The 288,358-nt window shown below is 38.9% G+C and overlaps 6 protein-coding genes across 24 annotated transcripts; 3 read left to right on the forward strand and 3 right to left on the reverse strand.

The window, feature by feature from the left end:
* Positions 1-9,386: 9,386 nt before the first annotated feature.
* Positions 9,387-10,995, forward strand: fshb (follicle stimulating hormone subunit beta). Its single transcript, XM_054612556.1, has 3 exons — positions 9,387-9,462; positions 10,435-10,616; positions 10,718-10,995. The coding sequence occupies exons 2-3, from the start codon at positions 10,458-10,460 to the stop codon at positions 10,922-10,924; spliced, it is 366 nt and encodes a 121-aa protein (XP_054468531.1). The 5' UTR covers positions 9,387-9,462; positions 10,435-10,457; the 3' UTR covers positions 10,925-10,995.
* Positions 10,996-19,300: 8,305 nt separating this feature from the next.
* On the reverse strand, positions 19,301-25,010 carry arl14ep (ADP-ribosylation factor-like 14 effector protein). Of its 2 annotated transcripts, XR_008531868.1 has the most exons (6): positions 24,815-25,010; positions 22,945-23,140; positions 22,740-22,868; positions 21,575-21,615; positions 19,917-20,260; positions 19,301-19,815 (listed from the first exon to the last, which is right to left on the reverse strand). XR_008531868.1 is itself a non-coding variant. In XM_054618555.1 (5 exons), exons 1-5 carry the CDS (start codon positions 24,883-24,885, stop codon positions 20,032-20,034), a joined length of 666 nt encoding a protein of 221 aa, XP_054474530.1. In that variant the 5' UTR covers positions 24,886-25,010; the 3' UTR covers positions 19,301-20,031. The 2 variants fall into 2 exon arrangements, 1 of the variants encoding a protein (XP_054474530.1); XM_054618555.1 differs by having other exon boundaries at positions 19,301-20,260.
* A 1,666-nt stretch (positions 25,011-26,676) lies between these two features.
* nr1h3 (nuclear receptor subfamily 1, group H, member 3) lies at positions 26,677-41,352 on the forward strand. Of its 4 annotated transcripts, none has more exons than XM_054611617.1 (11): positions 26,677-26,865; positions 29,264-29,518; positions 31,856-31,938; positions 32,265-32,507; positions 33,877-34,143; positions 34,251-34,456; positions 35,644-35,823; positions 36,173-36,272; positions 36,584-36,697; positions 36,818-36,912; positions 37,737-41,352. In XM_054611617.1, exons 3-11 carry the CDS (start codon positions 31,896-31,898, stop codon positions 37,881-37,883), a joined length of 1,395 nt encoding a protein of 464 aa, XP_054467592.1. In that variant the 5' UTR covers positions 26,677-26,865; positions 29,264-29,518; positions 31,856-31,895; the 3' UTR covers positions 37,884-41,352. The 4 variants fall into 4 exon arrangements, with proteins under 4 accessions (XP_054467592.1, XP_054467600.1, XP_054467607.1 ...); XM_054611625.1 differs by lacking the exon at positions 26,677-26,865 and adding an exon at positions 28,019-28,071; XM_054611632.1 differs by lacking the exons at positions 26,677-26,865; positions 29,264-29,518 and adding an exon at positions 30,706-30,732.
* A 2,370-nt stretch (positions 41,353-43,722) lies between these two features.
* madd (MAP-kinase activating death domain) lies at positions 43,723-101,884 on the forward strand. Of its 14 annotated transcripts, none has more exons than XM_054610833.1 (35): positions 43,723-43,972; positions 53,330-53,542; positions 55,225-55,872; positions 59,024-59,327; positions 61,120-61,251; positions 62,126-62,239; positions 62,334-62,414; positions 64,827-64,883; positions 65,898-66,070; positions 66,716-66,951; positions 67,030-67,186; positions 68,099-68,202; positions 68,285-68,490; positions 68,717-68,970; positions 69,219-69,358; positions 70,934-71,032; positions 79,786-79,894; positions 80,010-80,196; positions 80,923-81,073; positions 81,404-81,607; positions 84,696-84,796; positions 84,961-85,044; positions 86,108-86,266; positions 86,874-86,994; positions 88,017-88,079; positions 89,544-89,664; positions 89,788-89,893; positions 89,986-90,096; positions 90,178-90,285; positions 90,430-90,594; positions 90,694-90,766; positions 91,836-91,942; positions 94,846-94,915; positions 97,091-97,137; positions 98,908-101,884. In XM_054610833.1, the coding sequence occupies exons 2-35, from the start codon at positions 53,484-53,486 to the stop codon at positions 99,019-99,021; spliced, it is 4,965 nt and encodes a 1,654-aa protein (XP_054466808.1). In that variant the 5' UTR covers positions 43,723-43,972; positions 53,330-53,483; the 3' UTR covers positions 99,022-101,884. The 14 variants fall into 14 exon arrangements, with proteins under 14 accessions (XP_054466808.1, XP_054466817.1, XP_054466831.1 ...); XM_054610842.1 differs by having other exon boundaries at positions 84,961-85,041; XM_054610856.1 differs by lacking the exon at positions 88,017-88,079.
* A 6,791-nt stretch (positions 101,885-108,675) lies between these two features.
* On the reverse strand, positions 108,676-134,893 carry bbox1 (butyrobetaine (gamma), 2-oxoglutarate dioxygenase (gamma-butyrobetaine hydroxylase) 1). Of its 2 annotated transcripts, none has more exons than XM_054614672.1 (8): positions 134,816-134,893; positions 129,511-129,956; positions 126,813-126,927; positions 112,977-113,175; positions 112,005-112,110; positions 111,632-111,828; positions 110,498-110,664; positions 108,676-109,640 (listed from the first exon to the last, which is right to left on the reverse strand). In XM_054614672.1, exons 2-8 carry the CDS (start codon positions 129,913-129,915, stop codon positions 109,480-109,482), a joined length of 1,350 nt encoding a protein of 449 aa, XP_054470647.1. In that variant the 5' UTR covers positions 129,916-129,956; positions 134,816-134,893; the 3' UTR covers positions 108,676-109,479. The 2 variants fall into 2 exon arrangements, with proteins under 2 accessions (XP_054470647.1, XP_054470646.1); XM_054614671.1 differs by lacking the exon at positions 134,816-134,893 and adding an exon at positions 132,091-132,179.
* A 5,114-nt stretch (positions 134,894-140,007) lies between these two features.
* Positions 140,008-140,631, reverse strand: fibinb (fin bud initiation factor b). Its single transcript, XM_054620126.1, has one exon. The coding sequence runs from the start codon at positions 140,629-140,631 to the stop codon at positions 140,008-140,010; it is 624 nt and encodes a 207-aa protein (XP_054476101.1).
* Between the last annotated feature and the right edge of the window lie 147,727 nt (positions 140,632-288,358).

A 288,358-nucleotide genomic window follows, 5' to 3' on the forward strand; every position in this document is an offset into this window, starting at 1 on the left:
CAGTCTGCCCTTCATCACTGCTGGGTGGCAACCGGTGTCCTAACCATCCTCCTCCTCCTCCCTGCCCTCCTCCTCCTCCTCCTCCTCCTCCTCCTCCTCCTCCTCCTCCTCCTCCTCCTCCTCCTCCTCCTCCTCCCTCCTCCTCCTCCTCCTCCTCCTCCTCCTCCTCCTCCTCCTCCTCCTCCTCCCTCCTCCTCCTCCTCCTCCTCCTCATCCTCCTCCTCCTCCCTCCTCCTCATCCTCCTCCTCCCTCCCTCCCTCCTCCTCCTCCCTCCTCCTCCTCCTCCTCCTCCCCTCCTCCCTCCTCCTCCTCCTCCCATCCTCCCTCCTCCTCCTCCTCCCTCCTCCCTCCTCCCTCCCTCCTCCTCCTCCTCCTCCTCCTCCTCCATCCTCCTCCCCTCCTCCTCCTCCTCCTCCTCCTCCTCCTCCTCCTCCCTCCCTCCTCCTCCCTCCTCCCTCCTCCTCCTCCTCCTCCCTCCTCCTCCTCCCTCCCTCCCCTCCTCCTCCATCCTCCTCCCTCCCCTCCTCCTCCTCCTCCTCCCCCCTCCTCCCTCCCCTCCTCCTCCTCCTCCTCCTCCTCCTCCTCCTCCTCCTCCTCCTCCTCCTCCTCCTCCTCCTCCTCCTCCTCCTCCTCCCTCCTCCTCCTCCTCCTCCTCCTCCTCCTCCTCCTCCTCCTCCTCCTCCTCCTCCTCCCTCCTCCTCCTCCTCCTCCTCCTCCTCCTCCTCCTCCTCCTCCTCCCTCCCAAATAAATAAAAAAAGTAATCCATTCAGTCCCTCAAGTGACGTCGATACCTGCAACTCACTGGGAGTAGATTGTCAAATGCTGTTGTTTTACCTTTTAGAAATGATTCTACAAGAAGAAGAGTTAATGCTCAGAAATATTACAATATGTACAGTACCAGTTAAAAGTTTATATATATATACACACACATACATTACCAGTTAAAAGTTTATATATATATACACACACACACATACAGTACCAGTTAAAAGTCTGGACACACCTTCTCATTCAACTACTTTGAAGAATCTAAAATATAAAACATATTCTGGTTTGTTGAGCATCATTCCATATGTGTTCCTTCATAGTTTGGATGTCTTCAATATTAATCAACAATGTAGAAAAGAAATTAAAAAAAATAAAGAAAAACCATTGAATGAGAAGGTGTGTCCAAACTTTTGACTGGTACTGTGTTTATTGAACATTTTTTCTTTCGTCTTCATCAAGTATAACCCACACGCCCAGATATCCATAAAAAGATTTCACATGAACCTGTGTCCAAAAATAAAGTTTCAATTCAAAATATGTCAATTTAAAGCATTCAAATACTTGAGTCAGTCCTATAAAATCATATTTCTTTGACACGCCCCAAAATAAGATGTTTAGTTGTGTTTTAATAACATTCACATCTGCAATTTACCGTAAACTGGACAACTAAACATAAATCACGTGTTTCTTCCACTCCTTTGATATTTAAATAAGTAAACCGAGCACTTAAATGTGAATTCTCACCATTTTAGAAGTGAATTAATTTCTTTGTTCATTATCTTCTTACTTGGTCCCAGAAGAAAACTGCTGCTCAGACAAGTAATGAGCTGTAACATTACAGCACAATACAACTTCAGCGTCTACCATGGTGAGAGTTTGCTTTGGACAGATCCTCAGCAGTGTAAAACATTAAAAACATGACCTAACACACAAACTCAGGCTTATGAGGAGATTTTCTTCAACTGCATCTTTAGAAAGTTCTGCATAAAGATTCCCCAAAGTGTTGTCGCAGAGGGACTGTATATATAATGCTATAAACCAAAAGGGAGTACTGTTTGTCTGATGTTTCTCTCTTAAAGGCACAACAACTGAGAATATGTGATACAAACATTACAAGTTACGGTTATCCTCGCCAAAATAATTGGGATTCACTTTATTATCACGATAATCCTCAAAACATGCTTAAAACTCTTAAAACTTTGTTAAGAAACAAATATTTATATTGCATCACAGATATCACACATCTCTTTAAAGCGAAAAAACTGTCATAAATCATAAGGTCTGTTCTATCTTACACAATATTTTTTTTAATTACCCTTTTCTTTATACATCTCTACCATGATAGCAAACTAAATATCACTTATGTGACAATATTCAGGATTATCACGATAATAAAATTATATTTATTGTCAGCGTTTTTTATTGCGAAATCGATGAAATACTCCAAAAGTACTCAATTTCCCATCCCTATCCTCCACCACCAAACAAGATCTGTTGTCCCCTCCTGAATTGATAGTGATCGTCATTCTGCCGTCATGACGACAACAAACGATGCTCCCTAGGAGACGGAGTCATGTGACAAACACACTGATTCAAATCGATCCTTTCTGTCCACTTTTCCTCTGTCGTATCATAATTTTCCAAAGGTTTGCAGATTCCAAGAGGTGTGAAATGAGAGTATAAAACATTCATGGATCTATACTCGGGGACAACAACAAGCCTTTAAGTGAGAGTTTATCAGCTCCTCTGCTCGGGTCACTGTAAAAACCTCAGCAGCAGAAACAACGATGTGCAATGAGCAGTTTAACAACAGCAGTTTCAGGTCAGACGCCTTCAGTCTGTCTGATTTGAACCATATACTTTTAGTACACAAAGTGAAACACTATAAAGACAGGTCTTCTCACCTTACACTATCTTGTAATAGAAGAAGCAGAACCCTCTACTCTCTGAGTTCTTAAGCTTCCTCTCAACAGAGACATGAATGTTTTGAAGACTGGAACTCCACAAGCTGTCTAACAAAGGACTGTGCTCATTAATTAGTCGAACAATGCACTATTTAAAAAGCAATTAACTATTCATTACTTTATGTGAGTAATGAATATTGAAGTCACCGTATTGAGTATCATGGTGATTTGTCAGTAATGTGGCCACTTGTTTATACACAGTCTTGTCGAAATAGTGGCATTTAACAAAAGGAAGGTTGTTTTACTGCACACAATAAGCAATATGATGATTAGTGGCTAAACAGTTACAGCGTGTGCTGAAGTAGTCACTGTATTTTAACCATAAATACAAGTAAACCAGAGATAAATAACAGAATTGTCAGTTAAAAAAGAGAAAAAATACGATGTTTTATCCTGTAACTTAAATTTGCTCCATCATTTTTTTTTACGTGAAAAGCGGCAGCCTTATTCATAAAGCTTCCCAGTAAAACGAGTTTCTCCTCGTGAAGAAATGATGTGAAAATTCCTAGAATTATGAAGTTTTTTCAAGAATTTCCACTTTTCTTTCCACGTTTTAAAAGTTTCCGAAGCAGAGGAGAAAATGGTGGAAAGACAAAGAGGTTAGAGAAATATTCTCATAACGCTGAATGACAGTGAGTTTATGAAACGCTACATTAGAGATGCGCTCAAATTTCCAAACAAACAAAAGTGATCAAAACAATACGATGTTTCGCAACTGGAAAAACAGCAAAAGTCATCCCTAGTTTATAGATTTTAATGTTGACCAAAAGCTAATCCATTTACTCCCGTTATTACCAAATAAACTAAGTACTACAACTACCAGCATGGTGCATTAATATAACACATCAGCCCACTGTTTGGCTCATTTTCTGTAACCAGTGTAGCAGTAAAGCATGGTGGAAGCTAACTAGCCAGCTAGAGTGCAATGGCAACGATACACAAAAAAAGTGGCTGCCGCTCTGACCATCCTGCTACGTTGATTTGACTGGGAATGTCTCTTCTACTTCTGTTCTTTTTCTATGTTCCTTTCTCTTGGGTATTTCCTTAAACTTTACTTTTTGCAACAACAAAAAATTAGGCTAATTTTGGAGCTCGTCTATGAATATATCAGAGTTTTGTGAATCACCTCCAGATGTTTGTGCTGCTGCTCTTTCCGTGAGCATCAAAAGTGCATGTGGCCTTTAAAAAAACTTTAAATACCCAGACGCTTTAGCTCCTGGCGAGGGAACTGTTGAGTCACTGTTATTGATCAACCACAGATTCATTTGGATCATTTTCGTACTATGTGGGACAGTTAAAAGTCTCGTTCATTGCACCTTTGAAACCGCCCAGGTTTAATTTGATTGTGCAGATAATTGGTTTTTCTGCAGGTTCCACCTCAGGGCCTGATGCGGGGACACAAAGCAATCTGTAGCTAAAGCCCAATTCAGTCCATTTGATTCAAACTATTCGTTTGTCGTCCAAAAACTCTAATTAGGACGTGAACAGGCTGCGACTCCAGAGCAGATAACTGATCCAATACTCCTCTAAGGAATCCGAAGCATTCCCTCAGGTGTATTTGGAAATCTCTCGTTGTAATATTCCTGTCGGGGTATTTTTGGTTTGCCTCTGCAGTCTCTAAATCACTGTGCCTCTTTTCCATAATTCTGAAACAAAATGTAAAATCCAATGCAGAGGCTTGTGCTTGTGAAATAATCAGTACTGCTGACAGAGCAAGTATCACCCACAGATATATATTTTCTCTTAAAGAGCTCGTCTTCACAGTCGTCTCTCTCTGTACTTTATACTCAACTGAGACATTTTCTAGTCTGCACAACATATACACATCATGCACACTGCACTTCATAGAGCATCCACCTCAGTCAGCACCAGGGGGAGTTGTGAGGTCAGTAATGATAAGAGGTGATAGAGTGAGGATGGAGGGCGCATTATTACACACAAGTTTAGACGCTCTTTGAACCGATGCCAGAGCTGCAACACAGCTGCTCCCGCTGACAAAACCCAACTGCATCTTGTTGGAACAGCGAACAAATCCTAAAGAACACTGCGTTTATTCAGCGTTTGAATCCGAAAGATGTAGTCAAATGGCATGCTGTTCTAATGCTCATCCTGTTTGTTTATCGTTAAAATACAGACTTTTAACCCAAGAAAACTGAAAACCTTGCATTCAAAATGAATTAGGAATATTGTAAAATTAAGTTTCCTTTGTGTCATTTTTACAAAAACGTGATTGAAAACTGATAAAGTGCAGAAAAGATGGAGACTTTTGACACTAAAGTGTAAGAGGTAATGATACAATGATAACCTTTTGACATTTTCAGTCTGATGGGAAGTCAAGTTTTGCCTTCAAGTTTCCTTTAGTCAGGTACATTTGTCTCTCTGAGATTCTGGGCCATGAATTGCATGATAGGCATGAAACAACTATTTGGATATGTGATAGAAATCAGACTCATGATATCATAATGAATTTGTGCTGTATTGATACAGTAAGTGTGCAGATTCAAAGAGTAATAACATTTCTTTGGGGACCTGGAGTGGTTTTAGGTCTCACCTTGCTGCAGTGATGTACAGGTGTCCTCCAGGACACCGTGACATCACTATTGAGCATGATTACACAACCTTGACATCTAAATATAACCTTCCCATACAACTAAACTGCATTCACATTTTTTTTTTAAAGCTTATTTTCTCCTGGGTTACGGTGGCAGTTTTAAAGACGTGGTTAGCAAATAAAATTGTAACAAAACAAAAATGCCACAAAACGACTTGGTTGTGTTTTTTTAAAAAGATTGTTTTTTGACTTAAGATAGGTCAGTTTCTTTTTAGGTAATTGAAGTTATGTACAATATATAACGTTTAATGCAAAGTTTCATTTCACAAGGTACACAAACAGCGGTCGCCTCGGTGAAAGTCCTGTGTTCGGACTCATCCATTGGACCGGACCTCCTCACTACGCCAATGTGTTTGTGATGCGTAGAAACAAAATGAAGCCGGGTGAAAATTCTGATTTTTTCTTATCAGTAAAAAATGTGCCATAATTGCTGGGTTACTTGTCAAAAATGTCTCAAGTGGATATGGTTGTGTTGGGAAAATCAGTATTTAGATTTTAAATCCTGGCTATGGCCCTGAAAATACCATAGCCGATATTTTAAGGGGAGAAACCACGGCTCAATTGAGTAAAATTTTTGACTAATAGCCAGTTGATTACTTACATTAAGACAATACATTATTGTTTTACATGTTTTCTGAACATGTACTGTATGTTTAAATATGCAAATTAAACATTATCTAATGCAGAATTTTTCTAACTTTTGGTGAGAAATCTACAGACGCAAATACACAAAGTGTTACACCTAAATGTGTATTTTGGATGTTTTCCTTCTACTATTCTTATAGAAGACATGTTATGGAAGTAAAGAAATCCCCAACAAAAACACAAAATTGATCAGTGGATGGTAGACAATGTTTCCAGAATATTTGTGGTCGTAAAATGGTTCACAAATAAAAGAACACAGCTAATAGTAAAATATATAAAATAATATACAGTACCAGTCAAAAGTTTGGACACACCTTCTCATTCAATGTTTTTTCTTTATTTTTTTACATTTCTACATTTTTCTACATTGTAGATTAATATTGAAGACATCCAAACTATGAAGGAACACATATGGAATTATGTGGTAAACAAACAAATGCTCAACAAACCAGAATATGTTTTATATTTTAGATTCTTCAAAGTAGTTGAATGAGAAGGTGTGTCCAAACTTTTGACTGGTACTGTATATGGAATGAGACTGGATGAAAACAGAGAAAGTAGAGAACAGAAAACAGTGAAGATTCATAACTCTCCACCTTCCACCTACATCCACACAGAAACCTCCACCGCAGCCACCAAACAAAAGTCTCGTCCTTGAGCAGCGCTGTGGAGGCGTTTGTTTAGAACCTGATGGGAGGAGGGCGAGAACGTGAATGTCAGTTGATGCGGTGCATTCAGGGCCACGGTGAGATTTCTTTTCTTTTTTTGTTCATGCGGCACAATGCTTTTTTTTTTTTTTTTTTAAAGGAGTCCATTACTGTCGCTCACATGGGAGCAGATGGAGGAGGCGTAGCTCTGCAGAGATGATGGAGACAGGTGTGACTGAGTGGAGGCGTGGGTGTTGTCCGTCCTGTTATGGCAGAGTTTATGACCCATGACTCAAAGCTGTGATGTCAGCAAGATGAACGACTCGGAGCGTTTTTTATGTGCGGCTTCATATGAAGCTTGTTTGAGCTCTTACACCCAAATGAGCTTATTTTTTTTATAGCATTGTTTAGAGTTATGAAGCAGAACATCATCCTTGGCACTGAAACCTTCACCTAATCCATCACTTTAAATTGACTCCCAGTGGACATTGATGTGACATGAAGATGCTCACTAGGACTCTATTTCAAAGCCTCCTTAGTCTTGTTTTTCTTTGAACTTGCAGTAACAAAAATCTATTTTTAGAACTTTTCAAATAAAAGTCCTACCAGCCCTTCCCAGATTCCAGGCTCACTGTAATTAAGGTGTTTCTATTATCAACGTAAACAGGCCCTATTATGCTATTTTTCGGGTGCATATTTTTATCTCAAGTTACAGTTACAACATGTTTACATGCGTTAATGCTCATAATCCTCCTTGTTTTTCTCATCCTGGCTGTCCTGCAGCACCTCTTCTCCCCCTCTCTCTGAAATGCTCCGTTGTAGCGCTGGCTCCTCCCTCCAGAAAGCAAAGTCTGCTCTGATTGGTCAGCTAGCCCGCTCTGTTGTGATTGGTCAACTTTTCACATTTCTCCGTTTCTCTCTTCTGTTGTCTGAGGGCCAAACTAGCTGGAAGGAGTTTTACGTCACTTCCGTAACATTGTGACCTCATAAAGTTACATTGTGACCTCATAAAGTTACGGAAGTGAAGGAGAGAATTCAATCAACTGTTTCAGGCAGCTCAGGAGCTTCTGAGGGGGAGGATATCTCCTTTTAGGTGTGGACTTCAGGTTTAACACTCTACTGACCTTTTACATGTACAACAATATATATAACACACTAAAGGAGAGGGAAAAAGTGGAAAAGCATAATAGGGCCACTTTAATAAATATATTTTCAGGTCAGATGTGCTCATTTTAAGGGGAATTACCTGCTGCTATAGTCAGAAAATGACTAATGATGTGTTCTGCTGTGAATACAAGATTAATCATTAATGGCTGGCGTTCATTAAGGAACAAAATGCAGGCTTATAATGATGTAGCTCAGCTGAAGGAAGTAGCGCCTCAGAGGACGAGGGTGGTGGGTGGAGAGAGTCCTTGTTAGGGAGGTGGGGGTTCGGTAGGATGTTGTAAAGAGGGTCCCTGGTGGCTGCAGACGGAGCAGCGGTCGGATGAACCGTGGTGGCGGCGGCCCAAGTTCTTCCATTGTTCTGTCACTGCAGAACGTCCAGCTCCTGGTGCAGTGCTAACTTTTCACTGATTGCAGCAGAGTGTAGAATTTCCCCCAAAAAACAGACAGTAGCAGGTTTGGAGGCTGATTCAGCAGTTTGAAACAAAAACAAACAAACAAGTACGTTCACTCCAGGACTGCACTTGTGTACTTTACTGGAGTAGTTCTATTGTACGTTATACTTAGAATAGATTCAGAGTTTACAGACAAATCATTTGATCATCTTAAGAAAGCTTTTGAATTAAAGTGTAAGTAAACCAACTGAATCGACCTTTAGCTCCACTTTAACAAACATTGCATGCATTAGTGATAACGATAAAGTACAGTATATGATAATATAATACTCTAAAAAGGTACTTCTACTTTTAATAATTTAAGTACACTTTTGTCGATTACTTGTACTGTAATGCAGAGGTTTTTACCTGTTATTAATAATGATTCAGTACAGAATTCCTATATTTTTAAACACTTCTTTCACCACTGGATCAAAGTGTCTAAAATCGACATAATTAATAACAATATTTGGGGGAATCTTTGTGAGTTGTTTATAGTTTATGATTCATACAGATTGAGAGAGCCAACGAGGTGCCCTGCAGTTTTTTTTTATCATGCACAGAAAAATACTTAAAGCTACTATTGGGAACTTTTTATTAAACCTTTTGCATCCCGTAGTCATGGGAATAAAAAAGAGTGTATTTTTTAATTTACAGTATTTAAGATGTAAGTGAAGAAATCAACACATAGACTGTACAAATATTCACTGGGATGGTCTCCTCTTTCAACAAACAAAAAAAAGAATGACTTTAAGTTTGGTACAAAAAAGCGTCTTTAGGTGGTTTAAAGAATAAAACTCTGTAATCTGACATTAACACCTCGGAAATTTGAAGATGGAGAATGGCAAGTGATTTACTGATGCTGCTGTCAGTGTTTTCCATCTCACTGAGGGGGCAGTTTTCGTATTTCCCTGCGGTCCATCTAATCCTTTCACTCGCGTAATCCAAACAAGATGTCTGTAGATACCAACCCACTCCTCCTCACATAGAAGGAAAGACCTTGAGCGGTTGGGCAATCCCTGAAACTGTTTAGGGAAAGGTGTTCTCTTAAGTCTGAACAGGTGGGGAAAAAATTGCAGTGAGCCCAAGGTTGAATAGATTAAAAGGATTTATGAGCAGCACTATTTAAGTGGCGGAGAGGACGGCCACGGGTTGACAGCTGGTACAGATGTTGAGAGAGCAACAGAAGAAACAAGACCGGCTCGAGGAAACAACGGAGCTCTACAGGTACGTTTTTCATGTTCAAGATTCGTGTAAATTACACGTTAACTGAGCTCGTTTTAATTAAGTTATAGTAATATCATTTCTATAGCAGGGGTGTCAAACTAATTTTTGTTGTGGGCCGAAGGAAAAGCATTTTATTGAAAAACTCTAATTTAATTCCTCACTTTGCAAAGTCTTCCAGTGGGCTGGATTGGACACTTTGGTGGGCCGGTTCTGGCCCTCGGGCCGTATGTTTGACACCCCTGCTCTATAGCATCGACAAGTTTATTTATATGGCGAGATAGTTGTATATTAGGTGAACCGATCCTTTAAGTTCTGATAGAAAGTCCACAGGGTGAATAATTAATTTATATATGTATATATGTGTGTATATATGTATATATGTACAGTACCAGTGAAAAGTTTGGACACACCTTCTCATTCAATGGTTTTTCTTTATTTTTCTTTTAATTTTTTTCTACATTGTAGATTAATATTGAAGACATCCAAACTATGAAGGAACACATATGGAATTATGTGGTAAACAAACAAATGCTCAACAAACCAGAATATGTTTTATATTTTACATTCTTCAAAGTAGTTGAATGAGAAGGTGTGTCCAAACTTTTCACTGGTACTGTATATATGTATATATGTATATATGTGTTTATATGTATATTTGTGTATATATTTCTATATATGTATATATGTATATATGTGTGTATATATGTATATATCTATATATGTGTGTGTATATATATATATGTGTGTGTATATATGGATATATATGGATATATATGGATATATCCATATATATGTATATATGTGTGTGTATGTATATGTATTTATTTATATATGTGTGTATGTATATATGTTTAAAATGTATATACATCTGCGCCGACACATAACAAAGATCTCGGGTTCGTTAACGCACAAGCTCCAAAATTATTTAACCGCCAATAATCCGAGTAACTGATCCCCTCCCTCTTGTGGCAGGCGTCCGCTGCACCCGGCAGAGGATGCAACTGGTTGTCATGGCAGCGGTGCTGGGGATGGTGGCGGCGGGGCAAGACTGCTGCTTCACGTGTCGTCTCACCAACTGCCGCATCCCGGTGGAGAGCTGCGGCAGAACCGTGTTCATCGACACCACCATATGTGAAGGGCAGTGTTTCAACAGGGTATTTAGCACCGCAGGCGCCCTGTGTCAACGTTTGTTTGAGTTTCAACCCGTCACATACTGATGGAATAAGTGTGTTTAAACATTTTACTGTCGTGACAGGACCCGGTCTACACCAGCCCCCAACACAGGCATGAATATGACACGTGTAACGGGGACTGGTCCTATGAGGTGAAACACATCGACGGATGCCCAGACGGTGTCACCTATCCGGTGGCCAGAAACTGCAAATGCAACGTGTGTAACCCAAATGAAAGCACCGACTGCGAGGGTTTCCCCGGAGACGTATCCAGCTGTCTGTCCTTTTAAAAAAGAATCGTCTGTCCGACATTTTCCTCATTGTCTGTGTGACTTGGCGCTGAAATAAACAGGTATCATTTTTTGGGGGGTTTTGTCTTCGTTTCACGTGTTACATTATGTTTAAAATATGTCCTTTTCATATCTCAGCACATCTCTTTAATCAAAACCATCAGTCACACATTTTAATCTGCTCACTTCCGTCGCTGTCAACACCTCTAACAGTTTGCCAAAACGGATGAAATGTCCCGATTCGGTAGCGAGATATCAGAGTGCCTTTAAAGTCAAAAAGGCCGATTGAGAGATTAAATGTCCCGCCAACTGTTTCTCTATTTCTGTCCCGGCCACTGACCCCTAAAACTCAACAGTCCTGCGGTCCAAGTTTTCGTGCTGAGGACGGGAGTTCGTCCTATAACAAAAAGAGCAGGCCTCACCTCTTTTTTTTGACAGGTGGAAATGAAAATAAAGAGTTTGCAGTGTAACCAAAAGTTCCAATAAAGTGTCTGCTGATCAGTGGCTGGTTTCATAAGGCGACACTAAATTTAAAAGCAGCTTAGCAGGCAAATTCTTACATATTTGTTTTTCTGCACTTGAGCCATTATTGCAACAGGTCTGTATGTGAGATGTTGCTGCCCTGCTGTTAAAGGAAGAGGTAGACTGTTAAATGTGCTTATAGCCTAATGTTAGATGAGAGGATCTATGCTACTCTTGTGTTCAGTGAAGAACGTGAGATTGGGTGCATTTTAATTGCCTCTCAACACAGCAGTAATAATAGTTGTTTGCTGCTATGTTAATGCTCTGACTCCCGTATATTGCACCTTTAAACATAAAGCTACAGTCAGGCATTTGTTAGCTTAGCTTAGCATGAATGCTTGAAATGGAGAAACAGTTGTAGTTCAGCACATAACAGCCTAAAACCGCGTCATTTTTACTCTTTGTAGTAAACAAACAAGATATAAAAAAAAAAAATGAAGTGCGCTTTATTGGTGCAATAAAGTAGTGTTTTTTTTATTTATTTATATATATTTTTTACCTTTTAGCCTTTTTGTCAGACTAGCTGTTTCCAGTCTTTCTGCTAAACTAAGCTAATGGCCTCCGAGATGTAGGTTCATATTCAGGCAGATATGAGAGCAGTGGCAGCAAACAAGTGCATTTCCCAAAAGTTCTTTAATGCCTGTGTACCGTACATTGTGTGTATTTACACACTATATTACCCCCATACTAAGAATTTCTCAGTATTTGCTGTTTAGACAGGACCTACCAGCAGCCTTTATTGTGTGCTCTGGCTTGAAGTCGACTAAATAATAGCCCTCAACAATGACGTTATATGTTCTTTCACTTTGGACGAAGGTCAAACCACAGCAGTAAAATCAGTGCATGCCTTTCTTCTGTGGCATTGACCTATTTCAAACTAGATAGTTTTCCCTTAAAAATTCAGCAGACTAGAATCCAAAAAGGCAGAACTGATGAACATATTTTTCAGGGAAATGAGAAGAATGATAAATCAGCTCTTCTAACCCTGATGTCCTCTGCAGACCTAAATAGTTTCTATGATACAGTTTGGAAAAGGCTTGTTTTTAGCCAGAAGCGGGTTCGGCTTGTTAGAGTAACGCTGTATTAATCCAGAGACACGGACCAACCTGAGGCCCCTTCTAATGACGGAGGACTCCCTCATTAACATGAGAAGCTGCTAATTACCTCCAGTGTTCTGACTTGGCAACTTACCAGTTTTATCCTCATTCAGTGTGGACAGAATTGAATTCAGGCTTACAGTATAATGTGGTGTCAGCTTTAGTGATGTGAAGGAAATGATCATGTTGTGATTCACTTTAGTGTTTTGCTGTTTGCTGTAAGGCGTTCATGTGGTCTAAATCCATAGACTCTAAATAAGAAGAGGCCGTAGTCATCGTGACATCATACATTGGTTTGTGGACTGCAGTTATGAAGCCTCGAGTTCGGCAATTTGGCCGTCGCCATCTTGACTTTTTGCAACCAGGAACAGAAATGACCATATTTGGAATGTGGAGCAGTGACGTAGAGACGCCGTATACAGCTCTGGTAGGGGTAGAGACCTGTCAATCACTGTGTAGCCCCGCCCTAAAGCATACCCTGCTTTATGGTCTGTTTGACTCTAAATGGAGCATCATTTACTAAATGAACATCATGCTGTATTGAAGAAGACTTGAAACTAGAGATTGAGACCATAAACTCATGTTTACAATGTTTACTGAGGGAATAAATCAAGAGAGAAGTAGAGTCATTTTCTCATAGACTTCTATACAACCAGAGGAGTCGCCCCCTGATGGACAGTAGAGAGAATGCAAGTTTTAAGACACTTCCGCATTGGCTTCACTCGTCATAACAGGAGGTTTTCCGCCTGTCAATGAGAGATTACTGTTGTCAATGAGAGGTTACTGTTGTTTTCAATAATTCAACTTTCATTAGACGTCATCTGGGTTATTTTTCCATTTTTTGAAAAGCTCCCTCGAGAGCCAAAGGGGACATTCTCCAATGTCTTCAGCAGCTGAGTAGTGCTCCTTATAACAAGTCAAACGTAGTGCCCCTAAAATGTGGATAAAAATCAACTGTACACTGTTTAACATTTTTGCCTTGAAGTCTAATCTGCAGTGATTTTTAATGTGTGCAACTGGAGAAACAAGCTTGTATTTAAAGGGTATCAATATTCCAGCTTGCCAGTTATGCAAGGGTCAAAGCCAAAGTGCTCCAACAAGCGAGACAATCAATGAAATGATTAATGATAGAACACAAGGGAACAGAGTGATCAATGACAGAAAGAAAGAGGTTGTAAAAGAAACAAGATGTGAGTAGATTACTGAGTTTTGTTCTACTTTAAGACAGCAGCATACTGGAGCAAGTTCAGAAAAAAAAGAATGCGAGAGGGAGCTGAAGTATTTCTCAGAGGACGAAGTTTTTAGATTGTTGTTTGGAGGAGAAGGAGTTGAGACTCGACGGAGCGATGACCGACCCTGCAGGCGGAGCTGACCTAAGCCTCTTGTAGTAGAGGAGTACAAACTGGCATGTAGAGATGGACGGTGGTCCGAGGGGGCTGCTTTCTTAACCTTTGCCATATCACAAAATCCACATCTTTCCTTTTTTACTTCTCAAACACCCCGAGGAACAACAGCCAGCAGAGGGAGTGAAGGCTGGACGGAGCAGCACAGTTCCTCTGCAGAAACACTGGCAAATAAAACCTCCACCAGCGCTGAATTATTCACCCAGAGACATCATTTCTACCACTTACGACTTTGGCGAAATTGCATTAATCGATTCCCAAACGCTGGAGCTATTAAGTTGGATATCGATCTTTAGGATCTCTGTTAGTTTCATAGTTATGGCTTAAAAAAAGACAACATGTTAATCAACGCCAACCTACAACTAATTGTTCTTTGGTCAGTAATGACCAGTGATTTAAAAGGAAATCTGAAACTTTTAGTGCTAAATAGACAAAAACAGGACAATAAATGGTTTTAGGGCTTGTTTTTTGTTATTAATTATTTGTTTGATTAAGTAATTTTTATCTAATTAAAGATCAACAGTAAATAAAATAGTAAAAAAAGTGCCCATCACAAGTTCTCATAACCTAAAGTGAGATCTTAAGTGATGCCTTAAATAAACTAACCTTTACTAAGATTTGATATTGTACGTATATCCATAAGCCACTTCTCATACATGTGTATGATCCTCATAATTTAACATGTTTATGTCGTGGACATTGGATATATATTTTGGATTTGCTCCTTATCGTTTACTGGTTGATTTACATAGTGTTCGGCACCTTATTGATTTAAAAAAAATAAAAAGATATATTATTTTATATTTGCACTGTTCCTACTTTGAACTGCTACTTTTTTTTAATTTCCCTAAGGATTAATAGTTTTATCTTATCTTAGCTAAGGATTAATAGTCTTATTTTAAGATAGCTTAGCTTAGTTTAGCTTAGTGCACAGAGACTTAGCAAGCTAAAAATAAAAAAATAAAAAATAAAAATAAAAATAAAAATAAAAATAAAATAAAACAATTAGGAGACCTAACTGATATTATATTTACAGACTGACAGTCCAAAACCCAAAGATAATCAATGAGATAAAAAAGGAAAAAAGCAGAAGATCTTCACATTTAAAAAGGTGAAACCAGCGAATATTTGGCATTTTTACCTCTTGGCATGGTGGCTGTTGATTGGCCGGTCCACCACTTTGGTCCAAACAAAAATATGTCAACAACTATGGGATGGATTGCCATGAAATTTTGGACAGACATCCATGTGCCCTTCAAGTTGAATTCTAATAACTTTTTATGCAGCGCCATCAACAGGTCAAAATGTGAAGTTGAGGTTTATGAACATATGACATTCCCATCAGCCTCGGGTGTTGTTTGTGTTTAGTGCGAATTAGAAAAACTAAAATAAACATGTTAGAATTGACATTGTTAGCATGGAAAAGTTAGCATTTAGCTCAATGTCAAGGTTGCGATTATCAAAATTGTTGTCGATTAATTCTCACTTGACCCAGTTGATTAATTGACCAAATGTTTCCGCTCTACTGGATTCATTGAAACAAGCTGGCAACACTTCAGATTCTTGACAGTTCATATATATAAATGTAATTGTACACACATATGAGTGAAAGACGGGACAGCCCCATTACTTCATCTTCTCTGTCAACATCCAGACGGGCCTTCGACCTGCTCACCCTCGTTTTTATAGATTTTGCTTCAGCCTTTAAACTCCTCTCAGACTCTTCTGTCACATCTCCAGCTCGCTGTGAACGCTGCAGGCTGGATATCCGCTGACAGATTCCACTGCATTCAGGTCATCGGTGTCCTCTAACAGCGGGTTGTTTTTGTCATCCAGCGGCTCCCCGGAGGTTCACGCTCTCTCCACACTAATGACTGCCGCAGCCAATATTCAGATGGACATTTTATCAAGTTTATAGATGAGTCTGTCGCTCTGCCGGAGGGAGGAAATGGACGCGCTCATGTAGTGGATGGCTTTGTGTCGGGCTATGAAGAATTCTTCCTTGTGTTGAATTTCCTAAAAACTAAGGACAGTAGATTTCTTAGAAGGATATATACTGAACAGTCCAGAGCAAGCTGGTATCGCTACTATTTTTATGAACAGCTTCTAAAAGCAGTCAGGGCTCTAAATGAGAACATGAATATATGCGCATGTGTTTCTGTATGCTTTTGTTTTTTGTGCTGTATTCTGGTTTGTGGTGAGTTTACTACGGCACACCAAACTGAAATGTTTAAAGTTTCTGTGTTTAGGTTTTGTCGTCATCTAGTGTTCACGTTGCAGATTATGACAAACTGAAACTTCTCATTGTTTGACAAGCATGGAGCAGAACAACTGTGGCCGACCGTAGATTGTAAAGAAGAAGTGGTTTTACAGACTGACGTTTTTAAAGCCTTGAGTTTGGTATTTTTTGGCCGTAAACCATAAATCACACCCTGCTTTATGGTCTGTTTGACTCTAAATGGAGCATCATTTACTAAATGAACATCATGCTGTATTGAAGAAGACTTGAAACTAGAGATTGAGACCATAAACTCATGTTTACAATGTTTACTGAGGGAATAAATCAAGAGAGAAGTAGAGTCATTTTCTCATAGACTTCTATACAACCAGAGGAGTCGCCCCCTGATGGACAGTAGAGAGAATGCAGGCTTCAGGCACTTGAACATTGGCCTCACTTTTATATTATATTATACCCTTTTTACAAGACTGAAAATCTACAGCTTTGCTAGCAGGGATAGAACTTTCTACAGGATAGAAACTTAGGGGAACATATATTGTTTTTCTTCATAGCAATCTATTCAAAAGTTGTCAAGAAATGTCTCTAAAAACTGCAAATGCCAACCTCCTATGGGCACCTGAGAAAAAGTCAGGTGATCACCAAATACATGAAGACATCGTCTATGAACAATGAGTGTCTGTACATACATTTCCTGGCAATCCATCTAAAAGTTGTTGTACGTATATCCATAAGCCACTTCTCATACATGTGTATGATCCTCATAATTTAACATGTTTATGTCGTGGACATTGGATATATATTTTGAGTTGCTCTTATCGTTTACTGGTTGATTTACATAGTGTTCGGCACCTTATTGATTTAAAAAAAATATATTTATTTTATATTTGCACTGTTCCTACTTTGAACTGCTATATTTTTAATGTGGACCAAAGTGATTGACTGACCAACAAACATAATATATTCACCGTCAACTCTTGACACCTGGAAATCAGGTGATATTTTGAAACTCACAAAACTGAAAAAACAAACTGCTTTGTGAGCAAAATGTCCCAATGTTACTTCTGCTTAATATTCCCACCAGCAGCCAGTATATGAGAGAGAGTGGGGCTCATTTGAATCCTGATGTCTGGAGTATCTCCTGCACACATTTTACCACTGAGGAAATATTTGAACTTGAGCTTAAGATTTGAGTTTGGGACACAAAACTTCAGCTGCTTTGATGAACGGCTTGTTTGCATCGACTCGCTCTCTGCTCTCATCGACTTGGTTTTTTTATATCAATATTAATAATCTTTATTTCTAAGTGGCGCTTTAAAAAAAAAAAAAAAAAAATGAGCCTACAAAAAAGCTTTATGAGGAGATTTCTGGCAAAGTAAACACCACATTTCTCCTACAAGACAACAATCTACATCCTCTTTAAACACTAAAATATCCACTATGGCAATTACTCAAAGTTCAGATTTTTTGCAGAACCGTGCTTGTCAGCCCTTTGCTGCAAATGTTCCCCCGGAAACAAGCAGGAGGATGTGGAGACAAAGCGACCCCCACCCCTCCCCCCGAGGGCGGCATGACACTTGACCTACAGCTGAGCTCAAGGACAGCAGGATGTGTATAAATGAGACATTACAGTCTGAACAGATCTGCAACTCTTTCTATAGCCAGCGTGATGAACTGCTGTGTCATGCTGCTAGTCTACTGCCTTTGTTCAGTGTGTGTGTGTGTGTGTGTGTGTGTGTGTGTGTGTGTGTGTGTGGAGGGGGGGGCATCCATTCTGTGATAAATGGACAAAAAGAAAAAGACCTAATAGAAATAAAAATGAATTACATTTTAAAAGAATGACTCTACCGTTGCATTAATTACCGTCTTTATTAAAAGGCTCTCCATAGGACGGTGCTTTATTATAACCCACCTAATGGAATGAAGGGTACGCTGTCATTTAGGAGGGATTACCTTCACCGAGCACCGGGCTAAAGGTTTGATCCGGACACTTTAATTCCGCTGATTCATTCTGTTGATTTAAATTAGCGGCTCACAGAGTTGGACCTGGTCGTGCTCAGCCTTGAACACTTAGATCTTGCTGAGCTTATATTCTTTTTAAGTGCCAAAACCAGAAAAAAAAGAAAAAAAAGAGACGTAGCTCTTCTTCTGCCGTTATCTTTCTGAGTTTTTCCAGATTAGCAGTTGTGACTGTGATGAGCGGTTCCCTGAAGAGGTTTGGATGTAGATATATAGCAAGAGAGGGATTTTGTGAAAGGGTTGAAAACCTGGGACAGTTTTGTCTTTCACGTCTTTATGAAACCGTTTGTTAAATACTACATTTAGATTGAATGAACCTCTTTAACCATATTCAGGGCCTAAAGGAAAACCCTTCCAAAAATGTGACTTCGTTTAATCAGATTGAGATGTTCAATGTATTCGAGCTATTGTTGTATCTTAACTGTAGGAGCTGTTTATTTGATGTTAGTATTTAGTTATTTTACTCTTACGTAGTATTGTTTAGATTATTCTAGATGTTCCTTTATTTAGGTTAAATTTTGGGATATATAAAGATAGCTTTTTCTTATGATAGTCAATCATTTAGTTGAATTAATATTTGTGTTAATTATACGTAGTTTTAAGGTTTGTTTGTTTGTTTATAAATTGGCTGATTTATAGGAGTAGGCAGGTACAGGACCAGCATGCACCGGGGTGGAGCAGCAATAGGATTTCCTTTGTTCTTTTGTTTGCTTGCTTGTTTTGTTAAATAAATAATCAGAAACACTGAATCCTGTATGGACAATAAACTATTTTGCCTGCATAAACCACAAAGCCATGGTGCGTCGATGGATCTTTGATTTATGTTTATTTTTGAGCAAAATTATTAAATTCGGTGGTCAAAGGTCAGTGTAACCTCAACAAAAATGTTTTGGCAATAACTCAAGAATTTGAAATTTCAAACAAATATCTTAAATAGGATAAGCTTATGAAGTGATGATATTTTTGACAGCCATGCTACATGACTTGTTGGTATTTGTAGTTTAAAGCTGAACCAATCAATTCTTATTCACAGTCATACATACACGTGTTGTTTTGAAGATTAAATGCTACAAACACAAAAAATGCTTTTCTTCTCCTACTATAAAACATCAAGGATTTGATACATTTTTCCATTTTATTGAATATGCAAAAAACTAAAACATGACTGGTTTTCTTGAATGTTTTTGGTCCAACCAGTTATTTTTTTTAACAAAATGATGCATGTACATAAACCTCTTTTTTCTTTATTCAGAAATGTCACATGATTAAACCAAATCTCTCCTCAACTCTTCAAAGTCTTTGGGTCCTAATTTCAGTTTTGTATTTCAGAAGTATTACAAAATATTTTTTACTCCTCTGTAGATAATTCAAGTAGAAAAAGAAAACATTAAAATAATACAAAATTCAGCAACAAAGTGAGCGTGTTTACATGGACAAGAACAACCCGTTTATGATCGGGTTATTGGAGTAGCCTGTTTATATGTTTGACCATGGAAACACCATATCCTAAATATGATTATAAACCACCATGTGCATGTAAACACCCTCAATGAAAGATGAAATTTGGGATTTCACTTGAGAGAGTCGGGTGTGTTCTGGCTTCCTCTGCAGACGCTACAGTGTAAACATTAAGAGAATAGTTTGGTACATAAGAAACTTTAAAAGGAAACCAAAACATTTATAAGAACACATCCAACATTCAGCAGAATACTTACATTGTTATTCATAGTTTTCTACCACAGGCAGTATCTTTGTAAATCCTCAGACGTATCAGTGATCATTGTGGAAGATTCTTTAAAATCACAGTTTTGAAAAAAGGTCCCACGTTCACTAGATAGCAAACTTGTTCCGGATGATCTCTCCGCCCTCCACCTCCACCTGCTCGTAGAGCCACTTCCTGTCGCAGCGGCACTCGACTCCGCACTTGCGTGAGCCGCAGTCGGGGCACGGGTAGAAGCAGCCCATGCAGTCCACGTCCAGGCAGTCACACATGTCCTTGGTGTTGGAGAGCAGCCGGCCTTTGTTGTCGTACACTTTGCTCTTGGCCCCGACGGTCTGTCTGCAGGGGACCAGACGAAAAACACCCACATTACTGTTCCCGCTTCCAATTACCGCTTCAGTTTCATTTAAATCTGACAGTGGAAAGTAATCGCTGCGGAGTAGAAATGTGAATAATTTCACGATTCAAGGCGGTAGGCATTCCACCGCAGTCTGACAGTGACAATTAATATCATGAAACATTCAGTGAGGGGTGAAAACCTGCGGAGGGCTTTTTTAGGCTTTCACATCGTTATGAAACAATGCTCAAATCTACATTCAGATTTAATTAAGCTCATTAAGCAAACCTGAGGCCTGAAGGAGAAGCACACCGTCGAAAACACTTCTTCAGGATTGATTCAATTAGATCGGGAAATTCAAGTTATCCCAGCTGTCTAGTCCTTCATTAACTAATGAATCACACGCGTTTTTTTTTTTACTTTCTTGGAAGACAACGGAGGCCACCTATGTTTTAACTGGACAGGTCGTTTAAACGTCATCTCTACTGCGCCCCCTAAGGCCAGAAGTGGTATTGACCAAAAAAGCAGGAAGGTCAGAGGAGTCAAAGTAGAAACAGCAACATCTTAACGTAAAAAAATACTACTTTTAAAACTTTTATTTATTAAAGCGTACCAATCAATCATTACCTCCTGCTTTATTTGACAGATTGAGCTAGCTGCTAAGTGGAAGCTGTGTATTAAGTTGTAAAAATCGGAATATTTGGGAGATATCGAGGTCATGGATGGACAGAGGAGAAGTTTTTTTTTATAGTTTTTATTTTACGTTTTGCTACTTCTCTCTGCCTTGAAACTGGGTTGCCATCTGAATACATTGTAACTCCTGTGAGTCAAAGCTGAACTCATCAAACCTCTACCCAGAATGCATCATGTGGCTGCATTTTATGGATTTCTAATTGGTCAATGTCGCCGGATGTAGAAGCTGGCAGTGGCTCTTTGATTTTAGATACTGACATGAAGACCTGTAGCGATTACATTTTTCTCTGCTGTAGATGTGCTGAAAGTATCTCTATACATACACTGCCTGTGCTTGAGAACATATTTGTATCAGAAAAGAGAAAGTATAAGTCTGTCTTTTGTGCGTATTTTTCCTGTTTCACAAGAAAAGTCCAGTGAAGGCCACGCCACAAAGAAGAAGCACATTTTCCCGTCCGGGCTCAACAATCATTCTCACAAACCTAACTAGGACAAGGACACTCTTTCACTTCCCTGAACAGTAGAGATGGTGGAAGTGGTGAAAACTGTAAAGAAATGCTTCCATGATAGAAATGAGCAGAGCGACAGTGAGAACAGAGAAACACCCACACACACTGTCTCACCTGTCACCGAGTTGTTTTCCTCCGCGGCCTCCTCGTCCACCCTGTGACAAAACAAAGTACATTTTTATAGCCGACGTAAATTATCCCCACAATGGTTTTCTGCATTTTCAATATAGTCTTTCATCTCAAGAAGAAAAACAGGCATCTGAAAAAACCCCGCCAATTGTGGTTTAACGCAGAAACCGCTTTCAAATGATCCAGTTCAACCAGTGGTAAACATGCTGGTGAATGTTGTCGCTCTGACCGACTCCAGTGATGCCTCTGACAATAATATCTTTTAATATCTTGCTATTAAATTCTAATAAACTACGCTCGACCAGATGCAACTTTTTAAAAACGTGTAATAATCACTGCAATCTGATCATCTATACAATTACATTTTACTCAGATATATAAAGTCATATACCCATATTAATAATTGTTTTTTCTTTTTATTTCCCTGATGAATCTTGCAACTCTCTGCATCCCAAACTTCCATTTTAACAATAACTCAATGTCAAACAAAATACTTTTGACAGATTTTAAGTCAAAAGGCTCAAAGTAACAGGAAGATGAGTCTACCTTTTATCACAACAATATTTATTTAAGCTGTGAAGGTGTTAATTACTCAGACAAACATACAGCTGACTTTACAAGAAACATTCTGTACTGTTACAAGACCTGTTTGTCTGCGTGTCATTTATACACCGAGGTGTGTGTGTGTGTGTGTTTTGAGATGTATTCCTGTACCTCTTAACAGAGTGAATGGCTTGTGATTAGTTTTTTAATCTCAGGCTAATGTTTGCACGTATGTTAACATGTTTTATTGTGACGTTTGGTCTTTATGCAGCAATTTCCTCATCTCAAAGACTATTTTTTTACCATGGGAGACGATAAAGTAACGTTAACCTAATTATCATAATTACTGCAACAAGTACCATCGCTATTATTATTATTACTTTTGTTAGTAGAAGAAACATCAGTGTGCAATTGTGGGCATTTTTTCAGCCTTCATTTGTTGTGTTTTACTGATTAAATGCATTTTTTTAAGCCCATTAACTACCGAAAACTATTAAAAAAGGTACCCTTCAAAATCTAACTGCATGTAACGCAAAGCAGAAACGACCAGTCTGATACTTTAAAAGCTTAACACAATATGAACAGGAAATGTTAACAGAAGACTCACCCTCATTCCTCCTCTTTTTTCTCTGCGTACACTGACGGCCTCTCTCGCTCGGTCTCTGTCTGCCTGTGTTCCTATCGGATTCACCACCGGAGCCTCCTTTGGTATCACCCCTCTTTTACGAAGTTCAATCTGTGGAATATTCACTTATTGAGTCACTCTGTAATAAATTAAACAGGATGACTTGTTAGAATAGTTTATACAACACCTTTGATGAATCCTGCCCCTGGGCGAAGATGGTGGGCACCGCGTCCTCCCTCAGAAACTGTTTGCCGTTGTAGTCCCTGAAGCAGTCGGCCCTGAAATGCTCCGAGCAGAGGCAGGTGTTGGCGGTCGGGATGAAGTTTTTCATCCCCAGACTGTGGACCCATTTGCTGGCGAGTAGGGGTTTGCTGAGTGGGAACCTAAAGCACAGAAGAGTAGAGGAGATGCAGGATGTATGATTTCAATCACACATGTTACCATGACGAAAAACCTGATGAGGAAAACTGTCATCCTAAGTTGATGAAGACAAATATGTATTAAACGATGTGTATTTTATTGCAACAAGAGAAGGCAATGGGGAGGAAAATCATGCTTTATCAGATATCCGTTATGTTTCCACTTATGATACATATACAAGGAGTTTGGCTTGGTGATTGGTGTGTGACAGTAAACATAGCTCAATAGTAAAAGACATCATTTAAAAATATGATAAACAAACAAATTAAGAGTATGTTTAAAACAAATATAAATGGTCTTGGCCAAGATGCTCGTCACAGCTGTAAATTCTATCTTTTCTCTATATTCTGAAGCAGCAGCAACACCTGCACAATATCTGATGCTGCAACATTTAATCAAGATAACATGTCATCACATGTCCTTCCACTTAGCACTTAATGTATTCGTATTAGTTTGTTTCTGTACTTTTGCTCTGGTTTATGCTTTTAGATGCTTGTTTAAGAAAGGAGATGCACTTATGACTTCTGGTGACTAGTAGTTCTCTTGAATACCTATGTTGAATACACTTCCTGTAAGTCGCTTTGGATAAAAGCGTCTGCTAAATGACTGTAATGTAATGTAATGTACTGTAACGTCATCATAACTCATCAGCAACATATGTGTCACTGTTGCGTCACTTCTCGTTTACCTCCAAGTAAATTCTGTCTTTGCACAAATGTAAGTATTGTTTGTGTTGTTTGTTTACACCTTGTTATGTTTCAGTTTTGTATTATTTCTTTCAGTCTATTCTACACAGCAGATAGTCACACATTATTTTTATCACTTTCTTTAAAGGAGAAAGCTCTTTGTAGCTATGTTTATTAAATAAAGCATTTCTTATAATCAGGTTAGTTTAAAGACAAGTATATGTGATGACATTTAGTAGCAAACAGAGCTGCAACAGTCAATCTTTACTATGTATTATTGTATTTTTTTTAAATAATTTAAACTTGTTCATTGATGTTAAGACTGTTTGCTGCTATATATATTTATATATTTTTTATATATATATGGATATATAATGTAGATCCGCTATATATATTCCATATATATGGATATATATATATGGATATATATATATGGATATATATATGTATATATACACTACATATATTTAATATATATCACTGCCAAAGATAAAGATATACAGTACATAATATGTGGACACACCTTCTCATTCAATGGTTTTTCACACATTTTTATTTTAATTTTATATATGTTTTTATTTTATATATATACATATACCAGTCAAATATTTATACACACCTTATATATAGTGGTTTCTATATATTTTTATTTTTATGTATATATATATTTTATTTTTATCCACCTTTTATATATATACCACGTTATTTACACACCTTTATATATATATACATTTTTATACATATATATATATATGTATTTGGACACATTATATTCATATGGTATTTCTTTATTTTTATTTATTATTTTATATATATATATATATGCATAAGCATCCATGCATTTAGGCCCACTGTCACCAGACAGATAAAGGCTGATGCTTTATGTTATCTGTATCTTTATCCACCTTTATTTCTCTCTCTCTGGTACCACGTGTTTGAGGAGAAACTCACCTGTAAAACCTGATTTCCGACCCTTTCACAAACTTGTTGTTGCAGCCTATGGCAGCGCAGAGGACCGGCATCGTGTTACCAACCTGTGCTGCGATGCTTTATCATTTAAAACGTGTGAGGGAAACGTGCAGGAAAGAAACACGGGTTGTTATTGTTTTTCTTTTTTTTTTAGCTTCTTCGTTGGTGGAGATAGAATGTAGATCCACTTCAACTTCCGGTTCGGTCTCGGAGGAGTCTGCCCTCTAGCGGCGGCTCAGGGTTTTGAATTCCACTGTCCTCACTGTCAAAGAGAAAGATATACAGTACCAGTCAAAGGTGTGGACACACCTTCTCATTCAATGGTTTCTCTTTATTTTTATTTTAATAATATATATTTATTTATTTTATATATATACAGTACCAGTCAAAAGTTTGGACACACCTTCTCATTCAATGGTTTTTATTTATTTTTATTTTTATTTTATATGTATTTTTATTTTATATATATATATACAGTACCAGTCAAAGGTGTGGACACACCTTCTCATTCAATGGTTTTTCTTTATTTTTATTTTATATGTATTTTTATTTTATATATATAATACAGTACCAGTCAAAAGTTTGGACACACCTTCTCATTCAGTGGTTTTTCTTTATTTTAATTTTAATTTTATATATATTTTTATTTTATATATATACAGTACCAGTCAAAGGTGTGGACACACCTTCTCATTCAATGGTTTTTCTTTATTTTTATTTTTATTTTATATATATTTTTATTTTATATTATATATACAGTACCAGTCAAAAGTTTGGACACCTTCTCATTCAATGGTTTTTCTTTATTTTTATTTTTAATTTTATATATTTTATTTTATTTTATATATATATATATACAGTACCAGTCAAAGGTGTGGACACACCTTCTCATTCAATGGTTTTTCTTTATTTTTATTTTATATATATTTTTATTTTATATATATACAGTACCAGTCAAAAGTTTGGACACACCTTCTCATTCAACTACTTTGAAGAATCTAAAATATAAAACATATTCTGGTTTGTTGAGCATTTGTTTGTTTACCACATAATTCCATATGTGTTCCTTCATAGTTTGGATGTCTTCAATATTAATCAACAATGTAGAAAAAAATAAAAATAAAGAAAAACCATTGAATGAGAAGGTGTGTCCAAACACCTGACTGGTACTGTATATATAAAATAAAATAAAAATATAAAAAAAAATAAATATATATAAAATAAATATATATAAAATAAAAATAAAAAAATAAATAATAAAAAATATAAATATAAATATATATATAAATAAATAAAATAAAATATATAAAATAAAAAAATATGTTAAAAAAATATATATGTATAAAATAAATATATATATATAAAATAAATATATATATATATAAAATAAATATATATATAAAAAGAAATATATATAAAAAAATATATATATATAAAATAAATATATATATATTAAAAAATATATATATATATAAAATATAATATATATAAAATAAATATATATATAAAATATATAAAGTACTGTATATTCTTAGATTTTATTATGTTTATATTTATTTTTGCGTTTTATTATTATATTTGTGATTATGATCATTATTGTGATTGTTTAACCCTGTACAGCACCTTGAGATTTCATTGTATTTTAAAGTGTGCTATATAAATAAAACCCATAATTATTACTATTATTAAATACCCAATAATATTTAACCACAGTACCAATAACTGAGTTAAAATACATAATGACATTCCTCCAGCAGCCTGTCAGACCAAACCCTGGGCTCCAGCCTCCCACGTGATGCAAATCTGTTTCCTGGTTGCGCACGCAGCAGCCTGAGCTCCTCTGGGTCACATGACATAACTCCGCTGGTTAGCTAGCGAGCTAACATGCTAGCTCCGAGCTGTCAACAGACGGGAGAAGCATAAACTCCCCGCTCCGAGGCCAACAACTAGTCCAAAAAGTCGTAACATATTTTACGTCTTCCAGCCCTGCTTTGTGGCAGTCATGTGGAGCAGGCTAAGCTAACGGTTGCTAGGTGAGTTGGAGTTGTTTCTCGGGGTTTCGGGCTCACCACGACGGCCCTGTTTGGGTCTGTGGAGCTAAAGGAAGCTAAAGGCTAACGCTAGCACCAGCTCTGCGGTCTGGACGTGAGGGGACAGGTGTCCCCGGGGTCAGAGGGACACGTGTCCGGTGTGTTTTAGGATGTTTGGGGTGTTTACGGAACGCGATTGTGAAATGAGAGGCGGCTAGCTTAAGTAGCTAATTCAGCTAGCCGCCGAGGCTAACTGGGTGTTAGCTGCTTCAGCTTAGCAAAGGTTGTGTTTTCATCTTGTATACATCTTTTTGTATATTTATATATATATATTTTTTATTTTATATATATATATTTATTTTGTATATATTTATTTTATATATATATTTATTATATATATATTTATTTTGTATATATATATATATTTTGTATATATATATTTATTTTATATATATATTTTTATATATATTTATTTTATATATATATATTATATATATTTATTATATATATATTTATTTTATATATATATATTTTATATATATTTATTTATATTTATATATATTTATTTCGTATATATATATATTATTTTATATATATATTTTTTATATGTATATATTTATTTTTTATATGTATATATATTTTTTTATATATATATATTTATTATTATATTTATTTTATATAGATATATATTTTTTATATATATATATATTATATATTTTTATAGATATATATATATATATATTTATTTTATATACAGTACCAGTCAAAAGTGTGGACACACCTTCTCATTCAACTACTTTGAAGAATCTAAAATATAAAACATATTCTGGTTTGTTGAGCATTTGTTTGTTTACCACATAATTCCATATGTGTTCCTTCATAGTTTGGATGTCTTCAATATTAATCTACAATGTAGAAAAAAATAAAGAAAAACCATTGAATGAGAAGGTGTGTCCAAACTTTTGACTGGTACTGTATATATTTGTTTATTCATACTTCCCAGCACAGCCCCCCGCCCCAGTGTTAACCTGACAGGAGTCTCCAGTCTGAAGAAGTGAAATCATCTGGGTGGGTCTGCAAGACCTTAAATAACTGAGTGCACTTCTTCTTCTGTCGATATGTTTGTGGGGAACTTTAAGTCATTTGTGGAGCCTGTGACTCCTGAAAGCACTGACTCTCTGCTTTCACACCAAGTTGTTGCTGAGTAAGGTAGTCCGCTTTTGCTTCACCGGGGAGGGATACATCCGTTGGTCCCTTTTTTTGAGACTTTTTCAAAGGGACATTTCCCACTAAGTCATGCTGACTGTATTTTACACTGATGCTTGGCTGTACTGCCTGCGAGGCGTTTATGAACACAGCTTTCTCAGAATCACTCTGTAAACCCGCCAGCGTTGTTGCTGATGTTGACAAAAAATGAGAAACTGCTGCAATTTATTTAAGCTTTGAAGTTGTCAAAAGTCTCGTATGAGGAGCTGGAACCAGTCCTTTTTTTCAATAATTTTTGCTTTGAAAATGACTAAATGTGTGATTGATCATTTAAATATTGCTGACAAATTTGCTGTGGATTGGGTAATTGTTTCAGGCAGTCATTGTATTTACATTTGCTTGTGTAATAAGTTGTCTGTTTTTGGGGTGTCAGCAAGATATGGTCCTGGCACATAAATCTAGTTGAATTATTAAATTGATGGAACAAATGTTGTTTTGCTTAGTTAAGATAGAACTAGTAAGATTAAAAAGAAACTGCTGTTGTGGAGTGTTGCGGCGTTAGATTAAAAAAGAAAAAGAGCTTTTGTTGATATTCAGTGCTTTATTGATTTGGTTAGTGCGTTCATTTCATTTCCAGACATCCAGGAAAAACATGCCCATGGACAAAGGTGACTGGCTGATAAGATGCAGGGGACATTGGACTTGTACAGAGAGATGACATGAGGTTACAGGCAGAGCAGAAATGCTTTACGACCAGAGAATGTGAATTCACCCAATAAAACTAGATACCTGTTGTGTCTGTAAAACAGACTCCAGAACAATAGTTTAGATTTATGATCCCCTCTGCTGGCATCACATCTGACTTATTGACTTGTTGTTTCTCCATGTATGAATATAAGATTTGTTCTAAATCTGGCTTAATGTATTGTTTTAATAAGAAAGGCTTTGAATGGTATCGACTTTTGCAGATTCAGGGACCACGATGTTTACTTTTGAAACAACTGGAGGAAAGACGGGGTCATCCCTGAGTGAAATGAGCTGCTGAAAGGTTCAAAGAGGGAAAAAAAGCTGGAGCGCCACGGCCCTGTGGGGATTTAAGAGCAACGCAAATGACCAATAGTAACCTCTGGTGTTCCCTCTCTCACCCTCCCTCCCTCTCTCTGTTTTCCCTCCTGTCTCCCATTGGGCATTGTAGAAAGGGACTCGTCTTCTTCCCCGACTCACTGTCTTCAAGATATCGAGTCATTATAATTTCCGCCCCGATAAGTCACCGGGGATTTGGCATCCTCGAGGCTCATCAGGCAAAAGCAAGTCCTGCATCAGCGCCGGGAAATCGACAGACGGAGGCTTGTGTGTGTGTGTGTGTGTGTGTGTGTGTGTGTGTGTGTGTGTGTGTGTGGACTCTCCTGGGCAGGATGGATAGACGATAAATAAGACATCAACTCCAGAGGTAAGGTCAACACTTTGCCTGTCACAGAGTCACTGTTGCAAAATATATGTTGAGCTTAATGAAGCTAGTTTGTTTGTTATCTAGAGCTAAAAGGCTTGTAAAGGCTAGTTTTTTAATTGGAAACTTAAAGGCTATTATATTTATTTACTGAATTATAATACTTGTATTTTTACTATGTCTCTTGTTTGCACTATCCTCTCTGCTGCTGTAATCTTGCAAATTTCCCCGCTGTGGGACTAATAAAGGATTATCTTATTTTATCTTTAAAAATCCTAGAAGAAGTTATTTCTTTCTCTGCAGCAAATCTGTGACATTGCTGTGAAATGCTGATATTGATATTTTTAAAGGCAAACATAGTTAAGGATGCATTGATTTGACTTTTTCCAGTCCTTTTTCTTATAGCTGGTCTTTGGGTATCGGCCAATATTGAAGTGTTTGATCAAAAAGCTGTGTGCCTCACTGTGTGGAAGAGACTGGGATTATTATTTCATGTGTAAGGCAGCATCAGGCTTTTATAACTTTGTAAAAAGAGTTTATAAATATAATTAATTTTATTTATTTGTGAAATAAGTACACCAGCAATTTAAAAAAAAAAAATAGGAATTACCTTCAAAGATTAAACCTTTTTTAATTAAACCGGATAATTATAATTCCAGTATATAATGTATGAAGTATATAAACATAGATTTAAATTAAACACATTGTTCCCATTGTCACAGATATCTGATACTCGCTGTAGTTTTTAGGAGCTCATCATCGGGGCTTTGAAAATGTCTGTTGTCACCGCTAACATGGCTTAATCACGTGTGTTTGGTGTTTTATTGTAGGTGATAGAAACGGTCTTATTTAATCACACTTCATTTAGTTTTATTTTTGTCTGTCTAGTGTTGAGCTTGACCTTCATTTATGACTTTTGTTGTGACTGTCCCGAGTTATCTCATGGGCAACTTTTTCATTAATACTTTTATTATATCATTATTGTCTGAGAGTAAGTTTTTGATATCGCTGCCATCAGCTTTAGAGTTCCTCAGTTGACAGATCAGGTGGCATATGTAAATCTTTAGCTATTCGAGTGATGTTGGGTAATCACATCTCATATATGTGACGATAAGGTGACATCACAAACGGTTGCATAATCCTGGCTGCCTCTTAACAATACACACACACACGGGTCCACATGGAATGAATGGGACTACTAGCAAGCAGCTCATAAGGTAATATTAGCAGTGATAGACTAACATAAGCAAACCAAGTTTAGATTCTGATTTTAGAAAGGTAAATTATAGTAGATGGATTGATTATGTTCTGCATCTTTGCACTGATTTGTAGTCTGTCGGCTGTCAAATTACAGACATTTAGAAAACAAGGTACGTTTTTGAGAATGTTTCAGACGGTTGTAATACTTTAAAGTATACTAAAGGATTGGAAGTATACTAAAGGATTGGAAGAGTCCTTTTTTGTCTGACATTCATATTCATATTCTTTTTTAAATACTTTACTTTTAATAAGCATACAGCAAATAATTGATGGTCAGCAGAGGCCACAGAACCTCTCAGACACAGTCTCAACTTGATATAAATGGCTTTTTCTATGCTGTTAACTTTGTTTTGCTGGAATTTTTAAACAAATAAATTACCTTAATTTGTCAGGTATATTATTCACTGTATTTTACAGTAACTGACAGTTCCATCCGGTCATTTTATCCATCCCATTCATATCAGTTTTAACAGAAAATTAAAACCATTAAAAAAAGTTTTATTGCAGTACTGTTGTATTAAACTGCATTAGTTTTAGTTATGTTGACTTGATAAACTGATTTATTGTTGTAATAGAGTTATGAAGTCATCATACTAAGTACACTGCTATACTATATCTCATAATAATTGTTAAAGCTTTTTTACTTGTCACAACTGGTTGCAGAAAGTCTATGTTTTTCCATCTCAAAGGCTGGTTAAGAATAGCCAACAATCATACATGTGTGTCCGCTGAATCAGTTTCCTGAAATGCGCCCATGCGTTGCACATGACCAACTTTCATTTCTGCTTCTGCAGCCCGTCGGCTTTCATCTGCATGCATTTTCATAGATCTCAGCTGGTTCTAAGACTTGATATCTTTCAGCTCTTTCTAAGAACTGCGTTATGCGGTTCAAGCTCATTTTACAGTCATTTTCCTGCCATTGATGCACTATAACTACACCCCTGTTCTGAATGTACACGGCCTGTACGGACGCATATCAGGAGGTTTACGTCCCTTCGCTGTTTATCGCCCTTTAACACGTCTTTTCTTGTAAAATTGCCATCATAACTGACCATGATTGTTCTTTTTTTGGTCGCACAGGTACACGTTGATTTCGTAATGACAAGCTGCTGTGCAGAAGATGTCCACGCTGTCTGTGACTGATATCCCAGATGTTGGTCATGGTAAGAGGAAACGGGTCAGGGTTCAGTTCTCTCAGAGACGCTGCGTTTCTATTCTTTTCTTGTTGTATGCTCCAGGCGAGGCTATCCAGTCTGGTGTTTTTATTCTATTATCCACTATGTTGTCCATATAAAAGATTTATAATACAACCAAGACCACGCATGGGGGTGTTAAATGCATCCACATGTGACAGGACTGCTTTGATTTCTAAAGCAACAAACAAAAGAGCAATTTGAGCAGAAATTTTATGTTATAAGCTTCACAAAAATAGGAGTCGGTACGAGGCGGTTTGTTTTGAACGCGTATGTGTTTGTGTCTCCTCCGTCAGATGAGAGTAAGGTGTTTGTCGGGGCCTCTGAGCTGCAGCTGGACTGCATGGTTGAGGAGAGCGGCAGAAGCAACGCAATGAAGCCCGGCGGCCTGCTGTCGCTGGCTGACCTCTCCCAGCCAGATGACTTCCCCGCCCCCCCACACAACGGCCTGCCGCTGACCGACATGAGCAGCCCTCTGCCGGTGGAGCCGAGCGACATTAAGCCGGATCCTTCAGCGGGGGACACGCCTGCCAGCTCAGGTGAGCGAAAAGTGCTTGCAGCTGAAATGTTTCTCTCCATAACTGACATTGAACTGCAAAACTCACCGGCGTGATTAAAAAGCATGTTTTCCTCAAAAAGTCACCAAAACTATCATTTTCGTCAGATTTTCATCTTTCCGTCAAGCCAATAGTCGTGTGTGACGCACGCTCCGTCAGAAAAAACAACCAAACGAAGCTTAAAATTGTGATGTTTCATCCAAAACATTTTATTCTTCTATCCTGATTTATGGCATGGTAACTGTCATACTGCACAAAAAACATATTTGAGTTCTTATACTTCTAGCCATGTTTGTGCTGTTTCCATGGAGGTGCAGGACTTTGTATATTGCAGTAGTATTTTAAATAAGTATTTTAAATAAGTAAATAAGTAATAACACAGTTAAGAATAATAAATAAGTAAAAAACTTTAAAATCCACAATAACTAAGATATTATATAAACAGACAGAGGTCACAGAGAGAAAAAATGTGACCGGAGTAAAAAAAAAAAAACGCCCTGAAACTGCGTTCAGAGGGTCAACTAAATATCACACATCCTTGTTTTGTGGGAATGTCCAGTTTCATATCTGGAAAAAACGGTAGTCTCTACCCAAAATCATAATTTAAGTAAAGATGGACATAATGAATGTGTCAACGATCTGAAAATGAAAACCCGAGCAAAGGCTACATTTGACTCAAGACTTAAATGTCTATTTTTACTTTTTGTTTTTGTTAAATGGTCATAACCTTTTTTTGGAGGTATTCGGTATTCTTAAATCTAGGTATGGTGAGTTTCTGTCAGTGAGTATTTGGACTGGTCGGACGACTTCCACAGACTGGACTAACCAGTATTATTTTCTGCTTATCTCAGATTAACCTGTACATCCCAATGCAGTCCTACCCATTATACCCATGTTTGAATTGGATCAGATTGTACGAGAGTTTCTAATACGTCTGTAGCTAAGTGTGTTTTTTATGTTGCAAACTCTCTCTAAGTTGCTGAAAGCTTCATGAAGTAATATGAATTTGAGCCACAATACTTAGTACAATGTTTTCTTGACTTTGTCTGGATGTGCAGACAATCTGTCATTACACAACATGTACGACAGCAGGTGCTTTAATTTAATTTGCATTGTACAAACAGTACATCTTATTATATTATCGAATGTTTTGCATACAGGGTAGTCTGTGTTTTCATAGGATGCCTGGAAATACTTATCTTCTCTTCATTCAAATAAGAGCGGACACTGCCGATCCTCCGGCACACATCGAATAACCCTCGGAGTAAAAGCTGCTGCCTCAGAGAATCGCCACTGAAACAGTTCAAAGTTCTTAACGTGGTTCGTCACCTCTTTCTTTAACGTTTCTCAGATGGTCAGCCAGTGAAGAGAAAGAAGGGCCCCGCGCCCAAGATGCTGGGCAACGAGGTGTGCAGCGTGTGCGGCGACAAGGCCTCCGGCTTCCATTACAACGTGTTGAGCTGCGAGGGCTGCAAGGGCTTCTTCCGACGCAGCGTCATCAAGAGCGCCCAGTACAACTGCAAGAACAACGGCCGCTGCGAGATGGACATGTACATGCGGCGCAAGTGCCAGCAGTGCCGCCTGCGCAAGTGTCGGGAGGCGGGAATGCTGGAGCAGTGTGAGTTGTCTGCACGCCGAACGAAGAAGAGTTTAAATTTAGAGTGTAAAATCACGAGAATCAAATGGAACATCCTGAGCTGAGCGTATCCCCTTTTTGACCCGCAGGTGTGCTCTCGGAGGAACAAATCAGACGGAAGAAGATGAAGAAGCAGCACGAGGACGAGACGGCCCGCACGTCCACGGTGGTCACGCCGACGCCACCGCAGGAAACGGTCACACTGGATCCGCAGCAGCAGGAGATGATTGAGAAGCTGGTGGCCATGCAGAAGCAATGCAACAAGAGGTCTTTCCTTGACCGACCGAAGGTGACGGTAAGTGAACGTCTCAGAGGAGAGATTTAGACCGTGTTTCACCAGTTATCGACCAGTGATTTGATTACACCCACTTATTGCTAAATTCAGTAAAACATACTTGGAGACATAACCAAAATAATCAATCGTGAATACCTTGGGACGGGTCTTTTTCTTTTCTTTTTTTGTTTGTAAGAGCATTTGATTCGTTGATTGCTGTCAGAAAATATCCCCCAAAAAGAAGATTAGATTATCAACCCTGCCTTTAAGAGGCTAGATTTATGAAGAAGTTTGTACTCTTGTACACACTTTAATCATAAACACATTGGTTGTATCGACATGTACGGTGATGAGACCGCCCACAAACAACGGTGAACAAGACTGACAGTATAATTAATATAATTAATTTAAAGAATATGTAACAGGTTGCATTATGGAAGGTGCTGGTGTGGAAGGCTGGTTTTCTGCCTCACCTCAGGAGAACATATAGCTGCTAGTGAGACTAAATGCTGTTCCTGTGTGACTGCTGGAGTGTGTGTGGACTGGATGTTGTTAGGATTTTATCAATACTATTTCTCTAATCAATACTCTTTATCCGTTCGGCTCTTTATCGATGCTCTTATTGAATCTTTTTCATTATTAAATAATTGCTTTTTAATATATTGCTTAAAAAAAAGAGTAATTGCATTATTGGATTAGACTTTATTTAAACTAACAAAATGTTGTTTATAGTACAGCAACAATAATATACAATATGGGCTGCAGACAGAGCAGAATCTCTACATGTTTACGTTTGAATGCTTGTTAAACAGATGTATTGATAAAGTGTCTGCTTTTTACTTTATGGTTTTATTGCACTTACAGTAACGGCAAGTGTAGCTGTTTTGGTTATCTTCACTTCACCGTGTGCGTGTGCGTGTGTGTGTGTGTGTGTGTGTGTGTGTGTGGTGTGTGTGTGTGGTGGGTAGAGGAGCTCAGCCCCGACACAGAGTGCAGAGGAGATTCTGCAGTGTGATAACGTTAAAAGAACCCAGATAAAAGAACCAATAAGGGACATCTGTGGTCGATTTCTAGTAAAAGTGTACTTTATTTTTGCATCTCTGCAATCTAGGTTTAACCTGAATTCTGTGTCTGTATCTGGTAAATGTTTACTCCATGCTAACCAATTCATTTTATATTGTGTGTGTGTGTGTGTGTGAATCTGACAGCCGTGGCCGCAGAGTCAGGACCCGCAGAACCGAGAGGTGCGTCAGCAGCGGTTCGCCCACTTCACCGAGCTCGCCATCATGTCGGTCCAGGAGATCGTGGACTTCGCGAAGCAGCTTCCTGGTTTCCTGGAGCTCACCAGGGAGGACCAGATAGCGCTGCTGAAGACGTCAACCATTGAGGTTTGTCATTACTTAGAATTCTACATGTTTCTTATAGCTGCTTCAAGTTTGAAATGATTGTTGTCAACACTTTCTTAAATATGTTCGTTAATTAAATACAGGAATTTAAACAATACACTGATGTAAAAATATGTTTGTATGGTCTTAATTTGCAGTTTTAGCATGCATTATGCAAAATAAGTTTGTTAAACATTTAGTAATCGATAGCACTGATGGACATTCTGCTCCTCACTGATGTTGTTTTGACAGCTTACCTGCTTCCTGCATGAGTTTGACAACCACATCCGTTTGTCTTATTTTGTCTGCGTATTAATATTCCACTCACCGTGACGTCTCTTGTCTTCCTCAGATTATGCTGCTCGAGACATCTCGTCGGTACAACCCTGCTATTGATAGCATCACGTTCCTGAAGGATTTCAGCTATAATAAGGAGGATTTCGCCAAAGCAGGTGCTTTTACTTGTTTCTGCCTGTCACATGTTTATGGGATATGAATATCTGGTATCACTGAAGCTGCATGCTGTTAAAAAAAAAAAGAGTATGAGCAGATTTAACCAGGTTGAGCATGTTTAGTCTTTAAAGGTTTGTTTTTCACTATCTGTAAATAGTCTTTTATTTTCTTATCCATAATAAATACAACATATGAAACTGATAAACACTGTGCGTAGTTTTAGCAATAGGATATGTTTACTATAGAAAAAGAAACACACTTCCTTCTTTTAAAGTTCTCCGTGTCCCTCTCTCACCTCTCACCTCCTCAGGGCTTCAGTTTGAGTTCATCAACCCCATCTTTGAGTTCTCTAAAGGAATGAACGACCTGCATCTGGACGAGGCAGAATACGCCCTGCTCATCGCCATCAACATCTTCTCCGCAGGTCAGAATCCATTCTAAACTTTTTAAGGATTGTTTACGGTTTCATTTTTCTGTAAGCATGAATCAAATTGAACCCAAACAGTCTGTAATAAAAGTGTCTGTCTGTTAAAACCCTGTTCAGATCGGCCAAACGTGCAGGATCACGACCTGGTGGAGCGGCTGCAGCAGCCCTACGTGGACGCGCTTCGCTCTTACATCATGATAAAGAGACCAAATGTAAGTTTACGTAACCTCTCGTCTCGTGACCGCCGTCATGTTGAAAGGCACATTGGGTCAGGGCCGAGGTTACTGGAGGGGGGCGGGGCTTAAAGCTTAACAAGAGCAGTTTGTTTGCGACATAAAAAAAGTCTGTTTGGAGAAACGGTTATATTGTAATGAAGCTACTAAATGTAAGGGACTTTGGGCCTCGTGTCCACATCGAGTCTTTTTCAGAACGCCAGCATCTTTTTTTCCAATAGTTCCCAATAAGTACACAGCGTGAATCTCAGAACTTTTCAATAACGTGTAGTCACTTTTAGGAGAAGCTTGTTTTTAACGTGTCTGTCTAACCTGAACTTTATGTTTCGATCATAACAAAGACTGAAACGCTCATTTGCTGGTGAGTTGTGCTTTTATCCCCGTACGGCTTGTGTCGCAGATGACAAACTCATCCAGACAAAGTATGAAGAAGACCTCCTCCGTTTGATGCTCATGGTGAAGAAACAATGTACAACAAATAGATAGTAGCCCAAATAGATGATACAAAGCAAAGGCCAATGCTAGTCTACCTTACAAGGATTGTTAGTGTTAATATGTTATTATGATATTTTTGTATTGTGAAACCAAACCGCATTTTGGACGCTTTTCTGCCAGAAAAAGCCGTCGTGTGGACACAGGCCCTTGAATACTTTGTTTCTTTCGCACATCAACTTCAAACGGAGCTACGGTTCATTATAAATCATTCCTGCAGACATGTTGCAGAGGTGATCATAGGGCCAAATGTCTCCGCCACTCTCCTAGAAGTCTTTTTGTATTTTTTTTATAAATGTGTGTTCCCTCAGGATCATCTGATGTTTCCCCGCATGCTGATGAAGCTGGTGAGCCTCCGCACGCTGAGCAGCGTCCACTCAGAGCAGGTCTTTGCCCTCCGCCTCCAGGACAAGAAGCTCCCCCCGCTGCTCTCTGAAATCTGGGACGTCAACGAGTGACTGCGGACCCCCGATGTCACAAACAAACACTTTCTTTGAAGCCCGAGACGGACACGGCATCCAGCAGGGGACACTGACTCCTCCCTGCCCGTGTGCTCAGGAGACGGTTAGAGCAGTGAGATTGTTTTGGTTTTTTTCTCTCGTGGTGGTGGTAGGAGGAGGATGAGGAGGAGGATGAGGAGGATGAGGCGGATGAGGCAGCACCGTCACCCCTTTGCTCTCAAACAGACTGCTAAATGTTTTGTTGTGTTCACGAGGAGAAACATGAACACCTTAGTTGTCTTTGAGCCTTTTTCGTTGTTCTTACTTTTGAGTAGATGCTGACATGATTATGGCGAATTATTAAAAACCAGCATGAGGCTCTTTAGCCAGTTTTTCTTTGATTTTCATACGTCTTGAAAAGTCGATTTCTAGAGCAGTTCTATACGCGTCCTCTTAACGTTTATAATCTGAGCTCCAACGTCAGGATCAAAGCTGCACATTCGGTTGAAATAGTGAGGTGTGTTTTTTGTTCGGTTTTTTTTTTTGCAGTCGTGCAATAGGTGGAGATGGATGCAGAGTTACGTATGAGCAGACACACACACACACACACACACACACACACACACACACACACACACACACACGGTGCTGTTCACTTTATTGATGTTGGGGTAAAGCGGTAGGCCATCTGGTTGGTATTGTGCATTGTGATATGGCAACAAATAGCCTGTGTTCCTGTTAGGAGTAGGTGCAGAAATGAAAAAGGTTGGTGTAGTCGCTCAGGTAAAGTAATGTGAAGTAGACCTCGGGGAGTTAGAGGCTTCTTTAATACCTATAAGAATACTTTGAGTTTTTCTTCCCACTTCATAAGAGGCCCTTTTGGTCATTTCTAGACGCCAGTTAACTTTCATGTAAAGTGTATATTTATTTTCACAAGACAAACTGTAGAACACACACACACACACACACACACACACACACACACACACACACAGATTGTACAATCACATACTCAACGCAGGAGAAAGTAAAACTCTGCAGACTGTGCCCTCGTTAAAAGGAAACTAACGATGTGACTAAACCTTTATTTTACACACAGCACTGGTACCTTTTTTTTAAAAATCAGAGGTACTAACGTATCTTAAAATTCCATGTAAAGAATAAACGTTAGAGGAAGTCAAAGTACCATCTCTGTCACCCTCCTTTTTAAAACGAATAAGAAATCCTTCCTGACAAAGATGTATTTATAAATCATAAATAGAAAGAATCTCCTTATTTGTAATTAACGTGTATGAGAGATGTACTTTTTGTTCATTTCATCACAAAGCAGTTCAGTTGTTTTTTCATATTTTGATTTGTCGTTTTATCACTTCAGCATTTGAAGGTGTGAGAAATGTATAAAGCAACACGCGTATAGCTCGAACAGGATGTAGCAGATGTGACAGCCTTTTATTTTTGATAATAAACCGTGTGAATGACACGGAGGGGAAATGTATAGCTGAATATCCGGAGGGAAACCGTCTCTATCTGAAGGTCGACAACCGTCTGAGTATCTAAACTGGACACCAACAGCTTTAACAGATTTAGGAAAGCCTCGTTAAGAAAAGAAATGTACCAAAATCTCTATTAACAGGAAGTAGAGAACAGCCAATGAGTAGAAACATTCAAATGTTTGAAGTTATAATCAACTTTATAACGACAAAGATTTCGGTGTTTTTACTCATGCTGTGTTTTCGATGCTTTCTCCTGTGCAGTGTAAACTTGAAATGCATAACGGATGATAAAAGAAATGTCAACGCAAACTCAGAATTGTGAAGTTTATTTATTTTTAGGGCTGAAAACCAGACGACAAAAATGTTAATTACCAGGTGATACCATTAGAGTTGCATTACCAATTCAAATGCAGTCTTCTCTGTCATAACACAGCTTTTACGTTAAAATCAAGCATTGTACATTTTTTTTTTTTTACCATTTGCAGGTACAATTTAATTCAGAATGTTTCATTTGACAGCCAACCTGTTAAAGCAAACCAGGAACATTTATTGAAATACGAATATGCACGACTTTCAGTAACGCAGGATCAAGGGTCGTCTTTCTCAGTTATGACAGCCAGGCATTGTTTTGATTTGATCCGAATTTAATTGTGTTTTGATCATTTGAATTTCAATCGTAGACTTGTGTTGTCTTCTTTTTTTTTTTCTCTTCATCCAGTAATATATCTGCATTACATATTATGTTTGTTGGATTTAACGACCTGTTGCGGATCTCAAAAATGGTCTTATTAATTTTTTTTATTTGACTTTCAATCCCATCCTTTAACAGATCTTATACTTTAGCACTTACTAATGCAACTCTAATAACAGTAAAAGCATAAATTGTTGAGTCAACAGTTACCGCCGCGGTTGTGTTTTGCCATTCGATGCTTTTACGATTTATGAAATAGATTTGTGATTTTCTTTATTTTATTTTTTTTAATGCTTCCTTGTGCATCAAATTTCAGTGAGCTCCACCTATTGGTCGGTTGAATGATCACAAACAAATGGATGTTTTTCTTTCCTCATTCTTTATCGTACAGCGTTCAGAGAAACAATAGTAACCGGAGCGTTTTTCCTTCCTCTTGCTCAACAGCTGCTTAGACAAAAAAAAAAAAAAAAAAAAAAAAAAAAAACTTGGCAAAAGGCTTCTTTTTAGCATTCTTCCTGCTACCGAACTGGAAACAAGTTATAAAAAGGCAACACGAGGAGCTTAAGTTGAATTCCCGTCTTTAGCTGTGTGACAAAAGTTGACAGACTTAAATATCAAGCTTGATATTAGAAAACAAAATAACGAAGAGTTTCCACTCATTTTCTGACCGTGTAATGTATCGAGCCGCTTTGCCTTCCACCCTTCAAAATTGAATTCAATTTTTTCACACTGAATAGATGTTTTTTTTTTTGTTTTCTTGCATTCTTCTAACCCTTTAGTGATATGTTTCATGGTTTTCTTTTTCCCAAGTTGAACAATATTAAAAGACGGCAGAATAATCAGAGTGTGGAGCATTTTTAAACCATACAAGTGGGTTTTTTTCAATTCTTTTGGGGTTCTTTTGAAATGAAATGTGTGTTTTTTTTGGTTTGTTGTTTGCAGGTTTTCTCCAACCAAACGCTAACAGTTTAAAAAAGTAACTTCTGTATTATTGGGTTGAATTTTCCACCATGTCCTAATTAAATCCCAAATCTACTGACAGATAAATTACTGCGCTGTACTCTGATCAAACGAGCAAAAAAACCCCACCTCTTTCTTTCTTATTGTTCATGTTCTGTATCAAAGGTTAATCGTGCTGTATATACTGTAATTGTCATGTGATCTCATCTACTCTTCCGTCTTCAAAGGGTGACACTGTAAACATTGTTGATGTATAGAAATGCAAACCTATTTTAATACTCGTGACTCATGAAGACCTTCTGTTTTGTATGTACAGTATAAATTAAAGCTATGCTGTAGTGCTGATGGGTCTCAATCACTTATTTTTTTCATATTTTATTGTGTTCAGGGTCTCAAATCAGATTTAAAAACATTACATTACATTACATTACATTACAGTCATTTAGCAGACGCTTTTATCCAAAGCGACTTACAGGAAAACCTCAGCGATTGTCCACTTATACTCCGATATATTTAGTATTTAAATGGGACACCATCCTTGCTTTATTTGCTTTTTTTATTTTGCCATAACTCAAGAGTTGATTCGCTAATTTGAGATTTTGATGTCACTAGATGACATTTGGGGTAAAAGTGCCCTATTTTATGTAATTATTTGGAATTTTACCCTATTTTTTGGGGATTGTGTACAAAATCTGTGTACCAGCATCTCAAAAACTGATACTAATATAAATATTATAGCTAGTAATAATATTTAATTGAGGTAACTGAACTGCTCAGGGCCCGAAAAAATGTTGGCATAACAGTTTGTACTGACTATTGAGGAAACTATTGCAACCACAGACACACGAGTGTCTGTAGCGTCAGCATTAAGTGTTACGTTTGTTTTCTTCTACACCAAAACATTACCAGAGTTCCCATTTTGGGATTGTGTGGTGCCAAAGAAAGAATTGGGGTTGTTAGAAATGTTAAGGGCCCGATATAAAAAGTTTGGGATTTAGGGGCGTCTTAGAAAACATTTTAGGATCATGAAAACACATTTTATGGACCCTTTACCAAATAAACGTACCGCTGTCTTTCAGACTATACAGACATCGCACAGTACAACATAACGTAGTTTATTATTCTGCTTAGTACTCTTATTATATGAATAATTTATATCATATGCATCGAATGTGTTGTAACTCTATTTTGTCGTTAGTTCTGTACACACGGTATCTAATATATCTATATCTATATCTATCTACTGCACTTCTGTCCATCCTGGGAGAAGGATCGCTCCTCTGTTGTTCTACCCGTTAAAGTTGTTCCTCTTCCTATGCGAGGGTCCCGGGACAGAGGATGTCGTACATTGTACAGACTGTACAGATTGTACAGATTGTACAGATTGTAAAGCCCTCTGAGGATAATTTGTGGCTATAAAAAAGAAAATTAAATTGAAACGTAAATCAGCTGCCGAACCACCAGACTTCAAAACAGCTTCTTTCCTCTGGCTGTGAGACTCCGTAATTAATCCTCAAACCTATATATATATATATATAAATATATATATTTATTTATATATATATATAAATATATATATATAAATATAAATATATATAAATATATATTTATTTATATATATAAATATATATATATATATATATATATAAATATATATATATAAATATATATATATATATATAAATATATATATATAAAAATATATATAATATTTATATTTATACCTCCTCCTCCTCCTCCACCTGTCCAGACTGTCCACCTCCTCCTCCACCACGACTACTACTACCACCACCTGCTCCTCCAACACCTGTCCAGACTGTCCACCTCCTCCTCCACCACGACTACTACTACCACCACCTCCTCCTCCAACACCTGTCCAGACTGTCCACCTCCTCCACCACTACTACTACCACCTCCTCCTCCTCCACCTGTCCAGACTGTCCACCTCCTCCTCCACCACTACTACTACCACCTCCTCCTCCTCCACCTGTCCAGACTGTCCACCTCCTCCAACACCTGTCCAGACTGTCCACCTCCTCCTCCTCCACCTGTCCAGACTGTCCACCTCCTCCTCCTCCACCTGTCCAGACTGTCCACCTCCTCCTCCTCCTCCAACACCTGTCCAGACTGTCCACCTCCTCCTCCACCTCCTCCACCACTAATACTACCACCTCCTCCTCCTCCTCCACCTGTCCAGACTGTCCACCTCCTCCTCCACCACTACTACTACCACCTCCTCCACCTGTCCAGACTGTCCACCTCCACCACCTCCTCCACTCCTACCACCTGTCCAGACTGTCCACCTCCTCCAACACCTGTCCAGACTGTCCACCCTCCTCCACCTCCTCCTCCACCACCTTCTCAGACTCCTCCTCCTCCACCACCTGTTCAGACTGTCCACCTCCACCACCTCCTCCTCCACCTGTCCAGACTGTCCACCTCCTCCACCTGTCCAGACTGTCCACCTCCACCACCTCCTCCTCCTCCTCCTCCACCACCACTACTACCACCACCTTCTCCTCCTCCTCCTCCACCTGTCCAGACTGTCCACCTCCTCCACCACTACTACCACCACCTTCTCCTCCTCCTCCTCCTCCACCTGTTCAGACTGTCCACATCCTCCTCCTCCTCCTCCACCACTACTACCTCCACCTTCTCCTCCTCCACCACTACTACCACCACCACCTCCTCCTCACCCCAGAGGAGGAGCGTTCTCTGTCATGCGGAACTCGCTCTGGAGAGGATGTTGTGAGACTGAAGCAGCATCCCGTTAGAGGAGAACGCCTCCTCACGTTCCTCACGTTCCTCCTGTGATGAGACAGACGGACTCCTCCTCTTCTCTCTCCTCCTCTTCTCTCCTCCTCTTCTCTCCTCTGTGGCCGACAGTCCTCATCCCACCGGGCCTCACCAGCAGCCCCGCAGCGACACGTTAGCTAGCGGCTAACGGCTAACGCTAGCAGCAGGTAGGGACGTTCCCTCAGACACACTGAGCTCCTGTTTATCACCGACACAACCGACCGACCACAGCTCCGTCCCTCCGGCTGCTGCTAGCAGCTAACGGCAGCTGCTTAGGTGCTAATGCTAACGTCAGTTGTTTAGGTGCTAATGTCAGTTCTTTAGGTGCTAATGTCAGTTGTTTAGGTGCTAATGTCAGTTGTTTAGGTGCTAATGTCAGTTGGTAAGGTGCTAATGTCAGTTGTTTAGGTGCTAATGTCAGTTGTTTAGGTGCTAATGTCAGTTGGTAAGGTGCTAATGTCAGTTGGTAAGGTGCTAATGTCAGTTGTTTAGGTGCTAATGTCAGTTGGTAAGGTGCTAATGTCAGTTGTTTAGGTGCTAATGCTAATGTCAGTTGTTTAGGTGCTAATGTCAGTTGGTAAGGTGCTAATGTCAGTTGTTTAGGTGCTAATGTCAGTTGGTAAGGTGCTAATGCTAATGTCAGTTGTTTAGGTGCTAATGTCAGTTGTTTAGGTGCTAATGTCAGTTGGTAAGGTGCTAATGTCAGTTGTTTAGGTGCTAATGCTAATGTCAGTTATTTAGGTGCTAATGTCAGTTGGTAAGGTGCTAATGTCAGTTGTTTAGGTGCTAATGCTAATGTCAGTTGTTTAGGTGCTAATGTCAGTTGGTAAGGTGCTAATGTCAGTTAGTAAGGTGCTAATGTCAGTTGTTTAGGTGCTAATGTCAGTTGGTAAGGTGCTAATGCTAATGTCAGTTGTTTAGGTGCTAATGTCAGTTGGTAAGGTGATAATGTCAGTTTGTTTAGGTGCTAATGTCAGTTGTTTAGGTGCTAATGTCAGTTGTTTAGGTGCTAATGTCAGTTGGTAAGGTGCTAATGTCAGTTGGTAAGGTGCTAATGCTATTGTTAGTTGGTTAGCACGCTAGCAGCTAATGTCAGTTGGTAAGGTGCTAATGCTATTGTTAGTTGGTTAGCATGCTAGCAGCTAACGTCAGTTGGTTAGCACGCTAGCAGCTAACGTCAGTTGGTTAGCACGCTGGCTGTGGCGTAGTGGAGAGCAAGGTAGTTCTCCAATCAGAGGGTCGGTGGTTCGATACCCGACAGTCGATGTGTCCTTGAGTCAGACACTTAACCCCAAGTTGCTCCTGAAGGCTGATGGATGTCAGTTAGAGTCTGATGGCAGCTTGATGGTAGCCTGTCATCAGTGTGTGAATGATGTGTAACATACTACTGACTGTAATGTAATGTAATGTAATGCTAGCAGCTAACGTCAGTTGGTTAGCACGCTAGCAGCTAACGTCAGTTGGTTAGCACGCTTGCTAGCTCTAGCTAATCCGTGACGTAGAGCCCGTTAAGCAGGAGTGGCGGTGACGTGTCGCCATGGAGACTGTAACACGAGGAGGCTGGTTAACCGTTAGCTGTAACTGACACATGTATCACTGTAACACTGTATTTAAACAGGTCACTGTATCATTGATATGTGTACAAATAATAAATAAAAATAGTAAATTTAGTATAGTTTTTTTTAGAATTTATAAAAAGCAAGTGTGATTGCAAAAACATAAGAACAACCTTTTAAAATGACTGAGTTAAATCAAATAATGTAACATATTTTTTGAAGCTCATTATATATATATATATATATATATATATATATATATATATATATATATATATATATGCATCATATTATTTGTGTGAACTAAGAACTACATCTATTGTTAAAATGTCCAGGAATCTAACATTATTGATAAAGCATTTAAATGTGAACAGAAGACAGAGGTAACTCCGCAATAGTTGCAGTAACATTTTTCTCAGTAAATATATTTCTAAAGGTGCTATTTACATGATATTTTCACCAGATGTTGGTAACGACACCAGTAATCCATACATACAAAGAAAACCAAACGAATGAGTTCAGAAATTAAGTTATTTGTAATAAAATGGAATGACACAGGGGAAAAGTATTGAACATGCTTACTGAAATGTATTTAATACTTGGTACAAAAGCCTTTGTTGGTAATGACAGCTTCAAGACGCCTCCTGTATGGAGAAACTAGTCGCATGCATTGCTCAGGTGTGATTTTGGGTTAGGATTACTTGGGTTGTTACCGACATCTGGTGACAATTTCATGTCAATAGCACCTTTAGAAATATATTTACTGAGAAAAATGGTGACGTGTTCAATACTTATTTTACCCGCTGTGTATATATAACAACAAAAATACAATGCTATTCCTTGACATATGTGTCACCTGGGATGAAGTGCATATATATTGAGTCAAGAGGCCTTTAGATTAAGGGAGAAGCATGATTATTGGACAAGCATAATATTTTCATATGTATTCAGGTCAGAAATATGAGAAAGGTCTATGAACATAAAGAAGTATAAGTAAGGGTGCAAAATATCGAGTATAAATTAAATGCAATATAGACCATCAAAATGATTGGTAACATGCAAAAAAAACAAATGCACACAATGCTATAAATGTAAATAGGTTGTAAAAGCTCGCCATTCTCAATTTCATGTGGCAGCTTGCATGATGGCACATATCTTAACATCTACTATTGTTTACCTGTAGACAACAGAACACCAGGGCTTTGGTTTTAGGAGTTTTGGGACCAAAAATTAGAGTTCACAAGCCGGAAAAGGCTTAAAAACATGTGTATTTTAGGGTGGTACTTTTGTCAGACTCATTTTGTGCTAACCAGTTTTATCGACAGGGGACCTAATCGTTCCTATATCTGTTCAATCAGCTGTGGAACATTCTAGAATTGGATCAATAAGGAAATGATTGTAATCTAAAAGTGAGAACTCAACGATCAATACTCTCTTGATCCGTACTTCATCCCTCTTGTTTGTGTGTCCTCTCCATCACTACATACTGCTGATCACTGTGACTGTCAATGTTTCAAAGCCCATGAATCATATCTATTTCCTCTCTCTGCTTACATAAGCCGTGATGCTGCACGCCGACCAGATTCATCTGTTGTGTTAACCTCCATCGTTATCTTTCCTTTCAAGATTGTGTTGTGGTGATTCTTTTATCCTTTCTTTTGTTATTTTTATTAGAGATATACAGAGAGAGAAACAAGGTTTGAACACCAAGCTCGTTAATTTAAATACAATCAGTGAAGTGGCGTAGTCCTTCCACCCTCATCTGAAAATAATGCTGTGGTTCTGTTTCGTGATGCAGGATGAGTCTGCCTCCTGCTCTGCTGCTTCATAAAAAAGCCATTTTGGCGTTGCCCCAGGAAGCGTTCGCGTTGCCAGACCTGCACGTTGATTCATTGTCTTGATGGTTTTGCAAGATAAAGAGGGTTGGATCTGTATTCTGCATAGAGCCTAGCCCTCGCTGCTGGAATATATTATGTTGACGGAGTATTAAGCCGTTGCTGTGAGGAAGGTTCAAGTAGTTACTTCAGTAGGGATGCACCGTACCAGGCCGATAATGACTCAAATCGCTGGATTGGGTATTTGTGACAATAGAGCCGAGCTTTTCAATTAATTTATATGTCTATATACAGTATATTCAGTGTAGTATGATAGTAGTATGATATCTTACCAAAAGTTACTTGTCTTTTTTCAAGATAAACTCATATTTTTAGGCAACAAAACTACTTAGGTTCAGAAAAAGGAGGTAATTTGGGTATAAAATAACCACAGAAGTGCCATTACAATATTTTTTAGTTATTGTGGATTTTTTAAAAACTTTAAAAAACTTATTTAATATTCTTTCCTGTTTATTACTTTTATTACTTATTTATGATATAGTTTTTTTTTTTTACTATGTCTCTTGTTTGCACTATCTCTATGCTGCTGTAATCCTGCAAATGTCCCCGCTGCGGGACTAATAAAGGATTATCTTATCTTATCTTACTGAAGTACACAAATGATGTGACAAAAACATAAACATTACGTTCTTGTTTCACACGGGGACTTTTATTGGACTTGATTTTCCATCAAGGTCCTGGTGCATGTTTCAAAAATGTATATCTATGTATTTATTTATCATATTATTGTTCTTTACACTTCAAAGAATGACCCCAGTCTCTTCCACACATTGAGGCCTTCAGCTTATCAATTAAACACTGGTATCTGATCAGTGCTGTGTATCGGCCGACACCTAAAGCCCAGGTTTCTGTATCAGGATCAAGTCGTGTCGGTTCCTCGCCGCTCTCCAACATGCTCGAGCTACAGATAGAATAGTGTGTTTCAACACAGGAGGGTACGCTTTCTCAGTCTCTGCGAGCAGATATACTTGTTCATGTAAAGGGACGGCTTACTTTGGTCTTCTTGTTCATTTACATGCAAATGCAGATAGCGTAGTGTCAGGCTGGCAGAGTATTTGAATATTTAAACTAAATGTGACTCAACAAGACATGGTTTCAGCTCACTAAGTCATCTTATGGCACCGCAAACATCAAATACTGCTGCATTGGGAAGTGTTAGTCATTCCTAATGCTAAAGTTGCTATGTTTTAATGCTAATGTGACAGTGGCTCAAGCATTTCTTTTTTTTGGATCTATTCTGTAATTAAGTCACATTTGACCATTTTACCATCATGCTCCATTAAGAGTCTGGTTCAGCTCTGTATTATGTCCCTCTGTGAATGGCTCCCCTACTCTCAAGTGGAGCTATTAGACATAATTAGACCCATAATGCATCTGGAGCCCCTCTGTGGTAAAGTCACCCCTAATGGACACAGCTGCCTCACATGCTGGCGGTGGCGTGGCTGCTGGGGTTGCATGAAATTCACCTGAAATGTGACATTTACTTACAATTGACATAAAATATAATGTAGTCATGCAGTCAGTCCCATTGAAAGTTGTCATGGTTTTAATGTGTTTATAGCAAAACTAAATATTTTTTTTGTTTTTATGTCGTTTTTAACTTAATGCTGCTTTTGTTTTTAAAGCCCCATGACCTCTGTGATTCTAAGTCTAATTGAAGTCTGTATTTTACTTAACCTGTTTATGTCAATGCTCTGCGTAAAATATTATATTATATATATGATATCAAAAGGCCTATTTTTTAAAATTGTAATACTTCAATAAGACCTCATGCTAAGGTGCGAGTGGGTGTCTATGCTGTGTAGATCACACAAAATGTCAAATCTTTAATTTAAAATTGCCAACGCAGCCTCTATAATTGTCGACCGCGAAGGAGGCAGAAATAACCTTTTTAGAGAAAACAAAAAAAGCAGCAAAACAAATAAAATTTCAACCTTGAACGAGAAGCTTATTTGCATATTACAAATAGTAACGCGTGACCTGGGTGTTTAGCTTAATATGGCAGGTCATTTGTGGTGGAATTTGAACCTAAAATTACGACAGATTCACACAGGATTAAGATCTTTAACAACTTCCGAAATTATTGAAAATGACTGCAGGTTCCGGGTAATACGATTAATTTGCAAATAGGTCTTAAGTCTGTCATCTGTGTTTGTATGTGTTTTATGCAGCCATCTTGAACAGGACCACCTCCGTAAAAGAGATTGAAAATCTCAATGGGATTATCGTGGATAAAAAAGGTGAAATAAATAAATAAAACAAACTGAAACTCTTGATTACATACCAGTTGGTGTTCATGAGTTTTTCTTATTTTTTTTTTTGGAGCAATCGGCTTTCTAGTTTTAGGGGATAGTTATCTCTGAAGCGTTTGAGAGAGAAATATATTGGGCTTTTTTGATTTGAATGAATTCACAAATAGCCCAATTAGGCTTGAAGTGCAGACTTTTTAGTTTGACAGAGGTCTGCTCATTTAAACAGAAAAAACAGGCTCTAGTCGTTTCCCTCCCAGGTTACTCTTTCAATTGAAATGCATAAATAGCACAGCTTATGAACCACTTGGTTAAATTATGCATCCATTATCTTATCAGTGGAGGGATAGCAGCCTTTAAGAGACAGTGAAATGCTGCTCTGGGGACCGTGTTTGCGTTTCAGGGTGGAGTTTCTGTATGTGGCGTTTGTTGGTGTTAGATAAAAAGGCCAAAGTAGATCCTGTCGCTCATCACACATGCGTTACAGCCGCTAATGTGGGCTTATCCGTGCTGTCAGATATGTTTTTAACACCTTTCATTTCCCCCATCGTCCCCGCTTCACTGTGACTAGATGTAGGAAGTAGATCATGATAATGTACATACGTTTGGTTTTCAGCAGTTTTTCGGTGCTCAGTCCCTTTTTAGAATGACAAAGCAAGGGCTTTCTTTGTAGAGCTGCCATTTTATAACAACGTTTAACAATCATGCTGAGTGAAATCTGTCGTGGGAGAGACAGACTTCACTGCAGACACAAGTGGTTCTTTGTAATGAATGTGCACATTGTTGTGCTCTTTCGATGCTGTTTATACCAACCAATGCTAGTTAAATAACAGACGTAGATGTAAATGAAGCAGTTTGACCTCCTCGTTTGGGGGGTGTGGCAATAAAAGTAACATATCACATTATTGCAGATTAAAACATCAATCAAATATCTGTTGGAATGTGGAAAAAAAAGTGTTTCTGTAAATAGTTTTTTAGACAAACAAGTCTTGAGCCGAGCATAATCGCTCTGTTGTTTTAAACAGAGTTCCGTCTCATCACATGTACAAGACGTTCAGCTTTGTTGGCTGTAACTTTGTTTGAAGAACAGGCGACTCACTCGTGATCATGTGCTGTCAATGAAGCAGCACAGATATTGTTTTTCATGTTTGTAATGTTGTCAGGGAAGTTGAGATGAAGTGAAAAATTGCTTCTTAACCCTTTTGGATCACATCAATTCCTTTGTAATTTTATATCAAATCCAATTATCTTATCATCTTGTGAAAAAAAAAATATATAAAGTGTGCTTTCATAAGCAAGTACCAACCAGTTTTAACCAATAATATCATGATGTCCTCTCTATCTCACAAGGACAGTTCCAGAGTCACGAGCTGACGTGAAATCTCAACGAAGAAACGTTTGGATTATTTATACTCTGTGCTGGTTTTTCCTCGCGGCCAACCAATATCCTCAGAGTTCCTCAGGGCTCGCCAGTTTCTCCGCCCGTCCGATGAGTTAATAAATGTTTGATGTGCAAAGAGAGGCAAAAAAAACCTGCTGCAGGAAACCCTCCACTAAAGGCCGTGACTGATGGTGTGACGTCAATTCAGCACGCGGTTGCGGCAAGAATAAATCACACTTAAGCACGACCGCTTTTTAACGGTCCAATCAAATGCTAACGATCTGATTTGGCCCCATGATCTGATATTATCACGATTCAATAAGCCATGATAAGATCTAATTGCATTTATAAACATTCTGAGATATTCTGCTAATTATGCAGTTCTGTCAATATCTGTTTTATCCAATAAGATAAAGTTGTCAGTCTAGCAGACACTGTCATAAAAACAAAGTCATAAATGTTGCATCATGCACCTGATAAACTGAACTGTTTGTATTACCGTCTACGTTGACAAATCCAGCTGACTTTACCCGTTACCGCACCGTAAAAAAAGAGTTTTAATTTGTATTTGCTAATCAAAAGTTACATAATTAAAGATTGATACTAGGCTTCCGTGTATCGATATCAATATTGCCACGCAAGCTATGCTGTTTTGAGTTCCATCCCCTCCCATCTCTGCTACAGAAACTAAAGATGCTCTAACTTCCATGACACTGGGACTTAAATGTTAGAAATGTACCTTCCTTCTGTTCTATTAATCTGAAGATTGCAGTTTCTTGTGGCATCGTGACTGTGAGATGCTGGACAAGAGCTCCATGGTGGTGAAGAGCCATCTGTAGAAGTGCTGTTTTGAGTTTGCTGCAGTTACTTTCCAGGGATTAAAGAGCCATAGTTCAAGCTATGAAAAGTGATTTCTTCCACCAAGGCCCCTCAGCTGCTTCATCATATCACCGAGCCTCTACTGAAGAGTCTTTATCCTCCGACAAAACAACAAGCAGCTACAGAAAAAAACCCAACGCTAAAACACTTGCAACACGATGAAAGTTTTATAGCAAAGCACCATACATGTTCTCTGTTTAGAGAGAGACGCTTTTATACCCTTTTTATGATTCTGGGTTCACTGGGGATGCTGGTGTCGGCTTGTAATGTCTGATATCTTTTGTGCATCTGCCAGCTTTGTCTCGTTGTCTGTCATGTCCCCTGTCTGGTACAGATGATCACTCTGTAAAAGGAGAACATTCAAAGTCTACATGACATATTTTGTTAATGTCTTTCATTTGGTGTAAAGTGGCATGTAGATGTGACATTTCCGGCAGAGGTAGAATGCTGTTAGATGGGAAGAAAACCTCTTGCGTTTTTTAACCGTCTCTGTTATGTTCAAGGCCTTTTTTTTTTATTATCCCAGATTCATATTTTGAAAGCAATGCAATTACATTTTACAGTCTTTTCTGATCTGTTATTCGTAGTTTTGGTAGAAATAAAACCACTTCCCTGTGTTTTGAACAACCGGACACAGCTCAACACAACTTTTAACTGATAAAACTCCGATATAATTATTCAGAAAAAGCTAGAAACTTACCTGTAATCAACCATGCACATGTCATTTGGGGTAAAAAAAGACGTAACATTTGTGCGGGTTAAGTTAAAACTACTGCAAACTTTAGTGGAATAATAGAGCACACAACTTCTTTTATAGACCTTGACATTCAAACAAAGTCAAAGACTATAAATCATGATGCCACATTTAGCCTAGTTTTGCAGCTGTGATTTCTTCACAGTGCTTCCACTTTGTTTTTCATTCAGTTACATTCCAGTGTTTATTTAATTATGGCCATAGAAACCTAAAAGAAGGAATGCCTCTAATACAGACTTAAATGCCTGATCTGATATTGACGAGTATGTGAGTCCATGCAGCGATTTCATGTTATCATTTGTCAGATCATTTATGTTACATTGGGAAAAACTCGCTACACAATCTGTACATTCTGATTGTTTCTGCACATGTGTAAACTAGAACTACACACCTTTTCCCCACATTGCGTACAACAAATCCGTGTTTAAATCTGCAGGAATAGAGCTACTTAACGCTAGCTGTGAACGGTAAAAGAGATTTATTGAGTTTCATTAAGATGCGTTCAAGCTCCATTTAGTAAAAATGTGTATTCCGGGAGGTAAATTCTAACGTTATCATAATGTGTTCAATTGTTATCTCGTAGTTTTTTTGGTGAGAAACTTGAATGAATACAGTTGTTAGAAGGAGATGTCTTCACAGTGATATGAAATAGATATTAGAGAAGGAGTTATGACCTTATAAACTTCTTTTTTGATTTAACGCTCTAGCTCTGCCGATACACAAGTTCAGGTGGCGGATTCTGTATCAGGAAGGATAAGATCGTATCAGAACAGGAATTCTTTCCCTCACGTTCTCTTTCTTGCGTTACAGGTTTGACTTTTTAATGAACCATCACAATGATAGTCGAGGAGCTGCGTTTCAACTGTACACCTGATCTCTCCCAGTTGTGATGGGAATGAACCACTGATTCAAGAGGGAACATAAATCCTGGACGCCGTGACGAACGGGACGTGGTCGATCCAAGATGGAGAAAAAGAAAATGTGCCCTCGCCTTCTGGACTACTTGGTGGTGGTCGGAGCAAGGTAAGAACCTGGTCCGACTTCTGGAAGCAGTTTTGATTTAATGGGAATATCCGAGCCAACTTAGTCATGAGGGAGGCTGTAAATATTGCTTTGAGAAACAACGTTTAGTGATCCAGTTAAGACAATTTCTCAGTAGCTCTTTTATAGGGTGTTACATCTACTGATCTCAACAATTGTGTGTCTAAAATTGCCAAAACTCATAAATATGATTGACATATTGTGTTGCTGCTTTGGGGTTTGTCGTTGCCGTGGTTCCAGCAGAAAATGTACTGGGAGGTGTTATTAAAAAAAATCTAAAAATAGAACAAAGAAAAGTCATCACACAAATGGTTTATGTGTCAGCACATAAAGAACAACCTGTAGCTTGAACCTTGGCGTTGTGAACTGTTTACCTGTATAAGTGTCGAGACGGAGCAGAAGATTATGGTTTCCATGATTACATTTCCGGAGCCGTCCTAACCAGGCTCAAAGGCTTTGTAAACTGCTTTGTGGTGTCTTAGCGTATGATAAGCAGACGAACTGGACTTCCTGGTAGTTAAATCTTCTTCTACCTGTAGCCTGCAGAAACTCATTAGCGCTTTGTCCACGTGCCTCTTGCACTGTTTTGTGGCAAATGGTTTTGTTTTTTGGGAAAACAGTTTGTTCTGACTTCTAAGTTTGTGCAGCTGTATCATGAAGCATTATGAAGGACAGTAGCACATTGTTTCAACCACAGCAGCCACGGGGCAAAAGAATGATTCAGCAGAAAACTGTGAAATTAGAGAGCTGTCCGGTCTACCGCTGTTTTTAGAGTCGCCCACTGAGATTTTAAGGGTTATGCTTAAGGGAAATTTCAAGGTGGTTGTGGTATCAACTGATCAAAGACTTTGGTTCATCTCTCTTCATGAAATGATTCTCTCGTCACTTGGTGACCATTTCAAATTAAATTCAAAACTGTTGTCATACATGAGGGTTAATGGATTTGCAGACACATCATATATATATGTTAAAATGCACAGAAAAACAGAATTGACCCTTCGCTAAGTCCCACCCTTAAATGCAGAATGGCCAATCATAGCGTAGCATCATCCAGCTCTGCTCCATAGACCCTCATCAATAGTTTTCAGGCTGGTTTAGTAGATTTGGAGCTTGTCATGGTTAAAGTTGTTTAATAGTGATACTCGTTACCCGAAGGAGATTCACGTTTCTAAAGGAAACAATGGAACTAACATCAGCAAAGTATAGCAGATTAACAAAACAGCTAATGAAAGTATACTGAATGTATACACAGGATTTAATTGCTTCTTTAATTATTCTAACAGTATATTTTTAGAGATAGAGCTTTTTGATACAGAGTAAAATCCTTCTTTATTTTAACCAGAAACGGTAGCTATATACACCAGGCTCCATTGACAAAAACAATAATTTTGTATGAAACACACTTAATTTAAAGTCTCTCCACTTTTTCAACAATGTCTAACTCTGGTTTGGTCGAAATAAACCATTAATTCACAGCATAAGGAGTGAAAATGTCAGATAAGGAAGGAGCCAGAGGGAGGTCACTGAAATAGCTTTTTGTATTTCTTCAGGGAGTGCAGTTCGTGACAGTGTGGGCTCCGTTCTAGATCCGACAGCTTATTTGGTGCAGCACTACAACTACTTTTAAAAGCCAAAACAAATGTTTGTCCGTCTCTCCCCTCCAGGCAACCAAGTAGTGACAGCGTGGCCCAGACGCCTCAGCTCCTCCGCCGCTACCCGCTGGAGGACCACCACGACTTCCCGCTCCCACCCGACGTGGTGTTTTTCTGCCAACCCGAGGGCTGCCTGAGCATCCGCCAGCGACGGGTCAGCCTCCGCGACGACTCCTCCTTCGTTTTCACGCTGACGGACAAGGACTCGGGAATCACCCGCTACGGGATCTGCGTCAACTTCTACCGCTCTTTCCAACGAGGGCACCATCGCGCTCGCGGAGACAAGGGCGGCCACGCGGAGACGGCGGCACAGGCGACCGAGACCGGCAGTGATGGGTCCGACGGCAGCAGCGGCGGCGGAGGCCCCACCTCCCTGTTATCGCCGCCTAATAATGCCGAGTCAGCACCTCCGCCCGCCCCTGGAGAAGAAACCGGACAGCCGGGTGCCGAGCAGAACGCCGGCAGGTCCCCACAGCACAGGCGGAATGCAGCCAAGATGGCCGCCAGGAACCGCAACAGCACGCTGACCTCGCTGTGCATACTCAGCCACTACCCCTTCTTCTCCACCTTTAGGGAATGCTTGTATATATTGAAGAGGCTGGTGGACTGCTGCAGTCAGAGGCTAACTCAACGAGCCGGGCTCCCTCGCACCACCCAGAGGTGAGGCGTGAGATTGCATCAACTCGTACATGTTGCTCTCCTTTGTTGCACATTTAAACATCCGTGTATTTATTTAATATACATGTTTTTTTAGATGCCCATTCTTATAGCTATTTCGGTTTAAAAGTGGCTCTTTCAAAAAAAGCAAAATCTGGTTTGTTGCTCTGACATCACTGACCACATTCATAAGATAAGATGAGATAAGATAATCCTTTATTAGTCCCGCAGCGGGGAAATTGACAGGATTACAGCAGCATAGAGGATAGTGCAAACAAGAGACATAGTAAAAAAACAAGATCAAAATAAGTATTATAAATGAGCAATAAAAAAACAGTAAAATATCCACAGTAACTGAAATATTATATATACAGACAGAAACTATTATAACTATTATTATTATTATTATTATTTATTATTATTATTATTATTATTATTAATATTAACTACTCATGCTCGTCAGATAAAAAACCCTTATTGCTTGTGACACTGCTTTAGGCCAAATGTCATCTCATTATCATTATGAGTTCATTCATATTACCAAGGGGCATGAAACCTTTGCTTTTTAATGAAGCCATGGCATTTATTTTCACATCAGTTTTTTAGGCCTCGACTTTGGCTCCTCTGTGATTTGTATTGTGGACTGTAATTAACTTTACAGCCTCTAAAGGGCGGGGGGGCGGTAAGTCTTGTTCAAAGACATTTGCCCTTCATAAATCTGTACATGCACACCTATACATTAAAAAATATAGTATGAATAGCAAGTTTAAGAAAAGGTTAATAAGGCTCATGCTTGATCATCTTTCTTCATCATCTGTTGAATAGCATCATTGCATTCATGCTGATGTTGCTTTACATGCAAATTATTGAAGACGCATACCCTCGGTTAAAATCCTTTTCAGTTTACTGTATCAAAGATAGAAACGTTTACAAAAAAATAGCAAATGTTTGTTGCTTCCCAATCTGCTTCTCTCATTGTCCACCTGTTATGTGCATGTTTGTGTTGCACAATTAATACCAGGGCTTTTTGTCTGTGGCTCCATGCAGTTTTTTTTATTTGCAGGCCATCTGCAGCTTGTGTCATGTTTTCACAGTACGCTTGATGCTATCGCACTCCACCTCCATGATAAATACAGGCAGGCAAAATATGCCACAGTTCATTTAAAACGTTTATAATACAGCAAATAATGTTTTGACCAGTGCTGTAGGTTCAGCTGAGGTACGGAGACAGTTTTTAAGAATAATAAATGTTTTGTAATTGTCCATGTTAAGTAGTTCTTGTTGTTGGGTGCCATATTCGTGTTGATAATTGAGTTCCTTTATGGTCCTTTTAAAAGGGATGAGTTCAAATATAATGGAAAAAGTGTGTAGGAGCTGCATGGTATGCTGCTTTATAAGAAGAAATGGCATTTAGCACAGCATTATGCTTATTTGACAAGAGAAGCAATGAGTTTATCACATTCTGTGTTGATTAACCAGCAGTGTTGATTGATTATTATTTGGTCTAAGCTGCAAAAAAAACACCCTCATCTTTACACAGTATTTTGTTGTGGTGATGTGACGTGATGTGGCAGTATTTGCACTCTTGGTTATCCTGTGTGCCTCAGGACATTGGATTGGCAAAGTGTTAATGAGGCTGTCACTTCACACTGGCTTCGGCCCAGTATGGCTGTTGGTCACCCAAAGAGTTTTCCCCACAATCCTCTATTTATTTATTTATTCAAAGCCGTATAACCAGCGCAGCGTTTCCCCTCATCACTTCAAGGGATTGTAGGAATGTCTAATGCACAGATGATTTCACATCATTAATATAGATCCACGGTTTCTCTGACAGCCATCAAAGCCGCCGGCTGAACAGAACTGAGCGGCAATGACAGAGAAGGAGGAGAGCCGAGGCGTAATGGCTGCGAGCGCTTTCTATGCCGTGGAGACTCTGACAGATTGAGGTCTCTGGCTGCCTTTGGGTAGCAGCTGCAGTTGGTGGGAGGGCTCCAAAGGACTAATGATTTATCTCCCTCCTTACCACACACACACACACACTGAGTATAGACTCCAGAGAGGGTTTAATGACTGTGTGTGTCTATGTGTGTGTGTAGAGTGGAAGGTTTGCACATCAATATATCGGTGATTGCTTAAGAGCCTCTCCCGTGTTTTCAATCCCATTGGCTCGTTAGATCAGTGATTTCTTTCACCTTTTGTGTTTGCAGAGGTCTCGTGGAAGCTGTTTGCTTCAATAAAAGGAGCAAATGATGTAGTTTAAGCAGTTTTTAATACTACAAAGTACTCTTGACTGACATCAATACATGTAATGTGTTAAGTTTAACATATTTTGCATGTTGGTTAAATGTCTTAGGAGTCACTGTATATTAGGGCTGTGTATTGTAAAGAAATGTATCATGCAGGGGTTACGATTCCATATATTGCAATACTGTAAGCAAGGTGATATCTAGGAAAACTGCTGCAGTGCAAATAACATAAATCTTGAGTAAAAAGAAATACTTTTAATACTATTTTTTTTTTGTAGGCTCTGCATTTGCATTTATCAAATCCCTGTAACATCCAACATCATAGAACTACTTTTTGTGCAATCTGAGCCTCTATGTGCCACAAATCTTTTCATATAAACTATTAATTAAAAATTGATAGTGTTTTGAGAATTGATACAGTAACACAAAATATAATGTCGCGATACTCTAGTGTATCCATAAGTTCTGACACATCTGCTGTATTTGTGCAGTGGGTTCTTCTTCCTACAGTTTCTGTTCAAAACTGTTTAAACTGCCAGTATGATGAAGTTAAATAGTTTTATTAATTCTTTATTGCATGTTTCAAGCCACTTAGGCCCCATTGTCACCAATACACGATCCAGATATTTGAGTATCAAATTGTTTTGGTATCGGTGCAAAATCTAATTTTTTTTGTCTTTTTTTTGTTTTGGACTGCTGTTCGGACAAAACAAGACATTTAAGAGCGTCACATGGTCAAATGAAATTGGTCAGAAAAAAAACAACAATTTGAAGACATCACATAAGGATTAGGAAACTTGTTAGAGGCATTTTTGACTATTTGTTTACATTTTACAGATCAAGAATGAGTAAAAAAATAAATTCAAAGGAATCCCTCTGAAGACGCACTCTGTTTCCGTCCTTCCCAGGGACACCATGTGGCGAGTGTTCACCGGGGCGCTGTCGGTGGAAGAGAAAGGCAGCCAGCTGCTGGCGGACCTGCGGGAGATTGAATCCTGGGTGTACCGGTTGCTTCGCTCACCGGTGCCGGTGGCCGGTCAGAGGCGTGTGGACGTGGAAGTCCTGCCCCATGAACTCAAACGGCCACTCACCTTCGCCCTGCCGGACAACTCTCGCTTCTCCATGGTCGACTTCCCCCTGCACCTGCCCTTAGAGCTGCTGGGCGTGGACGCCTGTCTTCAGGTCCTCAGCTGTGTCCTGCTAGAGCACAAGGTAAGGACCGGCACGGTGAGGGATGCCACCCGGAACCCCATTTCTAAGCAGGAACTGGTTCTAAAGAAATAAAAACTATTAAGTATTGATAAGGTCCGGAGTTTACAGTTCTGTTGTCGTTACTTTAGAGATTACAGAGTGAGATCTTCAGCTCAGTACAGCGTGAGACACACATCATGGCAGAGAAAACAAAAGTTTAACTTGAGTAGATGCTGATAACTCTTGTTGTCATAAATGCAATAAAACCCTCTCAAGAACGGGAGGTAATGCCAGCAATTTATCAAAACATTTTGCAAACAAACAGGAGATAAATCTGCAGAAATTCACATTTTTGGACTGTTTGGCGAGCAGCTATCCATCCTCGTCCACTGCAGGTAACGTTAGCGATGCCATACGGGCGTTGCTCATAAGAATAAGCTAATAAATTAAAGCTAATCAGTTAGCTAATTGTTTAGCTGCAAATGTATTTTAAAGATTTTGGATATTTTTGTATCGCTGCTCAAGAAAAGACTATTTGTTTACATACTAGAATCATAAACCAACGTAGATTATTTTCTTTATCAGTTGTCTTTTTTTCCTAACAACAAAATAATAAAAAGAACGGATAAGAGCATTAACTGATAAGCAGTATCGATAAGAGAATAAAGTCCTGACGATACCCATCACTCGACACAGGATGCAGACTGTCTCTTATCATTTGGATCTGTCTCTTTTGTTTTCATCTATATTTATTATTGCCAGGAGGAGATGTGTGGTTGTGTTGTGCTGCAACCGAAACCCCAGTGGGATTCTTATTAAAGTCTGACCTGATTGTTTCAAGGAGGAAAAGGACAAGCGAAGCTATATTTAGCGTTGTTGTGATTGGTCAGCGCTTTATTCTGGACCTGCCTCGTGTCCACAATTAAACTTGTTCAAAGATCTCCTGAGAAATGCTCTGAGTGACCTTCATCAGACATTTTTCTGATTTGATGAAGGCTCACTGAAGCCATTTCACTGCAGGGCGAGCAAAGCATGATGGGTAAAAAAGAAGAAAAAGACACCGTGTGACTGGGGGAAAGACTATCTCCTATCTTTAATACCAGGAGCATTAGCAGGGATGTAACATAAATCCCTGTCTGGCTGCTGCTGGTGTCGTGTTCTGTTGTTGCTGTTGGTTCACTGTGACGCTGCTACAGAACCTCATTTCTAACTATTCTATAAAACCTAAGCTTTGCAGCTTCACTCGCTGCTGAAAGACCAAACTGCTGGTTAAATCCTGGACAACTTCTCTGCTTTTTTTCCGTCCTCAGCGTTTCTCAAATACATAATGTATCTGGGCCACCTACCTGAATAGATGTTCCCTCACACAAAAAAGGATTTTTAGTTTATTGTGCCAGACGTCCTTGTGGAAATTCAGATTGATCGAAAAAGGTTTCCTGAATGGGGTCGACCACCGCGAATAAATTATCTACCTGAATGAAACGCTGCCGTCTTGTATTCATCCATTTAGGCTTTTGTTTTTGTTTTCAGAAGGTGAATTAAATGCATCATTACATTCAGTCTGGCTGAACTAAAGCGCTGCCTGGAAGCTTTCAGAGTGACTTCCTTTTCATGCACTTATGTGCTGCTAAATACATTTTTCATAAAAGCTCAGTTTTTGAGGTTGCTGTTATGAATCCAAGGCAAACATTGGGGTGTTCATACCTCTTAGCTTACAGATCTAAAGAGGAAATATGTATAGATCACCTGCAAATGAAGACAACAAGGTATCTATGTGTCTGTTTTAAATAAGTGTTTCTCTTTTCTCCCTCAGGTCATTCTTCAGTCCAGAGATTACAATGCTTTGTCTATGAGCGTCATGGCCTTTGTTGCTATGATCTACCCTCTGGAGTACATGTTCCCCGTCATCCCCTTACTGCCAACATGCATGGCCTCTGCCGAGCAGGTAAAAAACCCATAACTACATTTCTAGTAAGTTATTTCAAGCATGCATGTTTTAAATTGACCTTTGGCTAAACCCCGCCCATCGCTGCAACTCTGTCGAGCTGTCAGAGCTACGTTACCATGGAGCCCACACTGTCACCAACTGCACTTCCTGTATATATATTTAACCAGTGAGCATATTTAGACTGCGAAGGAGTGACATAGAAACGCTGTATACAGCTCTGGTAACGCCCTGTCAATCACAAGGTAGCCCCGCCCTAAAGCATACCCTGCTTTATGGTTTATTTGAGTCTAATGGAGCATAATTTACTAAATAAACATCATGCTGTATTGAAGAAGACTTGAAACTAGAGATTGAGACCATAAACTCATGTTTACAATGTTTACTGAGGGAATAAATCAAGAGAGAAGTAGAGTCATTTTCTCACAGACTTCTTTTTGCAACCAGATGAATCGCCCCCTGCTGGCCTTGAGAAAGAATGCAGGTTTAAAGCACTTGGTCATTGGATTCACTTCTCAGACTCTGAGGTTACTGTATGATGCTAACGTACTCTGCTAATGTTAGCTCAACAGGTTTTTAATAAGAAACGTAAAGTTTTAGAAATGTATATCTCCTTCCAACCTCTCTGGTTAACAGGTATCCCTTATTACACAACGTTGACGAGCTCCAAATCTACTAAACCAGCCTGAAAATGAAGAATATCTGAAACCCTTGCATAAGAGTCTGTGGAGCAGAGCTGGAGAGTTGTCGGACTCTGATCGGAACCAAAGCTACGCTATGATTGGCCAGTCTGACTTAGAGAAGGGTCAATTGCAAATGCTCTCAGTCGTGGTAGCGTGAAGCTGTGACTGACTGGTATGTTTTCTCCCCACAGCTTCTCCTTGCCCCGACTCCCTACATCATAGGTGTACCTGCCAGCTTCTTCCTCTACAAAGCTGATTTCAAAATGCCAGACGATTTGTGGCTGGTGGACCTTGATAGCAGCAAGGTCGGTGCACCAACATGGCTTTCTGCTCCTCCTGTTCTGATCTTGTTTCTCCGTACTCGTTTAACAACTTCTTGTTTGTTTTTTTTGTACACAGGTTATAGCACCAACCAATGCAGAGATTCTACCACCTCTTCCAGAGCCTGAAGCATGTGAGCTTAAGAAACATCTGAAACAGGTACTGCATGTGATTTGTGTCACTCCTCATGATATTGTCATCAGTGTTATATTTTCTGACTGTGCTGCACTGTGGCAGCCAGAGCTCAGCACAAAACCAGTGCGTCTACTGGCACACGAGAAGCCGTATAAGCCCAGGTGCTGCCCCGGAGCCGACCTTTCAACGTGCTGTTAACCGATTTGCATTCTCATGTAAATGTTAAACTTCTCTTTCAGCAGTGTGAAGAGTAGGGGCTTCCTTCTTCATCACAGTTGTATGTATTGTGATGCGTGTGAGAGCATTTGAAATGGGATTTGTGGTGCACTAACGTAAACAAATGTTTTTTTTTTTTCCTGTTTTTCTTTGCATGCTCTAGCTCTTGGAGGTAAAAATCAGATCCTAGGACCCCCCCCCCCCCTTCCCAAGCTAAACCTTTTATTAATGCTGCTAGTCACTAACTTACCCCTCTAACCCGGTTATCTAACACAACATCTGAACCTGGATCTGATTCATGGGAACACCTCACTTTTACGAAACTCCACAACACCAGTCGCACAACGAAGTACTGAAACTGTCAGCGTGATTATTATTGTCCAAGAAAAGTTAGCCGTGGCTAAACTTTAACCCTTATTGATCAGATTTTCATGCATCTTTGTTTTTCCATAGTGAAAACTTAAAGCTCACAAATGGCAACACTGAATGAAGTCTTTATAATAATATTCCACATTTTATAAAAGGAGACCAACGTACTAAAACTCTCTCACATTCACTTTGTAATCATACATTTAACTGACACCGTGACAACAGTAGTCCGTCACTTTTAATAATAATAGTTTAGTGTTTTGTTTTTTTAGGCAGCCAAACTCAACTAACTCAGAAGCTGTTTTACCAGTTAAAGGGACAGTTTGGATGTTTTGTAGTGGGGTTGTATGAGGCACTGATCCACAGTCAGTGTATCACCTACAAGTGGATGACGGTCAGCACGCCTCCAGTTTGTAGAAACAGACGTAACGGCACAAGAGCAAAGCAAAGTACTGCTGCGGACAAATTTAAGCCTCTTAAAAAACTTTTTTAGCTAAATTTATAACCTTTTGAACCTCTTTACATTGCCACCAGACAGCACTTTCCGACGAGGAGCTAAAGCCGTTATCTATGCTCTCCTCAAAGCCACCAGACTCTATTGACGATGATATCGAACTAACCCTTTAAAACACAGACTATTGATTAGTACCTCATACAACTTCACAAAAAAAATATGAACTGTACTTTATTTGACATCTTCAGTGAAAACAACCAACACGGACCTCTCCTCAACCATCTTTATACACACACACATATATTTACTTTTTTACGCCTTGAATCAGAGCCGGTTCGTCAGCAGTGTGTGCGATTAGCAGCTCTCTCTCCCATGTGTGCGGATGTGTGACTGAGAAGCTGGTGTGTAGGAGTGTGCAAAGCCTCAGTTTAGCAGTTGCATATTTGGAAAACAACAAGCGAACCGACAATATTTAGATCTGCGATTGGAGAAAATGTCGCTGGAGATGGTTTAAGTGATTATCTGAAGACTGTGATGCCAAAGCAGATTGTTGCTCGTGTGAGAGTCACTAAAAATACTTGCACTTAACACTGGATAACGGTGAATAAATTAGTCCTAACGAGAGACTAATTTATTTTACTTTGACAAAAGTGGTGGTTGTGTTATTTCAGCTCACCTTGCATTTTTGTTCTTTTCTGAGCAGTAACACGTTGTTATTTTGAAGGCTTTTATTTTGCTAAAGGTGCTTTATCGTGCAAGTATTTTATCTTATGTTTCTGAAAAGATCTGCTGTTTTACGTATCTGTCATCACCACTCCATTGTTACCACTGGTTTGTCCCAGTTGGTCACCATGGATGGCCTTCATGTGTCCTTTTAGTGGCTTTTTTCTGTAGGTGAAGACTGTTTCTTGGTCTCATTTGTGCTTGTCTGTGTCCCTCACTGTCTTTCATGTTAATCATAAAAGAAAAAAAAAAAAAATCATCTTTTCTTGTCTCATATTCCTCTTTCTCTCTCTTGGTCTTACTCTTTCTCTCTTTGCTCTCTCTGGCCGCCCATCACTTTTCTCAAAACAAACACAAATGTGTCTTTTCTTATCTCCTTTCTTCAGTAAATTATAGAATTGAAAACGATGAAAACAGCAAGACATCTCTTTCTTTGCACAAAACAAATCAAAACTATCGTCTGCAAGATTGATCTATTTGGGTGTGCCACCAAAATACACTTATATGCTGTGGAAAAAAAAAACAGGGAAGTGCTGTTGAAAGGAGACTAAGAAAAGAAAGGGAAAGGGCCACGGTTGTGACCCTTCCGTCATGTGCTGTTCCAGTGTCAGTTCCAAGTTGTCATCCCAGGCCTTCATGTGACTCTCCTCGCATCTCTCTTATCCCCTTCCTAGTGTCTGGTTAGGTTGACCGTGATCACCCAAAAGCAGATCTTCTCCTCTGAAAATAAGGTTACTCATTTCTCCTCCTGTGGAATGTGTAATGCCCCTGCACGGATACTCTTCTCTCTCTCACATTGTTTTGCTTGTGACTACGACTCGTCTCCCACTCTTGGAGACTTGAATAATCTGCATAATCACAGAATGTTGCGGACCAGTTTTGTTTTTAACACACTGCTTAGCTCTGGCTTGAGCATGACTGAATGTGCGTGCATCTATCTTGGCATCAGTGAGTGTTCTTCCTAACCAAAAAAAACAAAAAAAAAAACAAGATATGATGAAGCTAATCACTTTGATGGAGTTTTTAACATTCATCCAGAACCCGGCAACTAAATGTTCCATAACGCTAAGCTAAACCTTTTTGACACTTGAGTCTGCAGCAGTTTCCCTCAACGCAAACCATGCATAGTGACTCCCTTGCTCTCCGAAGTGACACACCCACCAGAGGCATCAACATGCTCAAAACTGATCCCTCAGCTGCTGTTTGAAATAAGAGACAAATTGGGAAAACGGTAAAACAGAGGGATTACTATTTAGATTGATTTCATCCGGTCATCCCATTTACCAGGTTTTCCATGTTAAGTCCCCATTCCAGTAGTCAGTAGGGCTGTCCCGAATACCATTTTGAGTTTTGGTAGTAACAAACAGCAAATATTTAAAGCTTCGTCCGCGACAAAATTTTGCTTTAACCTCTCGGTTAGACGGCAGAACAGACTTGTGTCGTTAAAGCAACACGTTTGCTTTGTCACACACTCAGAGAAATACATTTTTCAAACAAAAATTGAAAACCGAATAACTACCTAACAAACGAATAACGGAATAGTTGAATATTCGGGTCCAGCCCTAACACTCAAATTTCCCTCAAACGAGAGAGCAAATATTGATATATTGTCCCATTAAATATAGAATTTAAATGTTTAACTAAATGTTGATGCCAATCGTGGGAGTGGTCCATCTCAGCGCTGTGTTTTCTGTGTTCCGATCCACTGCCGTGGTTTTAACGGGGGTCCATGTCACCTGTTCTAGGCCTTGGCCAGTATGAGTTTGAACACCCAACCCATCCTGAACCTGGAGAAGTTCCAGGAAGGTCATGAGATGCCTCTGCTCCCGCCTGGACGAGACAAAGCCTCGCCGTCCTCCACTGAGTTCAACCCTCTAATTTACGGAAATGACGTTGATTCTGTGGATGTAGCCACCAGGCAAGCTAACAATGTTTCCTTTTGTCTTTCCTCTCTGTATATTTAAGGTGCAAGGGATTCTGAAAAGGGAGAAACAAATGCCTAAAAGAATGTGAAGAGGATAATCAATATATATTTTTAAGATTGACAAGTTGCTTTTTCTAAAACGCCAATGTGTAGAGTCCCTTCACCATAAATGTATTGTGAACATGTTTGTTATAACCATGGATATTGCTTTTATTTAATCTAATATCTCCAGACCTGTGCTCCTTACTGTCAAGCATGTAGAGGCTGCAAATTTTTTTTTTAAAATAACTTAATATTCGCTTGCCCTGATTAATATTATTTTGTATCTTCTAAAATGTACCCTTTGAATTCCTTTTAATTTCCCCCATTGTAGCCGCTGCTCTGAAATTGCTGACTGCTCAATGTGTGGAGCTCAGCCTCGCCCTTATAGATTCAAAATTCATAATTCATAATTCAAAGCAGTATGGGACCTAATAATGGGTTGATATTCTATAATCTTATCAATAATGACAATATTGTCTTACTTATGTCTGTCAATACATCAGCCACCAATGTATCGTGCAATCCGTATTATATTTAGCATATTTATTTTATTGATCAAACAAAATTCTATTAAGCTAAACCAACTTTCTTCTACAGGGTGGCCATGGTTCGGTTCTTCAACTCCCCAAACGTTCTCCAGGGGTTCCAGATGCACACTCGCACCTTGCGCCTCTTCCCCCGGCCCGTGGTGGCCTTCCAGTGCACGTCTTTTCTGGCGTCTCGGCCACGGCGCTCCTGCTTTGCAGATAAACTGTCTCACACCCAGGCAGTGGAGTTCTATGGAGAATGGGCTCTGAATCCCTCCAACCTGGCCTTTCAGAGGATACACAACAGTAAGTAGAACAAGTCTGTGTCTTGTTCTATTAAAGTCAACGTTTTTAAACTTAATACTCTACACACTTCTTTTTCAGATGTGTTTGACCCCTCCTTAATCGGAGACAAGCCCAAGTGGTATGCCCACCAGTTACAGCCAGTGTCCTACCGAGTGTACGATGGAAGCTCCCAGCTGGTGGAAGCCATGGCTGGTCCCTTAGAGGATGATGGGAACGAGTCTGACCCCACAGACAGGTAAAGCTTTATTTACACTTACAAGCGAGCTTTTTGTTGCATTATTCTTAAAACGCCAGAGGCTGTACAAACAAAATGTACTCTGCAGAAGCAATAAGACAGCGAGTGTAACAGGCAAAACGTCAATAACCAACCTCCACAATGCAGAGGTCGATTGTAATTAACTGTCAATATTCATGAACTACTTTATAGCCTTTATGCAAGCACCATAAAGAGAGAAGTCAATTATTAAATGCATTATAAAGAATCAAATGGTTAAATATCCCTTAAACAATTATATTTGCTTGGAAAATATTTACTGAAATGTAGATTTTTAAGACCTCAGGTCTCTAGAACATAAAAAAAAAAGTGGCCTTCTTTGTAAATTCCTATTTGCTTTTATCAGTGAACTATTTGTGACAGTCACGTCTGAAAAGTAACAGAATTTAAAGGTCCACAACCAATTACTTAAATCAGTAAAAACACTAAAACATCTGTGCAATATAAATACACTGTGCAATACTATAATTACTCTGTCTGTATATTCAATATTTATTAGTTATTGTGGATTTTATTTTATTTAATTAGTTTTTACTTATTTAATCATTCTTTCCTGTTTAGTACTTCTATTACTTATTTATAATATATATATATTTTTTTGTTACTATGTCTCTATGCTGCTGTAATCCTGTAAATTTCCCCGCTGCTGGACTAATAAAGGATTATCTTATTTTATCTTACTAGCAAAGTCTTGGTGAGGGCTGTGATTACATCATTTTTTCATGCCGGCTTCACTCCAACGAGTATAAACTAAGCTTAACAAACCGCAAGATGCTTTTTAGAATATTATTTTGATGTATTTAGTTGGGTTCATTATTAGCTGTCGTTAGTCTCAGAGAGGCAGCCGTTGTTGAAACATTGTGTTTGTTGCAGTGGCAGCGACAGCGAGGCGTACGACGACTCCAGCTCGTCCTATTCTTCACTCGGAGACCTTGTGAGTGAGATGATCCAAGGTGACATCCAGGGAGACACACCAAGTAAGTTCTGGTTTCATCACAAGCTCCGCATCCACCATATTCATACCTTCCCTTTTTTTAATGTTTGACCTCGTTGTCTCAGGCTTGGACCCGCCTACCCACGCTGCACTGGGAGACGCTAGCGAGGTTGAGTTCCAAGACCTCCACGACTTCAGGGACGGCCAGGGCTCCGACGGTCCACCGAGTGGAGACGCACCCACCGAACCCTCTGATGGACAACCTCTACGCTCCAGCTCCAGCACAACTGCGAGCTCAAGTCCCAGCACGATCATCCAGGGAGTCAACCAAGTGGGTGATCTGTCCAATTAAAAAAATGTATTTTTCTTCTCTTTTCTGTTGTAGAAACTAAATATTTCATACTTTGATGAATAATTTGGACAGGGCTTTGTTTATACGTTTTACAAGAATGGATATGATCAAACTAGAGCAATGCAGAATTGATGTGTAAAATGAATGGGAGCCATATTTAACTGCCCATAATTTCCTTCAATCTGTGCGCTCATTTTTTTTCCAGGAGCCAGGGGAAGCACCTGAAATCGAGGCGTTAGCCGGTGCCGCTTTACAGAACCCAGTCTCCGGATTGGGCGGTCCGCCGTTCCTCAGACCCCCGGTCGACGGCGGCCTGGCGGACTCCGCCAGCAAAAAGCAAGAGTACGACAACCCGTACTTTGAGCCTCAGTATGGCTTCCCCTCAGAGGATGACCCCGATGCAGAGGAGCAAGTGGAGTCATACACCCCTCGATTCAACCAGAACCTCAATGGCAACAAGTGTGTTAAGCTTGTTCATGGCTTGAATGAATGCGGTATCATCATTCAAATGGGCTCTCTGACCGACCATGCAATGTTCTCTAATCAAAACCCAGCATGTCAGAAACGTCTCCCTCCATTCATGGTGGTCTTTGAATCTGTGGCGGTGCGATGTGGTGTGAATGCTTCAGAGTTTCCCATAATGTGTGGTTATGCATGTTCTGGTGTTTTTGACCCGTGGTAATTGTCTTTTGTGTCATTTCTTTCAGGGCACAGCGTCCTTTACGTCCCTGCAGCCTGAGGCTCCCAGGAGAGTCCGACGGGGAGGGAGACTCCCGCAACAGCTCGCCAAACTCCACCATTTCCAACAGCAGCAATGATGGATTTGGAGGACTCATGTCGTTTGCCAGTAAGACTATTTGAAATATCATTTTGTTTCTTTTTCAGCCAAGTCCAGCTTGTAAAACTTGTAAGGTGGGCTGATTTCTATGGAGCAGCAAAACCAATTGCACCTTTCAAGTCCCAGTGAAAAAGTTAAAGGGTCTTAAGCTTGTGTACTGAGAGGTATTTCACAGTGAAACTGAATATTTGAGAGATGTAGAGTTTCAAGAAGGACTTAAAATAAATCCTTTGCATTTGATTGTAACCACTAAAAAGTGGGCGGGCTTAGAGTTTAGTGCGATACAGAGCTACAGCCACTGTATGCACCACTCACTAACGTCCCTTAGCTGTTCTTGGATCTGGATGAGGAAGAGATGAAAAAGAAACTCTGTCACTGCAGAGAGGGAAGGAAATGCAGATGAGCTGTTCCCCGCTCCGCCGGTCACTTTGCGTCATCCGGCAGAAGTTCATATGAACGTTCTGCCTGTGTTACCACGACACAGAAGTGGCAAAGTTTCCCTTGAATGAATTAGACCTCAGAGCCACATTTATTTGGAAATGAAAACAAAGTTTTTGCCCACTGATATCCAAACACACAACTCTACCTGTCTTTCTCCACATTGCTGTGTTTGCTGCTACTACCATCAACAAACTGCGGTTTTATATAAGTGGTGTGGCTAGTTGTTCAAAGTTTCATTGATTGGATGCCCTTTATTTCAGGATGAGTCTTTAAACATTTGAAGGTGTTTTACAAAAAGGGAAAAGAAAGGGATTATGCAGAAATGATACTGACAACAGGAGATAAATAAACAATAGACAAAGGGACACAGTATTTAAATACTGGTAAAATGTATTTTTCATTTCACCGAGACTTTAAAGACCTAACACCCAGCTTGAGCTTGAACACACCCCCTCACAAATTCTAAAAGGCCTTTAAATCCAAAGTGGGTGTAGTTGCTACATAAAAGAGAGAACATGATGTTGCCTTGTCATACAATTTTCTCTGTTTCCCACTCTCAACGCTCTTACAGTGTTGTTAACAGCTGCCGCAGGGAGCTGTGTTTAATAAAAAAAGCTCTAAAAAATTACCAGTGTACACTAGCTGCTTGGCACACATCTGGTTGGTGAACTAGTTGAGCCTTTTAGCAGCTAAAGAGACAGATATTTCCCTCAGGAGCTACTGAAGATCCAAAAACAGCTAAAAGGAAATGTTCCACTTAAGTATATCAAGTGTCCAGAACACCCGGAGGGACTTTCTTCAAATTTGGAACAAATGTCCACCAGGACTTTGAGGATGAACCAATTGGAATTTTGGTGCTCAAAACTGTGTTTTGTGAGGTCACTCACAAAAACCCATTTTTTGGCCGTAACTCCTGAATTAATATTCTAATTATGACAATTTTACACAAACTTCTAATAGGATGAAATGAGGACAAACATGGTTGTAAACTCCAACATGACTGGATTTTGATGAGAGTTAACATCTTTTCCTCCAAAATGTATATAAATAGTGAATCTTTTTCTTTGTAATACTTTTGGTATTGCATGCTCATTTTAGTTGTATTCCTGTTTTATGACTGTATTTTTTAAACTCCCACTACAGGCAACCTTTACAAGAACCACGGCACCAGTTTCAGCCTGTCCAATCTTGCTCTTCCCAACAAGGCTGCGAGGGAGAAAACGCCGTTCCCCAGTTTAAAAGGTAGGACAACAGCGCAAACACGACCGCTTTCACAGCCGTTCAAGTTCCTCATGAAATTGGCATTTTCTTCAGTGTTTTTTCTAAGGTAATGAGAAACATTTTCGAAAAAGAAATCTGTGTAAGAATTGTAGGAAGAGTTGACAAAGTTAAAGGATAAGAGTCAAAAACTTTTAATTTAAAGTCATTATCATTAACATATGTGTTTTTCTGACCCACTCATTTAGTATTTTTTTCCATCCCTCGATTTATGTTTGCAGTCATGTATTTATCAATAAGACATTTTTGATAATGCCGATTTTACCATTCAAATTTAAATTATACTCAAATACTAGGATTTTATCCTCTCATTTAATATAATATATACAGAGTTTTTTAAACTAATACTAATAACAAGGTCTAACTGGTCATAGATACGTTTATGGCCATTGTTTACCCACAAAAAAAGTAATCTATAATTTATGTAAACTTCATTTATTTAGTTTTTTTACTTAAGTATTCTTATTGAATTCATTTATTAATTGACCTTTTCTGTCTTTTTGTTTTCAATTCTTTTTCTAAATTACTTCTTTTTTTTTTTTATAAAAGAATATTTCAATATTGATATTGATATTGATATTGAGGAGGAAATGGAGCAAGCAGGTTTGTAGATCTGTTTATATAGCTTGACTTTCTTCCCACTGGATTGCCAAACGGATATGGCACTATTTTAAAGGAGCATATTGAGGACGTATCAAACAAAGTTTTTCTCTCAAGATTAAAAGGGAAATCCACTCAGAAGCAGACTTGATTTTGCAACAAATTGTTCTTCATTTGAACAGATGTGCAGCTTTTCTCATTAATTTGCCTTTTTTTTTACTTTTCTTAAATTTTTTCTCCTTTACCATTAGCTGAGAGTAGAACGTTGTATGTCAATATGAGTATTTATTAAGACAATATATCCTGCAGTTGTTTTGGATTGTTTACTCTTTCTTAATCTTTCTTTGTTTGCTTGGAAAAAGGGTGATACCTGCCTCGCCCATATTTATCTGCTTCAAAACGCTACCTGCTCGCACATTTGTATAAACGCCTGAACACATTACTAAATAAATCCAACTGCAGTCGCGGCTTTTATCAAAGAGAGACGGAGAGAAGAATTTTGCAGACAAATCTATCATGCTTTGCTTAAGTTAAATGGACTAAAATTGCATTAGGAGTTTTTAAACTATTTACTATTCATGAATATGTGGGTGATGAAGGGTTTAAGATGCTAAAATGAACTCTGCTCAGGCTGGATTTTCACTTAAAATGAGAGAAAAACCAGGTGAAGCATGACAATCTAACTCAATAACTCCACTCCATGTGGAATAGCTGCCATAGAAAATGTTCTTCCCCTTTTTGATTATGATGTGTTTTGTCTTTGTCGTTCAGATGACCCTGACAGCCCGGGTATGTCTTGTCTGGTGTGATAGTTTTTTATTTTTAGCTCCCTGACTAGGCATCTCCTGATCCTTGAATTGACCTATACCTATCTTACACCCTGTTCCTCAACATAGGACTAAGATAGAAGATGCATCTTTTTAATGTCTTTTCATGTACATCTTTGTCTTCCCCTTCTGTTCCTTTACCATTCCCCTCTGTGTGACTGATGGGAGTCTTTTTGATGCACACATTTAGAGTCAAAAGATTTCTTCTCTGACTGCAAACCTAGTGGTGTGGCATCTGCACATCCTTACTACTACAAGAAGGATGCTCAGTCCCTTTTTAAACTGCATTAACCTAATTAATATTTCAGTGCAGTTTCGTTTGGCCTTCACAGAATGGTCCGTCCTCATGTGATTTACCTTGCTTGCTTGTGCGGTGGCTCCAATTTGTGAGCGTTTCCTTCCCCTTTTGAGCTCAATCACTATTTTAGCAAAAAATAACAGTGTTGACGATCTCAGGTTTTCTAATGAAGTATTTTACTGTGTATCATGATTATCTTTTGTGTTTTTTTGCCTGACACCATGCACACATTCTAAAAAAAATACTAATTTATTGCACTAGATTTACATTTTCATTGTTCAGTATTCTTCACATGGTTCAGGCCACTGTTGTGTATATGAGCTACACACAGCTCCTACTTGGGAATGTAAATGTTGAATGGGTTGGCCAAAGACATAGAATAAGAGTAGAACAGACATAGAACTGTTTGCCATGGTCTTTTGACTAGTACAAAAGAAAATGGGGATTGTTGTTATGGTGACAACGTACGTCAGTGTGTCTGTAAAGTGTTGAGGCAGCTCACGTGACCGATGGCTTGCTAGTTAGCTAGGTAGCTTGTTTTTCTCCAGAGCGGTGAGAAGGAGGGACCGTTAGACCCAGCACTGCTTCTTACGACAAGCTCAGTGTTCGGCTCATTCTTTCTAACCAGTGTAGCATAAAAGCATGGTGGAATTAGCAAGCTAGCTAAATAGCCAGCTGTTGGCAAGTTAGCTAGCTATCTTGCTAATCCTACCATGCTTCAATGAAAAGAAAAAGTTTAGTCATTACAGTAAAATCTCACCTGAGTGAGTCCACAACTTGCCCTAACTCTGTTTAGTTTAGTTAGCCCGCTACAACGGTTGCAGTAGCAATGTGACAATGGCCGCCACTCTGACCATCCTGCTACATTGATTTGACTGGGTTCTACTCCTATTCTATTTCTCTGGTGTTTCCAAACACATGGTTTCAGTCATCTTATAGTATACTTTCAGGGTTGATACCATCATCAGAACATATTGTCGTTCTCTCTTTTCTGTCTGCCCTTTTTTGTCTTTAACTTTTTTAATTTTCTTTGTTTTGGCGCCATGTTGAGTGTGCATGTCTGTTGTGTTTTGGGTTGATGTTCAGACTGGTTGTGTCTGGGCCGGTGTCGCTCTCTCTGTCCACCTTATTTCGTGGCACTAATTCTAAGTTTTGTGTGCAGTATTTGGGCTAAATTCTCTAATGGAGATAATTACTGAGGCTGGCCCGGGGAGCGGAGAAGGTGGGTTCTGCCCTTTAATTGAGTGAGCTGCATGCTTCTCCAAGCCAGTCAACTACATCTCCCAGCATCCCCCTCTGTCTACCCTCATTTCAGCCACCGTGTTTGTCGTCAAGAGTCTGTTGTGTTACCACGCCGTCATTCATTGTGACTGTTCCCCTCAGACTAACCGCTATTTCACTCCACCGTATGATAAAGTTTATTTACTGAACTAGTGTTATCACAGGAAAGTTTCAAAGGACTTATAAATAAAAAAAGTATAGCTAGATCTAACATCAATAATCACAGGAAAAAGTGAAACAATACATCAGGCAACAAAAAAACACATGGAAGCAAATGAAGCACAAGATAGGGAACAGGATGTTGCACATAAGAATAGAATGAGCTAAGATAAACTACCAGCATGCTTTGTTTCCCATTGTGTTTCTTGTCCTTTATGCTCCCACAGAGTACAAACGGGGTTGGGCCCAATCATGTTGTAATTGTGCTCTACACAATGAGCGGTGGCAACAGTAAAATTATGCAAATGTTAAACCTAACTCGTGAAAATCAGTGCGCTGTATTCAGACTTTTGTCAGGCGTGATACTGGTTGTCTAGATGTTTTTCATGAAAACTACAACTTGGTAGGTGAGCTATGGTTGTGTCAACATTACAGGTGTTTAGAATTAACACTCCAGACTTCTTATAAGGCACAATGTTGTAGAGCATTTTGTGTGTTTCCTCTAGGTTGTCAGGTGGGTTGGTAGTGGGGGAATGATGCTGTCACTGCTTGTCAGCGCTTTCTCAAGAGGCTTTGGATTATTCTAACAGTACTGAAACATAATTAGATCATCAGAAGCAGTGGCCAGTAAAATTAAAAGCCAGGGTTCTTAATTAAAGTATTTTTTAATTTCTAGGGTTATTGCTCTATTTTTTTTTTTAAAACATTACAAAATGCTTTTCACTTTTACTCTGGAGTTTGTCCCGGGAAGTGATTTATGTCTCTAAAGGTGTCGTATTCATGAGGCAGTTGTAATGCTTTTGTGCTGTTTATGAAGTTATCAACTGTAAGAAAGATAGATAACTTCATAAAACCACAGAAGGGAAACTAGTCAGATGGCTGGCAGCAGACAACAATAGAGTTTTCAATCACATAGAGTGCTGCAGGAATGAGTCCTAAAACCTTTAAATGAGTCAGCATTTTCCGGGTTCCCTCATCTCAAAGTAAATGTTTTTTTATTGTATGTATTTTTGTTTGAAACCCTGGAATAAGGTCTGTGGTTAACACAAGATTAAGAGGTTTTAATGTTTCGTTCTACGACATAAAATACGTCAGTAAATACCCAACTAGGGAATAAAGAAGATTTAACGTGTCTTAAAAAAGGCCGTTGCTAACAAGTGGCTTAATGAGACTACAAAATGTCATCACTAGAATACCAGTACTTCTTTAGCTCCGTGGTGGTGAAGTCATGCGACTGTGGTGTAGTTTGTTTGTAGCCTAACATTGTAATAGAAAAGTTTGTTATTTTCTGCAATAATCCAAAATCCAATCCGTCATCCCTGCAGCATTCGGTTTCAAGAGGACATTAGTGGAGCTCAGGAGCCCGTCTAGCCACCAAATTCAAAAACAGGATATGAATACAATCAATCAACTGATAAGATAAGATAAGATAAGATAATCCTTTATTAGTCCCGCAGCGGGGAAATTTGCAGGCTTACAGCAGCATAGAGTAAAGTGCACACAAGAGACATAGTAGAAGAAAGACAGATAAAAAAAAAAAAAAAGATAAAAATAAAAAATGAAAAAAAAAAAAAAAAAAATTATATTTTAACTATTATTGCACAGGTTTTTATTGTCATGTTTTTATTGTCAAGTCAAGTGTCTAAATAAAAAGCGAGAGATGCACCTAAACATGGGACCAGTTATACATGCAATACATACAAAATGAAACCTCAAACTTTAATCCTCCAATGGAGCATCTTGGCTTTCTGAACTGTGTAGCTGCTCATCAAAAACCCATCTGACCAACAAACATGCAAACAAACACCACAACTAGTCATCCAGTCCTCATCTCTGATGGCAGCACACCAGTTCTTCCTCTTCATCTGGCCATCTGCTGTGCTGCCATCGTCTTAAAACCAATTATGACAATCCCATCAGAAAATCTTCAATCAATTCATAAAGTAGGCCATCCCAGATAGAAAAACTCACCTGCAGCTCACATTATAATTTCCTGTCTCCCTGATGGCTTTTCAGGTTTTCCTTTTCTTTTCTTTTCCTGAAGCGTTTCTAATTAGGTTTTGTTTTTCAGTGTGAATGGTTTCCTATCCATCAAGTTGACCACACAACTTTCAGTTGTGTCTGCTCCACAAAAAGTTTGCAGAGCTGATGATACTCAAAACAGAAATGTGTAGTTTTTAGTCCAGAAAATGCCTTAATTATTGGTGGACCATCCAAACTGATATTTGGTGCCACAGTCAATACTAGATGATGAAGAAGGGGCATTTACAGACATGCACTAGGGATAGGAACAAAAAAATCTGAATGGCACATGTACAGTAATGGTTTATTACCCCTAGATATTTGATGAGTGATATTTCTGAAGATGAATTGTCTTGTGAATGACACTTGAGTGACTGTCAAATGGATTTATTATTATAATTTTCAACCTGGTCTGGTCAAATCAGGCCTAAAATCCGGCTTATGTGGATACTGGAGTGACACTTTGCATGCTGATGATCTAACGCTGTTTGCTAGCCGACCTGTTTGTGCGGTTGCATTGAAGTGTTTGTTGGTCCAGATTTGGGATTCAGATCAGCTTCGCTACGATCTCTGCTTTGTTACTCAGGGCGACAATTCACTTGAAAAAAAAAAAAAAAGCTGCAGCCTCAAAGTGTCCTCCATTAATAAACCACTGGGCTCTTCTAGCTAAAGTAAAAAGCTGCATGCCGACCCACAAAGAATATTGATGAAAACCTTCAGACTGAGACTCAAGTGGAGCTGCTACTGTTTGTTACCAACAAACTTTTTCATTTATCCTGAGTTATGTCTGGCCACATTCATGTTGGACAAAATCCATAACCCTCCTCCTGCAGTAATGTGTACTCATAAAGAGCCTTTGGGGTTGTGTGCTGCATCTATTGCAATCACTTTATGATTTCTTCTCAAACAGCTCTACTTTATTGCTTTTCAAACAAAAAACATGCTGAAAAATTCAGCTTGTGCAATCAAAGTATTGGTATTGGGGAATAAAACCTCATTTCTTGTCCCCATGACACTCCAGCAAAAATAATAAACAATAGATCCCCGCTGTCACATAAAAGTGACAATACACCAGCCTGTAATGACAGATGTCAGATTAGAAAAGCCTTCAGTCCTCTGCGTGTAGGAGGCTGCTCCTCCCTCGTCCTTTCATGCCTTAGAAACAGAATCAGCCAGTAACAAAAAGGAGAAAGTGTGAGCTCAACTTAGCCTTAGATTTGTCCTTTATGTTTGTGTAGCTCAGGACAAACTCGCCAAATAAACTCATTACATTGTTGGCCAGTAGAGCCAAGGATTACTGTACTTGGATGACCTGGATTTCCTGTCACCTACAGACAAAGTTCAGTTCTTGTATTTCATATAGCTTAAGCTTGATGCTCTTGATCGTGCAACATTTGCATTCGATGTTTGGTTGCAAAAATAATTCTGCGGTGATGACATAAGTCCTTTTATGTATAGGTTTATATGTTCCCTAGAACTAAATAAATTAAAATGCTGTTTTTTATTTCATCACCATGTATGCTCCATGCTAACAAGTGCAAAGGGACTTTCCTACCAGGTCGTTGACGTGCAATCTAAGGGGCTTAGGATTGGTCAGATGTCTGGCATGTCGAGGATTCTGGTTGGCTGTCTTGCCGTTAGAAAACTGTAGTGAGCTTGTTTTGATTTTACTAGTGTAGTATTTAAAGTAATGTTTGATATATCTTTGATGTAAAGCTGCAGTCCCCACATTGTCTGCATCTTACAGCTTTATTCGGTTTCGTATATGTCTTGTTTTCTTCTCACACTCCGTTTCAGGTAGACATGCAAAAATGAATGCTGCCTTTTTCTCTATCTGTCAACACTGTTGAGGATGTAGCCATCATTTTTGAATACACGTGTAATATACAAAACCAACAGGGGATCTGTGTTTTGCTATTGACAATATATATGAAGTGGAAGCAGCCAGCCTCAACGTCACCCGTTGGTTTGAGGACTACTGTTTTGAGCCTCGAGTTTGGCATTTTGGAGTGTCGCCATCTTGGTTCCTTCGCAATCACAAATTACATGAGGGGGGAGCTAAATACAACTGAATGTTGAACAAAACAAGGCAACCGAATACATTGCAGTTATCTTCCCTGAAGTGTTTAAACACTGTGGAAGGGTCAATATTGTAAGTAAACATGGACAACTCCCAGACCGAACAACGCTGTAGTAACAACCTGTCAATCACAGTAGCCCCGCCCTAAAGCATACCCTGCTTTATGGTCTATTTGACTCTAAATGGGACCATAATTTAATAAAATGAACATCATGCTGTATTGAAGAAGACTCAACTCATGTTTACTAAGGTAATAAATCAAGAGAGAAGTAGAGTCATTTTCTGATAGAGATCTATACAACCGGAGGAGTCGCCACCTGATGATCAGTTTAATTTGATTGCAGGTTTAAGGCACCTCACTTCAACCCGTAGGTTGCCGCCTGGTTAACACTCTGAGCACCAACGTCGTGGCCGGCCATTTGATAGCTGCAAAATGAGTCATAAAAGTCGCAGGTTCTGGCCACCCAGAAAGATGGATTAAAATGGGTAGTGTGAGTTAACACAGAGTACAGGATTAATAAAAACTTCAAATAGAACGAAAAAAAAATCACATCAGGGGAATTCATTTTGTCCGGAGATGATCAAACGGCTTTGAAGTCATTAAAAGTAATGTGAATAATTGAGGGTGTCTCAAAAGTAAAGATATGACGCTCATTAATGAGAAAGCTTCATTAAATGCTGCAGTGGTTTGGACTCAAGTCTGAGTCAACTCTCATATGTATTTATTTAAGTCAATTGAGCGGATAAAAATAAATAGACTTGTCTGAATGTTTTTAGCCTCTTTCATCATGTTATAATATAATGCAAAAATGATTAACCCAACCCCGACTCTTGGTTTGCTCTCAGATGCCGAGCATCACACAGCGTTGCAGCAGCGTTTTAAAATGAGTCACCTTGTGGCGTTGGAGTGCAGCTCGTTTTCATTGCCATCCTCTCATCTCTTTATTTTATTTCACGCATGATATCACTGATGTAGTTGCTGTAGACTCTATCCTCCATCTGACATCACATCTTTACCTGCTAATGCGTGATGCCAACACCAAGAGCACCATTCTGACTCCCGTGTGTGTGTGTGTGTGTGTGTGTGTGTGCGTGCACCATGTCCCTGTTTGATTTGTCCTTCACCTCCTTTGTTGTAATAATAGACTCTAGCAGCTCCTGTAATTTGTCTGTTCTGCAGTAGATAACCTTCACTAGAGTCCAGGTGTGTCTCTCCTCTTCACACAGGGATGTAAACTTTGATGTGGTAGCTTTAAAAATAAACAAAAAAGACTAATTTGACAGTTGATTCCTGTCCTGGTTTACGGTTCCTGGTGAACTAGTGCCTTTGTGTGTGTTTACTTCTCTCCCACTGTGTGATCTTCTGTCTAGTGACCTTGTAGTTTTTTGTTATAGAGGTTTTCTTGCTCTGTGGCGTTCAGGAACCTCATTGTTTTGGTTCTCGTTCCAGGCGCTCGTGCACCTCGAGCACTTGTGGACCAGAAGTCTTCGGTAATCAAGCACAGTCCGACGGTGAAGAGGGAGTCGCCCTCTCCTCAGGGCCGAGTCAACAACACGAGGTAATGAATTCAAACTTCTGTCTTGCAACATGAAAGATTAGAGCATATTGTCATAACATATATTTCAATTCATCCTGGTACATCTGTTGAATGTGACTGTGTTGCTCTGATTCAGTGAGAACCAGCAGTTCTTGAAGGAGGTGGTGCAGAGCGTTCTGGACGGTCAGGGAGTCGGCTGGCTCAACATGAAAAAAGTGCGCCGCCTGCTGGAGAACGAGCAGCTCCGCGTCTTCGTTCTGAGTAAGCTGAACCGAGCCATCCAGTCGGAGGAAGACGCCAGACAGGAGATCATACGTGATGTGGTGAGACTTTTTGCCCTCCAAAGCTGATGTGCCAGGAAATACACAATATTAACAAAGCCAGAAGAATAAAACCTTACATTTTTTTACTTAATTTTTATCATTTATTGGAAGTAGCAGGCTAATTGGAAGATATTGTTTTTATTTCTTCTCCTTCACCTTTAACGTTTTTTGTTTAAAACATTTTTTTTTATTATATCAAGGCTGCAACTAGCTATTGTATTTTTTATTATTCTATTATTCTGCTGATTAATTCCACTTTATTCATTTTGTCTATAAAATGTCAGAAAGAAATGAATAAAATAACTTAAGTTTTAATATCACACAGCCCAAGTTGCTTGTTTTATTTAATAATAGCCAATTTAATGGTCCTAAATCCAAATATATTCAGTTTATTATCAACACAGAAAAGCATCAAATCCTCTCATTTGAGATGATGGACTCAGCGATTGTTTGGCTTTTTTTGTTTGAAAAATGAATACAAAAGTAAAACAATTAATCGGTTATCAAACTAGTTGCCTGTAATTCAGTTTTAAAGTGCATTAATGTTGTGTTTTGCAGCTGTAGTTTACTTGATTATTAATATTAATGACACTCTGTTGGTCACAGTCTAGTGAACTCACTGCACAATGACTTTGACTTAAAACTTAACTTAAGAAAATGTCGTGTCAACTCGTTGTTGTCTTGTTTGAATTCATAGTAAACTCTGTCACTGTGTCTTGTTTTCAGGAGGTGAGCAGAAAGGTGTACAAAGGCATGCTGGACATCTTGAAGTGCACGGTTTCCAGTCTGGAGCACTCTTACACCAACGCAGGCCTCGGAGGGATGGCCAGTGTCTTCAGCTTAATGGAAATAGCACGCACACATTATCAAACCAAAGGTACGGTTAGCACACTGGTTAGCACACAAATGCTGGATTGTGTGATTAATGCAAAGGAGGTAACTAAAAGTCTGTCAGCTTCTTTTTTTTTTTTTTTTTTTTTTTTCTGTGCTACTAACACTTGTCCTTGTCTTTGTCTTTAAATGAAGCTTTAAGCCCTAAGATCCACTAAAACATTAACTGTAATTGTACATTTTGGATGTCATCAATGTTTTTCTTTGTCTTAAACTGTTAACCCTCTCCCCGTTTAAACCTACTCCTATTTTCCTTTTCTTTAACGGTGATGACCTCTCTGTCTCTGGCCCCCCCTTCGTTTTCATAAATTGTTAGACCCAGAAAAACGCAAGCGAAGCCCCACAGACAGTGCCGGCAGCCCGGGGAGTAAAGAGAGTCCTACCGGTCCCATGGAGACCGCCAGACCTCAGGGGCTCCTGAATGTTCCTCACCTGCAGGTGCCGCACCACGCCACGGGCAGGGGGAACCGCCATTTTGATACGCGGAGTCTGAACGAGGAGAACTTTATTGCCTCGATTGGTGTGTACACCACTCCGGCCCCGGTTGCATGTGCACTGTGAGATCCCCGTCCCAATCCCCCCCCCGTACAGGCTCATCACCCTTTATAGCAGTCTCCCTCCCCAAACCCTCCTCCAACCGTTTCAAAGAAAGATCCCCTTACCTGTCCCCAGATTCTTACAGGATATTCCACACACTTTGACCTCAAATACTGGAGATAATCACTGGACTTGGCTTCGTAAAAAACATAATGTTACCCTGTGTCTGGTAACAATTTTCAAATTTCAAAAATATTTGACAATTACAATCAAAATTCTGAATTTGGCCCTGGTTCAAATATATAAAGTAGGCTTGAAAGGTGTGTGGAACATTCCCTGTTTTCCAGCCTGGACTGCGTGTGTTTGTCTCCCCTTCCTTAAACATCTGTGCCTCTGTTTGCCTCCTCTCTGGACTTCTGTTGGCGGCCTCTTAGCACCTTGAATGCATGTCTTTTTGTTTTGGTCTTCCAATACCTAAAATCTGCAGTAGCGGACGAAGGAAAAAAAACAAAAAAAAACCTGAGGTATGTGCATCGAGAAAATCGGTGCTCGTCTGTGCCTTTACTGCAGGTTTCTGCGAGGCGTTGCTGTAGAAAAAAAAACGGCAGCTCCCCTTTGCTCTCAGCATGGAGGGTGGAAGCAACACTCCCCAGTAAACAGTCCCAGTTTCCCCCAATTCTCTATTGGTTCGAACCAACTGACTCAGAAAGTCCGTAATAATCTCTTTACCACTTCATTTCCTGAGAATGATTCTGGGTCTGTATACAGGGGACACTTTGAGTCAAGCACCCTGACACCTCTCCCACCCGCACCCCTTCTCTTCCTCTTAGAAAGTTGCACCTTCAATTCTACAGTTTGCTGTGAGACTTGCATCCCGGCTTCTGCAACTGCTCCATTTCACCCGCTGGCTGGTCGGCCTCTCAATCCCGCCCCCTCCTCCCCCATCCCACGCCCTTTTTTACGAATCAAACATTCGCCCGCTCTCTCGCCCTTTTTTGCTCTGGAGAGCCAGACAAATGCAGTCGATGGCGGCCGGTGGCCTGTGATCAGAGCCACGCCTCCTCCTGACGTCACTGTGTGGCTCTCCAGGACTTTGGGCCGGGAGCTCTGGGTGTGTTGTAATGTTACCTTAGTAGCTGTTGCACACGGTAGATCCAACATGACAGAGAAATACTCTTCATTTTTGTCCAGATTGAAAGCACAGCTACATGCAAACATTACAAAACACCTCCATTCAACAGTGACAGATCCTCAATGCTTACTTTGTTTTTGTTTTAATTTCAATGCTCATCCCCCATACATGCCTTTTCAACCAGCTCTCTGACTCTCTCTCTGTCTTTCTCTCCTTGCTTGCAATGCATCTTGGGTAGAATTGTGGAGCAAGCACCAGGATAAGCAAAAAGCTATGGAAAAACCACAGAGTAAGAGACTTTTCACACACGAAAAATAAAAAAGATTGGGGTGTTAAGCTGTTGACCTTTTCCCACCTCGTTCTCTCCACCTTTTTCAAACTCACCAGTGTCTTTATACATGAATTAATAAAAAGGCTCCGAATAAGAATGTATGACTGGATAACGGAAAAAAGAAATTGCTGTGAGAAATTACTCCCTTGTTCCCCTCAACAGTTCTTCCAGAAGGAATTACTACAATATGTACGAGTTTTACCATCATACAGTGTGTCATGACTTCAGCTTTGGGATGCAGAACATACTAAAGAATCAAACACACTATACTATTATATATAGGTCTTTTTTAACTTCCTTTGTGACTGTTTTTAGGCAGATGCGTTATTTAATTTTATATCATTTTAAATTAAATAAAAATGTTTACTGATACGTATATCTGTTTTAGGGTCTAGGGCTGAATAATTAATTAAAATGTTCTATATTATATATATGGCCTCCTGCAATATTTTTAAAATTGCATGAGGCATAATATTTGTTAAAGTTGAAATGTGCATCATTTTACTTTTAATATTATGGTGTTACACATTATATTTTACCGACATAAGAAAACATCTTTCTTTGATACAGATTAACACAAAAATCACACTATAAAAATTATTAGTATTTGATTTTAGAGAATATAATGTAAAAAAAGATTCATTCCCTCTAATATCACAAATCCTATTGCAATTAAATATCAGTCAAAATGATCTCAATTAGATATTTTTTACAAAGTTGTTGACTTAAAAATAATGGAAAGTTTAATGTCGACCTCAAGCAATATTGATTTATTTATTTTCTAAGTGTTTTTTTTCTTGACCCCATGCTTTAAGATGAGCAGAAATGAACACCTGCTGCATTTTTCTGCACGTTTAACTGTATTTTCTTCCAGTCTATAGTGGCTCGCTGTAAGTTGTGTATTTACAGCAAATATTTCACAGTTGTTGGCACATTGTTAGATTTTATTAAAGGGGTTTGCGAAAGTTAAATGTCACCAAAAAAAGAAAAACAAGGAAGTGTAATGGTCTACTCGTCACCGCGTCTGCATCTACCGAGGCGATGAATAACAACGTCCAAACAGCGTCTCCTTTACCGTCCACCAGTTTGTCTGCATGCCGAACTGCTTGTGTCTGATGGTTGTTTTTGTTGTAACTTGGGCCACATTTGCAGCATTGACTTGAGAATTAATGTCGCGCTCCTGCAGTTTTGTTTTAATTTGTAATTCTTTTTCCCAGTTTGATGGCGCTCTCTGCTTGTAACTTCCCTGTCTGATCTTTAAACCCTTCATCTGTTGCTACTCAGAAAGTTGTGATAACATTTTAATGAAACATGTTTTATTACCTCTGTTTAGATTAGATGTATTATAGTCACTGTATATTAGCTAGAGGCAGCTTAAGGCTCTTAGTCTATGCTGTTAAAATAAGGTCACATAAATGAATAAGGCAGTTAATGCTTTGCTGTGTAATGCCGTGTTTTAAATGGAGGCTTTTTGGCGCTTAAGATGGACGTAGCGTCAGTGTCGCTGTGCTGTGGTGGCTTTGAGCGAGGCGACTCTCGGTAAGGCAAAAGAAGATAAAGTCCTCCCCGTTCATGAAAACATGCAGATAATCTTGGTCTCACCTTCAGGGTCTGATGGAGCAAAGCAGCAGCGCCCCCAGGTGACTGATGCCGAGGAGAAGAAATCACAGATCAGTGCCGACAGTGGCCTCAGTGTCTCTGGATCTCAGGTCTGTTCACCGAGTATTTAAGTGTGAAAACATATTCATTTAAAACCCTTTTTTTAAAATGACTATGTGATTCACTACATCCAATTTAGTGCAGCACATTTTACTGTCTTTAACACTAAAGTATACCAATAAATCCTCTTTTTTTCATCCCTTTGGGTTTGCAGAAGAGCGACACAGAGTCAGTAACGAGCTCGGAGCCACCGATCCTGACGAGAAGCACCAGCCAGGACTCAGAGGCCAGCACAGTGGTAGGGCACGGCCAACTCAGATGATACACTTTGTGATGCACAGTCCATCGATCCGAGCTACACTGTCCACAAAAATATGAGCTGTAGATTACAGGAGGATATAGGTCTTACTTTTCATGAATAATATTTTTATTTATATAGCACTTTTCAAACTTTAATCACAAAGTGCATTATTAGATTAAAAGATTTACAAAATATATTTTTTTAAATCTGAAATTCATGAAAGCTCCCCTTCCTGTATGACATACAAAAAGAGGAGTACATCAAGCAGCACTGAATCCACACATAAACAGATTGAGGTGCAAGAGAAATAAGCTGATCTAAAACAGGTGAAACTTAAGGAAAATAACAACATATATATATTCAAAGATGCAAACGTCAGAACTGAATTCATATAAAACAGAGTGCCAATAAATAAACCAATGCTTGAATTCAAAACCGATACAAGTGGAAAAACATATATTAATAAATATGTTCAATAAAAATACTAATAAATAAGCACCATTCAAATGTGTAATGACAATAAAGATAAAATAAAACACCATAAAATAGTAATAAAAAGAGGAAATATGAAGTTTCTCAAGTGTAAGCTGTCTTTAAGTGCCATTCATTACAAACTCGTGGTGTGCAACCAAACACTGTTCAAACCCATTACATTTGAATTCAAATTCTAATGGAGACCCTAACATTTGTTAGTTTGGGTTTGACAAAATTGTGTACTAAAACAAAGAATCCTGCACACACACACACACACACACACACACACACACACACACACACATCATTTCCCCTTTTATTGATGACGTTTCGGTCTCAGACCTTCATCAGGTAAAGTTCATCAGGACAAACAGACTTGACATGATGGAATATTGTAACCATTAAAAACCTAAAGTTTCGCGTTAGAATATGTCACATAATCATAAAACTTCAATGAAGGGCAGGAGATCGAGCTAATAAAAAATAAAAACAATTAATTAAAAGCTGGTTTTATACCAAGCCTTCTGCACCTGAACCACCACTCGGGTATTGTTATTACACCTTTTCTTTTTGTTTTTATTTTTAGATAAGCAACAGCTCTGGAGAGACTCTCGGTGCTGACAGCGACCTGAGCAGCACAGCTGGAGACGGACTCGGTGGGAGGATCGGTGCTCATTTAACTCAGTCCAGAGGGACGCTCTCTGACAGCGAGATTGAGACCAATCCAGCCACCAGCACTGTGTTCGTAAGTGTAAAAGTCACTAGAAGTAGCTTATACTTCTCTTACTTTGGATATAACATGTTTTCATTATGAACATACTCAATTTGAGATGGTTTCTGTAGTCGATGGGTTTTCAGGGTTCCCATGCACACTAGAAAAACTGGATGAGCAGACTACTTTTCCACCATGGGGGAAAAAAAGAGTTCAATACCCTTTAATCTATAATTTATTTTGCCAAGAATGAAGCAATTGAAAGTTTGTGGTGTTTTAAAACTCCAATGGTGGTTAACAGGTGAGACTACTTTGAATGAGCAACATTTTAAAACACTCAAAGTGAACCTCGGCTCAGAAAAACATGTGGAAAATCCAATCAGTCTCAAACTTTCCTCTGCCTGAACTAAACCATCAATATGGGTACAATTCTGTCTACAGTCCTTCCATGTGGACAAATATCTGATACTGCTTCTCAGACACCTTGGGATGACAACAGTAGGCCTGAATAATCTACAGTACCCATGAGGCTCTGATCAAAATGGGGCAAAAACATGCATTTAAAATACCCACAACTGTATTTATTGGGTCGTTTTTCTGGCTGTTTGTTCACAAACATGACCTTGTCTTGTGTCCACAGGGAAAGACTCACACTCTGAAACCAAGTGCAAAAGATCACGCCCTCGCTATGGCCAAGGGGCCGCCCGCTCAGCCCATGGAGGACATCAGCATGAGGATCTATCTCTGTGAAGGCCTGCTGGGTGAGTTGAACTACGACTTCTCTTTATAGTTCAAGCAATGAGTCACACAGCCGACGTTTATTCTGATGTTTCAAGAAACAGTTTCCTTCCTGTGTTCTTAAAAGCCCTGCATTGCTTCACTAACATTATCTAAGGGACTTTCACTACCTTAAAGTTTCTAAATGTTGTTTTTATTTCCGCTACCTTTCCCTTACTACAACTTGAGCAAGCTTTTGCATTAGTATTCAACTTTCACTAACTGATGAAGAAGTCATTTTGGAGGGGGAAAAAAACACAGAAGTTAGACACGTGATGACCTCGAAGTGGTGTAATGTTAAAAAAAACAAATCTTGATTGTGAAACAGTGAACTAAGCATCTATAAAGGTGAAAGGTTATGCTCTGATGTTTGTGTTCTCATGTTCATGGAGATGAATGAACACTAGTGAATGAAGAGGGAAGTTGCATTTATATACTACTTCAGAAATCAGAAATGGTTTATTGCTAAGTATGTTACACATACAAGGAATAGTAAAATAAATAATTAAAAAATAGAAAATATGAACATTTACAATAAGATAAACAAACGAATATGTGAAGACAAGTAGGTTATTTAAGTGAAAAGTGTTTGTTTAAGTCGAGTAGATGTATTAAACGTTGTGTAACTGCTGTCTGAGAGGTTTGCTATAATTGATTTAAATGCAATTAGACACACCTGTCAGAGATCTGCTCAAAATGAAATGTAATTAATTTGACTCAAGTTAAACTACAGTCTTCAAATAGGTAGAAAAAATACTGACTTAACGTCAATATTATAGTAAAGATACAGCCTCATCACCACGAACCACAGCCACAAGATATAAACTACTAGGAACTAAAGTAAAAGAGCGTCTTTGTTCGTCCTTGTTTCCGTTTCTTGGATGTGGTTCTCGGCTCTCTCTGCTCTTGTTTTTGCCGTTAAACCCACTCACCTCTTCGCCTAACCCCCCTCCTGCTCTCGCTGCTCCTCTTCCCTCCCGCTGCTCCTCCTGGGAAATTCTTCCAGGCCGCGATAAGAGCTCCGTTTGGGATCAACTAGAGGATGCTGCCATGGAAACCTTTTCTCTAAGTAGGGCTAATCTCTTGCCTTTGCTCTTTTTTTCTCTTGTATATGTGTGTGTTTGTGTGTGTGGGGGAACCGGTGTATCCATTGTTCATGCAGACTGGCTCGGTGTTTGATCTTTGATGTGATATCATGTGGGGTTTTTCCTGTCCGTTGGTGAGCGGCACACCAGTGTTTTTCTAAGCATGAGATTAAAGTGGGAAACATAAGCAGTCCTGCAGAATTTGGTCGCTATAGAGGGAGATAAAAGAAAGATTTCCATTCGCTTTCACGCTTTTCCAGACAGTTTTCTGACTAACTTTCACATCAACTTAAAGGCCTAACATTTCATGTGTTTGCTTGTTTACTGAGTGCATGTTGCCTTCAAGTGCTGTCAGAATATGTAGTTATGAGTTAGGCGCACAAAAACGTCCAACCAGCTGATAAATAAGATTGGGGAAATGTCGAGGTCTAAAAGATGCAGCTGGCTCTGCAACTGAAAGTATAGGTGCATTTATTTTTTTCGCCCTCTTTTGCATCCTGGATCCTTGAAGTTGAAATACATTAGATTACAAAGAGTTTGAACAAAGAGTTCAAGGTTAGTTGTGAGCCTCATTACATATTTCCCTGCTGTGCAGTTAAACTACAGCAGAGTTTATTACAACTATAACTCCAACTACTACAACAAAGATACCGATACTGAAACTAGCATATTGTCCAATACCGATTGTCGAATTCCGATCTAATTCCAGTGCGTTTATAAAAAAACAAAACAGTTAACAATACACATAAATCCCTCACCAATATCTAATTTATGTTGTGAAAACATCTCCTTCAAACAACTTTATTTATTCAAGTTTCTCGCCAAAAGCCACCTTATCCTAATAATCCTTTTTTACTGAATGGAGCTCGAACGCATCATATTGTAACTCAATGAAACATCCATTGATGTTAGATGTTAACTCCTCTTTTTAGCCAAGCAGGACTGTGCTGCCCACCTGCTGCTAACTGCTAACAGCTAACGTTAACTAGCTCACCTCCTGATGATTTTAACACAGATTTGATCTTCACAATGGAGCATTATCAGGGAAAAGATGCGTAGACATAGTTTGCCCATGTGCAGTACGGTTAGGGCAGGAAGAACAGATCAAGTAGCAAGTTACACGTATAGTTGTTTTTCCTCTGCAGCCTAAATCATCTGATAAATGATAAGCTGACCTGATATCTGATTGGTGCACTGATTCGCATACTCGCCGATACCCGATCCAGCATGTTTGTTTGAGGCATTTCTGATACTGGTATTAGTATCCGAACAACTCTAGTTATTATATGTATTTGTTCTTTTTTTGCATGACTGAGGCCTATAAACTGAGTGTTCATTTTCTGAAAGCACTTTTCTGGTCATAGTTTGTGTGTGTGTTTGTGTTTGTGTGTAAGAGACCTGTGGCTGCATGATATGTTGATGAAAATTCCCAACTGCACATTTTTCAGGTAAGGAGCGCTCCACACTGTGGGACCAGCTGCAGTTCTGGGAGGACGCCTACCTAGATGCAGTGATGTTGGAGCGTGAGGGCATGGGCATGGACCAGGGACCACAGGAGATGATCGAAAGGTTCAACACGACCGGCCTTTTTTATTCAATATGTCTACAAACTCTCTTTTCCCCTCCCACAGATACTTTGTCATGATAATGTTTGAAACAAAGGACAAATCTTTGTTCCGTTTGTCAACACAGATACTTGTCACTAGGCGATCACGACCGCAAGCGTCTGGAGGATGATGAGGACAGACTTCTGTCGACCTTGCTGCACAATATGATCGCATTCATGCTAATGATGAAAGTACGGAAGCCTGTTCGTCGGTTTAATCATCAGCTTTATATATTTTTTGGCCTCCAAATATCTCAAGTTTATGATGTTTTTGTTTTTACTAGTTGAACAAAAACGACATCAAGAAGAAAGTGAGGCGTTTGATGGGGAAGTCCCACATCGGCCTCTCATACAGCCAAGAGATCAATGAGACTCTGGACAAACTGACCAACATGGTGAATGTCTTTCCTTTTTATTATTCAGCAAGTTCAACTTCTATTCGCCCTTTTGGTACTGAACAATGTATTTGTTTTTAGAACGGCCGTGAGCTGTCCATCAGGCCCAGTGGAAGCCGTCACATCAAGAAGCAAACATTTGTTGTACATGCTGGCACTGATACCACAGGAGACATCTTCTTCATGGAGGTACGACAAGTCTGCAGTACCTAATCCTACAACTGGAGCTCATGGAAGTAGTATATGTTCACGTAAAAATACCAAGTTATCTCAAAATGTAGCTTTCCTTAATGCTGCATCTTTTTTTACGTATATTTCTCATCACTGCTTCAGGTCTGTGACGACTGCATAGTCCTGCGCAGCAACATCGGCACCGTCTACGAGCGCTGGTGGTACGAGAAGCTCATCAACATGACCTACTGCCCCAAGACTAAAGTCCTGTGTCTCTGGAGACGCAACGGCCAGGAGACGCAGCTCAACAAGTTCTATACCAAAAAGGTCAGAAAAACGGCTTCTCTTTGCATCCTGTACTTTTTTTTTTACTTCAGAAGAACATCTGTTAGGAAGTTAAATAACCTTGACCTCTGTGCATTCTAGTGTCGCGAACTCTACTACTGTGTTAAAGACAGTATGGAAAGAGCTGCAGCGAGACAGCAAAGCATTAAACCAGGTGAGTCACATTTATTCCCATAACAGCCGTCATCCTATTTAACATTTTTAACGACTAGTCTTTTCTCTGGCTTAAGTGTGCATAGTTTCTGATTTAATTTTTAACGTTGAGAAGGGGTGTAACGTTTCACACATGCTGGTTTTGGGGACGCACTTCAATATATTTATATAACAGCAGGTAAAAAGGCATATTGTCAACTGATTATTCATTTATTAAGAAAAATGGAAACACCAAATGGTCAATAGGTCAGTTATTTATTATCATAATTACAAAAGACTCTAACCAAAAAAATCCTCAATTATAATGTAAACAAAAAAGACAATTTGAGTGTAGTTGCACGGAAATATATATTTGTTTACAGGATTTAACAAACCCCAAAAATACATTCAAATTATGTGTAATAAGCATTTTTGGAAGAATAAAAGCACCATCCAACTCTGTTGTCCAGTGACTCAAGAGTTGTGATTTCCTTTTCAAAATTGTTGAAGCTGTACGACTAAATACGTAGTCGGGGAGGGAGGTAATATTCAAACAAAAAAAGTATGAAAAAACGTGGATATTCTCTGTGATAATAGTTGTCATTTTACGAGAAGAAACGTATTAATTTACAAGACAAAAGCTTAAATATTCTGTCAGATTAAAGTCTCAAATTCCAGAGAAAAAAAAAACCCATTGAAAAAGTGTTGTTTGTTTGGGTCAATGAACCACTTGGCAAGCGTTGGTGTCTATGGTATGATCCAGTTGTTGCAAATTTATGATTTATAGTGGCATAAAATATAGATTCACCACTTTAATCTCAGAGGATATCCAAGTTTTTCCTCTTGTAATGTTATGACTTAAATCTCAGAAATTCATAGCTTTTTTCTCAGAATATTACCATAGTGTTTTCACATCTGTTTAAGACGTGGAAAATAAAAATTCACATCGAGTATAAACTTGAAACCTTCAGGCCAACATCCCAGCAGGGTGTACTGTTTTTGTATCAGTCAGCCTGCTGAGTTTAAAGTTTGTTTTTTTAAGGAGGGATTTATTATCTTCAGCAGCTCTAAACTCATGTTGATCCTTTCAGGTCCGGAGCTGGGCGGAGAGTTTCCCGTCCAGGACATGAAAACTGGTGAAGGTGGACTGCTGCAGGTCACACTGGAAGGAATCAACCTTAAGTTCATGCACAGCCAGGTAAGAGGCTCATGCCACAGCAGAGAAACTGCTTCTCATCTCACACACGGGCATGAAACCAAAAAATAAAAAATCACTCATGATGGCTTAGAGTTCATCCCGTCCTTCTGTCCACCAGTTTGTCTCATTTCTTTTCATCTCGTGACGTCTTCCTCTATTGTCGTTTAAAAAGAATTAAAAAAAAAAAAAGCCCGGTCAAAACGTTAGCGAATATCTGACAACATGTCTGATTGGCATTTAGTCCGACCTCGTTTCCCTTAGAGGAAGAATTCCTGTTTGTGCTTTTGCTTTTTTGGATTTGCTTTTTATTCAGTTTTGTGTGTTTGTTTGTTTGTTTGTGTGCATTCGTATGCATGCGTTTTCCTTAAAAACAATATTAACACATCCCTCCACACACGTTTTCTTTTTCAACATCCGTGGTGCTCAAACCTCATTGTTCATTTACTGTGTGGGAGGAGATGAAGTGTTAATGTGTGTGTGTGTTGTGCATCAGTGGTAAGACGGATTCCCTTGAGCAAAGACTTTTCATTAATAATTGGCTATTTAAATAGCAACTTTCACATTTTAAGTTTGGACCCTTGGAACATCGTCATGTGTTGTCTTCACGCCTGTGCAGGTAGTCGTAGTCGGGGGTTGGTATACGTCTCCTCAGGGTTTATAGAGTGTGTAGATGTGTTTGAACAACGTACTGTAGCGGAATAGTGTCAAATATCAGGGAGCCAATGCAGCTAACGGACACTTTCTACATATTGAGCATCTCTAAAAACAATGAAACAAAAGAGTGAAGTAATCCTACATCTTTAGACTGAATCCTCAACAATAAAAGACATTTTAAGGGTCAGTTCACCAAAATTAAGAGAAAAAATATGTATTTTTCACTCCTAGTGCCATCTATCCATGCAGACTGTTTTGATTTAATGAAGGTGAATGGAATCTCGTTCGTTGTGCTAACAAAAAAAGCAGAAACAAGGTCGTGGTCATTCTGTCATTCAGAAAATAAGCAATTGTTCCATACCCTTCTCTCCTTTTGAGAGAATATCCGTACTGAAAAAGGGAGAAAAAAGTACAAAATCCTTTTTTGTTTCAGTCTCTTTCATCTCATTGTTTTGATTTTTCCGGCTTTACTTTTTTGTTCACTTTTAGAAGCTCTCATAGAACATTTATGGCCGCAGCTGTTTTCAGTGAAGAAACTCTAAAAACTGACTTTACACTACCTGCTCAGAACCAAACATTACACAGACGAGTGAACATAGTGGAACATTTAGCAGCTAAAGATTCAGATATTTATATTATAAGTTGGTGGAGACCAAAAACGGAGCTAAAAGGATAGTGAATATTGGAAGATTCCAAATGAATGATTAATCTATGATGTGTCTGCTAGATGGGAACAAGTTTGTCAGTCAGTGTTTTATAGATTGATTCTGCAGGTTTAAATATAATTTTCCATTGCTGCGAGCCAACCATTACATTTCCATTAATCTCTATTGTAAAACCCAAACTTTCTGCTTGGCCAGATAAACTGTATTTCATTAATTTGGGTGAACTGACCCTTTAGCTCGGATGTCGCTTCACTGAATCACTGTTTTGATTACTGCCTGCTTCTGCTTTTTCTACCTCCGGCTCTTTGAGCTCAAGTTGTATTTCTTTCATGCCACGCTTGGACAACAATTTTCATTTATAATAAAAGCTCAATACAATTAGCCCGAAAGACAAAGACGCTCAATGTAGAGCAACGCATTTCTAGAATTAATGAGTTGTGAGATTGTGAGTTTTCGCAGGTCAGATCATGGAAATTCATGGTTTTTGATCAAAAACAACTTAACCAAGCAGGAGCACTGGATGCCATTAGGAAGATGTTTTTTTCTTTTCTTTTCAAATGACTAAATTCAGCATTATATATATTCATATATTCCGTGAGTGAGCACTGGGTTCGGGTCCCGGGATTGGCCCTCATTTATCTGTGCTGCTGTGTGAGCAAGTGGTGTTGGTGCCAGCCCTTGTTGCTGGAGGAGGAGGCATGGAGGGCTCTGGGGGACTGAGATGTTTAAAGTCCAGGAAAAACAAAAGGTGAATCCAGCTCTCAATACCTTTAGGCAAACATCTAGCCTTCTTTTTTTATTATTTTTACCCCACTAGTTTCTCGGGGATGCTGATTCCTTTTGTGACGTTTTCTTTTTCTCGTTATTTTTCTTTTCATATTGGCTCTGGTAACTTCCTAGCTAGATCATTGATTTGAAACCGTACGAGGCTCCTGTGGATAGCGCCCTCTCGGAGTGCCGTCGAGTGTTTGTGCTCTTCTGTCCGATAATAATCCAAACCATTTCTCTCCCATGCTCTCTCCCCCTGCAAGGAGCGGAAGGTACACAACCTCTGCTGTGTTTGCTTATTAGCAGTTACATCTTTATTGGGTTCCTTTTTTTGATTTGTTTTCTTCTATCTCTTTTTTCTTTCTACTGTTGTAGCTGTGTGGCAAATCTAATTTTGTGTCCTTGTCTACATTTTTATATGGAACTTCCATGTATGCATCATATGGGCCATATTGCATTAACTACCTTTTGCTGTTTACACCCAAATATAAATATAAATGTGCCAGTTCTTATATGAAACAAGTCATGTTGAATTAGTTTTGAGCTTTGAGCAGACTAAATGCATTTCTCCTCATTTAACCGTCGCCCATGTATGCGTTTGATCATGGAAACTTCTCATAGTGTGCTTTTTCTTTTCTTTGGTTAGCTGTTAAAAGCTTGCACTCCATGTGTAGTTGTTTTATTTTGACCTCTCATACTGAATAAAACAAGTTTAACATGGTTAATTTTCTAAATATGAAGTGTTTACTTTTCATCCAGTGTTGTTGAGTTAATAATGTTCTGTCTTGTTTTGTTTGTTTTTTGTTTGATTTTTAGGTTTTCATAGAGCTGAGTCACATTAAAAAGTGCAATACAGTGAAGGGAGTCTTTGTCCTGGAGGAATTTGGTAATTACACCATCTATTGATTCTAGGCCTGTACTCGGCACGGCAGTAACTCAGCTTCATGGCAAATGTATTGACGAGAGCTAATAAGGGTTTCACTAAATTGGATACTCGCTCACCTGGAGGAACACTGAGACTTTGATGTCTGCAGGTGATTAAGTGAGTGATGAATTCTTCTGAGGAGGTGGTTTTCTTTCAGTCACATGGGTAGCGTTAAAGTTTAGAGCAAACAACATTTTGTTGAGTTGATAAAGAGGGACGGAGTTGGTGTGAAAAGTAAGTTTGTGCAGCGTAAAACAAGTGTCAGGACAGAAAGTCTAGCTCTTTTTTTTACAAGGAGGAACTAGTAGAAACTAAAAGCGAAATGTTCAAAAATAAGATTTAATATAACATTATGAATAAAAGTAATACAAAAACCAGAATCCCTTTAAATGGTAACGTTGAAATAGTAAAAAAATATTTGATCACAAGTTTGTATTTTAATTTTATGCTTCTTATGTTAGCAAATAGCATGCCAGCTTCAAAAGAAAGATAAACTTAGAGGTTAGATTTGATAATTTATCTTATTTTGTTGATAAATCCCATGAAACATGAATAAACACCTTATTCCTCTGTGCCATACAGCTGCACTGTTGATTTTGAGTGAGTCTAACATGCTCTGCGTAGTTTGACAGTTTGATCAGAGTTCACAAGCAGCGATTGAAATGAGTGTTTGATTTTTCTTTGGGCGGGGTGGAATCTTGTAAATGCCATTAGGAACCTGATTTATTCACCTAATATTTGTGTCATGTTCTACTATTAGGTTATAGTGACAGTTTGAGCAAATATGACAAAAAGTACTTTTTTATTTAAGTTACAAACTGTAGCTTTAAGCAAAGAATGAATCGTACTCATAGCACTAAAACTCCTTTTTGTTTCCTTGAACCTGAAAAAACAGGATTCATCAAAACGTACAGTGAGAAAAGATACATCCTCCACTATAAAATATGTATTTTTTAATGTGTTACTACATCAACAAAGGGCCCATTTCACAATGCAAAAGACATATTTAAAAATGACCATGATTTAAAGGAAAAAGTATCAGTACATTTCATTTTATTCTACATGACAAAAAATAAACGTGGGCCTAATGGAGAGAAGCAAAACCGTTTATATTTATAGGAACAAGTCAAAAAAGATGACTTACAGTACGGCAGTGCAGTATTACGATACGAGAAGTTGAGAGCCAGGCTGGGTTACTGTCGTGTCTCTGTGCTGCTTTTGTAATGTTGCCCTCATCTTTGCCACTATGAAAACCTTCATTCTCCAGCAGGTAAAGTGTTGTCACCTTTCTCCTTTCTTACCCAAACTTAACTCTGTGCTGAATATTTCCTCACTCGAATCCTTTTCATCAGATTTTTTTATTTCTTTTTTCTGTATTATGAGTTGTCCCTCTGCTTCCTTCATCACTCGCCGTTCATTTTCGGGTATCAACCCCAGACTCCCATCACTCATTCTCTGATAGTCTGCCTCTGAATCTCAGCAAGTGGAGAGCTCTGGTGGGACTGTTTTGTTTGGGGATCTAACATTTTAACAAACCCCCTTTTCATCTGTCCAGACCTCAGCCTTCTCATCTCTGCTATGGGTTCACAGTTACTAATGAAAAGTCAATCTGTCCCGTGGGCAGTGACACGGTCCTGGGTCAAAGGATTCTGTCCACTTGCAGCTGCTTTTCTGTGATGTCTTTGACTTTCAGTTCATTGGGGTGGAAAGTGTTGGGGGGCAGGTTGTCCTTCTTTTTCTTGTTTTCCACTTTTGAAACTTTACAATCTTTGCCGTCTCTTGTTATAATACATTTTGTGTTTTTATTTGACCATTTTGTGGGCCATGAACGTCTCACCCAGCAGTCACAAGTTCAAATGTAATACTTCCCGTAAAATAAACCAAGTTTGATCACTAAAGATAGAGCTTAATCAGTAACATGGATTCAACAGCCACTCTTGCCCTCATCACCTCCCCTGTCTATCATTCAATGTACTCCTGACTGTTGTGGTGGACTCTTCTTGGCCCACATCCCATTCTACGCCTTGTTGGAAGTCCACCCCTGTAACACCCCCCCTCCCTAAATCCCTCAAGCATGAACTCATTAAGGTTCCTGCTGCCTTTGAATTCTTTGTTTTGTCTCTTGCACCGGCATAGTTCCTGAAACTAAAGAAGTGGTGATCCACAAGTACAAGACCCCCATGGTGAGTCCTCACTTCTTCTGTCAGAGTCAATACTTTTTACCAGTGCATGTAGAGCAATGGTCACAAGGTGCACCCTGCAGAAATGTGCCTTTTGACATTTGTATCTGTAAACATGCCTGCTGGGAAGTTGCACTCATTAAGTCGCCCCCCTGGGAACACTAACAAGGATTAAAGTCTGAAAACCGATGCTATAATCTCTGTGGAACCACTTAACACTTACTTTACAATGCTTGAACTTAATCACGGAGTGCAGCAATTCAACTCCCTCTGGTAATTAAAGGATTAAAGCACCTTCTGAGAGTTTGGCCCTGTGGTCACCTTACTCAGTGGAATGTCTCCACTTAACTTACAGTGTGTGGGGAATGTAGAGACCAAAAGTAGCACTGATTATAAAAACTGAATGTCTATTTGCACCCTGGTGAGAATGGGAGTCACACGGCAACTATTTAGACTCTGCCAAGTTGAATATGCTACTTAATTTAGCAATAGTTAGCTAGCTGAAAAGATTTAGGAGTAATTGAAGTAATCATAGTATGAAGATAAAGTATGTACCCAGGAGATGGGGTCTGGTTTAGACAGCAGAACTACTTGGCAATGAAACTATCTGGTTAGGTTTAGGCAAATATAACTACTTGGCTAGGTTTAGACAACAAAACTACTTGGCTAGGTTTAGGGGGACAAAACTACCTGGCTAGCTAGGTTAAGGGGGACAAAATTAGTTGGTAAACTAGGTTTAGGGGACAAAACCACTTTGCTGGCTAGGTTTAGACAACAAAACTACTTGGCTGGCTAGGTTTAGGGGGACAAAACTAGTTGGTAAACTAGGTTTAGGGGACAAAACCACTTTGCTGGCTAGGTTTAGACAACAAAACTACTTGGCTAGCTAGGTTTAGGGGGACAAGACAAAACTACTTTGCTGGCTAGGTTTAGGGGGACACAACTACTTGGCTAGGTCTAGGGGAACAAGACAAAACTACTTGGCTAGGTTTAAGGGGACAAAAAAACTACTTGGCTAGGTTTAGGGGGACAAGAAAAAACTACTTGGCTAGCTAGGTTTAGGGGGACAAAACTACTTGGCTAGGTTTAGGGGGACAAGACAAAACTAGTTGGCTAGCTAGGTTTAGGGGGACAAACTACTTGGCTAGGTTTAGGGGGACAAGACAAAACTACTTGGCTAGATTTAAGGGGACAAAACTACTTGGCTAGGTTTAGGGGGACAAGACAAAACTAGTTGGCTAGCTAGGTTTAGGGGGACAAACTACTTGGCTAGGTTTAGGGGGACAAGACAAAACTACTTGGCTAGATTTAAGGGGACAAAACTACTTGGCTAGGTTTAGGGGGACAAGACAAAACTACTTGGCTAGATTTAAGGGGACACAACTACTAGGTTTAAGGGGACAAGACAAAACTAGTTGGCTAGCTAGGTTTAAGGGGACAAAACGACTTGGCTAGGTTTAAGGGGACAAGACAAAACTAGTTGGCTAGCTAGGTTTAGGGGGACAAACGACTTGGCTAGGTTTAGGCGGACAAACTACTTGGCTAGGTTTAGGCGACAACATTTTATGAGTTTCATGAGTTTGTGGGCTCATCAGATGCCAAAATACTTGAAATTATTAAAACTTTGGTATTAAAACTCTGGAAAATTTAAATTTAGTGCCTTTTAAATATCACAGTATGTTTAAGTTTCCTGCAGTATTTAGACTGAGTAGAGCCTCTTCTTTCTTTCTGTTCTTTTAAACAATCCTCATCGTTTATTTTTCCCTTCTGCAGGCACATCAAATCTGTTACTCCGTCCTCTGCCTTTTCTCCTACGTGGCGGCAGTGAAGGGGAAGGAGGCGGAAGGAAAACCCAAGATTCTGTCACCGAGACCCCTTCCTAGCTAGTCTACACCCCCCCACCCCACCCTTCTCCCCCACCTCCCCTACCACCCCCACCCGCCGTCCTCGTGCCTCTCTACTTGAAATGGCATCTCAGCTCTAAAAAAAAAAAAAAAACAAAAACAAAAAAACAGACTTCTGACAATCCCTAACTCTACTCTTAAGCACACAATTCCTGCTCCCTCCTCTTGTACATAAAAGCCTAACACCCCTTTTTAGACCCTGTCGTGTAGACGTGTTTAGTCTGTGGTGTTTGTGTAAATACTTCCGAACCCCTCATCGCTGTCGAACCCAACTAGCTAAATGTTTGCCTGCTCCTAAACGCGGGAGGAGCGACTCCCCTTTGAGCTCCTCTACTCAGTGTGAAAGTCTTCTATTGTTCCTGCTGCCAAGAACCCAACTGTTTCTAGGAGATGGTGAGGGATCGCCCCCGAGGCACAGAGTGCATGCAGGTCCCGTGCACAGCCTTGACTTCACTACAGAGTAGCTTACTCCCCCCCGCACCCCCCTCTCCCTCGTCTCCATTTGACTGTGTGAGTTGTTCTGTGATATGTGGTTACTGTAAAGTTCCAGTCCGTCCAAGTTGAAAACATCCAGAGACCCTCTTGTCGTGCAGGTCGTCCCATGCTGAACAATGCTACTGTATACTGCACCGGAGCGCCGCATGTCAACGCTTCTTCAAAGTGTTTGAACCCCAAAATAATGTGAGTGTTCTCAGATGTGTTCTCTTGCCCTAGATCGGCCCGCCGGGCTCAATTACTGTTCTAGTTCTACTGTAAAATTTCTCGTCTGTGGTCTGCTGTTATCAATTGCATGTTACTATGAGTATGACAAATAAATATTATATATATTTCTATATATAGTATTTATTTAATACAAACATATATTGACTGTACATTTCTCTGGAAAAAAAAAGTTACAAATTGTTGATTTGCTAGATGTGCAATACTTAATAAGTAGTTAGCCATTGCCAGAGCCATGTTTTCTTGAGTTACCTGGCTTCCACAGGGTGAAGAATGTAAGAAAGAATTTTTTTTTCTATAGTACATATTGATCCAAGTGAATATGATGTCATTAGTTTGAATGTTTTTAAAGTTTGTCTTTTTAAAAAATGTACATCAACAAGTCACAAGGAAAAGAAAACAGCTGCTGTCTATGGCGCAAACTTTGGAGCTTTTTTTTTGTCTCTCAGGCCAATTAGTGATGTCACAAGGTGTTGGAGATGCTGTAGCAAACGTAGATGGTACAGAAACTTTTTACATTTGAATTCAGCCTATGAGACATTTAAAAGAGTCTTTGTCGGTCAGAATTGTTTGTTGGGACAAAACATTTTAAGATCCAAGTAGTCGTTTGTTTGGCGAATGAGAAGAAAGAGAAAAACCAAACCAACCTGGCTCAAACCGCTGTTACACCACAGGGTTTTTTTAATTTACTACATCAAAATATCCTGGAAATTTGTTAGCAAACAAACAAAGTGGCAAAAAAAACAAGTGGCAAAATGGCTGCAAATCCAACTCAAAGTCTTCAAGTTTAAAAGTAGCTACAGACTGTTAGTATCACTTTTCCCTTGTTAACAAACCACTTTAAATATTTAACACAACTGCAGAAGCTAATTTAGACAGTTTGTGAAGTGTCTTCAAGGCTAGCAGCGGGAGTAACGTTAGAAAAATAAGCAAATGTTCCAAGGTGGGTTTAATATGCTATTCAATTTTTAAAAACAGGTTGGCAATTTTTTTTTTTTACCCAAATTTCCAGGTACAGGGCCACATTTTCTGATGGCCTTTGTTAGAAATATTCTGCCGTGCCTCTGTTGACCTGTACCTGGAAGTTGAAAAGAAAATATTGTCACAAAATAAATAAAATCCATCCAGGTTTAAGTGAAACAGAAGTAAAATCTAAATTTCAAAAGTCAGTGTGAACCCTCTGTACCTGGAACTGAACAAATATCAAAACCAACCACTTGCAGAAAGTGACATCCATGCCACAATCTATATTATTGATTCATAATTAAAAATACCCTGGCTCTAAGATGATTTATTGAAATCGTTTTTGTCTGACCAACAGTGCAAAATCCAAAAGTATTTCACATTTGAGAAGCTGAAGCCTGTGCAAATAAATTAATAACAAATAGAGACTTGCATGATTAAAAATAATTGAGTTTCTGCTTCAAAAAATATATATATGGTGTAACACTGGTATGGTCAGACATTTGCGTGAACTCCAAAAGCAGCCAAGTACGATAAAAACACCCGTTTCAACATCTGCCGAAAGTCTAAAATCCTCCAAAGTCACCAGCAGCAGTTTTCCATCCTGTGAGGTGTTGACTCCTAACAGAGCGAAACTTAATGTTGTTTCTGTTCAGTGATAGTAAACAACGGCTGAATCTGGTCCGTTCACTTTCACAGTGTGTGTGTGCGTGTGTGTGTGCGTGTGTGTGTGTGTGTGTGTCCATGTGGTGAACAGTTTCTCCAGATCAGCAATATATCGGTACAGCTATATCACTGGAAGATGTTTTGTTTTTTTTGATTCTGACATGCTTGTATTTTTATTGATTTAAACTGTGCAAAAGGAAAATAATCAGGATATTCAGAAGATGGCGTTCCACTAATGAACATGTTAAATATAAATAATATATAAATAAGACCAAACACGATTTGAAGCGTCTCTAAGATTGGTTCTGAAAGGAAACTCCTCTTTTCTGCTTGAGTTAAAGATGTTTTTTTTAAACTGGAGTATTACAACTCATCTCTGTCATTGTACTCGCCGGCTGCTGTGGAATAAATGAAATTGAGATGCCAGGTTAAAGTATTCCAGTATTTGAAAAAAAGTATTTATAGAATATGTACAGCTTTGGCAATATAATAAAGTTATCGCAAATAAAGCTCTGCGTAGTTCATCGTCTTTTTATCAGGAAAGAAAAATGAGGTGAAACCGTTTCTTGAGTCCATATTGAACAAATGCACAACCATTAAAATATTATGAGTTTTTATTACTTTTTAAGAGACACTTTACTTAAAAAAACAACAACTTTACGGTTACAAGACTTACTATATTACAGCATTTTTTATGACTTTTTTATGAATTACTTTTCTATTACATTTTTCAGGTCTTTATATGACATACTATATTATGACTTTTTCTCGTACATTTTTATGACTTACTTTACTATGACTTTTCATGACCTACTATACTATGATATTTTTCAGGTTTTTTTATGACATACTATACTAAGACTTTTTTTTCATGACATACTATGAATTTTTCTCATTCATTTTTATCACATACTATAGCATGATTTTTTTACGACATACCATAAGATGAGTTTTTATGACGTAATATACTGTGACTTTCAATGACATACTATACAACAGACAACCATTCCCGCTCACATTCGCACCTACCTATCTAACCTTACTGCATGTTTATATGGGTTCTATCCAGAGAACCGGATAGAACCCACCCTGACACGTGGAGAACATGGAAAGTCATTAATTTGAGATCCTAAGTCATTATTTTGAGATATTGAGTCATTATTTTGAGATCCTAAGTCCCTATTTTGTGATACAGTACCTATCTAACCTTACTGCATGTTTATATGGGAGAACCGGATAGAACCCACCGGATAGAACCCACCCTGACACGTGGAGAACATGGAAACTCCGCACAGGAAGCCGGGAATGGGACCCGGAAACTTCTTCCTGTGAGGAGTTTATATGGGAGAACCGGATAGAACCCACCGGATAGAACCCACCCTGACACGTGGAGAACATGGAAACTCCGCACAGGAAGCCGGGAATGGGACCCGGAAACTTCTTCCTGTGAGGCGACTGTGCTAGCCACAGTCACCAGCCTGCACAAGATAGAATGCAGCGGGTCCTACACCCAGAGAGGGGAACCAGTTGAGCACAGCTTTCCCAAGGCTGTGTTGATCTGTGGAAGCCCAGATGGGAAACTCTGGGGATCAACCTCGACTCAAGTCGTTCACCTCTGAAGGTGTGGGAGGTCCGTTGCATCCCGTCCAAAGGAAGCCTGGTGGAACCAGCTCACTAGATATGTGTATCTCACTCCTATTTATAAACTCTGGTACCTGTGACAATGATGTCATCAGTGATGTCACAGAGCAAACTGATCAAGAAATGCTGACATCATCTGTGATGTCATGGAACATCGTCTGTGATGTCACAGAACAAGCTGTTACTTTGGAATCGTGACATGTGGGGAGGAGCTACACTGAAGATCTGAACTGTGACATCATCAGTGAGCAAAATCAACAGACTAATACTTATTTGACCTCATAGATGATGTCATCAGTTCAGTCGGGTCTTGTGGACATTTAGCTGAGATACAAAATAATCGTACATGATCAATCAATGGGCAAAATATACTAAGATACTATAGCATGACTTTTTATGACAAAGTTTACTATGACATTTTTTAGGATTTTTTTTATAAAATACTATACTATGACAACTTTTTTAGTTCATATGACATAATATACTATGACCTTTTTTTAATCAACTTTTATACTTTTTTTGACATATGAGATGAGTTTATATGATATACTATACTGTAACTTTCTTATGACTTTTAATGACATACTATATTATTTCATTGTTTTATGACTTTTTAGGGCATATTATACAGTGACTTTATTATGATATAATATAATATAACAGTTTTATGACTTACTATATTATGAATTTTCTCTTTAACTTTTATGACATACTATACTAAGACTTTTTTTTTTTTCATGACATACTATGAATTTTTCTCATTCATTTTTATCACATACTATAGCATGACTTTTTTACGACATACCATAAGATGAGTTTTTTTGACGTAATATACTGTGACTTTCAATGACATACTATACTATTTAATTTTTTTGTAAATTTGTATGATATAAAATACTATTACATTTGACTGTACATTACACTTTTTAGGAAAAACTATAGCATGACTTTCTAATGACCCTGAAGAGAATGAGCAACACATTTCTGTAAGCTAAGGCCTGAGAGTTTGTCAGAGAGAATAATTGCTCACCAAGAAAAGGTACCAACAGCTTCCACCATGGTTCTTGGTTCTTGGTTCTTGGTTCTTGCATGAGTGAAGCAGTGTGCTACACCTCGGCCAAACCGCTGCTCTTTCTACATACAGCGTTATGACACACTCCCACATTTACGCTGCAAAACCGTCCTCGCACAGGGAGGACAGACAACCATTCCCGCTCACATTCACACCTACCTATCTAACCTTACTGCATGTTTATATGGATAGAACCCACCCTGACACGTGGAGAACATGGAAACTCCGCACAGGAAGCCGGGAATAGGACCCGGAAACTTCTTCCTGTGAGGAGTTTATATGGGAGAACCGTATAGAACCCACCCTGACACGACACGTGGAGAACATGGAAACTCCGCACAGGAAGCCGGGAATGGGACCCGGAAACTTCTTCCTGTGAGGCGACTGTGCTAGCCACAGTCACCAGCCTGCACAAGATAGAATGCAGCGGGTCCTACACCCAGAGAGGGGAACCAGTTGAGCACAGCTTTCCCAAGGCTGTGTTGATCTGTGGAAGCCCAGATGGGAAACTCTGGGGATCAACCTCGACTCAAGTCGTTCACCTCTGAAGGTGTGGGAGGTCCGTTGCATCCCGTCCAAAGGAAGCCTGGTGGAACCAGCTCACTAGATATGTGTATCTCACTCCTATTTATAAACTCTGGTACCTGTGACAATGATGTCATCAGTGATGTCACAGAGCAAACTGGTCAAGAAATGCTGACATCATCTGTGATGTCATGGAACATCGTCTGTGATGTCATGGAACAAGCTGTTACTTTGGAATCGTGACATGTGGGGAGGAGCTACACTGAAGATCTGAACTGTGACATCATCAGTGAGCAAAATCAACAGACTAATACTTATTTGACCTCATAGATGATGTCATCAGTTCAGTCAGGTCTTGTGGACATTTAGCTGAGATACAAAATAATCGTACATGATCAATCAATGGGCAAAATATACTAAGATACTATAGCATGACTGCTCTTTCTACATACAGCAAAACCGTCCTCGCACAGGGAGGACAGACAACCATTCCTGCTCTAATCTAACCTAACTGCATGTTTACGTGGGGGAATCCGGATTTATGACAAACTATACAGTCTTTTTTTTTATTTATTTTTTACTTTCAACGACATACTATTCTATATGATTTTTTAAGACATACAATACAATTATTTTTATGACTCTTTATAACATTCTATACTGTGACATTTTTTTTTACTTCATGAAGTTCTACACAATGACATCTATGAATGTTTTATGAATTTCATTCTGTCTTTTATGACTCACTCTTCTATGACTTCTTTTTTTTCACGTTTTATTAGAGACTATGACTTTTTTTATAACTTTTTTCGATGATTTATAGCATGACTTTTTATTGAGTTTTCATGACGTTCTATACTATGCCAATATTTTTTTCTTTTAATGACATACTATGATATAACTTTTTTTTACTTGGAACCTTGAGTTGTAGAAGATTGTTATGTGTAAGTGGCTCTCGATCATTAAGGTCTTAAACTGTAGTTAGTGGATGACTTTGGCCGTTAACTACAGTTAATGTTGGTTGTCTACAAACTGATGACAATTTTTCCTTTACAAAGCGGATCAGCCTTTCCCAAACCCACTAATTTCAAGCATAACTTGAATGCAAGTGGAAGCTTTAATCATCCATTTATTTACTGCTTGGAAATCCATGAAATAATGCAAATTATAAATAGCAGTCATTATTATGTTCACTGTGTTTTTCCTCCTCAGACATCAAGTCTTGTGCTGAATAATGCAAATTTGTACGATGATCAAACACTGATTTAAGTTGTTTCTCTTCCTTTATGTTAATATAATCAATTAGGGGAGGTGATAATAATTATAATAATGACATTAAAAAATATATAAATAACATTTTATTCAGGAAGGGTTTACCAAGGAGATAAAATAGAGAGAAAAATAGAAAAAACATACATCACAGGATTAGACAATTATGCAATTTAGATTTGTATTAAGGCACAATTACAGAACACCAAATAGACAGCTGTGTCAGTAGTCGAGTCCTTGAGCTGATGAATGAGAGGATGGAGGGTTTTAGCAGCAGAAGAGGAGAGGGATGGACGGAGAAATCAAATGAAAGCGTTGAGTCAAAAATTGACTCCAAGGTTGCAGAAGTTGTAAGAAGAGACAGTGGAGCCATTGACGGGGTTTGTTAAAGTCAACTTTGCTTTTTCTTGCATTTAGCAATTTAGTAAGTTGGGTCTACTGATGGGGTGCAATCTCATTCTCAAATGGGCTTGATTTCATTTTTAGAATTCTCTTTTTTCTTTTCCTCAGCCATTATTGCTTATTTCCTATATTCCTCTCACACAGATACATAAACATTATTATTGAATAACGTCTATTCAAGGTCAAAATGTAGTTCTTGATGTCATCTACATGGCTGCAGTTACAGTAAAGTATATCACAGAGCACAGTGACAGCAGTGGTAGGTTTGTACAACGCTGTTTGAGACTTTAAATAGAAGCAAATAAATAAATTAAGACATGCAGTATCTACAATCATCCTTACAATTAAATCACATTTTATTCAGAACAATTCAGTGCACGTCATAGTTATAATCATCCATAGAGGAATTAATCGAAACATATTCACTCTTTTTCATTATTTTTTGACTCTTATGTCATCGTTGAGAAAGTCAGCTTAATTTAGGCTCCTAGGATTAAATGTTAGCCGCCCACTGACGTCATAATAGACGTGATCTACGCGCTGTGTTGTTAAAGTTACTCACAGTTTGATGGTCCGTGATGGTCTGTGATGGTCCGTGATGGCTCGTGATGGTTCGTGATGGTTCGTGATGGTCCGTGATGGTCCGTGATGGCTCGTGATGGTTCGTGATGGTCCGTGATGGTTCGTGATGGTCCGTGATGGCTCGTGATGGTTCGTGATGGTCCGTGATGGTTCGTGATGGTCCGTGATGGTCGTGATGGTCCGTGATGGTTTGTGATGGTTCGTGATGGTTCGTGATGGCTCGTGATGGTGGTCGTGATGGTCCGTGATTCGTGATGGTCCGTGATGGTCCGTGATGGTTTGTAATGGTTCGTGATGGTCCGTGATGGTCCGTGATGGTTCGTGATGGCTTGTGATGGTTCGTGATGGTCCGTGATGGCTCGTGATGGTCCGTAATGGTTCGTGATGGTTTGTGATGGTTCGTGATGGTTCGTAATGGTCCGTGATGGTCGTGATGGTTCGTGATGGCCGTGATGGTTCGTGATGGTCCGTGATGGTCCGTGATGGTTCGTGATGGCTCGTGATGGTTCGTGATGGTCGTGATGGTTCGTGATGGTCCGTAATGGTTCGTGATGGCTCGTGATGTGATGGCTCGTGATGGTTCGTGATGGTCCGTAATGGTTCGTGATGGCTCGTGATGGTTCGTGATGGTCCGTGATGGTTCGTGATGGCTCGTGATGGTTCGTGATGGTCCGTGATGGCTCGTGATGGTTCGTGATGGCTCGTGATGGTCCGTGATGGCTCGTGATGGTTCGTGATGGCTCGTGATGGTTCGTGATGGCTCGTGATGGTTCGTGATGGTTCGGGTGGTCCACAGGTTGTTTGAATGGTTCACTAGAGACTTTAAAAAAAGTTTTTTATGACAGACTATACTTTGGCCTTTTTATGAATTACTATAACTTTTTATTATGTACCGTACCATGAGTTTTTATGTCCACCTTTACTATGACATGTTTTAAATACTGTATGATTTTACTGCCTTTTTATTACTTTTTTTATGACACACTAAATTATGGACTCATTATGACATACCATATAATATGATACTTTTTATTATATAATATACCATGAATTTCTAGGACTGTTTGGACAACCATGTATTTTCTGACTTTTTCAAAACATACTATGACTATTTTTCTTAAATCTTTTTAGTATTAAATTCACAAAATGCAAAATCATTCAAATATAAGCCCTCGGAGGATAGATCAGCTCCATCATACCCATCACAGGTAAGCATGTCTGTATTTTTGGGATTTTGAAAGTACATCCATATTTTCTTTGACTTTTTTTGAAGTTACATGAAAATATGTTCAAGTGTTAATATTTGGTGTAAAGATGAAGAAGGGAATGCAGTTTTTGTTTTCAGTAAACAGCAGTGAGTGAGCAGGACTACAGAATAAACCAACCTCAAACTTTTTGTATCGAAACATGAGCACACTGGGCTGTTTATAATCATAAAAAACAGTTCATGGTTATTTAAAGGATCAGTCTACTTATACAATAGTTTTTTTTTTTTTACTCAATCCAGGTAACCATGCAGATGTCTGAAACTTCTGTCTGTAAATCTTCCTGATTCTCTGGATGATCCACAGAGCGGTCGATAGTTTTCAGGATCAACCAGAGAAGCATGGCATCATCTCTGGACAGTTGAGTTTCTCATGTGTGCACCACCGATTCTACTCAGGAGTTTTAAAACCTTTAAAATCTGTAAATGCCGAATCTCAAAAAAACCTCAGCAGGTAAAACAAAAAGTTTCTGTTTGGCCAGAAGCCACGAAGGTTAATTAAAAAAGTACACGTCTTTGTAATTTGTTTTATTTTTTATTTTTTTTAAACTGCAGATGTTTCACACTGCAAACTTCTAGTACAGCTACTGTGCTGTAGCTCAAGGCAATTTTCAATTCAGACTGCAACTCTACAGAATGAAGGGGAAAGTCAAGGACATTCTTTGTTTAGGCACATGATGGAACAGGAGAGGTAGTGAGATACTGTAGCAGGCGGAGAGAAGGGAAAGCTTTTATATTACACAGGGCTCTGTCTAAAAGCACCTCCTCGTTCACTACTTTCTATAGACGGTAATAGACACAGTGAGCAATAAGATGAAATATCATGAAAACCATAAAGGTCAGACAGTGGTTATAGTGTTTAAGATACGTGAGTTATTTCGTGTCCGCCAGGTTGTCTTCAGCTAAATATTTAACCAGCAAACTGGGAATGCTGAATTTCTTATAAAAATATATAAACTGCTCTTTATAATAATGTGACGTTCTCAGGTAAACGTATAAAAGTTAAATTTAAGCTTATAAAACGTATTTGTCTGAATCCAAAAGCACCTTTGAAATTTTCAAAGTAAGGTGTTTTCCATTATCTTTGCATTGAGGCGTTGCACTATGTTACATGTTGCTGGCATCATTTAAACATTACATAATGGCTCCAAAATCATCCTGTTATTAATACAATTGTTTCCTTTCTGATTTAAAGCTTGGCTACCTGAGAGTCAGAGATTTAACTGTTGACTTGTAGTCAGATTCAGTAAAAAAACATTCAGCTTAACCCGCAGTTTAAAGCCACCCAGCTAAGTAAAAAAAAAAAAAAAAAAAAGTTTGGCTGTGTTTTACGGAACTCAAATGTTTCCGTGGACTGAGTTGCGGAGAATCCGGAGGCGGGACATGACCTCATCCCAGTCCAGGTAGGCGCCCTCCAGGTGCCGCGACCTGTCGGGTCTGCTCCTGTAGGTCCTCCGGCCGTGCAGCAGACGCCAGTTATCGAAGGTCAGTACGTCACCTGCAATACGACAACACCAAAACATCAGTCACGAAGGTAGGAGGTATTATTTCATTTGATTAGTGTCAATGGAAGAATGCTTCTTGGCCTTGGACGTAACAATCAGTTCCTACTGTAGGTAGTAAACCAGTTAGCCTGACATTTCAACGTTAGCATTTTACGCTAAAGCAGATAAACACTCCTAGATCAATTTATACACTTAGTTTTTTAAAAAGAAGGTTAAAAGAAGACATCCCCCTCCAAACTATTTCATTGCTAATACATCTCTCTTATTACAGCTTACAGCAGTTTGACAGTCCTGCTTTGTCTTAGTTACAGTTGCTAAGCTGTGATTGGACAAAAGGATTCAAGGATAATTTATTGCCATTATGCAACTCAAAAACAAAATACAGCTCTAACGTATTTGCCACATGGGTAAAAACATGAAAAACCACATGTAAACAGCGTGCCGTTGGACGACTTGTCCTAACAGGTTTGTTTGAAGGCTCTCAAGGACGCGTCATCAGGATGGATGCGTTCCAACACGGAGGCTTGAACCCTTTGTCTCCCTCATAACGGCTCCATCCTGTTACCCTCTGACGGCCGTGATGTCTCGTACTATATCACTTCATCTCTGTCCCATGATGCTGCAGACTCTTTGCACAGCAGTGATTATTTAGAGAGGGTTACAGCACACTTGAGCTGATTTGTTTTGGTTCCACAGTGACAGACGTGACATTGACTCTGTGATGTCATCGTGACCTTAATGACAAAGATGTTGCAGCACGTCATCGTACCGGTCCAGGATCTGTTTACTACAAGCCTGAGTATCTATAGCTGGAGAGCTTTAATGCTGCATCGGGAGAGTCTACACTGACCTGGCATCATTTTGTAGGTGACCATGTTCTCCCGTCGGTTCATGATGTCCACGTAGGCCCTCAGTGCTCTGTAGAAGGGCTGGACCTGATGCACGGGGAGGTCCAGCACCGAGTCTCTGGTGGCGTTGTTGTAGTTTATCCTCACAGCTCGGCCCTCGGCATTAACTCTGCTCAGAGGGGAGGAAGAATGAGGACAATGTCAAACTAACAGAACTCATGAGTTTTAGAGGTGAAACTGTGAGTGGATTCATTGGAACAATTTTCATAAGGGATAAATCATTTGAAAGAAACATTAAGCAGACGTGCCAAATTCATTTGTAGGACTGGAACTGATGATTCTTTTTAAATTAGCGATTAATCTGACAAAATCTGGATTAGGTATATCAAATATCAGAAAATAATGAAAACCAATGGGGATGGTTTTTAATATTTAACTGTTGCAGAGTCCACAAAACTAGCAATTTTGGCACTTTGGGTTCTGGGAAACCTGACAATATATTTTCACTATAGTCCCAAGGATTCATCAATTAATCAAGAAAATAATCAATAGATTCATCAAACATGAAAATAATCATTTTGTTCCAGTTTTATAACCCAGAAAGGATTTGAAGGCATCTTTTATTTACTGGACTGAGAGAGGTTCTTTAGACCCAAAAAAAAAAAAAAAAAAGTGTTCTCTGCATAGATTTAAGTGTGTGAATATCTATTTCTACCATTTACTGGACACATAAATTAAATATCAACTGATCTTGTTCGTTATTTTAATGCTTAAGGTACACTACGTGGACAAAAGTATGTGTACAAATGGACATTAGAACTAAATATGATTGTTAAAACAATATATATTATTATGCAGGTTTCAGAGAGCACACAGAGGATTTTTGTACATAATAATTCTGAACAGCAGATGGCAGTGTCCCATTTCAAATCACACACACAAACTCCACTGCATCTTTCTTTTTTTTTTTAATGCACGTCATTTAGATTCTTGCAAGGTCTGAGCTTGAACACAGAGATAGTAAACGTGTGTGTGTGTGTGTGTGTGTGTGTGTGTGTGTGTGTGTGTGTGTGTGTGTGTGTGTGTGTGTGTGTGTGTGTGGGAATAAAAAGAGCTGATCTGAGAGGCCGTCTTACTCGATGATGCTCTTCTTGGACTGCAGCATGAAGTCGCAGTAGTCCATCCCCATGTCGGTGAAGTCCACGTGGACCGAGCTGAGCGTCCTGAAGGCCTCTGGGTCTTCCCTCTGCAGCAGCTCGGCCATGTGGAAGCCGTCCACCATCTCGCTCTCCCCTCCTTCCTCCGCCTCGCTGATGCAATGCAGCAACTGCACCTACAAAAGCCCAACGCGCACAAATGCTCGTTTTTACAACTCTGAGGACATAAAAGCCCAACGCCAGCAGTCAAGACAAACCTTAAAAAGCGGCACATGAATGCATAAGTGATTCCAGATCTGTTTAGTGGCGTTTAATCCTCTAAATAGACCATATAAGTCCGATTTTTACTCACTCCAGGTGCAAAGTGCAATGCAGGGTAGTCTGTGTGGAGGCTGAGCTTTCCTGAAGTGTAGGCTACATTGTTTGCCATGTATTTGTCCTGGACCTGCCATGTGTGCCTGAAGACAGAGATAACATTCATTAATATGCTCCCGGTTAATTATTTAACTTTGGCTTTAGAAGATAAAACGCGACAAAAAGAGAGAAAAAAGGAGACGGGACGACATGAACTTTGCGTGGATCCCTGCGGGGTTAACCCGGGCAGCTCCACAGGAGTCCTCAGACTGAAGTCTCTGAAGGAGATACTTCATTGAGATGCGGAAGGAGCCGAGCGCTAATGAGGTAAAGCTCTCTTCCGCGTTCTGTTTGCACGCTGCGTTTGGATGCCAGACTCGTAAAACAGTTTGGTTTCTCTGATGGCAGGCCTTCAGCTTCAGTGTCTTTACTTCCAGCAGTATGAGCTCATCCACTGGCAGCAGGAAGGCTTTAAGCTCCAAACCTCTGTTCTGACTGAGTGCACCAGGTAATTCCTCTGGGTTGAAAAAAAAAAAAAAAAAAAAAGCTGGAATGCTCTTTGGTTGTTTTCCCCCGCTCTCTGTCCTCAAGTAATCAGCACCGCGGTAAGTCAAAGTGATGAACTCTGGTTAACAGACACTCTCTATTCTTCACCATGGAAACTAAATGAATCAAAGCTACAGATAATTGACCAGCGGGAACTTTTTTTTTTTTTTTTTTTTCCTAAACTTTAACGTGGTTAAGTGAGAATCTGAGAACATCTTTCATCAAAACTGTTTTTTCTGCTTCCCTGGAGAAGGGATGTAAATAAAAAGGTCTTTTTTATTTTTTACTAATAACACTCTCTGGGCTCTGCTTCAGTTCAAATATGATCTGTGGAAACATTTTTTTTTTTGCTGTTCAGGATTTAGTGGGGAGTCGGATTATTAAACAGCGGCTTGGCTGAGGATGACGAGAGAAAGAGTTTTACCCGTAGAACGTCAGCCTCAGATAGCCGACCCTCTCGGCGAGTCTGGCCACGACGCCCTGCTCTGTCGACGCCCCCTTCAGGTGGACGACGCCGACGCGGCGCAGCGCCAAGAGCCAGTCCAGAGCGGCCTTATCGTCTCGGAGGACTTCCTGGTAGTCGGCCGTGGGAATGCGCAGCTTTGAGTCCCAATGATAACGCTCTGAAATGAGACGAGAAAGAGAAGACGGGGATGAAACTTCACAACATCTTAGTGGAGGTTTATATACATACAGCGGCTTCTTTTCAGTTTTTGTGTGTCTGACAAGTCCTGTAGCTGCTCTGTATCACTCCAACTTCATCAGAGGTTACATTCATTTTTTTTTCTTTTCCACACAATATACAGTACCAGTCAAAAGTTTGGACACACCTTCTCATTCAATGGTTTTTCTTTATTTTTATTTTTTTCTACATTGTAGATTAATATTGAAGACATCCAAACTATGAAGGAACACATATGGAATTATGTGGTAAACAAACAAATGCTCAACAAACCAGAATATGTTTTATATTTTACATTCTTCAAAGTAGTTGAATGAGAAGGTGTGCGTTATAAACCTGTGTTAGCTTCTTGTTGCGTGAAAACCTGCATTTTCTTCTCTAAACGCACATTTCACTCCGTGCCACATTAATACAATCCCAACAAATATTTCGTTGAGGTAGTGATATTTCCAGGTTTTTGCATAGGCATGAATTAAAAACCACATTCACAAAGACGCTTAATGTTTTCACTAAAGATATTTGGTTGAGCAGAACCACCCAGGTGTGCAGCAGTAACAGGCTACAATATAAAGCATGCCTATTCCCTTACATTTTCACGCGTCACTTTTAGGACACATTCTTTTCCCCGAGAGGACGGAAAGAAAGTTGAATAATGTGCGGTAAGAGCTGTCTGCTGTGCTGAAGGCGAAATAAATCGAGCGCACACACTTTCTCCCGCATAAAACACACCACGAATGTGTGTGGCAATTCAAGCTTAAAAATAAAAGTAAATATTATAAAATAGTGTCACAAAAAAGCAAAATATTCATTAATAACTTCATTTTTGGTCCCCTGTCTCTTTCATTTGACACGTTGCCAATGCACACGATAGTCTGCTCACTTCACGATGAATAGCTCGCTGAGAAAAATAAATCAGTCCGTCTCCGTCAGACAGACAGAAGTGGAAAAAATCCTCCCACTGCTACCCACCCAGCTGGCTCGACTCCTTTTTTCCATGCAGTCCGTCTCCAGCGACTTCCACAGAAACAGCTGCTTAGTGCATTGCAGGAGAAGGAGGCAGACGGGGGTTTAGGTGAGGAGATTGTGTACCTGCCTGATGTTTGTGTCTCTTTTTCCAGTACCAAACAACTTTAAAAAAAACAACACATAAACTTTCCGAATGGCTGCATCATAAAACACGTTGCAAGGCTAAAAGTCTGCAGGACACACAGCGAGGCGAGTTCTCTGAACTTCATGCAGAATTTATCATCGTCAAGTGCGTAAAACGTTGAAAGACAAAGTGACCGTTTGCTCTGAAGGCCATAAAGATTAACAGTTTTAACAAACAGAGTGGGCGTGGAGGCAGAAAGCACACCGAGATGTAACGTCGGTCAGAAACACAGTGATAATCATGACTCGCAGACCTCCCTCCAGGCTGTTGTCACAAACCATCAGCTTCTGGCCGCACAGGTCAAAGTGTCAAGAACACCCCCCTCCTCCAGCTTGTTAAAGCTTGTCAAGAAGGCGGAGGGCAAACAAAAAGCAGGGAATCAGAAACTGGGGCAAAGGTCAAGCCTCAATGTTACAACTGGTCTTGTGAAACTGGATCCTGATGGTTTTGTTTTGCGCTCCCTGGTTCAGGGTGTCACCGGTGATAAAGAGGCTGCTCGACTCCCATTGTGAACACGCTTCGCTCGCTGTCGGGTGAGTTCACACTGTGGCTGGACGGCTTCGACACCAGAGGAGAACTTTGCACGGATGTCTTTCTCCTTATCTTGTAATCAGATCCTCACATGTGTTTGTTTTAATAGAAAAAGGCTGATTCACAAATCTTAGATGTGAAGGATCAAAAGATTTTTTTTCTCGCAGTCTCTTCTCAGCTCTCAGAAGATTAAAAGAACAAATAAGAGATTTGTCATCCGAACTGCTGTAGATGCACATCTGGTCAGATTTAAAGCCGATAAAACAGAGCTTCAAAGTTTGACAGTAACATTCATTTAAATAATATACTTAAGTAGAGTTTTGAAGTACTTCCCATTCTTCTACTCCACCTCAAGTCCAAAGGAAATACAGTTTTCCACTCCAATTAATCAACAGATTACGTTTTTCAATCCAAAACAAGTGATTTATTTAATGAATATAATGTATTGCATCCTTAGATTATGATTTTGTGGACCTTTGATCTTGTTGGTTGTTGAAAGGTTCTGATTTTGCTTGAATGCGTCTGTTTCGTCATGATTTTACAAGGTTTTTATGTTGTTTATGCTGCATTATCATATATGTGATTTAACATTGTTTTGTCTGCTTTTTATATTTGTTAAAATGCGTATATCTTAATGCATTTGTATAAATAATCCAGTGACGTAATATACTGACTTTTATATGACTTTTATATGACATTTTACTGATGTTATTTATGTACTTTTACATAAAGTGCTTTTAATAAATTTATAATCACTGCTCTCACAGAGTTGTTTTTAGCGACAGCAGGCAGCTGTTTTTTTTTAAAGACTCAATAAAACAGAGTCCACTACCTGCTCAGCACCAAACCACAAACAGACATCTAGTGACTAGCTGGTGAACAAAGTGGAGCATTTAGCAGCTAAAGAGCCAGATATTTCCCTCAGGAGTGGGTGGAGACCAAAAACGGAGTTAAAAGAGAGTCATTATATTAGTATGATTAAATTATTATAGATTTACATTCAACAGGTGGCAAGAAACACAACTCATGAGAGATAACGTTGCTCTGTAAAAGCTGAGTGTGTGAATAAGCGACTGTTTGCATTGTTGTGTTTACAGCTCGTTTTAACTTGTGTCTTAGTGCAGGTTTAGGTTAATACGTGTTAAATCCGTGTGGTTTTCACAGGATGGACTTCTTGTACGGACGCCTCTGACAGTCTGACAAGAGAGTGTATGTGCATAAGTCCCTCTCCTGTTCCCCCCCCCCCCTCGGTCGTGGTTTGCTCCAGTGGCTTTTCCAGATGAGGAAACCCGAAGCCGCGGCTCCGTCTGCTGTCAGCCGGCTCATGGCAGTTTGGGGGCTCCTCTGTTTAAGCTCAGAGGGCAGCGTCGCTTTCTTTCTCCCTCTCTCTCTCTCTCTCTCTCTCTCTCTGCAGCTGTGAGCTCCGTTTCAAACCACTGCACTTATCCAGAGAGCTTTTGTTTTGACTTGGTTAAGTTTTATCACAGAGCTGGGATCAGCACACTTCAATGGGCCGCCCGCATGTGGAATGCACAGCGGACGGCTCGGAGGCAGGAACAACCTTTTTTTATTTTTGTTGTTGTATTGTTTAAAAGAATAGGCTTTATAAATTAGTTTCAAGCTGTTGTTTATACTAAAAAGGACATTTTAGACATTGTCCTGAAACAAAATAGAACAAGATTGATGTCATTTGCAACCTGATCCCCAATTATTACATTCTTGGATATTTATTTAGTGATGTTTCAGTATCAATAAAGCCAGTGGTGGAATATAACTAAGTAGTATACAGATTTTAGGGTTTGTTCATTATCTGACTGTTTCCATTTCATGCTATTTTATACTTCTATTGTGCTTTTTACACGTCTAGATTTATGTGACAGCTGTGACACTTTACAAATTAAGATTTCATCCACAAAACATATGATGACATTTTTATAGATTAAACCACCGACAAGTAGCTATATACATAAGACTTAAATACATAAATAGCTGCCTAAACCAACTAAAACTATAATGTTACTCATTAATAATGATAATTAAATAATATTAAATGCAAAAGTATATTATATTATTGTAATAATAATATGATTTACAAAAGAATAACACTCAATAAGCCATTGTTTTTCATTTGCTATAGTTTCTTTTGATACTTTAAAATACATCTTGCTCATAACATTTATGTACTTTTCCTTAAGTGAAATATCTCACTATTATAAAGCATCTTTTGACTGACGCTCTCATTAATCACACAGCAATAAATCATTAACACCGTTTCGTCTCTGTTAACGTGTGTTAAGTGAATACAGATGACTTAAACCAGGTTTTTTTCAACCCACAACTCTGCTTGTTAACAGCTGCAAGAACAAAGTCTGCTTAATGATTATTGATAAGTGTCCTTGAGAAGACATAGCAGCCATTACATTCCCATACGGCCACACTCATTAGTGTTCATTTGTTACGCAACTTGCTTAACTTAATTAGCCTCCCGAACTTAGAGCAACTAAATGACTTGTTTTAAAGAGGTAATGGCACCGTCTTTGGTAACTGGGTGTTGTTTATATCTTTATAATTTATCAGCTAAAATCTGCATATGCCAAACATATTTATTTTTAAACTTTTTGTGTCTTCTGGGAGGATTTAGATCGTTTTGAAGTAATTAAAGAAAGGGCTTTACTTGTAAAGTTTCAAAAGAATCCTTTTTTTTTTCTTTAAACAGACCCATAAATAAGAAACTGTGTTCCTACTTATGTTCCAGTCAACAATTGTGTTTGTGTTTTCACAGTGTGCATAATGTGTGTGTGTGTGTGTGTGTGTGTGTGTGTGTGTGTGTGTGTGTGTGTGTGTGTGTGTGTGTGTGTGTGTGTGTGTGTGTGTGTGTGTGTCAATGGAGCTGCTGGAAAACACCCTCCACCCTCCACCCACTCAATAAACACACCTTTATCTATGAAACATACCTGGATGACAGAGCAGCCAACCTCTGCACTCCCAGTTTGGAGGAGACAGAGTGAGCAGTGTTGTCTCACTGGAGAGCTGCAGTCCCACCACACACACACAAACACACACACACACACACACACACACACACACACACACACTAATCCAAACACAAGCCTTTCTCCATCAGCAACTTTAGCTTTCCCCCAAAATTCTACTGAGCTTTGCAGCAGTTTGTCAAATGATGTCCCCGTTGCCAACTTATACTCGATGCTTTCAGTCGGATTCAAAGCGCCAAGCAGGAGATTTAGCTTGACAGAGAACTAAAAAAAATCCAATCATTTTAATCAGAAAGCTTTCCATGCAGTCTGATGTAAAAGGTGTTGAAATTTCAAAAGAGACGACTCAGAGAAAAAGGATTTAACCCAAATGTAGTTGAGCCGTGAACAAATTACAGGAATATACAGTTAAAATAACTCTGTGTGAGTGAAAAATAGTTAAATAATTTTTTGCAAAGAGGCCTAATTACTCTGGAAAGAGACATCTGATATGTGGAAGCTTTGGCTGACCACCGCTATGTTTGACAAATCTCAATCTAGCACACTTCACAATCATAAAAGCTCATTTAGACAAATTAACTTTTAGAGTTTAGATTCCTCAAATTCCTGGCAGGTTTATAACACACCACATGTACACGTGTTTGTAAGCACGTGTTTCGAAAAGACGGCGCTGCTGAAGCTGTAAATGATGTGTGAACCGACTGTCAGGCTTGGAAAACAGTTTTTCCACAGATGGACCTCCGAAAGTTTTTGTTTTCCAGGGAGCCCTTTTTGTCAACCGATGAGTGATGACATCGAGGGTTAAATTGAGACCAGATGGCAAAGTGAGAAACACCAGCCGGACGGAGCAAATCAGCTGCTACTCGAGTTAAATCGCTTAAACCTTTCTCTATTGCACCTAAACGTGTGAAGGAATGTGCAGATATAAGTGCTTTGCAAATGACTGACACATTTATGTGAGTGGTAAAATAATGTGAGAGATTACTTTGAAGTAGAATCTACAACTTAATGTAAAAAAAAAAGGGAAAAAAAGTTAAAATAAAGATTTAAGTTTAAATAAGAATTTAATGGCATAAAAATGCAAAGAATTGAATGTTTCCAACCACTCATGTTGTAGTTTAGTTTCATGTCTTTCCAAAATGTCATCACTTTATAATTTTATCCTACTAGATATTTGTGAATAAATTGTTTTAATTAGCATATCAATTCTTGACTTATGGGCAAAAATTCTGAGGGACATTTCACCACCCAATTCTAAACAGTTCATCCTTGATTCCAAGTGGATGTTTGTGCCAAATTGGAAGAATTTGCCAACGGTGTTTACTGAGATATCTTGTTTACGGGACCGGATGTACGGACGGATCTGAAACCTTAAAGGATACGGCTACAGATTTGGGCAGCTCGCGGAGGGAAAGAAACGGCTTCAAACTGACTAAAAGCCGGGCTAAAAAAAGAGTTACATGTACATTTAAATATACCAGCATGCACCATTTTCAGTTGTAGGTCCTTGGGCAGGCTGTCCGAAATAATAAACTCAAATACATATGCAGAAATCGAGAGAGGACGGTCAAACTGTTCCAGTGCTTGTCATAAATGTTCATCCGTCCACAAAGAGTGCAATCAAAGAATCCATGTGAATATGGGCAGACAGAAACAACATCACTGACCTTCATGGCTAAGTGGACGTGGAAATTATGATTTGAACTTAATGGTTTGGAACATTAGAGCTAAAAGCTGCAGAACAACATGTTTTTATCATGCACTTTAAAACAATTAAAGCTCATCAAAAGTACTATTCTCCATATATTTTTAGTTAAATCCCTACAAAAACAAGCAACACGAGATAAGCCCTTGAAAATGGGAGCGATGTTTGCTCTTTTTCTGGTCCTCAGGCCGTAGAGTACTGGGTCAGGATAAATCAAGTGATTACACTTGTCAGAGTCTGCTATAGCTCATCTGTCTTTGTTGTTATCTAAAAGTATTAACTACTGTAGGAAACAGTGCAGCAGTCTACTATAAAGTACACACTGCTGGAATATTTTCCACCTTGTATCTGGGGCAGGCATGGCCTTCGTCAGACCTCCGACTGCTTCACAGAGATTCTCACAATGTTAGGATTGATTAAGACCAGATAGTTGAGGTAAAGGCGTGGTGGAGTGCCAGGGAATGTATTGAAGGACTAATCTACAGCTGGAGATAAGATATTAAAAACTTTTTCACGTTTTTGGCTGCGACTAGTAACGAGGGCTCTTTTGTTTTGGCAGGTCAGAGGAAGATGTAACAGAACAGCTGTTGCGGTGAGAGAAATCTCATCACACCTTCAGTGTCGACATTGTTTTCGGTCATTTCTTAAAACCTTTTACATTATTTCATTTCATAAAATCTGTCCGGCATAGTGCCTTTCGAAGTTTCCTAGGATTTTACATACTTGCATTGCATGTAGTTGAACTCAACTACACTGTAAGGCGCCACAGACAGACAAACTCTTGTGTCAAAATGGAAAGAATTTACTTTATAGAATAAAAGAAAAAAAGTTATTAAATCTGTTATTATTATACTGTTCACTTTTTACCGATCGCTTCATATGAAAGCGGTATTATTGATCAATACAAGTGTTGAGGCACCAAGGAAACACAATTAAGAACAAAACAAAACTATAACTAGAGAACATTAAGCTTCCCCACTCTGCCTTTATTTTGATATCAACTAAACACCTTTAAAATGTTGTGACGCCCTAATGGGGTTGCGACACTATTGCAACAAAAAAAATCTTACTACAGATAAAAATATAGATTCACAAAGTAAATACAATAACCGCGTTGCTTTTGTGGCTGGTGAAAAGAAGGATTAAATAAATTACATTAAACTGAAGCATCAGTCTAATCAGAAACATTGAGCTCAATTTGAGTTTGTGTTCTGCTACGGATATTAGAAATTAGCAATCTACTGGAGGGACATTAGGTACCATCTGCAGTTGACTAAAGTGAACAAGCAAATCCTTTTAACTTTCTTGTCTCCACATGGTCGACTGCCATTCAACAGCTGCTGCTTGCTGTGTAAAGCCTCAAACATTGACCCGAGGAGCAGAAAGAAGGCCAGTCAGTGGTACTTAACCCCATTAGCACAATTTAATGCAGTTACTCTGAGCGATCACAGCAAACGACTCAACTTGTCGCGGAAATGACATGACATTACGCCTTTACGAGGGCGAGCAATAACAGTTTACTCAATGAGAGAAGGCAAGAAGACAGACTCCTTTTTACAAACTACCAATGTGAGCTGGTGGATAGCTGGGAGCAAAAAGCCTGGGAGCGATGTGTTTGGGCATATTTTCACTTTTTCTAATAATTCATTTAACCCGTTTCAAATCCCTTTTCTAAATACCAGTCACATGAAATTAGTCATGATTCCCTCCCCGACTAAATAAACATGACAAGCGCAAAATGGGAGGCCCAAGACGATGACATGGTTCAGATATGAAAAGCATCTGGCAGGCGTTTGCGTAAATCAATGACAGATTTATCGGTGAAAGGGAAAGTCGTTGGAGATAAGGTCACGAGTGACACAACGTAGATGTCAAGCGGAAACTTTGTATGTCCAAAACCATTTACTTTTTAGGAAATATGACAAACTGTGTTTTTAAATGAACTGAACTACGTCATCGTCAGAGTTGTGCTCTGTGTCTTCCAAGCTCGGACACTTGCATGTGTCATTATATTAGCATTTTTTATCCGAAGCGGCAACTTCCTTTTATAAGAATTGACACCAACGATCACGTGCCTTATATTTGCAATCGTCTACTGTCCAGCAGGGGGCGACTCCTCTGGTTGTATAGAAGTCTATGAGAAAATGACTCTCTTGATTTATTCCCTCAGTAAACATTGTAAACATGAGTTTATGGTCTCAATCTCTAGTTTCAAGTCTTCTTCAATACAGCATGATGTTCATTTAGTAAATGATGCTCCATTTAGAGTCAAACAGACCATAAAGCAGGGTATGCTTTAGGGCGGGGCTACCTTATAATTGACAGGTCGCTACCACAACGCTGTCCAGTGTGAGAGTTGTTTGTGTTTCAAATTTCGTGAACTGAAAACACCCTTTCGTTAATTGAGATAATTTGGTCCGCTACAACGTCTTATTCAGCGTTCTGTTGTACTTAGCTCCACCCTCTCGTGTCCCTTTGGGTTGCAAATAAAAACATGAAACGGACAAACCAATGGATGTTCTCACGATGACTACGTCCACGTCTTATTTATAGCTAAATCAAGCTCAAATGCATTAACAAGGTTTTTCGACCATCGAAAGTTGAGATACATGTTTTGTCCATCAATGAATAGAACGTGAACTCAGCCGCTGAGGTCCCTTTTCCCCAGCAAACCTTCCATATCAAATTGTTAACACTCGAGCTAAATTTGATTAATAGGTACAATACATAGGTTTAACTGAGCATTGAGTTCTGGGCGAGGGGTGCTGTAAAGCTCTTGGTCGAAGCCGCAAGCCACTTTCACCCCGTGCCGTTCCAAGCCGACCAAAACCCAACGATTACGGCACATCATGGAGGAAATGTGGCCGGGGAGGGCCCGCCAGCACTGAGGAGAGGTCGCATTAGGAGATTCTCCCACACCGAGCAGCCGTCCCTGACCCGCCTAGGCAAACCCCCCGGGCAAACTGCTGTTGGGAAGTGTAAAAATCTGTTAAGTTCATTATGAAACTGTGGGAAACACACTTGCCTCATCTCGGTTTACAGCCAGCTGTGCTGTGAGGCCGGGTGGAGATATGAGGTTTTGGTGACAGTTGGAGGATCCAATGGAGTAACGAGATTTAGTCACAGGCTCTTTTTTAATACTTTTCATTGGTAAAGTATTTGTAAAAGCCACAAACTAAAGTAAAGGGTAACCAGTAGCATTGATTTTCTTTGCAAAAAGTCTATATGACAATATGATAGAAGAGACATAAGGGCTCAGCCAGACAGCGCTGATAAGCTTCTGATGTTCAAGGGAGCAACTCAGCATCATCACTCTACGAAAGGTTCATTCAAAGTGCAAATGCCAGCAAGAAACCAGCATGTGTGAAACAGATGTAAGATGAGACATAAAAGTTGTAATGAGGGTGATCGATAAAAACAAATTAATCTGACAGCATGTTTCTCACATAGTAATGGGTTTAATTGACTCAAGATGCCAACTACTCAGTGACCTATGAAGCCCAAGGAAAAATGAATAAATCCTCAAAGTCATCAGGGGGTCATGATAATAAGTGTCCCAAAATTCTTGCCGATCCATGTTGCAGATGTTTAGGGATTTAACAGGATGTATATATGAAGTTATTACAATTCCTCTCAAGGGTAACATGAATGTTTGAATCAAATTTCATGGCAATCCATCCATTATTGAATGGACATTTCCAACCGACAGACCAATTATTATGATTTCCACTGCTTTTCTTGGCAAGACCGGCCCTGTGTTGCACTCAAGCGCTAGGACTGGCCGGGCATCCATGCTCGCCGAGGTACCAGTAACATGATTCATTCGGGTCCTGTGCCCTAACCAACGGGCTACCCTGACAGTTACTACTGGAGATCAATGCCTGGCCTTAACCGATCGTCTCTACCTCAACAAGCTGCGCAGAGCTGGACTTGCCAATTCAATTAAATTTTTTTTGTAAAGCCGAAATCACAAATTTCCTGTGTTCCAGGACCCTCACATTGGAACAGGAGAAACTCCCGCAAAAAAAAGGCCCTTTAAAGGGGAGAAAATAGGAGAGGAGGGATCCCTCTCACAGGATGTATATGATATAAATTAATGAGTAGGAAGCAGAATAATGATGGAAATATTATGACTACTAATAACAACAGCAGCAATGGATATAATGGTAAAATAAGGATAATAAAAGCATTAAGAAAAGCAGTGGGATCCCATAATTACGCCCAATTACCATTGGCAGCCCTGGAGTCACGCCGTTACCTTGACAAAAGAAAAACAACAACCATGCCGTGGACTAAAGTTGTTTCTTGTAGTTCATGTCCTTTGAAAATAAATGCCAATAAAGATTCCTGAATGAAGGCAGGCCCCAAAGGAGAGAGCCCGACTGTTTCTAACAATCTGTTCTTTTGCAAAAATACGTAAAAAGCTAACAAACATGTATGTTAAATTGCTAAAATATAGTGTAAAAACAATAACAACTGTATTTTGGGATACGAGAGACTTAAGAAAATGTGTGTTAACAGCTCTCAGTCTCACACACCAGGCAGTTTGAGGTTAAATTCCTGGTTCCACACACCTACCGGCTCAGGGATTTGTCCGTTCCAAAGGAAGGAAATACTGACAACGGTGAGCTTGTGTTTGGTAAGAACATGCAGATCTGTTCTTGACCCTCACTCTTAAATCAGTTTTCCATATGGCAGAGGCAGAAGGGGGTCTGAATGAGACTCGCATTTGTTTGAATGTCAGCCTTTCAGAAGCGCCACTGCTTTACGCTGTTCCACATGCAGACACATGTGCAAACACAATAAACGAGAGATGTTAACAAATCGCGTGCATCCAATATGCCACAGCAGACATTTTAAATTAAAGGCCTAAATTAAGAGCTGACTGGACGGTTAACATGCATGGAAAGTTTAATTTCATTTAAAAGTATAATCCTCTGTCTGAGAATAATGGAAAACACGTTTCTGTTTATTTCTGTATTTGGGACCGTGCAAAACAGATTTTAAAGTTTTCAATATCACGAAATAAGTGTCCTTGAATAGTACTATTTCCATGTCTCACTCCAGTAATAGCGTCCGCTGTACTACATACTGCGGTTTGGGTTACAGGACTCCATAGAAACCGTAAAAGCAGAAGGAAAAAAACATTAGTTCGGACATAAAAGCGGGAGGTATAGAACAGGCTGGATAATATCCCCAGAGCTCCAATTTTCATATTGACCTCGCAGCGTCCCGCGAGCGCTTAACTTCCTCCGCTGAGAGCGCTTTAACAGGCATACTCGGGCCTGTTAAAGCTAGGTGCACCGCGTGAAAAAGGAAACCGAAATTCAAACTGTGGACTACGCTTCAGTGAGTTAACGTCACAGAGAAGTAAAAGAGAGAGACAACAGGAGCATACAGAGGTGAAGGCTGTTCATCATCCATCTTTTGAGAAAGGGTATTTTTCAGGGGAAAGGCATTTCAGGCTCGCACTCATGAGGAAATAATGAAATCCAGACAGAGAGAGAGAATGTGTCCACATCATCTTGTATTGTGTTTTGATGTTTGAGCTTAGCGGCGTCTTCCAGAAGCACTCCTGGCTTCCAGCTGAGATAGAAAAAAATCTACTTCATATAATGACTATCTGTCTGTCAATCCTGATGAGGGGGGGGATCTGTTTACACTTCAACATGAATGGGAAAGTTCAGCAACACACACACACACACACACACTTAACTCTAATCAGTGTGGAACAGAGCAGGAGCCACTCAGCCCTGTGGGTCCTTCAGGACCACGTGTGTGTGTGTACACAATCCCGACTACAGTCCATCCCCCGCTCCGCTGAAACGCTGCTACCTTGTTCACACAGCTGAGCTTTCTCCTGTGCTGTCTGGCAGACTGTAGAACCTACATGGTCATTGTAAATGTACTGTAAAATGAGTTCTATTTACAGATATTTAGAAGAAAAATAAACTTTCCTTCTTAAGAACCCCGTTATGTTCCTGAGAAAGAAAATGTGTGGAAAGAAGAGTTTCAATTGGAGGCATTTTTTTTTCTTTCTAGGAAAAGTTAGAGAAAGTCCACTCATTTTCATTTACACACACACACACACACACACACACACACACACACACACACACACACACACACACACACACACACACACACACACACACACACACACACACACACACACACACACACGCTTGGCATGTGATTAAATATTTAGTTTCAAATCCAAATATCATTATTTTTTAATTGCCCCTTCTTCACAATTAAGCAATAAACACACCTAATTTGAGGAGTTTTGTCGCTGTTCAGAACAATTAAGGCTTGTTGTCAGCTAAGTCTATTTGAATACGGCAGAATTTGTCACAAAACTAATTATTAAGAGAGGTCATGATGGAAATAATACCAGAAACCTCTGAATTGCATTAAAAAACGATATTTTTTTGTCATTTTACACTGATGTACTTTGTCAAAAAACAACAATAGAGATTAAACAGACACCAAAACATAAAGCAATATAATGAAATGCTGAAATGTGCGTTGGCGTCAAAAAATCTGAGGTCGCCTGGATTTAACACAGATTCGCTTCAATTTTGGTTTTAGATATGAGGATATAGTTGTGGGTTTTGAGGCTAACGGCAAAGGTGTGTATCCAGGGTGAAATATTATGACAGTGTGTAAAGCGTCGTCCGTGATGAACTTCACCGGGCCTGATTGTTTGTTATTAATGTACAAACAGGTAACACTTGCTGCTTGCCAAGCAGACAAATGACTGTTCTCAGATAGCGCTTTGAAAAAGCAGTAAATCATGACAGTGTTTGTTCATCCTGTTAATTCTAAGACAGCTGCGTTGTGATTTATGGCGTCCTATATAAAAAAAAACCATCCCTCTGATCAACAACAGGGTAATCAATTAGAAAGTATTCATTAGTTTCAGACCAGAGCAGTCCAATCAGTATGGGCGTTTGTTTTGTCAGCAGTTTAAATACATTATCTGTATTCATCTTCTATTTATTACTATAGCACTACCGTCTCACCACTTACATACACATTGTAAATACATTTGGGAGGAGATGAGCACTTTGTGATTTTCAGCCAGCAGTTATTCCTACATTTAAGATGTCGTCCTCAATTCGCTCCATGACATGAAATTCTAAAATGCTGTGTTTTACTTTTGAAATTCCGATGGACAACATAAAAGCTGGACTCACCGTTGAGGAAAAGCTCTTCTTTTAAAGCTTGTCTGGCAGCAGCAGAGAAGCAGCGTTTCTTCAGCCACTCTGCGTCAAACACACTGGTGTGCTGGTCGGGCCAAACAATGGACACCTGTGGAGAGACATGAATGCGTATTAATCCCGATTGACCCATCGCTAAGCCCCGCCCCTTCCCAGCGACCCCGTCTAGCTGTCAGAGCTACCATGAAGCCCACACTGTCACTAACTGCATTTATGCCACATGAATAAATGTTATCAAATTCTTGTAAAAAGGTTTTTCAGAAAGAAACAGATAGAAAGGTCTTCTATATGCTTTTGAAGGATATATCCAGGATGTCAAACTGATTCAGCAGAGGAAACAAGTTTAAAAGCACGCTAGCAGCTGACCTATGGCAACCGAGAATGGCGGCTAATTTGGGAGAACAACAAGTCATCAAAAGCACCTCCGCACCAAGTTCACCTGCCATTATTGTTTAAGATGCATGCTGCCAAACGCTTGCTTTGTTATACGTCACACTAGAGTCTGACGCAGTTGTGTTAAACATCAAAACCTCTCAGTACTTTGCTTTTTCAGTGTGAAAAAGCAAAGTACGCGTAACGGTGAATCATGTTTACGGCAATATTCAGAATCTCCGTGTGACAGAAGCTTAGGAACAACACAGTGTCATCTATATATTTATATATATATATATGTGTATATTGAGTATACCTTCAGTAGCTAGCGTTGCATAGAAGTGCTAGTGTAAGTTAATGATATGCTAACATACTGTGCTAATGTTAGCTCCACAGGTTTTTACGTAGGAAGTTTCTCCTTCCAGCCTCTCTGAGTAGCACTGTAACGAAGCATTTAACCATGACGAGATCCAAATCCACAAAACCACCCGGAAAATTAATACAATCTGAAACAATAAATGCAATAAAAGATCTAAATTAAAAGAATGAAAAGATTGGATTACTGTGTCCACCATCTGTTTTTCAATATTTGTTTTTTTGGGAGATGCAGCCATCTGATATATTCTATAGCCACAGGCCAGAATGAAAGCATCGCTGTGGTTCTTAAAACACATGTTTACTATAATACTAGATTATTCAGTGAATCTTTGTACAGGAAATAGTTGTATTCATTTATTGTCGACAGAAGCAAATTAACCACGGTAGCTTGGCAGCACTATCATGTCAAAGCAATCTGATTATAGCTGTGTCCCACTTCAGGGACATCTGAAGGATGCAGCCCACTAAAGCTGGGAGACTTAAAGGTCAGACTGAACGCGTGCTGCTGACAAAATTAGATCGTCTAACCTCACAGTTTATCACCATGCAGTTGCCCTCAAACAGTCAACCAAAGTGTAGATGACATTAGTTAACTGGAACAAATTTCATGAAAGTATAAAACAAAGTTAAACAAAAACAGTTTCAGTAGTAAAGATAACATCAGCGAAGTATCATTTATATAATGATGCGATAGATTCAGAAATAGTGTGATGGCTGTTTTGATGAGTGATTAATCATTAGAGTTTGGTCTGTTAAACATCAGAAAGTAATTCTCTAGAGCTCAAAGGGGTGCTATAAAATGTCTACAGTTAATTTATCTTTAAAAGATGGAACAGTCAAATGACTTAAACTACTTATAGATGATGATGAATTAATTGATTTATAAATTAATGCAACTCTCATGTAATTAAATCTGGACAGAAGTGAGTCAAACCGATAGAATATGAGTAGTACGCACATTGAACTGTATTCCTTGGTTATTTGACAAGCATAATATAAGAAAATGTGGATTTTTGTTAGTTGCTATGGTGACTACAAACAGAAGTGGGGCTGTAAAGTGTTGTTGCGGCTCGAAAACAAGAAAATGAGCCAAAAAACTCGTTACAAGAGAGTGTGGATGAAGCTTTTCATTCTTAGATTTCACTCATTCACGGTGGGTCTCTACACATCGTAACTTTACTTATTAACTGCTCATTGTAGTCTTGCAAAAACTCACCTCAGGCAGTCAACTTGCGGTTAGTCGGTTTATTTTATATGGAAGTTAGCGCGCTACAACGGTCGTTAACAGAACACATAAAAGTATCTGCCATCCTGACATCCTGTTGCATTGATTTGATCTGAATGAGAATGTTCGATCTACTCCTATTCTATTTCTATTGTCAAAACGTTATCTTGCTTAAATTTGTTTAGTGAACTTCATGAACTTCCATGCTCACTATTTGTAGAACTGTTTGTATTGGTCTTGCTGTGGGTGGAGAAGTGTCAACTCTCGACAGCAGAATTTCAAATAGGACCGTAACACAAATACACAAGGTCCCGCCCCCTCCCCTCACCATTACACGCTGAATGGGCCCTTTAACTGCAGCACAGACACATTTTGACATCTTTCATAGTGAGCATAGGCTGTACTTTATAAGCGTGTCTATGAGGTGCCTGTGATAGTGGCTGTGAAATCATACCTTGTGTTGCTCCAAAAGCAAAAGAAAATGTATGTTTTGTTCTAAAAAATTAAACCTATTTTACATAGATTAAAAGTTATTGGTAACGAAAAAAAAATCCATATATATTTTGATAGTTAATGCAACCAAAATGTGTGTTAATATCATCTATTAAAAATTACTTATATGGCGTAATAATTGAAACATTCATCTTTTTTTCTATAAATATACCCTGCCAAACAAGTCTGATAATGGCAGCGGCCTACCTTGTTGTCATTGGTGACCTCCACAACGTCGACTCCTGTGTGGATGTCGAACTCGGACATCAGCAGTTTCCGGGCCTGAGCGGATTCCAGGGTGCACAGCGGACACTGGCAGTTGTCTCTCAGCCAGGTGAACGGGTACAGGCTGTGGCCTCCGTCCTCCCACTCCACCTCCATCATCCGGTCCTCGTCCAAAGCCCGGACGTTCCTCACGGAGTGTTGAGCCAGAGGGAGGGAGGCGGACCCCAGCGTCTGCTGCCCGCGAAGCTGCACTGAAGTCAGGCAAGAGGGTAGTGGACCTGCAGCCCGTCCTGGTCTACGACAAGCCCTCAGAGCCTGGCAGGCCACTGCAGAGGTGCTCCTCTGCAGGGCAGGCCGGGCGAGACGTGAAAATGTACTCATCCACATTTCAGCCAGCTATGTCTCCAGATCAGAGAGGGACACCAGCTCTGTAGTTAATGAGAAAGGGAAACAATAACATGAAGAAAATGGCGTATAATAACAACGTTAACAACATTAGGTAACCCTATTAAAGCTAAATGTACTTATGTCCAAGTATGTCACAACAAATAAATTGTCTGTATGTCACATACTTAAATTGAGAAGGACATAAGCTAAAGTGAAAAAAGCTAAATTAAAAGCAGCAATTTTGGGTAAATTTAATTTGACACCCTATTGAAGAAGCAACTTTTTGGTCCTACAACGTTTTGGCTTTGAACAAAGCCAAAATCATTGGTTACAGTTCAAACTGTGAGCTTTCTCAAGGGGCTTTTGGGAAGTGGTGACTGGCTGTGCCAACCAGAGTATTTTCATAAATCTGTTCTGCTGACTGTGTGTTGGAAAGATCTGGGCAAAGCTGCAGTGCAAAACAGGAGAATCATTTTAAGAAAAACACATATAAGTGTGTTGTGTTTAATAATCCTGCACCTGTGTATGGTTTGTTGAGCCATGTGCCTTATAGTAGCCTCAAAAACTATGTAAACTACAACTAGGGCTGCAAATAAAGGAACTTTCTTGGTGTATTTATATGTTTTTGAGACATCCAAACTATGAAGGAACACATATGGAATTATGTGGTAAACAAACAAATGCTCAACAAACCAGAATATGTTTTATATTTTAGATTCTTCAAAGTAGTTGAATGAGAAGGTGTGTCCAAACTTTTGACTGGTACTGTACATCGAAGGTTTTTCAAGTGTGGGTTACTGTGTCATAAGTACTTGTATTATTGTTGACTTATTGTTTTCTATAGTTCTCTTTTGTGCTTTAGATTTGACCAACAGTCCAACACCCAAAGATATTCAATTATTTATATAATGTTGGGACAAAGAAAAGCAGCAAATTGCATAGTTTAGTTTAGTTTATTTGCACAATTGAAAAAATATAAAAACATAACATAGATAAATAATATTACAGTGCAGGAAGAGGCACAAAGCCTCCACCTATATATAATAGTTTCTGTCTGTATATATAATATTTCAGTTACTGTGGATTCTTTACTGTTTTTTTATTGCTCATTTGCTTATTTATAATACTTATTTTTGATATTGTTTTTTTACTATATCTCTTGTTTGCACTATCCTCTCTGCTGCTGTAATCCTGTAAATTTCCCCGCTGCGGGACTAATAAAAGGATTACCTTATCTTATCTAAAAGAATCTTATAAATAAAAATACACAAATAAAAAAAAATATATTGATATCATATATAATAAGAATATTTGTATTGCATTAAAGAACAAGGTCTTTTCTGTAGTCTTTAAAAATCCAACACATGCTCTATATTTGTCCTATAACTTTAAAAAATTTTTTTTTAAAGTTAATTCCAGTGATGATCTGAGATGCAGTGCCCCAGCAGTAATATATATATATATATATATATATATATATATATATATATATATATATACAAAAGTTTGGACAAACCTTCTCATTCAATGGTTTTTCTTTATTTTTATTTTATATATATTTTTTTTATATATATATATAGTACCAGTCAAAAGTTTGGACAAACCTTCTCATTCAATGGTTTTTCTTTATTTTTATTTTATATATTTTCTTATTTTATATATATATACAGTATGGTGACTAGAATTAAGCTTTTTAGCAGGCCAACATCTGCTAAATAGCATTGAAAACATAAGGAAATAAATTAGAAATAAATGGTTCTAGATACAAATTGGCATTAAACAAAATCTGAGAAATTATCCTCTGGGGACCTTGAATAATATATAAAACAGTTTTCCTTTAAAACCTCCCAGCACTGTGACGTCACAGGTCAGCACACAACATGTTGTTAAATCCAATAAAAAAACAAAACAACAAAAAAAAACCAGAAGAAGAGTTCCTAACTACTGATAAACACGTGTGTGTGCAGCTGTTAGTCGACAATTAATAGAAGCGAAGAAAAGAAAAGTAGGATTTAGTTGACGCATGCGCAGACGTTCACTTCCGGGTTCCAGAGCTAACAGCGAAGCTAACACGCTTCTCTCACAGCTATAGGTTTTTTAAAGCTTTTTAAGAGCTCATGCCTTTAAAAACAAAGTGCCACGTGACTTGAGCAGGTAAACAGACGTTCACGTTACCTGTTCAGGTAAACTTTGGACGAGAGTTCCCCCCGCGAGCGTGGCCTCGCGTCAACAACACGGAAGCGGCTGTCACAGGGAGAAAGTAGGGGAAAGGTCGAGACCGTACCAGGTGACGTCATCGCTGAAAGCGCGCCGTCGTTGCCAGGGGAACAGACTGTGCTGTTGGCATGGTGATGATCTGAGATGCAGTGCCCCAGCAGTTATATATGTATATATATGTGTATATATATATATATATATATATATATATATATATATATATATATATATAAGATATAAATGTGTTCCAGATATATATATATATATTATATATATATATATTTATATATATTAATATTTTTAGCAGGCCAATATTTGCTAAATAGCATAAAAAAAATAAGGAAATAAATAAGAAATAAATGGTTCCAGATAAAAAAAAAAAGTCTGAGAGTTTATCCTCTGGGGACCTTGAATAATATCCAAACGGAACATTAACACCATATTCAATGGATGAAAGAAGAAATAATACATAATAATGATTAATCTGATATACAGTACCAGTCAAAAGTTTGGACAAACCTCATTCAATGTTTTTTCTTTATTTTTATTTTATATATTTTTTTATTTTATATATATACAGTACCAGACAAAGGTTTGGACACACCTTCTCATTCAATGGTTTTTCTTTATTTATATTTTTATTTTATATATTTTCTTATTTTATATATATACAGTATGGTGACTAGAATTAAGCTTTTTAGCAGGCCAATATTTGCTAAATAGCATTAAAAAATAAGGAAATAAATAATAAATAAATGGTTCCAGATAAAAAAAAAAAAGGCATTACCAAAATCTGAGAGTTTATCCTCTGGGGACCTTGAATAATATCCAAACGGAACATTAACACCATATTCAATGGATGAAAGAAGAAATAATACATATTAATGATTACTCTGATATACAGTACCAGACAAAGGTTTGGACACACCTTCTCATTCAATGTTTTTTCTTTATTTTTATTTTATATATTTATATTATATATATATACAGTACCAGTCAAAAGTTTGGACACACCTTCTCATTCAATGGTTTCTCTTTATTTTTATTTTTATTTTATATATTTTTTTATTTTATATATACATACAGTACCAGTCAAAGGTTTGGACACACCTTCTCATTCAATGGTTTTTCTTTATTTTTATTTTTATTTTATATATATATCTTTTTTATATATATACAGTACCAGTCAAAAGTTTGGACACATCTTCTCATTCAATGTTTTTTCTTTATTTTTATTTTTATTTTATATATTTTCTTATTTTATATATATACAGTATGGTGACTAGAATTAAGCTTTTTAGCAGGGCAACATCTGCTAAATAGCATTGATAAATAAAATAAATAAGAAATAAAAGGTTCCATATAAAAAAAAAAGGCATTACCAAAATCTGAGAGTTTATCCTCTGGGGACCTTGAATAATATCCAAACGGAACATTAACACCATACTCAATGGATGAAAGAAGAAATAATACATAATAATGATTACTCTGATATACAGTACCAGACAAAGGTTTGGACAAACCTCATTCAATGTTTTTTCTTTATTTTTATTTTATATATTTTTATTTATATATATACAGTACCAGTCAAAAGTTTGGACACACCTTCTCATTCAATGGTTTTTCTTTATTTTAATTTTATATATTTTTTTATTTTATATATATATACAGTACCAGTCAAAAGTTTGGACACACCTTCTCATTCAATGGTTTTTCTTTATTTTTATTTTTATTTTATATATATATATATATATATATATATATATATATACAGTACCAGTCAAAAGTTTGGACACATCTTCTCATTCAATGGTTTTTCTTTATTTTTATTTTTATTTTATATATTTTCTTATTTTATGTATATACAGTATGGTGACTAGAATTAAGCTTTTTAGCAGGCCAACATCTGCTAAATAGCATTGAAACATAAGGAAATAAATTAGAAATAAATGGTTCTAGATACAAATTGGCATTACCAAAATCTAGAGAATGCACCATTCACATCATGTTAAATAGATGAAAGAGAAATAATACATAATAATGATTACTCTGATATATCATGAAGGTTGCCCATGCAATAGATATTTTCACGCTGAACCAAAAATTAGGAAGATTAGGAAATGTAAGATCAAAAACTTTTATGGCAATCCTTCCAAAAGTTAACATATATAAAATTGAAAAAAAGTGGTGTCTAAGCCAGCTAAAAACTCGGATATAGACTAAAGAAATTACTTATTTAATGAATTAGTCAGACATCAGACAATTACTTGCTATTCTGAAGATCTGAATTGTTTTTAAGATAAGATAACATAATCCTTTAATAGTGGGGAAATTACAGGATTTAAAGCAGCATAGGGTATAGTGCAAACAAGAGACAGTAAAAAAAAAAAAGATCAAAACAAGTATTATAAATAAGCATTAAAAAACAGTAAAGAATCCACAATAACTGAAATATTATTGTTATTTATCTGGTAAAACATATATGACAGTAAATGGAATATCTTTTGGTTTTGGACTGATAGTTGAATAAAACAAAGAATTTAAGGACACCACGTTGGGCTTTGGGAAAATTGTATTCGTCACTTATCATTATTTTCTCACATTGCTAAATTAATCAAGAAACTGACCTACACATTAATCCAAAGTGAAAGTAATGTAAATAAAAATCTGTGTTCAGTCATACCTCAAACCTTTCAGATTTCCTCCTCAGGTACCTGGAAGATGACCAGTACGTCCACTAAGTGGATGTGCAGAACCTTCTTCTGACTGAGTGACACCTGCTGACATCTGAGTAGGAGGTTTTTAACGGCTTCATTTTGCAATTATTAACCCGACTCATGGTCACTCAAGTTACAACGGGAGTTTCAAAGGGTGAGTGAGGATTACAGCTCAGTCAGCCTTTCAACACACATTCATTAACAACAACAGAGACACTCACACTGATCAAGCACACGGTCCACTTTCATATACACATGAAGAGGGAGAGAGAGATATAAAAAAATAAAGCAAATATTATAGCTGGAATTGAGAATTTTAACGTATTTTCATTTTTTTGTACTATAATAAAATGTGCAAGAGACGTGATCAACGCTAAACATCTGTGTCTGATTTTTATATTTGTCAAAACATCCTGTAAATGACACTAAAACTGCCATCATTGATTTAAAGGATCAATTAAAATTACGCAACAATGACATTGATACCTCAAAGTTCAACGCAATAAACGCACTATTGACTGTTTTAAATCTATGTTGCATGAATGTTTTTGCCTCTGCGTGATGACAATGACGTGTTAATCCACATACAGAAACTATCGGCATTCCCCTCTCATGGGAACATACGATGTAGGTGAAAGGTTTCACCTGTGTGGCACAATCAGTGGGCTCAAAGTATCGAGTTGAAACCGTCATACTGTACTTTGCAGTGTTACATAATGTACATCTGTTGGCATTTATTCAATACAGTGTGCAGTCGTGGATCTTCGTGACGTTTTAAAGACCTTTGGCTCAACAGTGGAGCCTTATACACTCAACCTATACGTGACCTTTGAAGGTCAAAGTATCACTAAAAAATGTGTTTGTAAGGCTCACCGCCACCACTTGAAACACCATCAACACGACTTCCTTACATCTCTGCTCCTCGTAAATACCAACAACCGGTCTTCTTTCCTTCAAAGCACCCACAGGAGGGATGTCCGTATAATTTACAGCAGACCTCAAAGCCTTGTAAAGCAAACATGGAAGGGTGCTTTGTAATTACGGAGCACATGGCAATACAGTGTGCAGACCCAGTGGTTATAGTATAACACTAAGGGGTCTAAAATCACTCCATAGTGATTCTTAGCACAAAAAAAGGAACATTTTAATGTTACTTTTACGTCATTAGCGACAAGAAATAAATCAATAATTGCAAGGAAGGATGGATGTTTAAACCCCAAGACCAAATAAATAGCTTGTTTACGGAGGATTATCTCATAACATTGTTAATTTCTTGCATTAAAAAAAACATGCAACAACACTTCCGACACAAACTGTTTATTTAAGAAGACACAACACGATCCGATTACTATTTAGTAAAGAGACTAGTATCATGTCTTCACTATTTACATTTTTCTGTTACTTTAACTCCGCTATATGTTATTATATTTTATTATTATTTACATTGTTCCCCGCAGAAATGGTTACTACTCTCTTTACAGATTAATATTTTACTTACAAAACATAAAATCCAAAAATATGATGCACTGTTATGATTAAACTACTCACCAGTATGGAAAGTAGTTGAAATATGTTCAACCCTAAGCCACAACTTGAAACTTTAACAACACGTTGTTCATAATATTCTTGTTTCTGAGTGTTTTCACAATATGTTATTACCATATCAAAAAAAACATGCAACAACACTTCCGACACAAACTGTTTATTTAAGAAGACACAACACGATCCGATTAGTGTTCAAACATGGAAGTCCACGAGTGCTGCCTGCAGTCTTATCCGTCAATGTATTACATCTCACTGCATATTAACAAAAAAGATAAACAAGAATAGAGATACGCAGGTCTATTTCAAAACTTTATATAAACAAGGGAAAACATATATGGGTGTTTTTTTTTTTGTAATAAAGATATTGGCACTCACAGTATTTACTTACTTATTTTAACATACACTGTACATTTTCCAAGATTACACTGCCTGTGCAGAGCAGAACAGTAACGGCATTTTAAAACCGTGTCACAACCTTTAGCACCGGAACAGTAAAGAATTGTGCTGCTAGCGTATAAAGCAGGAAAAAAACTAAATACAACGTAGGTGTCCATATGTAAACATTCTTCGATATTCTCAGAAGCATTCATCGAGGAGATCAGAAATAACGGCTGCTCGTGTTTTGGACATTTTAACCCGGCAAATTCGCTTCAATGCTACGTGACAGTTATCCAACTTTTGGGTTAAATTCAAACCAAGCACATAACATTCACCAATGATTATGGACCCAAATTCACTCCTCACTCTGTTCTTTTTTGGTCACAGATGACTCAACAAGTTTGGGGGAAACCCCCTCATCATCATCATTAGTGTTATGAAAGCTGATAGTTCCTGTTCTCACTTTCATGATCGTCTGACTCATGTTTGAAGCCGTTGTTTTACACACACACACACACACACACACACACACACACACACACACACACACACACACACACACACACACACACACACACACACACACACACACACACACACACACACACAAACCAGGGGAATTCATTGCACTTACCAAAAGGGGGGCATAATGCCAATTTATTGGTTATTTGTGTTCAGATATTTTTAAATCAAGTTATTGAACTACTATTGTGTGTTTGTGTGGTGTGTAAATACTATCACAACAGTGTCTAGGAGTGCGCATTATGACAATTTACACAATCAGATAGTACTCCGGGAATATTGCAAATCACTGAGCAGGAGCACTTTTTGGAGATTGTTACATGATTTATTTTGCATCAATATGATGAAGTTTAGTTTGCAGGTCTTCCAAATAACAGACGTCCATTCCTTTCTGGTTGTTTTATTCAGTAACAATAACTCAGTTAGCTATTTTCAGAAAATATATCACCATATTATTATATAAACATTGCAGAGGCAGTTCTGAAAGAGGTTATTATCTTTTCTTAAAAAGTAAGTTGTCAGATACAGACCTTTTTTTTTTAAATGTTCAAATTAAAAATGTTCTTTCTTCCCACCTGCAGTTCCTATAGCAACAGAGATAGTTTTGGTTGTATATGCCCAGGGTTTCATATCATTCCTCACAGAGATGATGCCATTCATGCAATGGACATATCTGGATTTTTTTTTTATCTTCTGGAGCACAATTTAGGTTTGAGAATATGGACCACATGAGCACAATATAGACTAAAACAACAAAGGTCTTCTGATCAATTAAGCGTCTGCAAAACAGAGCCATGAGATCGGGTAGTGCCGGATCCATTATGTTTGATATTCTACTTAAGTATTGAATAACTAGATTACCAAAAACACAATTAAATTGCAGTAAATATCGGTTGGCTTTTGGGGCCACTTGGGGAAGCTGCCTTCTTCACCCTTTTTGTAACTTATTGTATTCGTATTAGTTTGTTTCTGTACTTTTGCTCTGGTTTATGCTCTTAGACGCTTGTTTAAGAAAGGAGATGCACTTATGACTTCTGGTGACTAGTAGTTCTCTTGAATACCTATGTTGAATACACTTCCTGTAAGTCGCTTTGGATAAAAGCGTCTGCTAAAAATGACTAATGTAACGTAATGGAGCTTTTGCTAAATATCAAATGTGTTGTGACTTATTCAAATAAAACTATCTGCATGACTTCATGCCTCTAAAGCAGTGAATCCCAAATGTGTTTTTGATTCTGACCCCTAAAAGTGAAGCAATGTTTCTCAAACCCCTCAGAGTTGTGAGCAGAAAACATCTTTCCGAACAAAACCAATTGATTTGAATGCTTTTCAGCGACAAAAAAAAAGGGTGAACTGTCGAGTATTTCATAAGAAAACAAAGCAAAGATGAGAGAAAAGTGAGAATTACAATTTAAATATTATTTTCTCTTCTTTCCTTTCACATTAAAGTAAAATGATAAGATATTTAGGGTGTTTTTTTAGGGAACCACTCCTCTAGAGCAGTGGTTCTCAACCTTTTTTCAGTGATGTACCCCCTGTGAATTTTTTTTTCAGCCAAGTACCCCCTAACCAGCGCAAAGCAAATATGTAATACACAGAAGATTGCATTGTTGCATTGAATTCAGTTTATTTTCTTTTATTATTAAATAACTACAGTACCAGTCAAAAGTTTGGACACACCTTCTCATTCAATGGTTTTTCTTTATTTTTTATTTGTTTCTACATTGTAGATTAATATTGACTATGAAGGAACACATATGGAATTATGTGGTAAACAAACAAATGCTCAACAAACCAGAATATGTTTTATATTTTACATTCTTCAGAGTAGTTGAATGAGAAGGTGTGAAGGTGTTTTGACTGGTACTGTATTTTTAAAGAATTTTTGAATGGATGCTAATTTTAAATATATTTTTTTTAAATCTCACATACCACATTATTGTTTTCGTAGTAATTTGCCTCTGCACTATACTTTTGCTCTGGTTTATGCTTTAAGATGCTTGTTTAAGAAAGGAGATGCACTTATGACTTCTGGTGACTAGTAGTTCTCTTGAATACCTATGTTGAATACACTTCCTGTAAGTCGCTTTGGATAAAAGCGTCTGCTAAATGACTGTAATGTAATGTAATGTAATGTAATGTAAGCATCTAGTTGAGTTAACTTATCTTTTTAAGGCAGCCAGGTAAGGTTTTAGGAATAGTTCATCTTATTTGCAATGTTAAGTTATTTCAAAAATGTAACTGTGTAATTTGCCCACAAAACTTATGCTTCTATTTTCTAACAGTACTGCATAAAAAACGATTAATCTACATCAAAGAACATTCAGAATGCTGGTTTATTCAATTTCAAAAAAAGGTTATGTAATGTAATGTAATGTAATATTTTACATTCTTCAGAGTAGTTGAATGAGAAGGTGTGAAGGTGTTTTGACTGGTACTGTATATTTAAAGAATTTTTGAATGGATGCTAATTTTAAATATATATATTTTTTAAATCTCACATACCCCCATTTGAGAACCACTGCTCTAGTGAATATGATTTATTTGTTATTTAGGTTTTGTTTTTATCACCCCTTTCTCTTCCACACACACACACACACACACACACACACACACACACACACACACACACACACACACACACACACACACACACACACACAAACAAAAAGAAACAAAGTCTACTAGGGACTACTTTCTCTCTCTCTCTCTCTCAGAACTTCATGTATTCGTTCTTCAGCCTGCTCAGCCTGGTGCCATGGCTGCGGATGATCAGAGACAGGAGCTCATGCTTGTCCTTCAGCCCCATCGAGATGTCCACCGTGTCCTTCAGGACGTCCCGAGTGTGCACCACCATGTTCAGAAAGTCATCGTTGAGCCTGTGCTCCTCCTTCATCTCGCTCTCCTGGCTCTGCTTGAACTTCACCTCCAGCTCCAGCAGAGACTTCTCCGAGCTGGTGAAGGCATCTCCAATCTGAGCAGTCTCCCTCCTCAGGTATCTCCCATAGCTGTCTTCTCCATCCAGGTCGTAGGAGACGCTCCTCCCAATGCCCTCCAGCACCCTGGCAGTGTCCTCAATCTGCCTCTTGATGATGGTGAAGTCATCCCGGATCACCTCGTCCTGGTCTTCATCCAGACTGCATTTGCGCTCGTCTGTCATCTTGAAGAGCATCTGGCACTTCTCGGGGTCGTCGTTGTCCTCGTAGTCTCCGTCCGGCACGAAGTAGTGGTGGAAGGTCCCGTTGGACATCTCGGGTTGGAGAGGTCCCCGGAAAAAAGCTCTGCAAGTCGGCAGAGACATCAACCCGGCGCACAGGAGCAAGTGAAGACCAGCCATGATGTCCTCCAAAAAACACGCACAAATATCAAATAAACTTCTTCTACTCAATCAGGGTTAAACGTCCAAAGTGCGCAGTTAAAGTTGTTGGAGTTGTTTTTTTTTTTTCCTCCTCTTTGTCCAAACAGAAGTCACATAAAAAGTTCTTCTTTTAAAAAAAAAAAAAAAAAAAAAAAAAAAAAAAGCAAATGTATGAAAGTTCAGTTGTAGTTTTTATACTCCTGACTTCTCTCGGTGCCTCGGACGCAACATCTGGATGTCTTAAGCGCCTCACTTCTGTGTCTGAGTTTTTCTTTTTTTTTTGTCTAATAATACCTCTCTCCTCTCTCAAATTACAACCTCCCTCTTTTTTTTTTTTTTTTTTAAAAGGGGGCTGCATTCAGTCCAGAGCAGACGACCAGGAGCAGACAAGCCCTCAAACGCCTCATTGAGACCAGTGTTAATTCATATATATAGCATAGTGAGAAATAAACAAAGTGGCCACATGAATACAACTTCAAAAGCAATCCAGAGCAACAGACTCTGTAATTTCCAGTGCTTTTATATATAAAATATAATTATAAAACAGCCAACCTGACGACATGTGGCAGAAACTTGGATTTAGACTTTTATACTAGGCTACATATTTGTTTGAGTTCTACAGTTTTTGTTTTTTTTTGCTCCACAAAGTTAGGTGGGTAAACTATAGTACCAGTCAAAAGTTTGGACACCTTCTCATTCAATGTTATTTCTTTATTTTTATTTTATATATATATATATATATATATATATATATATATATATATATATACAGTACCAGTCAAAAGTTTGGACACACCTTCTCATTCAATGGTTTTTCTTTATTTTTATTTTATATATTTTTTTTTTATATATATAAAAGTTTGGACACCTTCTCATTCAATGGTTTTTTTATTTTTATTTTTATTTTATATTTTATTTTATTTTATATATATACAGTACCAGTCAAAAGTTTGGACACCTTCTCATTCAATGGTTTTTCTTTATTTTTATTTTTATTTTATATATATTTTTATTTTATATATATACAGTACCGGTCAAAAGTTTGGACACACCTTCTCATTCAACTACTTTGAAGAATGTAAAATATAAAACATATTCTGGTTTGTTGAGCATTTGTTTGTTTACCACATAATTCCATATGTGTTCCTTCATAGTTTGGATGTCTTCAATATTAATCTACAATGTAGAAAAAAATAAAAATAAAGAAAAACCATTGAATGAGAAGGTGTGTCCAAACTTTTGACTGGTACTGTATTTCAAACACCTTTCAAGACTAGGGATCTATTTTTTTTGTGTATTGTCTTTTAATTAAATTAGTACAGTGCAGAGACTTTGCAAAAGCCCCACAAATAAGACAACATATTAGAAATAATTCTCAATAAAGTAAAGCTAAATTATTATAATGCTCAACTTTAAAATGACCATAGATGCCTCTGTGACACAACTGATACAAAAAAAAACCAAATGTATTAATATAGTGGACTACAAAGTGCAAGATTTTCTCCTGTTCCTGATATTACATCCATAATAAAGTAATTCAATAATTAAAAGTATACTTAACTTCACTATTTACATTTTTCTGTTACTTTAACACTATATTTTATTATAGTATATTATTGTTTTCATCTTACTCCTCAGACATGATACTAGTCTCTTTACTATTTAGTAAAGAGACTAGTATCATGTCTTCACTATTTACATTTTTCTGTTACTTTAACTCCGCTATATGTTATTATATTATATTATTATTTACATTGTTCCCCGCAGAAATGGTTACTACTCTCTTTACAGATTAATATTTTACTTACAAAACATAAAATCAAAAAATATGATGCACTGTTATGATTAAACTACTCACCAGTATGGAAAGTAGTTGAAATATGTTCAACCCTAAGCCACAACTTGAAACTTTAACAGCACGTTGTTCATAATATTCTTGTTTCTGAGTGTTTTTATAATATGTTATTACCATATTTACTCAAAGTAAAGGATTTGAATACTTCTTCCACTGTCAAAAATATAAAGCTTGTACAAAATCAGGCTCCAAAGCTATTACTGTGAGAAATATTGATTATTTACTCTCCACTTTATCCCTCTTAACAATTGAAAGATATCAAATAATACAATTTGAATTGGATTTAAAAGGCTTTAATTGCTTTTTTTTTTTTTAAATCTGCAATTGATCTTTGTTTCATTTAACAATATAAGTGTAAATCATGTAGTAAAGCGTATATCTGGTCTGTGTAGCAGCACACAGACACCAATTTGAATTGAGCTGGAGACATAAAAACATGTTCACTGAGCTTCCTTTAAACACAGTGACCACCTGTTCTCCTGTCGCCCGCTGGCTTCAAATTACAAGTCCAGCTCAGTTGAAAAGGAAGTAGAAACACACGTGATGGTCACCTGTTGAGTAATGAGGGGGGGAAAAAGACCTATACTTTGTCCATGTACTCCCTTTACTGCACTGATTATAGTTTTACTCTCTTATTAACTAAAGAATGAAACTAAAGAAGCATGAAATATGTCCTAGTATTGAAACAGAAAGCCAATAAAGTGTTAAAAGGGCAGAAGACACATTTTAATATGTTGATCCAAGATATTCCATTAAAATGCTGCTTTTTTTCCAGTGAGCTTAAGACGCTATAGTCACGAATAAGCAATGCCCCAGGGGAGGAATAAATGTGGTCTTATATCTTGAGACCTAACATGTTAAGAGTGATTTAATCTGCCTAAAACCACAATTCCACTCAACGTGCATGTGCACAATCTTTCCAGTGGAAACCGGCAAGACGTTACACCATCACCTTCCTCCGAGGAGTCCTGCTCTCATTTTTCCACTGCATGAGTGATCATCCAGGGTTGCGACCTGTATAAATGAAATCTTGAGCGTAGCAGAGCGAGTTTCTTTAAGTGGTAAACTTGTTAAAAAATAAACAGGGTTAGATCTCCTATTAATTCATAAAACGCTCCTTGGTAATAAAGCAGTTTGATTCTGATAAAATATTAAACAAAAGCAGGGTGACTATGTTACATAAGTCTTATATAAACCAGGGTCTGCAATTTGCATTAGTCTGATTTATGATGTGGAGAAATGCTCAACTGGTTATAATCTCCGTATCTAAACCTCAATAATTATAGAAAAAGCATAATTTGAAGCTGTCAGTTTTGATATACCTTTTTTGAGGATTTTACAATTATACACTGAACCCTGTACGCCAACAGTAATAAGATGCATCAGCATGTGTGCAACTAGAAACCTGCAGTGTGAGAGAGAGAGAGAGAGAGAGAGAGAAATAGGCTGTCAGAGATCAGAGTGGCAGCTTGGACATTATTCTGCAGAAAGAATTCCAATGTGGTGTCGGACAAAAAAAGGAAAATGATGTCATGTTGGTTTCAGGGTGTGTGTGTCACTCCTTTTTTTGATTTGAAGCCTTTTGTGGCACGTTTACATTTACATTAAATCATTTTGAAGAGGAGAACTCCACCTACTCACACAGGACATCAAATTTACGGTCGCTGCTGAGCTTCCCGCTTTTTGCTTTTAAGCTAAAACTCCTACCAGTTCTCTGCTGCTGCTGAAGCTTTCCCTCAGTTTGGATATTTGATGACATCTTGCACGATACATACTTTTAACAACTTAATTTGTGATAAAGAGCCTCCAACTCTGAGTTAAATTGACTGAACTGGGAATCGATCCCAGGTTGGCAAACCTCTGCTTCCCAAACGGACCTTGACTCAAAGCGATTCCGCTCAAAGACTGCTTCTTGTGATTGTTTATTTTACTTTTTTTGGGACCAACTGAGGCGTACTTCTCTGCTGAACACTATTATGTTATTAGAAACCGATTTCATATGTTTATTAAAGCATGATGGTTAATGGATCGGCTTATTGTCACAGTTCTGGTAGGTAAAACAGAACAGAGAGGAAAAGCAGGCGAAATAAAAAGGGGGTTTTACTTGGATTATGTTCAGAACAGAAATTGGCTGTCGGCAAAGGTAAATGGGTCCAAATGGGAGCAGACAAAAGGATAAAACAGGCTGAGATCAGAACCTACAAACGAGCAGACAGAAGGGGAGCTGATGGATTTAACATAATGGTGTAATGTCAAGGTGTGCCTGATGACAGGGAATGAGGGACAGGTGTGCTGGCAGGTGATCCACCGTATGGAAGCCCATTGATGTCCCTGTGATAAAATAAATAAATCTTTAAATAATTTTATTGAGAAATGATGTCAAAATAATGAGTATGCATCTCAAAAATAATGAACTTCGTCGTTTTTTTGAGATACTAAGTCAAAATATTGTAAATGTTTCTCTTTATTTTGAGTTACTTAGTCATTACTTTGAGATAATAACTCATTATTTTGAGACACTAAGTCATATTTTCTTAGATACTAACATATTATTTAGAGTTATTAATTCAATATATCCATTTTTGAGATACCTAGTCATTATTTTGAGATACTAAATTATTATTTTGAGATACTAAGTCATTATTTAAGGATACTAAGTAATTCTTTTCAGATATTAAATCAAAATATTGTCATTTCTTTTTACATAGTCTCTGATTATAATGCCTTAATGGATCTTTTTCTTAATCACAGTGTCAGAAATGGACTTCCATAATGATCAGATAACTGGGAGTTGTGGGAACTGAATAAGTACAATTGCTGGTCAGACAGCAAATAACAGAGAATTAAAAGTCAGAGCTGTGACACATACAAGGAGTGAACGCAACAAAATCCCCACTTGTACAGTGTGGATCTACAAATATTGCTAATATTTGCTGACATCTTCATAAAGGTCTTGACTGAACTGTTGGGGCATTTTTGAGACATTGGTTGGTGATAAAAAATGCACAAGAGAACCACAAACTATGAGCTCCAAAAGCACCTTAAAGTTGAATCAACACTTTGCTGACGCAGAGTCAACTAAACTCAGGCACTGCAAGCTCCTAAAAGGTGATTTACTGCAGGGCCAACAGTGTTGGGCTGATAGAAAAAGAAACTACAGCTGCATAAATGCTTGGTGACATGGTTCTGGTTAAAAGGACAATGTATCACTATATCAGGTAAAATAGATAGTGGTTGACTGTGAAAGCGTTTTACTAAATTATTGCACTTAGAATGTAGAAATCAATTTCAAAAATCTTTTAAGAAGCTGTTTGTTTTTGCAACTCTGCAATGTTTCCTCATACAACGGTTTGTATGATATCTTACAAAAAGCTTTTTCCTACGAAAGCCATCAACACAATTTAATTTCCACTTGTTACATGCATACGGTCTTTTCAAAATAAACTTCCTTCTCAACAGGAAACAACTTAGTTAGGTTTAGTAAAAGGTTGTCGTTTGGGTTAAAACAACTACAGAAGTGCCGTCATTGAAGTACTGAAGTTATGTGACAAATAAATTAATGTTAACTTCTCGCTTCACATGGGGAACAAGTAACGGTCTCCTAGGTGACAGATTTCTTTTCTTTGACCCATCCACCTCCAATTCTGCCCGCCCTGTATATAGTTTTTTGTGTTCTGGTCCATGATTACGTGGATTAAATACAATTTAATTTTGATGTATATGCACGAATTACAACGCATTCTTTTTCTTAGGTATAGCTACAAATGCTGGATGATCGAACACAGTTAAACTGTAAAAAAGATTGTTATTATTTACTCTAGAGTCACTGCCATACTAGCTTTTAAAAATACTGATAATGTTTCAAATGATGTAATGATGGTATGACACTTGCAATTAAAGGATCAAAATGATAAGAAAGACCCAGGGAAGTTTGTATTTTGTGAAATGTCTGCAACACTCAATCAGTTTCACCCAATTTAACATTATCAAAAGTCTCCTATGAAAATCTTTTTTGGCTCATTGAGCTCTTACGTCTCAGTTCAAATAACATATATCCAGACACCATATTGCAACGCTCTCACAAAACTCTCTGGCACTCTGCTGTAAGCCCAAAAAAAAAAAATTATGACCCAGCGTACCCAGTGACTGGATGGTGCCAGTGACATCGTAAATCATGTGGAATTTTAAGAGTCTGTTTGTTCAGCAACTCAGACTGTAAAAATGTAACACAAAGAGAAATTCCAATATTCATTCTTATCCTTTTTCATTATCAGTTGTTTCTCCTAGTCAGCGAATCTATTGTATTCCCAGACAGATTGTGGGCCATGGAGGATTTAGATAGTACGGCAGTAGAGACAGCCAATGCTGAAGATGCATGGCCTTGTCTGTAGAGCCTCAAACTATGTATCTGTAAAACCAAATGTCCTTTGTATCTGCAGAGTCGACTCTCCCATCTTTTCTTTTGTGTATGAAAGTGTCTCTCTCCACTAGTGAGGCAGAGCTAATGCATAAGTGTGAGGTTCTCCCCTCCTGCTGCTGTAATAAATGTTGGCCATTCCCGTTGGTTTAGTCTTTTATGTGTAACCGGCAGAATCTCAGGAGCCGTTCCAGCCTTCAGACAAGGCTATATACTATAGTATGCAGAACAAATCCTCTACCTTATCCCATTTGAGCAGATGTGTTGGATCATTGTTTTGGATCTCTCAAGGTATTTCAGCAATTTCCAGCTAGATGTGGGTGGACATCTCACACAGGCAGCAGTTTAAACTATGTCCATACAGTCTTTTCAGAAATCTTCCAGTTCAGCAAAGTGGAAATACACTTTGGCTGAGCACGTGAAATGCAACAAAAGTTCTGTTTTAACCATGTGAGCTACTTGGGTTTTGGGATGGCATGTCTAGCACAAGTTCCGGTTCTGAATAGTGAAGCCAATGCTGAAGAGTCTTAAACTTGCATTCTCTCTAATGTCCATCAGGGTGCGACTCCTCTGAGAAAATGACTCTACTTCTCTCTTGATTTATTCCCTCAGTAAACGTTGTAAACATGAGTTTATGGTCTCAATCTCTAGTTTCAAGTCTTCTTCAATACAGCATGATGTTCATTTAGTAAATGATGCTCCATTTAGAGTCAAATAGACAAATATGGTCACTTCTGTTCACTGGTTGCAAAAAAACTACATGGCGACGGCCAAAAGATCGAACTTGAGGCTTCCAAACCGCAGTCCACAAACCAACGGTTGAAGTCACAGTCCAAGAAATGGTGGACGGTCAGTCGACCATTTTGGTCCAGACATAAATATCTTAACGCCTACTGGGTCATTTTACACTTGCACGCCATGCATGGTCCCAAAGTGACAAATCCACTGACTTCTGTGTGTATTTCAGATTCCCTACTTCGTTATTTTTTATTGTCATATTTGTATTTATTCCATGAGCCAGGTGGTTGGTTGTTCCGATTTGAAGGGACTAAGTCTTTTGGGATTCTTTTTTTAAGGTCTTTGTTCCTAGTGGTGGTTTTGTATGTGCTGTCACTCCTTTTTTCAACCCTCCATTGTTGCAATCTTTCCATTTCTTTTCCCGCAATGTCTCACATAAACCCAGTATAAAAGAGGAGGCAGGATGACGTCATATCTCATTTTAAAGCTAAGGCTATAATCTATCTACCAGTCATCTACTTTCATGACAATGAGGCCAGATAGAATTTGACCTTTGACCTCTAACTCTGCAATAGGCAAATATATGCAAATCTGGAAATTCCGAATGCACACAAAGAGCTTTGTAATGATGTTTAACTTGATTAAATAATAATTGGCACAAAGGACACACTTTGAAGGTCTGGATCATGGTATTTCTTGTGTAAAAAATATATCATAGTAGTTATATCTTAGCATCAATAGTGTGCTTTGTCAGAGTTTTCCCACGCAGCATACATGCTTTTTTAAAATGAATTCTCCAGCTTTTGATTCTTGCGATTCTAATAAATATATATATAATATATTTTTTGCGCTATGTTTACTTCTGCCAAATTTATTCCGTCCACATTTATTCTTCCCTCCCTTCCCCGTCCTCGTCTCTATCTTCTCCTGCTCCAGCGACCCGGGCTCACAGAATGTCCTCCCCCACGCTAATGAAGTTATTTCTTTTCAGCCTGAGATAATGGCCCAAGAACAAATCCATTTGTCTGCACACTCAATGTCCGTGTCATCACAAAAGACAACTAGGAGTGGTTGGTAATTCAGTTTGACTTGGGAAAATTGTGTCATATATGTGTTCTTTTTTTACGTGGTTCTAATGTGTATGAGCTTCAGGTCAACGTCGGTCCTGACGGCAAACGTAGATCCACTTTTGATCTCTTCTTTAGGGAAGCAACATTCACTTCAACTGTACGATTCTTTTAGCAAGTCTGTTTTTTTAAAACCTGAATTAATGTCCCTAAAGGATGTGCAGGATTTAAAATTAGATATTTCTTTCTATGTAATTTTGTTTTTGTCTTCATCAAAAGAGAAAATGCAGTTATACATGTTTTTTTTTCAACCTCTTAAATAAATGATATGACTGTACTGTGACGAAACACTCAATGTTGGTGTTGATATTTCGAACATTTCTTCTGCGTTTCGTGGCTGAAAATTGCTCATCTACTGTTTTAAATCTGCTCTGACCTGCAAACTCTGAGATAGATTAGTCTGTAATCTACTTCATCACTGCTACCACCATTATTATTATTACTAGTCACATTACCTGTACCATTAAGCATTTTAGCTTTACTTCCACCCTGAAGCCCTTTTGCTTTCTCGTTCTGCAGGTTTCCATGAATCGTTGTGGTACCTGGACCGTAGTCGTGCCTCCTGCTGTGAGCCGACTGACACCCACTGCTACTTCCATTATTATTATTAGTCACATTACTATCCCTATTTTCATAACTATAATTCTACTATAATAATTGCTGCTGTTATTATAAGTAGTCTTATTATATGAATCATTTATGTCATATACATTGAATGTGTTGTATCTAAGAACTGTTATGCTGCTCATTCTGTACACATGACATCTATTGCATTCTGTCCATCCTGGGAGAAGGATCCCTCCTCTGTCGTTCTCCCAGAGGTTTCTTCCTTTTTTCTCCCTGTTAAAGGGGTTTTTTAGGGGAGTTTTTCCTGTGCCGATGTGAGGGAAGGACAGAGGATGTCGCATGTGCACAGATTGTAAAGCCCTCTGAGGCAAATTTGTAATTTGTGATTCTGGGCTATACAAAATAAACTGAATTGAATTGAATTGAAGTAAAAGATGGTGACCTCCCTACTCTCCTTCTTCTCTCCCCACATCCTCTATCATTTTCTTTCTTTCAGTAACCACTGTGTAGCAATACATCACGTCTGTTCTCTCCTTTCTGTGACTGGAAATTAAGCTATCAGCACATTACAACATCTGGTAATTCAGTGTTAATGATTCATGATCTGGACATATCAATGTGCTTTCCTACGCTGTGAGGAAGAGTGTGATGAATCATGAATCATTTTACTCATTTAGCAGCTGGCTAGTTAGCTAGCTAATGTTAGCTTGCTAATTCCACCATGTGTTCATGCTGACGTTACACTTGTTTAAAAAAAAAAAGAGCATCATACCAGAGTGGGCCTGGTTTCATCTCTCAGCCCCTTGAACACTTTTTTGGGGAAATGAAACACCAAAGTATGGTTTACATTTTGTACCACCTTGTCATTTGCAAGTGCTTTCATCATTTCAAGTGTTGATTTGCAGCGGGTGAATTTTGAATCAGACCTTGGGGTTGAAGTTACGCTTTGATTTTAATGCAGTATAATTAATTAACATTGTATGTGATCGGTAATAGTAGTTCTCCTTGCTTGATGTGATGCCAATGCAATTTTTCTTTAGTTTACATCGTTCAACTTAACTATATTCATATTCTGATTTGTCACATTTGTTGATTTACAGTAGATGTTTTCCTAAATGTAAAGAATCCTGATGTGATATTTATTATCATAAAAACCCTTCGACCTGTTTTTTTTTCCCATGCCAATTTACTTAAGACATCTGCCACCAAACACAAAGTTTTATTGGTTAGAAACAAATCTTATAATGCCCATAATGCAATGACACAAACGTATCTGAACATTTTGTCTCAAATCTGTTCAAATCTGTTTTTTGGACCCAAACTTTCCTCAAGGTGTAACCTCTGAGGCATCTTATCAATCAAAAGATAAAGAAAAGAGTTTGTTTTATATTGCTATTCACATTTAATCTTGATGTCAGATATCTGGATTTTTATTTGAAGGCTTAAAAAAGACTAGCCTATGAGTGCTGTTGAGTGCCTGAAAGTTTCCAAATGCTCGTCTGTTTCAGATCATGGTCTTCTTCCCTACGGCCACTGGCAGCTGTTGCTTTTCAGGCTAGCTCACATCCCTTTGACTCACCGTGTAAAATAAAGACAGTTCTGACTAATGGACGGCGAAGCACGGATTTGAACTGGCACTGGGTCCGCGCACATGTGTGGCTTGATTGATCTCTGAGAAACGGGGAATACTTCCCCGCAGTGAAACTGTCTCCACGCCAGGAAAGAACTGGATTTAGGACAGTGGGTGTTTCGTCATTATTTATGGGGAGACCTATGAGAAATTAAAAGCATTCAGATTTCAAGATTTTGCTGAGAAAGATTAAGCTTTCTGTTTGTGGAACTTTCTTTCCAAGAGACATATAACTTTTATTGGCACATCCTTCCGAAGCCAAATATGATTCAATCCACATAAAACTGCAATGACGTGCAGTCACTGGGCTTCATTTACATCCTCTTCTGGAGCAACGACATCCGTCTCAACGCACAGTTTCACATTATGTTCTTTATGAAATCATTCTTAGTAGCCAGCTTAGCATTAAAGCAAAAGTTTGACATAACAGGAAGTACGCTTGTTCGTGCTCTGGCGGACAGTTTGATAACTTATTAAGTACTTATTTATTTTATGTTTATTTAAGAGGGACAATGCACAATGCATAGGCCTATGTCTGGAAAGATTTAGCTTAAAACCGTAGTCCATGGGCATAGTTTACAGAGATAAAATATCAGTTGTATCCACCCCTTACACTTTATTTAAAGCTTACATAGAAAAAACAATCAAAGATGTCTGTTCAGTCGCTTAAATATGAAGCTGGTTAGCTTAGCTTAGCACAAAGTCTTGAAACAGGGGTAAACAGCTAGCCCTATTGACCCAGAGTGATACCAGATTTGCTCATTTTTCTAAATGTTGAGGCAGGAATTGGTTTGACATGAGTTTGACAAGTTCATGCGAAATGACAGTGTTCTTTAACAGCATGAAATCTTAATCATATTATACCAAAAAGGATTCATAATTGGGATTTTTTTTCTTTAACTTTATTCAATGTTATACCAAGCATATTCTGAGTTAAGGAACAAAACCAATTAAAAGCCACTTACTAGACATAACGCAAAAAATAAAAAACACTTCAGCAGAGCTGCAGTTTTATCTGCTGGAGACATTGCGTTGTTTTTCTCAAAATGTAACAGGGAAAAATATATCACACCAAAAAAAACAGAATTAACTGAATGGGAACCGGATGCATGTTAATAGCTCCAGTTGTGCTCAGCATTGTGTACAATAAATTCAATGGGACAGCTGCGTTTTATAAAAGACAAATCAATTCAATTAACGAAGCTATGGAAGAAATACCAGCCAAACTCCTCACAAACCCCTTTATTAAGAGATTTAGATGCTTGGCTGCACTGGAAGAAGACCTGCGTCACTCATCTTCCTCCGACTGATCAGAGACTTAATGCGGCTTGTTCTCCGTCCAATGATGACTTCAACAATTTTTACACAATTACTGCTATAAAAGCCACAACAATGACTGAGGGGACCTTTACTGAGACTGAGTTATTGAAGGAACCTTTGAAGTTAAATTGGAAGCAGCTTTGTAAGTCTTATTTTAAAAATAGTTTATTTGTAGCATAATATCCCCTGGTTATCTAATGATTCTTGTTATTCTAAAGGGAAGCCACTGAAGAATATGTGTGCTGGAATTCTAATTGGAAATATAACTCAGATATTAAGGAACGCAAATAGGCAAATTTGTTTCCAAGAATATAGCAAGGCATGTGTGTGCAGAATGAGGATATTCTCTAAAGGGAGCGAAAATAAACCATTAATGATACAACCTTTTGTTGAAGCATTGAGATGTGACCTCTTTCCATCTTAAACCCACAACCTTATAACATCAGGGGAGAACAATAATCACTAAAGGATAATGGGTTTCATATGCAGTCGGGGCTGGCGTCATTCGCTACATGTCTCATTCAGTAGATAATGACTTCAGGGACTTTGTGGTATTCCAACTCTGGTAGCATAAATAATGCACTGCCTCAGTCATAGCACAGGAAATTTGGAAAACATAAACATACATAGAAGCCAGTTAGAAGTTAGTTCTGCACCACGCGACTTTTATGACGCAGATTTTATGAAACCGTAACCAAGCAAAGTCTCCAGAGCCAAATTTGCTGATTGCGGTTTTATGCTCACCAGAGAGATTGGCAGGAGTCTAACATTTTTAAAAAGTCATTGTTTTTAAGGAAATGGTGAAGTGTGCATGTCTGAAATGACACAAGTTATATGCTTTTGCAGCCGCCTGGTGGCGCTGTATGATTAGTTTGCCTTTTTTGTTCATGAATAACCATGTTAATCTCCTGCAGATACTCAGACTTATCAACATATCCATCAAGGATCTAAAGAGCCAGTAGAGATTTTAGCGCAGACCTGCTGGTTATTGGGTTAAAGACAAGTAATAACAATGCTTGATGCTACTTACACTGCTGCTGGTAAAAACATTCTGGTTCTAGCTATTATATATCTGTTTGGGTTGGCTTCATCCTCTGAGATCTCTCACCGGCTTCTTCCGCCAGGTTTTCTTCAAATTGAAAGAGGCCGAGCACTAAAAGCCCATTAGGAGAGATGCTTTTGTACGGTTGTGCTCAAATTATTTGTGATATTACAGGCAAAGAATTATCTTCAATGTACCATTGCCATTTTGAGTTCAACTGTAACATCTTGACCGCTATGCTTTCATTTCACAGGGAAAACTTTTATGACGAAACTCTTTCCAATTTTTAAAGATTCTGACATTAAACTTTGGCTGAAAGTGGTTTTATAAAAAAAATTCTCCTGAAAAGAGGTCAGCGTTAGTTTTATCTTAATATATCAAAATCAGGCAACATTAACAAACAATTAAACAAGACCTAATGGAAAATAATCAGCTCTTGACTGAACATAAAAAGGCAAAGACCAAAAAATTAACTGGGGCACGTAAAAACATTTCAGTTGAACACACTCTTTGATTTGTAGGCATTTTTCCACTAATACCAGATATTCAAGTACACAAAACCGAGGAAGCCATAGGGGTGTGTGTCCTCTGTGAAGTGCTCAGGCTTACCGATGACTTCACAAAGAGAAGAACAATCAACCAGTACTTAGTAAAGTCCACACTTCAAACTTGGCCTTTACTTATCTAAGCTCCTCCCACTAACACACCTGTTCCCACTTCCTCATCTGTCATCGCCTAATTAACTAGATCTCCTGAGGCCTCATTACAGAAACTTCTTATGTCTGGAATCCTATTTTATCTCAGTTCAGGGTGACATTTTCGATTTTTGGTGTTACAGAAACATATTTTCTAACTGTATTTAAGAAAAAAATCCCTGAGGTCTCAAAGTTTAAGGCTTTATTGGGGACATTGGAATTGGGCCCATATCACAGAGGACTGCATCACTATGAATGATTTGGGGTGTGTTTAAGGTAATAATTTCATTCTGCACTAGCTGCTGCAAGGACTAAAGTAGGTTTAAAGTGTAGTTTATGATTATTGTTTTGCCAAAGAAACTCAGTGTTTGACCTGGTAAGAGTCCGGTTAATCATCGCAGTGATTAATCCCAGTGAAAATGGGATGCCCTCGGCTCTGGGAGGCCAGGAGATTAATGGAAAATCAAATCTTTGAACCAACTCAATTGCTTCAGGCGCTGCCAAGGCTGCATAACCAACCAGACAAAGTGGGCAACAGGCCCCGGGCTCCAGACCCTCAGAGGCTCTGAGGGCACCAGGTTCACTGTGTGTCAATTGGTTTGTGGTAATATCATGAATTTCAAATGTGTTCAGGAATATACACCACCAGTGTACAATACCCCCTTAAGGAGCTTAAGTTTGGTTCCTACATTATAACCCAAGTCACACTTTGAATCCTCCGTTGATTTGGTATATTTATGTTCACTGAATTTACAACAATTTAACCAACAGTTTGCGAATAATTTGGGTCCAGATAGAAGATATCTAGGCAAAATATATGTGTGTATTCTACCCTGTGCATTTCACAGTGATATTGCAAGGTCGTTCATTGTAAAACAGCTCTGAATTCCTTCTCTAGATTGCTCTCCAAGTGTGCAAGGACATGAAAAAATTAACAGAGAGAAGCATAAAAGAGGAACTATGAGAACAACTCAACTTATTTAGTACAACCAAGTTCTACTATCTACCATGCCTTGTGCTGCGCTGAGGGGGAATTAGCAATAGCAAAGACCACAGTGCTTTTTTCCAAATTGGGAGAAAATGGGTAGAAACGCAGAAACCACATAGCAGTGTTTGTCCTCTTTTAAGCAATTGCAATGATTGGAAAACTGCTTTCAAGATGTTTGGCATTGGCATCGCTGATGACACACTACCTATTGTGCAGAAAAATAAACAAAGCTCCGTAGGTATGACGTTTATTACCACAAACATAAGAGCCAGAGCAGATATTCATAATGAAATCAACCAGATTTTTACACAGAATTGGACCCATACTCTCATTAGTATCAAACATACTGTAGGCTGAGTACGAGTGTGTTTTTGGAACAACACGCACCCGTCTTTGCAAACAATAACATTAATCCAAAGCGTTGGGCAGATGGGCATTTTTCCACAACGTATTAGGTGAAAAATGACAAAATGAGTCAGAATCTACAACACATACTGCTGCAAAGAGAAGAATGGAATAAGAATAGGTTTGACAGATAGATGATTCATTTCACCGCAGTGAATCAGCCTGGCAGTTGGGAGAGTTGATACTGACTATAGGATCAGTTGGACAAAAACAGAAATGACTCATACACCACATTGCATGGAGGGAATGTGTTTAAATCCCAAAAGCTATATAGTATATGTTCAGATCAGCAGATCAAATCCAAGCCAGATTGCTTTTATTGATTTGGACGGCTGTAACTGCAGCAGGAAACATGGCTGCATATTGACGTCCTCCGACGACACGGCTTCCGCCTGATGTGACATCAGTCAAGAAGAGTCAATCTATGGCCTCCAGTGCAGAAGGACACATCTGTATTCCTCATCTAGCCTGCAGCTTTGTTTTGGTCTTATTTATTATCATACTGTGAACAATCGTGCTGTCACCACAGCAACCAATGCAGATAGGTTGATGATGGCTGAGCCCAGAAAATGGACAATCAATCACTTACAGATAAAAGTATGCTCTAAAAAATTAGATTTGATCTTCTGTGGGTGTTACAGCCACAGAGGTGCTATGAGAGTGTGTGGGCTACCTGAAAATAAAATAAAATGTTTTGAAAAGAACACAGGGGACTCTCTCATCCTTTGTTTAAACTGGCTATCTGATGGCAATAAAGGAATGGTTTGAAATACATGTATTTGATTGAGTTGAAAGGGCTCAGGAAGTAGCTTGGCTTTTACCAAAGTAAAAAAACTTAACTCAATCTTAACTGATTACTCTCACTGATTTACTCTCTTGAGCAATAGTTCATTTAAATTTGAAGACTTTTCCATCCTTTTCCAAAACAACTCCTTTAGCAGTTATGTTAAAAGTGGAAACGTCACATTAAAATGGAAAAGAAACCACAACCTTAACATTACTCCGCCCAGTCAAAGTGTCCTGAAGCCAAACTTTTGCACGATGGCTCCAACAGTTCAACATTTATGCAGACGACACCATCGTGTATGGTTCTGCCTCATCCTTGGCAAGAGCGATTGAAAAACTATTCTTTAGTTGAAGGAATTTGCATTTTTTTAAGTCAGTTTTTTGTGTTTTTATGTTGTGCTTGTGGAAACTTTTGCACTAGTATCTTTTCCAATGTAAATGGAATTCAAAATCTCAATGGGATTTACTGGCCAAATAAAGGTTAAATAAAAATAATATTGAAAAACATTTGCCTGAGCAATTTTACTTTTACCGCCTCTCTTTCAGCATGTCTGCAAAACTCTGAACACAGGCCTTTGTTATATAGAAAATTCATTTCCAGCACAAAAGTCCAATAACAATGCCTCCGATCAATAAGACTGTCCCCCGGAGCACACTCCAAATTCCCCATCATTACCCAAAAGCTCCATGGGGGAGAACAGTTCACCTGGCGAGTTCACACTGTGTGAGAATATGAGCTGCAGATCGAAATTCAACTGGTACTTCATGTTTCTTTTGCCTCAGAGAGGTTATTTTTCCATGTTCAGTTGACGCTTGAACCGGTTCTACTCCGACGGGGATGTGTTTATCTCACTTCAGGTGGTGACCTCACGGATCAGTGTCACCATTTAGCTTTAATGGGCTATTTAAAGCCAACTGCTAGCCAGGCTTCCGGAGCTGGATGCTGTTTTTTATTCTGTGCACAGTTTTTGCATTTTATCTACTGTAAAAAAAAAACAAAGTTTTACCAAAAGAGCCATTTAGTAGCTGTTCTGGAGCTTTCAAACACACAAAACAGCTGCTAAACGGAGCTTGTAGCAAGATTGTTTTGTCAACTGCACTGAGGTAAAAAAAATGACAAGAAGTCTTAACTTTTTTGCTAAATAAAAATGAGTAGTCCTCACTGGACCCAAACGTAGACAAACAGAATATGTTCAGGGATTTATTGCCAAAGTATAAACTTTTTATTTACCATTCTGTTGCTAGGGCAACCGCTTTGGTCCAAGTTTCCTTCCTGTCAGCTACCTCAATAACAAAAATTGCAACAGGAAATGCAAAGAGGCCCATTTAGTTTGTTGGTTTGAGGCTCATAAGCAAAGGCATATAGCGACTTTGACTAACTGGCAAGGAGGGAGTGGAAAGGGGCTGAATAAATATATACAGGGCTGATGAGGAAAGTGGGAACAGGTGAGTAGTTTGTGTCACAGTCAGGTGATGGGGAAAGGATGGAAAGTCTGAGGGCATTTGGTGGATGGATGGAATAATTGCCAATGAATGGGGCCTTGGGAATAAAGAATGTGGCAGGAGAGGATGAACAAATACATTCTGGGAAAACTAAATCTGCTGATGATGATTACGGGATATGAGTGAAAGCTCTGGAACAGCTGTTAAAGGGACCTTGAGATTGTTTTGTTTTGAATCTTTGCTTTGGGGTTTTCCTTGCAAGGTTTCCAAGGAAGATAAACACCTCCACCATGATGAGGATATGGTTGTGATTAGTTAACACTTTCATCTTTTAGTTTGCCAGTGAGAAATGCTTTTTGGATGTTCTTGCTCAGGGCGTGTCTCTAAAACTGGGTGCCTATGCACTGTAAAAAAACTAAAATAATTTGTAACCTGGCTGCCATAAAATGTTGAGTTAGGCAAGTTAAGAAACTTACATTTCTAAAATTTAGAATAAATAGTTGAGGTGACAAATGTAAAGCTGACAAAATAGTTCAATCAACTTTACACTTTAAGTTTAATCAACAAGTATTTTTTTTGTGATACCAACAAGACATTTAAAGTTCCTTAAACGTAGTTGAGCCAACATAGAATAACTAATTAAACCAGCAAACTTGATTTGATTTATTGAGTTGTACAAACATGTCAATAAAAGTTGTTTAAACTAAGCATCTTGTTGAATCAATTTATATATCTTAGTTATGCAAACATAATACTGAACGTTCTCTAAACTAAGCAAATGTAAGAGCTTGCATCCAGTTACAGACTCTGGTGCTAGCCTACAGGGCAGTGAAAGGAACAGCTCCTTCCTATCTCCAGGCCTTGGTCAAGCCCTACACCCCCGCCCGACCACTTGGCTCTGCTGCCTCGGGGCGATTGGTTGCCCCGTCGCTCAGAGGTCCCTGCGGCCGATCCACCCGGTCACAGCTTTTTTCTGTCCCGGCCCCTCAGTGGTGGAATGAACTCCCCACTGACGTCAGGACAGCAGAGTCGCTGCCCATCTTTAGGCGCAGGCTGAAAACTCACCTCTTCATGAAGTACTACCCTGAGCCTTCCTCGTAGCACTTATTGCATTCGTTATTAGTTTGTTGCAATTATTGTTCTCGTAGTAATTTGCCTCTGCACTATACTTTTGCTCTGGTTTATGCTTTAAGATGATTGTTTAAGAAAGGAGATGCACTTATGACTTCTGGTGACTAGTAGTTCTCTTGAATACCTATGTTGAATACACTTATTGTAAGTCGCTTTGGATAAAAGCGTCTGCTAAATGACTGTAATGTAATGTAATGTAATGTAATGTAAGCATCTAGTTGAGTTAACTTATCTTTTTTAAGGCAGCCAGGTAAGGTTTTAGGAATAGTTCATCTTATTTGCAATGTTAAGTTATTTCAAAAATGTAACTGTGTAATTTGCCCACAAAACTTATGCTTCTATTTTCTAACAGTACTGCATAAAAAAACGATTAATCTACGTCAAAGAACATTCAGAATGCTAGTTTATTCAATTTCAAAAAAAGGTTACTGGGTACTATTAAGGTAGATCTGGTGATCGCAACGTAATGTAATGTGAGACAATTTTTGGTGAGGGATTTCTTGCATAATTGCTCCTAAAACTATTTTAATATTTCTGTAGAATATTAAGAATGATTATGTCTGTACACTGCCTTAATATTAACCAAGGATATACAGGTATCACTGAGGAAATGTGATTACAATACCCCTCATGACTGGTGATGAGTTACATCTTGAAGTCAGGTTATTGTATGCAAATCTGTCCATCTACTGCACTGAATAAGATCATACAAAAACTCTAACAATAATAACTGTTGTTCCGTTCCTCCTAATTTTATTGGGCTTTCACATATTTGCTGGTAAACAGAATTAACTGTTGGCAAAGAAAACATGACTCGTAATACGATCTAAGGTATCATTGTCTAGTCAAGTGTTAGTGGAAGCGATGGCATGAGTCAAGTCAGTGCTGAAAGTCCTGGAAGAAGCCACGGCTGCCCTTTAATGAAGCTTTTGCTTTACTGCTACTGCGCAGGGGTCTGTGGTGTGTAATTATACAAGAACACTTATCAGCCTCAGGAAAAGGTCACAGTTGGTGGGAGTTGGTGTGAAGAGCTTAAGTGCAACACTTAACTTCTACCTGAGAGATGGTAATTGAGATGACTCCCTGAATTACAACCAAAAGCTTATTTAAGATGTAAATTGGAAGAACAAAAGAGAATATTTTAATGCTCTGCAAACATTTGTTTTCTCCATTGATTAATTGCTGGTTTTGGCTGCCTCTTTACAGCTTGAGGTTAGGGTTTAAAATTTGCTCTGACCCCAGATTAGAATCTTTCAGAGAAATATTTATGCACCAAATGTAAGTGGAACAACTGTCGAGCATCTAATAAAACACTTTGATCAGAGCTGTTTATGCCGTGTGCAGGCCTGCACACTTACCAGCACACACTGCCACTCAAACAGCACAGTGGAGCTGTTGAGTGCCTCTTGAAACTCTGCCACACGACCACTTATTTTTGTTCGCTGCGTGCGCATGCTTTCCACATGCTGTAAGCAATTTGTGTGGAAGTTGGCAACGCGGCCGAGGCCAGTGCGGTAATCTTTGGATCGTGCTGCTACATGAATGGTGGTCGGGGCTCTGTGAGTATCCCGACTGTCTGCCTGGGTGCCGGGCCGCAGGAATGAGCCCATCCATGCCGCTGTCTGCCTGGGAACGACACCGTTAATGCCCACATTGTACTTGACGGAGACAGACATTTCTGTCTTCATCTCTGTGAAAGACTCCACTTTCTCTCATATTATTCTGGTTTTAAAGAAGATGTGCTTTACACGGCCCTGGAGGGACTTTATGTGGCATTGTTTCTGATGGCCCATCACCATTTTAGGTCCCCTTGGGCTTTGCTTTGAGATATATTTGAGCCACTTAAAGCCACAGTAAGCCCAGGCCCCCTTAGTTTCTGTTTCAAACCTGTAAAGCTTTCTGTTCTTGCACCACACATATGTACCATCAAAATACTTAGTTAAAAAGTACATTTTTCAAATGATGGTTCCTTTGCCCTCAGACAGAAGTTTAGGCAAATTGTCTAGATTTTGCTAGTTGTCAAATGACAATTATTTCTTACATTACAGTACAGTCATTTAGCAGACGCTTTTATCCAAAGCGACTTACAGTCAGTAGTATATTACATATCATTCACCCATTCACACACTGATGACAGGCTACCATGCAAGGTGCCACCATCAGACTCTAACTAACATTCATCATCCAGTCCACACCGATGGCAAGCCTTCGGGAGCAACTTGGGGTTAAGTGTCTTGCCCAAGGACACATCGACTGCCGAAGCCGGGTATCGAACCACCGATCCTCTGATTGGAGAACTACCTTGCTCTCCACTACGCCACAGCCGTCGCTGATTTGATCAGCTATCTAGCTAATTATGCTAACATTAAGCTCCACGAGATGGCTGTAAACGCCGCCTCCTGCTTTCAGCTGACTTGTTTTAAAATGACAATCTTGTAAGAGGTTTTTTATAATAGGCACTTGATAAATGCTAACTTTTTGCCAGCATATCCCTTGCAAAAAGTCTTTATTCTTCATTAAAAATAATAACGGAAAATCTATGATGGAACTGTCATTTTATTCCTGTGTGGCTGCTTGTGTTTTAGAAAAAGTATGTTTCACTTTTAATGCTACATTTTTATTGGGGACTAAATTATGTGTTTGGTGAAGTTAACTTTATTTCTGTTAAGGTTGGCTTGAGTTGCTGGAGTGCAAAGTAAAAAACACATGTGGATGTGATCGTTGTGAATGTTTTTTTTTTTTAAAGATGTGGAACCCAACAAAAAGAATGTTGTTAGTTAATGATGTGTTCTTGATGGGTCACTGTAGGTATTGGAATCGTTAGCCTGACATGCTAACGATTGCAATTTATGCAGATCTGTCGAAACTATTCCTTTCACTCTTTCTTTTAATTGTTGTTAGTTTTGGAAAGGCTAAAAAAAAACATCCAAACTCTTTAAATGTCAATTAAATCCAGGTCTTCAACACGTGCTTCACAGACCTGCTGTGTCTAGTCTGCTAAGCTTTGATTGGACATTTGCTGTTCAGGGTAAGGGTTAAGCAGATGGTCAACTAAGCATTCACTGCTTTTCCATCCTATAATCGCACAAGATCTGTGTGAAATAAAAGCTGCCCTTGAACAGCTGTTACCACACAGTACTAACTTTCTGAGGATTAAGCTCCATCTGGACATTAACTTTTAAACACTGACTTTAACATCTGTGCTGCAGGTCTTGAGTTTTCTCAGAGCACACTTCAAAATGTGCCTACACCTTTATGAACAATTTTTTATTGAACAGTCAGTCTGTCATTTTATTTTAAGCTTCGTACCTCATTCGTACTTATGTTAAGCTTGTTATATTATATTTTGCTTTATTTATTGTGGTTTTGTGGTTTTCTTTTTTTCCTGTTTTATTCAAGGAGGCAATTTCCACAGTATCATAAAGAACCCAAGGACAAATAACTTTTAAATCTAAGTTGTAAACACTCCTCTTAGTCATTTTAGTAACACACTGTTCAACTTAATGACTGCAATTTTCAAGGTAACCATAAAAAGGAGCATATGTGGTAAATATTGTGGGTTTTAGTGTCATGAAAAACAAAGCTTTCCCAATTCAGTTCTCCCACAGTGAAAGAGGTGCTGACGAAGCCACTCTTTCCATTTGTCACCAAATGAATCCAGATTTCTCAATGGGAAATTGAGCCTTTGGTACATTTCCTGGACACATTAAGTTGTAGCTGGGCATGTCAAAAGAACATTTATGGAAAATGATCTAATCAGTTGGCAGATATGTGTTGAAGTGAACATTGAGGTATTGTAGAGGAAGATCAAAGATTACGCCGAGGTTAGCCAGTGGCCTTTTTGTTCCACGGTGCTGTAAATGTACAAAAACTGGCCATAACTTTAATCCTGCTGGGCTTCTTCTACCTATTAAATACTTATGGGCTCAAACTTCACGAACATCTCTAACAGGGAAATGTTGCTGGATGCCAGTGACGGATTTTTCCCCCTGATCCCCAAAGCAGTAAATTTCACAGGAACATACTGAACCACAGAGTGCCTTTTACAGTGTTTTCATAGTATTATTGGGTTATTTGAATAAACATAGTAAAGGACTAACTCAATTGAGATACCAGCTAAAACATTTTCTTTTGTTATCCTGGCTGGCGTAGGCTGAAAGGTGTTGCTTTTTTTGTCCAAGGTTTCTTATTTTCTTTTCTTTAAGGTCTATGGATTATACGAGTATATCTTGGATGAAATTGTCTATTACATTTCTTTTTTGAATGGTAGCTTTAAATGCTAAGTGTTTTGCCTATTCCTGACATTTATGGATATTATTCTATAATTACTGCATTTTTAAGATGTTGAACCTCGTTGCTCAACACTCATGTATTTTGGGCTTATGATCACATGATTTGAAATCACACCTGTGATTTTATTCTCCCAAAGCCACTTGCAGAAAATGCTTGATTAAATATCATTTACTTTAAAGTTTGTCCAGAGCTGAGTTTTTTTTTTTTTGGTGTGTAGAGAGGCCCTGAGTCATCTCAGTCTGAAACTTGCTTTGGATCACTGAAAGTCGCTCTGACAGTGATTGCATTTGGCACAGTGCCTTCTGTCAACATTTGCAGGAGAACCAATTCCACCAATTCTACATGTACCGCAAAAGAACATTGCATTAATTTTTTTTTTTTTCATTTTGCAAACCAAACAAATGGGGCAGGCATAGAAATAGAATAGGAGTAGAACGTAAATTTCCATTCAAATCAACGTAGCGGTATAGTCAGAGTGGTGGCCATTTTTGTGTGTACTGTTGGTTGTAGCTGTCTAGCATCTGTATGTAATAAACCAACTTACGGCAAGTTGCGGACTCACTGAGATGAGGTTTTGCAGTAACGACTAAAACAAGTAGTGGAGTTGTAACGTTTAGAAGTGTAGAGAACATGAATGAGTAACATCCATCCATCCATTTTCCGTAACCTGCTTATCCAGTTAAGGGTCACAGGGGTGCTGGAGCCTATCTCAGCTGTCAATGGGTGAAGGCAGGGTTCACCCTGGACAGGTCACCAGTCTGTCACAGGGCTGACATATAGAGACAAACAACCATTCACACTCACATCCACACCTACGGGCAATTTAGAGTCTTCAATGAACCTAAGCTGCATGTCTTTGGACTGTGGGAGGAAGCCGGAGAACCCGGAGAGAACCCACGCTGACACGGGGAGAACATGCAAACTCCACACAGAAGGTTGTCTAGCCCGGGAATTGAACCCAGGCCCCTCTTGCTGTGAGGCGACAGTGCTAACCACTACACCACCGTGCAGCCCTGAATGAGTAACATCTACCAACTTAATGCTACATCCACACACTCTTGTCACAGCGTAGGAAAGCATATGAGGGATAACTGTAATGTCGCATTTTCTGTAACCACTGTAGCATGACAGCATGGTGGAATTAGCAAGCTAGCAGGCTGGTGGCAAGTGGCATCGCTGGGTCTAACTGCCCATCCTTCTCAATTCCCACCATCCAGAGGAGAAGCTAACAAACTAACTAGCCAGCACTTTACGGTCCCACTGATGTGTGTTGTCTAGCAACAATCACCATTTCCTTTTGCACCCATCAAATGACCACAAAAAAACAGTACGATGTCCGTTCTACTCATTTTCTATTTCTTTGATGACTAGGCGTTTCATGAAGCGGAATCTAAGTTAAGCCAAGATAAAGAGTCCCATCTCACAGGGAAAAAATGTCTGCACACTCGAAAATAGAAAAAAAAATCAATATATTACAGTAGATGTGCAAAAGGTGACACTAAAAAGTCTACATTTCAGTAGTAGGACCATCTTCAGCAGCACAATTTACAGACTTTGTAATTGTAACTGCTCTCTGCAAACCAAATGGGAGCGCAGTCTCAAAATGAAATGAAAAGAGAAACTGGCTCATTCTGCTCCATTTTTAAACATTTTGTTGCACGTGAGAAAACCAGACAATGACGTCCGTGAAGACTGTGAAAAAATCTCACGGATTACATCAAGGACCCCATTCAAGTGAAGCATTTCCAGCACAGATTGGACACCCACGTCCAAGAAAAAACGTCAAAAGGAACAATGGAGTTAAATCCAATGAATTCCTTTGTGCATCTTTCAAGATATTTTCTCATAGGCCTGATGATTCTTTAGTGTGATGAGTTGTTTTCTGTTTCTGTCTCACTGGTTTGTGTGTGAGTCTGGATTTTAAGGCAGCAGACGTTCCAGCTCATGACTGGATGGTGATGTCATCTCTGTGGAAGGAATCAGTTTTTCTGTGAAAGACCAATTAACTTCCTATTTTCCTCTAGGTATATTCAGTTACACTTAGCAAAGTTATTACTGATATCACTGCACAGCAATTTGTCAATTGAAAATACACCAAAAACTGTACATCTTTCATGTAAGGCACCTTTTATTTGGTGACAAAAATATTGATTCATTAATTAAAAATCTTTTTTAGTATCATAAATACTTTTTCCTTGCTTCTGATTCTGATCACTTCTTGGTACTTCAAGTATTTCCTAGAAAGTAGCCAGAATCTTTCACGGATTTATGCAGTTTGACCTCATAGCATAGTCATGCTGCAAAACATCCAGTTCCACCTAATGTCAAAAATGTTTTATGGAGTCGGGATCTGGGACTTCTGCAGGTCACCAGAGTAAACTACACACTGTAACGTTCCCGGAGTCATTAAGAGAATCATAAAACGCCAAGAGGAATGAAGCAGTGAAGCTGTGGAACAAAGAGACATTGTAACATGCAGTCACATGTTAGCAGAATCTCATCTTCACTGAGTCATCCCAAACCGTACAAACAGAATCTATGGAGAGGTCTCTTCTTTACAATAATAATAATAATGTTACATTGAAGCAGTGGGATTGTATTGACTATTATTTCATCTCTGATCTGATTGTTTTGTTTTCTGTTCTGTTTTCTCTATGCAGCAACATATTCAGCTGTGTTGATGTTTATCTCACTGAGACAGAAAGGACGATTGAGCATTGTAAGGGTTAAATGAAGGCACTGGCTACCAACCAATTATCTGTAATGACTTTACTGTTATGAAACAGATTATTTTGCAGCCATGAGAGATATTGTCATGGTGCCCTATTCAAGGTATTACACAAAAACACAAACAAACATTCACATATATATGTTGCTGGACGCTAGTGACTACCTACTTTTCTCTTTAACAGATAAACAAAAAGGAAAAAGAAATATAAAGATTTGATTTTTGTGACACCCTGATTTGGCTATAGAGGAATAGTCAGTATAGTTATCTATCTATCTATCTATCTATCTATCTATCTATCTATCTATCTATCTATCTATCTATCTATCTATCTATCTATCTATCTATCTATCTATCTATCTATCTATCTATCTATCTATCTATCTTATCAGTTAGTAGCAACCGCTGCTAACAGAGTGTCACATTAGCATTTACAATTGAACTGTCATGGTAACATAAATATCGACAAGCGTCTATAAGCCGTCTGATACTAAAGTGTTACTTATACAACATTCTTAGAATTGTTTGATTTCCTATGGATGTTCTGGTTCTCTCTTTAGCTGTGCTCTTGAACTATCGTTGTACTCTGCACATGTTCACTAGATTAATTGTGGTGTCGTACTTCCTATGTCGACCACTCTATACTCTCTCTGTCTCACCAGGCTGCTGTGGGAAGCCCCCACCGCCTCAATCTGCAAGTCCATTTCTGTTTTCACCTTGTGAGTCTGTGTGTGTCATCATGGCAGAATGTGGTCATGGAGACACTGTATGTTTCCTTCCCTCCAGAGGCTTTGCCTTTTGCAGGGCCAATTTGTTCGCCGGGTTAAATAAAGGTAAGATAAAAAAAAGAAAATCACAGAGGCAGTACTTTGCGAGGTATTTATATTTCTGTCTGTCCGTGGACAGATTTTGGTACCGCGATAGCTTCACTGCTCTGCGAGATGCAATCATAAAACTTTACAGGTGTGTATTTGAGATCAAAATGAAGGTTGAGCTCGAAGATCGGTGTGGTCCGAGCAAGGGCGCTGGAAGGAAAGGGGGGGTAGGAAGTCGGGAAGGGTCCATTGCCCACCCCACTTTACACCCAGACCTGATTTGGCTATTCGACTGGTGTAATCTCATTGCAAGACTGTCTCTCGCTCAACTTTATGGTCGTTTTTCAACCTGTAGTTTATGGCTATTGAATTGCGTTGTAGTTAAATCTGGATTCAAGACACATCTTTTTAGCCAATTTTTCTTATGAGTTCAGATTTTTGCTTGGTTTCTTTCTATTAAAAGCAGCAGTTATCAAAGATTGTGGGACCAGCGGGGAAAAAAGTGATCGTCGGAATCAGAAACATAGCAACGATGTTCATTCAGACGGATCTCGAGGTTTACAGAATGGACAGAAATTTGACAGGGATGAAAAAGAAAAACAACTGATTGATCCCAGACGAACGAGACAAAATTCTTAACTTTTGGTAATCGAAAGAAACTATGATGAAGTACGGCTTCATCAAATAGTTCAAAGCTTCATTCATAACATTGAAATTCAAATTATTATTAGTATTAAAACTTACAGAAACCTTAGCTTACCGAATCCAAAGAGAGGAATGACCATGATCCAAAGAGTCCTATGGAGCTTAAAATTGAATGTATTATTAATACATTTGGCCAACTCTACATCAGCGTTTTATCAGATTTATAGCCACTAATATTGAATTTGTTGCCCTTTATCCAACACCGTTCTCACAGTGTCACATTGAATCCAGCACTTCATAGCTGTGCAGCATAGTGAGGGGCAGAAGAACTACATCTTTCAGGGGAATATTTGTAAATACAAAATGTATTCGTTGTATTGCCTTTTTTAGTACTACAGTCACTTAGCAAAAAACCTGCTATATTTTATTGATACACTGTGTCCTCTGTGGTGTTGCATATTTCAGCCCTGCTACCTGCAGGTCTGGGCTGTGTATCATAATCCTGTCACTCTGTGTTTCTAGTACTTTGTTTTCAGTAATTCTGCTTCTCTACATTGTAATTAGACGACACCCGTCTGTCCTTAAAGGATCGTCCCGTCTCTGTTGCTCTTCCTAAAGGTTTGTCCTATTTTTTTTTCCAGGTTTTTGGTCCACTGTGCTTTTTTCAAAAGGTCAGTATATCATTATCTAACATCTACAGGCTGTGATCACAGGTGAAGGTGTTGGTTGATGCTGACATCTAGTGGTGGAAAATGCATCAGCATCATGCTCTCATCAGTGGAGGGCAAAACAATACTATATATATATATAAATAAGTACATAAAATAAACACACAGGGTGAATACACTGTGATACACTGTGTTCTCCTACTCCCCTTGAACTGGTCACTCAGTCTCTTGCAATTTTCTTCAAAAGCTCTGCCACCTTTACTCGTTTATGCCTTGAGGTGCCGAAGGCAACACTCTGCATTATTCATAGGTCATTTAGTTACTGTGACAGTTCATCAAGAAAATGCATCATCATTTATTTGACGCTTGCATGCCTTTGACTCCTAATGTGAACCCACTGATGGCTTAATTAACTCATGGTTTTAAAATGGGATTACGCATCAAAATAAAACAGAATAAAAGTGACATCCTGGAATGTAATTAAAATCTTGTATTATACAAGTTAAGTTCCAGTAAGAAACCTCTGTTGACCTTTAGCAGACATTATATTTGATTATGTTAAAACTAAATGTAGCGCGGACACTGTGAGGTCTTTGATCTTGTGCAATAATTAAAAATCTATTGCATTACCAACAGAAAAATCTTGTGTCAAACTCTAGTTCTTGACATTTAAAATTAAAAGTGATAATGGCATTCAGTTGTTCTCTTTTAATGAGAGAAAAAAAAAACTAATTACAAATTTATATAATAACTAATAATCTTTTATGTTTGGAGACAGACGCGAACCAAACAGTTAAAATGGTTTAAAAAAACACTAAGAAATATGTTTTCTTCATGATTATCTGGGAAATTAAGCATTTAGTTATTATTATTATAATTGTCAATGATGAAGTTTGACATTTAGGTTTCCTGTTAATGATCCTGATAATTAAACTTAAAAGTTCAAATCAGTTCTAGTGAGCAAATAAATTAAGCTAAATAATTGAAGCTCTGTCTGAACTAAAAACCTGCAGATTTGGTCCTTTAAGAGAAACGTACTTTCAATTTGTCACATGTTAATAACCTGAGAGCTGCTTGTTCCTGTGATCCGTCGCTACATCCTGATATTCCAGCCTTTCTTATGTCACATCAAAACCATAAAGTGACAGAACCCACTTTCAGTTCTTTGCTTCAGAAAGTAATTTGCTTCCGGATGGTGAAAACTTAATAACTTTTTCTAACTGTCCTGGATGTCTTCTTGATTATTTCTCTTTTTGAATTATGGTCCAAAAAGTATTTTTACTGTCGTCAGTCAGACAAAAAAAATAACTGTTTGGGAAGAATCTCCAGATATATTGACTGGTTGGCACAATAATTCAAAGTCATTATGTTTGCTGTTGCCTGTTTGTCCCAAAGGAAAATAAAAGGATAAACAAACACCACATAATAATAGAGATGTTATTTTTAGCCACTGTCACTCAGACTTATGACGCAAATATCAGCTAAAGGCGTGTCCTGATTGTACGACAGAGTTAGCAGACAGACATGTGGAAATATTGAGTCATGGATCATCTGGTATGTGTTTTTACACTGTACATGTAGATACTTGTCTTCAATGATCACATCAGTGTTGTAGTCATCCAAAGCAGCATCACGAGACATAATGTGCTGTGTTTGGTTGTATCCAAGTCAGCTTCCTTATGACACAAACACAGCCGATAATTTGAAGGAAATCAGCGTTTTACATGAGCAAATACATACTGAAAGTGAAAACAGAAAGTTCTGCGGTAACTCAGCCGTCACCACATAGATGTCAAGCTCTTTTAAAGGAACAAAGGGATTAGTGTAAAAGCTCCTCGTTGTGGTTTTACAGCACATTTACTGTACGGTTTGGTCTGATCCTTAATTACTTAATTAAGGAGGTTATGTTTCCAGGTTTGGTTTGTCAGTCTGTTTGTAAGCAGAATTATGGTAAAACTGCTGGTGCAATTTTCATTAAACTTGGTGGAAAAGTGAAGCATTGGCCAAAAAAGAACCCATTAAATGATGGATTGGATCTGAATCACGGGTCGGATACTTTCGTTAACTTTGTGAGATGAGGTATTTGGTTAGTGGTTTGGTAACCATGTTGTCAGCCGCTGCAGCAGCTGTTTTTCAGCACATAAACTCTGCTATCTGACTGAACACTACCTACCGAGCACCAGGCGACACACAAAGCTAACAGTGTTTCAGACAGGATTGTGTGAGACTGTGGTGGATGCATCACTCTGGTGCACTTTAAGAGCTAAATGAAGAGGCTAGGTCTTTAAAGAACTTCCAACGACTCACATTATTGTTAGAAGTAGTCGTAGTATTATTAGTATTTATAAAAAAATAAATAAAATAAATAAAATAAATAAAATAAATAAAATAAATAAAATAAATAAAATAAATAAAATAAATAAAATAAAATAACAAATTTCAAAAGACAAAAGTCTTGCTCAATAATATACCATGTGGGATTTGAATAAATATCTGTGCGATTCAATTTCCTGTTTTTGTTTTTCTTTCTTATTTATGGTCACATAACTTTTTATACATTCATGTGACATCACTGCAGTACATATATTCTGATACCCCAGTTTGTCATAGAAAAAAAAACCATGATTGCGCATTAAAGTGTTGAGGTTCTACATGCATTATTACAAAAGGAGACCAGGCAAATAGGAAACAATGAAACAATAAACTCACTGTGCGTCAGCTGCCCGGCACCAAACAACAGACAAAGTTAACAACTAGCTGGTGAAGAAAGTCAACTTGGTGGAGACCAAACCAGAGCAAAAAGGAGAGTTTTTAGAGAGTAATTTGATGTGTTTTCAGCTGGTTGTAGAGTTATTCTGCTCCATCAACAAACAGACAAATAAACAAAAAAAACCCAAATATTTAATGCAGCTTTAACGACAAATTAATTGAATTTGAGAAAATGACATAATTAAAGCAAGGTGTCCATTTCTCTTGTGTTATAATTTGCTTGAATAATTAAAGGTCACACAAACCTGTCCTATGGCTCCACGCAGAGAATGACCTTTCTATTGGCCGCACTCCAACACTGCTTACATGCACCTGGGTCACTCTGTAACGGAGTCTTTCAGCCTCCATTAATGAGCCAGATTATTCTTGTGCCACCCTCAGTGTGCATCTGGCCCCAGACACAACACCTCACCAGAAAAAAAGGAAAAGGCATGCAGTCATCAGATTTGTAATTTAAGGAAATGCTTATCTTGTCCAAGAGGGCTGTTGGGCTGAAATCCAAAATGTACTTTTTATGCCATTAAATATTTTGCACACATTCAGAAAAAATAATTTGAAAGGAGTACGATGCTTCTATGTCAAAGTGACTCAGTTTGTATCATAGTAATTTAGTTGGCACAGTTCCTTTATAAACCCTTCTGCTTCACCATTTTCCACTGACGCTATTACAACAAATCTTCTTGAAAGATCTTGAAAATCAAATAAAGCTTGTGAGCTGCTTTGCTGATATTAAAGATAGTCATGAGGAAAAAAAAGATCCAGGAAACTCTAAAGCAGGCTCATAAAGCCTGTTTTGTTTATTCATAATCAAACTTTTATAAGCTGCAGCGTATATATATATGCATTTTGAGCCTGTGTCCCTTATGAAAGCCATGAGGAGGGTATGAATATAGCAAAGTGCATGGGATAATATGATAATATAAAATATAATATGTAAGAGTGACCCCTTCAACCTCACTGACCTGCTGATGGGCCGGTGAGCAAACACAATTCAAGTGTATTTTATCAGGATAATGCATGCGACATCAGCATTTCTTTTCAGGGATACCTAAAAACAAGCAATTAAAATGCATGAAACAATAGTAACAGATGTACAGTCTGTTGGTATAGTGCACTAGTCCAGATTTCAGACAACATTTGAAAGCCTGTAGGCTGCTTTGTTCCTTTGTACACCTGTCTAACTGGTTAGATAGTGACACTATAATACCTCGGGCTGTTCTTGAAAGCAACATTTTTGTCTGCAACCAAATACTGTTCAAACCAATAGAGCTAAATGTGAAAACATCTCCATGTGCATGAAATGAAGACACTTATTTCTATCTTTTGACAAACTTAAAGGTGCACTGTGTAGGATTTGGCGGCATCTAATGGTGAAGTTGCAGATTGCAACCAACTAAATCTTTTCCCGTTTTGCAAAGATTGTTGGACCTGAAAACTTGAAAACGTGAATGTCTATCTAAAACCAGTGGATTGTGCATTCTACGCTACTCCGTATGTCCATACAAACGACTCATTCGAAACGAAAACACTACGATTCTTATTTCCAGGTGAATAAACACTAAAGAAATCATACTTATTGATATTATATCCCATTTTGGCCAATAAATCCCCCTAAATTCCTTTAAAACTACAAACCCTCTGAGTCTTGGGATAGTCGACAAACCCAACCAACATCACCGTCTTTAAGAGGCTGTGGTCGGCTCAGAAAATATGCAACTCACCAGTCTACCCTTTACAGATGCTTTATGATAATCACATGCAGTTTTGGGCAAAAAACATGCAGTTTTTGGTTTTTTTTGCATGTTAATGTGTTATTTTCACCTATTATAACAATTGTATATTTGAATATGTCTAATTAAACAGATTTGGAATTGCATAAATGGGGTATGGCTGGAAAACTGAGACTTTTGTGAATCCAATGAGCCCAGTTTATGTGTGCTGTCGTTAGTCCCTTTAGTAGCCATTACATTGTAGTCAGACCATTTTTTGAAACATGATGACACTTTAAAAACTCACCTTGTTGCGACCTCTAGGATAATCACAGCCATATGAAAGTTTACAACCACAAACTAGAGACAGAGGGCATTCAGAAGAGGTATGTTGACAATAAGGTGGCTTCTAAACACTTTCAGAAACGAATGCATTTCCTGCAGAAATCTCCAAATATTAAAACGGTTTTAATAGCAAATAGCATGACTTTTCTACGGTGTTCCTCAAGGTCTTAGGGTCTTAATGTGGTATTAATGGAGGAATTAAAAAAAAAATTCTTGAGTGGTTAAAACAAATGTTAAATTTAGCACCAAATCTGTGTAACAAATAGAGTCAACCTAACAACTTATGAGACATAATAGAGCATGGGAATGGCCATCATATACTTCAATCCTAATGGTATAGGTTAACAGTTTATTCTATTGATTAATACATTTTTATTTCAGATTTATGACTATAAAAACTTGACACTCAGCCCTGAGCTGCATCTCAAATAAATCTCCAGATTCTCAGCTTTCAGATGATGTACATAAATACCGTTGACCTACTATCTCCTCCTAAAGATCCCCTGTCCCCCTTCAAAATGACAAAACATAGGTCAATGTTGATCTCTGTGTGTTAAAGGGAAAACACCCATAGGTTAAGGCCTTTTTAAGGTATTATAAAATGCCATGCAGTGGTTTAACGTAAGATTGTGTACAGTGCGCATCTAAGAGTTAATCCTAAAAGATATCAAGGCAGACACATTCAGCTTTCTCTGCTGCCTTCTGGGTTTCTGCCAAACCCAAACCTGAAGAAGATAATTCAACTCTGACAGTGTAGCATCCTCCCAAGACCTGCAGGAAATACATCCGACGACACACCGACACCCCGACACACACACAAAATCACATGCTCTTTGTGTTCCTATGTGTTTTTTTCTTAGAGGGTATCATTAATGCTTTTTGTGGACTCGCAGTAACGTAACAGTTAGACACAGACTGTAATCAAGCCCAGAGAGAACGCTGAAGGCACAGGAATATATAAAGCAACAACTTGGCTCTTTCTGAGAAAAAAACAGCTTTACAACATTCATTTCCATGGCTAACCTGAGGCCATGTTTACTAGTTCAACTGTGAGGTTTTTGAATCTAAATTGACACGCTGTTGAGCCCCTCCTGAGAGCCGAGGGAATCAGGGATGTGCCAAACAGCCGCGGTTCAAATGTCACAAGCATGTTGTCGAACAGAGACCACCTCGAGTGTGATAACATGTTGTTCCCTCTGATGGATGTGTTTTTCTAGAGGCAATTTACTGCTAGATTTCATTTTCACTGACTCCGAGTCAAAACCCATTAAAACCTCCAGAGGAAACCACTCATGGATTTGACTCGACAACTGAGGAAATAAAGCAGGAGCAGGCGCAGTTTACGTTTTTTTCATTACGCCTCTCCAAAGATTTGCAAAGTGATTCTGTTCAGACGGAGCAACAGAATCTTTAGCATACAGGGAAAACACTCATCAAATCTAATGTTTATCCGCCGCATCTGAGAGCCTCATTTTGGAGAACTTACTGGAAAAGAGATGGAAATCATTTCTATTCTGCACATGAAACTTTAATTCAACATTAGCATTGTGTAATTGCATAGCAAATTAAAACAGGTCTGACAGCGAAAACATGAAAATGTCAGACATGCACAAACGTCCTCGGAGCGTCCAGCTTTTCTGTCTCCATCCAATCAGAGTGAATTAACCTTAAATGTAGTAATAGCTCAAAGGTTGCTAAGATTAACATTCACAGTGCACACCCATTAAAGCGTTTAGGCTGCTACATGTTCCCTCTTACAGACATTTAAAAAATAATCTCTCTGGTAACAACAGCTGCCTCAGATCTGTGAAAAAATCTCATCCATGTCCACATAATAAAGGTGTTATATACAAACTTAAGAGCATTTCTTTGCCTCTCAACGGCTCTCAACATTGTGATGACAGAGCCGACGGTTTGAAGCAAACAGCGCTAACAGTGCCGACGACGGCAGCAGTGCTGACAGAGCTAACAGTGTTTCCCTGAGGGGGAACCGGACGGTTGGCAAAAATAATTTGTAGATATCCCACAACATATTTTGGATGTTATCCAGGTAATCATGGATGAGGTTGTAGAGGCACACACAGGGCAGACAGGAGATGAGGTGGATGTTTCCGACAAACAGCGACCTTTCAGCCAGGAGACCGTTGTTGAAACGAGAAACGAGAAGTCAGTGTGGATTTATTTGTCACGTTATTTGTGTACTTCAGTAACGGCACGCTTCTAGTTTAACCCAAACGACCAATAGTCCTAAACATAATTATGTATCTACCGATCTTTGCCTAACTAATTCTTAGTTCTGATTTCAGATTCAGAATCAGAATCAGCTTTATTTGCCAAGTATGCGTACGCATACAAGGAATTCGACTTCGGTTTTACGTAAAACAAAGTATTTCAAGATCTTTTTCTAAACATAACTAAGAACTTTTGCTCTCTATACCTAAGAGGGAAGTTTATTTTGAAAAGACCGTATGCATTTACAGGCAGAGTTGCTGGCTTTCGTAGCAAAACCCACAGAAAATGAGGAGCAAGATATCATAAAAACTCTCAAAACGTAGCAATTCTCAAACGTAGCATATTACTGTTGTACCGTACAAGTGAATACATAGTTCATGTTTCCACATCATGATTTTCTAGATCGTCAGTTTAATGTACATAACCTTTTACATGCAATCTGTTTGATTCTACCGTCATATGCGAGCTATGCTGCATGTGTGACAGCAAATTGCTATTCAACATAAAAATGGAACTTATTTAAAAACATTTATGCACGGATGAGTGAGTGAATTCTTTGTCTCATGTGCGTGAATGAGCAATACATATGAATGAGTAAACGCCTGAACAGGATTTGTTTAAAGGGCAAACCCTCTCCCCACCCTCATTATTCACTACAAGTCCTTTTTTTAACGAACCAGGCTGCTCACTGGATTTATTTTCCAACATGTATCTACGGTACGTGACGTTCTTGAAATCCTCCAGATGAGTAAGGATGAATGCTTCATTTCATTTATCCCAGAAAACACACCGTCCTTTAGGAAAAGAGAGGCGTTACTGTACGGTCTGATGATTCAATGCTTTTTGTTTCAGTCTGTTTTGAATAAAAAGCATGTGTTTTGTGAAAATGAAATATGGACCTTCTATCTGCACTGTTATTAAGATTTAATTAATGGGTTTAGATGGATTATAAACAAACCTAATTAGTTTATTTCTTGCTCCATTTTGGAAAAAATGAATCAAGGATAAAGCTTATCCATTTTAAGGAGTCACAGATTTTGATAGAATCACCGGGTTGATGAAAACCAAATATGCAAATGATTGCTTTCTATCATAAACTTTGTCCACAAAACATTCTTGCAGCAATCAGACTGACACATCATTCCAATTTTCTCTCACTCAAGTATCATTGACACATGGGGACTGTTATATATTTTTATTTAGATATAAATATTTGACTGAAATTATTTGTTTCTTACCAAAATCTCAAAAACTATACATTCTTAAGTAATCATACTTGATATACAGGTGCCCCATGTAGATAAACTCAACATATTATCATGTATTCTATAGCGCCAACATGTGGTCCATTATTTTGTGTTTCATGTCTTGACTTGAAAAACAATATTGCACTCTTTTATTGCTGTTTTTGGCACATATTTCATCTACTCAATTCACATGACCTTGAACAAAACTCATGACTTTGTTTTGGAATATCAGTTACCGTTTGTCTTTAATTGGTTACCAAACTTTTGAAGGCATAGCCTGATGCACTAAAGGGGCTATAACTCTTGCTATATGCTAAATTGGATTGCAAACAAATTTGGAAATGTCTGTAAAATCTCATACAAGTCTACCAAAAGGGAGCCCTACAGTAACAGTACACAGTAATGGTACAATAAACTTAATAAACAAGTTCTCCATCAGCATGTGTGACATATTTCAGCACAGCACCAATAGCCCCACCTTGTTACCATTCATAAAACACCACCATACTACTTATTAACTGCCGTATCTCTTTAATGTAATATTCCATCATAACCAAATTCAACCAAGTTGTGTCCGTTGTTCTTACTGGGAAAATGCAGTATATTTTTTTGAAAATGTACAGAACTTTGACAGCAGCCGTTTCAGCAATAAGACACATGTTCTTTAGGAAATGCAAAAAAATCTGGTTGTATATCTGGTTTCCCTTTTACTATTATGAGTCACCAAAGTCAGAAATGTTCAAATCATAAACATATGGGTTTTCATTTCACTTTTTGCAACCCTAATATTTATTTTGTAACACCCTCATGTGTATTATCAGCACTTACTTTCCTTTTCTTTACTTGTCATTTTTCTGTAAAATACAAGCTTTTATGCAATTATAAAATCTTTCTGAAAAACATCATACATTATTGATGCCTGCTCTAGTTTTGTCAGATAATCTCTCATCACCGTGGAGGTCTCTGTTTACGTCTTTATTTTCTACCCAATGCAACTTTCCACTGAGGTCATGTAAAAGTGTATCATTTTCTGCATGCTTATTTGTATCCAGACAATCACTGTAATCCTGATAATGACCTCATTATGACTTCAGCTCTACAGATGCAAATCCTCTATCACTGCAGTGTCACTGCCAATAACAAAACAAAAACAGAAGACAAAACTAAGCGAACATGAAACTTGAATCATGTTTCATAAATGTGTGTTATGACGCTCTTCATTATGTATTTACCGGGGTTTCAAAGTGCCCCACCTTTTTCACTATTTCATGGCTTCTGAACACTTTTTTGTTTCGCACTGAAGTCTGAAGCCTGTTTATCCTCTGTTCAGGATTTAGACACTTCCATTATTCTCGTCCCTGATGAGGCTACATGATCCCATTAGCTCCGAACACAGGAGGGCCACGTGAGGTGGCAGCGACGAGCTCTGTGTGTGAGGAGCTCTGAGTGCTTCAGAGACAGTGAGCATCATTTATGGCAGCGTAACAGTTGACCTCCAGACAATGGTACCTTCACTGCTCTATATCTAGGATTAATGTCATTTGGTTATGAGAACAAGGCGCATGTCTGTCTGGACATGAATGTGAATGTGTTTGAAAAGCATTTCTGAAGTCAGAGATGTTCCACTGAGAATACTGATGTTATTTTACTCATTTTGTTACATTTTTTTCTTCTTTTTTTTTATGGTAAATTGGACTACATGTATATGGTGCTTTTGTCCAATATGCTTTACAATTTGCTTTTCAAGGAGGAGCAACATCACCAACCCTGGAAACTGGAGGGATTTTACATTTTACATATAAAATCGCACACATGGTGAGTATTTTACGAGTTGATTGCAGTGTTTTTATAACTTAAAATGTTTGAATTTTGAAAATGGTTAGGCCAATATAAGAATAACAAAGTAAAAAATAAAGAAAGGTGTTGGTATTTCTCCCAAGGTTTTTAATTCCAGTGAAGAAAGAATTTAAACAAGCTTTAGACCTTCATGTTGGGAGGCAAAATTGACAAAAAAAGTATCGATGAACTAATAAATAAAATATAAAAAATGGTTTTCTAGTCAAAATTTGAGGGGGCGAGTTGTAGAAAGATATTTAAGGAGACCAATGACTTGTTGAATGAATCTGTTTCGTGTATTCTGTGTATTCTTGTCAGCAGTAAAAGAACAAAAGAGAACATGTTGACATGTCACAGAAGAAAAAGAGAATGTCATTATAGAATGATTGATGGCTGAATTCCATTTTGCTACTTCAGTTTAAGGCTTCTGTTGTTGTTCATGCTGCCTCACTGTCACTCTGTTCTGGTTTAATTATAAGTGACACCTGTTCTTACATATTCTGAATGTTAAGATTCTCTTTCAAGAATTCTTACCCTCTTGAAGGATTTTTTTTTACGTTCAGATTCATGAACAAAACAAGTACAACCACTCCTTGCTCTCGACTCTCAGGAGCACATCGGCTCCGAGTGCCACTTCATCCACCTCTCCGGTCCGCACTCCGATGAATTAAGCCGCTGTGTGACTCAGTTAACACAGGAATGAAACCAAGAAGAACAAAAACAAAACAAAACCAAAAAAAAAACCACTTGACGCAGAGGACCTGTGAGTTCACAAAGTCAACACGTCACTCGGTAGCCTGACATAGCCCAAGAGACAAAAGGCGTGGATGAAACCCGAGCTCGCCAGCCTCCCCTTGCTGTTGCCATGACGACAGCAGCCGCCGTATACAGTGTGCCCTCGGTGAGAATAAAAAAAAACGAAAAACAGAATAGAGCTCAGAGGACCTGTGGCCTAAAGGCTCCACCCACTTGGGGGGGAATTAGCAGATCTAACCTGGCAACCCCCGGCAACCTGGCAACCCAGAAATTAATATAATCAAGTTATTTATATTAATGTGGTTACACATTAATCCCCCCTTCTCCTGTCCATTAATTCATTCCATCGTGGCCCTGCGTGGCCTTTCCACAGCGGCTGCAACTGGATGCGGTTCAGGGTGTGTTGCTGGCAGGTGTAGAAGCAGGTTGAGCAGGTTGTTCCCTGAATGCCACTCTGTTGAGTCCTCCTCCTCCTCCTCCTCCTCCTCCTCCTCCTCCTCCTCCTCCTCCTCCTCCTCCACCTTGTCTCTCCTGGGCCGACTGCTGATTCATTCTCACATGTTGGCAGCTCAGAGGAGAGAGATTTAGTAGCACCTGTTCTCATCTGATATAGCCTAAGAATAAGGTAAGGATTTACCGAGAAAAGGATTTAATTTTTGTTTATTGTCTCTTATTTTCTTCGTGTGATGGGTGATTTTTCTTTTTTTAGATAAATATTTTATTGCGAAGACATTTGTTTGTATGGTTACATGAACATATTACATATTTATTATTATTTGGTTATACCTGGCATTCAATAATCACTTCCTCTTTCGGAAGAGCTGTTATATAAAAGAGTTATTGTCACTGGATGCCAAACTATCACAACATCAAGTGACCGACATACCGAAGAACTTTAAATAACCTAAACAATACAGTTACACAAGTGTGAGTCAGCTTCACAGTGATACAAACTCAAAGTATTTACATAATTTACTTGAGTATAAAAAGAAAGGCTTCAATATAAAAATACAAGAAGGTAAAGGTAAAAGGCCTGAACTCATTTAAGTAAAGTATCGGTGAAGTATAAGCAACAAAATGTACTAGGAAAAGTAAAGTACTTTTTATTCAGGATGGCCTTTGTCAATGTTTCATTGGTCAAGGTGGAACTTTTTTAACTGAATCATATTATATACTGCTTAGTAGTTTATAATCTATTTTAATGCATCATACAGTTCAAACTAGTATTGTGCTTTATCCTTTAAATCTGTGTATTATAGCACAATACAATTATATGTAGTGGAGTAAAAAAACACACTATCAAAGTGAGTCAAATTATAAAGAAGTATAAAAGGGAAGTACAAGTACCTGAAAATTGTGCCCTACTTGACCTATTTAGTCACTTTCACCCCCTGCTTTGGATTTAGTCTCACACAGATACTGAATCTGACAGTTTAGGAGCTAATAACAGAGATGAACTTTAAACAAACAGAGTGATTTGCAACATAAATGTCAGGTAATTAGAGTCATGTGTGTGTGGGTTGAAAGACTTCAGCGTTTGTGTGTGTGTGTGTGTGTGTGTGTGTGTGTGTGCAGGAAGTGTATTTGTCTCTGAGTCTATGTGGCAGTGTGTTTAAGTCACGGCTGACGGAGCTGTTGAGGTGATAGCTGGTTGGAACTCCGAGAGAGCAGCGGAGTGGGAACTCTTTTCAACGGGAGGTCTTCTCTGAGTGCAGAGGTCACGGAGACTCTACGGTTGGATGCTGACAGCCAAACAGCCAAACAGCTTCTCAGCAGGACGCACAGTTTGCTTGCTGCAATTTTCTAAGAAACATGTGGAGAGTTGTTTCACACAGCTCTACGCAGTGTGATGGCGGCTGTGAGGATGTTTTGACTATGGACAGGAAATGACACGTAAGAGTTTAGGCAAAACAGGAAGCACTGGTTTGAAATTCAATAGCCAGACTTTGCCACACAAGCAGGTTGCAGTGGTTACTTTTGTCTCAAATGATAACAGGTCACCTGTTTCTAGATAAAAGCTTAAAGTCAGTGATTATCGTCTGATGTTTTTTTAAATCTCATCCTTGCTGTCTGTTGACACATCACATTCCCACAGTACAAATCAAAACAAACCAGTGGGAATGCTGAGCTGCTTGTTTAACTGGTTCTACAGCAACTTGTGTCATTTACACATGAATCTCTTAATTACACTTACAGATTGTGTGTTCATTCAATTTAATTCAATTTATTTTGTATAGCCCAAAATCACAAATTTGCCTCAGAGGGCTTTACAATCTGTACAACACTTAAATCTGTGTTAGGTTTCACACTATCAACGTAGTACGAACTTATTCTTATTTATTCATTAATTTAAGATAATTTTAGGGGATTTTTTGTCTTAAATTGACAGTCAAACATCTGCAGACAATGTGGGGAGAGAGGGTGGAACTTAAGTGTTTTGTATGACTGATAAGTAGCGGGTTATTAGCACAGAGCTCTCCATTTCATAACTACATATCGAAAACAAACAAAGACACATTCGTTTTTTTGTCATTTCAACTTTGTTTGTGATAACTCATGTTTTTTTCTCTCTTTTCTCTGTCAGTTTGATACGGCAGATGGCTTTAAATACTTCAATACCCATGAGCATCATCAGCTGAATTAGAACTAATCCAACATGCTTTATTGTTTCAAATGAGGACAAAACACAGCATCCAGAAACGGAAACTGAACAAATTCAAATCGTAGTGTGGTATCAATCTTTATAAGTGGAATCTTCAGTAAACTGCTGCAGGAAACGGCTCTGAATCAAAGTTTCTTACTCTCTTTCTAGCTCTATTTGGTCCGATGACCACACAAAAGTCGACACAAGAACCTGTAACGTTTGCAATTTTCAGCCATGTGAGGCTTGTGAAACCTGTTTATTCCAGTTAACTATTTTCACTGCTGCAGTGTTAGAAGCTCCAAGCTGTAATTATATCTTGAGGGATGAATCATGTGCTCTTAGTGTCACATTATCCAACCCGTTCTAATTCCCAGGGCGTCAAATTCTGATGCTTTGTCACATCTCTCTGCGTTTGATAGCGAAACACAAGGCGACCTTTAGCGTCTGTATGAGACGCACCAGGTAACTGCAATGTAAACCAAACGGCATCATTATTAGAGGCTAAGACAGAATGCTCCGTTAGTGTGATGACGTAGTATAAAGACCCCCCCAAGAGGGAGTGGAGGTAAATGGGTCAAACAAACACAGGACTTTCCACTAGGAGACCATCGTTGTCGTCCCAGAGTGTTTTTGAGCTAATTTCAAGTTACGTATTCTCCGTAATTATGTTAAGTTGTCCATGTTTTACCTTGTTTCACGTCCTTCTTTCAAGCCTAACCAATATGGTATTTCATAAACCTAACTTGGTGGTTTTGTTTCCTAAACCTAAGCTTAACTAAGTCTTTTTGTTTCACCACGTCACCCCGTGTTTACTGCGAAGCGGAGCGCCATAGTTTGTTCCTTACAAAGTGACGCCAAAGAGGTGTGACAAAGTGTCAGTGTCAGCTGAGGTGGCATGAGGATGTGTTGTATTTTTATCAAACCTGAATGGTTTTATTGATCCTGCATTCACACGGCAGGTTGCAACATCAACCGCCCACATGTTTACCATTCATTTCCCACAGAGCAGATAAAACAAAACAGAAACATGGCTTATAAGTGGACCATAAACAAGCTTGATGGCAAACTAACAGCAGAGAAACATTCCTGGCTCATTGATAGTTAATACGTCAATGCATGTTTTTTTTTAATACTTATTAAAGAACAGGAGTTTCATCTTTTTGAAATGTGCAATTGCTGAGATTTTTTAAGCACGAAGAGATAAAAAAATCCATTTTGGGTTGATTAGTTAAAAGAAAATGAGGCCTGTTTTCAGTTCGTGGTACCCTGGTTGTTAAAACCAGAAATGTGAAATCCACAGATTTGCATGTTCAAACCGCTGCTGCTGCTGCAGGCCACAGTATTCCACAATGTAGGCAAAGCCTGTTTCACTGCTTTTAACAAGAATTTGCTCAGAACAAAGCAACCGATCTACTTAGGCTACGTTCAGAGGGCAGATTTTTTTTTTCAGATAATAAAGTAGTCCATGAGTATGAGATATGAGTTTAGAGTTAATCACAATTCCTCCTCGGCATTGTGGTAGTTGTTTAATGGTGTTTTTGCTGGTTACAATTGTTGTCCTTTGGTTGTTCACAGTTCATGTTTGTACGCTGTCTGACGTTTCAGAAAACAATTCCAAAGAACCAAGCGTTAGGCATAAACAACTTTGCATGGTCGTAGCTTAAGCACCATCAGCGGAGGCTCCCCATGCTCGAGTATGAACAGATCTCAAAAGTGAAAGTACCAGCATATAATATATTTTGGCAATATATTTTTATGTTTTCCTCCTCCATGTTGTCCCTAATAGCGCTCTGCTAGTAGCAGAATTAATTATTCTCTGCCGCCTCTGCACTTTGGTATCGGATTTCAGTGACCAGAGTGTCCGGACTTAGCAATTCCTTAATAATCACATTAAAACCACCTCCAAATTTGATTTGGATCCAATTTGCTAAAGTTGCATTTTGTGTGTTAATTTGTCCAGACTTATTAAAATCAATCTGGATACAATCTAAATATATGCCAAATAACAGATTTGAGCTGGCAGTCTGAACAAGGCCTAAATGACTCACAGTGAAAAGGCCCGGCAGGGAAATAACTGGAGCTGCAGTCATTTGTGTATCGGAGTGAAGCCGAGAGGAAAACACAAAGCTCACAGGGCACCTGGGTAAATTCACCCTGTCATTTAGCTCTCAGCAGAGATTGTGTTGGGACCGTGTTGAACTGTGGAAGCTCGCTGTGTAGCAAGGCAGGGATGGCTGCGTTGAAATTTACCAACAAGCCTAAGATGTAGCAGCAAAGGGGGTGTCATGTTCATTGATGCTGTGGGCCATGTTCACAACACCGTCAACTTGAGCAGCTCCCTGACAGACGGGAGGTGGGACAGGATTAGGTCATTGAAGGACTTGTGTCAGTGCAGCTGACCTAAGCTGTTAAAGCAGTTAGTTTTGTGCCTCTGGAAGATGGGAACAACCAGAGATGTCTTGTTGCACACTGAGTCTTGACCATGGGGAAGGAGTAGGAGTAGAACGGACTGTTTTCTGAGGTTCTTTGATTAGTATAAAAGAAAGTGGCCATCATGTAGGTTGTTATGGTGATAACCCTAAAGAAACAGATTGTTGGCTAGTTAGCTAGGTAGCTTGTCCTTCTCCAGAGTGGGTGGACTTGAAACGTAGGGGACCTCAGACCCAGCGTTGCCACTGGCCACCAGCCCGCTGTCCGGCTCATTCTCTGGAACCAGTGTAGCAATAAAGCATGGGGGAATTACCAATCTAGTTAACTAGAGTGTGTGGATGAGTGTGTGGATGAAGCTCTACGTTGTTACATTTTTTATAATTTACCCTCTGCCCTGACCATCATGCTATGTTGACATGAATAGGAATTTTCCATTCCCCTCCTATTCCGTTTCTACGGTCTTGACTTTCTTTTTTCACATGGATTGTTCTTGGCAAACAAGTTTTTATCCGTGTTTTTTTTTTTATTCCAATATTTGCTCTGAACTGATAATTTAAGTTATTTTGACAGTTATTTCTCAACATACGATAATGTGGGGTTGGGTGATGTTTGATCCCAACATAACGTGATAATGCAGTCATGTACTGAAATCACCATCACACATTTCCGTAGAATATTGATAAACAAGTATATTTATTTTCAACATAATCTGTATTAATTAGTGAGCTCTCAAATCTAAAGTATAATAATAATAATAATAATAAAAATAACTTTATTTATATAGCAGCTTGAAAAACAGAGTCACAAGGTGCTTTGTCAGACAAAGCCAATCAAAAGCCAACAACAACGAAAGTAAGACAAAATAAGTTTAAATTTAAACTCTGATAAAACGATACAATAAATGAAACAATAAAACCAATGGATACAATAAGAACAAAAACAAATAAATAACTAAAAATAAATAAGTTAGTAAAAATTTTAAATATAACAAAATAAAAGCCGTAAAGGGTGTTGAATCTGAACCTGCTCAACTTTTCAAAACACTGGCACTTTGAAAACAATGGATTATATGCTTATTAGACATAGAATAATGTATGTTTTCTCTTGTCTTTCAGAGTGAAACCAAAAGGGGACAATGGGAATGTATCTAAAAATCGCGGCAGGCCTTCTTCTGCTTGTCCATACTTTTCACCTGGCATCGCTCCAAGAAACAACAGACTCTCCGGGGCGGACAATTGACAAAGACTGGCTGCGTAAACCATTGAAAAAGACAGCTGGAAGTGAAAACGCTGCAGTTACCGAAGAGGAGACAGAGAATGATCAGAGGCTCGATGGTTTGGCTTCAGGTAATAATCAAAGCAATGGGATAGCATCTGGCTTCATGTCAGTACATACCCAAGAAGAGGATAATGTGGCCCGCCGAGATAAGGATACAAATGAAACAGCTCATAACATGACCGATGCCACCGCGCCTCTGACAACACCCACAAATCTTGAACCTGAACAAAGAAACGCCACCATTTCTCCAAATAATACTACAACTACAGTCCCCTCAAACTCAAGCCGGATCAACGAGACGGAAGCCAAGGAGGAATTTAGTAACTCGACAACGACACCCTCCCACGCAACCACAACTCATCTGAGGGAACAAAACTCCAGCGACTCCAATCACACTGACTTACGTACGACGACGACCTTGGCTCCAAAGAGCAACACGACCCAAGGAACAACAACAAAACCCAACGAAGATACAAGGTTAAATAACGCCACAGAAGCTGCCAACACGACCACCGGAACAACTGCAACAACCACAACAACCACAGCGAACCAAGGGATGAACGAGACATCCACCACATCTCCGTCCACAACGGCCTTCCCACCTGAGACCACAACCACCGTTGCGCCAATCCCACCTGAGAGGGACAACAGGACGGACACGGAGGCAGCCTCGGGGAGCAGCTCAGAAAGAGGTAATACTGCTGTTTCAGGTGTCACAGTATCTGGTGCATATTTCTGTGACTGGAAAAGCTGCTTTGTGGGTCTTACTTGCAGCGTTACATCATTTTTTAGACAGATACCAGTAAAAAAAAAAAGAAAAAATGCATTTATGTGAAATTTGTAACAACACTTTGAAGTTTAAAAAGACAAAGAAGTGAATCATTGAAAATCAATTTAACATTACATTTTACATTACATTACAGTCATTTAGCAGACGCTTTTATCCAAAGCGACTTACAGGAAGTGTATTCAACATAGGTATTCAAGAGAACTACTAGTCACCAGAAGTCATAAGTGCATCTCCTTTCTTAAACAAGCACCTAAGAGCATAAACCAGAGCAAAAGTATAGTGCAGAAACAAACTAATACGAATACAAGAGGTGCAACAAACTAATACGAATACCATAAGTGCTAATTGGAAGCTTAAAAAAATTAAAAAAGCGATAAACATTTCACGTCAAGTCCAGTAATTTACATCCCTTGTGCTGTTTTTTGTGAGCCTAGAAAATAAATACATAAACTATGTGAAACAAACTCAAACCCTTGTGTGATGTAATTGCTGGACCATTAATATTACTGTTCATGTGCTGGGGAACAAACCGGAACTTTGGAATGATGTGTTTTTGGGACATTCTTGTAAAAAGCTAACTGTAAAAGTTAGAAATCGTGGTCAGAAGACGTCTAACAGGCACAAGATCCTTTACAGTTCACCTTTAGGGACTTATAGAAACACAATGCTCATTGCTCAAGAGCATATATCACTGTTGTTTGTTTTAGACATTGCTTTCTTTCCGCCCTTTACCTGACCCACATTTGCCTGCATCTATTTTCCCACTGGTAGAGGACAAACGCCCCTTCATTCAAAGGAAAAGGTTGGATTGGGTTTCAGGTCCTATCGATGTGGCGGCTAAGAGTGGAGGGGTTTATTACAACCAGCTTTTTAGCAGGACAATGAACCCCTGTTTTAGTGTGAGAGAGGCGTTCAGGGACTGAGGTCAAAGATACTTGTGCTGCCTCTTCGAAGGGGCGTGAGACTAGACTTTTGGTGTCAATCACAACATCAAGGAGATGGGATTGGAAAAGGCTGCTTTTCAAATACAGCAGTATGTGAATATTTTTGTTTAGCATGTAACTTTTCCTGCAAAGTATATGTGGGCGAGAACTAGCAACGCCACGTCAAAAGAAAAAAATAAATACAAATAAAAGCGAGGTCGGGATAACTGTAAAATAAAACTTCACACGGACAGATGTGACAGCAGGATATAACACTAAGAGATGATGGCAATAAACAGTTGGAAAACAGTTGTGAATCTGCCGGCAACACAGACAGAAAAAAACCAACGCCATGGTTACCGTGACAGACACAGCGTGTGCACAAAAAAAACTGAACAAAAGCACAGACGGTTGAGCACAGATAAACTTTAGGGTCTATGAATATGAGCAGAGGAAACTTTAATGTCGCTGTTATCAATATAGAAAAACATCCTCCCGCTCCAGCTGTTAGACTAAGGTAACATTAGTCTCTCTGCGAATCGTAGTCATGTTTCATTAAAATCCAACTAGACTAAAGGCCTTTACACACTGGGGGCTTTTGTTTTTGTACAATTATTTACATCAATATATTTTTCAGAAAGGTTCTTTTTGTCACGAGTTCTCTCACACAGAACTTGAATATTACGCTCCATAAAAGCAACATCATTTTTTAGGAAGGAGTTCCTTTTTTTGAGCTTCCGCAGAGGAAATGAATGCATGAACCAAACACATTGTGAAGAATGGACATATTCAAAACGTACACTATATTGTACAACAACATGAAGGCTTTGGAGTCCAAACCAAGACGGGAAACTGTATTTCTCCTTTCCACAAAAGACAAAGGCAGTGCAGACCAGTTCCAATCCTTCCATTCTTAATTTTCACAATAAAAGCCCTATTCATCTAGACTACATAGCCGTTGACCAACTGTTTACTTTTAAAAGGGTGGTAACTGTGGGAAATCTGCATCACTGCTGGTATGAATAGTTTTGTGTGAGTTTACCTCATTTGGTCGCCCAAGTTTAGCAGGTATAATATATACCCTTTACATCTTCTTAGTAAGAGTGTTAGCATGCTAACTTTTGCAAATTGGCGCCAAACACAAAGTTCAGCTGAGCCTCATTGGATTATCATCAGCTTTGCAGGTATTTGGAGATAAACCAAGTTACCAAATTCTCACTTTTACCTCGGAATGGAGCTACGTGACAAGTTAGGGAATCACCAAAATGATTATAATTCATCCTAATATGGACATAAAAATATATGCAAACATTCATGGCAATCCACCCAACAGCTGTTGAGAAATGTGATCCAAAACCACAAATAACAACCTCATGGTGGCGCTAGGGAAAAAGTCAGAGGATCACTAAAGTCAGTAAGATTCATCCTCAGTGGAACATAGATATATGTACTAATTTTCACAGCAATCCACCCAATAGTTATTAAGCTATATCAGACCAAAGCGGTGGTCGGACAGACCAACATTACATCCATGGAGGAACTAACACACCTATATGGGATTTAGATTGAAGTAATGTATATGTATTTGCATGCAATCTCGTGTTTCACAAAATCTCCCCATGAGAGAAAAATAGAAGAAAATAAATTCAAACACCAACATTCAAAAGCGAAGGTGGAAAGATCACTATAAAGTATGAAAAACAAACACTTCCTCTCATATTTTATTGTGTCTACTTTCAAATGAAAGGAAAAAAGGCACTGCTTCAAAGAATGGTCTCCCGGTTCAACTTGCCCCAGGTTAGGGGTAAATTGATCCCAGCAAGTTGGTAAATTGAGCTATTTGTGGATAAACGGAGCTGCTGAATTATTTATGTGTGAGTCCTGATAAAATCCAAATGTAGTATTTCTTTGTCAAAGGATATCGAAAACAGGTCTGTCACTTTCAGAAACAGCCTTTTTTCCCCTGCTGATGTTGCTCTGAACTCAAACAGTGAAACAGAAGAGTAGAAATATAATTACACTTTGCAAAGAATGAACTTTGAGTCCATGGTTTTAAGTTTCCACTGTTACACATAGCAATAAAGCATGAATTGTTAGAATAGAGTGTGTTAGAAAATTCACACCTGTACAGCTGTCATAATGTGAGAGCAAAGATGTTAACGTATGCAGGTTATAATTAGCTCTGCACTATAATTACATGTAGTGTAAGTTATATATATATATATATATATATATATATATATATATATATATATATATATATATATATATATATATATATATATATATATATATAGCACTGAATCGGTTATATAACTAAGTTAAAAGTCATGTGATAATCTGAGAACTAAGGTAATATTAAGTCACCTTATCTAGATGAGCACAGCCTGCCGTCTTTAAATATTAAAATGTATTCCAGAAATTATCATAATTTCAGCTTGTTAATTGCATTAATTATCGCAGCGTAAATTTGACAAATCTGTACAGCTGACTAATTGGGATGTGTATCTACTGGAAAGGCTCTTTGCAAAACACATTTCAGCTATAATTATCTGCCAATTAACCCTCAAAGAAAGCAGTTGATATAAATCATTTTGTTGTTGACATATTGTTTATTTTCTCTCTCCCACCCTCTCTGCCCTTATTTCCTCCAATAAAGGTTTGGCAGAAGACACCAACAATAGTAAAAGGAACGGAGCGTGGGCAGCTATACTGGGAATGGGGATGGTTGTGGCCCTTGTTGGACTGGTGGCCTACATCATCCTGAAGAAGAAATACCAGAAGGGTTTCTCTCACAGGAAACTGGTTGAGGAGTATCCTTCAGACCCAGGTATGTCCTGAATTTCCCTTTTATGCTAAAATGTAATGGTCGTTTTAAAAGGAAAAGTCCACCCTTGGAAATATTTAATTACACTGTTAACACTGCTTGATCAGGATTTAATTACGGTTTCCAACTTGATCTGACAACGTTATCGAATACAAAAAAAACCAACAACCTCTTGTAGGTGGGTGACTGCAAACTCAACCAACATAATGGTAAAATACGTTCACACTAAACATTTTTTAGGAGAGTACAATTTTTGTTTAAAGAGAAAACATACAAGACATTTAAATGACATGATAATTAACCATTTTGCTAAGCCCCGCTCTGCACTGCTACTCCATTAAGCTGTCACCGTTACATTACCATGGAGCCCATACTGTCACTAACTGCACCCCCTGAATAAAGTTATTTCAGGGAGAAGCAGACAGACGAGTCTACAATGATTCTTTGAAGGTTATATCCAGGCTTTCAGACTGATTCAGCCCTGAAAATGGGTTAAAAAGATAAAGACAGAAGTTAAAGCCTACAGATCAAATACATTCACAACCAAATCCGTTAAACACAGCAGCTTGGTCAGTGTTCCTAACTTCAAACTATGATACTAGATACAATTGTTGGACGTGTCAAGGACGAAGTGTCAGTATACGCTCATCAAAGGTATAGTGTCTACTATGTTAGGGTCAGGAAAACAAGGTGGTTAATGTTTTGTTGACTAACGAATAACGTGACATAATGTCAATGTTCAATTTTAGTTTCACACGGGACGTGAACAGCGGTCTACTGCATCAAAGTCCTGTGTCAAATCTGAAACCATTGCATGAGAGTCAATGGTGAAGAGCCGGATGGTGGTCGAACCCTAATGGGAGCTGGGCTATGATTGGCCAGTCTTCCTTCGAGGGACGATACTTACCAAATGGTCAATTAGCTTTACAGATACCTCCGGTCTTTATGCTAAGCTAAGCTAATCAGCTGCTGGCTGGAGTTACATATTTAACGTACAAACATGAGTGGTATCGATCTTCTCATCTAACTCTCAGCAAGAAATCCATTAATTGTATATCCATCTATTCCTTTTAGCCCTTGGCTCCTCTACCTCTCTCTCTTTTTGGTTGAGAGAGAGGCAGACACACACACACACACACACACACACACACACACACACACACACACACACACACACACACACACACACACACACACACACACACACACACTAAGGTAAGCTGACCATGCAAAATAGGATCATGTTCTTCAGTATGACAGTTTGCAATTTGTCTCAATTGTTCATGAACTAAGAGGAAGACAGCATTAACTCGTCACCGTTCCCATGACACGCCCTAAAACCTAATCTTCCTGTTAAGATCCGACTAAATTTAACCCGCATGTTTGTTTTTCTGCTGCGTCATATAAAAGAATGCACGTCAGGTTCCTCACTAAATAGTTTTGTTGCCAACACCCTACCACCACCACAATGTGAACGAACACAAAAGACTGATGCCCAAGCGGTAAAATATGACGAGTAGGGATTAGATCATGTTGACCTGGAGTACACATACAAGATTACAAATACGCCCTGAGCTTTACAGTCAAACACATGACAACTTCTATTCTTAGACCCTTAGTTTGTATAAGAAAAAAACAAACACAAAATACACTTTCATGGGAAAATAAACGAGTATAAGGTGTCCATTTTAATTTCCTCACACAACATAGCCATATTGTTTTCAGTAATATCAACCAATGTTTTTTTTATTTTCAAGCCATTTTTCCCAACATCAGTCTGTTAAAGAATCTGTTTTTTATCCCCTGGTGAAATTGAGCCCCCCCTATCTCTGTGTTGCAGTTGTTATTTTGTAGTTAGGAGTAAGTCACTACTCCGGTGAAGCCACTTACCTTCAATCTGCCTTGTTTACGCTTACCTCTGCTAGATGTAGTGATTTTCTCCATTTTCCCAAAATGACTTTCAAAATGCTCTATAAATTGGATGTGACCCTGTTGCTTCCAGTACTTGTAGGTGAAGAAAATGGTAATGACCGGAATGATGATGGCTTGCTCAAGAAAAGTGTGATTGATATGTTTGAGTGTTTGTGGAGGCTTACCAAGGAAACCCTCGCTCCTTGACCCTGAGAGATTATTTTCTTTTACGTTAAAAACAGTTTACAAAGTTGGATTTTAAATTATCAATAGGATGTTGCAACATTATAACAATAACAACAAAGTGAACCCACGACTGTCACAGTAGCAGTAACAAATTATAACAGCAATGCAAATGTTTTATGGTGGATTTGATACAAGATTAATTGCAAGTACGATTAACCATAAAGAGGGCAAAAATGTTTAAACTTCCCTCGTAGATCTAGCAGTAAACGGGGAAAAAATTGAATATTTTTCTGTGTAATGAAAGGTCATAGTAAGGCTTTATAGAGGTTTGATAATACAATTTTTAATTAACTTCGTCTGATTTCTAGTTCTCAGATTAGACAACGGCACACCTTTGGACTTGAACTTTGGAGGTGGTAGTTCGGCCTATTACAACCCAGGACTCCAAGGGGACGACATCCAAATGAACAGCTTTCCAGGACGCCGCTAAAACTGAACAGACTGCCAAGACCAAAGTCACAAACTCCCTTGAAAGAAAGTCGAACCTATTGTGCTTGGTGGCATTTGATAGACAACCAATAATGTGGACTTTTGTAAATAAGACTGTCTGAAAGTGACATTTGTGGATGGGAAGAAGTTTGCGAAGGGTCTGCTGTATTCAACCAGAAATGATACTTCAGATTATGCATTGCTTTAAGTAGATCAATTGCGCTGGAATAGATGGATCGCTGAGGCAATCTACACAGCAACGGCCAAAATTAACTGTCAGCCATTAATGTATGTTGCCAAAGGGTATCAAATGAAGGTTTTCCTAATGAAGAAAATGCTCAGCAGTCGATGAAGGATGTTAAAAATTTAAATTTGTTATGGCGTGTGATAACAGTAACCACAGAATGATGTAGAAGACCAGCAAAACAAAGCCATTAGCATATAATCAGATCAAAACAGAATGTGACCCCTGCTGATGCGAAACATTAGCAGAAAAGACAAACATGCTGTTGTTCTGCAGCCTTTAACAACAGACGACACAGGTGGCCCGCTGAGGTGTTTGTAACAATATTCAGAAGCCATGGTGAACATTAACATTATCCATATCAACAATCGCATGCTGTTACGGCATAAAGGAAAGGCAATAAGAAGTTACATTTTCGACGGCGCTTTCAGATATCAACACCTAGACCCAGAGTGTGAGAAGTGAAACGTCAGAAAACGAAGAGACTTGAGTTGGGTTTTTTTTTACGCCAGTGAGGGAGGTGGAGGGAGGCTGGGTGATGTTATTTGTTATTCATAGACGGAGGTTTTGGTATTCAGGCAGGGAGTCGTGTGTTTGGTCTTAGCATTACTCAGTAGCAACAACTATATCATCATAATATACTGCTTAAATCTTCTGACCTCCAGGTGTCCAAACAGAGAACTGAGCTTTTCTCGTAGCGGACGGCGTTCACCTGCTGCATATTTAGAGCAACATTTAAATATACCTTTAATGCTTTATAATAACAAATGAAAGCTTTATTTTTTCATTATTATTCCTCTCTTAAGTTTGCTTTAACTTCAGTAAGATAAAAATGTTTTTTTGACTGATACAATGTGTGCAAGGAGGGAATAGGAAGGGATTAACTACTTTCTCGTCTTTTTATATATATATCCAACGCTTTTATACGATAAACTCTAACAATATTTCATAATTGTTAATAATTGAAAAAACACTTTTAATACAATATATGCGAATCTATAAAATACATCTTTCAGCTCCCTCGATCCATTCACTCATCATTACCTGAGTGAAGCTCGATCAATATGCATCCTGATTATGATTGATATGTGCCTCATCTTGGCCGAAGCAGCGAACAATAACTCGGAGACGAGGGATTTTTCTTTTGGGGTGTGGTTAGATGGTTCTGATTTCAGACATTAATCAAGTGCGAGAAACGTTTTGTCTGACTGAGGGAGGAGTTTTTGTGTCGCACTGGTAAAAAGAATGGCAGCGATTGTTGCAGAAACAATGCAGGGCAGATGAATAATGCGTCGGTTCCCACTGCTTGTAAAATGGAAAAGAATTTGATGGTGATGCCTTAATAAAGAATCAAACCCCAAGTAATGTTTTCCTCCTTTTGTGATGTGGTATTAAAAGCTTATGACTTTGTTTTTGCTCCCAAGATATGCAGACAGAAATAGTTATTTTATTCAGTAAACACACACACACACACACACACACACACACACACACACACACACACACACACACACACACACACACACACACACACACACACACACACACACACACACACACACACACACACACACAGAAGCATCAAGAACATATTTGTGTTTCTTTCATAAATCACCAAAGCTTGCTCCGTGGGGAGATAGTGCCTGTTTTAATTAAACACAACAATTTAGGATGTGATTTTTTGGCAGCGTGCTGAAATCAATTAACTGATGTCAAGCCTTTGCTAAAGAATGTACATATCTCATCGAGGGGAGGGTAAAAGCAGGTTAATTTACAGTTCCAGCTGAGCCAAATTGATCTGAATGAAATTAAGTGATCGCGATCTAAATTGAGGCTATGTCAAATTCATTATTGGCTAAATTTAAATTAATTTTCCTCAAGCTATAGCTTACTGGAAATGAGTTTAACCTAGAAGTTTAGCCTGTTGTAATGACCCAAATCACTGTCAGTTTATCAGATGAGCCTCTACAGCAATGAAACGGTCAACAGTGCTTTATGCTGAAATCCTGGTTTTGTTTTTTAATGAAAATGAGGGCTTTCATGTCAATGGAGGCTCAACAAGGGAAGCCCATGTTCTCGGAGGCAATTTTAAAAGTAAAAACACTGAATGAAGTTGGACTGTAAATGTAACTGTTAGAACCCGTGAAACCACAGGAAAAACAGGACGCAATACCATGACGTGGCTGAGGAAAAACAGGCAGAGATAAAAAAAAAAAAAAAAAAAACAATCGCTGGAACACTTGACAGAAAGGACAAAGACGAACTGGCACAAAGACAGGGTTTAAATACACTGGGAAGTGGAGGTGATTAGACTCAGGTGGGATTACATTACATTACATTACAGTCATTTAGCAGACGCTTTTATCCAAAGCGACTTACAGTCAGTAGTATATTACATATCATTCACCCATTCACACACTGATGACAGGCTACCATGCAAGGTGCCACCATCAGACTCTAACTAACATTCATGCAACATCCAGTCCACACCGATGGCAAGCCTTCAGGAGCAACTTGGGGTTAAGTTGCCCAAGGACACATCGACTGCCGAAGCCGGGTATCGAACCACCGACCCTCTGATTGGAGAACTACCTTGCTCTCCACTACGCCACAGCCGCCTTATCCCGCCTGGGATCAATCAGGGGCGGGGCAGACAATCAAATTGGCGGGAAAACAAGCAAAGACAGGAAGTGAAGTTTTCTGAAACAAGAGGAGAGGTGACTTAGGAAGCACAACAAGACATTACAGTGTCAAAATCATGTTGAATTCCCTACGGTTGGACAGTAAATGAAAGTGTTTTCGGGTTTAATTTTTCCTTCGATACCAAATTTGTTCTCAAATACTGCAGCTTGGTCAGACTTGGTCAGACTTAAGAGTCTGTATGCAAGGCACCAGGCCAATGTAAACCAAACCGTGTCGTTTTAGAACCCTTAGAGCGACTGACGTAGTATAAAGTGGGTGTTAGTCCACGTATGATGGTCGTTGGGGTTGGTGGAGGGGTCAAACAGTTGCAAGACCCAGGAGACGGTTCTGTTCTTGTCCCCATGTGAAACTTAAAGAGAATGCTGACATTTTGACAAGAAAAATGTCAGCAAAAAACACTTCCAACACGGAGGTCATTCAACTCTAGCCTGAGCTCACCGACATAAACAAACCCGATGTCACAGCACCATCGAGGTGTACACATTGCACCTTAAAAAGAATTATCTTCTCATCAATTTTTACTCCATGTATTTGCATTGTGAAACGTGCTGGAACGTTGTAATGGCCATTACCATTAGGTTGATTTAAGCCTGATAGAAGTCTTTGTGAGCATGTGGTAGACTACAAGATTACTCCTTCCGTTTCTTTTAACACGATTACAGTGGACTGTTTAAATTGGATTTCAGTATTTAAAGTACTACAATTTTTTTTAAAAACGTTGTATTTTGCTTTGTTACTTGGTTTTGCTGCCTGGTTTTTGTTCATGTAAAGAGCATTATCACGTCCGAAACTGACGCCAGAGAGTAACGTAGACTTTGAGGCGTTCGGCCACTGACCAAGCTGTGGTATTTGATGAATTTGGATGAGAATGCGTTGCAATACCAGGTTAAGTTGCAAATAAAAATAACTCTCTGACTTCCAAAAAACATTTATACTTCCCATTGATTCAGCATGTATAGCAAGAAATACAATTTTACCGATTTCAGCGCGCTCCACAGTGTTCCAAAGGATGCATGAATTTTTGGTAGCGACCACCATTTGATTGGGGCTAGGTTTTTGTGGGTGGGCACTAAACATTTTTTATTTTATTGCTGCCAAACGCCATTGATTTGAGCCCTCCTTATGTTCTGACTGCTGTGACTACAGGACTACAGTACCTGCTACTCATGTGTCTTTTGATCTTATCGTTTGCAATGCATCACCACAACCATTACCACTTTCCAGGTGGAACACAAACTTCCCAGCTCAAAGGAACCTCCAAAGTTCTCAAGGGACAGAATTGTTTCACAATGTTTTGTGGCACAATACCTGCAGGTCTCCCTCACAACTAGAATATATTCCTGAGGGAAGTTTTACCTTACCATCTCACAACAATACACTCCGTATGTAGCACTGCCGCCAGCCTGCTGCGCGGCTCATTTTCTGTAACGTGCCAGCCAACCGGCAACACTTTTGCCTGTAATTTTCTCTAATGTTACTCTGTACAATTTACGGTAAGTATACTGGGTCTGAGAAATACAATAAGGGATTTTTTTCAACATGTTCATTAGTTTGTCAGAAGTGAAAAGTAACTACTGTGAAGGGGAACACTACTTATACAATATACTGTTGAAGCATAATAGATTGCCGTTTGATTGCTGTACATTTCAATCAAAGTGTTACAGAACTTCTATGCACTGAAGTTGGGAACATCACAAGGTCCTCATCTTATCTTCCAGACACCAAGATCCTGAAAGGGAAGTCTGAGATCTCTCAAAATACCAAACTATGACAATCACTCATTCCTTTATGTCATCCAAATTTCTACCACAGGAAGTCACTGGGGTGTATTTCCCAAAATGTCAAATAGCTAACGCCATGTGGGCTTGTTAAAAAGGGAAATGTCATGTGATAAATAGTGTTTGTAGGCTATGACGTGCTCCAGTCAGAAGCGCACCATGGAGGTTGACAGCAAGTCTCTTAGCAACTCAGACTCTCAATTGTCAGTCAGTTGCTGCCGAGGGAAATACCCCAAGGGACTTATAGCTCAGACATTATTTCCTCAAATATGTCCAAAAAGTGTGATATCCTACTTTGAAAGGTGGAAAAATATGTATGCACAGTAGCTGCAATACGATCAGTTTATATGCCCTTGCTTAAAAATTGAGGAGAATTCAAATTTCAGTTTGACTTTAATGTCTTGAATGCAGTGATGGTGTAAGGATGTAAATTTCAGAATGAGAATAGCCTCTGACAGGCTTCAGTTTGTTCCTTTCTTCTCATTGAGAAGAGACATTGGACTTAACGACCAAGTCATGATGGAAAAAGTATTTGGAATAAATCATCGGCATGATCTTGCAGACCCTAAAATCCTCAAGATTTACTCATTGACTGGGAGGAATGGTAAGAAGCGGTGACATATGGCGTCTGCTGTGCAGCTGCTGTTTGAAGATCTGTTGCCAAACCTGCCCAACCTGCCCACAGAGACAAAATCTGGTAAAAGAAGGAACAGCTTGAACTCCAGGCTGTCAACACAATTAAAATACCTGAACAGCTACAGTCTTTATGTCTTCATTTTGTGAATTTATGAGAAAAGCACGTCAATTTTAAATCACAACATTAAATTGTTTCTTCTTTTTTTAAACCAAAACCCCTAATAACTGAATTGTCATCAGTCAGCTAAATTCTAGTTTATCATGAATGACTTATTTCCAAGACATTTATGAGCACATCTTTGGTAAACACTAAAATAAAAGTGTTGCATTTTGGTCATTCTTTCTGGAGATTTTTACAGATCTGCCAATTATATCAACTAATTTGATTTATCGGCAAACTCCTATGAGTGTTAGTCGGCTAAGAATTTCTTTAAAAAAAATGATAGACCAGTGGTCATAATAAAAAGATAAGAACACGAGAACAATTATGATTAACCAACAGTTGGTTCAGGAAACTGTTTTCTAATGAGACACAAAACGTTGTGTCGGTGGAGGTGAATTCAGGAATATCGAGAATGGATTCTGTCTTAATTGGTCAAACTAAAATTAGGACAAGCCGTCAGGGAATTAGGTAAGTGAGTAAAATGTTCCCAAAAGTATACACACTATACAGTATATGTGTGTGTGTGTGTGTGTGCAGGGTTGAAGGTATCGTTTTGCATTTTAAAAGTACACCCCCAGCTAAGACTGTTGTGACATTAAAGAGTTTCCTGCGGTGTATTTAAAAGCTAACTCAATAGGCGATGACAGCGAGAGAGAGAGAGAGAGAGAGAGAGAGAGAGAGAGAGAGAGAGAGAGACAATGAATTGAGGCCAAACAGCAGGTTAACATTCTCCTTCTGTCACTGTCTGGTTGCACAGGTCAGCTTATGCATCGCCCATGTGTCAGACAGTCCGTTGTCTGTCAGTGATCTCTCCACAGTGGTTGCTTCTGCTGTTGGGTCACTGGGGTGGATCTGAAAGGTCAGCGTTCCTCCGACAGAGCCTGCTCTGGGAGAGATAAACAAATAAGAAAGGTTTCCAAATACACAGATGAGACATGGGAGTGATAATTGCATAGACAGGCGATGAATACTGACGAGCCCCGTGTTAAAAAGGCAGGCTTTGATTTTTTTTTTGCGATCAGTTATGCAGACTAAGACACTTGTAAACCTGTGGAACAAAGCCGCGGCATTCAAAGCACGGCACCTTTTTATTTTGGACGACATGCGGCATATCCTCCAGGCGAAGTTTGCAGGTAAAGAGTTTGACTTTCACTTAGCCTCTACTTCACTACACCCCACTGACATCAAACTTTTATTCTACAAGACTGTAAATATACACAAACAACAACAGAGTATGAATACAGTAAATCATTCCATAAAACTGGGATTAAAATACTGACTGTGAAAATACAGCCAGCATGAACACATGGGCTTAATAAAGAGTTATGTTATATTAACAAACTAAAATACTAGTTTCAATGGGCCTCATGCAAGAACAACTCACACAACTCACAGTTTTATTCTTAATAGGCTTGAACGAGTGATTAGGGAGAATTTGCCGTCATATTTTAAATTTTCTCGTTCCAGACCGGTTGTAGGAGAAATTAACAATTAGTCTTGTGTTATCCAAGCCGTAGTTTTTCAATAATAGATTGAATATTTCATTACTTTGAAGCGATTTTGAGTTGGAAGACACTTCACAATCATGTTGAAATGATCCTGTTCCACTCGGTAATATGAATTACGGGCCAATATAATTCTAAAACAATTTCCTCTTTATTTAAAATTTAACAGGACTCGTTATTTCTCCTATTCCTTGTTTTAGCAGTTCCCTTAATTCCACTTTTGAAAAGATTGACTCTACTTCATGCATCTCCAAAAGCAGGACTTCAATATGGGAGATATAAGGCAGGACCTGTAGATTTATATGGTATTATTGGGCTGATAATTATGCTACTTAACAATTCTCATAAACACATGATCATTTACGCATCCACCACGTGTACACTGTTCATTTACAAAGTTATCTGAAGTTAACTGTTGGTTGAACGTTTCATTGCACAGTCTTAAGAGCACACCATACCAAAAAAGTAAGAGAAAGTCAAGCTGAGAAAAACACAAATGTTGTTGCATGAGGTCCATTCACGAATAAATTCCAGTATTTCGACATCCTCTACCCTTAATAAAAGTCAACCCTTCATGCACAATTTATTTCACAATAAAAGCCTCCAAACGAAGAGAAAGTTGGACTTGTAATGCTTAGAATCACTAAGAAAATAAGCTTGTGAGTATTACGAGACCAATCTAGAGCCAGTTTTTGGTTTGTTCAAATTGGGTTGCTACATAATTATCATATTAAATATAACATTCCATTTCAGCTAATAAATCAGACTAAATGCTACACACTGTACAATTAAACATGAATAAATGTTGTTTTGGGGCATCTGCTCAAATGACTGATGCTTCCATTTTTTGAGGACAGTCACAGCCAGACTGTTGTACTGGTGGAATATTGGTGCATGTGTAAATAAACTTTATCCTCATGTTATTGAGATAGCAGGTAAACATTATGGACGCTTTGACCTTGCATTGACTGGGACTGTTTGAAAACAAGCCCTGGGCCTTTCTGCCAAAGGGGAAAAGAAAATGTATGGCATGAGAAAAACACATACATTAGAGAGGCTTTGTGAAACCAAACTAGCATGAAACCAAACTAAACACTTTCAAAAGGAATCCGCCTAAAGGCTGCCTGTAAGGTTTTTAAATTCTCCAAGTGACGTTGATCCAGCAATTTTGAGTAACTGTGTATTGAGGCCCAACTATAAGAGGGGGAATTTATTTTAAAGGCCTTTTATACCAACAATTTTGAAGACTGCAAAGGGAAACAGTTAATGGGAACCCATCCTGTGAATGAAGCATTAACCAGACTTTGGACAAGTATAATTTCAAAGATATGACAGAAAACCGGGCCAAGAATGGACTTATAAAAAAAGCTACACCAATGGTTGTTCTAAAAAGGAGAGAGTGCCGGCCAACTCTTGCATAAAAGGTACAGAGATAAGTGCGCTTTCAATCCAGTAAAAAGCTGTACGGCCCTATAATAGAGCCGATAGCAGCCAAAGATAATGACTTAATGCTTTCATCAAACCCTTATAATCAATCGGGCATAAAAAGAGACCATAATAGGGGAAAATGGGCCTTCTCTTCAGTATGTGTGAACATCATTATGCTGGTTTTACATGCTTTCAGGACAGGTTGGACGGGGCTTTGCACGATGGAATTTTAACAAGGTCAAAGGCTGGAATGAAGCAAATGACTAAGGAAGGGGCCATATTGTTGCAGAAAAGATCACTCATCTCAATTCCTGTTGCTGTGAAGCCGATGGGAACATGAAGTGCTTGTGATTGTTTAAGTGCTTTGAGTAAAGTCACACTGCGATTTCTTCAGGTTTCTGAATGTAGTCCATGTTCATTATTGACATTACATAAGACTGAAGGAGGGGGGAGCTGAGTCAGCTAACAGCATTGGCATGAGTGCATCAGCTGAGTAATATCCAGTGCTGGAATGGCCGATGTCGTGAGCCAACATGAATATGATTGGGCATTACAGCTTTAGTATAGTGAACAAAATATTATTCAATCTATGTAAGAACTTGCACAAAATGTTATGAAATGAATTTTTGCCCCAAATGACCACTTAGAGTAATTTATAATCTCATTATGACACTAATTATAATGCATTATGAAAAGATTAGTAAGGGAATTGTAATAAACTCTGATCCGGGCAAAAAACAATGTGACCAGCAATTCTGAAGTATTGATGTTTGACCATATAAGTGATCATAAAGTGCTTATAATGTGTTAAGATTATTGTTATAAAGCATTATTAACCACCACGAGTGCTTATAACTATAATTATACTATGCTAAGAGCAGATTGTAATGCATTGTTTATACAGTATTGATTAGCAACTTGAGATTCAAGGTCGTTGCAAGATGTCGTGTACGAAAGAAAAAGCTAAATACTTGTCAGTGGATAGCTGGTGGGTTCCTGGATTACATTTCAGACTATACGTTCTTCCACTTTTGCTGTCCACATGGACTTTTTTACCTGAATTCAACTGAAGCGTGCTCGAATGTAATTGGTCAATATTAATCAGACTACAAACATAAACCAGAGTGGTTCAGATATCATAATCTTGTCCTGTTGTCTAGATTTATTTAGAATCTGTTTTGGATCAATTATCGGATGACTCTTCAGTTCCCCTCATACGGAGCTGCATCGTGTCTTTTAGCTCGTTCTTTTGGTTAAGTGTCCACAACTTCACTTTTAGCGTTCTCAGAGATTTTTTTGTGTCGCTGCAGCAGAATGTTTTCAGTGAAAAATCTCTAAAAACCTACAACCTAAAATTGTTAGCGAGTAGCTGGAGAACATAGTGGAGCAATTTTAAAGATATTTTACTCAAATGTTGGTGTAGACCAAAAATAGAGCTAAAAGTAGATTATTATTAACAAAGTGAATACTTGAAATGACATTCACTAAAGCACCAGATACGTGACCCATGATGAAAGCTTATGTCGTATCTGCAGGACAAACAATTAGCTAATCATGGTATAACCAAGTTGTTTATTGATATAGGATTTTAGAAATAAAATGTGACTGTAAAACAAAATCGCCTGTGCTGTTCAACAGAGCTGTCTATTTACAGCTCAGAAAAAAATGCAAACATTGTCCATCAAAAGTCCTCTGAACAGCTTGTGAAACATAATCCAAGCGTTTTGCGGACAGATGTTGCAGTGTGGGTCTGAATGTCCAATATTTACATCATTATTGCTGAAGATCTCCGTTTCAAGGCGAGCCAACTGCCAAGAGACTAGTGGAAGCCATAAGGCTGTGTACAGAGGATCACTGTATGTGAGGGAAGTACAAGGAAACAGGAGGTAGTCTGACATGAAAACAGCACATTGTTGTCAGGGTGGTGACTGGATGGGTGGATGCTTTTGGCATCAAAGTATGCACTCGTCATGTCCACTCTGTGTACTTAAAATAGTAACTTAATGAAGGGAGTGCTTACTGATGATCTGAGCAGGAAACACCAGTTTAACTTGATGCCCATTCTATTCATTCACTTTGCAGCAGAGACAACTGAGTGTAATGTTAAAGAATATGGTGATATGTCAATACATTCTCACACCAATGCGTCAAAGAATGCAGGTTGGTAAGGGCTCCCTAGCTTCAAACAATGGCGCTCTACGCACCGCTCTAGCATCAGTTGTGGACGTATCAAACGAGGTGTGTCGATATACGCTGCATGCATTGTGTCTTTTCAAAATAAACTTCTGTCTTCACAGGAAATGAGGTGTAGGCAACAAAACTACATAGTTAGGTTGAGGAAAAGAGCCTGGTTGTCGTTAACTTGACTGATTTACGACCATAGACGTATATGAGAAGTGGACGTATTCATCGTGACGTCACCCATTGATTTGTGGACTGATGTTATGAAGCCTTGAGTTTGGCAAGTTTGCCAAATGTTTTTATTTTTGTGCAACCAGTAAACGGAAGTTACCATATTTGTGAAGTAGAGATGCCGTATACGGCTTTGGTTGCGGCTGCAACCTGTCAATCACAGTAAGCCCGCCCTAAAGCATACCCTGCTTTATGGTCTGTTTGACTCTAAATGGAGCATCATTTACTAAATGAACATCATGCTGTATTGAAGAAGACTTGAAACTAGAGATTGAGACCATAAACTCATGTTTACAATGTTTACTGATGTTATAAATCAAGTAAGAAGTAGGGTCATTTTCTCATAGACTTCTATACAATCTGACTTCTTTTTGCAACTTGAGGAGTCGCCCCCTGTTGGCCATTAGAGAGAATGCAGTTTTCAGAAACTTTCACATTGGCTTCACTCGGCAGTGCCCGAGGTTGCCACCTGCTTACGACCTACATGACTAGCGAGTACCAAAAAACTGATGTGACTATTGCAACTCATGCGCCGTTAGTGTCGAAAGTCATTTGGCTTGGACTTGGACTCACGTCGCTCACACCATGACTTGATACTTGACTTTGACTTACAAAACTGACATTTCTGTGTTTAATAGGCAAGGGTGTCAAATTTCAGAATATTAAAGCTGTCTTTAGTTTGAGGCCCTGTTTTATAATACAATAAGGTTGTACTCTAACTGTAATGTTAATCTATTTCCAATTTTAGCAGCAAAATATGGCTATTTACTTTCATTCATTCAAAGCTTTCATTCTGTTTGCATTGCAATAGCCTGTTTACTCATATACAATACGACAAATGATTGTTGATACTGTATCCTAATAGATCGAGGAGTGATCATACAATAGATACCTTTTATATAGCCATGCCATGTTCTAAGCAGACCGGATGGCATGCAGCAGATGATAGAACATTTATTAAAACAATAAGAGACTTGAGACTTGACTTGGACTTTCTGAAAATGACTTGTGAGCATCTCTAAAATACACAGGTATAGAGACACTTATATATCGGTAACCAGATGAACTGATTCAAAAAAATTCAAAAGGCCTAACATCTGCCATCAATACATGTCATTGTCAGCTTCACTTGCGAACAGCCGGCGATAGAGATTTAAACGATTAAATATAATATCATCAATATCGGTATTTCGCAACAACCCTAGAATAAAGAATAAACATATTAAATAGGAAATAAACATCCTTCTTCAATGCAAATGTGGTTCTAGAGAGACTGTATGCACCCCACACTACTGAAAATGTGTCTAAACCAACTAATTTACACCTTGAAGTGAATCAATGTGAGCTCACTCGTGAGATTGCGGTTGTCAATTGTGTTGACTTGCTGCTGGCTCAGTGCTTTTGCACTTTTCTTTTTTTCTTTTATACGTCGTCCTCCCGAACAATGTTTGTGGTTTTGGCGGATAAACAAGCAACAGACTACAGAATAAAACAGTCAAAGTGCCCAAAATGTTATTTCTCTGCCTACCCCCATCTCTCTCACACACACACACACACACACACACACACACACACACACACACACACACACACACACACACACACACACACACACACACACACACACACACACACACACACACACACACACACACACAAAGCAGGCTGACACATAGAAGATCTGAGGCATGAGAACTGCAAGGCAGGCATAAAATTCGCCTCTGGTCCTCTTCATCTTTGCTCCTCTCCTCAGCAGCCCAGCTGAGTCCTGGATCCCACATCTGAGCAGCTGTAAAAACTAAAAGTTTTTTATTTTATTTTAACTTAAAGCACAATTTCTCTCTCTGCAAAATAAACCTAAAAAAGAAAAAAAGTAGATTAATGAGCAATTTTGGAAGAAAAATAAAAGCAGAGCCTTTCTTCATTTCTGGTTTAAATGAGGTCAATATTTGCTCAGTGTTCTGCATCTGGATACCCTGGATTTTTATGGATTCTTGAACTGCATCTTCCAAACATAATTGCAGACTATTTTCAAATTAAAAGTATCAGACCCCTTTTTATGTACAGTCTGTAGGAGTTTGACCAAACATATTGATCCCCGATGGCGTCTCTAATGTCATAAATACAAACTCACACAGCATCTGCATTTCTGCATAGGTGTCTGAATTGAACAGAGCTTGAAGGTTTGGCTCAGCGAGACTTGCGGACCAGAGTAAATGTCTCAGCAGAACGAGAATTACATCCTCGTATCGGCCCCCCAAACGAAATGTGATGCATGGAAGGCGCATACCTCAGCATCTCGTGAAACAGCTCAATGAAAAATGGGGCCGGAGAATCGTACGGAGTGACCTCGCTGGGGGAAACGTGGGGCAAAAGTAATCAATTATCACACCTCCCGCCACTTTCCCATTGCAGAGCCCCCCCCACCCTTGATTATTTAAGAGAATTAGCTATCGATCAGCTAAGTGAGTCAGCGGGACAGCAACCAGCCAGTTAGACGGTAAGCAACATCCCCCCCCCCCGCTCATCAGCCTGCTCAACACAGAGGGGAAAGGCTGGTTAAGCACTGGGCCTCTTCCCACTTGGCACATGGACTTAAAGATAACTGGGGAGGATTTCAGAAATGAACAGGTGCTAATTATGCATGGGCAATCAGGCGGGCTCAAATGGAGGTCAGCGAACGCGGAGGAGGCCTGGAAGTCTCACGCCGTATGCCGCCGGACCGCTGCAATGAAATGGTGCGTGCTGAGCTGAGGCTCATTATCGCCGTTATCGTCCAGGGGGACGTCTGGGTTTACACCAGAGCAAACCACTGAGGAGTTCAGGCTTTAAAATAATGCATTGTGGGAGTTTTTTTTTTTTTTTTACACAAGGGCTCTCGCTTCACAATTGACAACAATACGCGGCTTCTTCATGCAGAGGGGCCATTGTTCTTAGAAGATGCCGTTGTTTGTCTGGCCAAGCTGCTGCCAGCCTGAATCTCCAGGGAGGAGACTCACAGCAGCTCTGGTTTGATTTGTTTTATTTGAGGGTATCAAAAAAAAAATCTTTTTGAATACAAAAAAGGCAATGAAAATGAAATGGAAAATGTACACAATGAAACTGTGCAAACACAATATGTGGAGGAGACAATAGTGACACTTTACTGAGTGTAACTTTCACATCAGACTCTCCTGCATATAAGTGGGCCGTGAGTTATGGTAGTGAGAATGTTTTGCAGGAAATAACTTTCAACTTTCACACTTCTCTGACGGCCACAAACCTTTTCTCATACTTTCTGCCATTAAGGGATCAGGTGCTTTAATATTTTTTCCAGTTAATGCCAAACATTACCATAACACTATATCAAATGACTTTGTGTGATGTAAAAGGGGTTGCTGTTGAACAAACTATAAAGAATGAACACACAACTACAGCTTTACAGCATTTTTCAGCTCTCGACATCCCCCCCCCGTAATGCATAATCATAGCAGGAATTGCAGCAGAATTTGTGCGTGCGTCTTTGTGAAAATACCTCTATTATGTAGTGTTCAACATAACAGTAAGTAAACATGACTGATTAAATAACATGAATACCGTATGTGAAAACTATTGGTGCCATTCACCCGTATGTCACCATGCTGCATCTCTTTTTTGGTGCAGTTTATGTAAAAATGAAAAGTACCCTATCGCATAAAAATCCTTCTGCATTTTGGTCTCTGCGTTCTCTTAAAGTTCAGCACAGACAGTTTGCAGCTGATTTCATCAACGGCACCAATTTGCGTGTCAAAGCTCACCAAATTTGAACTACTCTGTGTTTGGGAGCAAATGCACTGATGGTGGTGATTTCAATTCAATTCATTGATTTTAGTCCAAAATTTAAGATGAGATAAGGAAAGCCTTTAGTCATCTCCAGAGGTTGTTATTGCATTAAACTATGGATGAATTGAAAAAGTACAAACTCTACAAGAGCAATTAAAAAACGTGATTGTAACTGAATGTGATAAATAGCAAGTCTGGGAACTGAGTATATATGGTATGATTAATAATGTACAAGACTAAGTAAGGCTCTTAACTGTTTGTCTGTATTAATATGGAAATCTAATGACATCATAATATTGAATATAGTGTAATAAAATAATTATGCCTGCATGTCTTTCACATATCTAGAGAACCGTTCATTCAAGCTACTTCACACTTGGCAGGTGTATTGCTCTGGAATGCCGTGTTGGATTTTTTTGTAACTTGCACAGCTTCATTGAATTGATTTTATTTAATACAAATCAACCCCTCCGACAACAAGGCCAGCGGGCACAAGCTCCTAACGGCCACAACCAGAACGGTCACTGCACCAGGGGTGTTATAATGGGGTAACCAGGCCTGAAGGCTTCCGGCTCTATAAAAAAAAAAACTCTAATAAACCCATTGCTCTGTATGTCAACTGTCTAAATGGCAGACGAAGTAACAACACCCTGGTGAAGAAAGTCAAACATCTAGCAGCAATGAACCAAATATATTCCCAGCAGTTGGCCAGAAAAAATAGCTAAAAGGAGATTGAATGTTGGACATTATATTTTTTAGGTTCTACAAATAAAAGTCAGGAAATAAAACCCTAAATAAAAAGTAATGTCCCTCAATGTAAAAGGCAAATTGCTACTGTGTTAAAACAACCAACTTTATGAGTACTTGATACGGTACCTTGTAAACCTCCAACCAAACCATTAATGCGGCTTTACAGCTTCTGCAAGTTTGTTGAAGGAGGTTGTGAAATAGTCTCAATATAATATTGATGCCTCTACATGACCTACAGAAGTAAACAAGACCAGCAGTGAGAAGATTGTCTATTTCTATATAGTTATTCTTAATGGTTGTCCAGAAGATTGAGACCCTGCTGTAGTAAAATGAGAGCTTTTCCAAAGGGAATCTGTTGCACCGGAAGCACTACCGCTTTTGTCCACAAGGGCCACCAAAATCATTACAAAATTCAAGTTCATTACACATCATTTTCTTTCAAATTTCCTCCAACAAATATTTCCACATTGAAGTCAGCAATTGTTGTTGTTTTTTTAGCATGTTAGTCACAGCAACTTTCCAGCCCGGTAGTTTTAATGTTTTTACGGACCCCTGAAGGCCAATAACTAATCTGGCAGCTTGAACCACGGTCATGGGCCCAAGATGTTTTGTGATTCCTCTGCCGATACTCTGAGCTGATTGCAAAGCAGCCGCTGACACTTGGGAGACGAGCATGATGGCTCCTTGCGTGACCGCATATATCCCCCCCCTCCCCCGAGCAGTAGGGGGAATTTCACGAGAGTGGTTACGGCTAATTAGCGTCTGATGGTTTTTATTTTGAAAAATCAGCCTGCTGCATCCAGTGCCACAGAGCTTTGAATTTCACGGATAAAGCCACGCGACGAACATGATTACAGATTTCTACTTACAGGTGGTCATCTGCCACCGGAATCACTTTCTCCCATAACGTGGCATGAGTGGAGATAAATACACACTTTCATCAAAGGGTGCTCCGGTGGTTTTGAGGTGACACGCCGTTAACAATCACTGTTCACACCATGCCACTTTTGATAATTGATGTCCTGCATTATTAGACCCCTTTCAGTACCATTAAGCGACCCTTGATGTCAGTGGTGTCGGTGTCTCCGGGTCCCAGAGCTCCCGTGGTGCGTGTCGTGCTGCGTCTGAGACGAGGAGGAGCTGATTAAAATCTGCCACAGCCCAGTGCACCGAGGACACACTCACAGTTATTTGGGCCCCGCAATGCAGAGAATGATAAGTATGATACTCCCTGTGCTCCTTTTTCTCTCTCTCTCTCTCTTTCTTGCTGCCATCCAAGCAATCTCACCTGGTCGGCTGGTTTCTCTTCCTACTGTGCTCATGTCACTGTAACAAAAGAAAAGGGGGGACAGAAATGTCTTTGAAGGACTTCAAAGTGGCTGAATCTATTTTGGTATATTCGTACAGGTATATCTAGACACACAGGCAAACACCGGAGCAATTTTTTCTTTAGACAGGACCTGATTGCATGCTACATTACAATGCAACTCATAACTGCTTATGGCGAATTAATTACATGCCTCTCAGCTGAACTAAATTAAAACCTGGTTGCTTGTGATACTCAACGGAAAGACTGATGAACAAGGCTATTTTTAAGTAATTAAGGTGGTAAAAACTAAAGGCTGGTAGAGAAGCTTAAGGAGTGTTATTCACCTACTTTTTTAAGAAAGTTGTTGCTGGAAGAGTGATATTTACCTCAATATCTTTTATTTTTACCCAAATCACAAACTCTTTTTCAAAATATTTAAATTCTTACATGAAGCAGTAGTAATTATATTACATAATTCATTAAAAGTAATTAATATATGGTGAAAATATTGATTAGTGCAGCTTTTAAAGCCTTTACACACGGGAATTTTATACGCATGAAGGTTACATGGATGAATTTTTCGTAGCTTTCACACCCTCAATAAAGGCATCAACAGATCAGATTGTGAAGAACAAGTTGACTTACGCCTAAAGCACCGAGCAGATCCACCTTTTCTCCACCTTTTTCTCTTTCACAATAAAAGCCCTAGAAGTATAATATTCGCAAATGAGTATTTTGCATTTTTGTAGTTTATTAATTTGCCCGCCCCCCTCTGTGTGTAAAGGTCTCAAGGCATACCCATACATTTTTAAAAAATATGTAGAAAACGATCATATAACGATAGTAAACCCAATCAAGTTTACAGCGTAGTTGCTAAATAAAATAAAAATACCAGCTTCCCGATTATTTCATACAATATATGGTGTTATTGAATACATTTTACACAGTTTACCATATAAAATACAATATGTATTACATACCATATATAAATATATATACATTATTTTGAATGACAGGCTCTGCAACCAAATGTCTTCAGTCAACCAGTCGTACACCCTTGTAACACCATTATACAAACACACGTATGAACTCATTCATCACCTCCAATGTCAATACTCTACATGTAGCCGGGTCAATAAATCAATACAAATACAACAATCAGCATGATAAGGGACACGTTCTGGTGGCATTTTACCTAAGATTTGTATTTTTAACACTTTTATGGCACTGAGAAGATGTTCAGAACGACTGCATTAATCGCTCATGAATACTCATGAATTATTTGTGTCAAACCCTCAGGACCGTGAGCCAGTTTGAACAAAAACACTCAAAATAAGACTAAAATTAGTCCTGCTAATTGCCATTTGAACTTGAAAAACATGTTCTTTATTTGGCTTTTATTAACAGTGGGAGAGCTTTGTGAGAGCTTCTGCAGCAACCGTACTGAACTCTTTAATACTCTTTAATTATGTGTTTATTTATCAGGTCATTTATTTCTCAGCAGTTAAGCCAAGCGTACAGCGAGGAAAGATTTTTACAAAAACAATTCAAACAATTGGCACTAAAAGCTTAATTACAATATATTATATATATATAATGTTGACACATTGGATGATTATTAGATTTAAATATATATATATATATATATATAAGAATTTACTATTAAGGTGTCGTCTTAAACTCACATCAAAATAAAATGAATAATTAATAGTTTTGAGAAGAAGTAAAAAGAAATTACATTTTTGCTATGATAGTTTCTTGCATTAGTTAATGTTGGTCGCCCTTCCACAATATATTATATATGTATATATAAATGACTTGGGTATTATAACAAGCAATCACAATATCTTACATATTATTATTATAAAGATGTTAAGTTGAACTTGTAAGCACAAAATCCAGTATTAAATGTCAAACAAATACAGAGCAACATTAGCATTCATTTGGAGTTTTGTCTCCGGCTTCGTTATGAAGGTTTCTCCAATATTTACTCGTTTTTCAGCTGTTCAAGAGTCAACATTTGACTGCCACAAAGTGCTCCATATGTTCACCGTTTGGTCTGCCAGGTGGTGCCAGGAAGGTAGTGTACGATGGGTTTATCTGACCTTTTTTTTGCTAAAACTCAGTGTCAGATAATGAGTTTGATAAGAGTGAAGTTTCAGGCCTGAAGACAAAATCAATGAGCCAAAAGAGGCTTAAAGGTTAAGGTTTAACCGCTTACGTTAACCTTCTACTTTCCTTATGGATGATTACACTGTATGTGTTTTACTTTTTAACGTGTTGATGTTTTCTTTTTTATTGTAATGAAATGTGCTATATAAATGAAATGGCTTCACTTAAACCTCTGCCCTTGGATTTAAAATAGTTATTTAAAAAAAAAAGTAAGTTTCCAACTACCAAATGTAAAAACTGTACAAAATGTTTAAGAACATATATAGAATATTCCCATCTGAAGGATTGACTCACGCAGCCATAAAATCATGGAGTCACGAGTTTGGTTATCGTCATTGAAAAGCTGGAATAAAAAATGATGTTGTCTGGATAAGAGGATTTTAATAACCTAAAAGCTTGTGTGGTGAAAATAAAAAGAGAAACAGGATGTTAAGGGATTAAATAAAGTTCTTATTTGTCAATGTAAGTGACATCTTTAACATTGTACACAGTTATTTTGGTCCATTGCTAGGCTTTAATGTCAAACCATTAGATGTTTCTTGTGTTTTGTAGGTTATTTTGTACCTTAGAGTACAGTATTGTTTACACTCATGTCCAGGATGTGTTCCATTAGTTGCTCTGAGATACATCCTCCTCTTTGTTTGCCTCAGACGAGCAGAGAACACAACATCTCCTGTGCAAATTTCGCACGGCAGTGAAGCAGAAGCACAGGCTTTCAGTTTCTAAATCTATATCGAGCTCTTTGTGTGTGCTTTGCTAACCCTGCCAGTGGTACACTGCTGTCAAGACACAGCCTGTTCCTGCTGGATTGTACACGCTCCCTCCAAGATCCAAGACTCTTTATTTCCATGGCAACCAGTACATCAAATTTGGTTTGCAGAGATCAACTTGAAAACAAACATAAGAATAAAAATACAAACACAACATAGAGATTTAAGCAATACGCCTCCACTAAACTGCTATGCATCATGACGTTTAATTAAAACGATTAAGAATAATCTGTAGTAAGTGTGCATAGCTTTTGTTTATGATGTGTTTTCATCACTTTTAAAGTTACATAATTAAACGAAGAACATTGACTCTTTAACACTGTCAGCCTAATTTACATACTATATTACAGACGTACTGTATTTACACAAAGCCCCAGTCTATTAATTGATATAATCACATGCAAAAGACATGCAAAAATCCTGACAGCAATAAATAACTTATGGGCAATGAAAAAGAAGCGAAACAAAAACGAATTCTGTATCACCGGGCTGTTCATTTGTTGGTTTCCAAACATTATTGCGCCTGTGTTAGTCGATGTATTCAAGGTGCCCCATACAGAATTTAGAGCATTTTTATTGCCTCTACACGGCTCTCAACACAGAGACAGCTACAAGCTAACGGCGCCAACAGTTTTAACAGTGCAAACAAGGCAACAGTGCTGACAGAGGTAACAGTGCTGACAGAGGTAACAGTGCTGATAGAGGTAACAGTGCTGACAGAGGTAACAGTGCTGACAGAGGTAACAGTGCTGATAGAGGTAACAGTGCTGATAGAGGCAACAGTGCTGACAGAGGTAACAGTGCTAACCCTTCTGATAACATTTACATCTTAAAAACTGCATTGTTCACATATGTTTGCTAGCTTGCAGTGTTCCTACCATTGCTAGAATTAAAGCACTGGCATGCAAATTCATCATGCCATGCCCAAGTTGCAAACAATATTGGCACATACTAAAAACTAGTGTTCGAAAACCACACGTGTTACATTTAAAATACTTTTGCATCAATATAGGAGTAATAGCTGTTTCCAAACTTTTCCAAACATTTTGTCAACAAGTAAATCCTTTATTGTGCTTTTTGCAAGAAGAGCTGTTTCTTTTTTTCTGTATCACTTTTATTTTCTGAAAAATGTTTATAGTTACCACATGAATTTTATTGAACAATCCTGCCTTTCTCCTCAAATAATCTTTGTTCCTCTGACCAGCAAAATCACTAGAATGAGAGTAGGTATGAAGTGAATCTGCTTAACCCACAATTACACGTTTCATTATTAATAATAATATCTTACAACAATGTCTTTGCATGGCAACAGTATGATGAAAGTAGGGAAAAGGTTGCGGTTTTGTCAAATAATCTAAATTTAGGCTATACGGTCATATTCTACTTGCTGCATTGATACTGAACATCGGTTATGTTCTTATATAGATACTGGGCTGCCCTAACTGATATAAAATAAGTTTATAGTATTCAGCAATCCTGTTTTTGTGTCCTGCCCCAAATATCCTTATTTTACAGCAAATACATCAAACAGAGAGGCAGCCCAACTGTCCAAAGAAAGAAACACTTTATTGTGACTTTAGCAGATCAGCCCCTCTGGCTTGCACTTACTGTTGCATTCTTGACAAGGGCTCATTTGTAAGATAGATTTTTGCCATGTCAGTACCAGAATACATGCTCTGCTTACATCGATTTAAATTGGTCTGTCTTGGATGAATTTGTATGAACCTCCAGAAGGGACATGAGGTTGTGTTTTCACCGAAAATCCTGTTGACAAGTCGGGGAAAACACTGTTATCTGCAGCCGCCCCCGGCATGTAGCTACACAGGAAAGACATCAGTACACATAATTACACATTTCCTATGAGACCAGGCGTTATGTGGACATGAATATTACACAGTATATTTGTCTATAACATGCATTGTTCAGCAGGTGATCAGCAAGGTCTGAATGCACACGCATATATTTAGTGAATTAAATTAAAAAACAACTGAAGGAAATCACATGATGTTATTAATCATCTGTCATTTGGGAAACAGAATCCGAGCTTCTCTGTTCTTTGACTACATAGCCGGGCAGGCTGTGTGTGCTTTTATTGGATGCTAGCCCATGCGAGCGTGGCTAACTGGCTAGCTAATGGCCGCAGCTATGCACTGCGCTAATATCGCGGGTAGAGCTGGTAACGGCGTCTTGACCGGCAGCGCCGACATGGAAGCGTAGCACCCACCCTCCGGTTCCCCCTCAGGTAAACACTTTTAGCTCTGCCAGCACTTTTGCCGCTGTTTGCAGTGTTAGCGCTGTTTGCAGTGTTAGCGCTGTTTGCTGTTAGCCATGTTGAGAACCGCTGCAGTCGAAATTCTCACAATCTTGTATTTAGAACCTTTAAATCTTAAACTAATCAATAAAAACTAAATAAAAAAACTCAGATCTAACATATTCAATTTAATACAATAGCCCAAAATCACAAATTACAAATTTGTCTGAGAGGGCTTTACAATCTGTACACATGCGACATCCTCTGTCCCGGAACCCTCACATCGGCAGAGGAAATGTGTTGTGATGCTGCATGCAAATTATTTGACCCTTCTATTGTTTATCATTTCAACTTGTTTAAAGTACAGTGAGGTAAAGTTATTGTAAATTTGTGTGAGATGAAACATTTAAAAAAAACAAAACAGAATAAGTAGAGAACTTTGTAGCTTGACTTGGCAAGTTAAATACTGTATGTTGGACTTTCTGCCTCTCTACCACGGACACAATGGTCCTCCTCCATCCATCATTTCAGTTTAATCCATTGATTTTCCTCGTCCCATCCTCACATAATGCTTTAGCGATGGGAGAATATACACTGCGCCGCTTTCATGAAATTTCAGGAGCCGGCTCGGTCGGACTTCATGCCGCAGCGCCGTGGATACAAGGCAGGTAGCAAAGTTATTACGCCCCTATACTTTCATTCATCAATTCGATACTGACTGGTGCATATCTCATCCAGCGCTGCATGGTCCTGTCCGAGAATACGGAGGCTTGTGCTGTGTAACAGCTGTCGAACAAGATAACAGATTAAAATGAAGGTAATGATTCTCTGTTTGTTTAACCTGCATGTATGGCAAAGTCAAACTACAGTCCATGCAGGTACTGAAAGCAGCAGCAATCCTCTGAGATAATGTCTTGTTCCTCTTTTCTTTTTAAGTTTATTGTATTGATTATTCATGATTGTATTCCTGTCTTTGCTCTTTGATCTACTGCCAGGCTGCTTTCATTCCCACCATGTTTCCCTGAGTTTAAATGCTCAGCTTGTTCCACTGTGCTCTACTGTTCTGAGAGTTGCTCTCCAGTACTTATGAGTTATTGTATTTTTTCCTTTTATTGTTACGTTGTATTAATAATTTATCTATTTTAAAGCACACCGCATGCATTGCAAACACTGCCAGTGAATCAAATGAATCACTCAATCATTGCAGGGCGTGGTATGAATTTTATTGTTTTCTTTCTCTTGAGATGAGGAATATGGCTTTATAAAATACACTGGTCCTTTTTCCCCTGTGAGGTAGGTAAATATTAATGTTACAGACACAATAATAAAACTTTTCATTTTATGTTATTTTTTTATGTTCAGAGAGTGTCCCCTTGCTTGAGGGCCGTGTCTTTGTAGAGTAAAACTCTAACTCTAACTTTGCATTGCTGCTGAGCAGATTCCACAACAATCCATGGTGTACAGATTTGAGAATTTCTTCTCCCCAAAAATATGCAGAGCCTTGAGACTGTCCTGAAAAACATTTTCTACATCTTCTTGTTCGTGTATGACGCAACACAGATTTTTAAATCAATTTGCAATCAATTTGTAACAAGATAAGGCAGGAAATTCATTTCACTGTTTGGTTACATATCTGGAGCAACATCTCTGCAAGTTGATTTTGAAAATATCAAGAAATTGACGGAAGCTTTTGTGGGTGTAGAAATATGAAGGTTTTTTTTTCTTTACAATCATACTCAATGAACAAAGTTGCTCTTTAGGAGTCAAGGTCAAAAGATGGACAAAAGATCTAAAGCACTCCAAGTTCTGAATATAATCCACTTCGAGCTTCGAGCTTGTTGAGATATTATACAAACATAGACCCTTAAGTAGCAGATGACATGACACCAATGAGCCACGGAGGTGTTTAGAAAACAACACAGGATGCCCAACTGTCGTCACAAAGAAATGTATATGGAGCCTCAAGTTACACAACATATTCAAAATGAATTTCATAATTAATATCTCATAGAAATGAGGCTCTAACATACAGTATATGAAGAACTTGCCCACAGACCAGAAAACACAACTTTTACACCATATCTTCCAAATATGGACAGTAAGATTTGGGAATGTTGTTGCTTTAAGGGTCAAAATCCCAAAAGTTTACTCTCTGAAGTTAATCTGTATTAGCAGATGCTGCATTCATATGCATAATTGTGGCATTCTGGTTTCTAGCACTGACTAATCACCTTACAGCAGACTTTGGTTAAATGCAGATCGTAAGTTCACGTAGAGAACATAAGAGGCAGGACAAAATAACGGAAATGCAATCTCTGAACCCACCGGCTACTATCTTACAATGATTTTGCTTTTTATTTGTTTAAATTTAGCTTGGAAAGTGGCAACTTCTGAAACAATCTATTTAAAATTGTCTCTCAACTCAAACTTAATTTGCATCTTGCCTCTCAAGTTGCTATCTGGAGGGTAAACAATGAGCAATGCCCCTTGGCCCAAAAGGCATATCCGCCGTTGGACCGATAGCCGATGAGTTCAAATATTTCTCTGAAGTAAACCAACACATTCTCACACCTCCTCAAATACTGCAGCTTAGTCAGTGGCCCTGCAATTCAAACAATAAAACTTTATGTAGCATCAGTTTGGATTTGTCAGGCAAGGCATGTCAGTGTCTGCTTGTTACATGCGTAGTGTCTTTAAAAAAAACAACTTCCAATGTAAGTTAGCAAGGAATACATGAAGACCCAGCCGAACTCTACCGGCCGAAGCAATTATGATGGGAACAAAGGAGGAAGTCATGTGGCGTAATAAAGAGAGAGAAGGTAATAATAAAGAGAGAGAAAGTCTGGATGGGTCAAACAAACATTGGACTTTCACCCAGTAGACCGCTGTTTGTGTCCTTTGTGAAACCAAAAGCCAAAGCGCATGACACAAACATCATTTAGGTAACAAACCCAAGCCACAATCTTTTCCTAAACTTAAACGAGTAGCTTTGCTGCCTAAACCTAAAGTTGTTTTGTTTCAAATCACAGCGTTACATTTTACTTTCACTTTCACAACATGGTAAGTCCAGTTTGGCCCGCCTAAAGCATAGTGATAGTGATAACCACTGATAACATTCAAAAATTAGAGTGCATTTAAGGATGTGTATCTTTATCTCGTCTTAATAAATACTCCTAGAGGCAGGGTCGCACCAATTATTAAACATAAAAGTTCATGTAACCTTCAGGTTGGTCCTCAAGCGTTAGACTTTGCACGTTCTAGTTTCCCCGACACGATCACATTCATGAAATGACACAACCAACTTTATCAGGGAACCAAGAAACTTTAAATTAATTTCTTATCAGCAAACACTTTGGCAAGAGATTTAAAAGTGAAATACAGGGACACATTCCACTGAAAATGACATTAAAAACCTGCAAGGGGAGATTTTCAATTACCAGGCATCAGCCCTCCCATAGTATATTAACTATCAGGACATAAAAGGGAACCAAACAAGATCTGAACAAGAACACCTTAGAAACATCAACACATTTGCAAGAGTTATGGTTATTTAGAAAATTGTATCAAGTCCCATGTAGCTCTAAAACTATAATAATTTCAACTCATTGTCCTTACTCATTTGTTCCGGTCTTCATCATTCAGGGGGTCTGCTCAGTTGTCATGGAACTGTAGATGTTGAATCCATGATTCAGAGCTCATTGAAGACTGGTCCATGTTTGTTTAAAAGTTGAGTTTGGCAGTTCACCTTGTAACTTTGAAAGAGCAGCTGACTAAACAGGGTCAACTCAAGGTCCTCTTACTTGATCTGTTTCGGAGATTTAGAACATCTTTCTCAGCTTGTTCATCGGTCAGAGATGTATTGAGTTTTTTTTACCATCAATATGTGCATTTATAAATGCAATCAGTTGCTAATACAACGGTCCTGCATTCATGGTCATTATTATGTTTGTTGAAATTGTTTTATGGAGATGTCAGACATGATTTATGATAATTTTGTGTCTAATATTTTCTCCTCAATGTTTATATCACAAAGATTAGAATGGATAATAGAAACACATGTTAGTTTAAATGCCCTTACAGACAGGTTTGTTGCATAAACAACATTAAATGTGAATACCCTTAGAATATTTTATGTCAAGGGTCTTTTATTGGGAAAGGTAAGAATGGAGGAAGCTGATCTGGTCTGTGCTGCCTTTGTCTAGGGTGATAGGAGTTGTTTCATAGCTCAACTAATCACACACAATGTGATTGGATGATGCCTTTATTTACGGTGGGAAAATTCTGAAGCATTGACCTCGTCCCAAACAAAAGTCAGAGCTTTTTGAAGTTTATATTTGCGTTCTGTGTAAAAAAAATAGGCAGCAACCGCCGGTTCTGCCGTTTGAAAACAATGCTGAAGTGTCTTAAAACCTGCATTCTCTCCACTGACCAGCAGGGGGCGACTGCTCTGGTTGTATAGAAGTCTATGAGAAAATGACTCTACTTCTCTCTTGATTTATTCCCTCAGTAAACGTTGTAAACATGAGTTTATGGTCTCAATCTCTAGTTTCAAGTCTTCTTCAATACAGCATGATGTTCAGTTAGTAAATGATGCTCCATTTAGAGTCAAACAGACCATAAAGCAGGGTATGCTTTAGGGCGGGCTGTCGGTGTCTCTACGTCACTCCTCCACATTCCAAATATGGTAACTCCTGTTCATTGATTGCGAAAAAAACAACATGGTAACCGCCACAATCCAAGATGGCTGGGGCCGAAATCGTAGATCTCGAGGCTTCATAACTGCAGTCCACGAACCAATGGGTGACGTCACGATGACTACGTCCACTTCTTATATACAGTCTATGGTGAAAACACACGTGACAAAAACAATAGTCTGAAAAGATATGTCGCCAAAATGAATCTAATCAATCCAAAAATGCTCCCTTTGCATTTTGATACTGCCTTTCTTTCTTCAACTCAAATAAACTGCACACTATATGTCAACATTGACCAAGTCATACCATGCAAGGTGCAACCTGCTCTTCAGGATCTAAACATTCACGCACATTCACACACAATGCTAACACCGACCGAATTCTGGAGCAATTTGGGGATCAGCGTCTCTGGGGTTCAGGACACTTTGGTGAATCTGCCGATCTCCAGGTTAGAGAGCGACCTGCTCTCTGAGCCGAAGCTGCTTCACAATTCAGCAGAACCACAAACTACACCCTCCAACATTAGCTGCCAGTGTGCGTAAAGGTGCAGTGAGTTCCATGGATGCCAATGTGAAACTCAAGTTACCTGACTTCAGACTCCCACACAAGAGTTGAGGTGAATTCTCAGGAAAAAAAGAAAAGACGAGACAAGATATTTGGTTGCTCAAAGAGATGAAAGTGTGTCTGAAATATGAAGAATATTCAGAGAGTCCAGAGAGTCATAATCAACCCAGCAGGGTGGCCATCACCGTGTCCATCTGAGCACACAAGGCTGTCATGGAACAAAGGAGGGAGAGGCTCTCTGTTCACGGTGGTGAGTCTTAACATGCGGAGGCGTCATCTGCCGTCGTTGTCGACAAGAGCTGAGTGCTTTTCTTTTTTTTAAAGGTGAAATTATTCTGCCAGGTAGGAGTGGGTGTTTGCGTCGCACATCGCTGCACACAACGTCGGCCTGCAGGCCCATCCCTCTCTCCCTCTCTCTCCCTCTCTCTCTCCGATGATTGAGCTTTTTATACTCCCGAGGCCTACAGTTTGGAATGACAGACGGAGGGAAAACCAACGTCGGGAGCAGATGCTAAAGCTGCGATAAGACCATCATCATGGGCAGGGCAGATGAATGAGAGGAAGCATGTCGGGGGGGGGCAGCTAGCGGCCATTTTAGAGTTTATTTGGAGTTCGGGACAATGTGCGACAGGATGTGGAAATGACCTTGAAAACAGTTTATTTGCACTTTCTGTTTTATTTAATATGAGGTCTCATTATGCCGAGCTGCAAAAACATTTCCCCCAGAAGTAGGGATTATCTCTCCCCTGTCCAATTGTGTCTTGCAGCTACACCACCTTTATTTCTTTTTCCATTTAGCCACAGCACAAAAATGCTCCTTCAAAAAGCAGCTAATTTGAACAACAAATATGCTCCTGATTTGCTACTTGCTCAAACATATTTCGTTCGCCATCCGAGTGGTGAGAATGCAACCCTGGAGAGATTCCTTTAATAATAATAATAATAATCAATCCTTTATTAGTCCCACAATGGGGAAATTATTTCTCTGCATTTAACCCATCCCGGAGGAGCAGTGGGCTGCAATGAAGCGCCCGGGGAGCAACTTGGGGTTAGGTGTCTCGCTCAAGGACACCTCGGCATGTTGCCGGTAGAGGGGCTTGAACCACCAACCTTGTGGTTACGGGACAAGCGCTCTACCTCATGTGCCACAGCCGCCCCATTTAGGGCGAGAAAGAGAGAGAAACTTTCTGTCTTGTTTATTTCCAGACGTCTGTAGTTCAATACTCCAATCATTGCAAATGATGCTACTCTGCTGTGCCGAGCCAGGACTGCACACAAAGCAGGAAGCGGCTAAACCTGCTGTGGGGATTAAAAAGCGAGCTTTGCATAGCTAAACAGTGAGATCCCTCGAAGCTGCCCGTCTTTTCCTCATAAATCAATATTGACATCAAATGTGACAGCTATAGATTCAACTAACTCTGCAAAGAAGAAAAGTTGAGTTCACTGTAGTTACCTTACTTTCCTCTTTGGAGCCTCATCACAGCGAGGAGATATCGACTGCGCCGACTCGTGTGAACTGGAGTCGCTATTCTTTCCCTAATCTTCGCTCTCTGCTGCTTTGAAATCATCAGCACTTCTGGCACCTGCAGCCCCTTTTACATTCGGCTACAGGGCTCTTAGTTAATATTATAAACACGTTATCTATTGGAAATCTCTTTCACACGCTCTTTCTCTCACTTCCCCCTCTCCCCAAACTTGAATCATCCTATAATAAATACGGTGTGGGTGAACAGAGTCCGGCGGGAGGAGAGCGGGGAGAGATTACCAGAGCTGCTTGTGGAATTTTAAAGATCCATTATCTCAAACTGACCTGATTTAATAAGCACTAGGGGACACTGGAGTATTAAATCTATCCGCGCTTTAATGAAAAATTCACCTAAATTATGTCGTTTTCATCTGAAAGTCCTCCTCCGTTTCCCCGGGATACCGCCTGAATAACTCGAAGTAAATCAGTCGGTAGGAGGCACGCATATATATGAGACGTTTCCACATCTGAGGAAAAAATGACTGATTTCCTTTTGCTGATTCAGCCGAGTTGACGCGGAGATGATTTTATAAGGATGTATTTTTTCACGGTGCCTGTGTCAGCAAAGGTGGAAACCATAAAATAATTGCTCCAATCTTTTACGGTCGTCTGACGGGGGGGGGGGCATCTTTGACAAATCGTGCGCCTTGTCGACTGTGAAGCCTTTAAATCACACACTAGTCAAACAAGCACTTCCTTCCTTCGTGTGCTGTCACATCTCTTTCTTGCCTACTCTTCCTCGGGCCTTCAAATACCCCAGTATTACTGCAGAAGAGTGGACTGTAAGCCCACACTATTTTACATAAATAAAATAGTCCCGTTTTAAAGCCCTGTAGCTGACAAGCCATCAGCATATGAATTAACATCGCCTGGCTGGAGTGAAGTGAAGGGGGCGGCCTGCCATTTGAGGAACAGCAGTTATTTAAATGTTGCCATTTGAGTTTGCAATAATAATGATTTATCATGAATACACTTTACTGCTTCTTGTCACTTGTTCAATGTATCAAGATATTTTTTAACTATTAATATTAATGGTGTATGGAAGTCGAGGGAAGCAAATGTTAAAATGGGTGCAATTTAAATATTGGTCATGCATGATATGGGACTATGTGTGACATGGATCTGTGGAAAACCTCCAAAGCAGACACTGATTTTGCTGCAAAGAGTTCAAATATTCATTTAAAAAAGTGACTCAGTCTGAGAAAGGACAGGAGGACTGCCAAATTGTGGTTGCCCTAAAATATACAAAAAAATAGAGAAAAGAAGCTGAGTGTTTCACCACTAAAGTTCAATCGGGTCAAACAGAACAATACATGTTTTTTCTGGCACTTCATTGCTTATGTTCTTCATCTTACCTGCACAAAAGCATGAGTTAAGGGCCGTCCACACCATGAACAATCACTTTTACAGTAACTATACATTTTTATCTTAAAAAGAAAGAAAAAAAGAACATTTTAATTCAATATTAATTTCATTATCAATATGGGAGTATGCACTAAAGATTGGCCAATGCATGAAGCAATGATATCATTTTAAAAAGGGGGTCTAACGGTATAAACTTCAATGCAGGTTAGTCAAAATGAAACATCTCTTCTGCCCTTTATTGATCAAACTTTTTCATCTATCTTACCTTCATCGGCGTGAGGAATACAGAATAGTCTAATGGAAAACAGTTGTGTGATGTTTTAATTGCTTTTAGGAAATTTAAAAAACTTATTTATAAAACCAGAATTAGAATTTGTAGTGGAAGAAAATGGAAATATGAAAAGATTATATTTCAAAGCTGGACTTCTGTCAACAGGTAGTTGTCATATTTTTCATAAAAGCACTGTCAATGAACAAAAAACCCATTTCTGAAACTGAACGTTTTTATGTTGCTCTTTATTGCACAAAATGTTTTAAAAATGCATACTCTTTCTATTCTTTATTGCATCTTGATAACATCCTGCTCTGTCCCACAAGTACACTATGAACAGTCATTTATATTTCAGTGTTACTTAACAATTTGTCGCTGTTTCTGAAACATTCAGAGTCCTGAGTCTCTTCTTCCCGGAGCCAAAATAAGAGGAAATTTGCTATTTATTATCCATAAACCTGCCGTGGGCTCTCTGTCTCCTTCACCTGCCAGTGAAGTGAGTCTGTTTGTGAGAGTGTTCCAGGCTGTAATGGGTTTGGAAGACATCCTAACAGTGTAGCCCATAGCTGCATCACAGACTCTGACATCTAGTTAAAAACATCCAGTTGTCTTTAACCCGGAGACCTGCTCCTCTGGAGTGAAGAAGCTCCACGTGAAGGATTGCATACAGCGCAAAAACAGGAACAATGTGTCACATCCATTTTTCATCCTGAGAGAGACTGTTTGTCCTAAAATACATCCCTGCTGTTTTTTTTCCTTTCTTTACTGTTCTGGAGCCAATCGATATATGTTTCACTCTCTCAGTTGAATACTTATGTTTCATCTGCCCAATAAGCTGTGAATGAAACGAAAGTGAAGCTTCATCTTCTACAACATGTACTTCCACTTTTGTTCTTATCCTTTCATGATTTCCCATACAGTCCTTTGATGCCGGTAATGGAGGAAAATACAGCTTCAGTAAGCGTCCTTCATCTCGACTCTTCTATCTAGTCAAATATGCAAACATTTTATCAGGTAAGAGGCAGTTATTCATATACGCTGTCGATGCATACTCAAAAATGAATAGCCAGGGCTACATTTCATTCAACAGCTGTAATGTTATTCGTCTGCTCTTGATTGCCTTGACTTGCTGAAGTGCCCTCAAATCATCTGCTCTCTTGATAGAGGTGAGTCTGAAAAAAAACCAAAAAGCATAAAAATAACTCAACTACAGGACAAAATTCTACCTTTGGATAATGTGTGTTATTGTTTTCTGTTCTCTGGTTGCAAATCAGAAAAGTACTCTTCATCAGTGTGTGAACATCACATCTTTTGCAAAGCTAATTAAAGTTGGATAATCTTAGAAGTGATGAAAGAATTTAAAAGTATATATAACGAACTTGCTGAGGAGTGGACAAACGACAAAAGATACATAAAATGACGAGGGGAATGAGAATACATTGAAAGGGCCCTCACAGGTTAGAAGGTAGACTTTGTGTAATAAGTGTTTGATGATGAGTTTCTTAACTTTCATACTGTTATACTGATTTGGCTGAATAGTTGCATCTTGAGTCCATCATTTGAAATGGTTAAAGCGTCTCTGAGTTATAATTTGAGATGAATCATGCCATAACACTTAGCAGAATGTAGTCGACAAGTATGATAAAACCTTCTGGAACTTTTTCTTACCACTCGAGGGAAAAGTTAACTGTATCCTGAAGATGTCGAAGACAATCCGTAAGTCATTTTGTGTGCAATAAAATCTCCTCTTTCTTTTTGCGTTTCATTTGTACACCATGTAGTCCTTACTGACTGCAATTCAAACGATCCGTGTGAATATGCTACGCTCTGAACAAGTGATGTAGCACAAAAATGGTACAGAATCAAACAAACACAGGACACAGGATTCAGCCCAAGTTTCTTTATTGCGGCCATGTTTCTCTCACTTTACGCCTTTTTCCAAATCATGTAAGAAGATAGGGAAAGAAGGAAATATGTTTTTAGACAAATTAAACTCCCTTTCCTCTGAACCGTCTCGTGAAGCAGCTGGATCAGCCGTCAGTCGGCTTTAACAGCTTTAGAGACTTCTGATGGAGTTTGTGTCTGCACACATGTGCACTTCACTCATAAAGACAGACAGTAATCATCACTGCCAGAGCAGCAGAGCTTTCTCTCTTTAGCCCGGGTGTGAATAACAGTCTGCAGCCTGTATTTATACTGTGTCCATTTCTACTGGCAGAATGCGTTTATTTTGATTAGTATTTATTCATTATTTGTGTGCATTTATTGATATTCTGATTGCGAAGTAATTATTTAATAACCAAGATTATTGGAAACTGTTTTGGAAAAAACGTCGGGCACTTGAGAAAAATACTCGCCAGGTGATGGGATGGCCCATCTGTCAATCAAACAGCTGCCGAAGCCAGTCAGGAGAAAAGCCTTCAGTGCCGATCTTTGCTCTGGTGTTTAGAACAATCTCCTCTCCGTGTCGTCTCTTGCTCTTGCTAACAGGTCACATACGCCAAAAAGAATTTTCGTGTGATATACGGGAAATTCTCACGTGATCTTGTGGCATCTCGAGAATCCAGCTTCCGTACAAGGTGAGTGATGAACAGGTGTACTCCAAGGGATCTCGTGACATCACTATTGGGCGTGGCTACGGGTGCACATTTCTTACCACACCCATCAGTGAAAGATGGTTCAAGAGAATCCTATCAACAGCAAGAGAAATAATCCTCCCTGTCATGTATTGTTATACAATCAGCTCTATCTGTAAACATTACATCGTCACTAATACAAAGCCTCAGTCACAAGGAGGGTGGGGTGCAGCAGCAGCAAACAGTGTTGGCGTTAGGAATAAGAGCAATATTGAGCTCTGGCAGTGTGTAAAGGCCTTATTTCAGTCAGCTTGGAGCTGAACAAGCGATGCAACAATAAAGTCATTTAAATTTGTTTAGTCATGCAGTTCTTGTCGGTGCTAACCCTCCTTCTGGCCTGGGGAGGATGTAGACATTCATGACGCCAAGTTCCTCTTTTGAACAGCTAACAATGAGCTTCACCAGGAGGGCAAAACACTGTCTCGGCTAGACATCCCAACCAACCAGAGGAAGTGGCTAGTGCAGCATAAAAAAAAAAAAAAGAAAAAGAGACCGTTGGAGACTTTCCATCTGCGAGCATGGCTAATTATGTTTGTTGGAACAATGGAGGCACCATTTGCATGGCTATAATTCAATCATAAAGTTAGCTGGAGGGTTCATTCTTGACCTTGGGAACAATCTTAATCGCTTGTTCTGGAGCAGGGGACACTTGGTTGATATAACAATTTACCTTTTGAGTAATAAATATTATGCATCTCCATTTAATAGCCGACATTAGGACACTGTCTATGTTCATCGATAAGGCTACTTGATAATTCCTCACCATCATTGTGGCGATCACAGGAAAACATATCCAACCATCCATCCATTGTCATCATCCAATTCTGGGCAGGACCAGCAGGCTTAGCAGGGTATTCTAGACTCCCAGCACTGTTTTCCAGCTCTTACTGGGGAACCCTGAGGAGTTCCCAGGCCAGATAAGATATTTCATCTTTCCCGCATGTTCTGGGTCTACCCCAGGGCTTCTTTCCAGTTGGATGTGTTGGGAAAACCTCTGAATGGAGGCATTTAGAGGTAACATAGAGGCCGAGAGTCACAAAACCTCACGACAATGGCACCTGTAACCTAGCAACACCTCTCTGCAAAAGAAAAACATAGGTCTGCTTTGTGTATATTGTCAGAGATATCAGACACCTGTTACCTAGCAACATGTCAAAATCACTGTAGAATGAAGAGGGCTCTGGAAGCACAACTTTTGATGCCTTTTTTGAAGAAAAGTTTCAATAAAGACACACAGTGCCTGATCCGGATCTCACTTTGATTAAAAGGAGAAATGAATCAATCTCCCTTTGTGGTCTGGGGGGCAGTCCGCAAGTAAAATATACGCTTCAAACACTTCATTTCCTGCATTTGAGTGAATTTGAATGCACCATTTTATGGTTTCTTTATTTCTGTAAAAGGAAAACACAACATTCAGGTTGCAGAAGAACATCATTCAAATTACAAAAATACCGTGTAAGAAATGCACTTAGGCTCTCAGGACTTCTGTATTACTTTCAAATATGTATCCTCCCATAGATCAACTTTTATCACTATATGTTACGTCTGCTGAGTCAACACACGTAGGCATTATTTGCTCTTCCCTCCTCTTTTGTGTCTTTTGTTTGGGGAAGTAACCTCTTTAATGTGCCACCTACTAACGTCAATGCCATTATTTTTATTAATTGAGGTTTTAATAGATTAATTGAGGCCGATAATTAAGTCATAATATCTTGATTTGGTGGTAGCAGCCTGTCAATCACAAGGTAGCCCCGCCCTAAAGCATACTCTGCTTTATGGTCCATTTTACTGTAAATGGACCATTTAAAATAATGCAGGATTAAGGCATTTAAGCATTGGCTTCACTTTTCAGACCCGTAAGTCTCTGCCTTACTCCAGGCTTGCCTTTTATTTATTTCTTTTCACTATTTTAAGTTTTTTTGCAGATTGCAACCATTGCCTTTAAAGGTTTTCTGAAGCTTTCATTGTTTTATTCTATCCTATGTTACAAACTGGTCATTGAAGATTTGTAAATAGATAATATCTGCTGAAACATTGGCCATGGATTGGAATTAATCAATGGGAATTTAAAAAATCCATTCAACTTTAAGTACAATTGCTACTTTAACAATGTAAGACTAATAGAATAAGAACTATTATTCCAGGTATTTAATTCAGGAGCAAATTGTGCAGCTGACATTTAATAAAAACACGGTGGAAGTATATTTGATGTAATAATGCAGCATCTGGCCTCTGACAGCAGCACATCGGTGTCAGCATCTCAGTGTGAAGCACTCTCTCAGGTATTGTTGTATAATTACTTTGGGGGTTAATTGAGTGAATCTGCCGTAGATTCTGCTGTTATTAACAGGTAGTCTGGTATAATGGCATGTGGGAGTAATGCCTCAAGATTCAAGGACATTTGTCTGTTCTTGGCAAGGACACAAATATGTATCAGAACTTTTTTTCGGACGAAGATGAACATTTGTCATTTTTGAAATAATCACAAAACTTGTTATAGAGAACTATTCACAACAAGAAAGGAGCCAGGACCTCGAGTCCTCACAGTGTCTCGGAGGAGTTTTTGGATATCTGGGGGATTGGAAGGTGGCTTTTTATGTAAAATAGGATCCTCTTGGGGGAAAAAAATGGAAAGTAATGGAGAATGGGGCAGTCCTTGGCGCCAAGACACCGTCATCAATACTCAGAATTGGGCAATTCACCACAGGAGGAGTAAAAGATAATACCATGAAGGATTTGGTTCTTTATCAGAGTCTAGGACAAAAAAGCAATAAAATCCATTTATTCAGGCTGAATCTCAAATGGAGTCCAAGATCACTGTCCTAGTTAGATTTAAGTCTGATTGTTCTGTTCCACAGCTCAATGTGACCATGATACACCTGCTGGGACGTGAGAGGTTCAATATCAATGAATAAATGGTCACTTAACCATCTGCTGGGATTTCCAGCTTTCAAACATTTTCAGCCGGATCCAGATTTTCGAGCCAAAATGTTTTTACAGAATTAGTTCTTAAAATAATTTACCTCTTCACCCAACACGTCTAATAACTATCCGCTCGAATAGTCTAAATTACTTCAGTCCTTTTTAAAAATGTGGCTTTATTAGCTATCAGATCAGGTCAGAAGAATTTTAAAAAGATTATCTTCCGCCCCAAAAGTGCTGAGGACTCACAAGGATGGAGGTAGAATCAAGTTAAAGGTTCAGTCAAGTGTAGAAAATATATCTCCTGTTAAAAGCATCTCACATTGAAAAGCCAACCTTGTTGAAAAAAAAAAAATGGTTCCATTTTCTCCTAAAGCCAGGAGTGTCAAATGTGGACAAATATCAAAGTCATTCTCAGATGTGAGGGGGCATAATTCATTTATAACATATCAAATCTGCATAGATTTAACCTGTAATTTAGGCACATAAACTTAAGTTCATACACTAGTTTAATGCATATTTCTATTTGAATTGGCAGTGGATTAATCTTAAATTATGATTGTATATAGATTAGCGTGCTATAAATGAAAGTACACAGTATTCTGCTCTTTTATGACAGGTGTATGGACCCAGTGGGCGGCTAATTAAGAAAAGAGATCTACAAGGTGTAAGAAGAAAAACAAGCTTAGGACCATTTAATGTAAGAAAGACATCAACTGTGTAGTTGACAGCTCTGATAATTGACTTTCTTAGGAAAACAAGACACCTGCTATTCAAATCTATGACTCTTCAATTAACACCTTATTTTAGTGTTTGATATGTTTGTTTGACATGCATGGAGATGTTTTATTTGTATTCTTCCAAAGCTAAAAATAAATGACTTTCTTGACTTGCAAAGTGGCTATTTCAATACATGGCAATTTGCACTGTAGTAAGATTTTCTTTCCTGTCAGGTTTGATAGACTGTTTTTTTTAAAGTTTCTGTAGTAATTATCCAGTGGTGGATGCTTCATAATATCCTCCTCTCTGTTCATCACTTTGGTTTTATCACCGTGTTTGACTTTCTAAACTGTCTTTACTAGCAACCTTAAATGCAAAACAGCCTGAAACTCAAGCAGTTAACAATACAACTCAAATACAACTCAATCACAGAGGTTTCCAAATACAATTTGACATTATCTGGTTTGCTCTGGATCCCCAAAGCCCATCCCACGGTGCAGTACAAGGGCACGTCATTGTCAATACTAAAGTGATAGCTGCACCATTGCAGATGTTACGTGATGAAGCACTTGGAGCAGCATCTGTATGCAAGACAGAAGAGCTGACAGTTGTGGAAATAAAGAGGTGGCTGTGTTTTCAAAAGGGCAACGATACCAAACAAAGAACGTGTCCAAAGCTTTTGAATGTGAATTAGTTACAAACGAACCAGCAAAGTTCTCGGTGCTCCCATGTTCAAGGAAATGCCACCTCTCCAGCTGCCAGATTATCTCCTGTGCTTTGGCCTGAGCTTTCCAGCCTGAACCCTTTTTTGGGTATGTTTTCTTGTTTGGATCTTGTTTTTTTCCACCACAAGTAAAAAAATTACTCCACAAAACATCCATTCAATGTAATGTAGATGGGAGCTTTTTTCCCCCTTCAGACACCTTGCCCTCCTCTATTTAATCTGTCTGCTGCTTTTAAAAGGGGATGAGAGGAGCGGATGTGATCGGCCATTATTGAAGCTCGACCCCAACTCCACCTGCTGATGCTGTTTTTCCTTCTTCTTATTACGTTTTTCAACCTCTTTTCCACATTACACATGCCAGGGCTGCTTTCTACCACCCGTAGTCACCAGGATTGCTTAAATTTGTTGGTCATTCACATTCTGAAGTGCAATTTTGCTGTGGCTTTGCCTTTACATTTGGGGAAAAGGGGCTAAATGACAATTTAGAGTTGAGCCTTTTGAGAAAGCAAAAGGCTCAGCCCAGTTTGTGAGGGATCGCACAATCTGAGCCTCACCTCGCGTGTCTCCTCTCTGTTTGAACAGGACATGCGCAAATTCAGCAATTTTGATTATAAAAATGCTTGGAATCATAAATAAATTACATTTAAAGCACAGATCAGTAGATAAATATTAATATTAATTTAATTTTATCATTATTTGCTTCCCTGACCGCACGTCCCTATGTGTATGTAATCTGAAGCACTGACCCGTTTTCTACTGCCGGTCGCTGCACTGCAACTGAACTTGCTACTTGACAGCCAAACATGATTTTTCTGACCACGCCCCCAAGGCAAAAATTTCGTGGTGAAACGTATCGTTACGTACCGTTAGGAAAAAGACAGAATAACGGTTTCCAACGGTCCTTAATGCCCTGCTGTCCAGTGAGATACCACGTTACAACACTTCAGGCAGCTACACTCGCTTTACGCTAAGCAATCTGTTTCTGAAGTAATTATGCGGGTGTTAAGGTTAACTTGTCAAGTTAGGTTTTTCTTTTAGCTTGCCAAGGTAGTTAGCTAGCCAAGTCTTTAAATGCCTTTTTATACCTTTACTGTTTTATAATATGCCTTTTTATTGCAATGTAAAGCACTTTTGAGTTGTCCTAAGTATGACAAGCCTAGCCAGCAAACGTACCACTCTCCCACTTCAGTTTGTTTTCAGAATGAGAGATTTTGAGGAGGAGGATGCCATTACTGTGGCTCAACTAGAGGCAGGAGTCAGGTGCAAATGGTCCTGGTCCTGGCTGAAGCTAGACTCAAAGAGCGATGTAAAGGGAGAAGAATATGTGTTCCCACTGTCACAGTTTTTCAAATAAATTGAGAAACCAGGCCATGCCCGATGCAGCCTCTGCTGCAAAGAGATAAATTATTCTACCAAGGGCTCCCATGCCCTTTTGGCACACTGTAAAACGAAAAAACATAATCAAAAGGTGGTGAATATTACGACCACACATAGTATATTAGTGTCAACTCAGGGCCAGTCACAGCAGGGACCATCAACTCAGGGCCAGTCACAGCAGGGACCATCAACTCAGGGCCCATCACAGCAGGGCCCATCAATGCAGGGCCCTGAGCAGATGAGGGAAAGAGTGAAGGTGCCAGTACCACTCTTTGAAAGGGTAGCAAATGCAGAAGTGAGTGTTGGTTAGCCAGTATGTGCTAGTTGTTATCATAGATCATTAAAGTCTTAAGCCTAGATAAGCAGACAAGGAAATCTCAAGGAAATAGTTTTTTATAAAGAAGTATTATTTACATGTGCTTTGCAAGTGGTATCATATAAAATACTAACACTATTTTTGTTTTTTCCAGGCACTGGTTCTTGCAGAACATTCCCTCCCCCTATCTGTAGCTCCTGTCATCGTTGAGCTTGCCCAGACACTGGCTCGGGATAAACCAGCTTTGACGGGCATGAAGCTATCCCGGACTGCTGCCTCATACAGGATGGTCCAGGGCCTGGGGCACACCTTCTCAGAGAGGACGTTTGAGAGCATCAGGTCAACACCAGTCTCAATCAACTTAGATGAGAGCACATCAAACTCCAATAAGAAGGTGTGGTCAATTCTAGTATGCTACTTCAATCAGGAGCTGAAGCACGTGGCAGGCTGAAAACTCACTTCTTCAAGAAGTACTACCCTGAGCCTTCCTCGTAGCACTTATTGCATTCGTATCAGTTCGCTGCACTTATTGTATTCGTATTAGTCTGTTGCAATTATTGTTTTCGTAGTAATCTGCTTCTGCACTATACTTTTGCTCTGGTTTATGCTTTTAGATGCTTGTTTAAGAAAGGAGATGCACTTATGACTTCTGGTGACTAGTAGTTCTCTTGAATACCTATGTTGAATACACTTATTGTAAGTCGCTTTGGATAAAAGCGTCTGCTAAATGACTGTAATGTAATGTAATGTAATGTAATGTAATGTAGTCGAACACCTTGGCTCCATTGAAGTCCTAAAGGGGACTGCTCAATATTTGGAAACAGCCTTGGTGACCTTTTTCAATGACCATAAAATCCCTTTTGCCAACATGATCAGTATGATGATGGACTCCTGTAATGTAATGCGAGGGAGCAAGTCTGGGCTGGAGACCAGAATCAGAGAGAAGCACTGCCAGAACCTCTTGGATGTTGATGGAGATTCTTGCCACCACATCCATAATGCCGCCAAACAACAAGTTTGCTGCCCCCTTCCGCCACCACCTCGAGCAGCTCTTCACTGACCTTCACACAGACCACCAGTGGGCTTCAGACCAGTTGAAATACCTGATCGAGATCTGTGAGTTTATGGGCATTCCGGGAACGAACCCACAGCGGTTTGTGGCACATCGGTGGCTTTCGGCTTATGATGTGGGGATCAGCACTCGCCGAATGTTGCCTGCATACAAGGTGCTGTACTTTGGATTCCTCAGTCAGGCAGACCAGACCCTTTACGAAGACGTCCTACAGGAGATCTACAAGGACCACGGTGTTGGTGAGCGGGCAAAGGCCAGGATCCAGTATTTCCACCAGGACCTCTGCAAAAAGGAATGACACAAGTTGGTAAGGACAGAAAAGAGAGGGTGGTGAAGAAGCTCTGGTTCGAGAGTCTCAACACGAACCTCCAGCTGAGCGTTTACCTAGGCGTCCTTCCCATCCTCAAGGAGTATGTGATGGTGTTCCAGGGCAGCCAAACCCTTGTCCACAAACTGCATGACAAGCAGCTTGGAGTGGTCACCACTTTCATGGCATGCTTTGTCAAGGCTGAGCATCTTCACACCACACCAAAGAAGCTCATGGAGAAAATTCTGCCTCTCAGGGAGCTGTATGTCGGACCGGTGGCTGAGAAACTGAAGGCAGGAAATCCATGTCATCCGATTGTGCTGCAGTTTCTCGGCACAGTGAAGACTGCATACATGTCCACAGCAGCCTACATGCAGAAAAAGCTGCCACTGAACAGCAGGACCCTACAAGCACTGTCTGCTCTGGACCCATTGGTGAGAGGCCACTCAGAGACTGGCATACTGCTGAAGCGGCTGTCAGGGCCAGGGATGATGGGCCACTTGGTGCCACCCCAGTGTGACGTGCCACTGGAAGTGGTGAAGTTCAATGTTGACTCCACCCTTCCCCTGTGCAGCGATGGTGACAACATGGTGAACTGGTGGGCAAATGTGATGGACACTGGCAGGTACCCAGGCCTAAACCATGTGGTTCGAGGGGCTCTCTCCATTTTCCATGGACCCATGGTAGAGTCATCATTCAGTGCCATGGGAGACATCATTACCAACAAAAGCACCACAATGAGCATGGCAACTTTCAATGCTATCCAGACAGCCAAGTATGCCCTCAGGTCCAGGGGTCAGACAGCCATCCAGATGTTCAAGAGAGATGATGTGAAGCTCTCCAGGGTGGATAAGGTCCTCTGCAGGAACATCCACACTGCAGGCACAAAGGACAAGGCTCGCAGACAACAGGCCCTGCTGAAGAAAAAAGAGAGGCAGGAAGAGTTTGAGTGCCAGTCAACAACCAGTGGCGAGCAAAGCAGGAAGACTGCAGTGGAGGAGGACAGGCAAGCCAAAGTGAGGCACATAGCCGCTCAAAAGCGGAAAAAAGCACTGGAAGTACTGGTACAGGCAAAGAAGGCAAAAAAGATTTGAAAAATGATACATTACTATGCATAAATAACTTGAACATAAAGGCTAACTATATACATATCTCAGACACACAACAAAGAGGTAATAACAGTATAACGGTGGTGGTTACTGTGTAATTATACTGCCATCTACAGGTCATTCACGTCCGTTTTAGTAACCTAGAATTATTACTATGACGCGTGCAACCTTGTGCATCCTAGCGGTCAGAATAGAATCATTACTCACGCTACAAATAATAATACAAGGAAGGGGACATATATGACACAGGTCTAACATACTCACTAACATCAGTAACAGTTCGCCTCAACTGCATTTTGGAGTAGCCAGACATATAACTATCATCTCCAAATACTAACAAACACTAACATACTAGCTGCTAACCAAAACAACGTCATTACAGTACGGAATTCTCGCGTACATATAACAAGAAAACAGACTGACAGTTCGTACATGTTGGACAGGAATAGGAAACAGGAATAGCATCCACTGCGGTGCAGACTCCTCCTGGTGATCACTCCACCCGGTGATTTCAAATCACGAGATGCTGCGAAAACAGATCCCCGCGCATGCGTGCAGGCAATCCGCTATCTGCCTTTCTAACAGAGTGTACATTACATGTTTAGTTTGTTTTGTTTTGTGTGCTATTCAATACTGTATACAGACGTTTATTTAAATATTTGGTTGTGTGTCTGTCAAGGGGATGCTGGGTTGGGGTGGGGGGAGGCCACATGGGAAGGGAGTTATGTAGGAAGTATTTCAAATGTTGATTCTGTGAGTTATCCATGTACAATTCCAATAAACAGAAGTTAAAAAAAAAAAAAAAAAAAAGAACTTCATTTCTCATTTCCCTTTCCCTTGTTCAGAAAAGGATCAAAGACAAGTTAAAGGGGTTGTGAAAGTTGATAACCATCCAAGCTGAATAGCTGCAGCTTATTTGTGTTTTACTGGAATAACATTGAAGCATATGAATATATATATATATATATATTTAAAAATATATATTCCCCGGGGAGCATGGATCCTTGTCACCTTTTTCATCCCTGATGAGTTTGCACCCCTGGTATTTGCTACAATTTGATAATTGTAGCCTACTTGTAACGTTTAATCTAAGATGAAAGGCTGGCACACATTCTATTTGTTTAACTAATGAGTGGAAAAGAAACACGAGCCCGTTAATTTCGCCTAAATGCATTTATTTGGTCTCATTTATAAAGCATCCTATATATGTAAATGTGTTCAATTACACATGCATAAACATTATGAAACGTATATTTCTTCTAAACGGCTGGTTTTCCTCTTCAAGATGATATAAGGTGTTGCAGAAATAAAGATTATTTATTTACGCACATTCTCTCTGATGATGATTTATAGATAAGTCCTGTTGTGAAATGGGAAACACTAGTCAACACTACTAGATACTCTAAGGAACTCATGCACACCTTTATAGACACAACATCTCACACATTCTAACTGTTAATGTATATTATCATGGGGATCTTTTCAAATGGCCTCTCAGTTTTAAATACATCCTCCTTTATCAGCAGTAAAACGTACAGTTGAGAGACTGACAAGTTAATGGTCGTCTGGTGATCCTCATACACACACATGAGCTAAAGACACTTCTGAGCCGGAGCGTTCTCTTTGCCCTTACAAACTTTTAATACCTCTCGTGGCGTAGCTGAACGCGCCGGTGTCTGTAGCATAATTAAATATCTTGCTGACACTAAAAGCTTAACACTGTCCGAAACAACCCGACACTAATATTCGCTGAGGCAGAAACAGCTTCTGTTTTGCACATAAGGCACATTAATGGACTTTTTTGGTTATTGCTATGCAGTGACCACTTAAAACAATCCACCAATCGCTCCCGTTCTGAAATAGTTTGAAGTCGAGGTGGATTTAGTCTCCGTTTTTAGGGAGGATATTAAAGATGAGAGCAGCTCAGAAACATTACATTTAAATATCCCTAGTCTTTGTTTACTTACCTAAGAAACTATTTTGCCATTTGCAAACCATTTGTTTCCTTCACTGTGTACAGGATGTGTAAGAAGATCATCCATGAAGACCTTCGGTGGTATTAAAGTAACGTTAGAGAGGAAACTAACAGCGAGTGACTTCCCAGTTTTCTCGTATCGTGGAGAATATTAATCATGCATGAGCAACATCAAATTGCAGTTTGGGATCTTGTTTTATCCATGTTTAAATGTCAAAAAGAAGGAACAAACTGTAGTTTATGAATGAATAATGTCTGGAAAAGTGATATTTTGCCTGGAAGACGAGCACGCAGAACTGCAAACGAACAAGACTTACTAAATATTAAAAACCATTAAGCATGTAAAAGTGGGAGAGTTCAGGAAGTCCAATGCAACATTGGGGTTTGGTATTTCAGTTTAATGAAAAAAATATTTGGAGTGGAACATGTTTCAATATGTGAGATCTTGAATTATATGGAAGTGAGTTTCCTTGAGAAGAACAGTAGAGTCTCGACCCTGCATGTGGAAACTTAAATGATTGGAGAAGAAGAACAGCGCCTGAAAATGGCTGATCATTTTAAGAGGAAAACAACAGTATTACTTGTCCTTCTTGTGAAAGTTTTTAGGTTTCATCAATTTTCTGAAGAAAAGCAATTATATAATCACTGTAAACCTAAACAGTATAACTAAATCATAAGCATCTATTGATGATAAATGTTTTAATTCTAAGGGGATCAATGTGAGTGATTATCGATATCTAAATTATATCTTCTGGGGAACTGAGGGACGCAGCATCTGATGTCATAAACTTAATTTACCTAAAATTCAAGATGGCTGCTCCTTGAACGCAATTAATTTACAAAAAAACAACAACAACAACAACAACGGGAGAACCGAGGTTTCCTAACAGCGTTATAAATAATAGTGTTTAGTGTTCTTTTAATTTCATGACCATCATCATCAACGTTACCACTTTCAGGCCCCGCCTTTTTGTTTTCAGAGGGTGAGCGTTGAATTTTCTCGAGCACCAAAGAAATTTCGGTAAGCTGTTTCCTGAAAAAGTATTTGTATCCAAGGGGTTTGTCTCTGCCCTGTTATTGCAGGTTGGTTGCCTAATTAAGTTAAGTTAATGCCTTTTAATTTCTAAAGGGGTATTTTCCGGCTGTGGTACTAAAACTTTTTCATAGGTGTTACAAGTGTATTAGGCATCACTGTACCCCCCTCCTGCCCTCCATGAACACATGGATGTGTTGTATTTGTGTGTTCAACACGAAAAAGGACTGTAATTAACTTTCCATTGGTATTGTTTTCGACCTGAGCTAGACAAAAAAAAACCCTGCCATGATACTGTAATATCTGATGAGTTGGGAGTGAGAATGTGTTGCATATAAACTGCTGCATAGTTCCTGTAATTCTAGATGTTGGCATGTTGCAAACATGGTGAAACACACCATTCCCTAGTTGACCGCTCACACCCAACATGGGTAGAGTTAATGACCGACATGTGGGTTGTTACATTATTGAACATTTACTTGATCGCAGCGTGAATAGTGAATGAATGATTAAGCTTTTTACATCACAGAGAGCTTCGGTTGGGGTTCTCTGCTTTCTTTGATCTGATGCTGCGTTAGCTCTCCAGCGTCTTGGAGACTTTTTCTTTTAAGACTGTACATTCGTCTATAGAATGACTTATGGCTGCTGCTGCTGTGATCAAAGCCTCAGATTCTCCATTTGGGTTAACCGCTACTACAAGAATAAAGTAACATAAGCCCATTTCTTAACATTTCTTCCCATCAGGGGAGCAAAAATACATCAAATCTAATGAAGATCAGCCTGTGAAGAGCTATTTAAATTCTAGTGTGTCATTTGCATTTGTTTATGAACACATTCAGATGAGATTTCTTCAGCTCTGTGACCTCCTGATCAAAACAAAAGCTACTCTGCTACTCTGCAAAGGCTGTGTTGATTCTTTCAGTGTTGATATCAATACATAAGAGATATTACATATTAAAAGTCTGACAAAGAAAAGGAGCTGAGAAAAACAAAGAGCATGAAGAAGGAAATGTCATTTTTTTTCTTGAAGAAGTGGAAAAGCCTTGTTTTCACTCGAATGACATGTATCTCTGAATTCCTGCGATGAGCTTTGACCGGGTTCAAAGAGCCAAGTAGACTGGAGAGTCATCACAGAGGAACTCATTTGAAGTTTCAAATGAAAACATGAAAATCCTTAAGAAAATGTAGTCAAACATTCCACTGTGCACATATCCTGAAAATGGATTCCAGACTCGTTGATATCACCTCATCTTTCATTAAATTTCCAAAATGAAAGCAAGCAATTACCTTTAAGCCCGGCAGCTGATTATTAACAGAAATTAATGGTGAAATGTGAGCTGGAAAGTAAAAAAAAATCAGAGTCTCTCCTTCAGCAGTGAGGTGATGCTTTAAAACTGTCCGAAACGCTTTTTCTTTATTTTGTGGAGTTCACAATTTTCAAGCTATCACACCTGAATGGACCGTCATGAGGAGGAATAATTGGACTGGACAGAATTTAAACCTTCTGTGGATGTGAGAGCAACCAGAGAAATGTTGCTGAGATTGTTTTGTTGATTGTCTCTTTTTGTTTTATCTGACCAGTAAATTATGCAATGAAACAGAGACTGACCATGTCATCCAAAACATATTTCAAACCTCTCTGTATACATGGTCAAACCACCTGGGAACGTATAGCGAATTCATTATTATAGTGAGCAGAAGCAATCAATAGATTCATGTTTTGCCCTCGACAATTTACCATCCACTCAATTTCCAGGCTGATGCGTCTGCAGAGTGGCTTTTTATGAAGTCAAAGATGGTCAATGTGCTTGTTTTGAACAGCAATTTGCTGGTGGTTTAGTTCAGAGACACAATAGTTTAAGAGAAAAATACAAAACAACAGAAAAAGAAAGTATGCATGACTGGAATGTATTTGTTTGTATTTAATGTGTGTGAATTTGCTCTATGGCTAGACAGATACCAAGGCTGTCACTCATGACTTTTATGGTTATTGATCAATCCGTTTTAGACTAATCAACACATGTTTATATCTCTATAAAATCTCACAAAATAGTGACACTTGTCAATCACAGTAAGTTTGAGCTACAGTCATTGCATGTATCATTGCCATGAGGCTCTGCAGCTCTCTGCCTGAGGAGATTAAGGTTTCCAGCACATTAACTGTTTTTAAATCATTGCTTAAAACATGTTTTTATAGAAAAAGCCCTTCACTAATGCCTGATTTGTAGCTTTTTTGTTGTTTAATTTAATATTTTATTCCGTGGTGCATTATTATTTAAGTTTTTATCATTATGTCATTGTAACTTTATTTTGCATATTTAGTAAGTCCCTCCTTCCTGCCGTTGTCAGGCTGCACAACAATCTCTGCTCCCAGTAGACACACATACCAAAAATCTGTCTGTTTATATAATATTTTAGTTATTGTGGATTTCTTACTTTTTTAATATTATTTACTGTGTTATTACTTATTTACTTATTTATAATACCTTGTTTTTCAAATGTCTCTTGTTTGCACTATCCTCTCTGCTGCGGGACTAATAAAGGATTATTTTATCTAGTATGGTTAAGTGTTTTTTTTTTTTTCAATTCGTGAAGCACTTTGTAAACTTGTCTGGATAAATGCAAAAAAATAAAGTTATGATAATCATTTTTAATAGATATTGTTCTCGTTATTGCTGCTTTTGTTTATCTTTAAAATGAGAAACTGGAAGAAGTGAGACAGATTTTGACCAATTGCATAAGGGAATAATGAAAATGGTTGTGATTTATTTTCTGTTGATCTGCTTATGTTTCAGCAATATCCTGCACATTAATACAAAAGTACATTATAAAAAGGTGCAGTGTATGAAGATACATTTAATAGATGGAACGCCTTCACTGCACACTAGTTTTCATGTCTTGATCATTTTTTACGTGAAGAACAAAGAAATCTGTTTTTTCATATCCCTGCATACATGATTTTAATATGTTCCAGGTTTCTGATCATCTGCAGAGGCTTCCCTTTGACTTCTCCCATCAAGAAAATGTCACATCTCTACAGTAGATTCAACACTTGAGGATGAGGCCACTTTGGTTTCTGCTTGCATGGACTGCTGCACTTGCAACTCAGGATTTAGCAACAATATATTTTTATTCGTCATACTTTCATTTCAGCATATCAAAAAAAGCTTTATTATAAATGCTGAATAAATTCGTTTCCATGTTTTGTAAAAGCAGGATCTAATGTTTACATGAATAATACTAATCCAGGATACTACAATAAACATAATCTGAGCATTATCCGGAAAACTCACTGGTTTCGATGGAACACACAACTTGAACCAAAGACTTTCTCTCATGAACTCTACATTCATATTCTGGCCGCCACGGCGTCGGCAGGCCGTTACATTCCTCCGTTTACATCGTTACTTACCAATAAGATGTAAATTAATTGTCATTATATTGCAGTAATGCCAGCGCTAATTCTCACTGATCACTTCAGTTTGAGGAAATTAAGATTTTATTAACACAGTCAGTGAAGACAAACACTGTAACTCTTTATTTCTGTGGAAGGCAGGCAGAATCTCATCACTTATTCTGTTTCATAGTTCATGTCTTTGCCTCTCTCTCTCACACACACACACACACACACCATGACTGTCATCAAACACGCTCTCTCTCACTCATCTTTCATTCTCTATATTCACTGTCAATCTGCCATGACATTGTCGAGTACAATGCACCTTAAATTCGCATCGCATGGGCGTCAAGTTGAGTTCAGCCTGTGTTTATGATTTGAGAGCTACAGGAGAGACTTTGGGCCTTGAACAGGTACATTATGCGAACAGCTATGAACTGACTAACAAACTTGAGCTTAAAAGGACTTCAAAGTAGTGAAGGCACGCGTGTCAGGAGGCACCGATTCCCGTTTTATTCCGGGATCAACAACAGGTTCACTTTTCGTGCGACTCCGGGCTTTGTGTTTCTTTTTGATCAGAGTGCAGGTTCTCATATAATCCACGGCACCTCAGTGGCTGCGAATAGCAATGGAGCAGGTGTCATGCTCGTCTGACGGCGGGTTAACTCAACTCATCTCTAAAAGCCATTCAGCCCTTTTGTGTTTGACATCTAATAAGCCCAGACTTAAATTAAAAAGCCCATTAATGCCACCTAATCGGGCTTCGCCGCGCTCTCTGCACCAACCCCCATCACACCTCCTCCGTGAGGAATTAGACTGGGCTGCACCTTTCCTTTAGTACTCCCTGCACAGTTCACTCCATTAAAAAAAAAAAGTTCCAGGACTGGATGGAAGAAAAGATAAGACGGTGCGCTCCTAATGGAGAGCCAGGAAGACGAAAGACAGACTACTCTTTTTGCAGAACAATTACTTGTTATCTTATAATTAGCTGTTGCAGTCCCTGTTCGGAACGAGCCAATGTGATTGGCCTCCAGTATTGCTGCTTGCAGCTTTCTTGAGTGCTCATCCAAAGAACTTCACACTCGACACTGCGCTTCCTCGGGTCCAGAGCAATACACCTGCAATGACATGGTTGCATCCCCCTAGCAATACCTGTCAAGCAATACCTGTCAGTTGATAGGGGTCCCCTCTCAATACACTGTGTGTACATTGCACAGTAACACACTATTAAAAAATATGTCCCTAAGATCTCAAGAGCAGATGATGCCTCTGTTGCCGAGATAATTAAAAGGACAAACAGACAGAAACTCCTTCTATTTAGTTAGAAACACTGGTGGTTTATTAGATTTCAACAAGTTTCAAGATTCATTTATCATCGTTATACAACACTGGGTTTCACAACAATGGTCCAATGGACAGACCTCAATCTCAGAGCTGAGAAACACTCAGGAGTTGTTTTCAAACAGTTTTTTCTGAAAGCACTTGGGTATGAGTAATTCATGCCTCTGTTACATCCGAGTGTCTGAATCCCAAGGACAAAAGAAGTAAAAAATCTCTAAAGCTACTGATCCCGATGTAATATTTTCAAAGTTCCAAGGACTCCACCGACACACAGAGTACCATACCTACCATTAAATCAAGCCTGTGTGACAGGTTAGAGAAGCAGTTGGAGGGGACGAATCCACTACTTCGTTTTAAAGAAGCAAATTTCATTAAGAAATCTAAAAACCTAAAAAGGTGAAATAAAACGTAATGTTATTCATTTTGATGTCCATTAGGTGCACCTCAGGACCTTGTTTCAGTTGATTCTCCATCAAATCTTGAGACGTACTGAGGAAATATTTTGCTCTTGTATCAAGACAGCGATGACAAAGTGTTTCTCAACCTATTGCTTTGAAAAACATCAGAGAAAAATAAGGCTTTGTGTCACATCTAATTCATCAATACACCACTACACTCCATTTTTCGCCTGCTCACGTTGCCTCGGCAACGATCAATCAGCGGAGGAGACTCTCAACGTTCTGTACTGGCAGTTTGACTCAGTCAATTATCTGTCAGCTCAACTTATAATATAACACTTCAAAGTTTCAAATGAATCATTGAAAATGGATTTTGGGGTTCGTAGAGGACTCTTCACCTCAATGCTGCAGTACTCTTGACCACTGATTCTCTACAGCCTTACTTTCCTTCCCATCAAAGATGAGAACCCCTTAAACACCCCTCATGCTGGTAACCAATCACAGACATTGACAGCTAACAGTAAACTGTCGTGGATGAGAAATATTTTTCTTTTTGAGGATTTTATCCAGGTCAGTTGCTATATAGACTCACTATTTAACACACCTTAACCCAGGTGATAGGAACCCATAAGTAACATGAGTAGCTGTGCAAATGATTTGGAATAAACCTTGCAGCCAAAGAGCTAGTCGATTATTAGCTTAGAAATAGCCCAAAAGCAAAGAAAATCCATGCTAAACCTTCCACTGTTGGAATCCTTTTGGACCCCGCCCTATTGATGACCTACTGGCTGCAAGCATTTGACCCTTCCTGCAAGCTAGATTTAAAGCACTGTTTTATACTGTAAATGCTCAATTTCTTTCTCTGTGGTCCTCTTATGTTTAAATGGGAGCAATGTATTTAAGCTAGCCGAGCATCTAATAAATCACATCCAAAATTGGAAAATTCTGCACCTCCCAATGTATGTTCAATGCCAACATTCAACGCAGGAAGTATTGTGTCCTTTACATAGCAATCTTTACATTGCAAAACAAATTGATTGATGGTATATTAATTCTCTGAATGTCAAATAGAGAATAAAATTATAATAACCTTGTCCAGTAGTGTCAAAAAGTGAGTGAGTGCTTCATACTGTTTTGACAGAGTCCTGTACTCTCCAGTACTTTTCATGTGAAGTAAAGCAGTCCGATAGATTCCAAATGTACAGTTCAATCAATTTTTCTGAAGCAGTCAAAACAAAAGATGGATATTTTCAGCTTAGCACAGGTCTTAACTGTAAGGGCTACAATATATCTTTTCAAAAAAATCCATATAATTCTGTTTCTACAGGTGAGCAGGAAGAATTGCTGCACTAAATCACTGACAGCTTTTTGCCCAACATCCTCCTACGTCTCCTGTACTCAGCTTCAACACTGTCTTTTTATTGGGACAAACAAGAAAGACTCAAGTTCACATTAAAGCAAGTAAGAGCTAAATAAATCGAACACAAACTCAACATACATATCAAGTATAGATGCTAAATACAAGCTTACAAAATATGGCGTAGAAATGCAATTTTATGCATTCATTTTTTTGCAGCAGGTTGTTCACTGCGGCACAGCCCTGCTTTGCTGAACTGCTGACATTGAGAGTGAAAGACTGGGAGTGTTAATAGTTTTTTGTTTCAAAGCAGAGTTCAGGTCAGCGAGTGAGTTTTGAAAGCCAGAAATCCACAATCTGGCAAAGGAATTGTTAAGTCATCAGTACTGATCAACATGGCTTTCAAACCCTGCAGATGTAATATATTAATGTGCTTTTGTCCAAAAGGGCAGTAAAACATTATGGCCCACCTGCTGGATGTTAATTAGGCCCATATTTTAAATTGCTGCACTAAAGAATGTTCCACTTATCCAGGATGCACTCTAAGTATCTCCAGGCCTTGGTCAAGCCCTACACCCCCGCCCGACCACTTCGCTCTGCTGCCTCGGGGCGATTGGTTGCCCCGTCGCTCAGAGGTCCCTGCGGCCGATCCACCCGGTCACAGCTTTTTTCTGTCCCGGCCCCTCAGTGGTGGAATGAACTCCCCACTGACGTCAGGACAGCAGAGTCGCTGCCCATCTTTAGACGCAGGCTGAAAACTCACCTCTTCAAGAAGTACTACCCTGAGCCTTCCTCGTAGCACTTATTGCATTCGTATTAGTTTGTTGCACTTATCCTATTCATTACATTACATTACATTACAGTCATTTAGCAGACGCTTTTATCCAAAGCGACTTACAGGAAGTGTATTCAACATAGGTATTCAAGAGAACTACTAGTCACCAGAAGTCATAAGTGCATCTCCTTTCTTAAACAAGCATCTTAAAGCATAAACCAGAGCAAAAGTATAGTGCAGAGGCAAATTACTACGAAAACAATAATTGCAACAAACTAATACGAATACCATAAGTGCTACAAACTACTACGAATACGAATTTCGCTGCACTTATTGTATTCGTATTATGCTTTTAGATGCTTGTTTAAGAAAGTCTTCTGACCACGATTTCTAACTTTTACAGTTAGCTTTTTACAAGAATGTCCCAAAAACACATCATTCCAAAGTTCCGGTTTGTTCCCCAGCACATGAACAGTAATATTAATGGTCCAGCAATTACATCACACAAGGGTTTGAGTTTGTTTAACATTGTTTATGTATTTATTTTCTAGGCTCACAAAAAACAGCACAAGGGATGTAAATTACTGGACTGGAAAATTGTAAGCTACCCTGAGCCTTCCAATTACCACTTATGGTATTCGTATTAGTTTGTTGCAATTATTGTTTTCGTAGTAATTTGCCTCTGCACTATACTTTTGCTCTGGTTTATGCTTTAAGATGCTTGTTTAAGAAAGGAGATGCACTTATGACTTCTGGTGACTAGTAGTTCTCTTGAATACCTATGTTGAATACACTTCCTGTAAGTCGCTTTGGATAAAAGCGTCTGCTAAATGACTGTAATGTAATGTAATGTAATGTCAGGTTGGGTTTTTAATTTCCATGTTTGGATTATTGAAATTAAGTTAAATGTGTCTGAGTGTCTATTAAAACTCTTACATTCATTTTCACTTGACTTTCTTTCACTACTGTTAAAGCTGCACACACTTATTGTTGAAATATGAATTGCATGACTGTAGGATGCATTAACTGGTGACATAATAAGACAGTTTGGGCCATTCTTTTTTCATTCATCAAACTATTGGTTTTGTAAGCTTTATTTTCAGACTGAAGAAATCCGAAGGAACATTTGCAAATGTTTGTTTCAGCACTGTTATTTGATTGGATTTGTGAATCTGGACATCACCAACCGATCTTTAGTTTTTAAAGTTTCATTTAATTTGGTCACCAGACTTAAACTAAAAAGCCCTCCATTCAATTGCAAATCAACTATAGAAAACAAAAGTATTTTTAAAGTATTTTTATAGTAGTTATTCATAGAAATTATGAATAATGTTACCAGAGAATCATGTCCTATGTCTTCACAGCTGGTTTGTTGCTTCGAAGGTTAGCGCATGTTTTACATTTCAATTTCTGGGAAACTGTTGTGACACATTGTAAGCATAAATTCTCCAAATGTGGAAATACTCTTTGTGTAGCAGCGGCGTAAATGTACATAGTTACTTTACAATTCTGCTTATAGCTTCAAATGCTTCAAATGTAAACAGATATATCAGTAAATGTACAGCAGGCTTGATATGCTCTTAGGTCTTGAGCAAGCAGTGCATCCTCGAGGAGATCACGTGTTGTGTCAAAACAGCCAAAAGGAAGCCATGTTTAAACTCCCCCCCCACCTTTGAAGCTCAGATCAGACTGAGTCAACATACATGTGTGTTTTCGGCGTTGTATTAAATTACAAAGCTCTCTGGAGCATCAGCAGACACAGCTCGTCTCCCGCGGCACCGCAGTGCGAGCACACTTTACCGCTCAGAAACAGCTCTATCTGTTTAATTATCCTCCGCTGAGGCATCAACGCTTCTCAGCTGCCACCCCCACCACTCATGAATTAATGATGCACATCTCTGCTTGTTATTAGTAAGCTGCATTGGGAAACAGACTGGTCGAAGTTAATTTGAGATTCAGCTCTAAAAAAAAAGAAAAAAGAAAAAAGAAAGATACCTCAGGTGGTTGTTGTTTTCCGCCGTAGTGACTGTTAAAAAAAAACACAACAAATATACTCCTTCATTTGTTTCAACAAGATGTGCAGGCCTCCAGCGACCGCGGCGCACTCACTGGATACAAGGCCAGCTGGCAACGATCTCGTCTTAAAGTCGTCGTGCCGGATGTACGTGTAGTGCGAATGAAAAGCTGAGTTAATTAATAACACCATGTAAAGTAGCGTGCTTCAGAAGTGGTCCCGGGTAAAGTGGGGATTGTTTCGTTGTCAGTGCGTCGTGTACGGAGTTGAGTATGCTTGTGCACAATGACAACGTCTTTAATTAACGGCTGGCGAGGTTATTAGTTTCCTTTTTATTTGAATTTTAAACAACTATTAAAGTAAATAATGTCATCATGCAGGACAGTGGCAGTCGTGATTTCCAGCAGATTTTAGCTGATCGAGAAGAAGCCGGAGAAACTACATAATTCTGAAATATTTACTTGGAGAAACACATTTCACAAGGGCCTCCACAATAATAATAATAATAATTAAAAAAAAATTAAAAAATCTTTTAAAAATAACATTGGGAAAAAAAAATGTCTTCAATTATAACAAATGCCTCTTTGATGAAAAGGAAATATTAATAACAATGGTTTCAATGAAAATAAACCAATGAATAAAATAAGGAAGAGCCTGCAGACATTAGGTTATCATTAGCACAACCTCACTCCCGTTAGTTTTCAGAAAGCTCAAAATAAACTACAATCAGAGACTCAAAAGAGTTTCTGGCAGAATCTGCTAACATGACGTCCACATTAAATCAATGACGCATCAGACAGCCCCTTAGTGTGGGATTCCCGTCCTCTCTTAAGCCCTAAAGAAAGGGGCGTCGTCACACCCTGATTGGCCGAGAGGGGAAATGCACCAAGCTGCTCTCAATTCTTACCTAGCAGTCGGTCTTCACACTCTTCGCAACAGGTGATCTGAATAACCCTCCAATCAACTGAGGGGAATAGGGATGCTCAGCTTAAATGAATTGGAGAAAAGGGAAATGATCGCAAATACCACAGAATGAGGAACTGCTACAGAACAGTTTGTTCTTTAAGCTTCAATACTCACATTTTGAAGGAAGTGTAGTTCTGCTGAGCCTGAGCTGGTGGAGTTCATACCAACACACTGTCCAGTCTTCATGCTGAGCTTCCGCAGATTCCAGTAAATCCTTGAGAATGTCTTGATTTCAAAATTTCTTTCTCAGGCAGGATTCACATTCCCCGATGCGTAATGCGTGCACGCTCTGGATTAGATGCTTAAGGAAGGAAGCCGGAGCATGCACACATTATTGAACAGCAGTAGACAAAGTGCAAGTTAAACATTGTTGGTTGTCTTCTTTAGTCTCTTTAGAGCAGAAGTTTTGTAGTATGGTATTTGGTTTTTCACCAGCCGAGTTGGCCATTCATTTCACCAATGGGTCTCCACTTTATAATATATGATACATTTAAATACTTTGGATGGATTTAGAATTTTCTGATAAGCCTCATATTGATTTTTATCAGAAATTAAACTGATGTTATTCTCCAACTAACACTGATATTTCCGTCAGGAGACCACTCTTTATTTGCCACATAACTTGTGGACATCAGTAATGGCAATTCTGCAGTTATTTTCACCCAAATTATAATTTATTCCTAAAAGTAAGTAGTTTCCTGTGAAGACGGAAGTTTATTTTGTTCATGTTCATGTAACAAGCAGAAATTAAACATTTTGCTGGACTTTTGTAGGAAAACACCCAAAAAAGTAGTATTAACTTTTCGTAACAGTAGGAATCGATGAGGAAACGTTGAATTGTTGGATGTGTGTTCGCTATTCTTAACTGGCGACCACTTCACTCGACATTTGCGTTGGTTGTTCTTTGTTTATCAAATGCATTTATTTCAACTATCCTTCATCCTTTGAACAGCTTTTAGTCCCATTCAGATCATCATGTTCACTAAGACATACTCAACAACCTCTTTGTATCGTGACTGGAATTATTAAAAAAGTTGGCCGATTGGCTTTTAAGTTAAAAGCACCAACAGACTAGAATTATTGCCCGACTTGTTTATCTGAATTCCTCTTGTTCCTGTTTTTGATTTCATTTACCTTCGATATAGTAGAATCTGTACTTTTTACATGACGTTACGTTTAGTACATCATATTATTATTTATCTGCATAAATGTTTACTTCCATGTTATGTGCCTCAGGACGTCCTGGAAAACGAGTCGGTGCATCTCACGGGGTTCATCCTCTAATTCAATTTTGAAATAAACCTGGAATGATTGCCCCCACACAAACTGCAGTTCTTCTATCATCTTGCCTAATGAAAAGGCATGGAGTGATACATTTCTCAGGATTGCCTGATAACTTAACGCAGGCAGATCGTATTCATTACAAATCCTGCACGCTTTAATGAAGGAGAAATGACTGAGGCACACTGACTTCAGATCTTCCTGATCCTCTGTGTCAATGCACAATTCTTCAATTTCGGGACATTGGGTTCATTGAAGTGTTCTGTTTCTGCGAGGTTAAGCTGCTCTCACTGTAGTCGCTGTGCACGTCTCATTTTCATTTCTAACTCATGGCAGTGTAGCTTTAGTATATCACGTAAATAATGTTGTCTGAGCGAGGCTGCTTTGATTCAAATTAGCAGATGCACAGCTTCCTTAGCAGCAAGCAGGATGTGAAAGGCGTTGAGTGTTTGTCCGTTGACCCAGTGTCCATTTACCCAATGCCAAGCAAAGCTTTAATATCAGGATGAGGACAGAGTTATTGTTTATTTCTCATACTGTCAACTGATTCTGAAAATAACGGAAAAAAGTCTGCCTCAGCTATTTAGTTTGTTTTTCCAAAGTTGAACTGTAATTTGAATTCTCCTCAGTTTTAGTGTAAGGAAATGAACTATACACTTTGATGATTCTGCAGCTTTTGGGGATCATGTTTGTGGAAACAGTGTCTAGGCCTCAATTCTCTTTGAGGGCTTTTCCCATGGCGGTGTTTGACTGACATTTGAGCGCCGGCATTGCTGGGAGACGCGCTGTCAGCTGTCCTGTATGTCCTATGAATATTAATACAAGAATCCCCCCCTCCCTTTCAAAAAGCATTCTGTCCAATACACAAGCATACAACATGTTTGTCGATATATTCACAAAGAAACAAAAACAGTTTCAATCCAAGGTTGGTTTTGAACTATTAATGATTTAAACCATCTGTCCCTTTACATTACATTAAACATTTGGGAGGCCCCATAACAAAGTATTTAAGTATTTAAGAATTTAAGTTCCAATAAACTGAAGTGATATTACAAACTATAACAAAAATATTGGACCAGTCAAATTATCAGCACCGACATTGTCAGTTAACCTCTGGAAAAAGACACAATGTAGATGCGCATTCAAAAAAAAAGTTTTGATTTTCTTGGCAAAAAAATTATTTAAAATTTAGTTTGACTTTTTTAAAAATGCTCTAGCGTACTTTTTCATTTTCATTTTAGTAAGTACTGCAGCTGCCCTTACAAAGTACATATATACTGTTGCATGCAGTTAGGACATGTTACTTTCTCATAACATTTCACCTTAAACTTTGACCCTCTTCCTCTTATATCTGCTTTGCAAAGGATTGTGGGTCAGAATAGCCAGAAATGCAAGCTGGCTGGTGTGCTGTAAAATGCAACCTTTTCTGACATACTAAATAGTTTGATGGAATGAGTATTGGAACACACAGACAGTATTTACTATATCAGCAGGACACTGTAATACGAGAACAGGAATAAATAGTGCATTTGTGAGGGACTATTTTCAGCTGCGGGTCACTATAATACACACTCGGGGATCAAATGAGGAGTTGGTTGTCGGTCTGTAAAAATAAACTACAATCGATAAAGTTTGATGAACGCTATGAGCAATTTCTTTGTTATAAAATAAAAATATAAAATGTGACTTTCATTTTGGGCTTTTTTAGCACTGACTTTAGTGACTCTGGGGCAGCAGGGCATACACCGATTTGACAAATGAATGTAAGTATATTCAGCTTTGAACCGTCCCGGCTGCAGAACTTCAAGAAAAGCTTGAGTGACTGTTACTGTAGGAGACTTAGCAGGGAGAGAAAAAAGGCGAAATTCACTCATGCCTATCTTTTTAGCTGTGTGCAAAACACATTAGAATTCAAGGCTGAATTGGCAGCCTGCACCCTTGATTACTTGTTCTCATTTAACATACCCTCACCAGTTATGTTTGAATATTAAAAACATGGAGACTTTCCACTTCCCCAGGTCATAATAGGATAGACATCAATGTCTCACCACACAGCATGCCTTAGTGAAGCAGTCTGGGACCCTTTAATGTATTCTCACTTATTTTTCTTTTTGGGTTTTCCTTTAATCCACCGACAGTGACAAAGTGACATTCATATATGTGCAAGTTAACAAACATGACCTTTAATCAACCAATCCTCCAGATGCAGATCACCTGGAGACCGACTCTTCCTGTGAAATGATGAGCAGATAAAAGTAAAGGTCAGAGCTAATATCCTTGCCACAGATTTTTTAAACTACTCTGTTGTCTGTCGTTGTAATGAAATTCACCAAAGTTCACCACAGCGAAGACTTCTAAGGGGTGGAAAAAAAAATTCCTATTGATCGAGAGAGTTGTGGGGATTCTCCCAAGCATTTTCACAGCACATTTCACCGCATCAGCACTGCCTCGGGGCATCAGAGTGAAAGCAGCAGACTAGTGTAGCTCTTGAGGAGCAGGGTGGAGGAACTTGATACAGGTGAAGTGAATATAATGACTTAGCTTTTGACATATCAGGGAGACTGGAGCACCTCAGCGCTCTGTAGCAACATCCAGAAGCCTTGATCCCTTGTTATAGACTATTGATCCGACACCCGAGCTTCTACATTCTAAGGGCATTGACTTTAAACGATGCCAAAATACATTTTTCGTTTTCTGCTGACTTAGTTTCACACCATTGAAGCATCATAATGGTTTCTGCTTATTTAATATTCATTCCTTATTTTTACAGCATTGCAAAAAAAAAAAAAATGCAGTCAGAGTTGTATCAGTAGCAGTTAAAAGGAGCAGTAATGGTGAAGGCAGCAGTAGCACTAGAACGGATGGGGCTATACTTATAATGTCATTAGGACAACTTTCCATTTAGAGAGTTCATGGGTCAAAAAAAACGTAGGACTTTCAACTAGGAGACCAGTGTTGGTGAGTTGAGTTGATTTCCGTACTTTTGTTACATTGTTTAAGTTTTCCTTCGTTAACGTACTTATTGTGAGCCCAACCAGGATGTTTTTCCTCAACCTGAGTGGTAATGTTTGTGCTCACAAAGTTAACCACCTGTTTACAGTGAAGGTCATAGTTTGAAGCACTGCGTACCCAGTGAGTTAGAAATGACACCAAGGGGCCTGCAGATAATTACATTATGAAAAAATCTTTACATCATAAACTTAATTAAAAATATTGTGAGCGTTATACATTAAGCGTATAATGTAATTATTTTAAAAAGAGCACTCTCCTTGTCTCCTTAAAGCATAAAAACCCTTTTAGTTTTCCATGACACAAATGGAGTCCTTCATTTAAAGCAACTTCACTCGAGGCGTTTTCACTCATCAGTTTCACATTGATGAAGCCTCTTGAATGTGTGACATAATCAGGACTACAAGACACCGCGATGAGAACCTTCACGGCGATGTTGCTGATTATAATATACTAGGTACAGTAATTCCTAAAATGTGGAATAGTTGCTTCACTCATAATTAATCAAGTTACTTAAACTGTTAGCTGATCAAAGCAGCAAACCATTTTAGAGCATAATCTACAAATTTGTAAAAGAAAAATATATCTGTCACTCTTTCTATATGCAGATGACTCCACAGGTTTCCAGTAATATTATAAATACAGTTGAGAGAAGTTAGAGTGCAAACTTCTTAATGTCAGCAGGTGGATGACAGATAACAAGCTGTCACTCCACTTCCAATAGAGTTTCAAACTTGGTTAGAGAGTTCTCCCTGCCATTTTTGCCAAATTATAAAAAATGGTGATTTTTTGGCAGAAAATTTGCAGCTTGATAACAACAAAAACTGCTGAATCAGCATTACTAGGCTGTAGATCGAGGCTCAAGTGGCCTTACCATCCTCATCATATCTCTGTGGAGTTCTTGTATATTGCTTTTTTTGTGTGTTTACTCGTTACAAAAAACTATTGGCTTCATAGTAAACATGCCTCTTGCATCATGCAGCGTATTTTACAAAAAAGGGACAATACCTTTTTTTCTCTAAACTCTAAATTCATTATAGAATTATTCTTGTGCTATGTTATAATGTTGTACTTTTACCATAATGTCATAATTAATTAATGTAATGTAATAATGTACTACATTATGCACAAAACTGTAAAACATACAGTTTTGTGCATGGCTTTATTACATTATGAGTTGCTACAGGGCCTCGCCAAGTATCAGTGACGTATCTGAAGTATCATGTGACATTGGGATGAGAACATGTTGTATAATCTGACTAGTTATAGAAAGATAACAGTAGAATTTCCAATACTATTTAATATGTAAGCCACATCAAAGCTTACCAGGTATTGAGTCAGACACACAGCTTCCCTGCAAAGAAGCTAAAATAAACTTTATACGTCTCCAGCAGATTTAATTCTGGTAACTTTATAGTGGATCCCTGCACAGTCCGGAGTCAGGTTGTTAATTGAGACTGTAAAAACAGGGCATTGTTGAGGAGAGATGATGTAAATAGTACTTAGAAATACATAAGACTCTCATCATGTTAATGAAGACAAAGTTATCAATGTGCCTAAGATGGTAAATCCATGTCTGAAATAGATTTTGCAGCCAGATGCTCAGGATTTAAACATTTATGAATGGATTTAAAGGGTTTTAAAAGATGAATATATTTTTTTCGAGAAATAACTAAAAACAACAAGACACTCAAAATTAGAACAATTATCACAGAGAGTAATTTACTCCTGGCGACGTATCTACAAGTTGGCACTGAGTACTGCTGGCAGAGCGGTCGAAGGAACTGCTCGCAGACAAATACTACAAGCCAAAGGTTAAATAAAACATTTTTGGCCCCCAGAACGGAACATGGAGACGCATAATCACAGACGGAGACTTGAACATTTTCTGTTTGATGGGATGAACATGAACAAGCCCACAGCGTTGGAAATACCAACCTTATTTCTCAGTCTATCAATTACAATGACAAGATTAATGACATCCAAGGGCGGGCTTAGGTCAAGCAGCACCATAACTGAGCACTTACTGGAGTATGCATTCATCAGATGATAATTAATGGCCCAGAGAATAGCAGTTTCAGAGCTAAGGGGTTTAGAATAAGCCTCACCTTTAGTGCCACAACCTCCAACCTCAAATGAAACGTGTCTTTTCATTTGAATCTGCCTTTAATGCTCATGCATTTTCTCCTACATGATGAAGCGTATAAGGAATTCAAAACTGAACAACCAAAATCAGTTTATTCAGAGAATTGTTTACAGTACAGAGCAAGCAACTGTCTCGGCAACTGCTGGTCTTTCAGTGAAACTAATGGAAAGTCTCCGAACAAGCTCCGCTCGAAAGTAAATTATGAAGTCACGGTGAATTGATGCACTGATGATTGCACAGTTTATAATTCCTCAGCATTAACGATCGGAGCAGCAGGAACACCTGTCTGGGCAGTGAGTACCAAGTGATCAACAGAAGCGCATAAAATAACCTGCAGAGGTAAATTCACAAAAAATAAAAAGTCGAGATGATCTGATTGTTGATTGTTTTCTGGATGGAGCAATAATTTGCACAGCTGGGTGGAATCATTAACAGATCCATTGTAGGGGAGACAGCGCCGTTTGCACTCAAACCGAGAAAAAAAAAAAGAAAACAAGAAGCAGACAATTCAGTGGGATGTTCATTAAACATACGAGAGCGCACAGAGTGCTTATGATGTGTAATGGCTGCTATAAAAAAAGGGATAAAATAACAATACACCAGTGATCAAAGAGAGAAATGGCTGCTTCCCTAAGGAGGGTTTAGACAAAGACCAGAAGCAAGAATTCGGCATAGCTTTTAATCTAAACACACAGCGTATCAGGATTCAGGGTAAACTTTACGTTAAGTAGGGCCAAAGGGACTCAGTTGTTCACAGTACAAAGGAAAATAGGCTGAGAACTTTATTAACCTATTTCAAATGAGCCGAAAAGAAATAGGCAGTCATTACGGTAATGGCTGATAATGTTGTCTGAAGTGAAATCAGTAAGTCAGCACACAAAAGAAAAGGACTATGAGGCTGGAAAATCGCCTGTTATGCTCACTGCAGTGTACGCTGTCCCGGGCCGGAGGGCCGCTGTCCCGCTCCGGTGACCCATGAGTCGCATTACTTAGATATTTTCTTTTCAGCCACACAATTGACCGGGCTGGTTTCCTCGCAGCATGCAACCCGCGGGGAAAGACAGTGTCTGCACAAGAAGAACAGCAGCAAGTAAAGCCAGTGCCCCAAAAATATGTTTACACTCAAGTAAACAGAGCAAAGACAGAAGTAAAGGGATGATATAACACAGCAAAGTCTGCACAGGGCTGAGGTCACGGTGGATGGATGGTTCAACAAAATGAACTTTAACGGCCTTTACAAACCGGGGGGCATGATGAATAAATTATTATTGGAAAACTCTAAAACTATTCAACCTGGCAGCGATGTGAATTTGCGACATTTGCAACACTTTCCCAAAAAATGGGTTTGAGTAGATTTGCGGAGGCAGAGGACCAACTACCTACTGACCGAGAGCAGCTTCCACCAGTCTGTCTGAGGTCAACTGAGGTATAGCCTAAGCTACTGTAAGCTATTTTACTTAGTTTTCTTTTAGCAAAATACTCTGTGAATTTGAGTTCCCTTTGGTCGATAGTTATATAGTATTTATGTCTAGGGCTTTTATTGTGAAATGTAAGATTGGACAGGGTGGATCCTACTGCACTGAATTTGTGAAGTTTAAAAGGAATGATAAAGTTTGCCTTTGGACTACAGAACCTTATTGTTGTACACTATAGTGTGCAAAAAAGGTAACTTTTCCCCATGTATTATTTACGTTCTGTATTAAAGTAAATATATTGGAATTAAATATAATAGCAAGAAAACACCCTCCGATGTGTAAAGACCTTAACGCGGTAGTTTTGCCTTCGTTTCCCGTTTCAAACACGTGTTTTTGTCTTTTAAAGCATGACCACTATTGTTTTAACCACATTTTCATTGCAGTAACCATGGCAACGAAGGTCCCGTGCACTTAACAACTTCGTTTTATTTTTATTTTAACCCAAAACGAATGATGTTTTTCTAAAGCTAGCCAAATAGTTCAGTTCAGTAACCTGTGTTGTTCTGGAGAGCTTCGACAAACAACTTAAGTTTACTATCTAAAGACAAAAGCATCGCAGCACATTACATTACAGTCATTTAGCAGACGCTTTTATCCAAAGCGACTTACAGTCAGTAGTATATTACATATCATTCACCCATTCACACACTGATGACAGGCTACCATGCAAGGTGCCACCATCAGACTCTAACTAACATTCAACATCCAGTCCACACCGATGGCAAGCCTTCAGGAGCAACTTGGGGTTAAGTGTCTTGCCCAAGGACACATCGACTGCCGAAGCCGGGTATCGAACCACCGACCCTCTGATTGGAGAACTACCTTGCTCTCCACTACGCCACAGCCGCCCCAGCCTCACACAATGAGCTTTGTGTTTAAACTAACATTCAAAAAGAGTGCACCTTCACCCAGAATACATACACAGTGTTTACATATTGATCTACCAAACAAGTTCATTCACCCTTTTCAAAAACTGAAATTCCCTTCAGAACATGTACACATGACATCTATTGCATTCTGTCCATCCTGGGAGAAGGATCCCTCCTCTGTCGTTCTCCCAGAGGTTTCTTCCTTTTTTCTCCCTGTTAAAGGGGTTTTTTAGGGGAGTTTTTCCTGTGCCGATGTGAGGGAAGGACAGAGGATGTCGCATGTGTACAGATTGTAAAGCCCTCTGAGGCAAATTTGTAATTTGTGATTCTGGGCTATACAAAATAAACTGAATTGAATTGAATTGAATTCAAGTTTATTTCACAACACTACATTTCATAACACTTTGCAATACCATAATAAAAGGTAAATTAGCACCTTTGACTCGCAAATGAAATAGAACAACAACAGAACGTTTAAATTTGTAAAGCTATTACATTTCATTTGCAAGTGTAGTGAAAGGTAATCACATCATCCTCATGTGACACATTAGTTTCAAACATGCAATACATGTCTTTCAGTTTATTTCCATCAGTGTGCAGTGTAAACGTTGTGAACATGATATAATTCCAGCTGCATCAGTCCTGCCCTTGATCACGCTGCAGTAAGCACCAGTTTTCGCTTTTTCTTGACACACTAGTTTCTCTCTGCAGGGTTATGTGTGTTCTGCCCCAAGCAAGATTGTAGTTTTGCAATTCAAAAGGAAATGGAAACCGTTCGTAGAATATTTCTTTTCCGACATAAATCTGTGTCTATATTTGCTTGCAGGGAACTCTTCTTTTGTTTAGTGATTTTTGCATTATGTGTTTCTAAACTGTTGTTTTACTACACTATTAAATTAACTTTACTTTAAACCCCTGTTTTAAAGCTTAATGTAATTATTCTCAGATCTCATAATTACTTTACCGCATACAAGGCCACTCTCCATTTCCATTCAGAAGCAAATCTACGGCCTTAAAAAATCTGCAAAAACGTGCACTCTCGTTATCCTCCTTATTATGTCATTTTGGATTATATCTTCTCATGGTCCAGGATTTATCACTGAAAAATGACCCAGCCTTGCATTCATGCACCTTGGAGCACTGAGTGTGATCATCACCACTTCTCCTTCTCTACCTCATTTCCTTCACCAAAATACATTATTTTTTCTGTCCTCAGGTGATTTTACTGCCAGCCCTAAGAATATCATCCCCTTCCCAACAAAGTCAGGAAAAGAGTTTCTCATTGCTTTCAAATCCCTTCCCTTAAATAACCCCCATATAACACTGCAAGGTCCCATCTCAATCTGCTGCTCTTTCCCGTCTTGTGTCCCTGGAAAGTTTGCTCTCGATGCAGCAGTGGCCAAAAATACTGTCTCCATAAAATCTCATGCCCTCTGTACTCTCTGACTTTGCAGCTTTCAGTGTCAGTCAGAGAAGCCGGGTGAAATCATAACTTATTCCAACATTCACTCCTTAAAATTATGCTTCCTACTAATATGTTTTAACAAATCCATTTTGAAGAAATGATATCGTTGTCAGGTTTATGTTCATCTGCAGTGGGGTTTTTTTTCCAGTAAAAGAAGCACTGAAACATTAACTACCACAGATGGGGTTTTTTTCAGCACCTTGCCAGGTGTTTAGTTAAACGGGATAGCATCGCTACAGGGCAAGAGGCACTCACAAAACTTTACAGGAAGTGTGGTTGGGATCAAAATTAAGTTCTCCATTTTATGCATCAGGCCCAATTTGGCGTTGCAGCTTGCCCATGTCGATATTCAGTAAATGGCTGTTACTCCGTGAGGATAATATGTATTTGCACCAAACTTCACATGACCTCTAAAATACCTAAATACAAATTTCCATATTGAAAAAAAACAACATTTCCTTGGTTGACTAAGGAGTTATTGGACAAAACCCCAGGTTTTCACTTGGTGGTATTTATTTTCTAATCAAAGCTGGTGCTCAAACAAAGGTTATGCATGGTGGTGACTCTATACTTCATCAGTAAAAAAAGGGTTTGTCCCCCTGAATCTTATCATGTCTAGTATGTGAGTACCTGAAAGAATAAGATCAGAATTGGGAAAAAGTACAAACTATGTCCATGCCTTTCTTTGTCTATGTAGGATTTAGAGGTTTAAATGTAATAAAGCAACATAGTATCTGGTCTTTTCATTTATCATTGCATATGTAGAAGTAGTCTCTAGGAAACAGGGTTGGTCACTCAATCAGCAGAAGCTACTAATGTTGCTGCATATTTGCTATATTTGCAAATTGTTATTATAATGAGGAATGGCCAACATAACACACACCACTACTAACGGAGTAGAGGTGATGGTGAAGTACACAGTAGAACAAAAAGGTCCCTCTCTAGCTTCTTACATTAAGGTTATATGAGTGCTATAGTTTCTGGAGGAAAGCAAGCTTATTAGAGAGAAAACACCTTCAACGACCAACTGCCCAAAGACATGCACAAATACTGCAGTGAACTGCACAAATACTGCAGTGAACTGCACAAATACTGCAGTGAACTGCACAAATACTGCAGTGAACTGCCTGAAACAAAGCAAATCTAACTTCTACATGTTAGATACTGCTGATTCAGTGTTGTTTTGTGCCTTAGAAAACTCAAAGGCTCCCAAATGTAGCTTTAAAATCTCTACCTCGGCGTTTCTCCGACACATCACAGAGGGGACACCACGATGAGAAGGTGCTCAAATTTGGCGCCTTTGAGCAGATGGCATCGGTTTCATTTTCATCCACTATATGGCAATAAGGATGTAGCCAAACAGGATAAATACTGATGGCCCTGCCTGCTATTATAAGTAAGTATGTCCCTTCATTTATAACAAAAGACCTTTGGATTGTTATATTTGGACTTAACATTACCAAGATGGATGCTATAACTTTGTACGTATTACACTGGAGCGCTGACAGAAACTTGGCTTAACTGTAACTAATGCATCTCATGAAAAAGTAGTAAGGTAGTTCCCCCCGAGTGTTACAACTGTATTGGCCTTGGCATTGCTTTATGCTTTAAATCTATGCCTTATGCCTCAACTCAGCCTCCCAACATTTGAAATACTGCCATAGTCTGTTAAACGAGAAAAGAAAGGCCAACACACAGTTAACTCCCATCCTTATGCGCCCTGCCCATTCACTATAGATTTTAAATGTATCAAGGAAAACCTGATGGTGCACTATTTCCTACTTTATCAGTTTGACTAAAAAGTAGCAGTCAGCATTTCCCTCGTAGGAAGTCAGTTAACAACTTAAGTGATGAACTCGACTCAATTTTCCAACATCAGAGCCATTGTTCTGCCCCACAGTGTAAAGCTTGTAGTTTATTCAATTCAGATCCTGTGTATAATTGTCTCAGTGAGATTGCTCTAATGACTGCTGTGAATATTGCTGCTGACAGCTGTTGAAAGACCCATGCAACAACAATAACAATAGTAATAGCTGATAGGAGGGGAAAAGACCCAACGGAGGATGTAATGGGCTTGCAACCCATGAGAGATGCGTTCAGGGCCGCTTCAGCATGCTGCTTACAGTCCATCCCCTCAGAAACTATGTAAAGTTACAATTGAAGACTTTGTGAGAATGTAAGACCATTACAAAAAGTAATGCATTGCAATTTGTAACTAACAGATGTTATCATAAGCCAGGACGGGGAGGGCTTCCTGAGGCAGGTTGTTTTCATCCAGCGTCTGTAGCTATACTTAAATAGAATAATGCGCTGTAATTCGTAAATGTCCCGCAATTAACACGAGTGACCGCTGTTTGTTCCCTTGGGAAACGAGAAGTCAGTGTTGATTTATTTATCACGTAACTTGCAAACTTCAATAACGGATCCGCAGGTCCTTCCTTCCTGCTGCTGTCAGGCTGCACAACCAGCTCTGCTCCCAGCAGACCACATGACACATGACAATAATAACATGACAATAAAAACCTGTGCAATACATTACACATTACACTGTGCAATATAGTTAAAAAAGTTAAAATAGTTAAAATAGTTTTTTTCTGTCTGTAAATATAATATTTCAGTTATTGTTGATTCTCTACTGTTTTTTTTATTGCTTATTTATAATACTTGTTTTTTTTATTTTCATTTTTATTTTTTATCTTGTCTTCGTCTCTTGTGTGCACTTTACTCTACGCTGCTGTAAGCCTGCAAATTTCCCCGCTGCGGGACTAATAAAGGATTATCTTATCTTATCTTATCTTATCTTAAGTAGGTATTTAACCGAGGTAACTAAGTAGTTTTTTTGCGTAAACCTAACTTAGCACTTCACAATCTTTTCCTGAACCTAACTAAGTAGTTTCGTTGCCTAAACTTTACCAAGTATTTTGACTATCTTTTCCTAAACATAACTAGGAAGTTGGTTGCCTACACCTGACTTAGTATTTTACCTAACTAAGTTGTTTCCTGAGGAGATAGAAGCTCATTCTAAAAGATTGGATGCATGTAAGAAGCAGAAATGTATGAAGGGTTACTTTAGACATCATATTAACTGTTGTACGAAGATACGTTGATTGAGGTGACGTAAAAAGAGTGACAAAACTAACAAACTGGATTTTTTGTGGACTGATATTCGTGTCCCGTGCAAATTAGAAGTAAATATTGATATTTTGTCACTTCAGTTTCTAGGAGCACTGACCAATCTTTATATTTGAAGCATTGGGTGGAGAAAGTGTTGGGATATGAGCAGGAAACACATAGACAGAAAACTGTTGTAGAGGAAAAATATTGTTTCAAAAGAACAACTTGAAAAGACCTGAAAGACACAGTAGGGAAAAAAGAGGTGCTTGACAAAGTTAAACCCAGGACCTCAAGTTGATCAATACCTCTTTAGAAGTCAAAGACAAACTCCATTTGAGGCCAGTGACACACAGCGAACCCAGCTAGATGCCAAAATGTTGGGTCTTGAGGGTCAAGAGTTCAAGCAGCCACATAAGGAAAAGACCAGCGGGCGGAAACAGCCAGAGTAAAATGCCCGTAGGCTACTGACAAAACAGAATGGTGAAATCGGCACGAAAACAGCACTAGACAGGCTAAAAGGAAGAGCTGAGAGCAGAACGGATAAGACAGAGCATGTCGGAGGATGTCATACAGTTTGTGACTCTAGAGAAGAAAGGTGTGGAGTTCACAAAACCAAAGAGGCAACTTCCAAACCAAAGTGGTGTTGGTGACAGCAAACAGTCGCAGTGTTGGTGAGAGACGGATAAAAAAGCCCACAGAGGACGGCATCAGATGGGAAGATCAGACTGATAAGAAGGGAAGTGTCAATAAACTACAAAGACTCATTTGACAGAACTGCCTACAGAGAGTCTTTGAGGGAAATGAAAAAATGAAATAAGGACGAAAAAGGAAGGAGTGGCGACAGCTTATTACAAGCACCCCTTTAAATATGTAGGGTGCTTCTCTTAAAATGATACGCCTGTTATTTCTTCTTTTTTTTAAATTAAAACCAAAATTGAATTTCTCCTTCCAAAAAGGAATGTCTGTAAAGCTTCGGCTTGATTTTTATTCGTGCAATCAGGATGCTGCATTTGGACGACATATTCCTTCGATTCGATCAACAAAGCCACCGTAGTTTACGTCGGTCAGTCTCAGGGGAAAGCAAACCACAAAGCCACATTCATGGAAAAATCATCATATCCATATAAAACTGTTCGTATGATACAACTTGGTTAGGTTCAAGCAACAAAACTACTTGGTTTGGTTTGGGTAAAAAAAAAACTAGGTGGTGTTTCTTAAGCACGGACGTAACTTTGAAATCAAAATGAACTTCTGTTTTTACACGGGACAGGAACTGTGGTGTCCTGGGTGAATGTCCTGTTTTTTTGGACCTGCCCATCCTTCCTGACCTCCTCAATGTAATAATAATAATAATAATAATAATAATGGATTTTATTTATATAGCACACTTTAAAATACAAAGAAATCTCAAGGTGCTGCACAGGGTAGAACAATCACAATAATCAAATATAATAATAAAACGCTAAAAACAAACAAAAAATAAAATAAGAATTTAAATAAATGAATTAATTTAATCATAATGAAATCTAAGAATATCTATTAAAACTGAACAACCACCCAAACACAAGCAATCTAAATTACCAAGACCTTAGGGGAAGGCAGAGAGGAACAGGTGAGTTTTAAGATTTGATTTAAAAGCGGTGAGGGAGTCTAAGGCCCTGATCTTCTCCGGGAGCTTATTCCACAGGCGTGGCCCCAGTGAAGAGAAGGCACGATCTCCCATGGTAGCCAGCTTTGTCCGGGGAACCGCAAGGATGTTGGAGTTTCCTGACCTAAGTGTCTTGGATGTGGATTGAGGGGTGAGGAGGTCCAGGTACAATGTACACTCCTAATACTTCCTTGTTCATGATTATATAGATTACATTATAACGTTATGATTTGTGATAAGGATTTTGTGGGATATATATAAATGACAGTGGATAACGTTTTGTAGGTATAGCTAGAACAGTCTTTGAGAGCAGCCTGCACCGTTGAAACATACTCAAAAGTTCCTTTAAATTGTGAGGTGCAGAATCATCCAATGTGAAAGTAATATCCAGGGATAAATGTCTGGAGGACATGTGTTAAGGCAGAGGCAACCAGCCCAACACCCTGGAGCTGCTTCTCTGCCACTCTGATACAGCTCGTCTGCAGAGCCTCCAACACTGACTACGTTTGTCTGATCCTCTCTTAATTTCTGCCACTGCTGGATCGCCACGAAGCTGTTTCTTTGCTCATATTTCTACCCTTAAAAAGTCCGGACTGCAACTATGGCAACAAGGAGTGGTTAAGATGGCTTGTTTTTCAGTGGTTTTGGTCAGATTTTATGATGTAAGAGTTGTGTCACTTCTGATATTAATTCATAGGAGCAAAACTACATTCAAAGTAGTAATGTAGCAGCAAATTACTGTAAATTGATAGTGTAGTAACGCAACTTGAGCAGAGAATGAAGTCACTCTCCCTCTGTATATGTGTCAAAGCCTCTTTGCTATGTTGACAGGCTTAGGCGTCGCCACGTTGAGAGCCGTTGTGAGGCAATTGAAATGTTCCAAATCTCTTTTTCCTCTTTTCCTTTTTTTTCTCGATTTGGATTTGCATGCCCTCAGTTTTCAAATGCATTAGTGAAACCAAATGCTAAATGACAATTCAGGATTTTATACACTTCATTTCCATTTCAATAGAAAACCTGTCTCATTATTATTCAGATTTTCAAGCTCTCCACAACCACAATTTTAAAATAAACCAAACAAAGCTTAATTTTTTTGGGGGGTCAGGCACTTAGGAATGGCACGTACTGGTAATCATATTGCTCTTCAACCAATCGGGAAAAAGTGCAACATGGTCAGGAAATGTCAAATATCAAGAGACAGAGATGCCACAGTCAAGTCTGTCACATTAGCTGGTGTTCTTGGTTATTTTTTCTTGCTTCTGAAATTTTGTCAAAGTGACTTGGACCAATATGTGTACTAAAAAAGCTTTTTATCAGTCATTAAGTAATATGTCTTCTTTTGCAAATCACTTGGAAAGCCACCATGATGGCACAAAACCAGCAAGCGGGTGATGAAGTGCAACAAATGCACAAAAAAGTAATGTGCTGTTCGACCACTATGCTGAATCACCTTCATGTGCAGCTCCTCCCATTTTGGCACACTCAAGTTCAAGGTGACTTACTAATTCCAAACAGGTGCAGGCAAGATTGAAAAAAATAAAAAATAAATACAAGTAAGCCCTCAGTGAGCCTGATGAATCTGCCATTTAACCGGCATAAATCTCGATCATGCACCATGCATCATTACAAAGATGGAGCATATACACTTGGATAGCTCAGTAACTGCCTTGTAAGCTGCCAACACATCTGAAGTGTCGATTGTTTTCCCTTGAGGAGATGTGTGACACATGAGCTCCCCACTGTGCTGCCCTTGGTCCTCCAACTTGCTTTGAAAGTTCAAACTGCTCTGAACTTTCAGCCGGTTTGCAGCTCACCTTTGAAAGTGTGATCACTGAGTATGTAACATGACAGGAATATATTATGCCATTGCAGAAAGATCATGTCAAAAGCGTCTTTTAAGAGAAAAAACTAAACAATGCATGGATCAATGGCACTCTTGTCTCTGGTTAAAGGTTTCGAAACGTTTGCAATAACTTCATTGATAAAGGTAAACAAGGGGTTGTAATTCAGTGGAATTTAACCTCTAGCAGAATTCAAAAACTGTATGAATATTTATTTGTATTATCTGTATTTTTATATCAAAGGGAGCCTTTATCGACGGGTTTCTTTTACTTTGTGGCACCTTAAGGGTCTGGGTCAGTGTTTCTCAATCATATTTTCTGGGGACACAAAAAACCCTGCTGTGACCCAGTTTAAAATTGCTTCAGTTTCGGTTTGCAAATCTAACCACGCGGATGAGGGAGGCCATTTCTCATTTCCCACTTTGTGCATACTCCATTCCTTTCCTCGCCTCCTCTACTCCCCTTGTTAGTCAGAGGAGGAAGCAACAAGAGGAGAGAGGCGACAGGCATTTAACAAAATGAGACGTCCCTCTCGCCTCGGAGCCGTTATTTTGAAGAGACGTCAACTAAATATGACGTGTGACAGAGCTGCATCAGCTGTTCGTTGTTTTGTTGTCCGGCTGTATTTCATGATCTCTTTCAGATGAGCATAACAACTCATGTATTTACTTTTAATTCCATTCAACATGCGTTATAATGTGATGAGAAAGTTTCGAGAAGAGTAGCAATGGGAAGGACTCATCCAATCCCACTTTTGATGATCTGGGTAATTTCAACAAAAACAGTATGTTGGTATGAGTGGTTTTGTAGGAGTCAGAAGGCATTCCAGCCAGAATGTAAAAGGATGGAGTACACATTTTGATTGTGCCCGCGTTGTGTTCGGCCTGCTAGTATCCTGCATCTTTGTTGGCACTGCAGGTGGCTGATTAGCGTGATCAGGAACACCTGTGATGCCCATGTGTTGCTGGGCTACACGAGTCCGGGCTGCAGTCTCTAATCCATAGAAATAGAATGAGAGTAGAACGGACATTCCCATTTATATCAACTAAGTCAGATGCCAAATTTTATAAGTAGCGACCTTTGTACATCATCAGATTCTCTTTTTACCACAAAAACTTTAAAAGTGACACATTTTTAATCGGCTCATAGCATAAAAGGACTCTTTGTCTCAAAGTCCTGGGCTGAAGACAGCTGAAACCAGAATGTTTTACAGCAGAATGTTTTACTTTCTCGGTTCAGCTGTCCTCTGCTGGGACTGAAGGAGTACAAATGTTGGTAACAGATCCCAGAGTCCCACAGAATGTAAGTGTGCAGAAAAAATTCTGATAAGAAAGAAAAACACTGAGTTGCAGAGCGAGATACTATTTACTGATAACATAAGGTGGTCCAGTTAGTTGCTAACATGATGTGATTCAACAATCTACCCAACATCTAGCTCAGGCAGCACTATTTTTCTGCCAGAATAGACAACCAGTGTCAATGTCTCTCCCATCCTGACATCATCCAAGGCCCTGAAAACACTTTCCCTGTTCAACCTCGCATGGTGACTGTTAGCAGCCAGCTGACAGAATAATGACAAGATGGTGACAAAGGTCAAACATCACGGTGGAATAGAAGACAGAGCGGTAGTGGGAGCGTGACGGAGTGGTAAATGAGACAGATTCGTGCCTTGCTGAGAGTAAAAGGGCAGCAGGGCCACATCGGTGAATCGGTTCGTGTGCTGGTTGGCCGTGAATGGCAAAAGACTTCTTAGTCACATCTCTTACTTGCTGCTCGGTGTTTGCTGTCAGATTCAAACGGAAAACCTTTTATTATGTTCTGTATTTGACAGGGGACAATCATCTTGCTGTTTCCCGTCAAGATGAACAGCTAGGCGATCACTATCTGGGACTTTTCTTGGATGTAGATTAAAAGAAGTCCATCTTCATGAGCTGAAATTTGCTCCAGAGAAACATCAGGTTATTGGTTATCTGCTGTGTCCCAGAAAAAAAAGATCCATTCCTTAATTTTCCAACTGAATTCCCACTAATGGAAACTTTAATATTTCTATTACCTGGCAGTATTGTTCTGGAGGTTAATGTTATTTTGTAATTAAGGCATCAATCCTCATTTTTAAACTATATCTAGGCTATATATCTCTCACTGATTCCACTTCACCCTAATGCTGACTCTGCATCTCAGCAATCGTCACACACACACACACACACACACACACACACACACACACACACACACACACACACACACACACACACATACACACACACACACACACGCACACAGAAAGACTTCTTAACTCTCAATGTGCGATGTGTTTAAACAGCAGTTTATTGGCGACTTGACTTTTAATTCACAATGCATTTTTCAATTTTTATTGAAGTTTGACATACCCAAGGTCAGTTCAAGTTGTCCAGTTTCAGCAATTCAAACGAACAACAGCTGAACTTTGCCCGTCCCTCAAAACAACCATAAAGAACACATTTTTATTTCAAGTTGAGGCTTCTACCGGTTCAGCTGCTTTTCACTTCCAGCCTGCCAAGTACTGTACATTAAACCAAAAAGCCACGGACCCATAACATACTTACAGTACTGGAGCTAATCGCAGATTACAGCTTCTCAGTAGAAAATTGCCAATAAATTGGTACATGTGGCTCTGTGACTAGTCGGTGAGAAACTCGTCTTTTTTTATTCTGGGATGGAAGCTTTTTTCAGGACAGCCCATCTGCAGCTAAAACCTGTATAATGCAGCTTTTAGTGCAATTATATTGTGACTTAAAACTTTACATCTGTGTACCTTTTTCTTCAATACCAAAACCAATGCAAGTGAGTTTTAATTGACTTGCACATATTTAAATATCAAGCAAATACAATGAATTGAATCAATAATTTAGACCACCTGCAATTTCTGAATTTTTATATTATATTAAGACTATGAACATCAAATCCTATCTTTCCAGTAATGATCTGCTCACATAACAATAATAATAATAAAAAAGAAACTCATTACCAACATCTATCTACACATGGTTCAGGGAACCGAGCTCAGGGGCCATAATTAATTTAAAATAGTCAACAAAAGGGGCTCTGAGGCAATGCTATTTTTATGTAATTATCATGCTCAGGACTTTTAAAATAATGTTACGGTGATGTGCCAGTGATTGTCCAACAGTAAAACCCCCAAGAGGACAGAAAAAAACCCTACTGTGATAAGCATGGCTGTGTCTAAATCTGGAAGTCTCATCAAGGTTTGTGTACATAGCAGGCTCCGTCTTTTTCAGCACATTAAATTCAATAGACACCAAGATACACATGTTTGCTCTTGGTTCATTCATATTAGAGCGACTTGAATTCCTCTTGGTTACTGGCAATCTCGCAGTTATAATTGATTGAAGGAACCAAGTGACACTGCTTTTGTGTTTAACCATATAAGTGTACAAATAAGGAGTCTAAGGGAGGTTTATGCTACAGGAGTGGCTCAAATAGTTTGTATGAATGCTAAAAAAAAAATAACCTCAGGGAAAATCTGTCACTGTTGGGGTAAGTTGACGGCAGCCACTCTCAGTTTTTTACAGGCACATTTCAAGTCTACAAGATGAATGGATTGTCACTGAAACTTGCTCTATAACATTCTGACATTCATATATAATATACATGACCGCGAGGTGTAGTCTCATGGCCACTTATCTATGTTCAAATATTCATAATTTTTCTTAAAAATAAATAATTCAATTTGGGGAATACTTCAATATTCATAGATTCAGTCTGTATAGTAAATGCGGTGCTGCCATCAGCAGCAAGCTTAGCTAGCTTAGCACACACTGAGTGGAAATGTGGCCAAACAGCTATATCAGTAGATAATATGTACATTTCATTAATATAGCACTTTAAAAAGCAGGTTTTGCACCAAAATTGCTTCACAAAGAAAGACATATTCAAAAACAAGCATAATGCAAATTATGTGCATAGATGAGGAAATAAATTTAAATAAATTAAAAAAGAAACAAGTTTAAACCCAATTTAAATCCAGGAAATCGGATTAAAGAAACAACAACACACATTTAAGCACAATGAAAAAACAGGGAAATAAAGTGGATCATTAGTGGTTTTCCCAAAATGTCTTTTCCTTTAGAAGTTTGTTTGTTGTGAGTCAGTGTTTGGCCGCTGAGAGTTGCAGCCTAACTGCAGCGACTATAGCAGTTTAATAGCCGTTGCCCACTGATTCAGAACGCTGGTTTAACAGTCCACAGGATCTATGTTACACGATTTGAATTGACACCTGCCAGCCAATCAAACGGCTTCTGCATGACGATGGATGTTGCAGCTGATTGCACATCATGCTCACACACACACACACACACACACACACACACACACACACACACACACACACACACACACACACACACACACACACACACACACACACACACACCGCTTGGAACAAAAGCAGCAGAGGACACAATGTACCGATTCCCACCACATCCTGGATCGCTGCAGGCCCGTCTCCAAAACACAGACAGAGAAATGTTTATCCATCAAAACCAAAAAGGGTCACCACGACATTCAATTTCAAAGTATGGCACACACACACACACACACACACACACACACACACACACACACACACACACACACACACACACACACACACACACACACACACACACACACACTTGTACCATACTCGGTCTGGCATTCCCCTAATTTGTCACTTGGCCTTTCGAATGATGGTTCACATGGACGGAGTGAAGAGCAAATCGTTTCATCAAAGTGGGTCATTGCAGCGAGTGTGTGGGAATCGGCCCAGACGGGGGAAATGTCCCAGATGTTTGGATTTTGGACAATGAATATGCAGGGGGGACTCCTGGCGGTTTGGCAGTAGGTTCTTTCAGTGCTTTCGGATGGCCTCATTCCTGATAGAGCCACAGCCGCACAATGTCCGTCTGGAAACTCTAAAAATAGCAACAGAGGCAAAGACCAGTGGAGAATTGTGCTCTTAAAGTGGCTCTATTTTGCTTTTCCACTTTTTCCCTCTCCTTTAGTGTGTTATATATATTTTGTACATGTAAAAGGTCCGTAGAGTGTAAAACCTGAAGTCCACGCCTAAAAGGAGTTACCCTCCCCCTCAGAAGCTCCTAAGCTCCTGAAACGACTCCATTGAATTCTCTCCTTCACTTCTGTAACTTTATGAGGTCACAATGTAACTTTATGAGGTCACAATGTTACAGAAGTGACGTAAAACTCCTTCCGGCTAGTTTGGCCCTCAAACAACAAACGAGAGAGACGGAGCTGAAGCTCTCCGGAAGAAGAGTTCTTTGATATGTGAAACGTTGACCAATCACAACAGAGCGGGCTAGCTAACCAATCAGAGCAGACTTTGCTTTCTGGAGGGAGGAGCAAGCGCTACAACGGAGCATTTCAGAGAGAGGGTGAGAAGGACAGCCAGGATGAGAAAAACAAGGAGGATTATGGGCATTAACGCATGTAAACATGTTGTAACTGTTACTTGAGATAAAAATATGCACCCGGAATATAGCATAACAGGGCCTGTTTAAGGCTGCGCTGACCTCGGCACATTCAGCTCAGTTGCAGTGTCATACATTGTGATCTTTTTCCTCAGACAGGTCATTGAAGAGAGGACTTGAAAAGAAATGACCAGACTACACACAATCCATAGTGACTTTGTTTTTTTTACTGTCAAGCACTCCCCATATATCCCCCTGGTTCTCCACTAGCTTGTGTCTGAGTCACAGGCTCGTTCCACAGGTCATTCTTTTTTCGATCATTAAAACCACTCTGCAGCATCTGAGTTTCTGATGGCTCTGAAGAAACGTCAGCCGTCTGCAGCCATCTGCAGCCATGATTGCCTTCAGCTCTCTTTTCTCCAGGTTTTCACAGTTGGCTTTCCTCCCCATTGTTGCCTCTTCCATCCCTTCTCTCCAGGAACAGCAAGCCTCTCAAGTGTGCGTGCCGCAGACAGCCGTTAAAAAAAGAAAGGAAAAAAAAGAAGCTCAGCCTGCTTGAGCATTGTCGCTACAGTGGTTTCTAGGAATTTGTGCTGCTTCCTCGGGTCAACTTGAGATACACAATTGGTGTTCGTGGCGGAGGCAGCAGCTTTCACCCTGCTTTTCTCCCTCGCTGCAGATTGTATCTGTTTCATCCTTCACTACCCGCTTGAAGAACCTTCTCCACTCAATGTCACTTTGCCTTTCATCCGGGTAATAAACTGAATAGTTGGGAAGCTATTAAAGTTCTTTTTCCTCTGCCGTTCCCTGTCCCAGTCCACCACGGATCCTGCTGAGCTGCATCCTGCGCCCTGTAACTTTCTGCCACTTCATTTTTAAGTGAGATTTCCTAAACTTTGTTTTTGAAATTAAACATGGGCAGTAAGGGATGGATTGTGGTAGCTACAGTCAACCCTGGAAACCTCAGACTACCAATATCAGCCTGAAAATGGCACCATCTGAAAGATGAGGCACGTCTGAAAAGAAAATCAGCCCTTGGAGAAACAACTCTTATCTTGGTCATTGTGTATCCTCATCTAATGGTTCGTATTATATATCTAACTCCTCATTTTTCCTGCATTCTCATACAAAAGCCAGCAACACGTGCCAATTTCCACGACACAGTCTTTTCAAAATAAACTTCTGTCTTCATGGGAAACAACTCAGTTAGGTTTATGCATCCAAGCTACCTAGTTAGGTTTAGGAAAAGATCGTAGTGTGGGTTAAAATAGCTACGCAAGTTCTGTTAGTGAAGTACTCATGTTACGTGACAAATAAATCACTGATGACTTCTCGTTTCACACGGGGAAGGAACGGCGGTCTCTTTGCTGAAGGTTTGTTGGACCCGTCCACCTCATTACATTACATTACAGTCATTTAGCAGACGCTTTTATCCAAAGCGACTTACAGTCAGTAGTATATTACATATCATTCACCCATTCACACACTGATGACAGGCTACCATGCAAGGTGCCACCATCAGACTCTAACTAACATTCATTCACATCCAGTCCACACCGATGGCAAGCCTTCAGGAGCAACTTGGGGTTAAGTGTCTTGCCCAAGGACACATCGACTGCCGAAGCCGGGTATCGAACCACCGATCCTCTGATTGGAGAACTACCTTGCTCTCCACTACGCCACAGCCGCCCACCTACTCTTCTGGCCGCCCTGTGTGTGCTTTTGAGGTTTTCATATTTCCTCGTTCATGATTCCGTGGATAACAAACTAATTTATTTCATGGGATATCTACGAATAATAGCTAGGAATGCTAGATGAGACCAGACTGCATAGTGAAAAGATAACGCATTGATTCAATTTTATTGTCATAAATCTACATATAAACATAAATACCAACTACAGACAAAATCCAAATCAGGACATGGACTTGCAATGACTAAAACAAATCATCACGTATAATAAAAACAAAATATTATAGTTAGTTGAGCACTGGTTTAGAGAGTGAATGCCTCATACTGTGTGGAACTTGCAGTCTGCAGTAACTGTTGATTCAGGTGACAGACTGATGGATTTGTGTGGAGAACAGAGTGGTGTGTTATTCACTAACCAACATGTGTAGTGTAATTTACTGGTGTGCATTGCTGTGTCTCCTATGCAGCTGACATCAATTCCATTGATTAAATCCTATATTGGCAAACAGCACGGTTGCTTATGAGTGCACCTTTCTAAAGTATGTGTATAGCATGGATTTCATGAGCCACTAGGTTGAGTTTGGGACGGTATCTGGACTGTCCTAAAGCTGTGATCGATGGCCGCCTCATCTTTTATGTCTCTGAGAGAAAGACACTGTGGAAGTAAACACTAGAGAGACTGGAGTTTATGTGTTGCTGTGCATGTTCTTTATGAATCTAGAGCTGTGTCGGAAAGCACAATATGTATTCCTATTTATTGCTATAATATGGTTGAGCACTTTATATATATATAGATGTTGACAGCAGGGGCTATATCTAAGGAGTGTTAATGGGCTGTCATGATTTTATTTAATTGCATTGTTTTCTGAGGAAAAACTGTCAGAAGTAGACCTACATCTTATAAGTTTAAAGTGAGTTAAACTTTGAAGTACAAGAGTTATGAATATGATTCATTTTAGTCAGGCTGCTTATCAGATAAACTGATATATGTTAGAAGGAGCTATGTCAACGTCAGTATGTTTTAATCAATGTGATCAAAGCTTTGAATGCGTGTAAGTCATCCTATTGTCAATTTTTTTGAGGAACGTTTGAAAAACTGGCTTTTGAGTTAACGTTTTTTTCTTTCATTTACATGTTTATTAACAGATATCCAAGTGACTGGACAAAAACCGTGTAGCACAGCATCATTCAGTGTAGAGGATGTTCATTTAAAACCTTTTTCAATAAAACACAAAAAAAGTTTTGTACCTCAAAGTGAACCCGTGGATTTGTGATTTAGAAAAAAACACAGCTTTTCATTTGTTTGTAGTCAGCAGGAGGGATTAAGCCAAATATTGTTAGAACATAAAAAAGCAAAACCTTTTGAGTTTTACCTCAAGAGAAGGCGTGACCTCTACACTGTCTCCATCATCTTCTGTTTGTCTCCCGCAGGTCAATATTTGTCCTCATCACATCTCCTTTGTGGCCAAAGTGGAACCTTCAGTTTATTATGTTCAAAAGAGGTATATTATATATTGGGGAAATACTCATATTTACTTTTTTATAATAAATATACGACTAGAAGATTTGATGTCAGTCTCAAGTACCAAACAAAAATGTGTTAGCATGACAAAAAGATTGGAGACGGGGACCTGGCTCTTTTAAAAGTGATCAACTAATTAAACATTAAGTTAATTTAACAAAACTAGAAATGTTAATGTGACTTGTTGGAGCTTTTTCTGACAAACAACAACACCAGTGCACAGCTTGCTGAAGTTTAACCATCACAGCCAGGTTGCCAGGTTTGGTACCATTGTCTGAATGTACGGCTTACACGAACACAGCACTTTGTGTCCTGTGTGAAACTCAAAGGAACCTTTGATATTTTGTTGTGTCAGTAGTGTGGTTTGTTGTTGTTGTTTTTGTTTTTAAGATGAACTCCTTATTGGTTTGTGGTCTGCCAATCATGCTGTATTGAAGAAGACTTCAAACTAACAATTTATACCAATAGAATGAACGGATAAGAATCAGGCTTCTTCTTGCAGCCAGAGGAGTCGCCCCCTGATGGCCATTAGAAAGAATGCAATTTTAATGCACTTCGGCATTGGTTTAACTTTTTAGACCTGGAGGTTGCCGACATCTACAATACACACTGTAAGCCATGTGCTCTGTAAGTAGTGACTTCACTCAGTCTGTGTTCCTGAGTGAACATTTACGATTGTATACAAGACAACTGAACAAACATGAATGCTAGAAGTGAACATGACGATGCAACACAGAGAAAATCCATTCTGTAGCATTGGCATAAGTTATTACTCAATGTGCTAACGACATGCATGAATAACATTCTGATGTTCTGATACAAATCTAACTGAGCTTTTAGATAACGATCAAACACATCAAAATCTCCTATCTATTTCTCAGACACACAACATACTCACACACACACACACACACACACACACACACACACACAACACACACACACACACACACACACACACACACACACACACACACACACACACACACACATCCAAAGATCCTGCATTTCATCTGACGCTCTGAGCCGCAGAGGGCCCTCACACAGGGAAATATTTTAGGAAGGGCCTTAAACACAAAGTGATGCAATCTATCTGACACATCCTTCAATAGGTGTGATTGGAGAAACTCACCAGTCACTCTTTTTCTTTTCGTGCATGAAGCCTGGCGCTTGTGCCTCCTCCCTCTCTGCCAGCGCCTGGGTGATGAGGGTGCAGCGAACATTAAAGGGCTGCTTTGAACAAAAAGATTCAATATGAAAAGGAATGGGATATTGGGCGCCATGAAGGGATCGTGGAGCAGCAGCTCTCCCTCCCTTGAAGCTGTCATATAATTAGATAAAGGTAGACGCTCCGCTGCGAGTCCAACCCCGTCGAGAATTCCCTGCGACCCACGGGTCAGCCCGCAGGCGGGGGGGAAATGCAAGACGTGTCTACCTTCATGTCAAGGTGACATCACCTCACAACAATGAGGAAAAGAAAAGAGAAAAGAACGCTCGGGGGATATTGTATGAGGATAATTTGATGATAAAAAAAAGAATGCAGAGGATACGAGGACATTTTAAGGTAAAAGCAGAAACATTGAAGTTGTCACACTTCTTTCCCCAATGCAGCAAGCCTGCTGCACTTTACAAGGAACAGTCTAAAACGAAAGTCAGGGGTTATGCCAACCTCTAATGCGTCCATTTCCTTTTTTTATCAACATCTCCTAACAATAAAGCTAGAAGTTATTCATAAAAGGGATGCGAGGAGGCAATGTGAATGAGGAATATTTGGTTAAAGAGGTCTCGACATCTCTAATCTCTCACATCTCCGCAACTGCTGTTCTCTGAGAGCAATCGATGTAATGCTCAGTGAAATATCTTTATTCCAAATCTCAAAATATAAATGTTCTTTGCCTCAAGTTAGGCACCCCGTGTAGTTCAATAAATCCCAGCTTGACATGCTTTAATAAGCATAGGTGCACATTTTCCACTTTCAAATCTTTTGCCTCATTCTGACCCAGTTTTCCACAGACCGTGTGTGATAGACTGACAGGCAGGCTGCTCTGCTGCACGCGAAAACTGCTCAGAAACTTGTAGAAATGGCAGACAACGCAGGCCTTTGGGCGATTGTTTCCTTTGGATAAGTGATGTAAAGTCCTGGATCTTCAGCACAGCAAACCTTGGTGGAAAAATAAATCAGAAAATCTACTCTAAAGCATATCTCATATCACTTTTTTTTTTTTTTTTTTTACGAGTGAGCAATAACAAAAGCCAGAACAGACAGAAAATTAATGAACTAATTCAAGAGGATATGAGTGTGCTGTGCTGAACTGTGTAGGAGGCTGAATCTGTGAAATGATGGAGCGTTCATTTGAAAGTTTACCCTTGAATGAGCTTAATTTCTTCACAGTGCTGGCAGTTGTGTGCCAGAGAACACATTCACATCCCCCATCTCCAATAAAAATGATCTGTTATTTATTACTGTTTTACTTAATATTCTGCTGCAGATTTCACTTTTTGGTTTCTTGTTTCTTTGATGGAGAGAAACTTGAAGTGCAATTAATCAAAATGTATTTTCCAAGATCATAAGAACAAATGTCTTCTTCTCATTTACTTTATCATTGAATATAAATGATATATTTCACATGCAATATATTTATCTGAAATATTGTATACATATATATATATATATATTATAAGTGAATTTCAACTAAACAAATAAATACTTGGTCAGACACATTTAACATTACTCAACAACAGCTGTAATTGCGATGCAGAGACATGTGTGACATCTGTTTTCTTTTCTTACAAATTGATTTTCATGTCACAGTTTTAGGTAAAAAAAAAAAATGGTTAAAAGACAAGAAAGAAATCAAAAACATGATTCACTGCAATCAGGAGAGACTTTTCTTTAGAGCTTGATTGGGCAACCTTAGGCAGGAGGTTGGCTTAACCAATGGCACACTAGCAATACCTTTTTTTTTGGGAAATGTCAAAGTGCCCTATATCACTCGCATGCCAAATGACCTCTTTCACAGTAATTGTCAGTTTGCTGCTTGTTATTTACAGTAGTTTGATTGTTTTTTCTCCTCCATCCACATACCTTGAAGAACCCGTCCTACTGTCTTCTTTCATTGCTGGAAGGTTGGTAGGTTAATGATTTTAACATTTCCAGATGTGGATGTTTTCACAAGGATGGCAGCCTTCTTATATAGCGCTCTCTTATATAATTACAATATCCTGATTTCGGGAGAAAAAAAATCTTTATTTATGTACATTGCCTATATGGATGAAACTATAATTAACAATCCGTTGGAGATTTGATGTGGTGTCACAATTAATGTTAACCTTTAAGTTGATATGGCACACTGATTAAAGAGATAATTTAGATAATGGCACTTCATATCAAAAAGGTTAGATTTAACAATTATTTATGATGTTACACAATAAGATGAATAGTGAGGACTCTTTGGCTATTGGACGCCATGGTGATTGTGGGTTGCCATGGGTTGTGATGGTTTTCGACAGGAATATTTCCAACTGGAGATGACGCACTGGTGGAGGTGGTGAAGGGAGTTGGCTGAAGATCCTATGATGAGAAGAGGAGCCTAACTGGGAAGAAGATACGATGAAGTCTGGAAGTGAATGGGGAGGAGGAGGGACCCATTGGTTGGTACCAAAATAACAACTATCATCAGCAGAGATTCAAATTTGACAGCAACGATTTGATTAGTTTGGGCAGATTGTGGCAAAAAATCTGGATGGTTTGATTTAGAGAGTGAACACCTGAGATTTGTGAATGGAACTGTTAAAATGAAATTATTTGTGACTGATCAATGTGCCAAATTTCCTACAAATTAAACAGCAGAGATAATTGACAAAGATGAAACTAATAACGTTAGTATTGTTCCATTTATGAGCCGCATTGAGCCATGCCAATTAGCAAACAGGCATCATAGCAACAGAACGGCATCCTCGAAATTGAATGCGGTCCTCATTAGTGGTTAATCAATTTTATCCCTGGTTGACAGAATGTCTTCTTTGAAAATGTCCAAAGCATAGACCAAGAAAGAAAAAAACAAGGAGAATGAAAGAAGTCCTACAGAAACAATAGGGTGCCACTGCACCTTTGATGCTTGGTCTTTTAATAATGATCAAAAGTAGACTGTAAGATCTCTCACACAAGGGGACTGAGAACCATGACTTCTCTCTCCAAACTCACTGATCTCCCCCCCCCTTTTGTTCTTAAAAGTTTCCCTACTTCAGACGGCACACGGAAATAGAAAGCTGAAATAAAAGTGACCCTTAATCATTGTTGCTCTTAAGGTTAGTGGATACAAACCAATCTGTTATTTTCAGGAGCAAACCTCCAGACTCCTGTTGCTGCAGCGGAGTGTTACTTGAGTAGGAGTTGCTTTGGGGGGGGGGGGGGGGGGGGGGGATGTTCGACATAGATATGAAAGAGCCAAAAGACTTATGTGGGTAGCGTTTTCACATGGCCCTGCAAGAGGGGAACTGTCTGTCTTTTGATCTGCTGCCTTTTAAGTTCAGTCAACTTAAGCTTAGTTATGCTAAAGCAAAGTTTGGGGTCATGGCTAAAACAGTCCGATTTTATTATTATTATTTATTTCGTAGTTACGTGTTTGCCGTACTTATGTTACATTGTCAATATTTTATTTTGTTTAAGTAATTACTTGAAGCCCAGCCATGATGTTTTACCTTAACCTAACTTAAGTGGTTTTTTTTAGTGTTTTTGTCTGAATTCACAATGTTAACCATGTTTACTACGAATAAGTGAAGCATCATAGTTTAAAGCGCTGGACTTGCTTGTGTGTCAGAAAGTGACGCCAATGATCCTGACCACGCGGCAGTATGTGACAAGTTGAGATGAGAATTTGTTGGTGACAATATTACATAACAAGCGCTAAGAGAACATTAACTTCCCACATGAACATGAACCCCGGTCTCCTGGGTGAGAGTCCTGTGTTTGTTTCCCCCGTCCACCTCCCCTCCCAAACTGCCCTTAGTGGACTTTCTTTGCTTGTTATAGTCGTTATTACATCACGTAACTTTCAATAACCGTCACCAGATACATCACTTGCTCTGCGTAACACTTGCTGTACTAAGCCACTTAATTTGATCTAATGTAAAAATGGGGATATTTAAAGTATCCCTGCACCTGGACTGGACTAAAACCGTAACACACACACATGGTCCATCCACACAGCTGTTTGCACTTTATCTGCCTGATTAGACTCCTGCTGTGTGGGCCTGAAACCTCTGATTCCCTCTCTTTACCGTTTACCGTTTTGTTGCACCTGCACCTGTTTCACAATCTCAATTTTACCGTTTAGCATGCCAGTTTTAAACAAAGTAGAAACTAGAATTTCAATTTAGCACACGGTGTTTCTGTGAATATAATTTAATTCCCAGTATACGTTGCTCCAACCGACCTCAACCTGAGCACAGGACTAATCAGCCAGAATAACTGAAGACGTTTGTGTGAGTGTGGAGGTCCTGTAGGATTAGCGAGAGAACGCCTTCACGGTTAAAGGAGCACAACATTGACTTTTTGGTAGAAAACTGGACTTTGTGCCCTGACCTTTTCACTGCAAACTTCTGCTAAGCGATAACAACATCACACTAGTCCCTGCTTTGGTACTGAACTACAACGAGTTGATCTTTCAAAAGATTACTTTTCCGACAATAAAAATAGATAACAGTGTAATACCGTAGTAAGGTTGTATGGGGTTTACCTTTTTTTACTGAATGTTTGAGGTAAATAAACACAAAACTGTTCAGTAGATGTATGTATATATATATATATATATATATATATATATATATATTTTATTTTATTTTATATACTTTTTTTATTTTTTATAGAACAAAGAGAATCGCATATAATCATCTTAATTACTATGTGTTCATGTGTTGATTTAGAATTGCATTAATAATATCAATAAAAGCTGACCAGGAATTATTTAAAATATTAACGAGCATAGAAACACCCTAGTCCACTTTATTATTAAAAGCATATCTAAAAGTGCTCAAGAAATGTTATTGAAAAAAACAATTCCCAATGTCAGAATCCATAACTATCAGGTTTCTCCTCACCTACCCTGCAGCCTTGTTCCTCCTAAAAACATATTGTCTCAGCATCGAGCTCGGCTTTTTCGTGCTCCCCTAATGGGAAATGCTCGTATAAGAGATGTATGTAAGCTAAGATGCAGCAGTTGTTCCACTGCGACTCTGGAATGCTGGAAACCCCTTGTGGATATTTGTTGCTGTGTAACCCCCCCCCCCCCCCTCTCGCTCCCACACTAATAGTGTACTCAGTAAGTCAGACATTCGTGGGCAGGGGTTATGTCAAGCCTGCCTCCCTCATGTGTTCTCCCTGCCGCAGAACAAAAAAAAAAAAGCAGCCGGCGGCTCCAGCTGGAGAAATCCATCTCATATTAACTAAGATAGATGCTTCAATTTATCATTTGAAGGAACTGTTGCGAAAGCTGAATTAGGTGGCCGCAGAGTGTCCGCGGGTGCTGGCGTATTTATTTATATTACATAATTGGAGCCGTTGTTTGCCGATACGGCATGGCTCACTAAATGCTGAATGGGTTGTTCCAAGGCAACAAGTTCAGTTGTTCCATTAGTGTTTGATTGCCGGTACAAAAGCCATTGTTACCAAGATTGATGTTGGTCTTGGGTATTATATTCCGGAGATAGGGGCAGGGCGTAAAACTAGGATAAGATGAAGTGTCAGTAAGGCTGTGTGTTCTAGAGTTTGTATTTCTATGTGTATGGGTAGAGTGTGCTGTGTATACATTGTGCAGCCTGTAACTTTTGGTGATAAAGGTCTACATCAGATCATACAGATGGAGCCACTTTGAATTTCTCTGCGATTTGGCCATGGCCAATCCGGGTTGGATCCTTGCTAGGACCTTGGCTGAAAGTAGACCCCCTGACATGAAGTAGTGAACACTGGGTCGACTCTTAACTCGCCTATGGCATACTATGTGAAAACCAATTGCAATGGTTTATCTATTCACTTGGTGAAGTAGTGATGATCGAAGCTCAACTAGTAGTACTGGGCCTGTGCTTCCCACATGATTCATACTTTTAATGATCACTATCATACCATGGTCATATTATAATGATAAGGTCATGAAAATATGAGGCTGAAGCTTTTTGACGGCAATGGAGATTGTTGTTTTTATTCATAAAATAACGAGACGGCTGAAGGAGCCATGCCATTAGTTACTTATAATACTTCTTATTCTGTCCATTAAAGTTGTAAGAGGGACGTTGTGAAACATAATTAGCAGGACTAGATATATAAAGCTACATAAAATGGAAATATTACTACGTAAAGCACAAGAACTTTACTTGAGTAAATGTCCTTAATTACGTTCCACCATTGAAAATCAGGGTTTATGCTTTTAAAAATATGTAAATTATAACATTGACAACTGAGTGGAGATAAAAGCAAATAAAAAATGGGACCTCATGCAAAATGCGCAACAATTTCATTTACTTATTTTAACTTACTTAAATTCTTTTTCATATGGTGGGCGTGTGTTCCATGTCGGGTTCAGTAAATGCCCCCAACAGACGATAATTCTGTAAATGACTATTGTAAATACAATGAATGACACCTGCGTAAATAAGAATTGTAAATTGGTATCATAAACACCCCTATAATACAATATAAGGCAAAGCGTCCTGCCCCATATGTGCTATATTGAAACCCTGCTAGGGAAAGCCATAAAGGAAAATGCAATCATTCTTTTACAGCGTCAGCAGCGTAATTAAGGTACTTGCCAAAGCCAAGCAATGGGAAAAGAACTAACAAGCGCTGTTGATGCAGTGACACCTGAGGGTCTGACTGTCACTGAAATAATGAAGAATTCAATCACAAACGTCTTGCCAAAGCAGTTTGAGATGTTCATATTGAGATTATAGTGCTATACCATAGCATCAAAAGCTAATTTATAGTAATTGTAATACCGTTGGGCTATATGAATACATTTGGAATTATTGTATCCTATAATTCAAATTGCAGTTTCAAACAGAATAATTTCAACATAATTATTATTAAGTGTAATTTATAAAAGGGGTTTTCAGACTCCAATTTTTTTTCAAAGTACTGAAATATACTAAGCATTAGTGAAAAACTTAGGGCTGATAACTGCAGACTAATTGCACATGACTCCATTGAGGTTGTTGTTGTGTTCGTTACAAAGTAAAAATTAAAAATACAAGAAAATTGGTAAATATGACTACTTGTTTAAGCCAGCGGTTCTTGCATGTGGCCCGTCCCAGTTGGTCCTTTTCCCACCACTATGCTGCTGTGGGATAATTGTGGTCACTTATTCACTTACAGATGCTGAACGGATGGTCAGAGCTTATTCAATCACCTATTTTGAATGCAAATTACACTTGGTGGTTCTCCAGTCGCGTACTTGCATAAGAATAATGCCTCACTCTGGTGGCAGCGCTTTGTTTAATTGCACACTTTTATGCAAATCGAGTTGAGCCCCAACCTCTTGGTTCTATAGTCTCATGAGAGACATGGGGCCAATTGTAGCACGTGTTAAATGTGATGAAATAATGCCAGACCCAATGAAATCTACAACACTGCACTGTGGGATTTGGTTTCGGGCATGTTTTTCTGTAAGGAATTCAATACCTTTTTCATGAAAAAGAATGGGCATAAATTACTATAGAAGCCTCTGGCGCCATTGAGTGTGTACGTATATGTCATATGTATTTAGTCCTGGAAATAATAGAGAGCTGTAGAACAATTTATAGACTTCTAAGCCAGTATGTTTCTTCATTGCTCTATATTTTTGAAGTATCAACCCATTCTCATTACCAACTCGTCACATACTGACATTTGGTCATGACCATTCAGTTAAACTCTGCGCAAGGACATGACATGATGTGGAACTGTGACGATGAATTGTTTAGATCTCTGTGCGGGTTCATCCTTGCAGTAAACCAAAATTCCTCAAAATTCTGGGACGTACTTATTAGGTTTACGAAAAAAAGATTGTGGTTTGGTTTAAAATGATGTCCTTTGAAAAGTGAACCAGAATAATACAAACATGTAGAGACACGAACAGCCTTCTCCTAGGTGAAAGTCCAACCAGTCCTAGATGGGCCCTATTGGTCTTTTCACTACAACATCACACACATTTTCTTTGAGCGTCTAATAACAACGCGGATGGGTTTGCATTGAAAGTGTAGTCAAAAGAAAGTAGTCAAGGCAAATATTCATAACACATCTCTGTATTCATTCTCTTCTTTTTTCAACCTTCATCATTGTTTTTGCTCTCTTCAATAAAGTCATCCCTCCACCCAGAACAGTGTTTTAGAGCAGGGGTTTTCAAAGTCTGAGATTGTGAGCCTAAAGCATATGAATGCATGAAAAGGGTCGGTCCTAACTATTTATTATTAGTTTCTCACTCTGGGAAAGTGAGAAAAACATTAAAATTCCCCCAAAACTACTGTATCTCTGAACCAAATCAGATACATTTAAGCTACTCTATGTGATGTCCTTTTGGTAACTAATATAATAACAAATGATTTACATTTTTTTTGTAAATGAGCCTCCCCTGAAACCGTTTGACCCGCCTCCCACTTTGAAAACCTCTGTTTTGGAGAATTCTACTCACAGAACAGGCTCGGAGGCTTTCAGTTTGCCTTAAATAATGAGTGCTGAATCAGCACTTTCTGTCTTTTTAAAATCCCACAGTCACAGTGACATGATTAATCTCATCACCTTTTTTTTGTGTGTGTGTGATTTACAACTGCTGCCTTAAATTCCTTTTTAATCAGGAAAAATGAGCCTCCTTCCCATCCGTCTATATTCCAGGCATGCAATATGCTTGAGCACCTGGTCAGCAGATTATCATCCAGGAGAGTGGATTTACAAGATCTGAGTCTATGTTTATGCTTATCAGTAAGTAGTATGAAGCCTTGGAAGTGCACTTTCATATAAAAGTAAATTCAAAGTAAACATGGGAGACTCTGCAGCACCATCAAGACACATTTATGTACTTATTTTGTTCTTGCTAGACATTATACATATGCGTTTCAAAAATGAAAAAATAAATGAATCCTTTTAGCATAGTACTTTGTTTTCAATTGATTGTGCTTTAAATCTGATAAAGAGACAAATTAAACACTCCAATATTTAAAAAAAGAAAGATCACACAATGCTCTATATTTCTTTGCATTCTTAGTTTTATACATTTTCCAAATACGATTGATTTTCCCATCAGAATCATTTCTGAAAGTTGTATTAAGGCATTGTTTGGCACACTGTAACTCAAGAATAGGAGTTAAGCACATTTGGGTTTATGAGCACAGTTGGACTTGTTATCATTGGCTTGTTCCAGGACTAATGCTCCTGCTACTATAGAAAATCTCCTTCTTCTTACAGCTGGTTTTAAACAGAGGAACATCCTGTTAACAATCCCTTTTGTGGGGTCTTTTCAGACATCAAAGGATTAAACAGCATAGGCGTAGTAGCCTAGTTTTGGAGGGTTTTTATCCAGGGAATGCAAACAGTTACTTTGGGGACACCAGTATGTAATTGGTATTCAAGGATTTATTTTCACACCACTGTCATTTATACTAGAAATATCCTCTCAAAGATTCTGCAAACTTGTCTGCAGCTGGTTCAGACAAGTGCCGCATCCTTGGAACGCTGTAACAGGGGCGGGTTCGGTCTGCTGTTAGGCTGCAGCACTTTGTAAGGAAGCTAGAACAGTAGGCTCCTTGTTTCCATGGTAACCCGGCAAGTGTGTGAGTGAAAAGGAGGGTGCCACATTGAAGATGCTTGAGGTGAGTTCATGATGCAAAATTATTTGACCACGTATTGTTCTCCCCCCCGATATAACCGGGCCGGTGCGGTGGCATCTCAAATGTCTGTGCTGAGTCCCAGTTGTTTTTCTTATTTTGGCTTCCGGCTCGGCAATGCGGCCCACGCTCACTGTGGGTTTCTCCTAAAATAATACTTGAGGCTGAAGGCTGCTAATGGTACATTCAAGGTGGGAGACTGACATGTCTGATGAGGATATCTTCGTTTTCTTTCTTCACTCCCTCATTATTTCAGAAAGCTGAAGTGCTTTGATCTGTAAGAAAACCTCCAGAGAGTCCCGAAGTGCGTGTATGATGCATAATATATTTAAACTTACTGTAGCTTCTGAATCTCAAAAGAGTTCCTTAGAAACTCTTATTATCCTATGACCTCTATAAAACAAACATGCATATTCCGTAGCTCAGTGATTTGCGGCGTAACAAACATTGACTATAAACAGGTCAAATCTAAAAGGATAAAAAAGCTGTGAATGTCAAGATGTGACTTTCTGGCAAATTTTGCTCCTAAAACTTAAATATAGAATAATAAGTATTGTACTTTCCAATGTATTTGAGTTGTAGGCTATTATTAAAGGAGATGTCATGTATTAAATCTGAAGAAAAATGCAATTAACCTCTGCTGGGTTGAGGCTAATACAATGGGTTGTTTTCTTCGGTATTTACACATTTAATATTTTTTTCTATGTACTTTTTGGGAGAAAAAGGCTAAAAACCATGAAATCAAGGGAAATGTGAAACTCATTACTTGGATTGTTGATCTTTGTCCCTAATAAAAAGTTTGATTGAAAACATGATGTTCAAAGATGATGACATTTCTAAAAGTGATGCAATTCAAACCTATATTTAAATGCAAATAAGCACAACTATTAAATAGTCTTCTGAATATTATGTTTTTTCTTTAAAAAAAAAGAAATCACACTTTATTTCTTTGTGCTTTTGAAATCTGTTGAGAAAATAAGAACTAAAAGGAGCCTTAAGAATAATTGATCTTCTTTGTTAAATCTAGAGGTCACATGCTGAAAAAACACTGGAGAGTTACCCTCATGCCAATCAGCTGTCAGACACCAACAGCTTGTACTTCAAGGGCCACTGAAGTGCTGCTGTTTCATCCCTCTAGCTTTTTGGAGAATAATCTGGTGCCCCCTTGGCTTTTAAATTACAGCACGGTAAATTAGGTACCGCACCATGTTTTGTGTCCGCTACCGTGGCTGCTTTTGCTCATGCAACACAACAAATGCCGGTGCTTATTTGGCACCACTTCCAGGAAGCAATACACTCTGCTTTCTAGACATTAATGGGTGGTTTGATGTACCATCACCAGGCTGTGTAGAAGGAGTTGTCACAAAAAGATTCTGGATTTTCTGCGGGGGGAATAAGACCAAAGTACTTCAAAAGTCCATCTGGAGGCAAATTTAGCAGATGGGAATGTTTTGCAGTGCCATTTACATTTAAAAATGCTTTTCCCAAGGCAAGATTCAGCCATCATCTGGGCACATTTTCTATATAAATGAGTATTGTTTTGTGTAAAAGCTAAGATGAAAGGCCTGAGTTTGAGGTGGATTTGTAGAAGAATGGTAGAAGTGAAACTACATGGATTAGGAAAATAGAAGATGAAAGAAGGGTGACACAAACATTATTTATTTTTTCTGGCCTTCTATCTCATTCTGCTTTCTCACACTTCCACCCACTCCCATTTCAAGATGTGTGTTATGTTGTTGTTGATGTTTATTGCACTAGCTGCTGGCCATGTAGCGCTGAAATCCCTCAGCGACACAAACATCCTATTGGAGTTCCCACTTACATGCACCCATTGGACCGGGCGGCACCAGAAGGTGCTGCACCATGAGACATTTTACCAAGGGAGATGTCGAGCTGGAGGTGGTGGCAGTGGGGATTTTATTTAGGCAAGGACAAACCCTTGGAACGCCATTTCTAGAATTTGTATAAATCATTATGGATTTTTGCAGGAGGATTTAATTACTAGTGTAGCCAATGGCCAAATCTTTCTGAGCTGGAATCAAACACTTTTCCCTCAAGCAAGTGTGCAACAACTTCTCCTTCCTTGCCTCATTATGTAGCAAACTTCACTCCAAAGGCGCCTCTCAGATAGTAACATAAGTCAGATGAGACCGTACACCTAATGGTTTCAGGCTGAGGGCTTGTTCCTTCGTTCCACGTTGTCCTCGATTATTGCAGCAATACGGCAATGATTGATGTTTTTAGCTTTCCCGTCGTCAGTGAGAGATGAACAATTCTCTCTCTTCTCACCAACAGTTTGTTTGATTGCAATTTCCGCGAGAAACTAAACACCCCTTTCTTTCTCACCATGCTATTTGTTTGACCTAGCATCTGATTACCATACAACCGTGCTGTTCATGCCAACACAAGCAGATCATTATAATAGTGTGGAGTGCAAATATTGGGGGTTTGTCATTTCCCTACCAATTAACCTCTATCAGAACGTTACAGCTTTTGTACCAAACTTCACTGTCACTTTAGCGACGGGTCAACTTGCTCTTTAAACACATTAATCATTTTAGTGTGCCTCAGGCTGCAGGATGAAATGCATTTCCACTGCTCTTTGGTGTAAGTGCCAGTGTGTCTTGGTTTAAAAAAAGCACTGGTGTATCTCAATACGCTGTAATTGCATGCTGGTTTCATTAAGATCAATTTATCAAATTCGGCAGTCTCTAGACGTTTCTTTGGTATTCTGTTTGATCTGAGAAACCATTAGTTGTGCAAGGAAATTAAATGTCTCTTGGTAGAAATGTCTCCAGGAGAGCAAGAAAGTTAGAGCAGTTCCCCAAAATACAAAGTAGAGGTACTGAATTTCTGACTTGAGTCACACTTAGTCTAGTATTTCAGAGATTTGCCAGTAGACTACAATGTATAATGTGAATGTGTTGTTTTTGTTTTTTTTGTCACTGTTGAATTAGTGAAATAAACTCATCAAAACATTCAGCTGGCAACATATGTTGTTGATATGGATAATTCGGTTCCTGTTTTGTTTCTAGTGATGGAATCTAACTACTTATATTTACTTATATGTACAAATAAGAGCTACTTTGTGTTTTTTTTTTAGTATTTCAATTGAATGCTTCTTTATACTTCTTCTACAATATGTTTCAGAGACAAATATTGCACATTTATGTAGGAGTGATAGAGCCCCTTGGTAGAGGGCTCCGCCTGTGCTTCTAGAAATAGGGTTACAATTTTGTAACCTTCGTTCTAACTCACACAAGCTCCGCCCTCCCATTTACTCAGTGGGTGGAGCCTAAAGAATCAACGCCAGGCCACCAAAATAACATTAAGGTTCGTCACCCACGGAGAAGTAGGGGATCCGAGCCAACCAAGGTAGTATGCAACTGAACTTAAGAGCCATGGCCTAACCCGCAGGCTACAAAAATCAAGCAGCACACCACATTCCACGGTCCATCAAGTAAGCATTGAAAACAGCAAAGGGTGCACTGCTGCGGTAGGCAGGGCAGGTTCCTGAAGCTGTGACTGCCTGTATAATGGTAGGTTGGTCATGATATGCACATTTTCAGTCTGCAAATGTGTGCTTGTTATTGGACGAAAGGCTAGAGTCCAATAGAGGGCGGAGCCTATGTGAGTTTGTGCAGTAATAATAATAATAATAATAATCAATCCTTTATTAGTCCCACAATGGGGAAATTATTTCTCTATTTAACCCATCCCGGAGGAGCAGTGGGCTAATGAGTCCAGCATTGGGGTTAGGTGTCTTGCTCAAGGACACCTCGGCATGTTGCCGGTAGAATAATTTGAACCACCAACCTTGTGGTTAGGGACAAGCGCTTACCTCATGTGCCAGTAAATCAAGTGCTTGGTAATCTTAAAAGTTTTCTGGTATGTGTAGCATATCATTCATTGTTGTTAACACTGGACTTGTTAAGGGGAAAAAATACACTAATTACTAATGCTTTGAATTATCTTCAACAGCAATTAATCTCAAATCTCTGTGGATTTGAGTAAGTCAGCAGTGCCCATACACATTAGCTCCTTTTGAGCTACTTCTGACATTGGACACACTTCCCTTTTCCCCCACCCACCTATGTGATTTGGGAATCCATTAAAAAATGATTAACAATCGAGAGGTTTGATCTTGTTTAAAGTCACTGTAATTAATAGCCCACACTGTGGGTATCTCGGGATGCTGGAAACTGAAACTGGCCGCCAAATTGGTGGTACAATAACAGAACATAATAACCTTTCTGTATGTAAGGAGTTTTCATTGTATTCTTCCTATGCCCTGGCTTCACACTTCACACATTCCTATCAGCAAGCCGATATACAGTATTGAGATACTAACAATAAGTTAGGTTGAAGACAAAACAGCAATTTGGTCTTTATTTGGCCAGTACCCTTCCCTGAAGTCTTTACCAAACACTTCCTATTTAGTCTGCTATAGAGGTGGAGGTCTGCTTTTGAGCTTCTCCGGCAAATCAAACAGCCTTGATATATTAGCGTGCTTGCAAATTGAAAAACTTGAGCGATTAAATTTGAGATCACATTAGTGTCCATGTATGCATGAAAAACCCTCTGTGACTTTTTCTAGAATCGAGTGTTTCCTGTGTTCAAGAGGCGGCAGTAATGATACACACAGCACCTCCAGGTGTATGAAGGGTTCATTTGAGCGACCAGTGAGGCAGACATTCTGATTCATTTTCATTCAATGAAAATATGCTTTCATTCAATGATTATCTTTTTTAATTGGTCTTTTAATCATCAGAAAACTGGGGAAAAAAAGTCCACATTTCAAAAGCTTGGTTCTTTTTTTTGTCATTGCACTTCACAACTCAAAAGATACTCATTTTCTATAATGGAAGACAAATAAAAGCAGCAGAT

The sequence above is a fragment of the Anoplopoma fimbria genome, chromosome 2 (genome assembly GCF_027596085.1).
Source record: "Anoplopoma fimbria isolate UVic2021 breed Golden Eagle Sablefish chromosome 2, Afim_UVic_2022, whole genome shotgun sequence".
NCBI classification, from domain to species: domain Eukaryota; kingdom Metazoa; phylum Chordata; class Actinopteri; order Perciformes; family Anoplopomatidae; genus Anoplopoma; species Anoplopoma fimbria.

Excerpts from the sequence above, each read along its gene's own strand:
- fshb (XM_054612556.1), top strand. The coding sequence starts at position 10,458 with ATGCAACTGGTTGTCATGGCAGCGGTGCTGGGGATGGTGGCGGCGGGG. Across the intron at positions 10,617-10,717 it reads AAGGGCAGTGTTTCAACAGG|GACCCGGTCTACACCAGCCC; the intron begins GTATTTAGCACC and ends CTGTCGTGACAG.
- arl14ep (XM_054618555.1), bottom strand. The coding sequence starts at position 24,885 with ATGCCGGTCCTCTGCGCTGCCATAGGCTGCAACAACAAGTTTGTGAAA. Across the intron at positions 21,616-22,739 it reads AAAAAAGAGGAGGAATGAGG|GGTGGACGAGGAGGCCGCGG; the intron begins GTGAGTCTTCTG and ends GTTTTGTCACAG. Across the intron at positions 20,261-21,574 it reads GGAAAACAACTCGGTGACAG|ACAGACCGTCGGGGCCAAGA; the intron begins GTGAGACAGTGT and ends GGTCCCCTGCAG.
- nr1h3 (XM_054611617.1), top strand. The coding sequence starts at position 31,896 with ATGTCCACGCTGTCTGTGACTGATATCCCAGATGTTGGTCATG. Across the intron at positions 34,457-35,643 it reads TTGACCGACCGAAGGTGACG|CCGTGGCCGCAGAGTCAGGA; the intron begins GTAAGTGAACGT and ends TGAATCTGACAG. Across the intron at positions 36,698-36,817 it reads CATCAACATCTTCTCCGCAG|ATCGGCCAAACGTGCAGGAT; the intron begins GTCAGAATCCAT and ends AACCCTGTTCAG.
- madd (XM_054610833.1), top strand. The coding sequence starts at position 53,484 with ATGGAGAAAAAGAAAATGTGCCCTCGCCTTCTGGACTACTTGGTGGTG. Across the intron at positions 89,665-89,787 it reads CCACAGGAGATGATCGAAAG|ATACTTGTCACTAGGCGATC; the intron begins GTTCAACACGAC and ends TTGTCAACACAG. Across the intron at positions 90,097-90,177 it reads TGGACAAACTGACCAACATG|AACGGCCGTGAGCTGTCCAT; the intron begins GTGAATGTCTTT and ends ATTTGTTTTTAG.
- bbox1 (XM_054614672.1), bottom strand. The coding sequence starts at position 129,915 with ATGTGGATGAGTACATTTTCACGTCTCGCCCGGCCTGCCCTGCAGAGG. Across the intron at positions 113,176-126,812 it reads AGAAGAGCTTTTCCTCAACG|AGCGTTATCATTGGGACTCA; the intron begins GTGAGTCCAGCT and ends GTCTCATTTCAG. Across the intron at positions 109,641-110,497 it reads CACCTACAAAATGATGCCAG|GTGACGTACTGACCTTCGAT; the intron begins GTCAGTGTAGAC and ends GTCGTATTGCAG.
- fibinb (XM_054620126.1), bottom strand. The coding sequence starts at position 140,631 with ATGGCTGGTCTTCACTTGCTCCTGTGCGCCGGGTTGATGTCTCTGCCG.